The sequence below is a fragment of the Takifugu rubripes genome, chromosome 14 (genome assembly GCF_901000725.2).
Source record: "Takifugu rubripes chromosome 14, fTakRub1.2, whole genome shotgun sequence".
Lineage (NCBI taxonomy): Eukaryota > Metazoa > Chordata > Actinopteri > Tetraodontiformes > Tetraodontidae > Takifugu > Takifugu rubripes.
In genome coordinates this window covers 3328219-3580815 of record NC_042298.1, presented here as the reverse complement: position 1 = coordinate 3580815, position 252597 = coordinate 3328219, and the positions used below count along the sequence as shown (strand labels likewise).

The 252597-nt window shown below is 45.4% G+C and overlaps 17 protein-coding genes and 2 long non-coding RNA genes across 41 annotated transcripts; 8 read left to right on the top strand and 11 right to left on the bottom strand.

Annotated features, from left to right (window-relative positions):
- Nucleotides 1-724: 724 nt before the first annotated feature.
- On the bottom strand, nt 725-11888 carry LOC101072125 (uncharacterized). Its single transcript, XM_011610466.2, has 16 exons — nt 11016-11888; nt 10571-10679; nt 7946-8159; nt 7555-7697; nt 5738-5900; nt 5575-5630; nt 4604-4785; nt 4401-4511; nt 4156-4281; nt 3964-4089; nt 3743-3901; nt 2312-2912; nt 1780-1843; nt 1527-1705; nt 1367-1455; nt 725-1276 (listed from the first exon to the last, which is right to left on the bottom strand). The coding sequence occupies exons 1-16, from the start codon at nt 11202-11204 to the stop codon at nt 1178-1180; spliced, it is 2610 nt and encodes an 869-aa protein (XP_011608768.2). The 5' UTR covers nt 11205-11888; the 3' UTR covers nt 725-1177.
- Nucleotides 11889-13620: 1732 nt separating this feature from the next.
- Nucleotides 13621-15443, bottom strand: slc25a5 (solute carrier family 25 member 5). The gene is given in 4 exon segments (NM_001044374.1): nt 13621-14017; nt 14106-14246; nt 14337-14823; nt 15318-15443. Coding segments are annotated over 4 exon segments (897 nt in total). The 5' UTR covers nt 15429-15443; the 3' UTR covers nt 13621-13859.
- Nucleotides 15444-16325: 882 nt separating this feature from the next.
- slc25a43 (solute carrier family 25 member 43) lies at nt 16326-21081 on the bottom strand. Its single transcript, XM_003970195.3, has 5 exons — nt 20674-21081; nt 19094-19335; nt 18787-18959; nt 17204-17338; nt 16326-16915 (listed from the first exon to the last, which is right to left on the bottom strand). Exons 1-5 carry the CDS (start codon nt 20943-20945, stop codon nt 16703-16705), a joined length of 1035 nt encoding a protein of 344 aa, XP_003970244.2. The 5' UTR covers nt 20946-21081; the 3' UTR covers nt 16326-16702.
- A 7146-nt stretch (nt 21082-28227) lies between these two features.
- On the top strand, nt 28228-38507 carry lnx2b (ligand of numb-protein X 2b). Of its 3 annotated transcripts, none has more exons than XM_003970194.3 (10): nt 28228-28436; nt 31439-32164; nt 33205-33395; nt 34155-34354; nt 34924-35352; nt 35550-35669; nt 36403-36577; nt 36800-37040; nt 37112-37270; nt 37354-38507. In XM_003970194.3, the coding sequence occupies exons 2-10, from the start codon at nt 31764-31766 to the stop codon at nt 37487-37489; spliced, it is 2052 nt and encodes a 683-aa protein (XP_003970243.1). In that variant the 5' UTR covers nt 28228-28436; nt 31439-31763; the 3' UTR covers nt 37490-38507. The 3 variants fall into 3 exon arrangements, with proteins under 3 accessions (XP_003970243.1, XP_011608765.1, XP_011608767.1); XM_011610463.2 differs by lacking the exon at nt 28228-28436 and adding an exon at nt 28852-30933; XM_011610465.2 differs by lacking the exon at nt 28228-28436 and adding an exon at nt 31009-31027.
- Nucleotides 38508-39678: 1171 nt separating this feature from the next.
- On the bottom strand, nt 39679-43435 carry chic1 (cysteine-rich hydrophobic domain 1). Its single transcript, XM_003970167.3, has 6 exons — nt 43265-43435; nt 42162-42216; nt 41052-41207; nt 40602-40658; nt 40186-40245; nt 39679-40105 (listed from the first exon to the last, which is right to left on the bottom strand). The coding sequence occupies exons 1-6, from the start codon at nt 43408-43410 to the stop codon at nt 40055-40057; spliced, it is 525 nt and encodes a 174-aa protein (XP_003970216.1). The 5' UTR covers nt 43411-43435; the 3' UTR covers nt 39679-40054.
- A 651-nt stretch (nt 43436-44086) lies between these two features.
- Nucleotides 44087-47229, bottom strand: cdx4 (caudal type homeobox 4). Its single transcript, XM_011610482.2, has 3 exons — nt 46542-47229; nt 45254-45399; nt 44087-44761 (listed from the first exon to the last, which is right to left on the bottom strand). The coding sequence occupies exons 1-3, from the start codon at nt 46972-46974 to the stop codon at nt 44528-44530; spliced, it is 813 nt and encodes a 270-aa protein (XP_011608784.1). The 5' UTR covers nt 46975-47229; the 3' UTR covers nt 44087-44527.
- A 6364-nt stretch (nt 47230-53593) lies between these two features.
- On the bottom strand, nt 53594-81365 carry kdrl (kinase insert domain receptor like). Of its 2 annotated transcripts, none has more exons than XM_011610461.2 (30): nt 80829-81360; nt 76855-76948; nt 75520-75734; nt 74681-74808; nt 73753-73900; nt 73548-73678; nt 73301-73472; nt 73081-73207; nt 72823-72992; nt 71695-71848; nt 69955-70057; nt 67925-68033; nt 66425-66709; nt 66126-66272; nt 65874-66002; nt 64895-65001; nt 64487-64616; nt 63717-63821; nt 62832-62945; nt 62649-62737; nt 62425-62578; nt 61611-61708; nt 60926-61048; nt 60712-60823; nt 59325-59424; nt 57688-57793; nt 56920-57044; nt 56371-56449; nt 55752-55855; nt 53594-54512 (listed from the first exon to the last, which is right to left on the bottom strand). In XM_011610461.2, the coding sequence occupies exons 1-30, from the start codon at nt 80890-80892 to the stop codon at nt 54329-54331; spliced, it is 3906 nt and encodes a 1301-aa protein (XP_011608763.2). In that variant the 5' UTR covers nt 80893-81360; the 3' UTR covers nt 53594-54328. The 2 variants fall into 2 exon arrangements, with proteins under 2 accessions (XP_011608763.2, XP_011608764.2); XM_011610462.2 differs by having other exon boundaries at nt 54329-54512; nt 76855-76945; nt 80829-81365.
- Nucleotides 81366-83239: 1874 nt separating this feature from the next.
- Nucleotides 83240-91472, top strand: tex11 (testis expressed 11). The gene is made up of 30 exons (XM_029847710.1): nt 83240-83263; nt 83620-83671; nt 84346-84458; nt 84738-84822; nt 84958-85037; nt 85116-85196; nt 85285-85404; nt 85609-85689; nt 85780-85865; nt 85937-85994; nt 86065-86160; nt 86235-86375; nt 86451-86680; nt 86757-86908; nt 87046-87131; nt 87341-87478; nt 87569-87671; nt 87761-87885; nt 87978-88063; nt 88455-88508; nt 88612-88652; nt 88730-88807; nt 88879-88949; nt 89052-89165; nt 89676-89748; nt 89820-89969; nt 90037-90145; nt 90257-90377; nt 90966-91133; nt 91239-91472. The coding sequence occupies exons 1-30, from the start codon at nt 83255-83257 to the stop codon at nt 91317-91319; spliced, it is 2982 nt and encodes a 993-aa protein (XP_029703570.1). The 5' UTR covers nt 83240-83254; the 3' UTR covers nt 91320-91472.
- Nucleotides 91473-91618: 146 nt separating this feature from the next.
- Nucleotides 91619-145571, bottom strand: dlg3 (discs, large homolog 3 (Drosophila)). Of its 6 annotated transcripts, none has more exons than XM_011610458.2 (24): nt 145475-145571; nt 143913-144044; nt 140321-140394; nt 136908-137036; nt 114919-114972; nt 113793-113843; nt 112584-112708; nt 112337-112506; nt 112119-112255; nt 111062-111206; nt 110139-110301; nt 104694-104850; nt 104055-104157; nt 99131-99245; nt 97929-98105; nt 97767-97842; nt 97140-97239; nt 95822-95860; nt 95657-95707; nt 95470-95571; nt 95222-95394; nt 95025-95134; nt 94863-94954; nt 91619-94688 (listed from the first exon to the last, which is right to left on the bottom strand). In XM_011610458.2, exons 1-24 carry the CDS (start codon nt 145497-145499, stop codon nt 94582-94584), a joined length of 2607 nt encoding a protein of 868 aa, XP_011608760.1. In that variant the 5' UTR covers nt 145500-145571; the 3' UTR covers nt 91619-94581. The 6 variants fall into 6 exon arrangements, with proteins under 6 accessions (XP_011608760.1, XP_011608761.1, XP_029702855.1 ...); XM_011610459.2 differs by lacking the exon at nt 145475-145571 and adding an exon at nt 144745-145026; XM_029846995.1 differs by lacking the exons at nt 97140-97239; nt 136908-137036; nt 140321-140394; nt 143913-144044; nt 145475-145571 and adding exons at nt 96496-96541; nt 130861-131708.
- Nucleotides 145572-146836: 1265 nt separating this feature from the next.
- gdpd2 (glycerophosphodiester phosphodiesterase domain containing 2) lies at nt 146837-153181 on the bottom strand. 2 transcript variants are annotated; one of them, XM_011610454.2, is made up of 16 exons: nt 153102-153181; nt 151701-151834; nt 151116-151219; nt 150860-150953; nt 150715-150774; nt 150536-150634; nt 150353-150446; nt 149866-150011; nt 149494-149576; nt 149127-149286; nt 148842-149048; nt 148611-148753; nt 147945-148092; nt 147725-147807; nt 147567-147595; nt 146837-147224 (listed from the first exon to the last, which is right to left on the bottom strand). In XM_011610454.2, exons 2-16 carry the CDS (start codon nt 151818-151820, stop codon nt 147151-147153), a joined length of 1644 nt encoding a protein of 547 aa, XP_011608756.1. In that variant the 5' UTR covers nt 151821-151834; nt 153102-153181; the 3' UTR covers nt 146837-147150. The 2 variants fall into 2 exon arrangements, with proteins under 2 accessions (XP_011608756.1, XP_029702843.1); XM_029846983.1 differs by having other exon boundaries at nt 150353-150425.
- Nucleotides 153120-158886, top strand: pdzd11 (PDZ domain containing 11). Of its 2 annotated transcripts, none has more exons than XM_003970166.3 (6): nt 153120-153255; nt 154682-154779; nt 156779-156919; nt 157007-157105; nt 157648-157708; nt 157829-158886. In XM_003970166.3, exons 1-6 carry the CDS (start codon nt 153246-153248, stop codon nt 157861-157863), a joined length of 444 nt encoding a protein of 147 aa, XP_003970215.2. In that variant the 5' UTR covers nt 153120-153245; the 3' UTR covers nt 157864-158886. The 2 variants fall into 2 exon arrangements, with proteins under 2 accessions (XP_003970215.2, XP_011608759.1); XM_011610457.2 differs by lacking the exon at nt 153120-153255 and adding an exon at nt 153783-153885.
- A 436-nt stretch (nt 158887-159322) lies between these two features.
- Nucleotides 159323-162641, bottom strand: stard14 (START domain containing 14). Its single transcript, XM_003970189.3, has 6 exons — nt 162292-162641; nt 162050-162197; nt 161522-161625; nt 161220-161337; nt 161075-161127; nt 159323-160175 (listed from the first exon to the last, which is right to left on the bottom strand). The coding sequence occupies exons 1-6, from the start codon at nt 162451-162453 to the stop codon at nt 159969-159971; spliced, it is 792 nt and encodes a 263-aa protein (XP_003970238.2). The 5' UTR covers nt 162454-162641; the 3' UTR covers nt 159323-159968.
- On the top strand, nt 162437-162906 carry LOC105417320 (uncharacterized). Its single transcript, XR_965054.2, has 2 exons — nt 162437-162568; nt 162641-162906. It is a non-coding gene; the product is annotated as an uncharacterized lncRNA (long non-coding RNA).
- A 2-nt stretch (nt 162907-162908) lies between these two features.
- rab41 (RAB41, member RAS oncogene family) lies at nt 162909-169944 on the bottom strand. Of its 4 annotated transcripts, XR_003890714.1 has the most exons (9): nt 169747-169944; nt 168700-168758; nt 168393-168446; nt 167548-167653; nt 166420-166531; nt 165794-165887; nt 165451-165544; nt 164729-164795; nt 164524-164593 (listed from the first exon to the last, which is right to left on the bottom strand). XR_003890714.1 is itself a non-coding variant. In XM_003970165.3 (8 exons), the coding sequence occupies exons 1-8, from the start codon at nt 169823-169825 to the stop codon at nt 164529-164531; spliced, it is 636 nt and encodes a 211-aa protein (XP_003970214.1). In that variant the 5' UTR covers nt 169826-169944; the 3' UTR covers nt 162909-164528. The 4 variants fall into 4 exon arrangements, 3 of the variants coding, with proteins under 3 accessions (XP_003970214.1, XP_003970213.1, XP_029702846.1); XM_003970165.3 differs by lacking the exons at nt 165451-165544; nt 167548-167653 and adding an exon at nt 168041-168146 and having other exon boundaries at nt 162909-164593; XM_003970164.3 differs by lacking the exon at nt 165451-165544 and having other exon boundaries at nt 162909-164593.
- A 22-nt stretch (nt 169945-169966) lies between these two features.
- arr3b (arrestin 3b, retinal (X-arrestin)) lies at nt 169967-173614 on the bottom strand. Its single transcript, XM_029846984.1, has 17 exons — nt 173526-173614; nt 173276-173309; nt 172730-172760; nt 172570-172630; nt 172447-172491; nt 172183-172376; nt 172024-172083; nt 171871-171947; nt 171642-171777; nt 171495-171579; nt 171348-171420; nt 171126-171263; nt 170931-171008; nt 170827-170850; nt 170692-170741; nt 170571-170574; nt 169967-170484 (listed from the first exon to the last, which is right to left on the bottom strand). The coding sequence occupies exons 2-17, from the start codon at nt 173281-173283 to the stop codon at nt 170472-170474; spliced, it is 1077 nt and encodes a 358-aa protein (XP_029702844.1). The 5' UTR covers nt 173284-173309; nt 173526-173614; the 3' UTR covers nt 169967-170471.
- A 3017-nt stretch (nt 173615-176631) lies between these two features.
- Nucleotides 176632-192012, top strand: inppl1b (inositol polyphosphate phosphatase-like 1b). 3 transcript variants are annotated; one of them, XM_029847017.1, is made up of 26 exons: nt 176637-177799; nt 178794-178857; nt 183226-183364; nt 183547-183667; nt 183770-183910; nt 184041-184128; nt 184219-184296; nt 184440-184562; nt 184662-184776; nt 184841-184932; nt 185007-185109; nt 185192-185388; nt 185820-185937; nt 186010-186106; nt 186194-186329; nt 186400-186499; nt 186649-186737; nt 187146-187227; nt 187656-187745; nt 187827-187940; nt 188009-188097; nt 188166-188253; nt 188865-189017; nt 189377-189449; nt 189822-190593; nt 191528-192012. In XM_029847017.1, exons 1-26 carry the CDS (start codon nt 177663-177665, stop codon nt 191537-191539), a joined length of 3411 nt encoding a protein of 1136 aa, XP_029702877.1. In that variant the 5' UTR covers nt 176637-177662; the 3' UTR covers nt 191540-192012. The 3 variants fall into 3 exon arrangements, with proteins under 3 accessions (XP_029702879.1, XP_029702877.1, XP_011608755.1); XM_011610453.2 differs by having other exon boundaries at nt 184440-184577; XM_029847019.1 differs by lacking the exons at nt 189377-189449; nt 189822-190593; nt 191528-192012 and adding an exon at nt 189217-189339 and having other exon boundaries at nt 176632-177799; nt 184440-184577.
- A 438-nt stretch (nt 192013-192450) lies between these two features.
- Nucleotides 192451-197601, top strand: LOC101069616 (P2Y purinoceptor 4). Of its 3 annotated transcripts, none has more exons than XM_011610452.2 (2): nt 192451-193436; nt 195429-197601. In XM_011610452.2, the coding sequence occupies exon 2, from the start codon at nt 195454-195456 to the stop codon at nt 196510-196512; it is 1059 nt and encodes a 352-aa protein (XP_011608754.2). In that variant the 5' UTR covers nt 192451-193436; nt 195429-195453; the 3' UTR covers nt 196513-197601. The 3 variants fall into 3 exon arrangements, with proteins under 3 accessions (XP_011608754.2, XP_029702880.1, XP_029702881.1); XM_029847020.1 differs by lacking the exon at nt 192451-193436 and adding an exon at nt 193443-194202; XM_029847021.1 differs by lacking the exon at nt 192451-193436 and adding an exon at nt 194913-194951.
- A 930-nt stretch (nt 197602-198531) lies between these two features.
- Nucleotides 198532-218223, top strand: LOC105417319 (uncharacterized). Of its 6 annotated transcripts, none has more exons than XR_003890720.1 (6): nt 198532-198712; nt 199865-200037; nt 202078-202192; nt 204970-205000; nt 205237-205387; nt 217785-218223. It is a non-coding gene; the product is annotated as an uncharacterized lncRNA (long non-coding RNA). The 6 variants fall into 6 exon arrangements; XR_003890718.1 differs by having other exon boundaries at nt 199861-200037; XR_003890719.1 differs by lacking the exon at nt 204970-205000 and having other exon boundaries at nt 199861-200037.
- On the top strand, nt 211576-213404 carry sox3 (SRY-box transcription factor 3). Its single transcript, XM_011610450.2, has one exon. The coding sequence runs from the start codon at nt 211812-211814 to the stop codon at nt 212709-212711; it is 900 nt and encodes a 299-aa protein (XP_011608752.2). The 5' UTR covers nt 211576-211811; the 3' UTR covers nt 212712-213404.
- Nucleotides 218224-252597: the final 34374 nt, after the last annotated feature.

The following is a 252597-nucleotide window of genomic DNA, read 5'->3' as shown; positions in this document are numbered from 1 at the left end:
CATTTCTTCATTTTAGGAAAGAGAAGTGTATATCTTGTTGAAATTCTTTAAAATACATTAACAGGCTTTGAAGGATATAACATTTTTTGCCTGCATTCAAAAAGCACAGACCTGGTGCCTTCATATTTGCTCCTCTGGATGTGTCAGTGGCAAAATTCCCCGTCAGTGCTTGAACGTCAATATTCCAGGTCATGCTTTTATTAGAGGCAAAACGCTTAGAGTATCACATTTGTCTGAAGTCTCTGTCTGCTGATGCTTGTTTTACATTTCTTTCAAGTCCACTGCTTCACTGAGAGTATGAAGACATCACTCACACTGACAGGACCTGCCTCTCCACGTAACGTGTTTGGTTCTGCGGGATTCTGCAGCTTTGCTAAAAGAAGCACGCAGAGAGATAATGTTTTGCTTCCATAATGAGATAACATAGGGATTAGAGACATTTCCATTAAGACTTATAGAAACACAGCTGCTCTTATTTTCTATAAACCAATTCCTACTGGTCCAGGGATATGCATTATTTAACATATTTATTTCATTTCAGTTTATTTCAGCAGAAAATTAGAACCTGTTTATATATCCAGAACTTTTTATTTTAATGGTTTCATCAGTGCTTCCTCTTCAGCATGTCCCTTTAGGATTAACTTGTTTACTTCATATCTTTATTCAAATATTGCCTCAGAGTAAATAAGACAACAAACACATTTACTGCAAAATAAACATGGAGTGTTTTCTTAAAATATTTTATTTGGAATTCATTTATAAAACAATTTCAAGTTTCTTCTGACATCAAGTCCACATTTCAGGTGATTTGGTGAGATTTCTGTAAATATTTGTATTTTTAAAAAAGCTAAAGAAAACAACCCCCCCAAGTGCTCAGAGTGGGGAAAAACATTATAAAATGTAGAAATTCTATACATGAAAATGTGACGTGAGAAATGTAAATATGAGATGCTTTATAAAAACAACCAGGCACGAGAGCAACAGCAGGAATGTTTGACTTCACACATGAAATGGAAAATAAAACGTTCACAGTATGTCTAAGTTTAAAAAATATATAGATAGATATAAAATACGTGGCAATGATTTAGAAGTGGTCACAGATAGTTGAGATGTCTGATAAATACACTAAAATGTTTCTAAAGAGTGGCATTAAAATGCGTCGTGATGACTTCACAGGTCAGTGTGTGCAGCTGGTTCCCTTCTGAAGGGCAGCCGCGCTCAGATTCAGGGAGTGTTCATCAGGAAATAGTTCCCTCAACAGGAATGACAGGAGCATCTGCAACCAAAGACAGGGACAAAGACACATAGGGACAAAGGGGACAGGGACAAAGAGGTACATATAGAAAGTTAAAGAGGAGCTACTCACATACACCAGTGTTTTATTCTCCTCACAGTTTTGGAAGATGTTAAAAACAGTTTCCATATCCGTCTTCTTCAGGATGATGTAGTTGGAATCTAGGGACAAAATAAAAATCAATAGTAGTAAGAGGGTATTTCCAGCTGTTGCAGGAGCTCTCTGGCCTCACATCTGGCACTGATGAGACCGTGAGCTCTCTCCCTGCTCTCGCTCTTCTCCTCCTCGGTGCGAGGGGCAGCAGCTGCCGCTGAAGGAGGCTCCGGCCACAGTTTCCCACACATCAGGTCGATGTAAGAGGCCATCTGCGCTTCGGTGGGGTTCATCTTGTCCAGGAAGGAGTTCACTTTCCTGAGGAAGCGACGGGACATGAGAGGTGACCCACACGAGCACATTTAAGAGCCGGTCAGAGCGGGCCAACTTACTTTTTCAGGATGGGCATGACGGGTTTCAGAATGGCATCGAATATGTTGAGAAGGATGGAGTTTCCTGTTCAAACAGAGCCATTGTTAGCTTTAAAAGTCTTAACGCGTTTGCCGACAAAGAAACACTGCGGGGTAAAAACCTAAAACAAACATTTGTTTCTCATATTCCGGATGAAAAAGTGCTTCTATGGATTGTTTAAGATTAATAGCAGCACGGATAATTATTCAGAGTGAAGGTAACCTCGTTTCTGCCGAGGTTATAGGTTTTTAATAGAGCTCAACATCAAACTGATTAATTGCACATTAGCATGAAAGAGCCTCTGGTTGGAATGACAGAAGACCTGTGAGTCATATTTACCAAAACCTTTTTAATCACATTTGCCTGAGGTTCATTTGCCAGACTGAATTAAGTGCCAGTGGGCCTGCTGAGTCAAGACTGAACTTTAGTGATGTCGTGCATGATTCCTCTTCAATGACATAAAACCCCCCCCACTATTTTTAGACCAGTTGTGCGTTTCCTGAGAGAACCAACCAGATATTTCCTTTAGCAGATCAAATATGGCTTTGGTCGCCTCCATTTGCTCCCAGTTGACCTGGCTTTTTTGACACTGGGAGTCTTCCCCTCTTGGCAAAGTCCCACCTTCTCTGCCTTTAGCCTTGGTGGCTCCACCCAACACCTTGAACGTCGTTTTCTCCTTTTTGTTTAAACGCGAATTGAAGTGACGCCAGGCAGAGCCTTCAGAGGTTTCCCCACGGATCGCGCCGTTCTGGCCGCAGCGTGGCGAGACGTCCGGCTGGGGCGGGTCTTCTTCGCTGGTGGTTTTGCTCAAGGACTCTTGAGAGCGGGACCTGCTCAGTCCTTTAAATATCATTTTAAAGTGGGTCAGGGGATTGTCAGAATCCTCCGTTTTATCCTCCGAGCAGGTTCCTGCTGACCGAGGCTCCTGCTCAGGCTTCGTTTCCTCCACCTGCTCTGGAACAGGTTCATACTCCGAGACGATTATAGTCGGGATCGTAGCGCCTGGAACGCCGTTGCTCTTCCCTGAAGAGGTTCCTGGGATCTCAGGAGGGTCAGTGGATTCTGGATTTAAAGAGGGTCTTTCTTTCACCCCCTCTGACTGAGGACTGGAGCTCTGTGGAGACAAATGTGACAATGAGTGCGAGGATGAGGCAGCCGCCTCGTCGCCGCAGCAGGACGAGCTGTGATGTTTTCAAGGACTAGAGACGTTCAGAGGAAGGCGCAATGACGGCCGTTTCCCAGCAAACAAGGCACCGCCTGTCCTGCATGTTAAACACGGCGCTCTGACACCGATGCTAATCGGCAGCACGCCGCTGAGTATTACCGCCAGTGCAGTTCCGACAGTTACTTGACTCGGGTCCAGCTTATTGAACAAGCTTGTGCATTACTCACATTACTTCACCTTCCTCAAGAACAACACTTAAGAGGATCATTTCTGGTTATCATGTTGATAACGCCAGAAGCATCATCTTTTATCGAAGCAGGAAGTGCAAATAGAACCAGTGTGCACAGCCTTCGCGGTCTAAATACTTAAATCCCCGTGTGGTAAAAGGACAATGTCGCTTTTATTACATGTGGCTCCCACAGGCTCCCTGCAACTCACAGAGTTCAAGAGGATCCCTGTGATTCAGAGCGGAGCCAACAAAAACATTCTCTACACACTGTATTTGAGTTTCTCTCTTCAGAAAGTTGAAACTTGCCCTCGAACAGACGGGCTCAACGCTGGAATGTAGGTCAAAGTTGAGCCGGAGTGTCTATAAACAAGAACGTGTTTACATTTGATTTAAATAAGTTCACACTAGCTCAGGAATTTGTTGAAACACTGATCTCCTTTTCCTTCGGCACCCAACAAGATTTCAGCCAAATAATCACACGCAAGCAATAAAAACAGAAAAAGTAGATGTAAAAAAAAAAATAGTGTCAAGGAATGCAGATGTGCTTTACCTCTTCTTCCTCCTGACCTGGAGTCAGGAAGTAGGCCAAACCGCTGAGGAGGCCCCAAACGCCTCCATAGTGCTCATCTTCATTCAGCAGTGTGTCAAGAGGGCAGAGGAACTGGAAGACCGGCTGAGTGTGTCCGATCACATGATCAGAAACTAATTCCTGCAAGAGGAAATTTAAAAGTTGAATCAAGTCAGCTCATGAAGAGGTTTAGAACTTCTCACCTGCAGGAAGCGTTCCACAGCTGCTCTGGTGTCTTCGGTGACCTCGGCGGTGACCTCGGCGGTGACCTCGGCGGTGACCTCCAGCTCAGACGCCAGCGCTGTAATGCTTGGCAAGCTCGTCGAGTCCTGAACAAAACAAAATATAAAAAACAAAACCAATTTCCAAGATCGCAATGACGTGCAGCCTTCTACCTGCCACCTGTTCCGGAAGTGGATAACGTCCATGTAGGTCTTCTTGATGTCCCACTGCAGGTTCTCTGGGCTCTCCTCCTCCTCCACGTGCACGGTGAAGGTCAGCTCCTCATCCTCCAGACCGGCCTACGATACAGACTCAGACATGAAGGTGGCGTCTGAGGACGAGCCCTGACACGACCTCAGCGGAGCGATAACAAGCCTGCGGGACTTTCCTCGCCGTCACCGCTATATTTAGAACTCACTTGAGGAATGCTGACAGCCCAGCGGCCCACGCGCCACATCTCGTACGACAGCTTGAATTCCATCATGTCTTCCTGGACACTTGTCATGTAATTCTCCAGATCGCTGTCCTCCTGTAGATTTACAGCCCAAATAAGTGACGGCGGATCCGTGGCGTTTTGCAGAGCGCCCTCTTCGGGTGGAATGACGGCCGCCGCGGACTCACCCTGTCAGAGTCCTGCAGACTGTGAATGGAGCCCTCCCTGCTGCTGACGTCCTCCTCGTTTTCCTGGCGCGCCATGATTCGCATCACCAGCTCCGCCTCCATCATCTTCATCTTTTTCTTCTTGGCTCTCTTGGATTTCATCTTGTCGACCATTTTTGACCATCCTTGTTTTATCTTGTTGGCTGAAAGGTCACAGCGATAAATGTGGTACAGAGAACGTCTGACCTTGAGCCTCAGGTTAACACCCATTTGATGCTAAATGCTAACAACTGTGTGGAGCTGGGAGTGTCCACGTAAATAAAACTGTGCTTCTGGGTGTGGCCTGGACCTAGAAACTGACCCAGAGTCAGCGGCGGAGCGTTTCACTGAGCTCACTCTGCTCTATGGAAGCACGACGGTAACGCACGACCTACGGCTGGAATCTGGGAGGGAAAACTGGCTCAAAGGAAACAATTAACTGGCCATCAATCATGCAAGCGAAATTAGCAATCAAGCCTTCTATGTTCTCATTAATCTTAACAAAATGATACTGGCTGCTTTTTAAAAACATTAATGAGGTAATTAGAAAAGTAAACACTTAAGGGGGAACAATGTCCATCGGACAGCTAAATTACAGCCCAGTTACAGTGGCAGCTAAAGCTCCTCATTTAATCTCATCCTTTCTTCTATTTACGGGTTCACGACAGGCCCTGCAGTGGGTTTAAGGAAGATGTTAATTAGCATTCAGTCTGATCTGTGCATAATTAGTCATCTGACAAAAGAAGAAAGGGAAAAGGGGATTAGTTATACACTACCAGACAGCTGACAACAGCACAGTGCTATTGATCCAACCCTTGTCTAGAGAGCATGAATGAACCTTCTCACACTCCCCTCTCATGGGTTTCTAACACACAACACCAGAGTCGTGCGTGTTCCTACAGTCTAGAGTGTCGACACGTTTCAGCTGACTCGACACACACGCACACACACACCTCTAGTTTTGGTCTTGGTCTTGGTGCTGGTTGATAAACCTGATTCCTCAAAGCTCCTGAGAGAAAAAGAGATGAGGCCAGTCAGGCATAATTTCAATCACAGGCCGCTCAGCCGCTGCCGTCGGGCTGACTTTACAGAGGTCAACCTGTAAAGGTCACTCACACTTCACTGCCGTCGCCCTCCTGCGACGCCAGAGAGGTCAAATCCAGATCGGACCCACACAGGTCCTCCACTGAGCTTTTGGGGGTCACTCTGTCCAGCTGGCTGACCACCAGCTGGTTCAGGTTGTCGGGGTCTGAGAGCCACCTCACTATTAAGCCCAAACCTGAGGAGAACAGGAAACGTCAGGGATGTAAACAAAACCGCTCAGATTAGCATTTAGCATCTCGCTTCTAAATGAGCGAATCAATCCCCCAAAATGTCAGATTACTACTTTAATTCTGCACCATTTACAGCTTCTTTCAACCGTTTTCAGCCATCACATATCGATGAATTTCACCACGCGAGTGCTGAAAGCATAATATTGCATTTAGGGAGAATTCTTTCTTTGGCAAGTTCTTCTTGCCATAATTCAAAGTGAATCATTTACCAGCCCAAATCAGAGAGAGCTGGAAGGTTAAGCAAGCGCGCTTTAATCAAAATGAATCCAATACGTCTTAAATCCAGGAAACACGGCTTTGACTCCTGGGGCACATGTCAGGAAAACGCCCTGATGTGACGGGAAATACATCAGACGTCGACAATGAGGGCAAGACACTGATTTGTTTTGAAATAAATGTCAAGAAAGATCAGGCCTGTTGGGCTGTGGCGCGGGTCATTCAGCAAATCACACGATGATGTAATGGAACAGCTCATCGTGGATTATTGTGATCAATATAATTCAGCCAGGTTAAAAGGTTGGTGGTTAAAAAAAGCCTCATGTGTCACAGTGAGAACAGATTATTGGAGGGCGGCGACAGCGAGTCAAAGCTATAAAGGTAGAACAATCAGCTGTCCCGATCCCCCCCCCCTCAAAGCTGCTGACGAGGCGTTGCAGTGACATGGAGATCACATGGCTGCAATCAAAGTATCTCAGGTGACGGTCATATAAAGATACGTGCGGTTGGGAGCTCCCGTCCCTGGTTAATCAGTATTGCGGCACCAGGACAAAAGGACACAGAAGGGTTCAAATCAGCGAGCGTCTTCTGGAGTTTAATCCATTCTTAAGCAGTGTTCCTACTCAGACATGTAATTACTTTAATACTTCGCACAAAATAATGGTTTATTCCCCAAGATGCTGCAGAATCAATAACTGCACCCTCCCTCCTCCGACCTGTGCAAGTGCAGCTTAAGCTCCATTTACACAGGATTAGCAAAGCCTCTTCAATTCTGCTAATTTGTCCTTTCAACCTGGGTGTTTTCAATTCTATCTGAAAGACAAAGAGTCAAATGTCTTATCTTCTTCACAGAATCAGTTTTTTGTTTTTTTTGCTGTCTGGAAAACATGGAATTTAAAAGAAAGTATGAAAACAGATGAGTGAGGGAGGACCTTCCTCAGCTGAGAGGAGGGATTCTTCACACCACTGTTGCCAGGCAAAGCTCCATAGGGAGGCCCATAAATGTCTCCTGGAGGGAACTCCAGTTTAAAGGAGGAGTGTTCTGAAGCAGACTCAGCTTGGTCAACCCCAGTCTGGTGCCCAGATGTGCAAATCTGACACGTTTCCACACTGACGTAGGTTTAGGCGCTAAACATAAGTGCTGCCGCTAATTTCACCTGGACGTTCAAATACTTCTAATAAATCTGTTTTCACTGACATTAAAGGACTTTTTTTATGCACTTTTTTGCTTAAAGTTGCCTGTTTCTATAGAAGAGAGGTGCAGTAATAATCAAAGAGAGGATCAAATCCATTTTCCCCCTGTAATTCAGGTTCTATAGTGCCACACACAAGAGCTGTGAGGCTCTGGCTCCTTAAGCAACAGAGAACTTAAGGCTTTCTTACCCTTTGTAGCAACTATTTCATTCAAGGCACAGCGGTGGACTTCATGGCTCCACAGAGATTTGGAGAAAAGGTTACGTACCAGAGCATCAGAAAACTCTCTAAGAACTGTAATCTCTTCAGTTCTGGAAGTGAACAAGAGTTCTCTGCACAAGAAAAAAAAACAGAAAACAGGAATTTTTTGTACATGAATATTTACGGCCATATGTTAAGAGATGGAATCATTCATCTAATGGGGGTTTATGACTCTCCAAATACTGAGAAGTCACTACAGGTACAAACTTGTTAAAACCAAGTCAATTATTCATAGCCAGTGAAGAAATATGGAGGTATTTATAGAGTTTAAACGCTCCGCTCAGAGTAACTGGAGCAGCCAGTCAGTAAAAAGTCTCACCTGTCAGGCTGCTTTGCATTATGCAAATGTTGCGTCAGAATGCGAATGGAACCCACGACCGCCTGGCACACGTCAAAGTGTCGCGCTCTCTCGATGATGCGGTCGATCACCACGTCCACCTCCCTGCTGAGCACCCGGTGCAGCGGCTGGGCCTCGCGGGGCTCCGGGACGCTGTACCAAGGCAGGACGAGCTGAGCGTAGGCGCACTCAAAGACTGAGGGGAGCAGCCATAAAGAGAAATCCACATCAATGCCCGCTCACCTCCACTTCAAACAAACGCCGCCGCCACTTTAAAGGTTGTTTGGTGAAACTCTAGTGCTTTTATTCCCCTCCAAATTATTTAGTGCAAATGTATCCGACACAGGATTTTTCCCCCCCAAACATAAGAGGGTGAACTGAGCCTCACCTCATTCAGAATGTTTAAAAATGGCTTTACCCAGATGAAATCTGGAGGTAGAACTTATCGTCAGGTTGTTAAAGCCTGTTTAGGTTCTGTTACCTGTGGAATCAGCATTTTCTCTGCAGAGTTTCCGTTTCCCGGGGGAGCAAAAGGACATTAATGCCTCTTCACAAATGCGAAGGAAATATAAGCTAATTAGCTGTCATTACTAAAGCCCAGGGACCGGAACACCAAAGAAGTGGTGTGAAAATGATTGTGAGAGTTCTGCAAAACGGTGTGAAAATGGTTGAAATGCTGTGAAATGTAGCTGCCCCTACGCTTCCACGTTCCCCGTCTCTTCAAATGAGGCTGGGGAGTGTTTTGACAGCGGTGGGTCCGAGCCGATGGAGCTGCAGGTGGAGCCTCTGGCTGAAACCTTATTTGGTAAAACAAATACGTTGTTGGCAGCGCAGGAGCTGGCTGGTTCTCCTGCAGCCTGCCAGACCACACCATCACTGTGCTGGTCAAACAGGGATAATGAGGGTTCCTGTAGGTCCAGTTGCCTCCACACGCCGCCACCCACCCATTCACCGAAGTGGGGAAAATAACGGACTCTGACACTGACAGACGGACGCTGTATCAGGGACGGCTCGCCTAAAAGTCCTTCGCACATGGGAGAATGAAGACAGTTTATTTCCTAAACACTGGTAACGGATCAGAACCCGATAATGGCCAAGACTAAAACCCAAACTGTCTGGATGAGGGATGAAAAAAAAAAAAAAGAGATTACTACATCCGAAAACTGTTCTCCACAAGTTCGATAGCACCGTTTCCGCTGCAGGAGCCTCTATCATTAACCCAGGATTTTGAAAAGCCTCGACACGTTTCCACTAAAATTAGACTGAGAAAAACTCCCCGCAGGCCAAACATTTCCTGATAAACGTAGCTAGCGGCGAGGCGAGACTATTCACATCCCCAGCAGCCCTTGAGGGGCGGAGCTGCATACTAAAGAACACTGATTAATGGAACACACGGCAGCCTTCTGCAAGTTCTCATGCCCGCTGTGTTTAAACCAGCGTGCAGCAGCAACAGGAGCTCCGAGGGCAACTTCTGACCAGAAGAATGGGAGAACAGGGGAACAGCTAACCTGCAGAGCTAAAATGGCGACACACCAGAAAGGTTGAAGAATCTCAAGCAAAATTTTCTCCACAGAAGAATGGCACAACACAGACGCGCCACCTCTTCAGGTCAGGACTCAGCAGTCCACTTACACCTAAAGGAGAGTGGCCACTCCTTCGAGGACAGCCAAGTACAGGTACTGGCAAGAGAAGACCGCGGGTTTGAGAGGGGGGGAGGTCAAGGAAGCTATCCATGTCAAATAGGAAAAACCATCCTTAAACAGAGGTGGTGGCCTGAGGCACTTCCTATCACCCACGTTCAATGCAGTCCTCCACTCCTTCCAACAGCAAACCAAACGTTCACATCATTCCAGGAGACCCAGTGACTCACCACCACGTGGACCAGCAGACAAAGGGGAGACACCTCAACAGAAACTAGGTGAACGACCTGACCAACGACTCTCAGGTGACCACCCAGATCATTAGCATGCTAATGGTCCACAGGGGCTATATATTTTCAAGCTCTCTCCCCAGCGATTTCAGAACTGAAGAAGCCTTCTGGATAGAAGGCGAAACGTCTTCAAGAGAAGAAACCCAGTCCAGTTGACAGAGAAAACTACCTTGAACTCAAGCAAAATTATTAGCAGCTGAAGCACCGCAGCGACCAGTCACTCCGACTGCTGTAACACTCCTCCGTACGTCATCAGCCTGATGGAAATCAATTTCCTGCTATGTTGATGCTCAGCAGAAACCTGTTTACCAGTGTAAACATTCCTGGTAATGAAAGCTCCTGGAGATGTTGATGGAAAAGATGCTAATGCAACGGTCAAAGCCCAAAGTAGACAAAGTCCATGTTATCTGAGTGATCTTGCTGGAGGACAGGCTGCCGACAGCATGGAGAAACGCTCCCAACCCCCCTAATAATCAGCTGGGAGATGGATGGAAAGCAAACAACTAATAAAGAGAAGGAACCCTCATTTCCTGTTTTAACACGTGAGCAGACAGTGAGGCAACATGAGCTCCAGCTGCAGCTCTGCTCACGCACCAACTCACTGTGTCAATGCAAAACAGGGCTTAAAATGCCAAAGCACAACCACACCGGTTCTACCCGCCCGCCCACGCTTCCACCTTGCTGCAGGGACTTGAAGACGTGTGGGTACTTGGAGCCCAGAGGTTCCGCCTGCCCACACTTCTCTCCATCAGTCACGTCGCCCGACAGCTCCTCCTCGACAGATTCCTGGAAAACAAAGATCAACACGCACCGTTTAGGTGATGATCGAGCCCAGCTCAGCCCAGTTGTTACGGGGAGAAAACAAGTTTTTCAGGACTTAAATGCCCCGCGGGCTCTGAAAGGTAATACCCGGGTTAAATATTTGACTTGATGTGGAATCACAAACGTTTTCCAGCAAATATTCAACATTATGTCGTAGCCCGGAGATTATTTAAACAACATTTAAAGGTCTGACAGGGGTTAAAACCCGTCAACCCGCTGAAGGCATGAGCTATCGCGCACGGCTGGCATCAGAACTGTGCGTGTGGAAGTGCTGTTTTGGTGAGCGGGTGGCTCCATTACCCTCGGCGGGCTTTCCTTGGCCTCTCCATCCGTCTGGGTGCTGCCGTCGCGGCTGCTGCTCGCCACCAGCAGCGGCGCCGTGAAGCAAAAGAGGAAACAGAGAAAATACTGCGCGACAGCGCGGACGCAGTCAGAAAAACACCACGCCAGGCCCAGGAGCACGGCGATGGGGAGGCGCCATGGAAACATCTTCTCTTCTTACGGGCTGGCTTCGCTAGAGTTCTCCGCTCCTCAGCCCGCGGATGTCGCACCTTTCCCGGCCTGGATTGCTCGTCCACATCTTTAGCTGTTTCCTCACAAGGCGAAGTGGTGCGACGGGAAGAAGCCAACCAACTTTATTGAGCTCGGAGATCTGATTGGCCCCTGATAGCGCGGTGTCGTGGGGCGCCACCTGCTGGTCACGACTGCGCACTACAACACGTGTGTGTCTAAGAACAAACCGAGATTTTTCCTAAATAAACTTAAAAACGTTGCACACCTTCAACTTTTAGAATGCATTTCCTTCTCTACGTATGTTGGACACTGAAAATGAAAATGAGTCATAACGCCTGTTATCTACATTTTCACAAAAATGTCTATTTGATATTATTTTGGGTTCGCCATCATGACTATTCGCTTTTATTTATACGCAGATTAAAACCAAACCAATACAGGAATCATCTTTAATACCACCTATAAATATCCTGATTGTACCTCTTTATTTACATTCACTTGGCAGCGCTTAATGCTGCTGTGTTCGTCAGATTAGGAATTAGGATTCATCTACACAGTTTATGTGACTCAGTGTTTTTATGGGATCAATGAGCAAAATATAGAGAAAGTGAAATAAAAATGAATGAATCATCCCATCATTTATCCAAATATTGCTGCATTAAAACTCTGTCCTGTGGTTTGTGTGGTTTTTCCCTCATGATAGAGTTTGAGGACATGACCCGGCCAGGCGGTGACATAATGCTGTCTGACAGCTGAAATTACATAACAAAACAGTTTGTAATGAGAGCCCCATTAGAGAGCAACTGGGATTAAACGGACTAAATAGATAAACCACTAACCAATAATATTAACACAAGGTTGTGTATTAAAGAACATCTTTGCCACAATTTAAATTCCCTATTTAATTTATTTCAGCACTGGGCAGCAACAGAATAAATATAATTAAGGTACTTAATTCTTTATGCGTATATGGATTAAAGCAAAAAGTTGTTGGAAGACTGAGGAATTTTACAGTTGTGCACAGCTGGAGACTGAAACTTTTGACTCGTTACCGGCTGTAGCCTGAAGGGGGCGCAGTACATGTGAAGGCTCACGCAGCGTGAACTCAGCAGGCTCTCTAATCCCTAGCAAAACGTGTAATAGGACAGTTTGCTGAATAGAGGCTCAATTATCTGCTACCTGCTGAGAATGGCTACTGTAGATGGTAGCATAAAAGAGGATTCAAGATATTTAGGACTTACAATTAGATTAGGCTGCATCCAATGAAGTAAATGGTGTTATACATGGCTGTCAGGGCCTCAGTGACCCACACAAAGATTATTCTGACAAGCAAAGCTTTTTCTCTCCTTAGAAGATGAGAAGATGGCCAAACTGCTCTCACAGTTGGTCGGCTTCAGAAAGATCTGCAGCTAGATCACTTTCCTGGGTGTTATGAAGATAAAAGTCCAGATATTCAAACCTTAATGAAGTGAAAGAATGAACGGCAAATTAACGGTGGACCAATATCCGAAGCTTTAATGGGAGTCCGCCTAATAGATCTGAATTTTTGCTGCCAGAGTTTTAATAACAGTAATTATGTTCACGGGATTATGTGGTATTAAAAGCTGGGAATGATGCTGTTATAATTACTAAACTTTCAGACACGTTAGCTGGCTTCTTAATTAAAAGTACCTTTTTAAAAACACTATAATGCAAGGATCATTTTCCCAGGCAGCTGTTGGCATTTAATGGCTCGGTGGGAATGGAGAGGAGCTGCCAAGTGGCCCGTGGCCATCAAGTCCACGACACAAGGTCACGGTGCACCGCTGGGATAGCAGATATATGTCTGTTCAGGGTGGATGGCAGAGATGATCTGTTTTTAGAGTCAGGTCTGTTCACACCCATGTGAGAGAAGCTCACCGTGTCCTGGCCTGCGTAGGGCACAGTCACGTGCCTCTTTACAACCGATGGGATCGTGTTCCAGATCAGACCTGTCGACGACTCCTCTCAAAATACTCAGCAGCACCATTTCCATTTACCCGAGGCTTCATGGCTGAAACTGGACATCATGTTGCTGAATGCGCAGACAGCTCAAGCTAACGTGTTCAGTCACACCCCTCAATCAGATCTGGGCAGGAGATACAAGAGTGTTTGCAAAGAAGAAGTTACGCTGCAGTTTTCCTGCAGGACACCAATCATGCACATATTCTGCCGCGTTATCGGCAAATACCAAAAGGTACTGATTTCCTGTCACCGCGTTTCATTTTGTGAGTAGATCAGCTTCCCGAGTTGATCATGGCTCGCCACCAACTCAAACCTTAGAGACGTCTACAAATCTAAGCTTATATTTAGCACAAGAGGGAGCCAAATACATCACATGCGTGACACTAGAATCCAAAATCAGACCAAACAATCTCAGTAGGTTACATTTATTTCCTTTTTTCCCCCAATAAAGTTCCAGTGTTCAGGGAATGACATTCTGGTCAGGGGCAGAAGCCAGAAAAAAAACAATGGGCCAAATGAAAGGTGCATAAGAGATTCCCCCAGTACAACTAGTAGAAAATACTAGTTGGTCCCTATAAATATAGCATGGAGTCCTTCCAAATGTACAAGATATGTTACAGCTAAACTTCACCACATCGGGGATCGAGCTTAGATGACTTTCTTTAGCTCGTCATACAGGACAAGAACAAAGGCGCCACCCATGCCTCTGAGCACATTAGACCAGGCTCCCTTGAAGAAGGCGTTGGTGCCCTCATCACGCGCGATCTTCCTCCAGCAGTCCATGGTGCCGGTGTACATGATGTCAGCTGACCAGGAGAAAGTGCAGATTTAAAAAGATGGCCAACTTTTTCCATGCAAGGATTGGAAAGTCATGCTTCATGTTGCCAACGTCACCTCCTTTGCGCCCAGACTGCATCATCATGCGCCGACGGACGGTGTCGAAGGGGTAGGACACGAGGCCGGCCACCGCCGTCACCGTCTGGGCGATCATCCAGCTCACAACAATGTGTGTGTTCTTGGGGTCGGGAAGCATTCCTGCAAGAGAAACGGAACCAGGACAGTCACGGAATGTCGGAGAAGTACGTGGGAATCCCGGCTTTTCCATGCCTCAAACCCAAAACTCACCCTTGGCCGTGTCGTACACGCCAAAGTAAGCCGCTCTGTAGATGATGATGCCCTGGACAGAGACGCTGAAGCCCTGGTACAGACCCTTGATGCCGTCAGACTTGCTGATCTTCACCAGACAGTCACCCAGGCCTTTGAACTCGCGCTCCGTCGAGGCTTTGCCCACGTCGGCAGCCAGACGCGTTCTGGCGAAGTCGAGGGGGTAGACGAAACAGAGCGAGGTGGCCCCGGCGGCGCCGCCAGACGCCAGGTTGCCTGCAAAGTATCTCCAGAACTGGGTGTGCTTGTCTACACCGTCAAGGAAAATCTTCTTGTATTTGTCCTTGAAAGCAAAGTTGAGGGCCTGCGTGGGGAAGTACCGGATGACATTGGCCAGGTTCCCTCTCCAGAAGGAGAGGAATCCCTGCTCTTTGGGAATACGGACAACGCAGTCGATGATCCCTTTGTACTGCTGGTCCACTGCAATCTGCTTGCTTGCATGTTGTACCTGTGATGACAGCACAGATGAAGCGGAGCGTGAGAGAAGCAAAGCAGCTGCTTTTAGCCACGGAAGACAATGACTCCCATGATTCTCGTCCGTGTGTCCCCTTTCATCCACCACAGGCATCCAGTCAAAGCAAGTTTGCAGCCCCCCCCCCCCCCCGCACCTGAGCTCGGTCTAAATGCAGAACCTGAGGCCCAAACCTCCTGACCCTGTCTGCTTGTTGTGAAGACAAATAATTGGGAAGGCTGCATCTCAGCGGCAACAGAGACGTGTGCATCAGCTGGTAACGCAGCAGATTGAGTGCAGCCACGCTGAATTACGCAACAGGTCCTGGATTAAGCTCGTTCATCTGCGTCTGCAGCAGCCTGGAGCTACATCCTATGAACGCTGCATCATTAGCCCGTCTGGATCACTTCTAGTTACGCCATCACTGGAATGTGAAAAGAGCTGATGACGCAGCTCTTGAAAGCTTTAAAAGTAACAACGTGTGCGCTCACCTGGAGAAGAAGCTTGACTCTCTCGATGGGGGCTACAGCTGTTTTGGAGATGGCCGCGGCAATGCCACCGGCCAGGAAGTCCTTGGCGAATGAAATAGCGGTGTCAGTCATCTTTGCTGCGGTCAGTCGTCGGTGGGTTCTGCCTGTGGGGTTGAAATGGCCGACTCCAACTTAGAGGAGAGGGCATTTAAGAAGACCCAGCGCGAGAGCGCTCGTGAACTTCGACTCTTTGGCCTGATTGGTTGGCCGCGGCGGCAGTGGGCGGGGCGAGTGGATGTCCTTTGATTCAAATTTGGTTCTCTTTCTCATCCTCCAAGAACACAATGGCTACACAAACCTGTTTACTTCAGATATCACAATCGAATCTCAACACAACTTTCAGTTGCTTGAGATTTTACCTGGCGCCAGCTTTTACTTGAGGTGCAACTATCAACCTAAAGCAGCGAAGGCCTAAAGGTTATTATGGGTAGAGGTCATCCCACCTGTCAACAGCCTTTGGCTGTCAGTTTCCCACTGTATGGAAAGGGACATGACTCTGAATCAGCTGACTGATTCCACACAAACCCCCACCTTAGCACGTTCCCCCTCCAGCAATTATTGCCAAAATAAAATCTAATGGCCGCTGTGGACTTTGACAACATTAACTGAAATTAGAAGCGTTCCACTATCAGCAGAGTTTCTGCAGTTTTCTAAGAGATTCACTTCTGCAAATGTAAAAAAAAAAAGAAAAAAAAAAAAGGCCAGTCATGATCACAGGAGCAAACCTCAGAAATGGGGAGGAAGTTGTAAAGCACTAGTTAAGATGTGTTGATCACAATTTAAGAGGAGCAGCTGCACGCATGCGGTCACACAAAGCTGTGCGTTTAAGGTACTTTAAAAAAACAACAAAAAAAAAGAATGGTGGTGTGACAGGAATTAAAATTATGGCACTGCTTCATATTCCTGTGCTCAGTGTACAAACCTGCACAAGGAGTGCAGCTCCACAAGTTAATCAAGTAATCGTACAAAATACATGAGTGAAACTTTAATCTTGTCAGTATGAACGATCCATGTGCTAGATGTGACAAAGAATCACCCCTTACTAATAAAGTAATACATTTTTATATATTCATATGTCCCTCCACGCATGTAGCACTTTCTATTCTGCTTGAATACACAATGATTGTCCCAAAATAAATAATAATCGCTGAAGGCACAGAGGAGTTTTAAAAAACATACAGTCACAGTATGATACAGTCACGCTGATGGAATAAAATATTAAAATAAAGGTGGGAGGGTGGAAACATAATGTTTATGTAGATTCCAGAGCCCCTGAAGTATTTCAGTCATGTAAATATGTTTTTTTTCTCCAAGTCAAACGGTGTCCAGGAGTCACCGCTCCGGTATCACCAGCGGTTTCCAAAAGACGCCTCCCCTGTCCCAAAGTTCCTGTTTTTCAAGTAGCGCTTCACCTCCTCCAGCTCGTAGGGCCTGAGGCTCTGGTCGACCCCTGGCGTGAGCTTGTAGCTCAGGGGAGAGACGATGTAGCCGTTACGGTAGAGGCACAGCTGCTTGCACATCTCAAAGCATGTGAAAAGAAGACCAAAGTAGGGAACAATCTGCAGAGAACGAAAGAATGCTAATGGTAAGACTGCATTTGTAAAAGAAGGCACAACCATGCTGACATTTCCTAATGAAACGGGAGAGTGGAGGACACTGTCCCAGAGACAGACGCTGTTCACCTTGCTTACACTCTGAACGGGGACATTTCTTCTCAAACCCCTCCCATCCTTCCGTATCTGCATTTCTCTCTCCTCACATTTGTCCTTGAGCACGCGCTGTTAGCTATTTATACCAAGACTGACGTTTGGAGGAGAGTAAAAAACCTTGTTTTTAGGAATATGTACCTTGATCATGTTGGCGGTGATGCCATTCCACAGAGAGAAGATGCCCTTGTGTTTGACAATCTGTATGAAGCAGTCAGTCATTCCCCTGAAATGGACGTCGACTCCACCGAGATGTGGGAGGTGTGTGCTCTGAGCCTGAAACAAGGCGAGAGGGGAACAGAAAGAGAAGTCTCAAACCCAACATGAAGCAGTGGAGGAAAGTTGAGCTGTAGGCACCTGATTTACAACACTAACAGGGGGAATTTTTTTTTTGTCGCTCTTTTTGAGGTAATGATTGAAGATTTTTCTGGTACTTCTTTGTATTTTTCCGTTTTAACGCCTTCATTACAAGCTACAGTCAAGATGTCGAATGATAGCCATCATATACTTTTACCCACAATTTCCTGTTTTATATGCAAACAAGGTTTTCCTGGTTTCTTCTTTAGAAATGCACCAAATTCTTTCTCACAGAACATATGTGAAATATTCAACATGGCAGTCTTACATTTCATTTTCAACAGTGTCTATAATGTATATACATCAACAGAAAAGCATGCCTTTGGTGCAATTTTCAAATATCAAATTTATTAATAGTTACTATTAGCAGGTGTGAATTTTCTCTTTCACTTTTTATCTGATTGGTTTTGGTATAAAAAGTAAATGGAATCATTAAGACATTAGTCTGTTGAAACAGCCAGAAGAAACCATTGCAGTTCCACAATATTCTTAATTTAAACTTCCACATCTCCAGCTGAATCCAGTCATTTGTTTAATGCTGGTTTTTGATTGTAATTGTTTATTACAATGTTTGGTGGTCTGGTCACTACAACTGACTATCTTTAGAGAACTTATCTATAGCTTCTGCAGTGCTGGGACACATTCACATTCCCAGCTGCTGTTAAACCTTGTGCTCGCTAATAATAGGCTGATAAAACCGGATGTGGTGTAGATGTCGTTTGCAGCACCATTGTTCCACTGAATGTCCTTCAGTACCAGCATGAGATGCATCAAACTTTATTAATTTATATGGATGTAATGTTTGCATTGTGAATGGAGAAGTATGAAGGCCTGTGACAAAACAGTTTGAAAGGAAAGTGTTTAAACTTTCCCTGAAAAAATGGCGCAGTGTGTCGTTGCGCCTTTACTGCCTCCTAGTGAGATAAAGGTGGTAATGCAATGAATGCAAAACACTACAGACTTTAAATTACATTATTTCAGAAAATGAATACTGCATGTAAAATATTACCAGTGGAAGGTGGAACTTTATAGTAGAAGGTCTGAGGGCAGCATCATTTTATTTGACAATTGTTTATTATTATTAGCTTCACTTCCCTAATATCTATGTACTACTGTACGGTTCCTGTTTTTTTTATTTAAAATCACCTGATTAACATTTTTACTTGAAGAAGGTGTTTTATTTGGAAAATGATCACTATACATTTAAAGTACCTGTCTGGTAATAGCTGTTCAGAGCAGTTTGACACAAATTAGTCGGAAGTTAAACCAACAGAATGAAAGCAAACCAAAGGGTGCATAATTTTTCAATATTTATTTTGTCTTTGCTCTTCTAATTAGATACAAAATACCCAATGACTACAAATTACCTGCATTTTCCTCTTCACCGTTTCAAAAGGGTAGGAGAGGTTCTGAGCCACTCCTGCTGCAAGGCAGCCGTTAATGAAGTTCTGGAGGGGAGTGAAGCGAAGAGGAGGCTCCTGCCAGAGTTTATCCACGTTCATGTGAACAATGTAACAGCCAATAGAAAAGGGGAGAGCACCTGTCAAAACACACAGTTAATGGAGAAAATGTGGGTCTGGAAGAGTGTAAACAAGAGAAAGAACCATTCTCACATCTACTGTATACATCAGTCAGCTTGCTAAAAATATCAGCATTTTCTGTACATATACGCACCTAACACAGTTAGGGAAAAGCCTCTGTACAGAGCCTTAAGACCTTCGGTCTTGTAAATCTTTGAGAGCGTATGAGCGACGCTGAGGTATGTCGGCTTCCGGCAGTTCTGAACGATTAGTCTTGTTTCGGTCATCTCCAGAGGGTACGTGACCAGTGCAGCAGCGATGCCGGCCAGGCCACCAGCCAATATGGCTCTCCACTGAGTGATGAAGCCCACCTCATCCATGTGAAGGTGGATTATCCTGGAAGGTTTTCCAAAACAAAGTCAGCACACAGTTTCTGACCCAACGACACCCACCAAATTTGGGCATCAAAACCATTTTAATCTTCTCTGTTAATTTCTATCAATAACTTCTGCTGACATGTGCATAAATCACGTGACATAACCTTGCAACAGTAAGATGGGATGGACTTTGAGCAAAATTTAAAGGCTTATTGACAAATTTTAAAAATTAAAGACTGAATCAGTAGTTACTGGTAACCATGTTTCAGTCTATAGTTAACCCAAAGAAGCTTTACCTCTGTATCCTGTTATTTTAAATACTCACATTACCAATAGTTTCCTGTATCAGAACATGTGACAGGGGCTTTGGGATCTAGAACACTGTATTCACTGTGGGGCGCTGAGCTGCTAATACGGTCCACCTGCCCGGAAACGTGACGTAAAGGTTGACAGCGGCAAACTTCACGAGCGATACTACAGCAGCAAGCACGTGACTGGGACGCACGCGGCTGTTCATTGTGTTTACGTGTCAATCATTGCTGCCCGGTAGTAACCCACAAGAGAACCCCGCCGTGATTCCCCCGGGATTTGTCTGACAGGCATGACTATTCAGGAAACCAAAGCATTTCTGCCGGAAAAAATTTCAGTGATCGTTAAAAATATAAAAAATAAAAAACAAACACAAAAGACGGCAATTTTTTTCCCATTGCTACCGTCAGCAATTAAAATAAAGTTTAAAAAATCTCAAATAAAAAAACGATATTAATCAGGTCAATCAACCTAAAAAAGATTAAATGTAAAGATGCAATTTTATCCGTACAAATTAATTAATTGAAAATGTCATACTGTACTGTAGTAACAAATGGTAGATATTATACTGTATTAAATATCAATTGATTTATTAATAACAAATAAAACATAATCATACGACTTTTTATTATTGATTAAATGTAGTACCCCGGTCTTCTTTTCCCTAATAAAATTATTTTAAAACATCAATAAACTGATGTTCACGCTTCTGTCGGCCAAGGCACCTATCAGACAAAACTCCGGGCACCGCCCAGACAAGCCCTTCAAAAATCGGCTGAGCCAATGCAGCCTTCTGATTGGCTAAGCTTAAGCTACCACGGCAAAACAGGAAGTATAACTTTTACAGAAGTCAACATACTTTTTAAATACCTAATTTCCCCAACTTTACCCTGATCTATATTAGCGCAGCCGTTTCCCCTTAAATTTGCCCACCAAACTTTGGTCAAGTTAAACTACATTCTGGTTTAACTAGCGTAAGCAGCGAGTAGAACCCGGATGAAAACAACCACAAGCCCCAACAAACACCATTAAATGTATAGTAACTTACTTTTTGTATGTTGTGAGGTGAATGGCGGTGTAGGGAAACAACCGCAGACATGAGGCGAGGTTCCCTTTCCAAAAGCCACGAAATCCCTCATTTTGGTAAATAGTAATGAAACTATGCCAGAAACCACCTTTGCTGTGAAAAGTTCCAACCTGGCTCTTAATTTTAACCACTTCTAAAGGCGACGTAACCGTTTTACTAAAAAGCCCAGCGAAACCGACGCACATAAAGCTCTGAGTCCTCGTTAGTCGGTCGTCCTTTATAACGGTGGCCATCCCCTTTTCACCTTCTTTAAAAAATAATCGATGTCTTCGACGATTAAACGATTAGAAGAGGAAGAGTTTGTTTACGCAGGCTGGGCATCTAAATATGGATGTGGGCGAGGTGTCGTCGGACCTCTTTACTTCTCATCGAATCGGGAGGGTTCTGTGACATGTGACACCTCTGGGCTCAGACCTGGGGACACTAGGTGGCGCTCTTTGACCTCTTAATGTCAACTTCATACAGCCTCGTATATTGTAGTTGGCTCCACGGTGACCATAGCAACAGTGCAAGACTACATGCGCTCTGCTCACCTCTTTATTTATTTTATTAACAAAACAAAAATACAATCTTTTTTACAAAGTATTCTTTTACAAATAAGTGACACATCCAAGGTGGGCAATGAAAAGTAATGAATGTTTTTTACAAATACTCCTCAGGATGTAGATGCATCAAATGTTTGAGGTGTGTATAGTTATTATTTTGGACAGCAGCACTTTGACTTGAAAAAGTTCAAACATATAGTTCAAGCACTATGTTTTTGCTCAAATTAACTTTAAATTTAAGAAATGTCTCGGAAACGTTTTCACAAAACAAGTCAACAAGAATGAGATAGATGTTGGAAATATATGAAGCAGAATTGCTAAAGAAGATCCAAAACCAGACAAATTATAGCGGCAACAGTCTATATGGGTGGTTTACAATCCCCTGCGTTTTTATTACCTTTATAGGTAATAAAAACTGGACGACATCTGTCCAACGGCAACATTTCTGTAATTTCTCTTGTTTTGGCGTTACATTTGCAACACAGTTCATGGGCTTTAATCAATCATGCCGGATTCACCATGTACCTGTATTCATCAGCAGGATCTGTTGTCAGTATCTTGTTTCGGCACATTTTGTTTGTTTACTCCTTGTCTCCTCTTGGCAGGAGTTCCTCCCCTGCTGTGCTGACAACCTCACATTGGTGCAAGTAGCTCATGTTCCGTCTCTGACTGGACCACTTGGCTCCTCCATGATGGCTTTTTGGCAACACCAGAGTACCAACCAGGAAAGTTCACCTTGGTCACTCCTCTGGCTATCTTACCGGTGTGGAAAAAGGCTGTTTATTTGTTATAGTGTGTTTATTCATCAACAATCGATTATTAATCTATCATTTAAAGTATGAATCAGATTAAGAAACTAAAGTGGTGTAGTTGCGCTATCGTCTTGGTGGTCTGAGGGGCACGTTTGGAAACTACTTTGATGTTTCTTTGATCTGTTTGTTTTATAGTACACAAGATACTGCGCTTTCTTTCCTGACAGATAAGTGGTGTGTGGCGAGATCACGTTGTATCTTATCATTTGATGCTTCAGCAATCAAAAAGGACAGCGCCAAGAAGCTGCTGCCACTCTGTCTCCTCTGCCCCTCACGCTGATTTTACTTGCCAGTGTTTGAATAGAATACACATAGAGCACTGCCTTCTTCCTTTATGTATGTCCTCCTCCTGAAAGAGCACTTCCTCCTTACTGCTCGCGGGACCAGCCAGTGTGGCTTTGTGTCTCTGTGGCTACCACGTTCCAGTAGGTGTAGGCTGGCTGAGCCATTGTCATTCTCTGGATGTCATGCGCAAGTCAACCCTTGATCCCCCACTTTGAAGTGCATTGCTGGGAGACCCGAGAGAGCCATCCCTCAGCTGGCCCTGAGCCGGCAGGAGTCAGTAGAGGGCGCCTGGCTCCAGGGAGGACGCGCGTTGGCCAGGGCCTACTGTCGTCCTCACAGACTGGTGCAGTAAAAATCTCACCTCATTATCTCAGATGGTCACATCACAGGCCTGTGCTGGCAGGGGAGGGGAAAGGGAGAGAAGGGTTGGGGGTGGGCGACACCACAGTCTGTAGTGTGTGTCTTTTAAGAGGGGGGGCGGTGAAAAATCAGGAAGAAGTACACGTTTCATCGTGACACTCATTCGACACCTTTAGCTCCAAGGCTCAGGCCAAACAGCTGGGGCTCACTTAACAGGAATGAGACTTGTTATGCATAAGCAGACTTAGAGTTTAAATCAGCCGAGTGTGAGAGCTTAACCTGTGAAAGGCTGTTAGGGTTTGTTAGGAATAGTAAATGCAGTTTTGCACCTCATTACTGGGTGTAGTTTGTATTGCAAAACAGAGAGAGTGACGTTATGTCAGCACTGCAGGCCATTAAATGTGTTTCTGCACAATGTCCCTACCCTCAAACTGTTTTTCCCATGATTTTATACAGAAATCTATTTTGACATTTTCAACATTTTCAATTCAATATGGGATATTTGCAAAAATGTCTCACTGCTTCATCTGCGTGCCAATTAAAAAAAACGTAGCAAGGAATGACGTATTACGTATTTAGTGAGAATAGTGATGACCAGGAGGCCCATTGTCTCTGAGGTTAAGTTCCGGCAGCTGGTGCTCCCTTATCTTCCCATGTACAGCCAATAAATCAATATCAAATCTAAGGAACAGGAAGCCAGATGGCCACAACCCACCAGGGCCAGGGCACTCTCAGGGTCTCCCCGGCTACTGTACCACCAGTTCATGCAGCGGTCCTTTGAAGACATACACATTCAACAAGCAGCTCAATGAATGACTAAAGGGAACAAATAAGCTGTTACGACTCTGCTGAAATCAGTATTTGTGTTTCCATCTACATCAAAGGGCCAAGGCTGTTTGATATGCAGCACCCCGCACCTTGATCGGAGGCAGGTACAGGTAGAGAGGAGGAGCAGACCATTGAAAGGAGAGAGGGTTGTGTGGTCACTTCTGTCGTCACTGGCTCGAGGGTAGTTGACCCAGACGAAGGGTCTGGTGATGTCTCTTATTCCCCGGGGAGCTATTGCCCCTTGAAACCATTACTAAACACATTATTTATTGGGTGTCACATTGATCGCATGCTTTTAGGAAATATTCACAAGGATTTGGAGCTGCAGCTAAACACAGGATGCACCTCATGACTCATTGAAAAGAATGAATTCACTGAGGTGGACGTAGTGTTGCTGGACGGCTTGAAGCAAGTGGGCTTAGAGACTCAAACCCGTCCCGTTAGACTCATCTTCATTTCTGCGTAGGCCAGGGGTCAGGTTAAACAGTAGTTTAATTGAATGGCTGTTCACAGGCCGGTGTGAAATGCCAGTTCTATTGCAATGTGGGAGCTAGAAGGTGGGGGTTTCTTTGGCCTTTGTGTGGCCTGTGGTCTCAGAGCTGGACCCCATTGTTAAAAGCTGACCAGCCAGCCCCTCAGACTCTCCTTTACCCTGCTTTGTCTCAAACAGAGTGACAATTTCCTTCATCCGGGTCAGATCAGGGTCATGACTTTGGACACTAGCCTTCCCTGTCTGTCTGCACTCTCATGAACGCATACAGCACCAACGCTGTACGCGTGCTCCTCGTGTGCCAGCCAGGTTTGCCCTGGATTCGAGTTCTGATGCATGAAATCAGTGAGAAACACTTGGCGCTTTAACATATGTCCATTTATGATCTGTAAAATTAGCATGGCGAGAAATATTTCACTTGTGTTTTTGCGAGTGTGTAAAACACAGCACCACACAGGGAAAGGATGACCTCTTTACTGCTCAAAAGAGTCAGAGTTATGCAACCGTGGTGGTTTAGGAGAGTGGACAAGACCCACCTTCTGTCCTGAGGCCTTCTTTATCTTGGCCTGGCCACAATGTTGATAAGAAAAGGAAAGGCCAAAGGGCCAAAAGGAACAGTGTGTATGGCTGAGGTCAACAGTGTGAGAAGGCTGGACTCAAAGGGAGGGAAGGCGAACAAGAATAATATCTGATAAGAATCACCAAGGTCTTTTGATCTCTAAGGGTCTGATCCTAGGCTACAGGGTGTCATGCTGAGTGGACGAGTGGAACAACATGGCAGGTACAAACAAGCGAAGCCCTTGAAAATCATCTGGGCCTGAGTGTATTTACTCAGGGAAGACCGACAAGACTCCGCCATTTTAGAAGACCCAAACACCCAAACTTCTTCTGCGGAAAGCTTATGCCGTTCAAAAGTAAAATATTCTCTCTCCCTATAGTGTTGGAGGATTGCGAATTATTTTGCTATCAAGTAAAGGCTGCTTTTATTCTGCAAACCCGGCCACCACCAGACAACCACAGACACAATGGTTTCGTCTCATGAGTCACCGATTAAAGGCCATCCTGTGGAGGCCAGACAGAGCCTGGAGCTGCTGTGCAAGCTGTGGCCTGAACCAAATGCCTGGCCTTCTTTCCAAGGGCAATATGGAAGAGGGGGCTTTTTGCCCAGGGTGGCCAGAGGAGGAGTTAGTGCGCTATTGAGGGAGCTGAAACCGTCTTTGTTTCCCTCCTGAAAACCAAAAGAGCAGATAAGCCTGAGTATAAAAATGTCTAAAAGCAGATGTCATGATATACCTAAAGGCTAAAGTTTTCTCCTTCAGGGCAAAGATGAAGGCCACGAGGTATCGGCAACCTGTTACATCCGGGCTCCAATTAAAAAGAATTAAGGTGTAAGAGGTCTTCATTATCAGTGGCGTCCGAGGGACATCAAAGGCGCGGCGGAGTGAGAGTGCAGCTGCCCCGGTGGTGTGAGGTTCTCCTCTCACTCTAGAGGAACTTGTTTTTGTTGAGGATGTTTACAGATCCCAGGAAAGACAAACAGCCTCTTTCTTGTTTGTAGGTGAACAGCTCAAACACAGAGCTGTGGGTCACTTCTGTGTGTGCGTGTGAGAGCCAGGATGTACTGTATTGTCGGGTCGGTGTTTGTCTTTGTTTCTGCACTTTCAGGTTTTCCCGCCCTTTGGCGAACCACTCCGGCATGACCAAAAACTCAGACGCCACCGCCTGTCCAGTCGGTAAAGTCGAGTGAGGCCTTCAGCGGTTCGCTCTTTCGTAGTTTTTCCAACCTAACCTGACCAATAATATGCTTTAAACCACATTCCAGTGCAATTTTAGGCAGCTACTTTGTCACTCTATATATAAACACATGGTGTCACTCTTGTTCACGATTACTGGAAGACTGACTGGTTCAAGAACAGTTATTAATTTGAATCACTCTGTGTATGTCGTAACTGTTTCCCACTAAAATTACTGACCATTAATCAAACACCTCATTTGTCTTTGCAATAAAAATGTTCCCATCTATCCTGCAATTCATCATAATCGAGCTAAACTGTTCACTTCTTGTCAGTTTTTAAAAATATAGACCAATTGACATCTGTATTGCCACAGTGGAGTGCCTCATTCTGTGTGCTTGTATCAGCAAATGTCACTTTGTATTGAGATTTCCTCCACAGCTATAAATCCTGGGGGAAACAGGCTTTCACAGAGTTGTTTTATGGCACACAGACTTCCCTTCCCTTCTGCAGGGGGTACAACGCTTAACACTGCGTCTTCATGTGTCACGGTCCTTTTATCTGGGACACTTCCAAATCTTACTATAGTTTTTATTTACACAGGTGACCAGGATTCTGGTATGTTTCTAGAATATACGAGCTTACGTTTACTGATTTTAAAATAGGCACGTTGGATTAGTGTTATTTGTGTTTTGCTTGTTTTTTCGTTATTGACTTTAAATCCAAATTTAAGAAAAGAAAATCACAACAGTTGGAAAACAACATAAAATTCCACCAAATGCCATTTTAATTATCTTCCGTATGCGGCACATTTCACACAGCATCAACACATGTTTTTCATCAAAATTTCTTTATTTATATCCAGCATTTTTTCAATACTTCACTATAACGCTTGATTATTTTCTGCTTAAAACAACTTGAGAGGGGTAAAATGTTAGATCGCTTACACATTGTACAGTAATAGAGTCAGAAATTGTTACAGAGCAATCCTAGAACCAACAGAGCTGAGGCATACACACTCACCTGCCACTTTATTAGGTACCTGTTCAGTTGTTGTTTGTTAACACAAATAGCTAATCAGCCAATCACATGGCTGCAAATCAACACATTTATGCATGTAGACCTGGTCTAGACAGCTTGCCGAAGTTCAAACCAGCATCAGAATGGGGGAGAAAAGGGATTCAAGTGACTTTGAACGTGTCCTGGTTGTTGGTGCCTGACGGGTTGGTCTGAGTAGTTCACAAACTGCTGATCTGCAGACTGGTTCCAGATGATAGAAAGGCAACAGTAACTCAAATAACCTCTTGTTACCACCCAGGAATGCAGAATAGCATCTCTGAACACACAAGACGTCCAGCCTTGAAGAACACGGGCTACAGTAGCAGAAGACCCCCCTGGTGCCCCTCCTGTCAGCTGAGAACAGGAAGGTGAGGCTACAGTTCAAACGGGGCCACCAAAATTGTATCAGTACTTCAGGCTGATGCTGCTGCTGGTTTAATGGTGTGGGCGATCATTTCCTGACACATTTTGGGCCCCATGAGCATCGTCTAAACTACCAGAGTATCGTTGCGGACATGTCCAACCCTTTATGACCACAGTGGACCATGTTCTGATGGCTATGCTCAGCAGGATAATGCACCTTGTTGCAGAGCTCAGATCATCTCAAACTGGTTTGTGGAACATGGTGATAAGTCTACTCTACCCCAGTGGCCTCCACAGTCACCAGATCTTAATCCCATAGAGCACCTGTGGGATGTGGTGGAACAGGAGATTCCCTTCATGCAGCCGACAGACCTGCAGCAACTGCTCGATGCCGTCATGTCAATATGGACCAAAATCTCCGAGGAATGTTTCCAACATACAACATTCCAGTATACCACGGAGAATTATGGCAGGTCTGAAGGCAAAAGGGGAATCTGGCTTTTATTAGCAAGATGGACCTGATAAAATGGACGGAGAGTGAATGTAAAAGGGAAGAGACAACACAGCGTGTGAGATAAGTACTGTAAGAGCTGGTACAGTATACAGTGTAGCAAAGTAAATATATAAAGCAGAAAACAGTGTAACAGGGCAGAAAAAGAGAGTTGGGAGAACAGAAATGTAAAACATGCAGAGTGTAACAGGGCAGCAGGGCAGATAAATAAAAAATAGAATAGAACAAACATGCATGTTAATCAATAGAATGGTTTAAAAAATACAGAGTGTCACAGAAAAGAGTGTTTACATGCATATGTAGAACAGGAATAGAATAGCAGAAATATAAGTGTAAATATGAGTGTAACAAGGCAATGATTAAAAGAGGAATATAGTTTAACAGCTCAAAGAAAGGGTACAAAAAACATATGTGTGTGTGTGTGTGTGTGTGTGTGTGTACACTTGTGTTCAACTTGGCGCATTAATTTGTTTGGTCGAAACTGGGGGAGTCGCCCTTCCTCCGCCGCTTCAGCCTCACCAGGTACGGTGGACTTTGATAATCCGGCGTCTACAACAGCACAAATGCGCCACATCTGTCGGCCCGAGTTGTGTTGGCGCTCAGGTGTTCGGACCGAGTTGTGTTGGCGCTCAGGTGTTCGGCCCGTTTTATATGCGCTACCAACCGGGCTCGCGCCGAGCCCTTTGTTTTAGCTCGCGACACATTAGCCGCTTCCGGAAAAAAACAACCTTCACACAGGTAAGACGAGTTTCGGTCTAGAATCTAGAACATTCTGTTAGCTTCTTTAGACAAAACACCGCGGAAAGCAGTTTAAGACACTTTTTCGTACACAAGTCCTTGTTTGTGGGCAACTTATAGAACTATTTATATACGTTAGTATAAGGCAAAGTAGGTTTCCGTCAGGTGTGCAGCAGTTTGCGACTGCTCGGAAGGTTGCTGTGGTAAAGCCGTGGCACTTTAATAGTGTCGTTAATCGTGATAGAGCTTGTTATAAGGTATACCTATGACGGCCAACTTTTATCACCTCTTCTGTCATTAGGAGCTGTCACGTTGTTGTGGTGATTAGGAGCAAAGCAGCAGTCATGTGCTGACAACAGAGGGGACAGTGAGTTATTTATGGACCCTGTCACAACATGCAGGCACCGAATCAAAAGTCATGATCAATGTAGCCTCCTGGTGTTGAACCATAAGCCAGGAGCTTACGCACTGGTACCGTCTAATTATTAAATAAAATGACTCTTCCTTTCTTTTTGGTGCTTTTCTGTCCACGTTTCACGGCACAGTCGTTGAATTCTTTGTTATTTTGATGCATATTAATGCATGTTTTCCTGCACAAGGGTCTGAGTGCATTTCCATCCACTTCCCCCATTTCTGTGAGCTTTTGGGTGAGTGACTTGACATGTTGGGCTGTAATATAGAAGTATTCCGAATGCTGTTGTTGTCCTTATGTAGTGCTGCTGGCAGGATTGCAGTCACGTCCAGGATTTAATTTGCAGAAGGTAATTTTAGCCGGAACCTTTTTCCACATAGTTTTGTGATATCTTCTGTACAATATAGTGCAAGTATACAGAAACTAATGGTCAATATTTTGAGTTGCGGGTTGCTTTTTCTTGGTTGATTCAGTGCTGCTTGTGAATTGCTGTTCCCGTCCACTGTCGGTACTAAAATCATCTGGCTGATGACAGAAAAGCTTCTGGCAGTGTGTGTTTAGCTATACACACACAGACCGTTGTACAGTGAGAGCCAGAATGTCCCTGTGAACAGAAACCCAATCTCCATGTGCCGTTTTGAACCCTTGAACTTGTTCCATTGTGTAAATATTCCAAAAATTCCAAAAGTAAAAGGATTTATAATAGAACATTTTGGAATTAAGTGTATGTGTTCGCTGAGCCTCTTCCATTACATAATATCTGACGATAAAAAGATATTTCTTTTACAACTTTTGAATTCAAGCCAGGTACGTGAGAGTTGTTCCTGCTGAATGCACGAGGAGCAATCGTGCAAATGTTTTGCCTTGTTTTTCATTCTTATATTGATCCTCTATGACATGCGACTTGGTTACGAGTAACAAATAGATTTTTCCATCACCTGTGTGCTTCATTGTGATTAATATTCATCGCACCAGGCACCAGGGTGAGCTGGAGACCCACGGCATGACACATGTGGTGCCTCGCACGCTAAGACGGCCTCACCTGTGTTCACTGAGGGTGTGGCAGCACATGTGACTCACCCATATCAGCCATGGAAGCATGTGTTTTGGCTGGAGCCTTTCAAGGAATGCCACGTCTGGTAATCCTCTGGGAGACTTGGAGGGCCACTCTCATTTCCCTTAAAAGCTTAGGCTGTCACGTGATCATAAGGAATTTGCTTCAGATAAGCTTTCCCTCATCATAGATATATTTACAAGTTAGTCGGGCGTCAGTCATCGCACCATGTTTCACTCATTTTATCCAGTCCGAAGATTTTTAAAAGCCTAAGGTTTTTTTTTGTTTTTTGCTTGCTGCTATTCGTTAGGATTTTTCCAGCAATCCTTTTAAATGACCTTTATGACACATGTCTGACCTCTGTTTAGGCTTGTGTGGAGCACCAACTTCAAGACTTTGATTCTGAGGATCAGCAGGGTCCATAGAAGCTTTCTGTGAAGGGAACTGCAGCTATTGAGGCACCCGTGTGTTGTTCAACCCTTGTTTTGGTTTTGGGATTTCGACATACAGTCAATAAAACATTCAGTCGCTCCCTGATGTGTTACAGCGGACGGATCCGTGTGGCCTATCAATTTCAGGATGAGGTTTCACCTGAACAAAGTGAAAACAAAGACAGAAACAAGGCCTCAGTGACCTTATTGGAAAGATACGTGCACTCATATTCTGTAGTCGCTCTGGTCTGTTGGGAATCATTCAACTGTGCTCTACGTAGTGCAGCGTCAGCAGCACCCAAGAGTCTCTCTCACTCACTCACACACACACACACACACACACACACACACACCCCTCTCTGAGAGAAGATAGACACTGTCTGTTTAGCTACACCTACTCCCACTATAGTTGCGCCAGTGTAATCAGAGCTCATACACGTCACTGCTCATGCACACACATACACGCGCGCACACACAGGCATCATTCTGATGTGCGGCAGGGGAGGCAGGGCTCTGGTTTCATTTGAGCTTCAGGCTCCTGCCAGAGTTGGTTTGCATGAAGGTGATCCTGAGAGGTTGATGAGAAGATATCATCTCCCGGTGAGTCGCTCCAAGGATTTAACTCTGGACATTAATATGTCTTCTTGTGACTGAAATCTGGACTCAAACTGAAGGCAGAGAGTTCACGAGGATGGTGCGTGCGTGTGTTTATTGTGTTCTATAGCATAAGGTTTGTGTTTGAAGCAGTTTGTGCCAGCTTCTAAGTTTTCTGAAATGGGAGCTGTCAGATTTGCTTGCTTCATACATGTTTACTGCAACTTTATGTTTTTATGATATATGACTTTATATATTTGATCATGTGGTGTGTAGCGTCTCAGAAGAATGCATTGGTAATTGTTACCTTCCTTATAAAGGAGACTTAAAGGGGATTAGGAGCTGCACAAAGGGATGGAGGCCGCTGCTGATTGGGTGTAATGGATCATTACGTATGAGGGTTGTATTTCTCCTCAGGTCATTTAGAATTCTTATTCTCAGCTTATGCCCTGCCTTTGTTCTGCAATCAGCTGTAGATTGACTCCAATATGTGCTCCACTCCATTTCACAGAGTTTATCCACGTTTGTGCGGAGCCTGGTGACTTCTAGCTGAGAGGAGAATTCCTTTTGTCCCTCAGGAAACTCTCTGAGCGGAAGCAGCTGTGGCTTGTTGCCATTTTGCTGCTGCCCTGTGGATTTGTCATTTCCTGTGGAGCTGGACGCTCTGCGAAGGAAGAGTTCCATCGTGCATCTCGCTACTTTTATTCTCAGCAGAAAACCATGAAATGAGACATAACATCGAGACTTTGGGGCACTCATGAAATACACCAGTATACAAGAGGAAACTGAGAGATCTTTTTTCAGACGCAGAAGTTTGAAGTGACCTCGATCAGCCGATGGCTGCAACAGAAACCAAAGCTGGCAGCAGCTCTGGGGGACTGTCGTGGGCACGCGTCTGTAAGGAGTGTGGGCAGCAGCACGAAGGCCTCGAAAGCCATCTGTACGAATACCAGGACGATGTGGACGATGAACTTATGTGCCACATCTGTCTGCAGCCCCTCATCAGACCCATGGACACCCCGTGCGGTCACACCTATTGCTTCCACTGTCTGAGTAATTTCTTGAAAGAGCAGGACTTCTGCCCAGTGGACCGCCAGAGACTTCAGTTGCACCAGTGCCGTCCTTCCAGCCTGCTGGTCAAGAACCTCCTGGACAAGCTGGTCGTGATCTGCCCCCACAGTTCAGAATGTCAGCAAAAGATGCAGCGCTGTGAACTGCAGCCTCACCTGCACAACAGGTAAGATACACTCAGATAATGAAGTGAATTTGAGTATTAATTATTAAACCACCTGAGAGATGACTTGTTTAGATGTGGAGGGGTTCTGCTTCACCAATGGAAAGTTTCTGAGTGGTCTACCAGGACTGGTGTTGTGGTTTACCACTAGATTTTATATTTGGGGGTGTCCACATCCACAGTTAGATATTTCTTTCCTTTTGTTCCAATAGATATTTTCACATGCTTATTTCAGTGTCAAAATATCTCCACAGGCATAGAAATCTCCTTGGATCTTGTCACTAAAGATCCAAATGCATGGCCAGAAAAACACCCGGTTCAGGATCTTTTGTCTCAAAGTAAAATAACGTAGCGCATGTGGCAGTAAAGTGTACGAATACTTCTGACCTCCTAAACATGGAGGCATCAAATGGCTCGAACTGCTCTACGTTTAAATGCCATATATCTGTGAAACCCCTTGAATTAAGCCTGACAGTCTGGGCTGTAGTTCCACAGTGACGTCAGAAAACCCTTTTCTACCTGTACTGTGCTGAAGCCCACCCTCTCACCCCCTCCCTTGCTGCCTCGCGCTCACAAGCACAGGTTCTTCTCACACCTTTGTCATCACAATCATATGCGACATGCACACGGCCCAAAGACGTCATTGAAACACTTATCTATTCCTGGTTGCGGCAGCTTGAAAACGTGGCTAACACATTGTTGTTTTTTTATTTGCCATTAAATATTCAAAATTCCAAACATCCAGATTTTTTGCCTGCACGATCCGGCGATTCGTGCAGTTCATACATTTTGCCCGGTGGCTACATGCCTGGGAATTAATCTGGAAATGGCCAAATCATCTGAACTTTAAGGGGAAAGCAAGCTTTGGCACGAGTGTGTGCCGTGCTCATCAGTCTACAGGTTAGTTCAGATGCAAAAATGAGCCAGGAGTGTATTTAAACTCGCAGATATGTGGAGGCACTTACGTTTTCTTGCTACTGTGTATACTTGTCCTTGTGTTTCATTGCTGCTCTGTTGTCCACTACATTCTTGTTTTTCTGCAGATGTCCTGTTTTTCGACGACTGAAAGAGGAAGCGGAGAGGCGGAAGAGGCCCTCATGGAATGAGATAAAGGGACGCAAAGGGGACGGGGAGGCGCCCGGTGATGCTAAACATTCGTCTCTACCCCGAAATCCCACCAGAGAGGCGCCCGAACCTGGAATGATCAATCCTGCATTTGAAGAAAATGAAGATGGTATGATGCTTCTGGTCCTCTTAATAATAGCTTCTTTACCCATATAGATGCCGTCATGGTTACGCTTTAAGAAGTTGTCCGCACTGCGATGGTGAATGATCAGCCGAGTTGCAACCTTTTAAGTGTAACTAGTGTTTAAAACTGATCCGAAGGTAAAAGGCAACATGTGAGTCAGTTTCATGGAACAAAGTCCACTTAACAGTTGCCAGGCGGCTGGTTGTCAGTTTACAGAGGATATCGTTACGTAAGTTGACAGAGGATCGAAAGATGTCCCTGTTAGTTCTCATTTTTAATTGTATGGGTGACCGTTTTAATGTGGATTTGTACGTTTTCAATGTTTATTAATCTACATTTTTTGTGCGACTATAGTATAATGATGTTATATCTATTTATCTATTTTACCTACCTGTGCTTGCTGGGAATATAGATAATTTGACTGTCTATTTCTGTCCTGTTTTGAAGAAAAGAGACGCTAAAGCAAGGCAGGGACGTGACAGAAATGTCACGGTTCTTTTAACTCGTGCCATTTCCGTGAGGGATATAAATAATCGTACGTGCCCTGTTTGCCTTATTGCATAATCACTAAGCAGTGTCTCTCCACTGCTGTTTAAAATGATGAGAGCTCCTTTGATGTACCCCATCAAGTGAGGAAAGTCATGGTTATTTTGAGTTTGCTTTCTCTTCTAAATTTACCTCACATTACTCCTCCTTTTCAGATGTATTTTCCTTTATCGTCACTTAATCTTTCCTCTGTTCCAGACAACACTCCGCTGAGGTCCAGTCTCGTGGCCGAGGCCAATGTCGTGGAGCTGTACAGAGAGGAGCCTGAAGAGGAGCTGGGCCTCCGCATCGTGGGAGGAAAAGACACACCACTGGGGAACATTGTCATCCAGGAGATCGTCAGGGACTCTATAGCAGCTCGTGATGGCAGACTGGCCCCAGGGGACCATATCTTAGAGGTACAGGAGACTCGGCAAAAAGGAGATTTTGCTGACATAATGTATTCCATAGTGACAAATGCTGAGTTTATAAGGTTGTTGGGATTACCGTATAGCATTGCACGCCACGTTTTTACATAAGCATCTCGTCATTGTCTTCACATGATATTGTAAACACACTTTGCAGCAGTGAAAGTGGATGTGCAAGAAAAACAAGTTTCATCTCCATGGTAACGAGGTGTGGCTAATAGTTGCTGGTTAAACAGTCATGTCTCTACAGTCTGCCCTGATCCATGTTGCTAATTGACTCTCGATTCCCACAAACGTATCTACAGTATGACTTAGATTACATTTGTTTTTTGCTGTTTTCTTTGGTTAATCGTGCATTTGTGTAAGAACGTTAGGAAATAGTCTTTGGAGACCAATTTCGTCAGATTTTACAACAACAGTGAATGTGAAAATGCCAAATGTGGAAAGATATCAGAAGAAAAGGATACATGTGGGCAAGGAGTCTTGGGAGTGCTTTGTACTGCAAGTAGACATACCTGCTGCACACAGGGGAGAACTCTACCTTCTGCTGCTGTTTCCAGGTCAACGATGTCAGTTTGGGTTTGGTCCCCCACACCCGGGCCATAGTGGTACTTCGGCAGCCTTCCCTCCTCAGACTCACCGTTATGCAGGAGAAGGGCTTCAAAACGAGGGACACAAGGTCCAATCACAACGCTTCCTCTAGCCCCTCCACTGCTCCCCAGTCCTCTACCAGTCCACATGGCAGCTCTACCTCCAACAACAACCCTGGGACGGTCCTGCAGGTGACACTAATGAAGAGTCAGCGCTCTGAAGCGCTGGGCATCAAACTCATCCGTAAATCTGAAGAGAGCGGCGTCTTTATCCTGGACCTTCTCTCTGGTGGTTTGGCGGCCAAGGACGGAAAACTGAGAAACAATGATAAGGTTTTGGCCATCAATGGTCACGACCTGAGGCACGGTACGCCTGAAAGCGCTGCCCAGATCATACAGGTGCATTTGATTTTTATACATTTTATACTGTTCTTTAAATGTGAAGAAAATAAATGGCACTATTACGTTAACTTTAATAGTTTAACAGAATGAGAAATGGGTCAAAACGTGTCCAAATCAAGACTTTGATGGACTTGTTACATTCTTGCTAAGGGCAATTTGTGAATTTTCTTGGTGTTGCGTATGATTTCATGCAGGGGAGTGAGGTACGTGTCAACTTTGTAGTGATGAGAGCCACAGAGTCTCAGGAGGAGGGAGGCAGGGGAGTCCGGAGGCCCGAGCCGCAGTACTTCAGGCGCCGCTCTGAGTACATGAAGGTGGGACCACTGTGTCAGTGTTGAGCTCCTACTGTTTCTGTTTGCCCGTTCTGACTGTAGCGGTTGCTCCTTTGACAATCGGACTCACTTACGTCATACGGCGTGGAAAGAACCCCCACCACCAGGTTTTGGTGAGAGCAGACACCTGCGTCATCGTGTAGAGATGAAAGCGCCTGTCTGGAGCCTCCCGTCCTGATCAAAAGGTCTGGGGTGCTGCTCAGTCTGCCACTACAGGGCCACAGTTCTGTTGTTTTTGGCTCTTTCTTTGCATGGCTGAGGATCAAAGCTGATAACAGTTAGCTTTCGCCTGCAGAGTCGTGTCTGTTCATCTTGTTTGGGGGGAGGTTCTCAGCTGGGGCAAGGAGGAAGAGCTCCCACATCCCCCAAAACTTCCCCCTCATCGTTTACAGACTCCAGAAGCTAAAGCTGTTGTTTTCTACACATCATCTTCCCTACGAGAGCTTAGTGTTGATCCTCACACCTTGCCTCTACTCTTGCCTCTCTGATCCTTCTCATATGTTTCACATTTGTTGCTACGTGTGGGTTTGTGAGCCGGATCGCTAAAGTCAAAGGATCCTGGAGAGGCTTAGGAGCACAGAGCTCATGTAAACAAAATAGAAAGGAAAGAATTTGTGAATCTTCGCAAGGCCGGCAGTAATTAAATTTACATAAAGAGATGCTAAATGCTAAATCGGTCAGTTCTTTGTATTTATTTGAGTTGTCATTCATGCAGGAACCTCCTGGTGGATTTTCCAGCCAGGAGAAGACTGTGAGCCTAAAGAAGGAGCCTCGGCAGTCATTAGGGATCACTATCGCCGGGGGGAGGGACTGTCGCAGCCGCCTGCCTGTTTACATCACCAGTGTGCAGCCAGTTGGCTGTCTTCACAGAGATGGCACCATCAAAAGAGGTACAAAGAGGCATCTGGTGATCTGTGATTCTTTTTTATGTCCTCATCACTCCGGCTGCAACAACGAACCAATTTTATGGTCTGAACTAGTCTAATTTCTCCTTTTAAACTAAACCGTGTTTTAGTTGTCAGTTAATGGCCATAAAAGCTCATTCCGAATGCTTTCATCTGATTGCAATCCCAGCTCGCTGTGTTGGCACTCACTGGTTTGGGTTTCCTCAGGCGATGTCCTGCTGAGCATCAACGGCATCGATCTGACTCAGCTCACCTACAACGAGGCCGTTTCTGTGATGAAGGCTCAAACGGCTCAGTCCCAGGTGGTACTCCGTGTCATCCAGACCCTCTCTGAGGACAACGAGGAGGACAAAGAGGCTGCCAGCATGGACGAAATGAACCCTGCGGACGATCGAGACGACGCCCTCAACTGGACGCCCTTCTGGACTCGCTGGCTGGGCTTGCCGAGGTACAACCTCCTTCACCCAAAAACTGATTAATTTTACGGGAGAAGTAATCTGACCCCGTCTGCCCTTCCAGTCATCTCCACTGGTGCAGGGACATCGTCTTACAGAAGACCAACAACGAGAGCTGGGGATTTAGCATCGTGGGGGGCTACGAGGAGAGCCGCGGCCAGCAGCCTTTTTTCATCAAAACCATCGTTCCAGGCACGCCTGCGCACTTTGACGGCCGCCTGAAGTGCGTTGTAATGTGCTCTCGCATCACTGCTTCACCCGGGCCCACCGGACTCCAGGTTACTCATCTGTGGTTGATCTGTGCAGGTGCGGCGATGAGATAGTGGCAGTGAACGGCGCCACGACGGTGGGAATGAACAACTCTTCCCTCATCCCCATGTTGAAGCTGCAGAAGAATAAAGTCACGCTGACTGTGGTTTCCTGGCCGGGAACTCTTGTGTAGCAAAGCACATTTTCTTAACTCTCATCTCATCTTTTCTTAACTCTCTCCTTCGATCACACACCATCGGCTGGTTCTGTTGCATAACCTGACCCGACATCGCTGATCTGTACGTATTCAGGTGTTGGGCAACATTCTTTTTAACTTTGTTTTGATTGGTTGAGAAGAGTCTGTCTTGTTTTATTTTTGTTTTTTTTCAGTGTTATTGTACAAAATGTTTAATTAGGATCCAAAAATGGTGACAGTGAGTTTTGACATATTTAATAGCAAACTGGAAGGATAGCTCTTTTAATGTGTTTTAAAGTAGTTATACATTGATTAACAGTTAAGTGAGATTGAAGCTGAAATGTGCCTAAAGTGGACTTGTGAAGGATTATCAGTGACTAACATAACACAACAGGCTGGCTGTGCAGAGCGAGGCCAAAGGTGATGACACACTTCCTGTCCTGCACCATTATGACGACTTTCATCCTTGATGCACACGTTGAATGGGATTAATTTACTAAACTAGAAAACCAGTTTAGCGCCAGCAGAGGGATTTTCTTATGTTGATGCAGGTATGAGCAGTTAAAGTTAAACACAGGTTTGTTCCATCCTGTGTTGGCCACAACTGTCAATTAGGCGTTCTGCAGCTTTCCACTCATCAATAAATGTTCAGTGGACCAGTCAAACACTAACATACAAACAAGGAGGAGTACTTGGGTGACATGTTCCCATTGGTCTTTTACTTTTATGGGTACAACAACTATACACACTGTATTCAATAAAGATTGTTGCTTAGTGAATTGTTCAGATATTAGTATTAACGCCTCTATGTGTAATAAACTGTACAGTCTGTCCATGGATTATTCTGACCCCTAGTGGTCAGTATCTGTAAAGAAACAATGACTTTAAACTATTGATAAAAGATCAGATGTATGAATATCCATTTAAATGTAGAAATCATTTTCATCTGACTAAGATGTTATTTCTTACCTGCTTAAATATTCATGATAAAAACTAAACTCTACGCTTGACTCATTACCTTGAAAATATTTTCTGACAAGCTGGGTGGCAGCGACATTGGTGGCTCAGTGTGTTAAGGGCTGGGCTCAGCAGCAGAAGGTTCTTGGTTCCAGCCCCAGCACAGATGAAAGGTGTTCTGGTAGTAGGGGAAGGTGCCATATTCCTTCATGGAATCTCTATACCCAAGAGCTTCCTAATAACTAAATGTTGAAGTAATAAAGCACAGATGAGGTAAACCTGCATAATCCTTTGGTGAAAACCAAAGAATGTGGCCCAAGACCTGCCATTAAAGTGTTGTGTGTGTAGGAACCAGCATTCACTGGTGACACAAACACTGACACACATGAGAAATTTGAATAATAAATTGATTTTATATTTTTTCTCCAAAGGGGTCATAGTGATAAACAATGACAGGAACTGCAACAGCAACAATACTGAACGGAGATTTAAAAAGTCCCCGTTGCACAAGAGAACAGGCTCCCGTCGACACTTCTCTGTGGTGCACCAACCGTACCAGAGGCACTCCGAAACGACGCGGCGGTCTTCAGAAAAATAATACCGATGCTGGGCCAAAACGGCTGCGGACAAACGCAGCGCGGCAGGGGAAGTACAAAAACACCAAAACGTAATGCAAAGTGGGGGCAGGTAAGTGAGAGAGGAGGTCAAACTATACAGTAAATTCTTCCAGCTGCACAGCTGAGACGCCATCGTCTGCGACGGGCAGTCAGCGTCTTCTTCATTGGCAAAACTGCACGGTAACGGCTACCGCCACTGAAACCCTGACTTTCTACTCGAGTGCAACAAAAATCTGTTCTAGTTCTGGCATTTTAAACATGTAACAGTATGGCTTACAAGGTAAACAGGTCCATATCAACTAGAAAGGTTTCTAGACATATATCATTAATAAAAACTATGGTACAGCAAGATATTGGCAAAAAAATAAGTAAAGAGCTAAGTAACTTCATGTAAACAATAATATACCACTTATTTACAGGTCAGGTTCTTACTAGCTAGTTCCCATGTACAGAGGGTCCAATATAAAGAAACACACTGTGTGATGATGTACACTGTACATTAGGCAATCCCAACCATCCCATCTACTTGAAACAAAAAACAGGATTAAAAAACACCAGAATGAGACTTGTAGAATTTCCCCCCCACACCTTCCTTCCTGTAACATCTACATCTTTTTTTTTAGATACGCGATAAGGCAAGGTTAGTCGGAAGGTGGTGGCGTCACATTCTGAGCAAGGGATTACCGCTATAGGTGGGACACGTGGCTGATGGTTCTTTGGGGTAAATGCACTTCTCACTTGTTTGTCACACTGGAGGAAACTAAAACAGTCTGAGTGCAACCAAGGCGGCAACATCTGGTTCTGTTGGGAAAATGTGCAAAAAACTGCTCTAAAGCAAAGTGACAGTGTGACAGATTCTAATGTACACGGTAGCGGGAGATATACAGGGTCCCCTAGAGACAAGTGCAGACCCTCGACCCAACAAACTGTATGTACAAGGCACTAAGGAGAAGATTGAAGGGCTACACGTCCAGGTCTCACCACATTCTCAGTCCGGGCGGAATATCGGATATTTGGGCAAGAATTCGATTAGGATCACCTGGAGGGAAAAATAAAAGGAATAATTAAACGGTCCAAACACTATGGAAATATTTAATCCAGTAAAATAGTTTTACTTACGTATTCCATCATATTACTGCTTTCACATTTTCTTTTGCTCAGCTTCCAGTGAAGCCCCAGCTGAGGAGAGAGGAAGAAGACAATCAGCAGTCAGGTCTGAAAGGGACGCACAGACACAAAAATCTATCCCAAACGTCCCCCTCAGCGTCCAGGGGGTTTGGGAGCAGGGCTGTCTGGTCTCGCCAGGGTCAAACTGTGGCCAGACACCCTGAAGTGCTTCCTTTGTGTCTTTACACGGCTACTAGATGCAATTTGTTGCTGTGAGACAAAACAAAATTAACGCGGCATTTTACTGCTGCCCTCGCGGTTCTCACAGCCTCTGATCAGCTCGGAGGAGTTAAGAGGTTACAAGAGCTAGAATCCATCACGGTGACGGTCAACTTCAGGTGCTTCCCGTCCTCTCTCTCTTTTCTCACCTTGTGGTATAGCCGGTTATTTTCCCACTCTAGCAGCTTGTGAATCGACCGTCTTGTCTGTCGGAACAGAACACAAACACATTAAATTGCGGCAAAAATACCCCCTCAGCGTCCAATTTCAACCGTTCAACAGGTAACAGTAAATGACTGCTACGTTACGATTTATGGACTGAATGTCCAATTTACCACCTAGTAATTTCCACTTTGCCGTCATCAATTTTGAGTGGTAACAACACCTTTAAATGACACACCCTCAAGCAGGGGAAAGACAGGAGCTTTCCAGTGCAAGGCATCATTTCAGCACAGAGCCACTAATTGAAGATGAGTCCTGATTACCCTCTACACTCAGGCCAATGCAGCTGGATTACTATAACAGCTCCGGAGTAATCAGCACTGATTGAAGAGAGAGTTAGAACATCCAGCCCATGTCACAGGGGGTCAGGGACTTACTCTCTTGTTGAGACAGATAACAGGCCACAGACTGCAGCCTACTGTACAGCAACAACACAGACAGCCGCAGAGGAGCCACTTCACATTGACTGGCAAGTTCTTCTTCAGGCAAGCGTTGACTCTGCTGATGCTGGTTTTAAACTCCTCTGGCGCTACCTAAAAAAGTAAGAAACCAGACTCATGTATAGCAAAGTAAACAGCCCTTACCGGGCTTATGTGGTAGAATAAATGATCAGAACAACAACCAAACTGGTTCAAATTAGAGGTGCTAATGTTAAACATTCCTGATTGCTCCAAAGAAAACCTCTGCACAGAGATCAAAGAGCTTTAGAAAAACCAACAGGTAGATATTTGCAGATGTTGTCCAGAGATGAGATGAGATCTCTAACTTCTATGCCTCCAACTTGCTAACTAGGCTGCAGACTGTTCAAGGCAAGGAGGGACTCAGAGGAGAGATAAGCTCAGTGCCTGTGGCTGCGCCGGCCAAACAACTTGAATGGATGCTCATTCCTCCCCGAGTCTGTACGCCATAAAACCGGGGTCGTAATCTTTTATGACAGGATGCAAAGGTCTCTTTGCAAACAGCCAAATAAAGCCCAGCAGGGCCTGATCTGCACCCTTCAATCATCATAATTGTGACCTCATCCATCATGTGTCACCCTGGGTCACAATACTGAAGGTACTTTTTATTGCCCCACACTTCCCTCGGCCTGCTCTTACCCCTACAGCCTTTTTGTGTTTCTGCGTCCGACCCAGGAAGCTTTTCTTTCTTGTCTACGGTGGAGTCTCCATTTCATTATTTTATCACCTGGAGCTGGACCCTCAAAAACACTGGGGTCTCTGCCAGCGGAGCCCCACGGACAGCTTACTTATTTACAGAGCTGGACAGCAGCACATTCAGGCTCCTATTTAAGCACCGTCAGTTGAAATGCATCTGCCATCAGATCAAAACCACGTTGAGAGGTCTCTGAATGGCTCGGTTTTGGGAAGTTGGGGGTGTTTAAGGTCCAAAAGAACAAAAGAATCACAGTGGCTTTAATTGCTTAATTCTTCCTACTTGGAACTGAACAGACAGCAGCTTGAAGACTGAGGAGAAAGAAGAAACTTTACCTTTCCCGTGAGAACAGAAGGGAATTCTGTGTCAAATCTGTTGCTCAGTCCAAACCTGAAGAAACAAATAAACTTGTAAGATGGTACACAAATATAATATAACAGGTTTAAGAAACATTAATACATATAACCGCTCACTAGTAATGTCAGTCAGTGACATATTACCCATAAACCAATATGATCCTTATCCAGTTTGTTTCTGGGTACACATAGTTTCATTTTTGGGTGTTGAATATTGCAGTATAATAACAGTTTTCTGATTTGGTGTTAAATATCCAAGTTCATCTAGATGTCAACGTTAAGAGAAAGCGGTATTTCCAGCTGTTTAACACATCTTTTACAACATGCACACAGTTTCTGTTAACATAGCGATGCTGGGATGCAACCACACTCATATCCTTGATTGATCCTTCCTAAATAATGTGTCACAGATGTTGACAGAATGTGAACATCTAAATGATCACCAGAACAGAAATGGTGTTGACGCTATTCACAGGAAATAATGCAGATTCTCTGTATGTTTGTTGAGATCAGCTGAGTATTCAAATTAAAGGGAAAAGGGCATCATAGTGATATCAGGAAGACAATTTTGGCACAATTTATTGGGGATAAAAATGGTGCGAAATGCAGGTTTGTTTGTATGTTTTTGGTTCTATTTACAAGAGTAACCTCTAAAACTGTTACCAACGCTTTAAATAACAATTAAATTGATCTAAAATTGTGTCTAATCGGGATCAAATGTGTTGCCTAAGTGAGGAAATAAACCCCATCTGTTAGAAGAATGGTGGTGATGCGCTCGTCCACAAACGTCACCAACTTCCAGCGTCGCCTTCATTTAAATCACATGTCAACCATTATTTTAAATAACCAACCTGTGCACCACCGATCTGTGCGTATGTCGCTTTATAAGAGGGACACAAAGACATCAACGTCAACTTTTGTCATGCAAAGTAACTGTCCCCTTCCCCAAACATATGTCCAACTCTTAGCGGTGGTGTGTCGCGGCGGCTAACGGCTAACAGTTTAGCAGAAACATGCTAAAGATGGAGACGCGGAGGGCAACAAAGCGACGCCCCGACAGCCCCAGACGCGACGCCGCTTACACTGTGATGTAGCCGGCCCCTCGCATCACCACGGGCTCCGGGCAATATCTGGCCAGGTGCTCGTCGCTCACTACGTGCTCATCCTCTTCGTCTTCCAACTCATAAATGGTATCAAAGTCCGCCATGTTGGCTACTAGGACGCTCATGACGTCCGTCGCGGGGGCGCGCACGTGCAGCACGCACCAGCGGGAACGCGGACGAAGAAAAAAAGGCATAAAATAACTCGGCTAGTGTCAAACGGCAGACGATTATTCTCAAGATATGTGAAGTTTTAGTAGCAAAAAAAACCCCCCAAAAACACCGGGGATTTGCTTAAAATGTCTGTTTGATTGAATCCAGAAATTAAACTAAACAAGTTTGGGGTCAAAGTTTGGAATTTTTTTTTAAAAGTTATTACTATTATCGTCAGGTACTCGCGTTATAAACGCCTGCTAAAATGCTATGAATTTGCGTCACTTCTTGGATTAAAAATTAGGATTCGTGCACAGTTTGTGCGCGCTGTTTCGCTCGCTGTGGATGTGATCGTTATTCTGCAAGAGTTGATCGCTTATTGACTTTGGAAATGAACCAAATTCGGCCTTTAAACAGAATAAATGTGGATTTAGTTTACACCGTTCATTAATAAAGTCATTATGTTTATGGCATCGGCCGTCGCAAGTTAAATTTAAAGGGTTTCTAGAGGTCAGACTATGGTTTGTCAGGTCAGAGGCCTGCGAGCAACATGTCGGCCGAATGCGCAAAAGAAAGAAAAAACGCATTTAAAAGAACGCCATGGTAAATCTGTCTAAAAGTATAAATAAGAAACCCAGAGGTGTACTGAAAAAGAAAACGCTTTTATTTACATTTCAAGCATTGTCATCAAACGACCCGTATCATTCAAACATATGTTGGGAAAAAAACGTAAATAATTTGTCAAGTCACTTTTTCCAGGAATGAGCTTATACAGTCTTAAAAACCTCCCTGAGTTCTCATTTTTATGCACATACACAGCATCACATACAAAAACGGATATTTATATTTTATTAACTCACAATTTATTTTTTTTTAAGTTTAACGTCGATTTTTTTTTTTGTAATTAAAAAACCCACCTCATTAGAACTATTCTAAAAAAGCGATATGTGAAGAGCCTCCAGCAATTAGTTTTGCTTTAAATGTAATTTTATCCACAGCTTTGTGCCTCAGAACGTGGGTTCAGCTCTGTCCTTGTCCCGTCGGCGTGTCGGAGTGCTCAGTTATGTTATGATGGTCCAGAGGGGAACAGCCTCACTGGCCCACAGTCACTTGCTGTATATTCCTGATAGATGGGAGGGGGTTCATCCCCTGGGGAGGGTACAGAGAACCGTGCACGTCCGTGGGACTGAGAGAACCGGGCACGGGCAGAGGGCTGACCGAGCCCGGGTCACTGTGCACTGACCCGCCGCTGCCATCAGACTGGCCCAGCTTCTTCTTGATCAGCTTCCTCTCTTTAGCTCTGCGATTCTGGAACCAGATTTTCACCTGCGAAGGCAGAAAAAGTCCGTTCAGCTTTTACTTTGACGGAAGGGAACCGAAATAAAATAACAAATAAAAATAATGAGGCTAAACTAAACTATTCTCGAGTCACAATCACTGTTAAATAAGAGTATCAATTAAGATGAATAATCGGCTATTTGGACTACACTGATCACCTAAAATACTGCTGCTACTACTACGGTTACTACTAGTATTACTACTACTCCTACTACTACTACTAATATTATTATTAATGCTATTATTATTAATAATAATACTAATATGGCGCAGGGGCGCTGCAGGTACACGTAGGAAAATTAATAATAACATGGCCTTTGGCGATAATTAGGATTGAATGGACCCTGTGAATGTTCGCCGTCATAAATGCATTCATTCCTGTATTTCTGCCATGCCACATGCGCAGCATAGACTCTGCACATGCTTCCATCTCAGTGATTTATTGCACATGTGTCTGTATGCTTTTCATGTCCGCCCTACTTGTCTCTCCGACAGGCCGAGGCTGACAGCCAGTTCAGATTTCCTCCTGATGGTGATGTATCTGTTGAAATGAAACTCTTTCTCCAGCTCCAGCCTCTGGTGGTCTGTATAAACCACTCTGTACTTCTCCTTCGTTCTTGTTTTTCCTGCGAAGTCGACCAAAACACACATTTTACAATTCCTCTATTTTCCCTTTGTCTGCTTGTTTTATTTATTTAGAATCAACATCTCTGTATTTGCGTCCAGCTCGTTGAACTGACCGATTCCCGCAGTGGAGACATGCATGCCAGGACGGGCCTATCGGCGCTTGGCATCTTTATTAGGCTGCTTTTCAAATCTACATCTATTTTTCTTCTTCAGAAACGCAAATTGGGCCGCTTAATCTAGCATCTACAAGTGTAGTGCAGCGAATTTCAAAGAGCCGGCGATCAGATCTTTCGGACTGACAAGTTGAAAAGTTAAGACGCACAAAAAGGTGCACAAATGGCTGCGTTTAAGCGCTTTAAAGAGGGACGAGGAGAAGCAAATTTGACTTTACAAGTCATGTATCGGCCCATAATGAATTTTAATAAAAGAAAATGTAGAAAGACATTCCAATAAAAGAGAATAAAAGTGATATAGCTGCGCGTTAACTGCATACATAGATTACAATATGTCAGTTGCATTTTGGTCCTATTATTCGAACCATTGTATTTTCAAGTAAACAGAGTCGGGAGCGCAGAGGCCTGCTGCACTGGGACGCCGGCTGTGAAAAACGTCACTCTTTCCGAGAGAATAACTCTTGGAGAGGAAGAGAATGTCGCTGCATATCAAAGTGAGGAGGTGTTGAAAGCAAAGGCCACCGCCTGGATATGACGGATAACACTCCGAACACCAAAGAATACGGCTGGGAAGTCCAGGAATCATTAAATTTACATCACAACCGCGCCTGGCGCTGATTCCTCACACCTTCTTTTTCATGTCCACCACAGAGAGGAACCCGGAGCCTGAGCTGAACTGTCTCCAGTGCTGGTAACCACCAAACCACCACACTCGCATTTTTAACGCAGAGTAGAAGTGATTCTCATCATTTTCATAAAGCCCATATCTGCTCTTGCATGTCTTATAATAAGTCACACCTTTGGGGGCCCAGCTCCGCGTTTTTCGTTCTAAAATTCGTTTTGAACTCACCTGGAAATCCAGCGCGTAAAAAACATTTTCGTTGAAACAAAAATCTATTAATATCGAATCGACCCCCCCACACATTCACACAATTCTGGCAGCAGGGTTAAGAAGATGAGGAACTTACCTGTGGAAGAGGATTGCGCAGTTTTATTCATCCACTGGAAAGAAAGTCTTTCTCTGTCCGGAGAAAGTTGCGCAACAGAGACGTTTTCCGGAGGCGGCTGTAGCGCCGCAGATCCTGGAGGGTGCATATGACTGTACTCAGGTGAGCAGTATGGAACCTGTCCGGGAGATGAGTTGCTCATAGGGGCGGGAATAGTATTAGGTGGTCCCAGGCTGTATGCACCCCAATCCTCTCGTGGAGCGCCGTACGAAGACCCCCAACTCCCCGCAGACTGTGCGTGCGTATCCATGTTCGGCACATGATGGTATCCGGTAAAATCAGGATACTGTGGAGTTGAAACAAAGTTCTGGGGGGGCAGGTTGATGCTTGATCTTCTTACTGGTCCCTGGTGATACATGCCGCTCTCCTTATCCAAAATATATCCAACATACATGATTTGAAGGAAACAGCTAAAAGTAATCAAAAGTAGGCTGAAGGGTGAAGCTGCCCGTCTCACGGCGACATCGTTACCCCGAAACGCTTCAAAACAACCCTCAGCTTTAGCTGTAGTCCCAGTTGGTTTCCAGTGGGAAATACGAGGTAGTTCCAGTCTGTCTGCACTCTCACATGATGTGGCTGTGTTGACAAGATGGTAAAAGTATACTAACTAGTGCCTGACGTCAGCCGACTCCTCAACTCCTGCAGATTTGCATTCAAATGAGAGTCCGGAGCTGCCGCCCCAGCTGGTCCCCTGCGCACTGGCCTGCAGCGCGTCATCAGCTGACAGAGGGCCGCTCCTCATCATAGGTTCTCCTCTGCATAAATTAGGAGCGCGACCTATCAGCTGCAAAACACGGCAATCCACCTCCACACGAGCATTAAACGTCGATCAAAGTTTGTGCGTAATTGCGCGCAGGAAAGAGAGGACTGCTTTCTCCGGTGGCACTTGCTTAGGTGTGTTATTTCCAAAAATACTGGCATCTTAACTTCCTGTTAGTTAAAAATCAGCTGTCGGGGGGCGGATTTTACTGATTTCACTGGTACATTTTGTTTTATTTGTCCAAACGTTCGCTTGCAAACGAGGCGCAACACGAACGCTTTCCCCCTGAAACAGGCCGGACGGTTTCCCTGCTCACACCTCAAGGTCGCACTTCACAGCTAATTCCGGTTACAAGGAAACATCAACTCCCCCGTGCGACTAACAATGGCCCCCACGACACATCAGTCAACTTAAAGGGAAGGTATTTTTTTTATGTGTCAGGAATCCCACAGGACCAACAGCGCGATTAAAGCTCTGACTCCCACAACGACCTTCAATTAAACACAACCTATTAACAATGCCATTTTAGAAAATGTTAGACTTTTTTGTGCTTTGAAGGCAATTTTTTAAAAATTTTATTTAAAAAAAAGAATTTTCCTTGGAGTTTTTCTATTTTTTTTCTCCACTCAGCCATGGATAAAGTGAAGGCCTATTTAACAGAGCTGACCTCGGCTTGAGGTCCATCTTTAAATGCTGATGGATGTCACCGCGGTGTCTGTTTATTAACTACAAAATATTTATGAGGCGGTCAAATCGAGCAGGACACACCAGGGCCGCTCACGTCTGCGGCCACCAGCGCCTTGACTCTTCAGTAGTCTTCATTGCATGTGGACACCAAAGATGCAGCATTCCAAAATAAATAACCATAATAATAATAAGAATAATTACATCTGTTTATCTCTAGAAATTTTACAAAGAAAAGTATATTACAGGTCAATTCATACACTATAATGATTGTGCAGATTTGCGTGTCCAAATATCCAGCGGGCCAGGCGTTGATGTTGAATTATCGCCCTGAATAACAACTATATTGTGTATATTTAAAAACTTTTTTTTTTCTTCCAAGTTTTCACAGAGCCTCCGTGGAATGTTTAAACTCACTTCTGCTCTCTTGTGGTAGGATATGGAATTACACTCTACCCAATATAAGACTGAATCTTTCCTCACCATTAAATTTAGTTTTGTGCTTATGGGCACATTTCTAAAATTAATTTATTTAAGCCAAATTTATTTCACTTTTTTTAACCTAAAATAAGTATCAATAAAGCATCACTGTATACGTCAGCTACATCATGTAGAATACAATAATAATAAAAGAAAAACAGACATAAAATAGAGGCTATAGATTATTATTTTTAAAATTAGGAACAATTATGTGTGGTGCGAAAAAAAACATCTGTAATACAAATAGGTTTTGAACTTAATTATCTATCATTTATCTTAATTGTCTATAACATTCTCGCCAATTCTCTGAAATATTGCAACAAGCTATGGCGGTGAATTATGCTGAAGCCATGCGGACTTAATTTCTGTACTTTTTCTGTTGCATTTGAAATAAAATAGTCTTTATATTATAGTCACATGTGCAGCGTTTTATATACTTGTACCGCATGCTAGGCCAGGGAATAAAATACACTAAATCGATGGTAAGAATTGTCATCTGTGGTTTCGGAACGAGAAAACATCGGTTTCAAGTGGTTTATAGCATTTCTAAAGAACATGTAATCGATATTTGAAGAGTCTTCCTTCAAATCGCCACAGGAGGGCGCTCATCACCAACAAAGACACAATTGAGACTTCGATATTTCAACAGGAAAAAACCTTATACAGTGGTTAATTTAGGCCAACTAAATGATTTAAACTAATGTTTAAAACTGAACCTTAGTAACTTAAGATGTGCACCATTTTTTAATCTAGAAGTTGAACAGTCTACGGTTGAATCGTGAATTCCAGGATTAAGAACTTTATTTGAAATTTTCTGTTACGTATTTCATAACAGCTCATATAATTTAGCGTCATTAAAACGGGTCAGGAAAAAGAGCAAAAGCAGCTCCGGTGGCACTTGTTTGATACGAGCTTGTCAATTCTGTTTTCCTTATGTGAACTTCTGGTCAGCTCTTCCCTGTCTATTTTCCATGCTCCCTCTCTATTATTTATTTTTTAGATCTGGAAAACAAATCTTTAACCTGCCAACCTGTCATCACTTGAGACCGAAGGTCAAAATATACATAAAAGTGCCAGAAATCGTGTCAAAATGATCAGATCCAGATGAGCCGGGCTTTTCCAGCTGTGAGCGAGGAATTGATGATGCTGATGCATCGTCTTGGTCTCATCATCGGTCAATCCTTTGGATTTAGTTTGACAGGCAATAGAAAACATGTGCAAGTTACAAAAGCATCTGGGGACACGAACCTACAGAAGTACAAACAACGTGCACGCTGGTTTTATTGCTTCCCCTCATGTACAAATACAACAATTCACGATCATAAATGGAGACAAACATTTTTGCTTGCCTGAATCTAAAGCTAACAAAAAAAGACACAGGAAATTTTGAATATTTCGATATTTTATCTGTTAGATTTGTAGCGTGTCTGAAGTGGCGTGTGGGTCTGTTCCAGTATCGGACGCTAGATGGCGACATTGAATTAAAACACTGCAGCAAGTCATCGTATTTAAAGCGTTTTAATAGACTTGCTGGTGGATTCTAGTTTAGCCTGTCTTCTACAGAATACCTGAATATCTGCAGAATACCCAGCTGACACCGAGCTGACACCGAGTGTTAAAGCAGCCCAAGAATTCAGCCTGTTGCATAACTTCACTGATGTTGCTCGACTCGCTGCAGCGTCTCTCTGCTGGAGTCGGGGTAAAACAAGACCATCTGTTACTATTTTTGGAGAAACTGAATGCAAGAGCGCAGACCTTTGGTTTCTCATCCGCTATGTGAAACACATGTTGCCCTCATGCACAAACCGTGATCGAGATTTAGCAGAAAGCGTGGCAGAGATCAACGCAAGTGTTTGGGATGAAGAAGGAATGTGGAAACTTCTTAAAGTATGGAAAAACGAATCAACACAAGAAGCGCATCTGCTGACAATTAAAAATGGTATAAACACGCACTGGCTGTAGGTTTGAGTTCTGATACTGGCTATATCTATTCTTAGCCCGATCAACCATCTGTGGCGCACAAAAAGTAAAAGAAAAAAAGCACAATGTAGCTGCACATCAGCAATGTGTAGAAAATGGCCCCGCACAGTGGAAATAATTGGGTCAACTTCAACAGAGAATTTCTTTCCTTGCATGCGCTTGAGAACACTGCAAGTAATTCACAAAAATGTATCATCCACATCTATAAAGAGTGAATGAGGATCATCATCGGGAATATAAACTGCACCCATTTGATTAGAACAATAGAAAATTAAAAGAACAACCATCGCAAATTGCACTGAAGCAGATGTTGCGTCACCTCATGGTGGCGCCAGAGGAGAAGGCAGCCAATCCCTAAAGTCAGGTTAAACGACACCAAAATGAGATCTAAGATAACGCGTGAACAAAAGATGAGATTAAATGTGCCAAAAAAAAAAACACATGGCAAGTTTTAGTTGGCCCAGAAGCAACTTGATCATCATATGGATAAAGGAAACAAGTAATCCACACTGTGAGATCTAACACTAAAATATTATTGTTGTTTTTACAGCGTTAACAGGGATGAGAGGAGGCGATCTTCCACATCTGCAGATGATCCAGCTGCTGCTGATGTGGCGAGAACAGAAGCACAGCAGCACCGGAGGTGGATGAGGACCAACACACACACGACCTCTGTGACACACAGCAATAGAGACGCATCAGCACCAGGCTGAAAGGGGCTTTTCCCCCACTTGTTCCGCCATCTGTTGCTGACCCGTCGCCTGATTTTCACCCTTATGCCTCTTTTAGTAGCATCATTATTTAGGTGGTGTTGCTAAATGTATTTTCAGGGGAAGACATCCGGCTCATTGTTGTTGATTTAGGTGAGAGGCGTGCATGTGTACAACCCTCCATTCACCTCCACGAGCAGGGGTCTGGGAACACCATTACAGGGCGGTAGGAACCAGTGTGTGTGTGTGTGTGTGTGTGTGTGTGTGTGTGTGTGTGTGTGTGTGAAGTTGGTACAGAGGTTGTTCTTTCAGTTTTACTATTAATTATGCTGTCTTTTGCGGGCCTGTTTGTTTTGGGAAGTGTTCAGGTGGGAGAGAGGTTGTTTTCTTCACAATGGCCAAGCAGAACCAGGAAGGGCTGGACAAGGTTCCTCCTGACTGCAGGAGTGTAAACGCCATAAAATTAGACATCTCACTGCTGTTACAACAACAACACAAGTATAAGCACAAACTTGATACACTCATTTTTCTGCCATTTTCTTTGAATTCATTTAAATAAAAGTTATTTCCAAGCCTCTATGGTAGCTGCCAGGGCACAAACGGTGCTGCATCCACAAGTCATTCAGTCCAGGAAGTGTTGTAAATAAATTTATAAAGTATTATTTATAATCCAAGAATGATTAAAAACCTTTGGCTATTGTTGGGTTTTTGTTCTATCTGCAAGGAGCAACGACCTAGCTCACATGGAAGGGACCTGCCTCAATGTTTATGTAGAATATGTTAAAACGAACAATAAAGGAGGCTATTGTGTATGGATTTGGAAGGTTTTTTGGATGATTTTACATAAACAGTGTCCCCATTTCACTCCACGGGGAAGCATATGCTGATTATTGGGACTGCTGTTGGCTTTTGTAGCATGCTTATCCTCAAAAAGGCTCAGGTACTTGCATATGAAATGCTGTAAGTAGAGACGTCCACGTCCACCTTTAGGTTTATTAATGTCTGATTGTGATGCAACTGACGTTTTTAGACTTCCTGATACAGAAGAGGAAAAGTACAGCGACTCCAGCCATGAAACGACCTCCAGCATCATTCCCACGTTCCTTTGTTCTTGTTTACTGTCGCGTGTTAATGTTTGCTCACCTCCCCACCAGTAAATCAAAACCGGGATGACCGGAGACGGCGCAGGCACCGGCCCGCCCGTGACACATCCACGAGCGCTGGTAAGCAGGGACACTGCCCCCCCCAGAGGAAGCCCCAGTTCTTCCTTTCCTGCTCAGGGGGCCTTGCCAGACATGCTGCCGACTTCTTGTCCTGGTGGAAGGAAGTGCCTCTCTCATGCTTCATGGTGGGGGCCGACGGTTTGGGCCCACCCAAGCAATTACACCCACGTGTCCAAACCAGGAGCGTTTGGTTCCTGCAGACTGAGAATTTGGGTACATCTGAGTCACCCAAACACTCCCGAATCTGAGGATGGATGGAAAATGTGAGGGGTCGTGAGAGAATTCCAAAGAAGTGAAGAAGATGCTCAGTTCGTTCTAAAGAAACCGCTCAGCAAATTCTTGGGTGGACCAATACATCAAAGGTCATTGGTCCATTATTGGGTTTACTTTCAGAACCAGAGGAAAGACACCAGCTGTTGGAGTCTACCGAGTACCGCAAAGTTCTTTTGTAATGTAGTCATTCTGTGCAGGGTCAAGAGGTGCTGGAGTCAACCTGAGAACCCAGAACCTTCTGGGACGCGGCTACTTTTATGTTGGAACCCAGGTCAGATGATTTCTGAGCTGCTGCGGCCCTTTATTTATCATTTTATGGAATTCCCTCTTTTATTCGGCTCTTTTATGATGGATTTTTTGAACAAGTGTTGTTTTAAAAGAAGAACGGACCAACAACCACCACACACAGCGAGTAATGTATAAATATATATATATTTATATATCTTTATTCATAATTTTATCTGCTCAGTTAACAGTGTTGCAGAACAATACCTTAGACAAAATAACAACTGGTGACGCTACTGGAGGACAGCAGGGAGAGCCGGGATGACGTTCCCAGCTGCTGCAGGTGGAGCCAATCAAAGTCAGATGAGAAGTTGGGAAATTTGATCGTCATTCCCGGGTTTGAGGGAGCAGGCGGGCGGATCCAGAGGTCAACCTGCTGCGCCACGATGTTAGGATGGTACAAAACAATAACATAAGTACTGAAAGTGTTAATTTCCTATGATGCTGCAGGAGTTAAATAAGAAATAAACGCTAAAATACGGCCCTCAACACAGGTTTTGTAATAAAATATCAATAAAATACAAACATTATAAATGATGTCAACGTTATCAGTGCATAATCGTTTCCTCTTCACATGAACAAAAGGACCACAGATAAAAACATTTAAGAGGGTTCATAATATCAGCTTTACACTGGAGTTTACACACAAATACAAATACCTTTTTATTTAGTGGTCAAGGTTAACGTAGCTGCATGTGTCTACTAACACTGGAATAATGGATCTATGCCTGCTGCACGACCTGTTCTAGGGATCCGCATCAGTCGGGTGCTTCATTTCTCCGACCTGCCCTGCAAGTTTGACTTTAGCACCAGATTGAAGGATAAACGCGGACTTTGGTGGCCTTTCCAAGGTGAACAAGCAGCTCTAACTGGGTTACTGTGTTGGTGCTGGATCTAAATGAGCAATAAATGTAAAACTAGAGACATTTTTCTCCAACGACTTCAACATTCCCACTGTTAATCTCTGATCTCGGCTTGGTCTCGTCTCGCAGATCCACCCAGTATTATTTTCACGCCTGCTTCGCTAATCTGAGCTAATCTTTCACAAAGCTTCTTTTAGTCGTTGGAAGTTGGGATCACTGTGGTTTGTTTTCACAGTAGATGAAGGAATAAAATACCTGAGCCTGTTTTTAGCTGTTGGATAAATCACAGTGAAGGTGAAACAAACCAGCAGAGATGACCTCAGCCTGCGTCTCAACGACGGCAAGAAATCTGCAGCTTTCCTGGTGGTGGACTTCTTTTTTTAAAACACGCAAACACACGTTTGGAGCAGGAATGTGTCGAGTTTTTCGCTACGGGTTCAGTCTGGAAATGAGAGAAGAGCAGTGGGATCCACGAGGGCGGGGCAGGATGCTACACCGGGGGGGTGGAGTAGCGCATCACCGAGTTGTAGTCCGGCGGCGGGCTGTGGCACTCCAGGCCGGCGTCCAGGGCCGAGTCGTCCAGGCTGAAGTTCAGAGACGCGACCCTGCGGGGGAACTTGTCCCCGTCGGAGTCGCCCTGCACAGACTCTTTACTCTTGCTCGCCACCTTCATCCTGAAAAACACAAATTTATTTTCCAGATAATGTGACCTGATCTGGACTGTTTTAACACTCAGATTTAAAAAGAACCCCCACCCCCCCCCCCCCCCCGAGCAGCACAATCGGACCACCTCCTCTTTATTGAAATATGATGTAATCAATCATCCCCACTTTTTCTGCTTCACTTGATGCCCAGAATATGAGCTATCGCCCCTCATTGTCTTGGGGAGGTTGCTAAGGGTTTCCAGAGCTGCTTTATTGGGGACAAAGGGTCAGTCCCCAGCAGGGGGGGGGGGTGACGCTGCTGGACTGGAATGTTGTGCTCATGAATACCTGCCGTCATGTTAACAATGTAGAGAGCTGCCAAAGCAACGCCACAGCTACAGGTACAAGAGGAGACAAAGAGACGCTTCAGCTGCTTCCTTCAACGTGTCACGATGGATAAAAAAATACATAATAGGCTGAGACATCTTCTTTGGCCGTACGGATCAGTCAGAGCTGGGTAGTTTGGAACTGGACTGGTGAAGACGGGAGACCAACGCGAGGACTTCAGGCCAGACAACAGGGGAGCAGCTCTGTAGTTGACAGTAGAGGCCCTCGTAAACCCTCCTAAGTTCAAAGGTGACACTGATTGAGTGGTTGCCGAGAGAGGAAGTCCACTCCTGAAAATTCACATCATTCCCTGGATGCCTGGGTCAGGCCGTGAGCCGCGGAAGCCTCGACTGGTGCAGCTCCGCTGCATTCCTTACCAACTGTCAAGGTAGCCAGCAGCACCACACGTGCTATCAAATGCTAAAGGACAGGCTAATAGCACATAGTTGAGAATATAATTACTGAGTTCAGAGGTCTGACCCCTTAAACTGACCCTGCTGTGAACCTAATATATAAACCAGAAAACCCCCGCAGAGGCCCTCGTGCAGAGGAGATTTACAAAACTTAGACTCAGGTTTGATGTTAACACCATGGAAACAGCAAAGCAAAGCCTTTAGTGTCACGTTTTAGCTAAACCACTGAAACACTCAATTCTTCACCCCATCTCCTTCTAGATTCTTTCCCCTCCCGTGTCTGCGTCTCCTTGAACTTTCGGTTCTTCTGGGCGAAAAGGAAAAACAAGCAACTGAGGAAAAAGCTAGCGTGTGAGAGTGTGACAGCTACTGAGTCAACATTCCAGCACAACAGAGCGCCTATCCAAGCGTGTGCTGCACAGCCTGTCCATCTGTGTGTGCTGCAGGTGCTGATGAGAGGTGCACGTACGCCAGAGCCATGATGCTCAGAGGTCGTCCCGCCAACGATTCCAGGCGCTTCAGAGTCTGCATGTTATCGGAGGAGAGACCCATCCCGCTGTCCGACTGGCCGCCCTGACGACAACAGCAAAGATTTATTAAAAAAATAATACAAAAAAGACCAAAGACCAAGAAAAAACTGAAACTGCTTCAAGGGTTTTCAACGTTAACCTTTAATGTGTCACAAAATTGGATGATTTGTTCCAGAATAAAAGTTTAATATGTAGCAGATCATAATGAGGAACTGGGTAGTCTTATTTAGCTGCTTTAAGTAATTTATTGTGTTAAAAATGTGTTTAAATAAGTGTTTGTGTGTATCAGAATGAAGAGAATCCAGAATGTCGATGTTGTTTAAACTCTGCTACCGAGCATAATAAGGAGTTCTGGGTATAGAGCCCTGTGGAACTCCAGATTGCTCGAAAGTTAGAAGAAAACAAATCAGTAGGCATGGATCAGTTGTATAAAATCTCCAGTGTGATATTTTGTCCTAAACAATTCATCCTTGGCTTGTATCAGTGTTGTGTTGAGCTGCAGCCAGGCTGGGTTATCTACAGTTTGTTCCCGATTTAGTTTCAAAACCAATAACTCACTCCGTGGTTGTCCTTTGTCCCGCTGTCAGTGACGACTTCGTCAAAGGTTTTCACACTAGCAGGACGGATCTTGATGTTCCTGCCAAAAAGCACAGTATTTCCAGGGTAAGTCTCCAAGCTACCAGGCGGCTTTCCTCCGTAAATGACGGCGCGACAGAGACGCAGCGTTCGGCAACAAAGCTGCAGGAAACTAATGAATCAACAACGTGCAGCATCTAAGACATCGCGCCTTGTTGACCTTGCGTTTCAACACTTGGAGGCTTAAATGAATGCTTCGTTTGGCTTAAGAGGAAGGTGACCCGACTGCTTTTCAACACCTCTGCAATAAGCACGCCACAAGGACCCGCGAAAACCCAAGAGCTGCGCAAATATTGTTTCAAGAGGACATAAATCTTGAGCCCGCTCCGTAGCTGTCAGTGAAGGTTCTCACAGGGGCACCAGCCTAAAAGATCCGGAGGGCCCCCGGGAACGGTTCTAATCAGGTGCAAAATGGTTTCTAAGAGGTATTCAATTATAAAGACAAACAACCAGACACGTCCGAGTTCTTACCAGGTGCCCCCTGACTCCCGGTGGGAGACGGGCCTGGTGGGCATCTCCTCTGATGGCGCAGTGACGGATGGGTCTCCCAGCTGGGCCAGCAGGGCTGTGTTGATGGGGATGTAGTGTTTTCCCTCCTAAAGCAGCCCAGCAGGAAGAGAATATTAAATAGGACGACCTTTTATTGGTTTAAGTAAGGCGATACCCTCGGCACGCTATACAAACACACTTCCACAGGCTGTGGCCAGCAGCCAAAGAAGCTCACGCCTAATGAAGCCAGTACAATGCTGGTGTGCACGGCAGAGACCGTGACAGGCTTTCCTGCGCTGTAACAACAGCTTTATTAACATGAGTCAAAGCCTTCCGCTGCTGGCGTCCGCTGAGCTTTTTCACATGAGGGCTGCTAGTGATGTCTTCCAGTCTCCTTCCTCACACCAGCCCAAACGTCGGGGCTCTACTGCAGCATCGTTGCAGCAAACAGGTCGTGGTGAACGGTGTTAGCGAGCTTTGCACTGACACTCGCGGGCCTTTCGGGTGGATCTTTGTCTCCGTCTGAGTGCCCTTTAAACTGGAACAAACTCCAGTACCAGTACGTGTATGCAGCAGCTTTACTCAGCTACTTAATTTAGGGCCTGTGGGATGCTTTAATTGACTTCAGTTGACTTAACAGATGAGAATAAGGGCATAAGATAGAAAAATATCCTGAGAAAACAAGACATCCAGAGGGAGAAAGAGCAGCTTTGCTACAGGTTTACGTGGTGCCTGAAACAGACCCCTCACCTGTTGCACACTGGCCTGCAGCAGGTCTCCCAGCCGCTCCACCAGCTCAGTGAAGGTCGGCCTGTCTTGAGGCTTCCCCTCCCAGCAGTCCAACATGGTCTGGTATCTAAGGACAGAGGTAGATATGAACTTCATCACCCGGGACAGTCGCTGTTGTCACATAAATGAGTTCCCATTGTCTGAAATCTTCAGCATGCAAAGCTCATTCGTACAACTGGCCTGTCTTTCGCATCGCCTCGGACCTTTTGTACTCAGTGTTTCTGATCTAATTGTGAGCCTCTGTTCCTCCTGCGAGAGCCTGAAGGCATCTGTCGAGCTGTCAGCATCTCTGTCCGTGTTGGAAAACCCCCTCAGAGTTTCCACAGCAGTTGTTTGTAAAGGGTTTGTAAGGTATGACGGTGTATTCCTGGTCAGGATCAGGCAGTGATGGATCCATATCCTGTTCATTTCCCCACAGATACATCGTTGATCTTTTCCTTTGGTGGGTAAAAGAAGCTGACTTTCCTTGGCTAAGCCAAAGAACCAGGCCGCTGTGAGTCCCCTGAAGGGAAACAAGCAGCTCTGAGTTGTGTGTTCAGCAACACGGATGTTCACGTCCAGGTGGTAGCGCTCATAATGGCGAACGGATGTGGAAAGCATGGTCACAGCCTTACGCATATCAAGAGGCGGCACGCCGTATGATTTCACAATTTAAACCACATTTCCTGCCTGCAATAAGAATGAACTGCTGGGTTCACAATGGGAAGAGGGGGCATCCTATTTATTGTCTTCCCCCTTTCCGAGCATCCCACACTTAATTCCTGGCAGCACTTCGGCATGGGGATTTTTGTAACAAACAGCATTCCTGATGAATCAGTGTTGCACTGGTACTAAAAAAAGCCCATCGGTGTGAGTGTGAGTTTGTAGATCAACAGCTGGACAGATCAGCAGGTCTGGACTCCATATAGAGAAAAGAAGGGGAAAGAGCCGTTCCGCCTCGCTCATCCAAATCTGATCGATTCTGTAAGTTAACTTTTCCTGGCCTGAGCTGTGGCTGTCACGTCACTATCACAGCGAATAGCAGCTCGATAGAAACTATAAAGGCCTTTTAAAATCAACTCCAGACTGCAAACGTATCTGCACACATGATGGACTGATCCAGGATCTGAATCACAGCTGAAGAGCTTACTCACATTATTGATATTTCCAGAGAGGACCGTCTGATCTGCCGCAGATATTTACGGTTTAGATTTACCCCTAAATCCATCTGCAGCCTCTGCTCTCGTCACCGGCCGAATCAGGACCCCAAGCATCCCGTTTAATGACGGTCTATGGTTCATCTGCACCAGCTATATTCTGCTCTTTTCTACCCACCATTCTTATCTGGCAACCCTAACTGCATAGATATAGTTGTTGCTATGTGTCATGCTTTTATTTTCTTAACCTCTACATGTTCAGTGCATCTACTTGATTCTTAAAGCTGTGTGGACACGGACAACTTTATTGGACCTGGAGTTCACCTTGCTGGCTCCTAATACAGGAGGAGAACCTCAGGAACATGCAGAAGAGCCGGCGTGAAACTGCTCAGAACATCTGGGCAGCTGGTGAAAACAAGATATCTGCAGACAGCAGCTCCAGCGCATGAATAGACATCTTACATCTCAGCGGTGGCGTATTCTGGCGCTCTCATCCTGGTCCCATCCTTCAGCTGGCAGCAGAATTCTTCATCGATCTGGACACCGGGGTAGGGGGAGGCGCCTGAAAAGTCAACACGATAAACTTTACAGAAGTAGTTCGCATGATCGTGAATGTTATTTTTGGGACAGGGTTGTGATATTTGCAGCTAAATGTGCTACGGATCAGTTTGCGTCTCTCTTTTTCCACTTTTTCTCATTCCTCTTGTTTTCCCAGGCAAAATGATATAAAATAAAACTTTAGCAGCTGTTATGAAATAAAATTCCTTGTCTTTTAAAGTTGATATTTAAATAAGTCGAATAATCGTCTATTTTCACGACTCGACAGATTTTACTTGCTGATGAGCGCATAAATGTTACTGCCACGCATTTCCCAGGCCATTGACATGAAAGAATACAGATGTAGACAAAAAATAAGACTATTAAAACCCCACCGGTAACAAGTAGACCCAGTCCTCTGCTAACGCAAAGCATTTTTTGAAATTGAAAGAGCATTTTTCTTTTGGAGACTAGCTAATCCCACCCAGATGTTTGAGTCTGTCTTTAACTGAACATGTGAAAAGAGAAGAATCAACAAAAAGAGCAATCAGAAGGCCAAAATGAAGAGCTGTAATGACGCCATGGCAGTTCACGTTATGAAGAAAAATCTGCCGTTTGACCGATGTTTTAAGTGCAGCGGTGTGGTAGCGATTAAAGATGACAGAGCGGCGCTACATCCAGCTCAGCCTTTTTACACCGAGACTCTCGTGTTTGAATTGTGTCCCACGGCGACGTTTAAACGTGCAATATTTCATGTTGAGTCTCGAAACGCAGACGTGTGTGCGGAGGTGGACGCGCTTTTCTGTTATACAATATCGTCTCAAAGGCCGCGGCGGTTTCACAGCGGGGGGAGCGTTTTACACTGTGTATTTACTGTGAGTTTGTGTTGGCGGCTGGGGGGAGACGGATAACAGAAACAGGAGGAATTCTCTCATTTTAATGTCCCGCCCCTCCGCTAAAATTCACAGGCAACGTCGCTAACGCTGCTGCGCTTGAATGGCACAAAAACAGTCTCCTCAGGCTGACGGTACAAAGCCTTTTGTCCCCTCACAGACCCACAGTGAGGCTGCACAACTGCTGTGTCCACTAAACTCCATAATGACCATCTGAGATTTCAGTGAACACATAATTACCAAAATGGATCTGTAAATAATGGTGCATTTTTGCATGTTTGTTGCAGATGATCAGTTTTTGTTTGTGATCAGTAGAACGCGCGCTCCTGTGTGTTATCATCATCTCCATTTAGAGAAACAGTTTGCCGTCATTTTTCTGTTGTGTAGCACAAACATAGGAGAGTCGGAGCCTGACTGACCCAGAGAGAAGATCTCCCACATGAGAACACCGAGGGACCAAACATCACTCTGAGTGGTGTAGATCTTGTCGAAAATGGCCTCAGGTGCCATCCACTTCAGAGGCAGGCGAGCCTGCGAGGGCGTTGAGGTAGAACACACACAATTACTCCTTTTTGTGACTGTACCCCAGTACCTTTCCTGTTCCTGTCAAAGTTAAAGCAGATTAAAACTTACGTCTCCTTTGCGCACATAATCGGGGTCTTTGTAAATGTCTCTGGCCAGGCCAAAGTCACAAATCTTCACGACGTTGTTCTCAGACAGAAGGATGTTTCGCGCAGCCAAATCCCGGTGGATGCACTGTGGAAAGGAAAAATAGATGCCGACCTCATTCAACATCTCTTTCCTGCATGTAAAGGGCCACACCACTGCATTCATGTTATGGAAAGGCGCTGCCAGAGCAACACACGGTCAAGTCATCAGTGAGATTACAATAGGAGATGATGAGTCCCATTCTCAGGCCCAGAAATCACCTATAATCAGGTCATATACAACAATGGCTGCATTCTTTAATCAGTCGCATCCGGCTTTGGCAAAATTATGAATGGGTTGAGACAAATAGGGTTTTAACCTGCTTTTAAAAGCCTCAGAAAAGCTAGACTGGCAATAGAAAGAAAATTAGCTGCTTACTAAAGTGTGTTGGAGCAGATTTAAGAGCTCAGGCATTTAAAATAAGCACTTAAATGCTTCCTAATGTGTGAATTTATTTACTGTGCAGAAACTGTGTGTGAAGGATTGGATTTATCGCTCAAGGGAGCGAAGACTTCAGAATATTTTCTTTCTACGTTTCATTCCACGATTCCGCTCACCCATGACTTTTATGGTTTCAAGCACTTTACATCAACATTTCAAAAGGAAGTACCTTCCGTGAAGCCAAGAACTCCATGCCTTTTGCAACTTGGAAACTGAAGCAAATCAAGTCTTCCAGTGTCAGGACTCTCTTGTATAAATTCTCAGATTCTGCGAAAATAAAGCAATCACAGTCAGTTCGGGCTCCTTTTCCTCAGCCCACCGTGTTTTTAAATCCACTCGGTGCCCTCGACACATGTCAAGTAAATCAAGATAGGATGACAGCGTAACAATTCCCGCAGGGAAACTGTAAATCTCTGCTCCCCCACAAAAGAAATCATCTCAACCATCCATCCTGTCAAGTCCATGTCTCTACCTACATGTTCTGTGGTTAAAACATCAGAGATTAAAAACAACTTAGAATTATTCATGTCTTTCATATGACAGGTGAAATGTGGCCTCTGCGTCTTGATGGTGGAAGAACTCACAAGGAGTCCTTCCACCCGCCCAGCTGAGTAAACAGCCTATCAAACCAAAAACAACACATCAGCACAAAACATGGCTGAGGTGCCGCGCCTGAGCCGAAGCCTCGCAGCAGAGCTACAGTAAGGTCAGGACAGGAAATAAACAGTCGCCTCCCCAGACTCAGTGGGGTGACAGCGGCTCCCGCTGCAGTGATTGTACTGCAGAACAGGAGGAGGAAACGTCCCGTCAGGCTCAGGCTCAACAACAATCTAAAGGGGGGGGGGCTTCGTTCCTGTGCAGAAGGGGAGGAGCAAAGGTGAGAGGATGGAGACAGCAGGAGAGGACAAACAGGGGAGAGGTGGGGAGGGGAGGGGAGGCGTGGGTGGGGCGTTGAAGGGAAGCCAGGCGCGTTTGGCCTTTACCTTCTTCCTCTTCCTCAAAGTCGCAGTAGCTCTTGTCTTCGATGAAGCCGGAGCTGGCCGAGCTTCCAGTGCTGGCCACGCTCTCCAGACGCCGCTTCATCAGCTCGCTCAGCTCGATTCCCGACAGCGATGACACCCCCTTACCGTCCTGACGCTGAAGAGCACACGCACAAGAGTTAAAACTGGCTGACTGGCTGGCCAAGTGTTGGGGTGCTGAGACTCACCTTGTACACAATAAAGTCATCTCTCTTGCTTCGCAAATAGTTGGACAAGTTGCCATATTTGCAGAACTCCACAATCATCATCAGCGGGCCTGTTCAGATGGTTTACTAGCGTTAGCCCTGAGTCCTGCAGCTACACTGAAGACCATCCTGCTGACACTATAAATGAAGCAACTAAAAACTCACCTCCAGGTTTGGTGCAGGCTCCAAGAAGGTTGACCACGTTTAGATGATGGCCAATGTGGATCAGGATCTTTAGCTCGGACATGAGGGCTTTCCTCTCGTTGGACGTAGCACCGCCTGCACGGTACAACACAACTGCTGACACCAGGTTCACTGCAGGTCGCTCAATCTGGATCGACCTCAAGATCTCTGTCAACCTCTAAAAGCTCCTCGAGTAAGCTAATCTATATGATCTATATGAAAGAGTTGATGACCTTAGTGTGCAATTCTGGGTGCTGTCCAGCTCCAAAAAGTGAAAATATATCTATTTCTCCAGAAATTACATTTCTTCGAGGGATCCTGGTGGTTCCACAATCAGCAGATGTCATTAATATAATATAATATAATATAATATAATATAATATAATATAATATAATATAATATAATATAATATAATATAATATAATATATATTTTATTGGCATCTACCGTGAACTTTAAAAATGATTGGGGCCGCAGGCAGAAGCAGCCCAGGAGTCTGATGATAAACCACGGTCAATTTGAGGAGACCTGCTGCTTTCCATTAAGGCTGACCTGCCACTACCTGCAGCCAGACACCGCGTTCCTCTCGCCGAGGCCCTGATTTATGCTGCGACATGATAAACGGTATAGCACAGTCTGTTGTGTTCAGTCAGCACATCTCTTTTTCTTTCTGACTGATAAATCATCCCTGGAACCCAAATAAGACTTCTGCTTCTTCTTCTGGGAATCCACATTAGAGGAGCTTTGCTGCTCAGCTGCTGACCCCCTTTACACAGTCCCAGCCCTGTGTGTCACCTGCGTGGGTGCCTTTAATTGATTAACACTGTCTTCAGGACACATAGGCTGTGAGGGTTGTCCATGTCCTACCTTTGAGCATTTTGACTGCAACCGTCTTGCATGTCGACATCTTGTCGATCCCAAAAGCAGAGGCCTCCACCACCTTCCCAAAAGCTCCGTGGCCCAGAGTTTTGCCTGGTGAGGGGAAAAGGTATTAGATGTGAAAAAGTCTCAGCGCTTCTGATCCTTCAAGCTGAGAGAATGTCAGAATAAAAACATGTTTGGACTCGGATTGCGTGTATTTTATTTTGATTTAGATTAAACTGAGGTAATACCGCCATCTTTTTAGAATAGGCAACGCATTAAAGTTAGAAATGTTTGGTTTTTTTAATTGTCTGCATGGAAATAATGTCAATATTTTTCAGATTGTTTGTAAAATCCTCCTGTTTTTAACAGGTGTTTCAGTGGTCACATTTCTTTAAAATATAATATATAATCAACCACAGAGGTGAGGGAGCCTTTCAGCCCCGGTGTGTCTCACCAGCCCTCCCACACATTCATACAAGGCTCATCCTCCTACAGAGTTGTTACATCATCTAACACGGTTCAAACGAATGACTCATTTTTGCACAACCATGTCACTGAGTAATACTTACAGCTTTTCATTTTCTTAGAATAAAGAACCATACGAATGATAGTAAATGTACTCTGACTATGAGCCACCTTCCATTCAGCCCCCAAAAGAACTGACTTTATTAATCATGTTCACTGCTGTCTCTGTTAATGTAGTTATACTGACATATGCTTGTCTTAAAGGAACCCTTTAAAGAGCCACTTTGGTAGAGGGTCATAGTACCCACCAAGTTGCAGTCGATCTCGAGGAAACTCCCATTTGCTGCTGTCGTACTGAAGAAGATCGTTCTGCTCCTCCAGGGGACACTCGTCGGGGTCAATGATGATGGAGGGACCCATTTTATAGTGCGCCGGTTGCTGAAGACGATAAACGCCATTATTCCCATATTTATTCATGCAGCAAAACTCAAAAAAACAGCACATTTAATTCTCGCTCTGTCCTTGCTGGTTTTAGCACACTCTGTTCTAAAAAAAAACTTCCCAGTAGTCAGAGGATGTGGAAGCAATAACAACCTGCTAAAATTAAAATCACTATTTCCAAAGAACAGCGAGTCATTTGTCAGCAGGGCCAAATTCATAGAAATTTAGACTTCCAGTGACTAATTCTCACATGAAGAGAGATTTGGCAGCCTCACCTTTCTTAGCTTGCGGATGAAGAGGATGAGCATGAGCCAGAGGAACGTGGCTGCAGCTCCCGTGCACACCAGAATGATTACCTCAATGTTTGCCCTCCCCTCTTCCCCTGGAGAGACAAAGACCGTCAGGAAAAAAGGTCCCTCGGTGCATTTCGTGATCTCATAAATTAATATATCGACAGATGTGTTCAGAACTGCCATCAAAGTCGCACAGAGAGGAATCTGGTACAGATTTGCCCTCAGAGTCTGTTTTTAGTGACTTTTATTGCATTTTTTCCCACCTCACGATATTAAAAAGTGGAGGCACACTTTGAGCAGCGTCTCGGGTTTGGTTTCAAACATGTGATTTACACTTTAGTCCTTTTGTGTTTTCTGGGGGGAAAAAAACCAGTTTTTTTGTGGACCATATGTCAGTTTAAGTGTGTTTACAGTTAGTCGCTGGAATATCTTTGTGGTTCTGGTGGAATTTCTGATTTCTTTGCACAGTTGATGACAAAGTCGCGGCCTCTGTCCAGACGCAACCGTGGACGATGCAGCGCCACTCATAGCTTATGATTTTTTTTCTAACGCTGCACGCACGCTCATGGAAAGCATCAGTTTATTACTGGGGTCTGTTTTCAGTTCCCTGCCTGTTCCTCAGAGTCTCTTCGCACTCATTAGTGAAGCTCTTAACAATTCGCAGGGGTCATGTCCTCGAGGTAAGGGCCCTCAGACCTGCCTTGATCCTTAAACTAAAGAAGGAATTTACTTTGCATTCCTGGCCACCAGATTTTTGTGTCAAGGAAGACTATTCACACCCTGACAGGAGCTATTAGTCATGGAGACAATAAAACATGATTCTGGGCTATGAGTGCTGCATGCAGGCAAAGGTAGGAGCAGCTTGTTCTATCATCACCTCAGTGGTTTTACGGTGAAATCTGGTACTGCAAACGCAGCACAAGTGGATCCCTTTAAGATTCCGGGGCAGTGTTAGTCTTACCATGCACAGTGATAGATGCGCTTGTTTCTGCAACCCCTTCCACGCTCTTGGCGACACACTTGTACAGACCCTCGTCATCCTTCTTAACCCTATCGATGATCAGAACCCCGTCCTCCCCCAGAGTGATCCCTGCAATCAAAAAGGTCTCAGTCACGATATAAAGTCTTGTGACCATTACTCCACACGGGCCAAGCGTCACAATTATGGAAAACGGATGACAAATATCCTTCTGGAAAGAAATTTTAAGGTCACCTGGGCTTTGCTTGAGTAGAACGTCGTTTTTGAACCACATGATCTCCGGGCGAGGAACCCCCAGAGCATCGCACTCCAACTTCAGGGTGCTGCTGCTGTTCACATCTTGGTTTGTCAAGTTCTGGGTCAGCCAGGGCCGCTTTCGTGCTGCACACAAGCACGAATGCTGCTGCTGTAATATTGTTGTGAGAGCACGCTGGCGTATGACCCAGGAATAAAAATATCCTGGGTCATAGTCCAATTTTGAGCGTAGCTCCATCAATCTGTGCATGTAAACGTAGTGGACCAGTAAAACCTACCATCAACAGTGACGATGGCATTCCTGACTTCAGCCCACCCGTGGAATCGTTGAGCAAGGCACTTGTAACCTCTGGTGCTGTTTGGGGACACATTATGCAAGTAGAGAGAACGGGAAATGGAATGTTCTCCGAGCTGGAGCTGGGACGCGTTGGAAGTGATGGTCCGATTGAAGGAGTCCAGCCACTGTAGCGAGGTGTAGAGGTAGCGAGCTGCCTGACAGGTCAGAGTGACGTCATCGTTCTCGATGGCTGACGAGGGCTGGATGTTAAACTGCTCGGGGTGTTCTGATTAAAAGAGCAGAAAGAATTTGACCCGGTTGATTTGTATCCTCACAAACACCCAGATGGCATGAGAGCAGATACAGAACAACAAGTTTGGGACCAAAGCCGCTGTTCCCAAAGCCAGGAATTTTAAACTTGCAGTTATTTCCTCTTTCATCACGGTTAATTGGAAGCATGTTTGGTTGGACAGTGCCGCTGAGGGCACTGGCCAACGCATCCACTTGGAGAGAAGCTGAGTCCGGGCCTCAGGGATCCAGACTGTGCTTGTTTATTCAGATTGCTGGAAAGCATTCTGTGTTCCGTAAGAGACGACAGCTGTTATTACAATTCCGTCCTCTTTTTTGAGCAGTGTTCCATCACTCCTCACATCTCCAGGAGAATAGAATTCCTTCCACCCTCATAATTTGGCCGACACTTGGTGTCGCTTTAGTGAAGCCTTCACCTACATTCATCTCTCTCCAAAGTCAAACCCAGACACGATCCACTCAAGGTTTGAGCAAGTGAGACGCACTTTTCATGCAACTTTAATGGCGCCTGTGCAGAGTAACACCTCATCCCTGCTGCAAACACATGACTGTCTGCAGAGATTGCACTTTTTGGGAACATTTGGAACTGCTCAGAGGTGCATAAAAAGGAAATTCTCCTAGCAGAAGGCTCAGTGAGAGAGGAATGACCTGTTGGTACCAGAGCAGGAATGCTGTTACTCATTGCTGTTTTTAAACGTGTGCCATTATAGTTCCCCATATGGTCTAGGACACGCTTGCCTCTCTTCCACCCTGAAGCTGCTGAGCCACAGTAAAAGATGGTTTCAATTAATGCCCCCCCCCTCCCGTACATTTCTTTATTGCACAATATGTTGTGCAGGTTTATGCTCCGTTCTTGCAGTTTATTGCAAGGTGAGGAATATATCTGTAAATTGTTTCATACACTCGGTTGCACAGTTTAATGTGCTCTGTGGGTGCAACATTAAACAGCTGAAATTAGTCCGAAAATGCAACCGGCGTGTCATCGCGATCGACACTGGTGCTGATAAAATGCAAGTTCTGATGCTTCTGAGCATCACGTGGGACTATTTCTTTTGCAGATTAGAAGTCGTTTGTTTAGTCAGACCAAAAAATGAATGACTTGAATAAGACACTTGCTAAGCATACAAAATGACCTTTGTTTTACCTTGTATGCGATGTACATCATTATTTTATATGTAGAGATGCAGCTCACCTTTAATGAAGAAAGCATTTCTCATGTTGCTGTTGCCTTCTTCATTCTGGGCCACGCAGGTGTACCATCCAGACACTCGGGCCTCTTCTATCACCAGGGTGCTCCCGCTCTGTGTGAAGCCAATGATTGAGTAATTACTGAGGACTCCGGACGTAAATATAAATCTGCCTGGGATTAGAAAACAATCCCACTGTGACCTTGGGGGTGATGTATTTGCGGGGGGGGTTTAATCAAAATCAAAGGATTTGTTAACAGGAAGTTAAAAGAGTGTGCCTGGTTTGTTTAAAACTCTGCTTCATCACATTTGTGATCCAGCTGGAGTTTGAACCCCTTTCGGACCCGAGATACAGGTCTAGTGCCTTGCTCCACGTCCGTTTCCTGGAGAGCACTTCCAATGCCACATTGGATTTTGTCGCCTGCCTTTTAATGGCTTTAATAGACAAAATAACAAGTGAGACCTGGGTGAGGGCCAGACTGCATGGAGTTCTGGTTTGTGTTCTCAGTGACATCTGTTTTTTGGGGGCGGCCGGCGACATCAAAGGGACGAATAATGTGGGTGTATTGTCTGAGAGTAGGCCGGACCAAACTTCCTGGGCTTGTAGAAGCTATTGTGCTGAATATCAGACACACACACACACACACGCACACACGCACGCACACACACACGCACACACACACACACACAGAGCTGCAGCAGCAGAACAATTTTCAGCCTCCTTCTTCTTCCCGACTGCTTTTCACACAAACAATCAGGGAAAAAGTAGTGAATCATAGTGGATGGTATTCAGTGAACAATGATAGTGGGGTCCGGTGGCGCTACATTACACTCTTACTCACCGCAATAAAACCCAAACCAAACAGTCATCTCAGCAATTACACACAGCCCCGAAGAGATGACCTGACCAGGCGCACAGCGACCCCTGTGCCCACGTTTTCCCCCTGTGTTTCCCTAATATTATGGCAGTGTTGAGCCTTCTAGGGAGCCGTTCAGGGGCCTGGACCTGACTACATTCTTATTCATGGGCCAATGCGATTTATGTGAGGTGACAGAGAGGAATTCACTTCCAACAAATCCCTCTCCTTTTTAAACTGCTGCTTGTTATCACTGACCCTTACTCCGAACCTTCATAAACTAGAAGCCAGAAATCGCTGGGGAATTAGTGATTTCTGGCTATTTATGTCGGAGACGTATTAAAACAGATTCTCTGTAAAAACTAGCTAATATAGCTAGCTTGGTGAATAATAGGGCGCTCTGGCTCTGGGGCTTACAGGGATCATTAAATTACCCAAGTTATGAAACAGAAACACAGATGAAAATTGTACAAATTGAGAAAGATTTAAATATTTGTCTCGCCGTGCATCTGACCCAGTCTGAGGTAACGGATCCCTTTAACCCAATCCTACAGGGAGAGGAGAGCCTGCTCTTAATTATGTCTGGGGTGAAAAGTTTTAGCAAAAGTCTCCCATAGGACATCTGAGACAATGTCTACAGTTTCCTCCGTGTTTGACGTGCTCTGGGGTTTGCATGGTAACATGTGTTTGAGGTTTTTGAAGAATTGAACGGTTGATTGATGCCACATTGACATTTGTGCTGATGTGCAGAAATAGGTGGAAAATGCACAATTTTCATCTAAACCTAGAAATGCTAAATGAATACTGTTTCCTCATTATTTGCGACACGTTTACTGTGCAATAGTCTATCCCATTTTCTTACTTTCAAACAGCTGAACCTAATAAATGTGTATTGTAACACAAAAAATGCTCAATGAGCCTTCGGATGAATAAAACTGAACTCTCTGGTTTTGATTTTGCATTAAAAAGTTGTGTGATTTATGGATTTCCCATGATGAATCTGACTTTCAAGATGGAGTGGGAGACCTCTCGATGAAACTAATCTGACCTGAGCTATTTATTACTCTTCACATCCCTCCACACCTTCCTGATACTAATCTCATAAATCTCACTGACATATGTTAAAGAAAACAGTATTTACTGACCACATTCCCTGAAGTAACGCTGGAGTCACATACCATGTTTTTGCCTTTCCCCACTTCAGTTTTGGTTATGCTCTGGATCCAGTTGCCCTCCCTGTCTTCCACGTTGACCACATGGGGCACATCTTCAATGACACATCTGCAGAGGAGCGAGAGAAGGAAAGAGAAGGCTTAGTTGTGATGCAATTTGAGGGATTTTTATTTTTTATTATTTTCTTGTTCTTTTTTTAACTAAACCTGACTGGTTTGAAAATAAATGTGTTCCAGAGACTTGCAATTATAGTAGCACTGAAATGTGAGGAATTACCATCAGTTTTTTTGATGGCGCGCTAAATAACTGCCTTCGCACTCTTCTACAGTACTATGTCTGGGTTATAAAACCCACAGATAGCCCAGTGGGCCACCCCTCTGCTCCTAAACCGCCCATGGTGAGGAACAATCAGCCTAATGAGAGGAGAAGCAGAGGAGGAAACAGCAACAGCGACAGGAAGGGCTGTGCGTCACCTCGCACAGGAACCAGCTCCCCTCCCCCAGGTTCTGGCTAGAAGAGATAAGGTTGATCCAAAGACCTTGGCGGTCGACGGTGGACCGCTGATAACTTCTCAACCTGGAGATAAAGACCCATATTTCTTCTCTGTGCACGATCAGTCTACACGTCCAGCACAGCGAACCTTGCAGCTTTCCTCCTCCTCTCCATAGATTAAATGCGATGTGATGTTGAAAGGCTGCCCGTTAGATTTACAGTGACAGGTACTTCACATGCTCGCGGCAGTACAAAACAAATATTTCACACAATAGGCCTCCTACCAGGCCATTACTGTTCCTTTGTCTCATTAGCTGCCTGCTGCAGCTCAGCCTCTCTTCTGAATGCCAACCCTGATTATCTTTATATCTGCAGATGGAGACGCTTTGTTTACTATGGATCTGCTTGATTTTTCTATTTATTTGAATAAATAAATGGCTGGACATGCACTGGTAGCTGATATCGTTGCTGCTGTGGCAGATCATGCTTTTGTTTTTGTTAAAAGAGGTGGGCCCCCGATAACCCAAGTGCAATAGTCCATTGTTTTCCCGATCTTAGGACTCAGAGCTCAGCTGCTGATGGGCCAGAATCAGGGAAAGTTCATTTTCTCAGCGGGTTCACAAGCGGGCCAGTGTTCCTGCACTCACATGTTCTGTTTGACTCGGAACAGCTTTGGGAATCCTTTCAGTCAACCACAAATATCGGGCCTGCTCGCTGCAGTTACACCTCTTTGAATAATTTGCCATGTTTTGTGCCAAAGTCAAGTCAATTAATTTCTTTGAGCGAGGATCGGTGAGACAGCCCGATGGCTCGGAACACCGTTTGGTCTGCTCGTGTTGTTTCTGAGCTTCACTCCTTCAGTGCAAAACAGGTTGCTGAATCAAGACGCTGGACTGACTGAAGTGAAGTGATTAAGATTAAGATTAAGATTAAGATGAACTTTATTCATCCCCGTGGGGAAATTGAATTATAGTAGCAGCGTATGCAGAGTGAAGAGACAGAAAAAAAAATAAATACAGAGAAAACACTACGAAAGTTTAAAGAAGAACAATTAAGTTTAGGGAGCTGCTACTACTGGCTGCCGCCTGAGACAGCGCCATTTTTTAGATATCATATATTTGAATGAAGTTACCAAGTAACTGAAGCTCAAAAAACTGATATAATGTCAGATTTTCTTTTTGCTGTTATAGGAAGTTAACAGAGCATGAATGGAGATAATCTAGTGCAAACATTCGAGCAGGACGGTGACTCACTCTGCAAGTGTGGTGTTTGAGCACGGCTGCCAGAGCCAAGTGATGGTTGGCAGGGGAATCCCTTTAGCAACACAGGGTAGCTGATGCTGTTTGCCAAACATAAAAGGCTGCACGTCCACAGAGGCCAGGACTGCCTCTGAAATAATTGGCTTGACTGTCAGAGAATAAACACACAAACGTACAGTCAGATAAAGTGAGAAAGGGAAAAGGGGAGAAAGACAGCAGGTTAAAACATCAACAATCACTGTGGAATCCCATAATTACTTTATAATGAGCTGCTACAAACGTGATTGATAGCCGTGAAAAGGGTGTCCGTTGTCCTTTAGACACTGAGTAACAGAAGACTGGCAGAATGATTGGCTAGCCTGGGGCTGTAGGTCAACGTATGACCCCAGCGTGGCCCAGGTCCGTGAAACAACCGTGACGAGAGAAAAATAGGCATGCGTCACCTTAGCAGAAGAGACACTTCACATAATCTCTTTTTTGACCCAATGAGCAGCTGCAAAATGCCCCAGCTACCCGCGCCGGTAGAGAGGGACTATGATTTCAGGTATTTAAAAAAATAATAATAAAAGTGTTTCATTCGGTGGGAATCTGGACACATGTTTGCAATAGAAATAAACTTGATGCAACTGACATATATGTGCTTCTCTGTAGTAAACAGACGGCACGCTAAAACCTTTAATATCCCCGAGTGGTAACAGTGGTGAGTATCCCCTCCAAAGCTCTCATAACAGTAAGTACATACCGAGTCCTTTTCCTCAAGCTGTGCACAAATTGTGTGGACCATGTTGTTTAAATGAACTGAACTGTATAAACACATGCTGAGGATGCAAATAAATTCTAAGGACTATGGGGGGTTCGGAGTGGTGGCGGCTGCGTGCAGAATAGAGCAGCGCTCCGAGCCCCTTTGCAAGAGCCCCAATAATCAACAACAGCTGCCCTTGCTACGTCAATCCAGGCCTGAAATCAACAAGCCCCCAAATTCCACTCATGCTACAGCTGCTACCTGCCGTCCAGTCAACTCAACTGAAAGCACTCTGAGTACTGAGGGGGCCTCCATTGCTAAAACAAGCCTTCATTTCCTTAGGATCAGCAATCACGGTCAAGTTTATGGCAGCAGCTTACAGGTGACGACCAGAGTGTAGCTCAGATTCCTGTACAAGCCCTTCTGTGGGATGCCCACGCTTATTTTGTAGACCCCCGCATATTTCTGCTGGACATCGCTGATGCTCAAGCTGTGAGCAGACATCTTGCAGCAGGTGGAATTTCTGCTGATAAGGACGTCGTCCTTGTACCTAAAAACACACACACACACATGTGAAAGCCTTTTTCATGTAACCAGGTTGCCCATGTGCTCCAGGCATCTCCGTGATCAGCACTTACCATCCTAACACCACGGCTGGGGGCATCGCATCGATCCTGGGCTCAAACACCACCTTCTTTCTACCCTCTTTCACCGTAACCGTGGTTAGATGCTCGTTTGTATACGAGAGGTTGAGGTACGGATGCTCTGGAATGAAGGAATGAAACCAAATACAATTCAGTCGGGATGATAGTTCTGCAATAACGTTGGACTTTCTGTGATTTGTGGTGCAATACTTACCCAAAACGGTAACTGTTGCGGAAGAATTCATCTGTTTTTGGGAAAGCAGATCAGCGGTACAGTGGTACAGTCCTGCGTCCTCCGTGGTAATGTTTGGCAGGACTAAAGTGCTGCTCATCAGAAACTTCACAGAAGTCGGGCCTTTTGTTTTTATCACATGATGCTGATTTTTCTGAAGAAATCAAAGGAGGTGTGATAAATCCAAACTGGGGCTGCTTGCATAAAGAAGTGCAGCGTCGATACTCACTCTTGGAAAATCCCATGTGAAGTTGATTCGTCCATTGTAGGTGGTCCGGCCAGAACAGTTGAGGTAGAGGGTGTCTCCCACCATCACTCTGACTGAATTTGGGGTGATCTTCACCTTTTCAAGAAAAAGAGCTGCAAACCAGAGGTGGATAATAAGTGAGGAGCTCTCAAGGTACAGATATCAAAGTTCCAACACAAAGACTCACTCTGTCTTAGGGGGATGTACTCCAAGAGCTGGCCACTACCCTCGGCTTCACACGTGAATTTATATTTCATGGTGAAGGGACCGTAGGGAGTCGTGAATCCCACCCTCGGATCCCATTGCGTAAGAGTATCGTTGGTCATAGGTGGGTCCTGGAGTGACAAAGAGCAGAGCGGAGGTGGTTCGTCAGTGCTGGGTGTTCATTAAAGATCACTGAGGCAGACAGACTGAAGGGTAATGCCCTCGACTTCATTTAATCTCATGCTCCACTGGGCTCAGCTGGGCACGCACATCTGCTCGAGTGAAAGTCCAATTAATTTAACGGCGTTGCGGAGTGTAACATCTGCGAGTTTTTATTTAACCGAGCGCAAAAAATATTGCGCAATCGGAAGGGGATGTACGTGCCGGTAATGTTTGTTCTCGTGCCAGACAAGGAAAGGAAGGAAGGAAAGGCAGCAGGAAGGAGGAGTGCCATATATTTACCAACAGCAGAAAGGTCACACAAACACTATCTGCTCAACATCTAAATCAGAGCGTGTGTGGGGGCGGGAGGAATGGTGCCCCCCCCCACCGCCACAACACCAACAGCTTCTGGAGCGTCACATATTACAACCCTCGTGGTGGTTTACCTGTTGCTTCCTAAGCATGTTTTTGTCCTGCATTTCCTGACACTTAAAGGAAAGGGAGGGGAGCTATATTTAGTCTGAGGGTCTACTCTCAGAGAAACGCCGTTGCGACACCTTCCTGCTCGTACAGGAAGCAGACAGAACGACTCCCGTCGCTACCTTGAGCTTCCCGCGGACACGCCACTGCCCCCGATATGTTTCTGCTGGCTTGATTGATTTAACACACAGATGGAATCAGAAGTCTTGAACAGAGACTATAAACACAAAAGGAATGAGCGTTGCAGAATTACGCGGGTGTGGACTTACTGCTGTCAACGTTACACGAACATCAGGAGAAGAAGTCCGACAGGGGATCACAAGGCTGGTCTCGTGTCTGTAGACGACCAGGAATTCAGGGGTTGGATGACGTTGCTCCACAAACGGATGTTCGGGATCTGCACGGTGACACAACAATTCCCAAATCAGTGATTTGTAACAAGCAATTTTGCCCCTGAGGTGAACCGTGGTTTCTGTTAAATTAAGAGCTGCTGCACCACAAAATGACGCGGTGCCGAGTTGAGACTCGCAGTGCAGATGTGGGTCAAACGACAGATGATTCTGAGGGGATACAGACAGAATAATCAACCAAAAATCACACGGTCCGTGTGGGAACTTAACGGCTGCACAAACAGCCTGTGATTGGTGTTAGGTCAGCACTGGCGTGATAAAAGTACTATTATTCTAAAAGCTCGGAAAATGAAGTAACAAACAACTCTGAAAAGGGAGGACTAGACTAAACACTGGCGCAGCGAGCTGCCGGATGGACATGCGAACTGGCAAACGGGCACAGAAATCAACAGTAGGAGGACTAAACATAAACAAGCATTTCATACACCATGGAGTAATATTACTGGAGCAAACGGACTAATATTCAGTGGTAGATGGTGCCATGAGGCTCTAGAGGAGATGCAAGAAAACAGTAGCCGGAGCAGGAAATGACAGTCATTGACCAGGACTTCCCATGTAATCACCCTTCTACCTCTGCAAGAAACTACACAGCAGCCAAAGACACCACATCCTCTTCCTTTCAGCCGGTCTCACTCTGGTTCCTCTGAGCAGAATTCTGAATTTGTCCCGAAGCAGCGAGCGAATGCCGCAGGTCTAACCTTTGACAAAGACATAGGTGGTGGCGTGGACCGAAGCGTCTTTGGAGCAGGCGCAGCTGTACGTTCCTGTGTCGCTGACGCTCAGCTGGGTGATGTTCAGTCTGCTGCAGGATGCGTGAGGATGATGTCGGGCGCTGCACCTCTCCACCTTCACCCCGGGAGACGAGAGCGAGCGACGGGGGTTGGCGAGTGTCCAGTGCAGCTGGCAGTGACCTCTGACAGGGGAAAAAGAGCAGCGGCGTTACGAAGAGCGGCTTCACTGTAACCAGAACAGGCCAGAAGATCTGGAACACTCGTTTCAGCCGTGTTTGAACTCTCAGCAGCTGCTTCTCCCACGAGGACCCTCTCACTTGATGTACATGTTGGGTTTATTTTGAGTTAATCTTGAATCGCAGGATTATTTGAACTTTCACATGGGAACATGTTTTTTCTTGAATGATGTGCTCAGCTACACATTCTTTCCACATAGCATCCATTTTAAAACTCTCATTAAAGAGATCCCAGAGGAATATCAAACATGTCTTGCATACCATTGCCTTCGCCTGCCGAATATTGGGTCAAGCAACCTTCAGCTTTCACCCGGCGACAGGAAACAAGACAGCGCTGTATGGTTAAGCATATGGCCTTGTAGGGAAGCATCACATTGACACGAGTTCCCCAACATTCCGTGGAGTCTTCCGAAATGATGCAAGACTCTAAAATCCTAACAAATGTGAACGCGCAGGACCTTTGTCTCACCACCCCTTAAGAAAACTAAATGTATTCTGGTCTAATGAATGGAGACCACCATCACTGATTAGCCCAGAAGGTGTCCTGGGGCCCAGGCGCCCTGCTTTTACCTTCCCCCAGGCCCTGGTGTAATGTATTGGGGGCAGAAGTTATACTTCACGGCTGCAGACCCGTCTTCTCCTGACTAACCTCTGACAACGGGCCAAATAAAGGGGAGAAAAATGGTGCCCATTAACATGTGTAATGATTACAAATATGATGTTTAGAAATTCCTGGGTGACAAGTTTAACATTTGTCACACTAAACGATACGCATGTATAAATCAATGGCTTATATGCAACGATGGAGCACATAGATACCAGTGCAATGATAATAAACAACATGTTTTAGCTTAAACTTATTTTTACAGGTTGACAAAGAGGAGCTTTTGAAATGCAAAGGCTTCAGTTTAGAACCGTGCATTAAACATTGGGTGACTGCTCACATGAGAAGCTGATGCTGAAGTATAAGATAATATTTTGATCTCAAATTTAAATAAAGTAATAATAATCAACGATAGCAATGACAGTGACACACACGCAAACAATAAAAAGTTGTGTTGCGTACCTGCATGTGAGGGTTAAACGCCCGTCCTTACTGACAGTGAGAGGGTCATCTGAGGGCAGGATCCTGGGCCTGGGGTCTTTGTTGGAATGGCCTGCTTCAAACACAAATGCAGAGTGAAAGTTTGGTTTTGTTTATTAAAAAAAGGAAATATCCCAAGCATTTTAAAGCTTCACCAGCGATGACACTTTCTAGGTCACAGTGTTGAAATCAGGATGTCAGAGTGCTGAATTAAAAGGTGAATAAAGAAACTAAGCTTCCCCAAAATGACAGCGATCCCTGCATGTTTCCTCTTCTCTAATCTAGCCACACACTTCCCCCTCCTAATTTATCACTGGCCTTGCATGATAAATGTTATTGTTGCACATTCGCTGGGGAATAATGAGGAATCATCCTGGTGTCCAGCCAGCTGTGTGTAATAACAGGTCTCTTGAATCAGTATGGGAACGACTGTGAGTCAGGAGGTGGCAACGTCCCATACGTGATTTCTTTTCCGTCCACTGGCTGCCCTCCGCAACCTGCGCTTATGCTCAGAAAACACGTCTGATAAGTCCATCGTCCCCAGTGACGGCGCAGTTGCATAACAGCACATTTCCAGGCTGATGCCCACATGCGTAACGCGTTGACAAATATGATGGACACGTAGCCTTGGCTTTTATTCAGAACAGCTGTGGTGCTGAGAATGGGCCAGTGTTGGCACAAACACTCAATACTCACTTCCTTATAACAGTAGAATATTATTGTTTAATTGTCCAAGGTTATGAGGGGGGTGGGGGGACTCATTCCCTTTCATGTTGTGCCGTACACAGCAGAATGCTGCTTAATAAAATCTCTGACCTTCGACGGGTACGACCAGAGGTAGGTGAAACTATTGCAGATCTTTCCTTAGCCGTCGAGACAAATGTGCTGAAGAACGTTTTGCCTGTTACTCACCTAAACCGCCACTTTTCTTAATAGCTTGCTGACATTGGAACTGTGCAGACAGGCGTTCTGTTTAAGCTCTGACAGGAAAGCAACACATGTGTGAGTGTTGGCATGCGTCTGCAAAGGCGATGCCATCAAAAATGGGAAAACACCAGCCTGACCTCAGTTTGCACTGGAAGGTGGCTCAGGCCTTAAAAACGGACCCATTTCCCCCTCAGTCTTGTCTAAAACAGATGGATGAATCAGCAGGCCACCACAGCAGCCCAGTTAAGTTAAGTTGTCCTTCTATACCCACACCCCTAAAAGTCCCACCTGCCTCACGCTCAACGCTGACCTTGCCAGTGTCCTGACACCCAGAACCCCCCCCCCCAGCCATGCTAACAGCTGTGTCCTGCATTCCTGCAGCAGAGCATCTGAAAAATGACAGAAATGGCTTATTGGGCCAGCTCAAAGAGTCCTGGAGCTGGTTCTCATTAGGAGCCATTAATAAGAGGGCAGCCTGGAACAAACAGTCAGGCTGGCAGGCAGCTAATGACGGGCTCAGCTTCAAACCACTGACATGGGGCCAAGTTAACTAGCATGAGAGCAACATCGCATTTGATGAAGGCAAGTTGAAAACATCTACCGCGGATTTTTAATGGTTTGGCGTAAAAAGCTTAAATGTCTGACAACCCAAGACGACTGTGTGTAGAATGGTGATGGGGCGGAAAGTGCTACTACGAAGTAATAATAAAAACTGTTTCTGTCCTGGAGTTTTTACTGCTGAAGTTATTCATAAAATAATAAGTGCTTGTTGCGGAAATGTTCTTCCTCATAAACAAAAGGTTAATATTTCACCTTTCCAGCTTTTCCATTAATGGTAAAAGGAGGTGAAGCATTGCCTATTGGCGTGACCACGAGTGTGTAATTCTGTTGGGCTCTATGCGCCATGCAGCCCGTGAACAATTGGTGAATTGTCACATATTTCCTGACCCTAGGTTGCTAATGTGTAACCACGACCTCAACTAACAGCAAACGGATCACTTTAATACATTCATTATAAATATTTCTCCCATTTAACAGCATCAATTACAATCGATTTAGTGTTATTACATGACAAAGAGGATTATTATCTCTGGTATTCATTCCTTTTGTAAAAAAGATTTTTTCAGAAATTAAAAATGGAGAGCTGATGAAAAAGGAGAAAATGAAGACAGTGGAGTTATTCCCACTAATCAATGTTTTTGTAACAACAACGGCAGAATTCGTGCTTGAGACTCTCACCAACTCTCTCCCACCACCTTTTTTTTTTTACTATTATTCTTAGGTGCACATCAGCCTTTGGAGATTTGGAGGCAAAAATGCCTCAGACTCCTTCAAAAACAGCAACAATGGAACATCTGGTCATGATGGGTGGCCGTGCAAGGTTATATAAAGTTAAGTAGAGCCAACAGGAATCGCCTGCATGGGACCTCAACACAGTAAAGCCAGTGGATTTCTCTTCCATCATGTATTATTAAGACGACCAAGAAAACAGAAGCTCCTCAAAATTGAAATCTCATGGAGGATTCAAAGAACATATAGGCGTAGCTTTGGGTGGATTTGACCTATATGGACATCTGGAATAAATACAGAGAGCAATTTGTTAAGCTAAATACCTCTGTGTTAAGAAATTATTCCTCTGCCCCATCAAGTGAGGGAACGTGTGTGCCAGTGTGTGTGTGTGTGCGTGTGTGTGTGTGTGTGCGTGTGTGTGTGTGAGTGTGAGTGTGAGTGTGAGTGTGAGTGTGAGTGTGAGTGTGAGAGAGCGAGCAAGAAGTATTTGTTCTACATGGACCCAGATGTACTGCTGCTGAGCAATGAATCCCCTGTGAACTTGGTTGACCTCCCATCGCTCCTATTTCCCCACTCAATCTAAAATGTCCAAGAAAAAAAAAAGGTACAAAACAAGAGAGGTCTGCGTGTTTTCTTATGGCTGGAAAGACCAGTCCAATAAGAGCACCATTACAGAGAAGCTATGGTTCAAATTCCACCAGTAAATCTCCATAACATTGGTGTGTCAGCATCATCCAGAATATCACCTGTTCTATTGCACATCCATGACTTGATGATGCTGCGGCATCACGGGAGGAAGCGACATTTGCGAGACAAATGAGCCACACGCTTCAGCAGCATCGCCTGATGCGTCATCTGACGACTCCAGCACCGTATCCTCCTTTTCCTCCCTGCCATTGTCTTGTGGACGGTTTGACATTGCTCACGACGAGCCCAAGCAGCTCCGGGAAGACATTTCTGTTCAGGTAGTGTGTCACGCTTCCGTGACCTTTACTGGTCACAACAATTCCAGGCTGCCTCTAGCCCCCATGTCCGCTTCCTCATTGTGTCTTTCCCACGCTTTTGTGTGTGGACAGTGAAGGAAATCTACTTAGAAACTTTACAAAGCATCACAGGTTGGAAGTGTGTGTGAGTGTGATAGTGGTACTGGGGGTGGACGTAGAGACTATTTCCTTTGTTTGGATAGATTGTTTATTTAAAAATGTAGAGGAAGACTCAGTGTGTATCTCTCTGGCACTCCAGACCCGGGACAAGGTATAGAAACATCTTATTTTAGCGGCGGGACACCAAGACAATGAAGCTGAAGAAACAGACTATCTTCCCCAAAATGTTTAATCCTGACAGACAATTCCTGGAACTCTTTTTCACAATATACAACACAGACTGTCTTGTGCTATCCTCAGAATATCTCCGAGAAGTGTAACTTCTGCACATCGGTTCCAATTAACCGTCAGTCAAAATTTTCCATAATTTCCAGAATAATCGCTCCCTGGCAAGGGGATAAGACGACCTCTGCTGGTCAGGATACGTACTGCAGCGTATCTAACCCAATATTAGTCATCATGTCGATTTTAAAAAGTAAACCAAAGCCAAGATGCTGTAAGTTTAAGACTGTGGGGAAATGCGTTAGCATATGCATTCCACCGTGGAATGACACGAAAGACTTCCATTGTGCGCCGTTACGCGGGAGACGGCTGTGCGTAAATGCCAGATCGGCACACGCGCGAGTGATTTCTTACCATTTGCGAATGAGGAACAACAAAAGATGACCAGGAATAACTGCAGGCGGCCGGCCGACACCATACTGCCACACCGAAACCCGAACCGTGCCCTAGAAATAAAGTCCCTTAAAGATAATCCTGGAAAAGTGACAAAAGTTTCCTCCAAAAACAAACGCCCCCAAAAAAGGATAAAGAGTCGGAGCTGTTTTTGAAGACAGCGTAATGGCAAAAATCACAATAATCCCTCAGGTAGACGCGCAGAAAGTGGCAGCGACTCTCCCGTGTCCCATGGTCCGTTTGCTTCAGATCTCTGCTGCCTGTCCCCGCAATGAGGAGACGGATGTGCCGCTGTATCCTCGGGGCAGGTGCTCTTGACCAACCACCCCCCAAAATAAACGAGATAAACCGCTGGAAATATTAAAATCTGTTTAGATTCTAGTTATGAACCAATGCGACTCAGGCCAGCAGAATCAATCAGCGTGCGTCTCTCATGCCCCGCCAGGACAAGTTCTCCTCCCTTTCGTCACGTTTTATGGAGACCCAGACGGAGGACGCGACGTCACTTTTCGGGGAGGGTGAGAAGAGCTTTTGCTTCAGCCAGTGGGGAGGACATCCCATAGGAGAAATTACGATTTATGGAAGGTAGAGGGTGCAAGGTTCCGGAGAATTTCAGCCATAGCTCCAAAAAGTTCCCGTGATCATGATTAAGCCAACGGCCACAATCGTGCGATTTTGGAGCTCATGACAGAGGCCAAAGGAGAAGTTTGAGAATTTCGTCACAGAAGGACCGGAAAGGAGGGGATTTAATTCTCTTTTATGAGTCACCGTCACATTCTGATAAATCTGTCGAAAATGGAATGTTGAGTTTTGCAAGAAGATGAGTCCGAATCAAGTGAATCTGTTATCTGGACCTTTGCGTCTAACAGTGCCTTTGATTAAAAACCATCAGGTTAAAGGTAACACTTGTTATCTGATATGAGGCACAAGACAGTAAAAGCAGCTCAAGTCTATCAAATGTCCACATGCAGAAAGAAAAACTACACTGTATTTAAATTTAGCTTCCAGAAACAGGACACGCTGCTTTTTATATCCTTCTAAATAATCGTCCTTTGTCCAGCGGTGCCCTGCCGTGTGTGGATGTGCTGCAGACTGTTTTCTTTCAAATCAACTCAACAATGACTCTGCAGATAAATAAGAGCATCCTGCCCTCACCTTTCTGCACACACCTCGGTCAGTGGTCTTCACTGAGATGTGTGCCGCCCGCACACCCCCGAAAAATGTCAAACCAATATTTTGTTGCCTGTTTTCACTTGGAAAAAAGTTGCTATTCTGTTGATCATCATTCACACGTCATCTCATGAAGCCAAAACATACATATGTATGTATGTATGTATGCAACATGCATGTGGGAATAGGGAAAATCTCAATATTATCCTCTCCAAGCCTGTGGTTGACCACAGTGGTGTTCCAGAACGGTGCAGCAGAGTCAGCAGATGGATTTACAAATGCTCAGTCAGCCTGTCCCTACAATATGCCCGCCATACTGGCAGCTTTGGAGCAAACAGAACCCGGAGGAGATCTCCACAAATCAGAGATCAGAGACCAGAAGGCGGGGGTCTTTTACCGGGACAGAGGCGAGGCAGGATGGTCAAAAACAGGCAGGGTCGGTACCGGGTGATCAGTCTGTAGAAGAACGCTGGAATGACTTGCATGAATGTAGAGAACAATCTGGCAGAGAGGGAACGGGAGGCAGGAGCTTAAATGCCGGGTTGATTGCAGATCCAGAATGATTCCCTGAAGACAGACTGTGACACAATAATCATGAAGGGCCTGAAAAATCTGCCCCAGCCTGGTATATCAAGTGCATTTTTCACCAATTGACCTTCACCAAGGAGCATAAAAAAGGACCAGGAGGACGCTGACGTGATGCCCGCGGGCCTGAAAACTCAAGGCTCGTGTGCACTGCACTGATCCAGCAGATCCTTGTCCATGTCTGACCCAAACAACACCCTTTAAACCAAATATCAATATACATCAAGTGAACAAGGGGCAGCGATCATAGTTTTATTCAATTATTTAAGCTACTTAAACTGACAAAAACGCACCACAGACTGCCACATAAGGTACAAAACATGTAAAGGATTGTTTCAAAATCTGCATCGTAGTCCACAATCATTTTCTTTTGTTTCTTCACATTCAAGTCTTGGGTGAAGGATGCATTCTCACAAGACCCCGAGAGCAGCAGATAAGTCTCCAGATAAACAATTGCTGGAAGTTGCTCGCCATGAGGGCTGGATTTTAAAGTGGTCTATTTTAGAATGGTGCTCAAAACACACTGCAGGGGACTAACGGGTTCTACACACGCAGCGTGCCCTCCACATTCTGCCCAACCACAAAGTGTCCTTTGCTAAATGAACCAGTAAAAACGCTCATTCTTCAGGAGAATGGACTCGGTATGAATGCCAGCCCTGTTCACCACCAGTCTACCTCTGCATCTGTGCACCAAAGGATAGTTTAGCATTATTAATTTATTTAAGTTGCAAGGTTGTTGCTAATATTACCTAGAATGAGAAAATAAGGTTTATTTAACATAAAGAGACATTCAGACACTATTTTGAGAAAGGTCTGCATCATAATTCATTTTTTACTGCACTTTTAGTGTAATGCAAGTTGAAATGTACTATATAAATAGTTTAATTTAGAATAAATGGGTTTCGTATAAGTAATATTACCTGTAGATGCTTAATTTTGATCAACCACATTAATTCTGTATTGATATTCTTGTTCTGGGTCAACTTGTTATTGACAGCTGATCAAACGAAGGCCCAAAACTATGGAACAATTCGTCTCAAATGTGAAATGTGAGTAACTTGACCAACACTTTACGCGAATAATAGCTAGTTTTAAACACAACAGCTCTGTTTAACAGTATGTCAACTGTGATTTTTAGGTGTGGTAAAGAGAACTAAAGCTGAGAATTTACGATAAGCTAATGCTAACTAGCTTAGCTCGTCTCTTATTTTACAGCGGTGACGGACCTTCCAATTAAGAGCATTACATTTTAAAGACAAATATATATACATATATACGTATTTCAGTATGCGGAACAGTCGAATCAATTTAATTAATATCAACCTTTTATAAATATTTTTTTTATTTCAAAATGGCAACCAAAAGCCTCACGGGATGCAGTTAGCTCATCCTGCTAATGCTAAGACTGGGGAAAAGGTATGGCGTTAAATCAGGAAAAAATGTTGTCAATATTATATTTCCCCCTGATATTTATTCATATTTAAAACTGTTGAACGTTGAACTGATTCAGTAGTGTCTCTGCTGTGTCCTCTGTGCTTTGGTAAATGAACAGAGATGATTTAATAGATATTTGGTTCCGTTTCCATCCTGTTGTGTAACACTCACGTCTGCACAGCATCGAGTCAGACCTGAGGAATTAATAAGGATTTCAGTCCAGAATAACCTAACACATGAGACAACAGTCAGGAAACACTCTCATATTGGAATATTTGTCTTTCCCCAGATTTCACAGAGTGCCTGTTGCAGAAGCAGATGACAAATTGTGATGATGTGATTGAAGAACTGTTCTCCAAAGCCTGTGGCCTGGAAAACTTCCCCCAAATACCAGATCCAATGGTAGACGTGCACGTGTGTGTGTGTGTGTGAGCTGTGATAATTTATAATGTGTAGATGGATTCACTGGTAAATATGACAACACTGCAATTAGCTTAAAAATAGTTCATTGTTTCATTTTCCTGGTTGGACCACACATTGTGCATCTGGAACTGTATCTTTCACACTCTTTTATCTGACCTTCTGTAAATTATTAGTTTTTAACAGCTTGTCACAACCCTGTAACCAGGAAATATAGCACATTTTGGAATTACTTCCTTATTGTTTGTGCTTTCGCTACAGCTTGAGGAGTGTGCCATCCAGCTGTGGAACTGGGCAGTTACTAAGAATACGGGCTCTTCTCTAACCAATATGCAGAAGGCTAAAGGTACATCACTTATTGGAGTGACTTACTGATCCAGATAAATGTGCTGATGAGGACAGTGCTTGCTGACACTTGAAAAGAGCATCACAAATAGAGGGATTATGAGTGGAGGTGGTCAGATTCAGTGCTCGTCCACAGTGCGTCATGTTGCCTGCAGCCTGTTGTACTGCTGTGAGGGGGAGACTCCAACAGAGGGCAGAATTCGCAAGCAAATCCTGGTAAACAGTATTGTAAGCATGCTCTACACTCCGTGAGCAGTGTTTCAGAGGGATGAGGAGTGTTTCCTGTCTTGACAGATGGCCAGCAAAGCAGGGAGAACCTGGTTGGACTGCAAAAATCCCCCAAATGCAGATATCTTCCTAAATCTTGCTGTCAAAGTAAAGGGAAAAAAACAACAACTCTTCAACCTCAAGGTGGTAAAACACCCCTGAAAAGTGTTGTTTTATAAATTCTCCTCATCCCCAGAGCCTGGAAACTCTCTACAGCAAACTGACATCTCGAGCCGATAGATCATCTGATACCACTTTGTCGAAGGAGGATGTGGAGAAGGATCTTCTTCGCATTCTCTCATTCCAGGCGGAATCGGTGAGCAGAGGAACCATTTGATGTTCAACACCTTCGATGTGAATGTTTGTTCTTGTGATATTTGGCAGCTTGAGCAGTGTCGTTCTGACAGGCTTTCCCCCTGATGTGTGAGACAGCAAAAAAGTGGAGAAAATAAAACAATGAGAAAGGCAGAACTTAGTCTGGGCTATTAGGGAAACTTACAGCCGTCACATCTTTGTCCAGGCATTAAGTCAAGGAAACAACACCGAGGCTTTGGCTTTCATCCAGCGCTGTAAAGATATGCTGCTGCGGCTTCCGAAGGATGTAAGAGCAGCTCCTATAACATCTCCTGTTGTTATAAATGCATTTTTGGGGGGTGTTGCTGTAAGGGCGGATGTATATTTTGCATGGCAGACGGCGTATCTCTCTCTGATGTGCTACAACTTTGGTGTTGATACTTACAACATGAGAAAGTTCGAGGACAGCACAATTTGGTTGAGGTAGCTACAATATTTCTGAAGAAAAGTGTGAAAGTTCGCAATAGAAACAAGACTGTGCCTTTTTCCTTCAGCCAAAGTTACAACATCGCAAAAATGAATGTAAAATATGCCCCTGAATCGCAAGTCCAGGTAAGATGACTCATTACAGTAAGCATAAGTGTGAATTACAATACTTTCAACACATTTGTGTGACAAACAGGCCAGGATATTGCGCCTGCTGGCCACTGTTTATGTAGAGTGGGACTGCCAGAGGTTCCAGGAGAAAGCTCTGAACGCTGTCAGCTTAGCCAACAAGGTTGGAACCATTGAGATGTTGGGATTTACAGCTCCAGAAACTGCTCCAAAGTAAACCCTTGTGTCTGCTCCTAGGAGTGTATGAGCACATCTGGGCTGTACTTAAAGATCAGGATACTCCTGAGATGTGGGGCCTCGGACGACCACATCAGAGCAGGTTGGTGCCCGACATCACCAACGCTAAATATGTGGGCCAGAACTTTGAGCAACGGACAGGTTAAAGCTTGAAATGACCTCATAATGACTTCCATAGGAGTTAGTGCTGCAGCAGGAGTGGGTTGTACAGGATGAAGGGTGAATAGGACCTCTGCAAGTTCTAACGGGTATTTCAGTAGAGCTGCAGGACTGGAGAGTCCAAAGTGGACCGCTACCGCTCAGCAGGCTGCGGCTCACCGCGAGATAGACGCACGATTCAGAGTAAATAACAAACATTTCTTTCCAGGACTGAGCGAGATCCTTGAAGTTGAAGCTGCTCTTGACGAGTGTCTGAGCACAGTCAACCTTCTGGTGTCTGAAGACAGGTCGGAACACGCTGGAAATTACCCAGACACTGCTGGGTTGTTCACCTCAAAATAATGCCTGTTTGAATTTTTCTAGAGAATTGCTGGCATTTGAGTTTCTGAAGCGCGTGTGTCAGCACTTCGAGGCGTCCCCTGACCTGGGATCGGCTCTCGTCCTGCATGCTGAGCTGCTGCTGCAGAGAGGGAAGGAGCTGTTGGGCAAACAGAAAATAGAAGACATCATAACTGGTGCTTTATTTCTACATTCAGATTGCATAATATTTCTGGTTTTAGGTAAAGAACCAAAATTGCCCTTAATGCACCGTAAATGCGGTTTTGCAACAGGCTAATTGTTGTTTAGTGTTATCGTTTCCACCCCCACACAGGCCATTACACAGGGAAACAGCTCTCTCCACAGGCCCTCACATGTCTGCACCTCATGCTGTGGGATAAAGCTTGCAAATACTTTGAGGTACGTCAAATACTTCCTAATTCACTGGATATACGTTATAGAGTGAAAATATGCGCGGCTACCAGCATGTGGTAAGTGCTGTCGCCTCATAGCAGGGCTGGGCTGTTATTGGCCTGGAATTATTCCTGATTCCTTAAATCCAGGAATGTGGTCGTGCATCCTGGCTGCTGGTTGCTCAGCACAGGGCAGTGACACGTCTGTCTTCCCAGGCTAGAAATTATTCGGAGGCTCTTCAGTGGTACAACTACTCCCTGAGCTTCTTCCAGGCGGGCCAGTTGGATCCCAACCTGGCCAAGCTGCAGAGGAACAGAGCTTCCTGTTTCCTGCAACTTAAACAACTTGAAAAGGTAAGACAGAACAGGCCGGAGCCAGTCAGGAAGACAAGCGTTTCCCCGCAGCAGCGTTGCCAGCTGTTATAGGATTTTTATGTTTATCAGGCCAAAGATGCGGTTAAAGAGGCAGAGAGATGCGATCCTGACAGCATTTTTACCCAGTTCAGTGTCTACAAGGTTGCTGTGCTGGAAAACAATGCAGAGAAAGGTACTTGGGAAGTATCCAGTGGAAAGATCTTCACATTAGACCTTCACTTCCTGTAAGTCTGTCTTCATAAAGGCCTTTTCTTGCCTTAGCTGCAGAGGCGCTGAAGGCAATGGGACTCCTGTCCAAAGCTCCTGTGTCCAGAGAGGACAGGCTACTGGTGCCCGAGACCGCTGCCTCCCATCTGCTCAAACTGGCCGCTCAGATCGCCTTAGAGGTAACATTTGGGCTGCTAAATATAGAGCCTTAGAAGCGGTTTATTAATATACGTGCGTGTGCACTGGTGAAGGTGTTTGTTTCCTGTGGCAGAACGAACAGCAGGAAGCCGCTATGAAGGCGCTGGAGATTCTATGTGAAAACTGTGACGACGCAGGCCTGCTTCTGTCTGCTCTCAGGTCTGTGCTCACTCTGGATAGATCCACTAGATCACAGTACTGTCAGGAATCTGTCTGATCCAGTCAGTGGGACTGATCACTTCTGTCCTGGAGCAACAGTTGCCCACATTTTTGCCTGTTATGCTGCTGTAGTCAAGTCAAGCAGAGGTTTGTTGACTAACCCAGGATACAGCGCTAGCACCATGTTATTCCATGGAGCGTTCATTCCAGGCTGTAAACAAATGGTGGGGTTTCCAGATATCTGCCCATCGCGAGCGTGTTCATGTTCCATGCACCTCTGTGATCCACTGACCTATTTCCCCTCGCCTCCCCCCTCTAAGTGGGTCTCTGTGACAGTTAGTAGGCGAAATAAAGGCGGTCAACACCCGTCTCCCGGTTCATCTTTGCACAGGTGTTTGGTGCGACTGCTGCTCTCAACAATAGAACAAAGGACCGAGGGCATGAGGTGAGGAGAGGGTGGAGCGGTCCTCGCCGTCTTCCTCACGCCCACCTTTAAAGGTGGAGCTGGATTGTTGATGCTTCTCACTGACAGCTCTGCTTGGTTTCAGCGCGGGGAGCCTGGATGTCTTGTTGCCATATCTTAAAATGGGTGGGTACATGTGTGCGGCCGCGTTGGTCCTGGGCTGGGAAGGGTCTCACCTCGCCGTCTTCTCACCCCCTCCGCAGCTCTGCACAACATTTCCCACCAGTCCTCTCTGGCAGCGGAGCAACGCACAGAGTACGCCGACTGGTTCAGGAAGATCGGTACCAACGCTCAGGTCTAGAACGCTTTAGAGCCTTGTTGCATCCTGATGTGAACTCTTGATGTGTTCCAGCCTGGAACTCAGCTCTGTATTGCGAGAGCCGTCCCGACAGAATGAGGGATTTCTTTGTGCTTTCTTACCAGGCAAGTATGGAAGTTTGGGTGCTCGGTTCCTCCCGTGGGATGGGATGTGGGTGATTCTGTCGCTGGAGGTGTTTTTATTGGTTCTTTGTCACCACATGGCAGCTGTCCCATCTTTGTCCTCCTGATCGTGGCCTCCTGATGGGACAGAAGACGTGCCTGCTCATGGCTGCTGCCGCCTCTCTGGAGCTCTGCAGGAAGTCTCTTCTCTCTGATCAGGTGCACCACCCACTCCCTCTGCCCCGTCTCCCACATTTAGCAAGCTCCTCATCCACAAGGATGGAAATGTACCAAGAGCAGCAGAGAAGAGAGGTGACTAACGCTGCTGGTGCCAGCGTAGGTGTTTTCATTTGAATCCTTCCTTCAAGTCTGAAGCGGACGCGAACACTAGATGGCAACATTGAATCCAGAATGTGCACATTTGTGCTGATGGTAGGAGCCTGCACCGGTAGCTGGCCAGGTGCCATTTCCCCTCCTGGGCGCTGCCAAGGTGCCCTTGAGCAAGGCACCACTCCCCAATGCTGCTCTCCGAGCACCGTAGAGTGGCTGCACCCTGCTACTTATATGTGCTTAATGTATATACACACACACACACTAGTGTGTGTCAGTTGCAAGTATGGCTAATTCATTTGGATGTACATATACAGTATATGTGTGTGTGTTTGCATGTGTCTGTATAAATGGCAAATAAAGGCTTTTTTTCTTTTTTCTTCTGTCTCTTGATCACAGACTGAGGAGCTCACTCGGGTCCTGGAGCAGATTCAGACCTGCAGGGAGGTTTGGAAAACCCTGAAAGCCTCAGGTACCTCGAGCAGCTCTTTGATTAACACTTCTAATTGGATTTCACACCAAACTAACGTCTTTTACTTCCAGGAAACTTCTCGACGGACCCGACAGACACGCTGCTGCTGCTGTACGAGTTTGAAGCGTGTGCCAAGCTGAACAACCCGAAGGTGGAGACGGTGCTGGAGTCCGTCTTGGAGCTTCAAAACGTGGAAGCCAAGGTTCTGGAAACCATTGCAGGTAGGTGAGCCGAAACCTTTGCTATGTTTGAATGGCTACAGACACAGACTCTTTCCCCCGTGTGCAGCTTTAGCCATGGAGCCTCCAGCCCACTTCCCTCTGCTGTGCAGGAAGGCGTTGAGGGTCGCCCTCGCTCTGCATAGAAACCCCCCCCAGGTGGACCTGAGCCGCTGCAGGCAGGAACGCCACTCCCTACGCAAAATGACATTTGATCAGCAAACCATTTCCACAAAGTGCTTTTGAGGGTGAAAATGTTGCTGAGTGTGCAAACGCTTTTTTTGTTCCAGCAAGTGCATTCACAGCCTGATCAATCTGTCCCTCCCGAGCGGCGTATCGGAGGCGGAGGCCCGTGTGCTGCAGGAGGCGTGGGGCTACTATGAGGAGGCCCTGTCCATTATCGCAGCCTCAGTGCGTCACCGCCAATCACGGGTTGCCATCATCCCAAGGCTCCCACCTCCTGTTCCCTCTCAACACAACTTCTCCTTGCTATATAATTAACCCCCTCTCTTCCACTCCAAGCCTGCCTGCTGTTCCACACGCTCGGTTTTATCAATGGGCTTTCAGCTGCACTTCAGTTAGCAGATGCTTCCATTCACCACCCCCTTCCTGCCAATTTGAATGTTAATGTGCTGTACAAGTCATCACACTGCCGGTGAAATGCATCACTGAAAGAGGCCTCAAATTATGGAGGCACTGCATATTTCCCCCACTCGCATCCAGCTATTACTAGAAAGCTGCACAATTCTTTGGATCAAAGTAAAAGCTCAAGATTAAAGCCATGCAAAAAAAAAAAAAAGAATGAAACTTTAGAAATCATAAATCCGAGTTTGTTTGCACTCTTTTACGCTTTAGCAGCTGCTAGCAGAGTAGAGCAGGATTGGCTGGAGATGGCAGCTTCCCTTCCCTTCTTGACTTACTGTGTCACATGGCTCAAGTCCAGTTACCTGGGCGTCCTCCATTTAATGTGCCTTCGTCATCTTCTGCTCTTTCCTCTAGCCGGACGACTTCCCACAGATGGAGACCCTGTGGCTGCTGACTCGAGCTTGGAACACAGGCATACTGCTGTACAGCCTAGCTCGGTACGTGGAGGCTGAGAAGTGGTGCGGCCTCGCCATGAGCTTTGTCCGCCACCTGGGATCTCTGCAGGAGAGCTACGAGACACAGGTAAACAGCTGATGAAGGGGAAACATGAAGGGATGAGGGCGAGAATATTAAAGCACCTTTTAGCTCCTCCTGGAGGCCTCAGAGATGTTTCCCACGTGCCCACAGATGTCTACTCTGTACGCCAAAATCCTGGACAGGTTAGAGAAGGCCAGGATCAAGCATGGACCCAGGGCCATGGAGGAGTGACTGAAGTGGGACAGGTCAGCCCTGATGTTGACCAGCTGTTCTAAAGTGTTTCAATTACACGGCAGCTCAACGGTTGTGGTTCAATCTTCAAATGTTCTGGCTTGGTAGAATAATTCTGTGGGCGTTCAGTTTGGTTTTGGTTCCATGGATTCATTCTTTTTTTTTTTTTTTCTTGCCACTGCAAAGTTCCCCCAGCAATAAAGCACCAAGAGCTCCTCCCTGACACATTGATCATCCCATCAAACGTGCAAATCTGGTCGATTTCAAGCAGAATAACAAGCAGGTCGGAAAAATCGTAACTGTCACATGTTTTATTTTCAAACAAATAAACTATTGTCAAGTCCCAAAATAAAACCCAGAACAAAAGTAGCAGGAGTGTGTCCCCTCACGCCTGGGACAGAGAGCACGGGGCCACGTCCCGACAGGCCGTACCACCTGCTGTGACAGGAAGGAAACTACTGTACAATCAGAAGGGTTCATGTTTGCAAGCACTTGCTGCACAGATGTGCCAGAACAGAAACATCATCACCCCCAAAAATACAAACAAAAACCCACCCCTCCCCCAAATAAAAGCATATATGTCATAAATTCTCAAAAATTTCTCTTGGAACAAAGTCCCTCATCGACTTTACACACAGAGGCATTCAGGCTCCAGTTTTATATACCATAACCTCAATGGAAGGATTAAAATGAAATCAAGTTCTTTGGGCTTTGACATGGCTGACTGAGGTATAAATACCACTCACGTTAACAGTCAGCTGGACTTCAACTCGACACCAGAGGACCGGTTCTGACCGCCTTCGTCTCGTCTCCTGGTTTCTGTGATACTGTAGGTTTTTGCCTGCGTCTTTATCGTTATTTTACAATATATATATATATATATGTATATATTTTAAAATCTATACATCCAGACACATTCCACAAGATATCACATGTAACAGGCCCTACATGAGGGAAGTGAATTCCCAACTGACTAGTTAAGTTTTTCAGTAGGCATTTGAAGAGAAAGATCAACAATACAGCACGTTTGTATGGAAATTATATCTCGAGAATAGCTCAAACTTTACTTACCTGACATTTGTGGTCTATAAAACATGTTTGTCCCAGTTTGATTCACACATGCATGAAGCACAGGTGGAGGGGCAATCTGCTGAGGGGGCCTATTTACAGTGTACAGCTACCACACCCTTTGAAACAGTCTGCAAGCAGTTTGTAAATGGCTCTGTTCCCTTCGGTTTTTCCCTGAACTCTGGTTTTGACACAGGTAATGACAGCTGGTTTAGCAGGGGGTGCCTGTCAGGAAGGAGGGGGAAGGGGGGGGGGCACACCTGTCCAGAAACACACGCCGGGCGCTCTGCGGGCGGGAGAGAGAGAGAGCGAGCGAGAGGGGAGGGCCCACAGGTCAAAGGCCACCGCTTCCTGTTGGTTCTGGGACTCAAAGAAGCCAAAAAAATTAAAAAAATAAAATCCCTTTGTAGGAGGAAGCGAGGACGCAGGGTGGAGGGGCTCGAGTCCATCCTGGCGCTGACGACTAGTCGTTGCAGACCCCGGGGGCCTCCAACAGGCTCCCCTCCTCAGGAAGAGAGGACATGGAATACGACTTTAACACATTTAAGTTGTCAGTGCTGTTAACTGGGAAATACTTATGAGTTTACATTTGACACCTTATGTACTTTCTGGGTCTTCGCCCAAACATGGCCTTTCAGTTGCAGGGGGGGTGGGGGTGGGGGGGGGGGTGATATGTGTACGATAAGAATACCCAGATGGTTCAGCTCCAACAACAGATTTTATACATCTATAGATACACAAAGCATGGCGGTTTGATTAAACCCAATTTTAGTCTTTTGTAGAGGGTGACAGGGGGACAATCGAAAACAGGTTATAATGACTCTTTAATTGTTAGGATATCCAGTACAATTATCGTCATGTTCTACCCGTTTTAAAACTGCCCACATGGCAGCAGATAGGACAGTACCATGTGACCATTCAATCAGAAAAGAATCCTGTTGGAAGGCAGAGAGTGTAATAGGGTGGTCTGCTGCTCAACGCCAGTTAAGGAGGCTTCGGCTGTCCAGATTGCAACCCAATGGCCAAATTATCTTAAATTACACAAAGGTTATATTACAGGGGAGGAAGGCGCCCACAGGGGTGAGACTTCATCTATTGCACTCAAGTCAGGCCTCCTGACAGTCAGAGGTCACAAAAAAGCAAGAAAAGGTCAGAATGTTTCCTCACTTCTCCTTTTCGATAGTGCGCAGCCACGCGGTGGCGGTGGCGGCGGCCACCAAGCAGAATTTATATTTGATGTAAGGCAGTTTGGTGTTTCGCAGAGAGCCCGGTTACACTTCTCTACCCCCGTCCTTTACACAGAGCAGCTAAAAACCACAAACGAGAAATCCCACAAAGAAAGAAAATGAGAACAAAAGTTCAATCTAACAGCCCTCAAAATTGACAATTCTAGTGAAGTGTAAAATGTACGTTTTTAATATGTAGTAAAACCTCCGTGGGATTTTAGCATTTTCATCTTTGATTTCATAATATAAATGGAGAGATTCACAACGCATTTCTTCCTTTTGATCTGCCTCCAGAGATGTCTCATCAGCAACCGATGATGGCAGACGACCCCACAGCTTCGCCATAAATAGATCACCAGTTTGTAGGATCCACCAGTTTCCTCAGTCTTTAATAGTACCATCGGCAGGGCTCAATGGTCTCCAGTCTTTATCGGAAGAATCAAACAAGAACCAACCTCTGATTGGTCTTCTCAACTTGTCTCTTTAAATGTGATTTCATGAACATTTACAAAGTGTTCCGACTGGGTAAGATTGGGCTCTTTCCCTGCAAATTCTACTGGAATCCCGACTCCTCTCTGCAGATTTCTGTAAACATTCTGATCTTCAGTCAGTCCCAGTTCACAAAAAGGATCAACTCATTTCCCTTTTGCTTCCATTTGACAAATTCCTTTGAAATGACATTTCCAGTCTTGAATGGATTTTTTTCTTTTTTGAGAAACTCATGCAGGGGTGTGCACAGTCACAGTAATGGTGATAAGACTTCTTTTTCATTTAGAGAGTAACATAATGATGACACTAAAACTTGATAGGAAACATATCTGCAAAAAGGACATGAGGAGAGGGTGGGGTGGGAGGGAGGGAGGGAGGGAGGGGTTATTTAGCTATTTAGGCTTAGGAGGGGTCTCTGGGAGGCGGTGGGGAGGAGAGAGAGCGCTCTGCACAGATACAGAGGGGGGGCGGCGGGGAGCTCAGAGCTTTTCTGAGGAAGGGATCCAGATGTAGGGACCGGACTGCTCCTCGATGATGAGCTTGATTTTGTTGTAGATCTCCTCTAGCGAGTCTCCCTGTACAATAGCTGCAGACACAAACATTCACCTGCTGATTGCATCACCATGACGACCGAAGCAAGAATTTCACTTGTTAAAGAGACATTGCAGCTCAGTGTTGGAGCTTATTTGCAGCCATCTAAGGCGCCGCTCGCCTGATGCTGGATTGAACAAACTATTTTTAGCAGCCACAGAAAACAAACCTGTGAAAAACTCTCCAAAATCTTGTTCCAGCTTCACCGCCTTGTCAAAGACTTTATTAGCCTGCTCGTACGTCTGCCTCTTATTCATTTCCCTGAGAAACAAAGCAGGTGTTGAGTAGAACAGTCAGAAAGACACCAATATTGGAAATGCCTCACACTTACATCAGGGCTTCAATGGATTTGGGTTTAATAAAGATGGAGATCGGATAAAGTTGTGCTTGCTGCAGCCGTTTGATGGCGTTCCCAGACACGTCCAGGATGCAGTGCTTCCCCTTATAGGTGGGAAATGAAAGTGCCGTTACTCTGATGCTCGCATTCGATGGCGACTGCGGTTCTGCCGACACAGCGAGGAGGCTTACCCTCTCAGCTACAGTTCTGACAGACAACACGCTCGTCCCGTACAGGTTCTCGTTGAACTGGCCGGCCTCGATGAATTTATTGTCCTGGATGTCTTTCTCCATTTGTTCGCGCGAGCCCACAAAGTGGTAGTCCTGGCCGTCTATCTCGTTCTCTCGCCTGGAGCGGGTCGTGTCTGCGGAGGAGAAGGGAGCCCGTTTAGCTTCCGGTCGGACGGACGGTCTGCACGGGTCTGCCGCTGGGAACTCACGAGGTACACAAGAGCCAAACTTGTGAGGAAACTCAGAGATGAGGTCATCATTTACTCTGTCCTTCATTGGACCCAATATGATCACAGGCCGTGTGTAGTGGACTGGGTTGGACACAAAGACAGGAAGTGAGGATGCAAACAGAATTTAAATGCACACTTTGATGGTCTCCAGAGGCGAGCCACTTACTTTCCTGTCGGATGACTGGTTCATAGGAAAGGATCGTGTCCTCCTGTCCCTCTGAAGTAACAGAAGATCAAGATTAATGATCACTTTATGACTGCAGTGTTCAGCTAAGGAGTCGCTGGAAAACTGGCCTCTGACACCAGAACGTGACAAATTAACATGACTCACTTGAACTGCTTTCACTGTCGCTGTTGGAGGTCAGGCATTCTGGGGGAAGGGGGCAACAAAGGAGGGAATGGGTTAAAAAAATGAATAAAAATCAGCCCATAAAGTATACAGGGAGATGACTCAACAACAAAAGAGGGTAAAAGAAACCAGAAGTCTGGTGCAGAACAATATTAAGGAAGTGGTTTTAAGTGCAAGCAATAGGAAATTAAGTGTTTCCTGTTACAACATCCTAAATGACCTGCGATCCCCTGGCCAATTTTTCTGATTGCTACGAGTGCTGCCACAGGCACAGATGCCGTATCAGAAAAACCTCTGATGCAGCTCTGTGCTGACCGCGGGAGGGAGGGAGGGAGGCAGAGCGGGCCGACTCGGGCCTGCTGCGCGAAGGTTACGGTCCACCTCTGTTTGACCTCATCTGACCAACTTCTGCTCAACACCTACTGTAACGGCCCTTTGAGAGATCCAGATCAAATGTTACGCTTGCTCAACCTCCCGTGGGAATGAAGATTTTGGAGGTTACCGAGCAGCTGGTGCGAGCGCGCACAGCTCTGTCGCTGGAAAGGCGTGTGGTTTAACAATTCCAACTGGGTCTATGGTGAGAAAGCCAGCTAGTTCTCTCTCGTTCTGCGTTCAGGGGACAGCAACCGCTTTAAACAGTACGACCACACACTTACTCAAACTCTTTGATCCATAAAAGTCATCGCTTAACCCTGGGAAGTCCTAGGTGTCCCGACAGGTGAGAGCAGAGACCAAGAGAAGAGAGCAGACAGGAAGAAGAAGGTTAGTGAGAGTTGGGGCAGAGAGGGAGAGGAGCGCTGTGTAGCACTGCTGTGCTGTACTCATTAAGCCTGAGCCCCATTTTGTTCATAGTAAGTCACGGCCTTTCAATTATACAAGTCCAATCCCATTAAAATGGGATTTTGACCTGTTAAGTGTGAAAGCTTCAGTCCAGTTAATGAGATTCCTGTTGTGGGGAAGTGACTGACTGAAGAATTGATCGTGACTTATAGGAGGAGCAGCATCAGCAGCAGCGTTGGATAGCTTATGTTAATACAGCCAGCAGCTCACAGACACAGCTGGACACTCCTCTGGAGCCCACGGACAGACACACAGACACGCCACAGAGGAGCCCCACGTCTCCGGCTACACGTGGGGCTCCTCTCTGGGACACCGAGGCAGGGATGAGAGTGATGCCATCGCTCCAGACATCCCTGGAGTGGAAAGATGAAAGGTGATAGAGAACGGAAGCATGGAGAGGAAGGGGACCCAAAAGAGGAAGGAAAACCACCCCCCCGTTGATCACACAGCGGGTACTCACGTTCAGACTCCACCAACTCCTGCACAATATTCTCCTTGCTCTTGTAAAACGGGAACTTGCGTGACAGGTTGAAGCTTTTTTTGCGCTTCACTTTGACTGGCTGCTCGTCCGTGTGTGGGGGAGAGGGGACGGAGGAGGGGGGAGGGCAATGAGAGGGCACAAACAAAAACAGAATGGGTTTCAATGAAGGCACTGACATTCACGCAAAAAAAAAGGGAAACCAATGAAATGCGAGAAAACAACACCTCCAATAATGGTCAAGAAAAGCTGGCAATGGATGGGAATGAAGAGCGTCGATGAGGGAAGCTGCCCCGGGTTTAAAAGGAGCCCGTTTCATCAGAGGAAATCAGCTGCCATCATGGATGACACATGCGCAACTTTAGAGCTGATTTACCCTCGACAGATACGTGCATGGGAGGAGGAGGAGGCCGTAACGACCTCCCACCTCTGCAGCATTTCTGAGTGATCAATAAAGTAATATGGCTGTTTGCTTCGCTGAGCAGGTGCTGCTCTCGTTCCTAATTTGGGGGGGGGGTGGGGAGAGCCACCTCCCCTGGAGCCCAGCAGCAGCTCAGAAGACAATCTCTCTGGCACGGGGGCAGGGAGCAGCTGGCCAGCTACACTTACCCTATTAGATTCAATCATCCCTGTCCGTGCGTGGAACTTGACAGTTTTTAACCGGGCCCGCTCCTTCTTTTCCACTCTGCAGGAACAAAAACAGTGAGAGGGCTGGACGGTGGGATCTGCTTTGTCTGGCATCGGCGCGCTGCTGATCGAGGGCGAGCTCACCTCTTCTTACTGGGAATGACCCCGATCTGCTCGCTCTCTCCGTGAGGCGTGACGAGCCTCGCCTGCCACCACTCGTCATCAGAAGCATTTATGACGTGGAGGATGTCTCCATAAGAGAAGCTGAGGCCTTGGCTGGGCAGGCAGCTGTCCCTCGTTCGATCGTAATCGAACAGAGCTCTAAAAATAATCAGAAAATATCCTCAATAGGTCTTTATTGAATTCCTTATACATCAGTGACAACAGCTTGTTTTTGTCTCAGTTATAACTAACTGATTTCCACATGCTGGCAGGTGTTTTCTGTAATGAGCCACAAACAGTTGCATTATTATCCTCCGAGTTACTCAACACCACCACAAGATGTGACAGACAGGTTTTAGGTCAACCATTAGCAAACTTATCCGACGTCAGCAAAGAAAAATGCTGCATGTGGTTTAAACCATAGTGTCCCCATCAAAACATGGAAACTCCAATGAACCGTGACGTACACGGACCCTTCGCCAACAAGCCTCCGTTGTGGGTTCGAGCTGTTATTTCAGTTATCTTGCCAGACAGGCACAGCGATTTTGCACAAACCTGCTCTACGGGTTTAAACTCAGCTTGACCGACATGAAATAAACTTCCTCCCCTTAAACATTTTTGCCTGAGTATTTAGAACAACTGAAAACCTCCATCTAACAATGAGTAAACAACCGCAACGACACTGGCTGGCAGCAACTTGTCGGTTCCCTTTGGACGCCATTAACAGTGGCAATAACCCTTTGTTGGCCCGTGTCTGACTGGGTGTGACAGCACTGTTCTTCTCTTCTGATTGGCTTAATTCCTTCACATGTCTGGGATTGGACTGGGGGACTCGTATTAGCATTAGCTATCTAAGTCTACAGCCTTAGTCACCTGAGGCGAGCAGGCTGGGCTCTACATTCCTCACAGGAGCCATGACTCACAACTGTCAGCACTCCTTTTTTCCATAAGAGCCGACCAATGAGATAACACCCACCTCCCTTTGATATATCTGATTAAGGTCCATCGCTGGTGAACTAGTGATGTAGGCACATTTGGAATATGGAGTGACATCACTGAGCTCATGCTTTATTCCACCCTCACAGGCTGACAGATGTTTACGGTGCAAAAATGGCTGTTTTGACTCCAGACTTCAGCTTTGAGTGCAAGCATGACGGTGCATATTGTGCGAGCGCCGACGTTACCTGACGTAGAGGGAGCGTTTCTCACTGGTGCGCAGGGAGCCCGATCCGGAGCTCATGCTGCTGTTCATCATCTGCTCCCTCAGGTCGTGGATCTTGGACTCAAAGCGGCTGTATTCTGCATCAGAATGAAAACAACGTCATTGCTATAGGAAGGCCATCAGGCTTATACCACCCATCTGGGCCGTTCTAATGCTCCTCTGTTGGGGAACCATGCTTCTGTTAGTGCTGCGCTGAGCCAGAGAGAATAGAAAGTTCAGCAAATAGGCTGATTAATGACCCCGGGAGCAGATGGTTTATCACATATCTGCCTAACATATCCTGTAATGTCTCCTGTCAGGTAATTAATTATACAGATTAATTAAGTTCAATGCGAGCTCTTTAGCATGGTTAAAAAAGGGAAGGCCTCCAACATTTTCCAACGCGTGACCATTTGTCATAGCCGCACAAACCCGTTCTCTGCTCAGAAGCCCAGGGATGATGTATGAATCTACCTGGACCTCCTCATTAAGAATGCTCTCATTAGCCTGCTGTGCACAGTGTGCTCTGTGCCCAGGGTGCTGGAGCGAGCCAAGCCACCCTGCCACGCAGCGCACGGATAGATAAACAGACCAGCAGATGCAGGTGGAAAAACAAGAAGGTTAGGTCAGTCGTGATCGTACAGAGCAGGTTTAGGAGCCGCTGACGGCAGCTCAAAAATGAGTCGTGTACTTGGATATTTCAAAAGAAAGCAAAGTCATAAAGAACACAAGCATCGTAACAGATATATACAAGCTCGCTTCGTGGTCATAATTAGCCTGTAAAGTATATATCACGTTCACTGCACCGTCCTACCTTTCAGCTTAATCATCAATAGCTGGAAATACTTTGGTGGAACAAGAACATCCAGAGATCTAAGTCCAGACACTGTCAAACAGGCCGGCAAGTAGCTTGGAAAAACAAACAGCCGTATCTACAAAAGGCCACTTCATCAAAGTTTGGAGCGAGCTGTGCGAGAATTCTGGGCAGGTGCAAAAACAAGCTCCAGGCTGATGAATTCTGACCCCCTGCAGGGGACTGAGCCAACAGAACCTGCAGTAGGCCCGGTGCCAGCGCTCGCTGCACTGGCCAGTACTGACACGGTTAACAACAATACACCAGTGACGCTGCAAGGTGAGGTAACCAGACACCAAATGACTGCCTGTAACCAAGAGCAACATCCTAAAGGAGGGCCAGCACACACGGAAGCAGCATTCAAGCAGGTCTGATTGGCATTTAAGAGCAAGAGATGGAGGATCTGTGAAAACTCGACACAAAAGAAGCCACTAAACACAGACAGCAATGTATAGAATAGACAGTAAAGCTGAGCTCCTGTTCTTATAGCTCAACACTTGTATTTTGTTCCTAAATCACAAAAATAGAATCCAAATACTCCCATGCGCAGCAGGGTAAAGGCTTCAAGTTAAAACAGCTTTTAGGATCTGTAGGGGTTCAGGGTGGGAATCACGCTAAGCCACAACACGCAGCCGCGCCTTGTTTACCATGAAGGCACAGCACGCTTTGTACACACCATCCACATGTCTCCACTTTGCTTTTTAAATAAAGATCCAAAAAAATGTGCTGGTCCTGCATGCGATGAGACCAAAATGTACGCGTCGCCGTTGGTTTTACATAAACATCCATAAGGCTCATGTTCTGTAAAGATACATTCTTAAATAGTGCTGCCTTTAAACACAATTTCAGATCAATTATTCATTACAAGCTCCCTCCTCTCACAGGTTCTAAATGCCGAGAGCCCACAACCATTAAAGTTAAAACTCTCGTCTCTTTAAGCACTTATTACACGGGAGCTAGACAAGATATTTAGGAGTGACCCAAAGGAAGAGAAGACGGCTAATAGAAACTGGGACTGTTCTGTATCGCTCACTCCCACTGCGTGCCCTCATTAGTCACACAGCTCTTTTATTTAGGGGGACGCTCTCTTCTCTTTTGATCCAGTTATACAACACAGCGGCGTGTACTTGTAATGTGAGAGTGTGCTATATTCTCAGGGACAGTTGAGCCAGTAATACACACGCCATCTTCCCAAAAATATAACGCAGCGCCATGGTGCAATTCCTCTTAACCATTTCCCAAACTCCCGCTTGTGGTTCAAGCACACCGACTTGACATTTCCTGTGCTGACCTCCACCCATTTTATGCTGGAAAGCCTTGTGTAATTACACTCCTTGATGGTGGGCAGCCTGTGTTAACCCTCCCCCTCACTTCCATTCCTTACAGTGGAATGCAAGTTAAAGACTTTGTGATGCTTCAGTGAGCAGTTGAGAGTTCGGGGAGCTCCAACAGCAACCTGTGTGTTCTGTTGGAGCCGCGGCCTCCCACGTTCACCATAATCGGCACCTTTCCTGTAGGGGGGGGGGGGTCCTTGATCAGAAATTGACCAACCCTTGGAGGCTGCTAGTGGAGGCACTGCCAGGAAGTCAATCATTTGCCAGGCGCTTCCATGTGTGTTTAGCGTAGTTAAGCATTGCGCGCCGTCAGACAACTGTCCTTCAATGAGTTACAAAGGGGGCGCAGAGCTGAAAACGGGGACTGGCGTGGCAAACAAAGCTTCCCTTCACGCCATTCAAGATGCTGCCCCATCGGTCTGGCTAGACAACATCAGCTCGTATGGACAAGACGGGAGCGTCCCCAGGAATCCTGCAGCACGGGGAAATCGTTAATTCAGACGTTAGTGCCTGCTTTTGTCTGGCAAGTTAGATTAAGTGATCCCGCTCCGCTCGGCTTTCAGTGACCTTGGGAGTTTTTGGACAGCTGAGGCCGGCGTTGGGCTGAAAAAGAAAAGAGGATGGAAGCATGCTACAACTTATACCCCTCCACATTCCTTTCATAGTCGAGCCAGGATCTAAAGCTCCTAATATGCCTTCTGTTGTAATGAAAACATTATTGAGAGATCAAGAGGTGCAGCGAATTGCAGAAACACAATCAGAAGTGCTGGCAGTCTTTCAGACCGCCACCAAAGTGGTGCCGTTTAATAAGAACAACTACGCTGAGCCGCAAGCACAGGCAGGAAACAAGCCGGGATCAAAATCTAAGCTGATAATGACAATGGTGTCGATTATTAATGCAAGGCGCTGAGATCAGCTTCATAAACGAGGTGAGCGTTTCAGAGGCCCACCGACTGGCTGACGCACACACCTGCTGGACCACACCTGGGCTCACCTACAGGCTTCGGTTACATAATGGAGAGAAGGCCTCAGGTCTGGGTTTGATGTGGCTGCCGCGTTCCGGCTGCATATTTAACCCGGACAAATGGAACAAATGCTAATTCCAGTTAAATACTCAGAAGTAATCACATTTATTAAACTCGGACGTGGCTGTCACGTGACCTCTGACGCCGGTCTACCCAACTTTACGCCGTGTATATATATAATTTATATATATGTAAAGTATATAGGCGGTATATTTGTGCACTTGGTGGTCCAGACGGAAGGTTAATTTTAAACATGCGAGAGCAACATTACAGGACCGAGCGACAGGTTACAGGAGCAGATAACCTTGGTCTCCGACGGAAAGACACTTCTGGGTTGTCGGCATTTTCCGCGTAATTCCTTCCACACCTCACCTCAGATTAAACGGAGCCGTGGCGATTAAACTCTCTGCCGGTACTTTCTTCATTCAGCCATTAGTGAGTACTTCATGCGGTTCCTCGCTGTTGTGTTCGAGCCCATCCCCCAACCGTGTAGCCCGGCGGACGGATAAAACTTGTTTTCGCTTTTCTTTTCCCGTCACTTTTAACGCCCCCTCCGCTGGCGTCGCACTGAAAGGGGACCTCCGCCGTTTGTGGTTAGTCTGTGCCGGACATGCTGTCCGGTTTAAGTCCCGGGACGGCCGCTGCTCACTGGGGTTTGAAGAGGGAAGGAGCTCGGTTTGCCGCCTCGCTGTAGGCTCGACGCTCCAGCGCCGCCCCGGAACATGAATACATGCTAACGCCAATCCACTGTCACACAAACACACGCACGCACGCACGCCGCCCACGCAGCGATGTGACGCTTCGCCACAACAATACACAGCTATTTACATTTAGAGCTTGGTACTAACTTTAAAACAAAGCAGCAGAGCGTTTCGGGACTTCCACACAGCCAGGCTCCGAACTACAGAACCGAACGTTTCCCATAATGCAACATGACAGTACCTTTCCTTAAAAGAACAGTCGCACATTTAGTGGTTTTCTCAGAGTCGGGGAAGAGTGCAGCGCATCTGATAAATGTCATAAAGAGAGTGCATGGCAGGGTGATGGTTGTTTACATAATTCATCTTGTGTTTGCCGCCACTTTGTCCTAATGCTGGAGTATTTTCCAGCAGATACTGGAAAAAAGAACACACACTGCACTGGAAATCAATGGTGCATCAGAGGAAACACATTATTCGCTAATACCGAGAGGCACCTTAACCTCTATTCAACTCAGCCTGCATGTTTTTGGACTGTGGAAAGAATGTGCAGCCTTCCACACAGAACCGGACACTCTGAATCACCATGCTGCCCCACTTTGCTGTCCCATTATAAAGAGGCCATTTACTCCCTCTGACCCTCTGGAACCATCAGAAATAAAAGTTATCCGTGTGGATAGATCCACTATGAGCATTTTAGCAATTAGCAATCTGACAACAGGGTCACCTCCTACAGTAACACTGAAGTGTATTGGATAAGAGTTGCTGCATCACACCAGGCACCGGAGGAGTAGAGGAGCGACGCTTTAACAAGGCTAACCTTTATGTAACGTTACCTCAGTATTTTCACTTTTATTCTAAAATACAGCAACCCATGAAATTATGATATGACTGACAGTGACGACAGCTACAAAAACCGAATCTCGCAGCCATTGTGACACACCAGGAAGCGCACTTTCATAGTATTATTCAGTAGTATTATTCAGCGCTGCCTTACCTTCGGGTCTGTACTGGGCTATGATAGTGACAGTCTGTCCTGCTCTCTTAAGGGCTGCAGCCGCCTGCTCGTGTGTAGCGTTCCTTAGATTGACACCATTCACCTGCAACAAATCATGCAGTTGAGACATGTTACATCAAGAAGGTCTAAATTAAATCCCAGAGATGGACCACTTGTATAATTATGTAGATCTGCAGAGGAAACAACTCTAAGTGGATGAAGCTAATCCGCAAGGTTGATGGCTTCATTTTAGCTCGTGGGTATAAACTCAGAGCAACTTATTTTTTTCACTTCCGCATCATTTGACATAGCACGCCACATTGCATTAAGCTGATATTTACAGTATTTGAGACGATGCGATGTTGAAATACAGGAGAGAAATTCTGTAAATAATTACGGGATCTTGCATGTTTCTTCCTAGCAAAGTGCATGCACGGTTGGAGTTGCTATTGACTTAATGTCCTGTTCAAGGACATTTCAGCAGAGCAAAAGTTAGCTGGCTTTGTAAACATCAGACCACCTTTAGTTCCTCTATAGCACTATTCTGACCGCAGGAGCTGGCAGAAAATCCCCAACAGCTGACAAACTGGAAGCTTTTGCATTTTTAATGACAGAAAGGTCTGAGATTAAGATACTGACCGACAGTATCCGGTCGCCCCTCCTCAGCTCGCCGCTCAGGTCGGCTGGCCCACCTGCCAAGATGAAGGAGACGAAGATGCCTTCTCCATCCTCGCCACCGACAATGTTGAAGCCCAGGCCTGTGGAGCCCTTGTGCAGCAACACCTTCCTTGGTTCCCTGCCAAAGACAGCGACAGTTTCAGGGTGAAGGACAGGACAGGGATTATGGGAGAAGTAGGCAGAGATGTTGCCAAACCTGAAAGATCGAGTATAAACAAAGTTGAGTCAGTATGGGAGAACCTGTAAAAGGCGCTCAGTGTTCAAATATATAACATATTACACATATACAGGCAGGAGTAATAGAAGGTTTCATAACAAAATAGGTTGCTCTATGATCGAAGCCCCTCGGCTTTGATTTCTGGAAGATCAAAGGTCAAAGTTGCTCTGGATTCCAGAGGCGAGATGGCGAGTTATTTTTCTAACAGGCAGACAGACTGACAAAAACCCCTCTAGCTGTCACTTTACCTCCTTGGCAGAGGCAACAAGTGTACCACTGATGGAATGGCTGTAAAAGATGGAGGACAATACACATTGTCTATGTACCTTAAGCAACCAAAGGTAAAATGATGAGCTTTAAACATCTATGGAGGCGCATGCCACCGGCCTGCTGAAACTTTAGCTGTAGTCATTATGACTCTGCCTCCAGCAGCCTGTTCACACTGTTTAGATATTAACAATCAAGAGGGGCTGAACCGCTGCGGTGGTTCAGCAAAGCTCTTTGAGGGCACACGTGCACATTTTAGGAAGTTTAACAGTCGTCTTATCACATACGGTATATTCGCCACTCAAACGCCCACATAAACACACATTCATGCGTGCACATCTGCACAGTCACACACACATCACTGCATGGTTCCCATTAGGAGTCCTTGCTGGGCTCAGACTGCGGTCAACAGACCCAAATGGTTGCACTCAGATTTACTGCTGAGTATACAGGATTTTCCTTCCAATTGAAGCATATGTAGCATTCCAGAAAACCAAACTCATACCCATGATGACCTGGAAAAGTTCTTAATTTGTTCCCCTCAAGTAATTCAGAACGTTGAAGTCCTGCATACCGAAATGGTGTTTACAGAAAAGCTTCACAAAGTTTAGCTCGATTGTGTAACCGTTCAATTGAAATGAACCCAGAGCACAGAAACTACAGTACTATAAATGTGACAATCTCCATGGCAAAAGCCAAAAAATATTTCAAATGTGATCAGCCAAAATGATTATATTATCATATCTTTTTATCAATTCTTTTGTGGACTAGAGACAGAAAAAGTAAACGTAAAGAAACTGCAAGTGGCCAATGGACTTTAAATATGCCAAAATGCTTTGAGAGGAGTCAGGCTTAAAATAACCTTGCTTTCCATCTTGAGTTGTTGCATCACAGCTCGAAGAGGCACACAAATCACCATGGTTACCTTGGGATCTGGCTCCTGCTTCTGAAATTAAACCTCCTAACAGTGCGTTCAGGCAGGCTCCTCACTAGCGACATGGACGCTGAGATATTGACTGTGAACATGGTGGCTGCTGCACATGGCTCAACTCAGAGTTAACTCCTCGACCTCCTCTTCCCATTTGGTATTCCACTGAGAGAAGGGCTTTATGTTCCCAGTGTCATTCCTTCCTGTGATGGGAGCCAGCGTCTCCGTTGGCTGTCACCGATGCTCTATACCCCCATCGTCACCAGCAAAGCAGGACTTAACACTTAACCCTAATGCTTACGTGAAAATAATCCTCATTCAATCCTGCAGGGAGAAGCCAAAAACACCCTTTACTCAAATTTTGATCGCGTAGAACTGCATTACATCAAACGCACCAGAACTCGAGTGCAGAGTCAAACAGGAGGTTACCCAAGTATGATCTTTTTCACACAGCTTGCTGGGTGCCTCTGCTCTGTTGTCGCTCACCAATACATCACAGCAACATTCTTGTCTGTCAGCTGGGCCCTCTGGACAATACGCAGACAGCTTCCCAGAACCTCTTTGTAAATTTGTCAAGAGTGTACAGAAACAGATGCACTCGTGAAGTCACGTTCGCCAAATGAAGCGCTTTCATTTGACTTCTATGGATAGCGACACGGCTGCATGCAGGAAACAGAATTTCCTCACTGGAAAATTATTTTTGGTCGTTTTCCAGATGCTGTGGCGGCCTGGCCATCCTTACATTAACTCCCATTTTCAGAGAAAGAGGGACTGAGTCCAGCATTTGTGAATGCAAGAATCAAGTCGCCCCTCCCTGTCACAAGACCTCACTCCTCCTTTTGCCTTTTCATCCAAGCCAGGAATGTAAACAGCCTCGCAGCGTTAAAAACCGCTTCCGCATTCTCGTCCGTTTCTCCTGCAAATCTTCTCAAATTCTCCCTCAGCACAGATATCTGGATTGTCAGGATCAGCGGGCCGTTCTGCCCTGGATCCAGCGCAGTAATTGGCTCTGCTCGGCTGAGTAATGGTGGGCACTGCAGATGGACGCCATTTTCCACAGACGCCGCTTCCTGCGGCACTTTTCAGCTCCCTTCCCTTGAAAGGATCACGTCATTTAACATATGTGAGATGTTGCTATTTCTCTGCTTCATTTTAGAGGTTAACATTCATCCACGGTGCCCGCCTCCACCTTCTCCTTCTAATATGACATTCATTCACAGCTAATGTGAACGATAGCTCAGATTATCTCATACATCTGGTAAACCTAAAAATAAAACGAATGATGGATGAAGACATAAACCAAGGACTTAGGACAATCTTCTGTGTTTATTTTTAATTCCAATTTGCTGCTTTTAGATGTCAAAACGTTCCCTGGTATGACTGAGGCTCAGATTTGACCAGTCAAAGACGCAGCTAGTAAAATACACAAGCCTGGTCTGAACAAAACAACCTGGTAGCAGGCGTTGCTGCGTACATGTGAGAGCTGTACCTAGTTGCGTATTCGGCGATAAGACACGCTTGTCACGACCGCACACGCGCTTACACAACACAGGCTTCATCTCATATTGTGTGGAGAGAAAAAGGTGCAAACAAGCAGTGCTGATATTTCATTAGAAATAGGTAATATCAGCTGGAGAAGGGTGCAGGGGGTGATGGGGAATGTGCAAGAGGTGATAATGCTGAGGAGTGTGTGCAGATGGGAAAAGGACTGATACACACTCTGACTCACTCCTGGAAGCCAGACTGCAGCTCTTCTGCAGAAGCCCATGCTTACTACAGCAACCATGTAAAAAAAGAAAAACCTCTCCATATGGGACCCATGTAAAAGCTGTTGGGGCAAGAAAGTGCAGTCTGCCCATCAGTCTGATGGAGCGGTGGAGTCACGTCAGCCGCAGTGTCTTCCAAACGCTTTTTTCTTGCAGATTGAACAGCAGACTTGATATGTACAAACACACACGGACACAGTATGCTCTCATGCAACGATAATATATAGGACATCCACCCGCAAACATGCATCTGTGCTTTGTTTTTTGAAGCACATACATTTATGTGCGTTAGCAAATTCTTAGCAGAGGTCCCAAGAAACACAGTTTTCGTGCACGCGTGTATGTGTGTGTGTTTGTGTGCATCCAGAGATGGCAGCAAGGGTTTGGGGAGGGGTCAGACCTGAACGCCTGGCCTAGTTTTCCCAAAGTGAAGATGAATTTTGACAGCTGCGGGAGTGTGTGCTGCTACTGGTCAGCTGTCCTGTGGCGGATCCATCTTAAACTCTCTTCACAATCGAGAAAACCTAATTGTTTGCATTGATATACATACATCAATGCTATTTTATTTAAAATACAACCAAATTGACACTTCACTAACACTTTTTCACTTTGCTCTCTCACACAGAGACAAAGTGATAGATATTAGAAACGATATGAGGTGTTGATTACAAGTTATGGGGCATAAAAAACTGTTCCACAAACCAAAAAGTAGCAAGAAAGTGCCCCTGTTGCAAACTTAGCGATGCCAAACTAACAGAATCACTATAAAGAGCGCTTGGATATCGTTAATAACCAGCAGTAAATGTATCAAGGCCTGAGATTCACCGAGGCCTCCTGACAGATGGAACACAGCACCTTGTGGGAGACCGAGGCTCTTTCATTCATGTTATTGGAGCAAGAACTGTTGAAAAAATCTATTCTAAAACTTCCCAGATGGACGGCCAATGTTTCTATGAACGTTTGCAGTTTCCTGGGACCATTCATCTGAGATCAGAAAAGTCTCGGCGAGTATGTCAGACAAACACCAACGGCAGCAACAGGCTCAAAGAAACACAAACACAAAAAGCAACAGGCATGAGTCGTGGACCATTTACACGCAAACAAAAAAGTGAATGAGAGAGGAACTAGTTTCTGGAGTATTAGCACTATCAACCTGTAGTGCGCTCTGACCCTTTCTTCTCCTGCTCTTCTGTCCATTGCCAACTTTACTCAGTCTGGTGTAATACTGCACGCAAAGATGGTGCTACGCCACTGAAGAAGGTGGCCTCTGTCTCTGTCTGGTGCCAGATGTTGCGATAGACAGAAGAGGGTTAGCTGAGTAAGATGTGACGGACTAGGTTAATACCTGCCAGAGAAGGGGAGTGGACCTTGGCACAAGGGAGCAGGGGAAGGACAGAAGCCTCTGTAGAGGGCCTGGGGCACCTTGCTGTCCCCAGGTTTGTGGATGACACTGTAAATAGGTTCAGCCCTGCTGTGGGGGTACAGGAATCACAGTGAACGGGACAGAGTGTAGGACACATAAAGCACACACACCGACATAGATGTGACACAGCACGTACAATTCATGTGGACAGATAGAACAAGGACATAACAGAAGCACAAAACAAACATTTAACCAACACATTCATTCCGTGACACGCGTAACTGCCCGCATGCACACACACTTACACACACACAAGAAGAATACAGCCTCCTCCCCAGAGCTGTGGGTTAAGATGACGCAAGGCCTCGTGGGAAACTCTAATCAAGCCGCTATGAATGCTACTTCTGATCCAGACTTGGATGGGAGGTTAGAGGTTAAATAGCAGTCATAACAAGTACGAGAAGTGACAAAGGCTCTCTCTCTGGTCAACACACAGCCACCACAACCACAGTCCACAAAAGAGTACACCACCAGACCCCCGATGAGCTGAAAACAGCAAGCAGCATTGTTTTTTGCTCATAATGAGCCTAATAGGATTGATTCAAACCGCTGTAGGTGAATGTATAGTTGAAGAAATCCGTGACATCGTCTATAAAACTTCAACAAAATGCCAGCAGCAAGAAAGTAGGAAAGAAAGACCATTTCTTCCGATCAAGTCCTTCAACAAACTTTAAACTACTCAATACAAGACTGCAACTTTACTCCAGGAATGTTATGTGTGCTACAAATAATGATGGCAGGTAGTTAATATGAGTAGAATGTATGGGAGGAGGATCTGTTGTGGAGGAAGCAGCCTTGAACCTACCTCGTGAAGTCTTCCTCCCCCAGCATGTGGCGGGGAACTGGCGAGTACCTGGACGGGGTGACTTGCGGAGGCGGATACACTGGCTTGGGCTCCATCGCGCCCAAGTAGTTGTGGCTGACATGGTTGTCTACCATGGTGGGGAAGGCTGGAGGGAGGGCCAGGCCAATAGAGGGAAAAGGAGAATGATTACAACACGTGCATGACCAAAAGTTAACTTAACTAGCTACATTCTCAGATTGTAGAAATTACTTTTAATTTAATAAGTAAATCAGTCATATTAATTGTGGAAATTATGTTTGAGAAAGAGCGTCTTTGTGTGAACCCTTACGCACAAACACTAACAAAAGAGTTAATAAAATGTATAGTGCTTTTATATTGTCTATTAACCCTCTTATCTAATGCATAAAAAGGAAAAATAAATGCCAAGAATACAGGTAGCTGAGTGGGTAACCCTTCATAGGAGTTGGGCGGATTGGCATCATTGTGTTGCTTAAACCAGGTTCATTTACCCAAAGCCACACCAAACCAAACACTAAATCTCTGTTCTGTGGAAATATGAGCTCAAGAATGTGGGCTCTCATGAGCAGGTGGGATGTGAGAAACCATCCACGCTCAGTGGGAGGCAGAAAACTGTGCTTGTTGTTGCTGTGGATAGGATTGTTTGTGTGTGTGTGTGTGCGTGCGTGCGTGTGGTTGCGAGTGTATGTATGTGTGCTGCAAGCCTTCACTACCCTCACTATGTGGGTGTGTGGGCATAGCAGTTTTAGTTCAACACTGCTGGCTCACCAAACATATCTTACAGAGAAAAAGAAACGGTTCCCTGAGTAAAACATTCATGTAAAAGAAACGTGGAACCTCACCAGACCTGGCTGCTCGCGAACCACGATGAAAGAGCGACAAACCACCAAGAGGTAGATACGTACTGCTGGAGTAGTCTGGAGGGGCGTACATGTCATTGAGATGTACTGGTCCTGGTTTGGCCACCTTCAGATAAACCATATCAGAGGTGTTCTTCAGAGCAGCCACTGCCTCCTCATGACGCACGTCCTGTAGTATGATGTTGTTCACCTGCAAGTGATGAGTGTTTGTGAAGAGAATGGGAGAAAAAAAACGTTCATCTGAACACTGTGCCTTTGCTGCACTGTGACAAAGCAGACATCACACCAGCCAACACAACAGTGAATCATAGCTTGAGGGCATGATGAGCTTTCTGTGCATTTCAATAGAAGCATGAGAAGTCGGTCTTTTAACACAGGTCAAAACAGTAGGTGGAGGTTGAAATAGTCCAAAAATAAGCTGCCCATCAAAGGTTTCTGAGCACAGACAATTTAAATGGTTAGTACCTGGAGTGTGTCATTGTGGATACATTTGATGCACTCTGTACAATTACTTCTAAATAGTTTCTGCTGTCTGGAAAAGTTTTTACAGCAATGTTGAACAAATGTGTGGATCTGGGGTGTGGGATGTGTTGTGGGTAAACATCTTTTGTTTCATCGATGATTTGGGTTTTTTGTTTTTCTCGGTTTAGTTTATGGAACGCGAATGCTGGAAAAATTACAGTTTATTTCAGTCATGGATTGAGAAGTAATTGTGTCCTTCTAAGCCTTCCGTGATGGAACGGTCATATGTTCAAAATTATTAAGCACAGCATCATTTCTTCCCCAAGCCCTGCAGTGGATAAGACCTTGGCATAGCCTTTTTTGCTCAGTAACAGGTAAATATGCTCAGAATTTATTATGTTATTTTAATGATTTGATGTTTTGCCTCGAGTGACTTGTGGATGGAGTAGCAATTTGTAATTTCTTTTTACTATCAAGTGACAATGCAACATTTAATATTAGAATGATTTTTCATTACCATGGTTCGAAGAACACAGAGGATGTTTGTATTAATTACAAATAACTAATAGAATTATTGCGTAACATGCCAACAGGGAATGTGTTTCTTTTAATCTGATTTGAGACAAAATTGTACACGTACAGCTAGCAAGCGGTCTCCGGTCTGCAGCCGTCCATCTTTCTGGGCAGCTCCTCCTTCAATGATCTTGGTAATATAAATGCTGTTGTCTCCTGGGATATGTTGGTTTCCAATCCCTCCGGCGATGCTGAATCCAAGCCCTGTTTGAGGAATAAACACATCACATGGTCAATATGTTCACGAATTTCTGACGTAATGCCTATATTGCTTGTTCTCCTGACCTTTGGGCCCTTTTAGCAAGTTAACCTCCAAAATGGTCTCGGGTGGGGCCTGCCTCCGTCGGACCAGCAGGCGCACCACTGGCCCCGCCTCCTTTAGGGCCTCCACTGCCCGGCTATGTACCACCTCGGACACGTCCACGTCATTCACACGCAGCACACAGTCATTCACCCTGTAGGGAGAAACAATGTAAGCAAAACCATACATGTCTTGATTTAAACCACAATATAAAACGTGTTTGGGACTTACCCCAGCCTCCCATCCATGGCAGCTGCTCCTCCAGGGATAATCTTGGTGATGAAAATCCCGGGATCATCTGGAATATGGGGATTGTCAATACCTCCTGCGATGCTGAAGCCCAGCCCAGAGTTTCCCTGAACACAATAGGCAATTTCAGTGCAAAATTTCATTAAGTACAGTAAGAAAACCACAATTAAACATAGACAGAGCTAAGTGAGGGGGTTCAAGGCGGGCTCAAGGTTAGCGCAATATGTCTCCTAAATGTACAGATATCTCACTTTGAACTTGTGTTTTTCCTAATATGCGTGTGTGTGTGACAAATAATGGTGAATGTCAAAAATGCAGTGTGTTTTCAGTCAAAGCTCGCTGATTCCTCAGTCTTAGTCATGCCTCACACAAAGTGGATATAATGTGTAAAGTTGAGAAGTAAGATTTTAGAGCATCTTATTCGGCGCGCGCTACAGGCGCTACCATCGCCTGTCGTTCACGGCCCTGAGAGCTGGTCCAGGGGCACCGCTGCCTCTGACAGCCGTGGCCACAGAGACAGGCAGCAAACAAGACAGCTGAGAGTCCTCACTTTATTATTTTCCATTATTAATGAGCAACAGTCAAAACAAATTAGGACAAAGGGAGGCTGAGGCATCCCAGTGTGCTGTCCTGGTGTCTAGAGGTATAGACTGGGTCTTACACCCACAGAACTTTTGAGGTGTGAACTTGAGGTTTGTTTTTCACCGAGGCCTCTTGCATGGAGAAATGTCACTTTAAACGTGCACATCTATCATAGGTCTGGAGGTGCAGCGTACTGGATTTGCAGACCTTAAAGCTCTGCCACTGCACGCTAAGCTATCACAGACAAGTACAGCCATGTCTGCTGAACCATTGAACAGGAGATCACTTTACATTTCTGTCATCTGCTGATGACATCAGCAACAGGATTATGTCGAAACCCCCCATAAAATGGCACCTCTCTGACACTTCTCTGTTAATACACCATAAGACATACTTCATGCAGCGGTGTAACAGCTATAACTCCACCAACACTCAAAATCACGTATGATTTAGGCAGGAAGCTTTTTTTCTTTGACTTGCATTTTCCTTAAGCCCACTTAGCTCTTACTACCACCTAGTGGGGAGAAATCCAGCCGTCGTCAAGAGAATACGTCAAACAATGACATGTTAAAGGTGGAAAGAACCGAGTTGCAATGATTTCAAGCTCACCCTCTCCAGTATAATCTCTTCATATTTATACATGCCGTCGCTGCCATTTACCTGTCAAGAAAAAAAACATGTGTGAATGTACAGCAAAGGGAAAGAGAAGCACAGAATAATAATAATGTGAGAACACTTCATGAATACGCATGACGGAGCACAGAGAGCATTGACCACAGTACACAGAACACTCTTTTACAAATGTTCTGGTCATGTCTGAAGCTTTGCAGCTCGTAGCACTCCGCTCTTTGAGACCTAAGATGTTTGGCACAGAGCTGGAGCCAGCTCCTCTCATCCTGTAGTCCAGTTGGGCTCCCGTAGCGAGATCTAGGAAAGATCTGTGTTGGCTTTCTGTTCTCGTGGAAACCGATATTATTGAAATGGAAAGACCCAACACCTTCAACATATAGTCATTGGATTAGGGAACTCACACTCCACGTAAAGTTGGAGGAAATCAGACACCAACCAGAAAATCTAATAATATTTAGCAACCATTCTTAATGTTTGTTGATGATTGTTTGTGAAGGCAGATGATATAAACAGCCAGTTCTGCCCTCTGTCATTTTCTTATTTATTTTAATTTTCTTTTGTCCGGCTTGTGAATTTTGTATTTTGAACTATGTATTTTATATCCTTAACACTGTAAGTCTAATACTTGGGGAAAGGCAGTGGGGGGATGAGGTTGGAGAGGACTTCCTGTCCTGTTTTTGGTTTGTTGGATCTTTGGTGAACTGTAGACCAAACATTGTAAAAATATTGTAAAAATATATATAGAGAGAACACACATTCAGCAGATGTTGCACTAAATAGCTAAACTAAAATAGCACCGTGACTGTGATTTGTGGCAGCAAGATGAAAAAGCATGTCTCCTTATGTCAGGAAGGATAAGCACTGAGACACTACGTGCACAATGGAAGGATGCACATTCGCCAAAAACAGGGAGGGTGAAGAAGAAAATGGATGTGGAGCAACACGGCACAAACAGAAAACAGAATGGTGAGAGCAGGAGGCACCTTTTTCTTACACATACACGGACACATACGTGCACAGAGACACACACACACTGGGGGGCGGGGGGTGTGAATGGGATTGATAAACAGTGTTCAGAGAAAGAGAGACAGATACAGATACTTACATAAGGGCCTGCATCTAGTGAGTCTGCGTTGACGATGATGGGGGGAGGGTTAGCCTGTGAATATGAAGAGATACACACATTATCTCAGTGTGTGAGGCTGGCAGCACACAGGCATAATGCGGTACACACACTATCACTCAGGAGCAAAGTGAACGGACGCCATGGGAACAGTCGGTGAATCTCCGTGGGGCTCAGATTGAGAATGAGGACTGGGGCCGGGAGACCGCCGCTTATTAACCACTGCAGCCACACATCCTGCGTTCACCTCAATATGTTTTTGTGCTTAAAAAAAAAAACCACACACCCCCCATCACCCCCTCCTTTATCACATCCATTTCACACACTTACATGCCATCATACGTGATCACGAGCCATATGCATGATTTTATCATTTGGTATATATCAGTTGCGTACAAGATATGCAATAATTTACAAGCAAGGGAAGCCTAATTTAAGATATTTATCATGACAAGGGGGCAGTCAACATTCCAGGCAGGTTTCTGACTGTTAAACTGATAAACTAGTCCTTTTGAATTCACTAATAAACTAATAACGCAGGACAAAAGCAGCAACCATTGCTGCTATGACGTTTACTGTTGACCATGAGTTGAACAAAATATTTTAACGAGCTTTTTACATATTTTCAGCACATTGTTGTATTTAACATTAATTTCTTTATGAATAATGTTTGATACTGGCATTCTCAGGTGGTCATGTGCAATAGTTCCTTTACACTTGCCACCATATTGAACCATACTGGCTTGGTTGGAGCTTTATATGAGCCATATATACGTATATGTGTTTGGATTGCTTTGATAATAATTTGACTTCCCAACTTGGCTCTGTTGCTCCACCTGGTGTTGGCTCTTCCACTTCATGCCTGCGCAGGGCCTGAAAAGCCATGACACCTCAGAGGAAGCAGCAAGTGTCAAGATGCTGGTTTAAGTGCAGGTTGATGACCATCTTCTGGCTGTCTGCTTTCTATTGATTTGATTGAGCGATGTGGGTGAGGAGGTGCTGACGACGCTGCACGGGGACCAACATGGAAGACAAAATCATTGACTCCCTGTCTTACCCCCACCGCTTCACGACTTTGTTAGCATATGCAGATGCTTCCTGTATCCGAAACTATTCATCATTAATCACATTGCAGTCTACTTTACATGATGCACTGTCAAAAGTAAATACCGGTACTGCTGACATAAATTTAACTGCTTATGGAGTCACTGGCACTCCAGATGAAGTTACATACATATATACCGGCCAATAGGGGGCGCAATGGTTTATTGAATGGGCCCAATTAAGGGGGGCCACGCCTCCTTTTTTTAAAAGAATTGATCAGTTTTAAAGTTTCTTTGAATCCAAAGTTGGTTGCATACTGAAGTATGTGACCTTGACAGGGATGTTACAAGAAATAGGCACAACATTTTAATTTACATTAAACATATATTTGCTGGTATGTATTATAATGCAATAACACTCCCAGAGCCTATCAAGTCAAACAAAGCCTGATTATCATTGGATCAAATGTAATTGCGCCACAATTTTGGTCGCATTATTTCATTTGTTATTTCACTGTAATGTGGTTTAGTCCTGATGGTGAAACAGGAGCTGTAGGTTTGACCCGTTTCACTAGGTGGTGATGTGCTATGGCTCTGGACAGATGTGGCTGCGACGTCCACCCCCTCCCAGTCAGCACAATCAGCCTTTCGTCTGTAATCTGCATATGGACTAACAGCTGCTCGACTCTCTGCTTGTGTTTGCACATTTCTTGTGGAGGTTTTGCTCTTTTACTGCCCCCCCGCCTTTATCTTAGACTACAAAGCGTAGCGTTCGCATGTCCTAAACCCGGCAGTTTCACGCTGAACATTTGCATCCTTATCGGCCAAAAGCAGCCATGTTAGTTTCAGAATGATGTGAGTGAAAACCCTGAAAACAAACAGTATACAGCCAGGAAACCGCCTTAAGGCAACACATGGGAAAACATGACCTACTACTGAGTCCACATGTGACAAAAAACACACCTGTTACAGTAAGAACGCCTGCAGTACCTGTCATTGATACCGTGTTTTCAGAGTGATAGAGGTTCAGCTAAAATACAGAACAGTCTGTTTCAGTTTCGGTATCCAAAGGCCGCTAAGAAGTCCCTCCATCTTTAATCTCACATAAAAAGCAAATAAAAAGGAAAGGAGAACATAATCCCCAAGTCATCTCAGGACCTGTTTAACGTTTGCTATGAAGTGGGATCACCTCACATCCTTAGGATCTGCTCTGCCTCTGCTGTTAACCTACTGACCAGATGAAGAAAATGGGTGATTAAAGACGCTAATAAGATCTGACAAGCACTTTATGGCTTTCTAGAGGTTTTTTCGGCTGTGCTATAATGGGCCCCCAGGAGGACATGTAAGGGACAAACATTAACTCACAGTATCTGGATGTTACATTGTAGACAGAAGCAATCTAGGACGACCTTCTAAAATTGCTGAGTAAATTTTTTCCTTTATACTCTGACCACATTGTATGGTAAATGACCTCAACTAAAGCAGCAATAACCCCACCTGGGCATTTGATCATATCCTCTTATATTCACATCGATAGAAATTCAACCAAAGCCTTCACAGTCATTTTTGAAGGTTATAACAGAGTTCACATAAAATGGATACCAGTAACAGAGGCTGGAGACAAGTGGAGTGGACACAGACCTGTACACACGGCAATGAGTCCAGATTGTGTTCCCAGCATGAGTTTATTACAACAAGTCCCTTCTGACTACCAAGAGTGATGAAATGTTGCCAGCTCCAGTTCTTTCAAGCGTCCCTTCCTTGTATCATTCACCCATCTGTTCAAAAGAACCTATCTGTCAGTGGAGACAGTGGTGTCTGTCTCTTTGTCTCTCAGCATCACCATGGACGTGTATCAATGAGCTGCAACCAAACTGGCAACCAGTGCTTGCACAGTATTCTAGGGTGAGATGACATAGTCACCTGACTCTATATTACATATGATCTGTTCAGGATTTAAGTGCAGTCACACAGTTCTCATGTGTAATCTAATGTTTAGAGAATATGTCCATTTAATTTCACACCAAATACGAGACAAAGACACCACATTAATCAGCACGAGATCGAAACCTCACGCTAGGACAGTTGTGCTGGAATCCACCTGACAGCATTGAATTTAACAATAATCCTTGTTTGTTTAATCCACATGAAACGGGGTGTGCTGCTTTTAATTTTTTACTTCATATTGTATGTAGACGGAATGTTGGCTACACAGTGTATGATTTATGATTGAATGTGTTGGGTTTTTTTACATATATTTGGAAAAAAAAATTGTGTGAAAATAGAATTCTATAACTTCCAGCACTGGAATAACTCTTAGAAACGGGATTTCCATCAACAAGATCCATTGAAATTCCTTTTACAATGGTAAATTACTGATGCAAAACTGCAAATGTTTATTTTTATGAGTAATTCTATTTATACTGGCTGCTTCTATTTTTCCCCTTAATTTGTATATAAAATACGTAAATGTGGGTATGTTCCCAAAATCACGAGTTTCACTTAAAGATGCATCCTGCAGCCCTGCAGATGACAGTGATGCTGCACCTCAGGACAGCTTAACCCCTGACTTCTTTCATTTTAAATACCTTCCTGTAGGTAAGGTGTGGGGGGGCATAAGAGAGCTGAGCGTGTGCACAGTGACGGCATGCTGACAGGGCAATAACCGCTTCCTCCTTAGCAAATATTTCCACATCGGTGCCTCGCTAACCAGGCACACTGACATAACAGCTCAGTCTTCAGTGGCGACATCACAGTGAAATATGACAGTCAGGCCTGCTCAGATGATGCACCCAGTCAGTCAAATGATACAGCCAATGCTGAAGAAAGGTCTACCATCTCAGCAAACAGCAGAGAACAAAATGTGCTAGGAAGTACATTCACTCCCCCCCTCAAAAAAAACCCCCATAATGTGCTGATTTTTCCCCCCTGAACCTTTAGCTGTGCTGCCTGGATGTTTTTCTGCAGAATGTGGGATTACAGACGCAGTCTGTGTTGCTGCTCCCATCCCCTGGCTCCCATAGGCCACGCTGCAGTCCAATCAATACTGACTCAATTACCATGCACCCAACATCTCATTCACGCTGTTGGCCCCTCTGGCGGAGGGAAGAGGGAAGGAGAGAAGCAAGGTGAGAGACTAAGTGACAGTTTGATCTGAGAAAGGATGAACACGTGACAGAAAGAGATCATCTAATTGCAGGTGCTGTTGTGATGAAATGTGATGTTCTTTGTAGGAAACAAAAGCTGCATCATGTTGTGTAACAAGGAAAATACCATGGCGATTGAATGGGCTTTACTCAGGTTTATTTAACTTACACAGCCAAAGGTAAATCAATTAGTTTGCCCCATTAAAACTCGATTTTCTTCTAATTTATCGGCTGCGTTTGACCATCCTGACCCTACTACCATAAATACACACAAACATTGCAATCTCATGCATGCAGGAACAATATTTAATAGCCATGTCACAGCTTTCAGCAGCACTCTCCACTCATCTTTAAATAATAATACACACCCTGCACTGGCTCCCTTCTCTTTCATGCTGAGCAGCTCCAAATGAAAGCTAACTAGTTTGACCTTCACAAGTTTAGCCACAGAGGAACAAGTGTATATGTGTAATGAATATTCAGCATTGTGTAACAACAAGGGAAAGATGCACAATCCTGCTGCCGATTCATGGGGTGAATTAAGACATTAGATTGTGTATTCCTCCTGTAATATATAGAGTTAAAACCGAGCTGCACCTTTTTAGAAAGATTAAACAATATTGAGGTTGTGTTGAACTGTGGAATTGGATGTGAAACTGATCATTATGCACGGTGTGAAGGTGCCAAATGCATGAATTATCCTTGAGTGATTACACTGTGGTGTAAAGGGCTACGTTGATTCTTCACAGTTTAATATGGTGTTTTGATTTTTAAAATAAATAAATGAATGTAAAAATATAGAAATATATATATTTATCTCAGTTGTGATCCTGTTAAATGACGACATGATTCCATTTTTAACATAACGAAACCCACATGCAAGTTTACGCCGGCAGCTCCTCAGTGAAAATTACCAATGGTTCTGTGAGAATGAAGAACAGCTGCCGTGCCGGGCCCGTCCACCCTGCTTCCTCCAAATCAGGGGTGGCTGCTACATGTTGCCTCCTCTAACAAAGCTGAGGGAGTTCTGGAGCATGAGCTGACCCACTGTCATGGTGCACAAGCATGCATTTGTCATGATTGACAACTCATTTCAGCCGGACGTTTGGTCAGGGACTTAACATCAGGGTGGAGTTGGGTCACTGCCAGTCCAGCTGCTCCTGCACAAGAACCCTGCAGTCCAGTTAGCTTTGTGTTAACTTTCTGTTCAATGTGTAAACTTCACAGACAGCACCTGCACCACTGATCCAGGAGCTGAACCTATCAAGGCAAGGCAGATTTTTTCCAAGTTTATGCAAACAAATTTAACTTGACTTTCTTCTCTTTGTTCTTTAAAACATATTATGGAGGAAAAGGTTCCTCTCCTTGAAATACATTGGAAACCCCCTCCCTGGAAAGTTTGAGCATCTAAGGGATCCCAGGAGCTATGTTGTCGGAGGCTGAATACCCAGGTGATGAAGAATAGTAAAAGAAGGCAGTTTATGTAACCTGGACTGGGGTCGGGGATCGCAGGTGAGTGTCTGGTGGGTCTTTGCCCACTGACTATAGCCATGGGGACCTGGAATGTCACCTCACTGGGAGGAAAGAGCCTGAGCTAGTGCGGGGGGGTTGTGCAGTACAGGCCAGAGATAGCCAGACTCACCTCCACGCACAGTCTGGGTTCTGGTCCCCAAGTCCTTGAGAGAGGCTGGACTCTCTTCTACTGCCCGCAGTAGGAGGTGACCAGCTGGTGTAGGCTCACTTTTAGCTCCCCAGCTATTGAGTAGAAGTTCTCCTCAGTGTACAAAAGGATCACCTCCCTGTGTCTTCATGTCTGACACAGGTTTCTCACAGTTGTTGTGGCTCACAGGCCAAAGAACGGTTCAGAATATGTGGCCTCCTTGAAGGCCCTTGGAGGGGAGAGGGAAGTCTGGGAGTCCCTGTTTAGACTGCTAAACAGGGACCTTGCCCAAGGGGATTACATAATCTAAGCATACCTGATGATCATATAGCTGCTTGAGAGTTATTCTACTGGTTTCCTGTATGCTAAATATGCTAAATACAATATGAGATACAGTTGGAGTAAATATGCTCTTGGTGATTGTTGTCTTGGTATTCCAGGAATCCACAAGCCAACTTTTACATATGTGTTAAAAAGTCATGTTTCATATCACTGCTAATATTACAGAGGTGGAAAGGTCCTCAGAAATACAAAAAAGGAGCTGTCCTGAGGTGCCGATGTCTTTTTATGGGTTTTCTGACATAGGAAAGTGGCACAATTGCAGATTATGATGTGACTATCAACCAGAAGATGTAAAAGCAGTTAGCAGCTTGGAAGGGAGCAAAACCACCACGATCTGAAATCGTGTGTGAATAGAAGGGTACAATTTCTAAAAAAACTGAGCCAGGAAACCCAAACAGCCGCTGAAAGCCATCCGCCACAAGAGTTGCTCAACAATCTTGAGTTGATTCTGAAAAATATTGCTTCTATTTTCCCCCTTAATACCATTTAACTGGCATCTGGACGACACCGCTGTGCCAGGCCAGCCTTTCCCCACTGGTCCCAGCTTTTATGCTGAGCTAACTTATGTCTGTGCCAGTCAGGATGGCAACAATATTCATCTAACCTCCTCCCGATATGCCAGTGAAAAGATGATATTGTCATTAGTCATAACCAATTCAATAAACACTGTAATTTCACATATTAGAAGCTGTATTAAACAATATTAGAATCAAAGTAATACGACTAATGTCAAGAAACTCAGTGTGCATTTCACTGAAGACAGTAAGATTGAATTTTTATATCTTTTTTAGGTTTAACTCACAGACTATTTGTCGGCTGAGTTTGATAAAGGTGATAAAATGAAGAATTACATGAAGTGGGGCAGCGGGAAAGGCAACAGAAACGAGGGCTGTGGCCCTAATTTCCATGTGATACTTGTGAGTATATCTAACACATTTATACATATGCTGGTGTATTTGTGCCAAACAACACAGTGGAAAAAAACAGGGCATTGTTTTAAAGCCCCGTCAATCTACCCCTGTCTACCCAGATTTTCTTACATCTCTGGCAGGAATTATCCACCTTACTGGACTAATGTTTACTAGACACGACACAAATCTACATCTGATTTGTTCCCTGTTTTAAAGGACATAAGTCCTTGGAAAGGAAGTATTAAAACAATTTATTTGCCTATGCTGAAATACACGCCGCTGTTGTGTGTACAGCAAAAGCTTTTTTATAGTTTTTATCTGGTTGCAGCAGCAGAAACACAAGATCCGTGGCCAAACCGACACACTAATTATCTGAATTCTAGGTGCACAGACTCATGTTGCATCACTCTTCACATTTTGTACCACCCCTCCCCCCCCTCTCTGCCCGCTGAGATATTCCACTGAGCATATGCAGGGCTCGGATTTGGCTGATTACATAATTGAAAATTTTAATGGTGAATATTAATCCACAATGGCCCATATTGGGTTTTATAAGCAGGCTGATCAGGATCTGCAGGCCGTCGTGAGCAGCGACAGTCAACGGAAAATGAAGCTCTGGGCTGGAAGAGATCTTTTTATTACGAGTGGCGTGGCTGATGCAGCAGAGCCGACTCGGTAGCACTGTTCACCGCGCATTTATCCTGGAATGCATTTTAGATGCGTTTTTCAGGATGAGAAAAAAGGGCAAATTTTCCCTTGACTCATGCTCGACGTCGGTGCAGCAGAGAAAAAGAGGCTCGCTGCACGTCAACACTGCAGTCTGAGGGTAATTAACTAGCTGAGCAGCAAAGCTACTGTGCAGCTCTGACTGAGCCTGCACCATGGCAACGCACAGGGCTGAGTCTGAGCCGCGCTCCCCCTCTATTCCTCCTCCTCCTCTCATCTTTCATCACCCTTCTTCACTGGCTTCTCTTTCTTTACGCCACACCTCTCATTTCCTCACCTCTTCGTCTCTCTTTCCATCTCCTACCTTCTAACATGTAAACTGGCACCTTAAAAGACCCTCGCTCGTGCACGTTTGGGAAGGGCTCATCTCTGCGGGCTCGCCTTGATTTCATTTTTATTTACTGTATCTTCATTTTACCAAGTAAAGTCATTTGAGAGCAGCTTCTTTTTTACAGTGATGACTTAGAAAAAGAGGCCGTAGCCAAAGGAAAAGTAATGAATAATTTAAACACCGGCCTGGGTGTTTTAATCAGATCTTGCGAAACCTATTCAATACTACAGTTGAAAACACTCTGGTTGTATAATGTCGGTCAGAATGTGCATGTCAAAGAAAATGGCAATAATTTGCAGTTCTGCATTTCTCAGTTTACTGGTACTTAAAATGTTGTGGGAAGCCCCCCCCCCCACACTCTAAATACAGTATATATGTTTGTACATGCCTGCCACTCAAAGATAAACTCAATTACCCAAATCCCACGCACAATCAGAAGAGTCAGCGCACAAAGCTGACATGCCAAATCCTAAAAGATAGTAACAGCAGCTGTAAATGACAATACATCATCATTCCAAGAGTGAAAGTGTGGCCGGCAACTACACTTTATGCTACATCACGCTGTTTCCTGTGGTTTGGTCTCCACTGGCGACTTTTGGGCTGCAGTGTGAGTCAAAGAAAGTGCACAGACACACAAACGGTGAATAAGGAAAGTAATAAATCCATAAAAGCAATTTCCAGGCAGATATGTACTCAACAGTGTAATAAAAAGCAATATATTGGGCTGGGACTGCTTATTTTGTTTATGTCCATAAGAGAGTGAGAGAATGTAGATGCCTTCATCCCTCTGTATTTGACTTTGAGACGAGGCCTTTCAGATATCACCTTCATATTTAAGATATTTTTACATATTTAACAGCACGAGATCTCAGAGATCTTTATGCATACAACCGACTGTCTATAAAACATTTGCCACCATGGGGGAGAGAGGAAGTCTATGTGAACCAAACGTACTGTAAATTACTGCAGCCTCCTCTATGTATATAATATGTTTACTTCACATGCAGACAGGCTCCACCCATTAACTGCCATTACTAGAGGCTTTATATTTAGAATATACATGCTTTTATATTATTTTTTATTAGTATTTAGCAGATCTGATGGCTCAGAGGTTCTACAGCTTTATGGCAGGTCTTATCAAACTAGCTTTGAAACAATTATTAGTTTGACATTAATCGCTACACATCTTCAGCACAGCAGCTTTGATGCGTGTGGAACAGATGTTTGAAGTCGCTGTTGCCGCGGTTCTGCTGCAGTCTTTGATTCATGCAGCGTATTAAAAAAAAGAGGTAAAGAGAAGGGCATCGTAGGATGATAGATATGAACACACACACACACACACACACACGCACACACACACACACAAATCAGAGTCCAGACCAAATGGCTGAAGGGCTGCTTGGATAATGCATTAGACAGAGATGGCTCTCAGAGCAGCTACACATGGTGAGAAATGCACCGCTCAGCCAAATGCCCCCCCCCACACACACACACACAGGAGTGGGCGAGGGTGTACGATGATCTTAGAACCAAACACTTGGCCACCTCAGACTCAGCAATGACCACATGTCCAGTTAACACAGGTGTGTCTACGTCCCTGCTGCATATACATACTGTATGTAGGCACAGACATTTAAAGTAAAATGTTACAATTGTTTGTTTAGAAAATACAATAGGAGTCCAAATGATGCACAAATGTGTTTTAAGAAATCACCCAGTAGTCAGAGAGTAGTCCCCTGAATCCAGTAATGAATATCTGTGTTTTAATTTGTGATTGTGAGAGAATTTTTGCTCACTATTAACTTGGAGTACTTTGTTAATTATCAAATCATAAAGCTGAAACCAAGTAATCGCTAGTGACAGTGCGGTTATAGGGGTTAAGATATTCTTATGAAGGCCCAAACACCTACCAATGGCATTCAATAACATCATGTCATAATGTGGTAAACACATATAAAGAAGTTAAACAATGCAAATATTTCACATAGAAGTTTAAACAATGTAATGGCACATCCCATCTGTATTACATAGCATCCCTCTGCTGCAAATATTTCAACAATACAGCTCCATATATTTAAAAAAAGTCTTAATTCCATTTGTTTTTAGTTACCAACTTAATGCCACCTCAGATGTTTCAAATTAAACGGCCATTTAAAACAGGGAGATTATACGCTTTGAGCCACGGGAAGCCTCTTAATATAATGCACACACGAGCAGGACGTTTCGGGTTTCACTGACTGTTCAACACAATTAAAAAAACACAAACAGCAAAGTGTTGGCTATTACTCTCCTGAGGATATTACTGTGGTGGAAATGCAGATAATACTATAATATTTATGGCCCTGGGTTCAGTTCTCTCCACAGCTGATTGTTATCATTTAATAATAAACTACTGAACCACTGATGTAAGTATATTAATACTTGTATTAATTACTCTACATCAGGACGTGTTCTTTCTTAAACTAAACACTACCGTATATCTTAGGGTAAAGCGTTATCAAAATAACAGCTCATGCAGAGCGCTGGATGACTAAAAGGAAAAAACATCATTATAAGTGCTGTTTATAGCTCCCACACTCCTCCACGAAAAGGAAGAGGAGTCAGAAAGTTTAGGCCGCAGCTCTACTCCGGGATTGGCTGGATTTACACATGTTCCACGGCAGCATGTGGGGGATGGAGCTTGGCACCCCTTGCTGAGAATTCTTGGAAAATATGATAAAATAAAAACTTAAAATAAAAACAGCAAAACACTGAAAATGTCAGCTTCCTGTCACAGAGGGCCACGCTACAGGTCCTGCATTTGTCACACTTTCAGGGAGAATCTGAAGCTTCCATTGCTGAATCAGGAGTCCACTCTGCCCTGCACAACACGCTCACATTTCTGGGCCAGTCGCTACTGTGATCAGCAAAAACCCCTAAATAAAACAAAAGCAGCCAAGCAAACAAACAGCGCGCCCCTCCCTCCGCCTTTCTTCCCTCCTCCCCTCCCTGAGCTGGCAGTAGGAGCCTGAACAGTCCAGGCGAGCTGATACGGGTTCAGCCCTGGCGTCTAACAATGACCATATGGATCAGAGGGGCACAGTGGCCTCGGTTTCCAGCAGGGGGCACGCCTCCACTCGCACACAGTCTGAAGCTTAGACTGCCACTCTTAACTGTATGGAAGCCTATTTGAATCAACATGGCTGCAGCCACATTGCTGTGACCAGTTCCTGGATTTTAGATATATAATAACAGCAGATTTTGTTCCAGGGTCACAGCTACAGCAGCTCCTCATCACAGAAGCTCTCCGGCCCCCACAATCGTGTCTGGGTTGTTAAAAGTCTCTCTTGAATGCTCACGTCATCATCTCACTGGCCTTTTCCCCAGACGCACCCTCCCCACCCGCTCTTACCAAGCATAAAAGGCAAAGTTTTGTCAAAGTGCATATAAATATTGCAGTGTACCTTGTCTCGCTTGTTTCATAGTGCATTTCCCATGATTCACCAGCCTCCCTTTACCCACAACTTTCCATGGGCAAGAAACACTTTTGGGGGAAGAAATGTCTTTGTTACAAATTGTTGAGGATTTCCGGTTTAAGAGTTCAACTCCGGTCATTTGGTGAATTTAGTCATGTGACGGCTGTTGCTTGATAGAAACTATTGACCAACTAGACAGGGCATAACATAACTCACTAATACATGACCTTTACCAGTGACCTATGACATCATAGAATAAACAATTGCTAAACAACTTAGCTAGTAGCATACTAGCATGTCAAGTGGTGAAGGTCAGGTAGGTTCCTCCTAATAATACTGTTTTCCTCATCTTGTTCTATTTCTTTTTCTGTTTGTTCCACACTTATTTTTGAATGTAACCTGTGTAAGATGCAAAGCTCAGGTTGCATACAGAGTGCCAGTCCTGGTGAATTTGTTTAGCAAATACCAGTAGCCCGACAACCAACTGCATTATCTGGCTGGAGTAGTCCAGCTTTCAGAAATGTGTTTTAGTACAGACTGTTAGATTGGTTATGCACATTAAAGGCCTGCATTTATGCATGACCAACATGTTTTCTGTCTGCACACAGCGTAAATATGCTAAATAATGCTTGAAATAATCTCCAGTAATGCATGTTTTCTTAAAAAACAAGACTGTGAAGCACTTGTCTGTACGCTTTGAAAACATTTCTCAGTGTTCTGTGGAATACTGCTATGATGCAGATGAATATCTGGGAGTAATTACACTGTTTCAGCTTGTTTTCACCTCCTACTGAATTTTTGCAGTGTTGGGTGAAGAGGAAATGTCACTACATCATGTTAGAGCAGGATCCAAAGAGATTAAATATTATGTGACTCGGGGGTAATGCTGAAAGTGTTGTGCTCAAAGGTTGTGATTTGTAAACTATATTCATCATTCTTTAGAATTATAAACGGTGTTACATAGAGCCAAAAGGGTCGATTGCCACAAGACACAGAATAGATTTTAAAAACATTCAGGCCTTTTTTGGTGAGTGTCACTTCCAGACAGTCATATAAGTCACCCATAGTCTCTATAATGTAAAACTATGAACTTATTGATGAGCCACATCCTGTCCTTATGCACAGCAGATGCATCCAACCCATTTTTCCTTTCCATTTATGATACCAATGTCACAACGCTGCTGCGAGCATTCAATTTTCCAGGCTGAGAGAGAAACAGAGGGATACTAGTAGTATAAATCACACTCCTACTACACTGCAGGTGGCCTGTAAAAAGAACAATGCAACATAATACCTAAAAGAACTGTTATTGTGAGAGATAAACACAAAGACTATGCTTTGACTGTTACAGTAACTAATAAAACCTCTACAATACTGATTTTGCGCTGCTGCAGAAAAACTACTTTATAGGACACAATCACCAATACGAAGCTGAATGCACAGAGGCCAACCTACTTTATTTGGATGTCTCATAACCTGAGAGAAAACAGGCACTAATGAACTGACTGGAGCAGCTCCTCTCACACCACCACCATTAATCACGGCTCCCGTCATTCATAATTGACTATTAAAGAAACGGGCTATGTGTGTTTTCATTCCACTCATCCGTTTCCTGTCTTTAATGGATAAATGTCTTTGCAGCTGATGAGAATATTCCAGGTTCGAAATAAGTCCTTTCACGATCCCGGCAGGGAGGCCACTTCAAGACGGTTGGACATGTAGCACATGTAAATCCCATCTGCTACTCTCGGTATTGCTGTAACAGGAATGGCAAATCAAATCACAGCAACGAAAATTTCATCAGACAGATGCCCAGACCAATGACGCCGATAGGTCAATGTGAGTGTAAAAGAAATGCACAAAGATATACATCCGTGCAAACGTCCCCCCGATCCAGTCCTGACAGATGACCAGGCATGATCACATACAGGAGCGACATGCCTACCTTACGTGTGCGTTCATTTAAAGCATCCACCACAGAGGCCTGCTACAAACACCGAGGCTGGCACTGCACTTTGGACCAAATCTAGATGCTAATAAATAAAGTAAAATCTAATTAATATTTAAAGCTAATCATAGGCACAGAGCTGGAGAACACACAAAGACAGCTTGCAGCCTAAGGGGAGAAGAGGGAGCTTTCTGACTAAAGCTCCCAGTAGACTGAGGTCTCTACTTTTCTCAGATTTATATTCAAAAGCTCTTGTTTTAAAGAATGTTCTTATAATCCCAACTGGAATCATTCACGATTATCCAAGCAAGCTCTCAACAAAAGCATCACAAGCATTTAATAAACAGATGACAAAAGGGGGGGAAATATGGCATCGTTATGTTTTGAGGTGTGCAGATTTCCTCACAAACAGGTAACATTCACAGTTACTATACCCTATATGTAACGGGTGTGCGTAACCCCCCCCCCTTCATCCTGTGCGTGTTCAGGTAGTGGGGGAAGGGTAGCGTTCGCATTTCCCACCAAAAGATGAGCAATGGTGACTGAGAATTGCCTCGAGGGAGGGGGTGGCAGCTACTGCGCATCTCCAAGCATGCCATCCCATGCAGCCATTTACTGGAAAAGGGGCACGGATCGGCCATACGCGAGCTTGTTTTAAGAGACAGATGCTTGTCCACAGTGTCAGGGCCTTGCTTGCTTTCACTCTGACAGCACCACCAACTGTCTGCTCTTACATAACCCCCTCCCCCTCTGCCGGCCCACTGCCGGCTTTTATTGGCTTATTTCTCGCCTTTTCAACGTTAGCACTTCACCCCACTGACCGCTGTCTTTCCCCCCATCATCCTTTGTGGCTCTTTCTGCCATAATTGTGTTCTTTCCTTTCCAATGTGCAGGGGACATTTCGGGACAGAAACCATGAAGGCTGGATCATTTCCCTGGAGGTCTATTAAGGTGGATATTACATCTTTAAAAACAGGACTTTGCAGGATTCCTCAGGGCGTTTTACAAACTTCTGGGGCGGTCATACAAAATACGGCCCCCGCATGAATAACAAAATAGCATAAAACAGATTTGTCACACAGACGCAATGTTCTAAACTGATTATAAAATAAATCAGCAGTGAAAAGACAAAATTAAGCAGACACACTGATGAACCTCCATGCAATCTGTAAATACTTACATAATCATCTCTATTGTGAGCTTTCAAACGAGTGAAATAAGCCTGATTGGTCTGGATGTATCGGCTAAGAAAAAAGGACCTTCAATAGATTTTAATAGCACAAGAGGCTGAGGGAAAACATACATCCCTGCAAGCATTTTTCGTTGGTTGAAGCAATCTGCTGATATCAGCCAGGTTGCAGCTGCCACGAAAAATTTTAGCCTCCATTTTACCCCTGTGCTCCTTCTTAGATTCCCTCTTTGGATCGGCTCGTATATGTTTCCACTCCAGAGCAGATCAGAGGTAAATGGAGGACTTACGGCCAATGCAGCAGCCCCTCACTACAAATGTGCGTCTGCACAGATCCACGCTCATGCACAGCAGCAACCTTTCCTTGGATCTAATGTTCACCATGTTACCCTTCCCCCACCCCAGGCTCACACTCATGCTCACATGCATGCACCTTAATTAAAGATTGCACTTCTCAAGTGGTTCTGACCTTTTTATCAACTGTAATTTATATATGTGTCTAAATGATCGCAGATAAAGGGAACAACATGTGGGTGATTTAACAGGTGATTTCATTCACGCTCTGCAGCGTATTAAACAGACAGTGCTTGAACTTATTAGTGCCGCATTTCTATTTTTTCATTCCGTATTTTCCAAGGGAAATGGCTTTCTGAAAAACGGATGCCAAAAGGGGACGGAACTGCGATTGGATATCGATTTCATCATCTCTTCCTCGAATTTTAACTAACGAGACACAATTCTACAGTGAGCTGATGTCGACAAATCTGCATTCTCCAAACAAATTGCTACAACTGTGCGATATTGGCCTGTGAGGCTCGAATGCTAAATTAATCATCCTGCTGCTTGACTGAATGAAAACGCACCATTTTTGGGCCTGTGCTAACTGCATCTTTGGGAACATTTACTGAGATACACAAGGTGTGCTGAATCCACGAGCATTAGTCATCTGCATCAAGTCCATGAGCAGCGTTGACATGCGGTTGCAGTGGAACGGCTCTATTGCTATTCACATGATCTACCGAGAAAACCACAGTCAGCAGCTGTATGTAGCATGGATACCAACTATAATTCCCAAATCAATTCTAGCAGCAGTAACGTCGGCTGATACCAATAGATCCGTTTTAGCGCAGCTTGAGCGGGCTAAGCCCTCTAACAGTAGAGACGATGAGTTACCTGGTCATACCACTCCCGGTTGGTACAGGTACACTCGGGCCACCATCCTCCTTGTCCGCTGGAGTTGTTGCCATTCACTTTTGGCCCACCTTTGGACTGGCCCTTTGGATTCGGGCCTCCGGGTCCACCGCCAGACATGATCTTGCCCTTACTTCTCCCCAAAGTGCCCCCTCCTCCTCCCATGCTTCCACCTCCCCCTGAGGCTGGAGGAGGTAAGGTCTGGCCTCCCCCATACGCAGGAGGATATCCATAGGGTTCAGCCTGCCAGTCTCCTCCATATGACGGGGCATCCATCCTACGCAGGGCAGCCATACGGGTCACTTCATAACATTCTGGGCACTTGCAGCAGTGGTGGTGTTTGTGCATGCTGGCCGTGCAGGCTTGGCTGACACTGAGCTGAGCGGCGTGGCACTCTGTCTCTGCTGCCTCGTCAGATCTCACACAACACGCAGTGATCGGCTGAAAGACTGCTAATGCCGACGCAAATAACGCTAATCAGGAATATCTACAGATTTTCCCTTTGTCATCGAATCCTACCCCCTTCCTTGGTCCTCTGGAATGTAAAAAATATAAATATCTATGCCGAGAGGGATGGAAAGCAGCAACAGGAAAACAATTTTTTTAAAAATGGGCACGTAGTCTTTGTCCTCTTGACGTAGAAGATCAAAGGATATATTGAAAATATTGTATACGACCGCACGATCAGAGACCAGCCCCGATGATAGAAATTTCCTCTTGCTTCTCTAGCTTCACAGTGATGCTCATATAAATTCGTATAGATATAGATATAATCTTTTGCTTATATATCATATATATTTACACACACAAACACATATAAAAATATTAATATAAACAGACAAGCACAAATACAGATATATACATGAATAAATGTATATATATATATATGTATATATAGAAATATCTATATGCGTGTGTACAAATATATATAGATATATAAACAATATGTATAAATAAATGTTATCCGAAAAAAAGAAAATCTTCAGGTAAATCTTGATCTTCCCGGTCTGTCAAAAAATGTCACGTTTTTCCTCCTGCGTTGAAAATCGTTGTCTTTCTTCCGCTGTCTCTTCTCAGCCTGCAGAGAGGAGCTGAGCACTGGATCGCCTCTCAGCCAGTTTGCCCTAGATGTGGATTATTCAGAGGGATGCGCGCAAGCAAGAGGGAGAAGGAGGGAGGGGGAGAGGGAGAGAGAGAGGGAAAGAGAGAGAGAGGGGCAGGGATGGAGGGAGATTGAGGATACGTAGCAGCATCCCTCCAGCGTCTCAGCCCTGAGAGCCACAGCCAATCAACTGGCAGCACCGCCATCAGCAGCAGCACCAACAGGACTGAGTCTGCTCTTAAAGGGGACACACACCAAAAAACCTCCCTGCCACATAACCAGTGCTGCGTTTCAAATCAGGAAATAAATGCATTGTTTCTTTCCAGTCGGCGCGGAATGCGGGAATTCAGAACCTGCAGCCGGCTGACCTTCACCTTGACTTTGGGTCCTGGACCGATAAATCCAACCCATGTTTGATGCAGCTGACTCCCACCATTGATTGAGCAGCCCTCTCCTACTGGATTGTCCCTGGTCACTTCCACAGTCATCTTTCATTCAGCTGAAGCCTTAACAGCTTTCCTGCACCGATGACTGACAACCTGAGGCTCTATGTCACAGCACACGTCTGTAAATAATCTCACGGTGGAAGCAGGTGCAGCAGAGGAAAATCCGTTTCCTCCTGGGCATCGCTAGACCTGCCTCTCAGCAGAGACGTATTTGAATTGCCACGCATTACTACACACTCTCTGTCCCTCTTCCTTGTTTTTAGTATTGCTACCGGCACAGCGGCACTGCTGCTGAATTATGTTATCTGCCCATGTGCTGGATTGAGTCCATATAAACACATTGAGGGAGGAAAAAATGCACTTCTCGAACCTCGTTTGAGCGCCATAGGGGTGAGAGTTTATGTTCACAATGATGACATCAACACATGTGTACAAAACCAACGAGATTACACGCTTGGGCTTTTCGAGTGGGTGGAGGAGGGATTTAGAGTGAGAACGCGTGCGTGGAGAAAAGTGAAGGAGAGACTATATAGCTTTCATGTATCTGTGGCAGTTATGTTCCAGTAATACAACGGAGCACGTCAGGGCCATTATGCATGCATAGGAAATTGTGGGTTGATCAGAAAAAGATATATTAGATATAAGACATTCTGACACGGAGGGCAAAGGTTTATCGTTTAGAGAACTTATAGGGAATGCTCGGGTGTCGCCATTAAAGCCCTGCATATATGCATTATTAATGAAATGTGACGGAGGATGAGCTGGGTGTGTCTGCATGAGGGAAAGAATGTATTTGTTCAGAGTCTGCATTGTGTTCATATATAGATGCTGGCACCTCAGTAATATATTAACACACAGTGTCTGTAGATAGTACAGAATCAGTGTTGCTTTGTGAAATTTAGCAATGCTTTTCTGGGATGCCGACATCATCCCTACCTGCAGACACACACGGCATGATCAGTCCCAACCACGGCATTAACAAAGACAGGCGGTGTTCACCCTAGCCTGCAGAGGATCCAGAGAAAGTTGAGCCTTTCTGAGCATACTGTGCAACGCTGCCTGCTCCAAGTAAGGTTGTCATATGAAGCCACAGACCCCGCTGAAGCCAATCAGAGCGGCGAGGCGGGGCTTTGAGGCAGCAGCTTGAAAGGACGATGGAAGCATATCGATCACAGCACACATGACCGGCCACATGTTTCCGTCGCCTTCCTCTGTCTCTTTTCTAAAATGTCCACATTAGATTCACTGTCAGATTTAGCAGGGTTCACGGTAGAAAATAAATGCTGAAGAACAGGATGCACACGATAAAGGGTGTAGAGTGGGACAGAACGGCCACGGTACATCCTGGCGTATGAGTAGGTGTGCAGCCTGTTACCTCATAAGGACGATACCCTCTCCCTTTAAATATTACATAACATAAATCCTAAAAATCACAGGTTTATGTAGCCGTAGTATGGCAGAGGAAAATATTATTCCTTCTAATAATGCTATAAAACATTACTTAGGTGAGATAAAACCATGCTATTCTGATCTTGCTTTGAAAATAATGGGGTGATAATTATTGTGCAAGCCGACACAGTTTGCCTTCAGTTAAAATGAACTTTTAAAATTTTCAACTTAGATGTTTTTAGGGTATATACTGTAGCATTTTGTGATGTGGGTTTATAGCTATAAATTACTGTCCACTATTATTGAGTTTTAATCCAACTAAAATATTAGAGTTCATATGCGACTACCATTCCCATGAACCAGATATTTAGGAATGACTACATGGCTAAGGACTCTGAAATCCTCAGTTATATGCCCCTTTTCCTTTCAATTCCAACTAATTCAGAGATTAATAGCCATTTAAAAGAAAAAAGAAAAAGGAAAATTCAAATAAAATGACATGTGATCTAATTTTATGTCTGTGGTAAAAAAAAAACAACAACAACAATATCTTGCACTGAAGAGATGTGGATCAACAGCTTCTACTTCCTCTGACCTTCTGCTGAAATACAAAAGAACCATGATTTATGGCATAATTAGGAAATTATCCTCTGCTATTAAACAGATTCAACTTTGTAACCCCCCCCCCACCCCCCCAGCACTCAGCATCAGCCTGCAGACCCCACGTTACATAAACCCACCTGGAAGCCCTGCAACAAACAGACACACAATTACACACACAATGATAATGAGTACCACAACCCCCCCTGAACTACTGCACAGAGCATGTGTTGAGCTTTTCAGTCATTTCTAGGCATTTCTCTGAGAAGCTGTGTGACTACTCCTTTGTCACCTGACCGGATGAAGCTCCATAAAAGGCGAAGGTAGTGAGCCAGTCTTAAAGCGGCAGCTCCATTTCAGCATGTTCTAAACTGCTCTATGGCAGCGTTAACCAACAGCATGAGGGTGTCAGGAAGACTTTCCAGTCTCACAGAGGCAGAATCCCCTCAACAGATATATGCTGATATCTCAGCAGAGAGAATAGAGGAGAATCTTTGCAGCTAAACCTTCCACTCAATCGGTGAATCACGGCTCAGTAATGTGTAAATGTGGGGGGATGGCATCGGAAAGAGAGACGCGTTGCAAGACATTCAGAGTGAGAGAATGAGAGATAATCATCAGTTGGATGCTAAAAGCCCATTTAACCTGCTGAGGATCCACCACGAGGCTCTCCCAGTGATGCAGATGCAGCAAACAAAAAGATACAGGCTAAGTCTCCTATTAATAGGCCTCAGTGGCGGAGAACAGCTGCTTCACCATAAACCCCAAATACAGCAACTCCAATTGATGGAATAATCAGAGAGAGAAGCACACATACTGAGCAAAATGAGAGGAAATGAGGGAGTACCACAAGATGGCGAGTTACAAACTTTAAAGTAGATGTGCAAAAAAATTAAAAACAAGATGTGGACTTTGCCGTGAAGGTAAAAGCAGCTTGTAAAATCCAAAAAAGTGGGCTATGGGTCCATGACAGGGCTCAAAACTCTGGAGAAAGGATACTAAGGTGCCCTGTGTGTGGGCAGATGCAATGACTAGAGGGGGCATTGCTGAAGCACGCTGCTGAACAGAAGGGGGAGTAAAAATAGAGAGATGCTGCGAAAACAGTGCAATGCTTATGTGTCCATGTGCACCGGAATGCACAATAAACGGTGCAATTACCCATTCACCTTGACACAGAGAGCGCACTGCATCAAAGCCAATGTGCCTGCTGAGTGTTCGTCGTCATGGGCGTGTGCGGCGCGAGTAAAAACGGCAAAAGTAGAGAGAAACAGAGACACAAATTAAAAGAGGAATGAAAAGCATAGAGGGAGAAGAAAGAGAGATAGAGAGACAGTAAAAAAAAGAGACAGAGCAGTCTGTAGGGATGCAGGCGGGGGAGGAATGTGGTTTCCATGGCAACGTGCGGAAGGCTGAGCTCTGGGTGTCCGTTCCAGCTCTGCACTGCACCGGCCCTCGCCTCTCAGCCACCCCTCTCTCTCCCTCTCTCTCTATCTCCAGCCTCCCCCACCACATTTCTCTCCACACACACCCCCTTCTTTTCTTTCTTTCCTTCCTTCTTTTCTCTCTCCCTCTCTCTCTCTCTCTCTCTCACACACACACAAAGGTTTACACAGCTATCTTTGTGGGGCCTTTTACATTATATTCCATTCATACAGCCTAACCCAAATGCAAGCCTGGACTCATTTCTGCCTCATCTCGATTCAAAGCCCCGTCTTAAACTTGGGCATTCATCAGTAAATGTATTGATTACATAAATTAGAATTCTGAGTTCAGGAATCCTTCATTTGCAGAAAAGCAAAAACATGTAATTGTAACTAATCAACTTGCGCTGCCATTGTACACATATGCCAACATGCGTGTATAAACACTTCCATACCATGTGCACAAAGCCAACATGTCTCCCTCTCTGCCAAGTCCCTGATTGTTGCTCCTCCATCCATCCACTGCACTACTTGAGGGCTCAGCTGAAAAACCAAAGCCTGAAGCAGCTGTGCAGCCATGTGCTGCTGGTCGTGCTGGAGATGGGATGACGTGAATGAGCTTCATAATACTAAGGAAGAGCTTCTCTATGACATACAACCCTTTCACAGGAAGGATGAGTGACGAGTGCTCATCTAAGTGGCGCACTGGCCACACCCTGAAAAAAGCAAATAATGCATGTTTATGCTCCAGATTTAGATTTGTGTGACCTGCGCTCAGAATAAAAATAGCATTAGATGATTACTCACTTACTGTATGCATGGGGGGGGGTGCGTGCATTGCTACTGATAACAAAATCAGCTCAAAAGGCAAGGCTGTAAAAATACTGAATATAGAAATGAGACTATGAAAGCCAAACATGTCACGGCCAATGTGTCCCAGCAAGAGGATTGTGGATTGTTCGTATCCACCTGCAATAAACGCTGCTGCTTTTTTGATGTCTACATGGAGCAGATGAAGAAGAGAGAAAGCAAAGACCTTTGACTAGCTGATGACCAGGCCGGTTTGCTTACCTCGGGCATATCAACGTGGGAGCGAGTCACCAAGCCTGAAACTCTCTCAACTTTGTGAGGGCTCCTTCTGCTGGTCACTCGCACACGGGACACACCCTCTTCCTCCTCCACGCCATCGTCCTTCCGGCCCTGTTAGGAGAATAATCAGTAATGAGCGCCGCAACTCACTGACAGTCATCAATATCAAATTTAAACTTAGTCTGAAAACACATTTTGCAGTCATGCATAAGGCGGTCCCAACTACCTTCCTATTCAGAGTGAGGGGTGTTCTCGCCCTAGCAAGTGACAGGAATACACACCTGAGCGGGTCATCACACATTCATTCAAAGGGACAGTAAAACTTTCCGAACTTAACGTATGTGCATGTCTTAGGACTGTGGGAGCACCTGATGAACACCGACACAGGCACAGGGAGAACATGCAAATTCCACTGCATTGCACTGCTAATACACGTTTGCTACTTGTTTCTAGCCTTGCTAACTCAACACCTGTAGATTCATAATTAGCATTGCCAGTGCTGTCTTGTCTCCTTCCTCACTAGCTGCACAATGAGCAGAAGAATAAGACAAAACCGCATTACGCCTAAATAAGCACCTTTCTTGACCAATTTAAATGGATAAATATGTGAAGAGACATGAGAATACTTCATTTAGCTCATCCTTCTTGACATGTGAAAATAAGAAATGCACAAAATGTGATGACATCATACCAGAACCTCTATGTTTGTTGCAGTTCAGAGCACACTGACCCTTAGCAGACAGCAGAGGGCAGACTTTAGGGCACTGATGGGAACCTGCACATTACCACAAAACAGAGGATTTTCCAAGAGGCGCCTCGATCTCTTCAGGCCAAATGTAGATTTGATATAAATGTACACACAGCCCAACACATGCAGACTTAAATGTATAATGTTTACCTGTCATAACATCAAGCCCAGTTCAAAAAAAGCATCACAAATCCCACAATATTCTTACGTAATGGTTTGGAATGCAGACCACATTTATGTGCCAGTGTAGATGAGATATAATGTGTGTTGTTCTTTTCAGATTGCAAAGTGTTATTCTTGACAACTCCATTCCCATATGGCAGCACTGAATGGCAGGTCAACTGGCGCGCGCGCACACACACACACACACACACACACACACACCACACACACACACACACACACACACACACACACACACACACACACACACACACACACACACACACACCTGTATCTGTGTTAAGTTCCTTGCACGAATAAAAATACCAAATTCTTGCCATCAAAGTGCTAATTGCTTTCTATTAATGAAATCATTTAGTGAAACAAAAAAAGAAAAAACTTCTCCCGGTGTTTCTTTCTTTTTTCCAAAGGAGCCATTCTTCACTCCGCCTGCAACTCTGCACCAAATCAGGAAATTTGCAGACTCATTTAGTTTCCCTGACACCCTCCACTCAGGTGACAGCATGGTTAGAATACTGATGAGCGCCTCGCAGGGTGTCCATTAAGTAGCTCTCAAACTTGCCTCTCTCCGTCTCTGCAGAACCGTTCCTGGGCTGCAGAAGCAGCTGAGATCCAGAGAAGGAAGAATGAAGGGAGGTGCAGGAGTGCTGCTACACAGACTCAACCTCTGCTGACGAGAACGCAGGGCGAGACAATAAAGTTCACACGTCAGTCGATGGGTTAGAGCCTTTCCAAAAGCACGGTGTGATCACAACCACAGCGAAGTGCACACGTTACCTATTGCATCTCTAACACCTCCTTATCAGTCTGCTGAACAGAACTACAAACTTTCAGGTTATGAATTCAGTCACTAAGTTGACCACCACAGGAAACGTCCATTTAATACTGTGAATGGGTCGTGCATTCACATGAATGTGTGAAGTTCAGGTCAGATTTAGTACTTAAATTTCAAAAACATTCTGCCATTAGGGGATTGACTGGCAGGATGGGCTTGTGAAGGCATCAAGGAATAATGTTAGATTAAAGTTTTTAGCTCAGATGAAGATTGCATTGTGTCATTTTACCACAAACTCTCTATTATGGTGAAAATTAATTTAAAACTCAGAAAGGGTTTAGTACTCCTTTTAATGATATGATAGTGTATGTTTAAACCCTGCACTGATGGATGATGAATTAGAAAGTTCTAAGTCCTTCCTGGTGGGAGTGTTGGGGTTGAAATCACATCTCTATGTACTAATTAGTAATCAATCAAGGGCTTCACTGGAGAACAGCTTTAATCAAGGATGCAATTATAAAAATGAAGTCTGAAAGTAGCTGTTACCCCTGCTTACATCTGAAATGCAGAAAAAAAAACCTGAATAAAAACAAGCCTTTTTTGGATTTTCAGCTTACAATGCAATGAGCAGTACGTCACTACCTCAAACACTGTCCTTATGGCCTAAAGCTGCCAAATCAGCAGCATCTTAACTCACCCAGCTCCATCATATCTAACAGAATTTACAAAGTTGTGCTATTTAAAGGTTCTGGGCATGGAAACCAAATGGCAATATTGGCTTACAGCACGTCGGATTTACTGCAGGGGTCAAGGATCAAAACATCAGCACCTGAGCTGCCGCCACCTCTCTTCTGTGTCGCCACTGTGAGTCTTTACGTAAGGTCAGATAGTGTCATTAAAACAAACTCAGATCCCAAAAAAATACTTATAAAAGAGTGCTTGATGTTGTTCCTTATGAAATATTACAGCCCTCCTTTTTATGGCCTTTATCTGCCTGCTTGATCTCTCCAGAGAAATTCTGAATTCTGCCTCACTGGAAAAGCTTTTGTGCTACAATACACTCAAAAATGCTAATCTTTCAACACCAGCAGGACTTAAATCCTCCGATGGCCAGTTCCTGTCCCCATTCAGGTGATGTTGTGGTAAATTTAAACGACTCGGCACGCAACACATCTGGGTTTACATCAGGAACATATTTAACAGCGGTATGGGTCCAGAAAATGTCATAATCAAAGCTAGACGTCTCCTCCAAAGATCAGCCTGCAAATGAACAAATAGCAATCAGGGCTAATAACTTTTCTCTATGTTGATGACGTTCATTGACGATGTCAGTCAGCAGCACGCTGGTCGGCATTTACATATGTGAATAAAAAGCTATAATTGGGATGTGATGATCCTGACGTTGAAGGAGATACTCACCTGAACAGATACAGGGAGAAAGAGAGCGTTTTTGGAGTTTCGTTGAACCATTCAACCGCACGTTGTTCCATTTCTACCTGCTTCTCTTATCCCAACTGTTTGCACAAGGGTCTAAAGTCACAAACGCCCCGACTCAACGTTTCATCCATGTCAAAGAGTGAGACAACTCACACCGGCTCCCACGAGGCACCAGGAGGCAACGGCGTGACCCGGCGCCCCAGACAATGTAAACATTAAGCAAATGCCGGGTAGCGTGAAGAAGAAAATTACCTCCCACGCATCTTCCTTCACCACTGTTTGTTCCTCATTCAGCTGCAAGGTCACCTCGTAACACTCTTGAATATCTGTGAAAAAACAAGAATAATTACAAACATTTACTTGTGACTGTTATTCTGGGGCCCTCATGTTCATAATGTGTTATAAATACGCCACTTTGCTGGTGGAAAAGCAGTAATTGACCATTCGCATTTGCCGTGGTGTTACGCTGGGTGACCTGCACATGAGAATGGCCTGTTTACATCTTCACATGTGCAAATGCTCTTATCTTGATTGTTGTCTTCCCTCAGGATCAAGGTATGATTTCTTTAACTATACTATTTTTACACCGGTCAGGGTACCAAACATCCTATTTACACGCACACACTCAAAGGCATCCAAGCGTATTAAGTATTTTGATAACGTGTAGGCGACCACGCCCACAGGCAGGACAGGATGTACCATCGAATAGCATCTGCGTAGCTTTTTAATGATAACTCGATCCTGCTTTGACGCTTCCGCCAGAATTAAACACCGTTTCCAAAGTTCTGTCCTTAGCAGGCTCCGCTCTCCTCCCTTCTCCTCTCGTCACCTCTTCCCTCATTGCGCGCCTACATCCTGTGGTCACCTATTGTGGGTGGCAACCCTTTGATGGGAATGCGCAGGGACAATTCTGCTGATGTCTCACTCCGGCCTGATTACTGCATTGTTGACATAAAGAGGTTGCCGAGGAGGTCGTCAGCTTCCCAATGTTCAAAGTCGAGACACAAATTAATCTAAAAAAGAATACCTCCGACATCTTTGAACAATGTTTCACCTTTTAATTAATGCTGTGTATCTTTGACGGAGGACACGAGGTTGCACATCGTGTGAATGCATGTGAGACACAAAGAGAAGAGTCTGTATCTCACAAGAAGGCACTGTGAGAACAAAAGTGTAAGAATGGAGCATGTGACTCATCACTGTGTCTGAACATGGAGGAGTGAAGCCATGTGTGGGCAGGGGAGATTGTTGCACAGCTGACTAAAGAGCAAACTCAGTAACACAAATCCCTATACACACACGGACACAGGCGCGCGGAACTACACACAGTTACAAACACGAACATGATACTTTATTATCGCTCGATTTTAGCAAAACAACACACAGCGCACAGCGATTGTTTAGTCATCTTAAGGTTCTGTTGCTCAACCAGCGTCTGAGGTGCAATCCTGGCACACAGGAACGCTCCAAACGTCGCCAGTGACAACGTAGGAGAGATCCCGAACGCCAGAGTCTGCTCACCTCCTCGTGCTTCCATCTAACGACAGAATCGACGGAGCGTTTCTGTGCCTGCCCCTGAAGGGCGGCAGAGATTCTCCAACAGACACAGACTATGTTCAGAGGATTAACCAGTAAATAACATCAAATTGGGCTCTCTCTGTTCTAATGTCCTTGTTCATCTTGTTCATCGTGGGTAAATAACTCATTAAAGATGTTGCCTGTTGTTGAGGCTTGCAGCGTTGGCTCCTCACCTGAAGCACATTCTTTTTGGATTGTTATCTCTATCGGCCCAGCAGCAGATTTAGGAATATAGATTGCGGTAAAAGCCCAGAACACACTGACACACAATGCCTGCACAGGTTAGTAGGCCAGGGAGAAGGTGCAGGAAAGCTCTTGTTAACGGGAAAAGAAAAGTCAGAGCATGTTTAACCCAGAAGGATTTCAATTTGGTGTCAGGTGATTCCTGTTCTTATGTTAGGCTTTTCTGCAGGCTGTGAATCCTGATCTCAGTACTTTAGCCTGGAAGGAAAGAGTGATGGAGTTACAAGTGTCATGGATGCAGGGGAAGGGTAAACTCCCCACGATGGAAGAGAAGAGACAAACTGGTCTTTCACCAAACTTATTCTTAGAGCTCTATTTGCGATATGGAGCTGGTCTGCTCTGGCCACTGAGCTTGTTTTTTCATGACCAAGGGGAGTTTCCTGCCCCCTCTGCAGGGTCAACATGTCTACGCGTATTGCAGGCCTCTTCTGTTTGTCACCATTTGCTTTAGCGTAGCAGATGAAACCCCAAAATAACACACCATTGGAGCTTTACATGAGCAACCCACAGCTAGCTAGAATAACACATTTTAAGGAAACTGGGTCACAATTTGAAGGCGGGGCAAACAACTCAGCCCCTTGTCACAGCCTTGGTAAAATACTCCCTGGCATTTAGGGTGCACTGTAATTTAACATGCATCTGTCTGCATGCGTGCCCCCTCCCAGCCTCCCACTGCCTGTTTGTACACTGGAACAAAAGGATGGATGCACAGTTAAGGCAACCTTTGTTCGTGACTGCGGAACCATGCAGACATCCAATCAAGCGGCCAGCAATGAAAACTTCCCACACTGCACCAAGCAGGCTTTTACTTCCCACAGTATATCAAAGCTGGAAGAGATCTGGAAGACAGAACACTGCAACGTAACGCAACCATGACGACAGCAACTTTCTGATCAGGGAAAAACACTGTAAAACCTATCAGCATAGTGAGGAATGCAGCCCAGATTGTTCAAACATGACAGGATCACGTGACACTGAGGGTATACAGTAGAGGTTAAGTGTGCTAAACATCTCATCTGCACCTGAAACGCACCAATCACGGGCCTTTTTCGTCCACCGCCCTCCTGTCTTTCAGGGCCCGGCACATTAGCCAATAACCGTTTATTTTCCAGTCAGCCTCTGACTAAACATTCTTGGTGAGGAATGTTTGGAATGCAGATTTGGAAGGCTAACCCGCACTTCGATTGCAATTTAAAAACACCGTGTAAACGACATTATTTGTGTGGACGTGTGAATGGCAGGGAGTATTTGACACTACCGGAGGGTAGGGAGGTATTATATTATTATATATAAAAGTGGTCCGCGTTTCCTCTCTTTGCACTGAAGTCAATTTGTCTCCAGCACAGTTTATTTTTGAAGCTCTAACAGTGTTTAGGGAATAAAACTCCCCGTCCAACCCTCCATCGGCAGCACTGACCACACGAACGGTGACTTTTACTTTTTGGATAAGCTATGGCTTTAAGCTTATGTCTAGCATCATTAAATCAGTGCCACGTCAAGACTCTGGCTTTTCTGATTAATGACATATATGACGTTGAACTATGAGTAGATGGTACAAAAACAGGCTGTTTTGTCCAAGTCAATGGGAGAACTGTTCCTCCACAGTGTGAAAAGCCTGGCCGTACAATAACAGTCTATTAATGGACTATGTTGTTTATGGCCTTGCTAAGATTTCATTACAATGTCAGCATGTTGGGGGGGTATACAGCAGACCTTTGTGGGGTAAACTGAAAGCCCTCTTTCATAAACTTAACTGGCAAAAATGTTGACTCGGTTAACTTTTCAGTCTAATGAAGACAACCTGACTCGTGCTACATCCTGTGTCCTCCTGCAGCCAATTACCGCCAACCATGTAGACGCTAACCATAAATGGACCAAAATAAAAGCTCAACATTGAGGATATGTGTTATTTCGATGAATTCTCCTGTGCAGATGTGAGTGACGTGTAATCCGAGTGGGAGGCAGATTCCTACAACCCTCTCGACACAAAACAAACAAGTTAATAGGATTTTTTATTCCTTACCGAGGAGGGCTTGAAACAGCTGGCTGCCCAAGATGGCAGACACTTTGCCCACGCTGTTATTCAAGGTCTGCTCGTCTGGACTGGTCAGGTTAGCCTGGTACCGTCTGAGGAGCCCTACTGCTCGCTCTGTGTCTGTTAAAAAAAAACACAACAACAGTAATTTCTTCTCAAACAAGGAAACATGCACAATTAATTTATGGCATCTCTAAAGTATTGAAATCTGCTTATCACTTCAAACAGGAAAAAATAAAGACCAAAGTCCATTCATGTTCTGTCTGCAAATATGTTATCTGATTATGTAAATTGTTATTAGTGACAAAAAAGGAGCACTTAACTATAACAAGAAACAGGAAAAGGATGCATTGGCATGTAACCTGAACACAACATAATAAATAAAGTGTTTGTTATATAGATTTGTTTTCCTAATTTTGGTTAACCATGAGTGTACAGCTAGTTGTTGAACCCTGTGGGTGGCAGGAACACAAACACACATGATGATGCACATCACAGTGGTAAATCTACGGGCTCACAGTTTCTTACCCGATCCTCTACATTATTATGTTGAAAGACAAGATAAAAATGAAAGAAACAAGATTCCAGGAAGTTATTCAATCTTCTGTTACACTGGTCCACCTTTTAAATCCCCTGAGGATAAAAATAGCGCCTTTCTCGTGGGATTATAACAGAGATTATGGGACCACTGAACACTTGCGTTTAAGATTTGGTTTTTTAAATTCATGATCGCCCACAAAACTCAGCAAAAACCGCGATTGACCAAAACTTTACCCAGACCTCATCAGGCGAGGGAGATTTAAGCATGATCGGTACTCACCATATTTGTGCACCATGATGTGTCGAAAAACAGATCATTTAAATGAAGGTTGTTTGCGCTGTTTGTGTGAAAATGAGGAGTTTCAGTCCAACACTAATCGATCTGTAACACATGTGTCCATGCGTCTTCCCCAAAAAGTTAATTATTTCAAATCCAGACTCGGGACAGTCTCCGCCTATCACTGCAGCTGTCAGCTGGGGTCTGCACCCACACACGGGGGTTAAAATACAACAGGACGAGTCCGATTCCTCAATGACAACTTCCCCGAAGTTTTGGGTAAAGTGAACCCTGAACGTGACATGTTTCTCCACCCCTAAAACGCGCCCCTCCATGGAAAACGCTGTAAAACAAATGTACGCTATGTCAGCCTGGGCTGAATAAATGTGGCGTGACAAAGTTATCGATAATGGATCGTTTGATAAGTTATTTTATACACAGTTTAAGTTTTCTCTTATGTACACTCTGTTTGTCTTGCTTCTTGTGCCATCTAGCGGCGCGTTCAGGTGACGCTCGGAAATCACAGACACGCATGTGCGCAAGGGTGTCAAGGGACCGTCATCACTGGGAATATTTGATCTTAAAAAGTTGTATACAGCCTTGAATGGCCACCCAGGGAGGCCCAGAGTCAGTCCGTTTGTCTTAAACCGCGAGTCAGCGCCGACAAGAAGTGAAAATGAAAGGTTCAAACAACGAACAAAGTAAATTTGAACCGTAAGAGAGTCGAACTTACCCGGCCTCGACAACACGCTCCTCATATCTAGCTCTGTGGCTCGAGCCAACAGAATCTGCGACCATCATAACGGAACCGAACCTCCTGCCGATTGGCGCGGTGCATTGTGGGTACTGTAGTCTGGGTGTCAGGTTGTGAACTTATGCCAGAGTGCTCTGCAGGTCACTGGTTTCTGAAAAGTGTACTGTTTTACAAAGCATTTCTTTGGTGTAGAATTTTCTTTAAAGATAGTATTGTTAGGTTCAAACAACCTGAAACACGAGAAACACAAATGAGGCAAAGACAGCAGTTTTGAATTTTACTTGCAAGGAGAACGGGGAGATGTGCTCAGTTACAGATCTCCAACACGTTCTGACGCACACCTCCCGCCATCCTTCTTTTATTGAAATTAGGAGGTCCCTAGTTACAGAAGTCCTTCACTGATTTGATTAGCTTATCTATATATCTATATAAACAGCACATTCTTCTATATCAGACAGATTAAGAGAACATCTCCTGGGTTCGGCCCCGCAGCTCTGTCTCCAGTCAATGCCACCTCTCCAACAGCCGCCACATTTCTGTCGCCCTTGACCAGAGAAGTTCGAGGTGACATACCAAGCATCATGAACATTAAGCATTAGCAAATAATAAGAAACATTAAGTAATGAGAGACAATATAACAAGAATAAAGAATATAACAAGGTGAAAGCAAATAAGAGATAACTTTAATATAATGGATCTAACAGTATTAATAAAGGTTTATAGCTATGATTATCACATTTGATCATAAAGTGAAGCCAGTCACTGGCTTAATTGTCTGGGGCTTTTGTCTTAAAGACAAAAGTTTTGTCTTTAAGACAGAAGTTTGACCTCTGACATTAAATTCAGAATTCTTTTTTTTTTACTAGATGTCGGTATGTCACCTGCCCTTTGTTCCCTGGACTAAACAATTGCAGCTGCTCAACTTGCTGTAAACCTCTCCATGAGTGATTTATTACCATAAATAAATGTGCACTTACATTTAACATCTGTCTGTAATATTCTCTCTTTTTTTAATCTCAGAGTGCTATAATGAGACAGTCGGTCGTCCCACATGCACAACAAAAGTCTCCCTATTTTTCCACGCAGGGGCCCTGGGCCCTAATCGTCGTCCACGGATTTACCTGTGAGGTAGAACTGCCTGAGGAATACACCCAAGTGAGCATTTGAATAGTATTATGATCATTTTTTACACCACTAAAATTGAAAAGATAAATTGTTAAACATAACATAAATATGTTTTCATCATTTAGTGTCTTCAATGTTTCAACTATTTTCTTGCGTGAAAGCAAAATATGTGATATTAATGTATATATTTATCAATGAGATGCAGGAAAAGGTCAGTTTAGTAAACAGTTATTATTTTATTTTTTTGGCTCTGTTTACATTCACTGCACATCTTTCTCTGAAAGTGTGATATACGTTTTTTTTTAAAAACCAAAGCCGTTAACAAAAAAACCGGAAACTGACAATAAAAACAATGACAATAAAAACAGCGGTAGAAAATTTTGAACATAAATGTTAACGCGGAACATTCAGAGACAAAGTTTCACATTTTCCGAGCAGGCAGCAGGCGGGGGAAGATTCTGTGAAAGATTAACAGCAGTTAATGGGCTGGAATATATGCAGTGTCCACACAGCTGAGATTTATCTGGTCTTTAATTCTTCTCTAAGAAAGGATGCTGTTCCTTATCATCCATGGCTGAGAGGGCGTTTTGTTGTGTCGCCGTCCCTGTGCACAGTCACAAAGAAGAAAAATAAAAACACTAAAATGAACACCTTTGTAAATCACAACCAGAAAGTTCACCAGATGTTCAAGTGGTATTACGCTGAAGTACATTGCAGGTCAAGCAGAGAATGAGATCGTACTGATACTGATGAAATAAGTCTTGACTAGAAATGTTTATTTTAAGGTTTTAACGTAAATACTCTGTCGGAACGTATAAAACTCTTGGATGTTTGATTTTAGACTGAAAACGTGTGTCACCAATCGTGTGTCGCTCAATTCGCTTCAATAATCGGTTCTGAAATAAAAATGAACCTTTAAAAAAGCAAAATAATGTTTGTATATTACCTTTTCTGTGACAGAAAGAGATGTTTTTCCTGAAAGAAACAGTGAGTATAAACAGTGAGTAAATCAACAAGATCATTTTTTAGACATTCATTCATTGTCATTTCAAATTATTCAAAGAATATAGTGTGCAGAATATAACAAACATCTGCTTAACTCACCTGTAAATAATGTAGAGTACTGCCATCATCCCAACAGAGGCAATGTCGACTATAATCCATATTATTGTGTATGTCTGTGGTGACTGAAACGCACAAACACACAACATGGCAGCAGGTTTAGGATCCCTTCCGAAAACACAACGGCTCTAAGCTAAATGAGCTGCTCTGATATATGATTTTGTTGACTGGACGCAGGGTCTTTAGCAGAGGTCTTCCTCACCATGACCCAGTCAGGGTGTCTCATGTCTTTGAGGAGGTGGCAGGAGTTGGTGGTAACAGAGCTGACCCCCAAGCACCACATCAGAGAGAACAGCCACCGCTCATTGACCACCCACACGTTCACGCTCACGTTCATTTTCCGCAATTTCCTGTCAGGTATAAACATATAGTGTAAAAAAGAGGAACAATGAACATAAGTAAAAATGCACACCCTAATTTACAGTATTTAATTTTCTTGTGCATATAGGTTTTTAGCAACCTGCATATTAGATCTTTGGGTAAGTTTATGCCCTTTAGTGGCTGTTAAACTGATCCAGTCCCAGTTTAGATGCACATCACAGTGGTAAATCTACGGGCTCACAGTTTCTTACCCGATCCTGTACATTATTATGTTGAAAGAAAAGATAAAAAAAAAAAAAAACAAGATTCCAGGAAGGTATTCAGTCTTCTGTTACACTGGTCCAGCAGAGGACTACCGTCAACGTATGCTTTTTATTTGTTTGTACGTTTTATTTAAAACATTTTGTATGAAACAATGTACTTTAGCCAGATTGGGATTTAGCCTGTGCTTCTTTATATAATGTATAATGTCAATAGTAATGTACATAACATAATAGTTTTTCTTTTAGTGTTACAGTGTGTTTAGTGTAGTGTTGATTCTTCGTACCTGATTTCCTCTATATCGTAGCTGTATTTCACATTTAAGTTTCCTGATTTATTCCTCAGCCTTTCGCTGTCCTTATAAACCTGTTTGAACTCTGGAGCAGCCTTCTTCACATACTCTCGTTTTGCTGGAGGGAGCCAGAGGACCTGGCGAAAGGAAATGCGCTTCATTCCACAACAAGGTTGCACGACATATTCCGGTCAAGTGATAGCAGAAGAACTCATAGAGGCTTACTAGATGTGGATCAATACCAGACTCCAGGATGGTGTCCACTACATCCTCAGTGTCATTCTCCCAGTCGGGGCTGTAGAGGTCAAACATGACCGAAATATTGTGCTGCTTCGCAAGGCGGAGGAGCTGCAGTAAAGAGGGTATGGTTTGATTCCTGGCCATGGCCTTGTCCTCCTCCGAGAGCTTCGACACTGAACGGAAAGGATCTGTCTGGAAGGTCAGACAGCTTCATGTATGCAGTTGGGCGCTAGCTTTGTGGGGTTGCGTGAGTGAAGGCGCACTTCTCACCTTTAAGAACCAGTCACCGGCGTTGAGAGTCTGCAGCTCCTCCCAGGTAAACTCACTGCTGTTGCTGGTGATGTTGTCTGGAAATCTCTCCTTTACATCGGTGGTTCTCAGCAGGAACCCCGGCTGGTGATCGTGCATCAGGAAGGGGACTCTGTCTTTACTAGATGACAAAAGAAAGATGAACATTTGCTGGCTTGACTTTGAGTTCTCACAAAGCTAAATGATTTTAGCTCACACTACAGTTGGAGCTACTGCGGAACCCAGTGCCATTGATCAAAAACATTTTAAACTTTATTTTTGAGATATTCGCCATTGAAGCGGCTCCTCTGTCATCACGAGCCATTATGAAACGGCATTTCCTCTATACCTGAGCTGTACATCCGTCTCAAAGGCCGTCACTCCGCACCCGATGCTTCTGCTGAATGACATCATTGTATTTTCCGGCGCCAGCTGTAAATGGTCAAGGCAGATGGGGAGACGTGCATGTGTATAAGGTTGCAAACCACCTTAAAGAATATACATGTACATCTGTGAAGCAGGTCTGAACCAGAACACATACGGAACACATACACATCAGCTCAAGGCTTACAACAGTTGTCAAAAAGTTATGTAGTTGTACTGTATAGATCACTTCCTCCTGGTTTAGAGGCAGTGGTGGTGATGTGGTAACAAATCTATGGCCGGCATGACGTCTGTATGTGTGTCCTCGGGTTGTTGGTGAAAACGTGGTTCTGCTCACCATTGGTGCTCCTCGGTGGCCAATGAGGTCTGGCTTTTTAGGGAGCTGTTCTGTCAGACAAGGGCACTGAGTCTGGATGTAGAGAGGACACAGGAAGATGCCTGCCGACACAGCGAGCGGCACGGCTACAATAAAAAACCTGGACCCTGGGGAGAAATCCACACAATGGGATAATCCTCTTTTGTTATTGACACAGCTGCAAGTCAACAGAAGACATTTACAGACACTCCTACAGAAGAGTCAGTAAATAAAAAGTGCCTCACTGATCATTTGTCATCATGGAGCAGGGCATGTTTGCAAGACTTGCCCCGTGACCCTTTTTGCACTTTCTTTTTATGAATAATGCTAATTCCATCCACCTTTTCATCCATCCATTCAACGTTCAACAGTCCATCCCAATTTTGATTCAACGAAAAATGGCAGCTGCACGGCAGCATCACTGTGAAATTACAGAGGAGACGGAAGGAGATGCTGAAAAGAGACCTACATTTGGCTTTGGCTGCATGGAAGCCCTTAAAGACGAACGGGCTCAAAAGAGTCAACGCTCCCACAGCGCCAAACTGCAGAAACGGAGCCGTGGCCTGTGAGGAAGGTGGCAGACACTCATGGAAACACCAGTGGATACGTATCAAACACCCCCCACACAGTGAAAGCCCGAGTGAGAGCCTACCCGCAGCGAGAGAGGAACAGTCGGCCATTCTTTTCGCCACTTGATGCTGATACCCGTGACCCCGAAAAAAATGAACAACACGCCAAAGCCCAACAGCACCTGTGTTGAGGGGAAAGGCAAAAATGAAACACCAATCAAAGTACCTCAGCAGATGATGCCTTTGACAACTGGAATTCTACCTTGTGCAGCCAGTGTAGGTCGAGCGGCTCTCGAAGGGCAACTTGAAAGAGGGCAAAGAGCTGCGTGGTGAATGTACATGTTACCATCTGCCTGTGTTCCACAACAGGGTTCTGATTTTTTTGATGATTTTTTTTGGACCCTCACCAGCAGTAGAAGGCAGTAACTAGTTAACACAGCAGAAATGATGACCAGCAACATGAACCAGTTGACCCACAGACTCAGCTGCGTGAAGCCTTGCCTGACAATAGAACAAAGGAGGGCAGCACGGGGTTACAATGGAGGTCATGGAGAAAAAGGGTTCAGGCTTTTGTCCTGAATTTAGAGCAGGCTCTGTGTGTGTGTGTGTGTGTGTGTGTGTGTGTGTGTGTGCGTGTGTGCACTTGCCCTGGTTATTACTCACCAGTTAACCTCATCTTGGTCATTAAAGGTGACCAGGCAGATATACATCCAGCACAGGGAAACCAGGGAAACCAGCACGACCAGTATAAACCAACAACCTGCACACTGTGAGAGGAGGCAATACAGTATTTTTACACTCCAAACCTTTTATGCCAGGTCTTTTATGACCTGTGCTGTGAACGCATGCGTGGGAAACCTGAGTCAAACTTAGACTGAGTTCCACAATGTTTTCATACTTTTTATAGCATCAGATTTGCTGGCACTTCACCTCAAGCTGCTGCCACCAACCACTATTGCACGCTTTTTCACTGACAAGAAACCTGTTCGGACCTGTGAATCCCCTATTGTCTTTTGCACATCGCTGCCAGCAATTCATCACAGCACCTGTTTAACAGGCATTCCGATGCCCGAAATCACACAATTATCCCAGCGTTTCTCATGATTTAAAATATATTTGAGGAAGATAGTAAAACAGCTCGTTGGCAGCCTGTCAGGCCTATGAAGTCTTGACGGTGTTCGGCTAATCCCTGACTACAAGTTAAAGAATGACTACAAGTTAAAGACTGTCAACTTCAGCAACACTCACTCGTCCCTCGCTGTTGCTGGAGAGCTTCCAGTGGCAACTGTACACTCCCCTGAAGAAAACTCTGCAACAGTTGTCCTCCTCTTGCATCTGTGCGGCTTGGATGCAAGCAGCTGATCTCATGCAGGTCTAGAAACCTGTAGATGGAAAAGAAAGGGACCAGAGGGATGTGGGTGGGAGATTTCCTTAGTGGATTAAGGCAACCCGTGCTCAGCAGCCTCGTGAATGGAGCCAGTGTGCTAAGAAGGTATAGACACTGGCAGGGTTTACAATGGGCAGCAGCTGAAGGACTGTGGGCAGAACCACACCATTCAACAGTCACAGGCGCATCAGTGCGCGCAGGGATTAAAAAATCAATTATAATAAACAGAGAAACAGCTCGATTACTGTCTCATTTATTTACTGAGACGCTAAAGGATGCTTTGTTTAAATCAGGCTTTACCACCTTAATATTTTCATAGTGATGCACATCAAGCATGTCAGGGCAAATTTCTTTCTGCCAGTTCTGGTTCCATTATGTTTTAGGAGGAAAATAATGCACCTTGTTTATTTCTCAACCAACAGTTTCTGTCAAACTTGTTCTGACCCCCCCCCTTCACTTGGAATTCTGATGCCTGTTTATACATGGGGGTGAATATTTTGATAAGACAGTGAATATGATAAACGGTTTATCAACCGTCACGTAGCTGCTACATACAGTAGATCACAGTGTTTCTCGCTTGTGGCAGTTTTCTGGGAACGTGTAACAATAAGAGCATGTTGTGTAACACTTGTGTGTGTGGGAAAATGGTGATGCGATGATGAGGGAACAACATTAATGAAATGTCACCCTTACAAAGAATAATTAAACACTCCTGCACAGCTGGCTGCCTCACAACAGTGTCCTATTTGTGTCCCAGTGCTAAAATGGCATGTGACAATGCTGCAACTGTCCCATTTAATTTAAGGTCCACATTTAATGAACTTTAAATACTTTAAAAAAAAAACTTTTAAAAAGCATAATGTCACACAACTTTTTAAAGCCTAAATTCTTTGGATAGCCATCAAATATAATTTTTTAAAAAATATTAGAGATGGGTTTGGCACATTTGCTGCGTCTTAAAGATTTTATATCAGATTCTGGAATAAAACGACCACTATAGTCTGTAATAAGTTGGAAACATTACTTCTGAATTAAACACACAGAATTTCCACATCTTTGTGGTCTCATCTTTTTTCTCTCCATTCTATCCTTACATGTATTTCTGCATCTAACATTTATTCTTTTGGCTATTCAAAATGCAATCAGACCTATTAGAAACAGTTTAAGGTCTAATCATAATTGAAAGTTGCTACGCGTGCAAACCGCTGACAGGATCATTGATCTCAACCGAAGAAGCGTGGATCTGTGGGAAATCGACTCACTCTAAAGCAGTTTTCATGCGGAGAGCCTCTCAATTTGCATCCGGTCGTCTTGGCTCGTCCGTGTTCCGACTGTAAATGCGCTCCCACATGAATGGGTGCGCGGTGAAAGGGTGCAGCTGAATCTGAGAGGGAGGATCGCCACCGATGGCTGCAGGTATGGAAACACGCTTTAAATCAGAGTTTTTAACCTTAAAGGATTTCTGCGTCCTCTGCGTGGTGGTAGCGTAATGCTTATAGTAACGACAAACTAAATATTTTGTTTTTATAATTAAAAGTGTCGAATATCATACGTACGTGTAAACACGTGGGTTTATAACTGGCGGGGGAATAAATCCACCATAAATTTAGGTGTGCCAAATTTAAAAGATTAGTTAGATAATCCAGAGCCTTGTGGCTTTAGGTTATTAATTTGGCGGTTTGATTCAGGTTGGGAGGTTGAAATGACATGAGTGGGTTACGGTGACAGGCTTGCGACACTAGACGCAGAGATAAAAGCCAAATCATTTAATGTAGATTACAAAAACCAACACGCGTGGAAGTACCAGAACAAGAAAATGTATTGATATCAGGGCCGAGTTGGGTTGTACCATGTACGCAAAATGTTATTTTTTTCTCGATTTTTAAGAAAGAAAATGAAATAAAGACGCAAAAATCTCGAAAGATTATTGAATTACAGTACAAACTAGGTGTTGTAGTGACCCCGCCGGGGCGGCAGGTGGCGGCATTTCGTGCTGCGACAGTCATAATATATAGAAAAAGTGTCCGATGCTAGTCTGACTGGCAGGTAAGATAAACTGTTACTTTATCATTGTTGCGCTTTTTAACACGCACTAACTGTTCAACTTGATTGTAGATCAGATTAGGATGATTCAAAAGACCACTAAAGAATCTTAATTATATCTCAGGACAAGCGTTTCGAGGGAAGTTAACTTAACACAAGCTAAATGTAGCATTAGCTTATGGTTCAGGTTATTTTGCACATTTGCGTATAAGAAGGTAATTTAAACTAAGTTGATCTATTATTCCCTTTTTACATTGTAATAGCAGAATTCAATACAGAAGATGTGTATCAGTGAATCATCCCTTGCGACTTTAGACGGATAACACAGAAGAGTTCCATTGACATGTATTCCAGTCTGTTTGTTTAGGTGTTCTTCCACATTTATGACACATATTGTCAACATTGCCAGTGTGTTTGAATGTTTGGGAGTCGAATATTTACACTGTTAACGCACATAGACTGCATGTCTCTATTCGGTCAGCCAACCTTAGTTTAAAAGCCGCAAAAAAGTCTCTGATTTGAACCATTTACCCTTGATTTGGATCTTATTCATTAATGTAATGAGTCTGTAACTCTGGTCAGAATAAAGGTGTTGGAGATTAAATGTAGCAGTTTTACAATGTAAATGGAATTTTCACTTCACGAAACATCTCAAATTGGAGCAGAAACTCTTTTCTCTACTTTTCTTGCGTTATTTCTCAGTCTTGTGTCTTGGTTTTAAGGAAAATGATACTGCACAAATATTTGCAGACCAGATTCCAGCTGTTTTCGCTGAAATGCCCTTTGTTTGGTTTTCCAGAAACAATGGATCAGAAAATCCCTTATGATGACTACCAGCTGCCAGTGGTTTTCCTACCTTCGTATGAGAACCCACCAGCATGGATCCCTCCACATGAGGTGCGTTATTCTTTACTTCATGAAGCCATCAAAAACAAACTGTAATGTAATGTTACGTTTGGGTGCTTTTCATACATCCTGAAGCAATTACTAAGGGGTGGAAATATCTTGGATTCAGCCTAATTTCCCTCAGACACAGCGGCTCTTACTTTTGTCACGGACGATGCCACTAATAGGAAACAGATGATCAGAAGTGAACAGAAACAGTAGCTGATGATTACATGTGGTATCATAACTGCTATAGTAAAATAAGCCCTAATTAATAAGCTTCCTTGACCCCCCTCTCAAACCCGCGGTCTTCTCTGGCCAGTATCCTTACTTGGCTGTCCTCGAAGGAGCGCCCACTCTCCTTTAGGTGTAAGTGGACTGCTGAGGCCTGACCTAAGAGGTGGCGCGTCTGTGTTGTGCCATTCTTCTGTGGAGAGGTTGTTTGGTTTCCCCAATGTAAAGTTCCTTGCATTCCTCCTGGCACTGTACAGCATAAACAACATTACATTGTTTGTGTCTTGGTGTCTTGTCCTTTGGGTGGACTAACCTCTGTCTGAGAGTGTTGCTGGGTTTGAACTGAACCGGTATGTCGTGTTTCTGAAGGATCCTCCTAAACTCCTCAGAGACCCCGGACAGATAGGGGATGGAAACGCTGCGGCGTTTGTTTCTCTCCTCCTCTTCTTTGCTGGGGTCTCGCTTTCTTGAGAGCTGTCTTAATGAACATGTGGTCCTGTTAATTCTTCCTGCCTTGGGATGTGGTGGGTATTTCTTTGGGCCGGTGTTGGACGGTTGTGATCACTCCCAACTTGTGTTCCAGTGGGTGGTGAGAGTCAAACTGGAGGTACTGTAATTTCCAGACTATAAGCCGCTACTTTTTTCTACACTTTAAACACTGCGTCTTATTCTACGGTGCGGCTTATTTATGTTTTTTTCGTGGCGCACTATCACAACTATTGTGAATCAGTCATTTTTACTAACCCTCATCAACATGGAAAATACTAGAAGAAAAGCATATGATGCGACTTTTAAGTTAAAAGCGATCACTCGCGCGTAATCTTGGCATTACGGTAATCAATGGGGAGAAGGTGGAGACGCCCGCCTGAAGAACTGATCCAAAGCAAAAAGACGACCAAAGCTTTTAGATGTAAACATCGCCGGTGGCCCGAGCTTGAGAACGTTCTGGGAGACTGGGTCAACAACACAGAGAGCAGGCGGCCGCGGTGTTTCCGCTGTACAACTCAGACTAAAAGCAATCGCCATCGAGATAAAAATAGAAGATTTTTGAGGTGGGCCATCTGGAGTTTTAGATTGTTCATTGTTTGAGGCATAAACATAAGCATAAACAACGTAATTTGTGTGTAGCTGATACAAACGTAGATTTTAAGGTAGATGCATTACAGACACCGTTAGAAAAAAAAGCATTTACCGGAACAATATATTTGTTTATGTTGCTAAACGGATTAAATCAAAAGAAAAGTTAAAAAATTGGATTTAAGGTCTCTGTATAAACTTATAAGTGAAAAGAGTGGCTGTTGTTTCTTACCTGTCTGTCACTCCTCAGTGACTCGTCTCTTACGGTAATAAAAACATCTACTGGTACTGAATGTTTTCGATCTAATTTTTCATATTACTATGTGGGATACCTTAAAATCCGGTGCGGCTTGTATAAGTACAAAATTGATTTTCTTTCTAAAATTAGATTATGCGGCTTTTAATCAGGTGCCTCTGTAGTCCAGAAATGACGGTACTGGTGGGTATCTGTTGGTTTTCTGTAGACTTCGATGGTGAGGTTTCTGTCCTCTCCTCCTCAGTCCAGCTGACACAGAAGACCCACCTTGGATAACATTTGTTTATCATTTATGTGGATAATCTTCAATGTTTCAGCTAAAGCACATTACATAATCTCTTCTGGTTAAATGGAGCTCCTTTAAAATCCTAGTTATATAAATAGACCTACTCTGTCATTGTTGGTTTCCTGCCACTCTTCTGGACGTATGTTCTTTTCATTTAGAGGATTCATCACCCGGACTACAACAACGAGCTCACTCAGTTCCTACCTCGTACTATTGTGTTGAAGAAACCTCCAGGAGCACAGCTGGGCTTCAACATCCGTGGAGGGAAGGCTTCGCAGCTGGGAATCTTTATCTCCAAGGTTGGTGTGGGAAACCCCGGTTTTCGGAACCCAATTTAGTTCAAATTGATCCCCACATTTCTGATTTTGTTGTGTTTGTTGTGACAGGTAGTCCCTGATTCAGATGCCCACAGAGCTGGGCTCCAGGAGGGAGACCAGGTTCTCTCTGTCAACGATGTGGACTTCCAAGACATCGAGCACTCTAAAGTAAGTCAGAGCAAGCTGGTGTAGCGGAATAATGCTGATGTTGAAAGGTTGCTGTTGCTGATTCCTGGGCGCTGTATATAAGAGAACAAAGATCCAAAATAAAAAGAGTTGTCATGACCCACTTGACCATAACTGGTAAATGTTTCAGGGGTGGGTTTGATTATTAATCTAGAATTTAAAGAAAATTGATCATATTGACACAACAATCATATTTCCAAAAGGTCAAAGGCTGGTTTGTTAATTAGAAATAAAAAAGCTCAGGCTCAGCCCAAATCAGTCGGGCATCAGCTGTACATTCCATTCCGCTGACATTAAAACGAGGAAGGTCATGAACTTCACTGCCTAGATTCTGTAGCTACAGATGAAGAAGAGCAAAGATGAATGCAGAAAACACACCCAGCACGCCTTCAACCCTCATCCGTACCCCCTCTGCTTTTGACAGAGCATATTATCATACGCTGCTGGGGTAAAGGTTGCTGATGTTGTTTAGTCCACCAGAAGATCTGATTCGTGCATCCAGTTAACTTCTTTCCCCTCTTCAGGCTGTGGAGATTCTGAAAACCGCACGAGAAATCCAGATGCGGGTGCGCTTTTTCCCTTACAGTAAGTCTCCGGCGGGCAGAAGCTGCTGTGCGCGGCACACATCTGCTGTTCTTAGGCTTTATAACAACGTGGCTCTGACAAAACGATTGCGTGACGTCACCGACGGTTCTCTTTAATCAGACTACCAAAGGCAGAAGGAGAGGACCGTCCATTAGGTGGCGCCAGAGGGAAAGGTGTGGACTGATGCGTCATCCTCCTCCCACAGACTGCGGCCTCCTCCTCCTCCTCCTCCTCCTCCCCCTCCCTTCTCTGCTTCAACATGACTGATGGATGACTAACATTCACCCAGGCTCCTTCACACAAGGAAAAGCATACAGTCTGCTTCACACACACACTCTCACACACACACACACACACAGAATGCATCCTAAAAGGCTGTGAGTGCTGCTCATTCCCACCTGGGTGTTTTCAGAGGAGCGGAAGCTTAGCAGACATGTCATGCCATAAATTATGTAAGCGCAATATATTTTCTCTCCATGCGTAACATCTGTAGGGTCTGCATAATTTAATAAAGAGAGGAGTTTTTTAAAATTTTACTTTTGCTGGAGGCTTAATTAAACGCTCCTGCTTTAGTCTTAGAAATATAATTTAATCAGGAGTAGTGCTTGTGGGCACGGGACTCATTTGCTTTCATCACACTAACGTATTCACCTGCTTGTGTTGGTATTTAACAAGACACACGTCCTGGAGCAGCACAGCACCGGGGCCGGACCATCAATCCCACCCAACTCAAGCTTTTTAATGAAATTCTATTACAAGACTTGATTCTTATGTTTTATCCACTACATTTATATTAATGAGGAAATAAAAATAGAGCGATCACAGTAGAGGCCTCAGACTTCAGCAGCGTGGCTGGAGGGTTCACTACATGTCATTAGCTCCAGTGAGTTCACTTTAATTTGTATTTATATGGCAGGAAAAATAGGTACGGCTCCGATTTTAAAACATTGTCATGCATTGTCAAGATGAAGATCATGTTGTAAATATCAGTGTGTATGCTGCAAATCTAGTGTTTAAACAAACTCCTAAAGGTGAAGGAGGGAAACTGTAAATACGTGTATCGTTGAGTGACTACAGTCTAACACTGGAGCAATGACAGCTTTTATTGTAACGCCTGGTGTGATTTATTTTGTAATCAGTGTGCAACAACACTATTAAAATGGAAGGGAAGCCTGAAATGCAGCATTGTTCATTTGTGTCTGGTGCTGGAGTTCTTTCCTCCGACAGCTTCACATCACAGCTCTCCCTCCTCGGTGGTTGACAGCAGCCACTGTTGCTCATGACGCCCCAACAATTAGGAGCTGGAACTGGAGACCTTGATGACGCATGAATCGAGCAGCTTGGATTCTGATACTTAATGGTTTGTAGTCTGCAGAATAAAGCTGAGGTCACGATATATTAATATCCATCACTCAGTTTTGTTTTAGGGAGAATTATCTCCTAATAAAGTGAGGCTTTACAGCTGAGCTTTGCTGTTCCGCCATTTGGTTGGAATGTTCTCTGAACCCCAGTAACCTCGTCTTTGGCGTGCTCTGGGGCATCTTGTCAAACCCGTTCAGCTTCCCGATGCTTTCTCTCCAGACTATTGTCAAAGGAACAGTCAATGACAGGAAGTACAAAAGAGCGTCCACCTCTTCAGGTTTATTTCTTTAAAAAAAAAAAAAAACAACCAAAAAACTTCTGTTCACATTCCGATATCAAAAAGCATGTTTTTAAAAAAAACAAAAAGGGCTCTCTCTCGTTCTCACGACTTCATCTGAGCTTATTGCAACATCAAAATAAATAAATAAATAAAAAGACGCACCCTTGGTCAGCCCAATCCGCCTCGACTTGACCTAGCTAGACCTTCATTCTCCAGAGCTCCGGACGGACCCCCCTCCCTTCGATGCCAGCGTACTTCAAAGGTCCGTTTCAGGGATTAGTCACACTAATCTATATAATGCACAACATATTTACCAGCGACAGAGGCGGGTTAGTCTTCATTGTCGGCCACAACAAAGTCAGTAAAACATTTATCCTTCGTTTTGGACGTGTAGTAAAGCAGCTGTGAAACGGCGTGAAAGCTCCAGCACATCCCAGACAGAACAGAGGTTAAACCAATAACGTTAAAGGTGGGGGGGTGATTAAAGACTTGAAAATCAGGTGGACGGAAACCTGCAAACACTTCAGGCTCGTAAGCCAAACCGACAGGGAAAATCACTTCAGTGGCCTCGAGTCCGCTTTCTTTAAAATCCAGTCCTTCACATCCCTCCTGCCAGGTTTAAGGGCTGTCCTCGCCGTCCTGACCCTCCTCCTTGGTGCAGGTGTCCACGTCCTCCAGAGAGTCCGACCTCTGTATGGACAGCTCGGCCGGGTCCATCATGGGCAGGGTGTTCTGGTCCGGGTGCAGCCAGGGCTTGTGTTGCGGGGAGTTATTCTCCTTCCACGCCGAGTAGTCCTGACCCGCCTTGTGGACACACTTCATCACCTAGAAGGAGTGTCCAGAGTCAAAGATCCTTCTCACACCTTGGTTCTCAGTGGAGCATCATGAAACTAGACATTTCGGTCTAATTAGATAGAACATTTGTCATGATACCCCTAATATGTGTGTGTCTAACTTCCTGTGTTGGGGGTTTATGAAGTTCACTAATGTGGAGTCTGGATTATTCTGGAATTTAAAATGAGTCACTGTGACTACACGTCATTATCGACCAATGAACTAATAATTAAAATGGAGAACTGCAACATTTCGACCGCCAGCCGGCACAAATCACACCCAGAGGAACTGCTCATCCGCCCCGTCTGTATAATATTTAACTGGGAAACTCCAAATCAAAGCTGTTAAATGAAATATCCCACCATCCAACCCTAATGCAACCAGTGGATTCTTGTTATTTTATGTAAAAAAGGGAAATACTCCAGTTTTTGTTGTAACCAAGGTAACTCTCTAGCGGTCTTAAACTTCTTATATCGAGTTTGTCTTTAAATAGTAGGACTTTTGTCATCTTATCGACAGAAACGGATGTCACCGCTCCAACACTGCAGCCAGTGTTTTACTCGAGTTTCTCACACACACAAACACACACACACAGTTTCAATCTGCAGTTGGTATGAAACCAGCTAAACGGGTTCTGCTAATTGTTGCAAATCTCACCACAACAAGAAAGCCTTCAACTGAGTTTCTATGGTTACAATTGTCCTTCACAAAACACGAAACCCAGCTCTCGCCGCACGAGCCCGTGGCGCGCCACGTTAGGTGTGTGCACACACCTCTCACACATACCTACCCCCTGGACACACAGACACACACAGTTCTCATGGCTGTCAGTGCAGCAGAGAAGCAGGAAGTAATTGGTTGAAAGGGCTCAGAGATAAGGTTGGACATACCTTCGGAGCGAGCATCTGTGTGGCCGTGTTCACCACAACCTTTGGAATCAAACCTGATGTGACAGAAAAGAAGAGAAAATTTCTAGTTGTAAAAACCTTCGAGTAAAACAGGTTCTCGGTGACAGGAGGGCGTTTGTGCTCCGACCTTTAGGGTCTGCCTGCGAGAGGTAGGTGAAGATACAGCTGGTCGGTCCCGTGGCCTTGATGAAATAACCAGTGAGGATGGAAACAGCTCGGACAAACTTGCTGGTGGGGGGGTATTTCTGCATCATAAATCAGTGCGGACGATAAGTTCAATAAAAAAGTTGGACGCTAATCAGAGAAATGCCCACAACAAGGTTAATCAGTTATAAGAGATGGAGATAGACTTCCTCAAGACAATGGCTGCTGTGTGTGTGGGGGGGTGTGTGTGTGTGAAGGGTGTGTGTGAAGGGTGGGGGGGCGTACCGGGTGTTTGACTGAGAAGTTCACGATCACATACTCATCGTCCGTCACCTTCCAGGAACGCAGCGTCAGCACATCTCTTTTCTTCAGTGGTTTCAGGCAGCGCCCTGGAATAAAGGAGGATGTGGTAGCATCAGAGGCACCGTCGGCCATGTTGGTAGTATTGTGTTTGGATTAAGAATTTAAAAGGAAGGCTAAATCTATAAAAAAAAAAAAAAAAAAATCTAGTTAAACTTTATTTATCAAGTTATGCTAAGGGGAAAAAAACCTGTATGTACCTTCTAAACAATGAGATAAGCCATCATGAGACCCTTTCAAAATAAAGTTCCAATATTTTAATTATAATAAAAAGTGAAGTTAACAATTCTCAATAAACCAAAAACTAGATTTTGGGAAGGTCTTCAGATTCAATTCCCCTCCAGTATTTGCCTTTCCTCTCAGGCGTGTGAAAGTCGTGGAGGTGGATCACTTTCCACAAAACACACACGGCGGAGTTAAGCTATAACGCGCACGGAGTGCGTGTGTACTCACATGAGTAGTAGCCCACATCAGCGTTGGCGGAGAGCCGGGCGATGTCGTAGCTGTCCTCCATGTTGGGGTCCCAGTCCCGGCGGTACTGGTTGTCGTGCAGGACGTCGTACATGGTGGCGGCGGACACGTCCCGGATCACAATTTTACACTGAAACGCACCGGAACCGTCGGGACGTCAGAAATCACCGCAGGTGAGTGCGCCTTGCACGCCAGCCCTGTTCAAACAAGTCATTAAAACTCACCTTGATCTTGTGGATTTTGGATCCGCGGTTTTCCTTCTTTGCGGGCACTTCGACCCACACTTGCATGCCGTTACTGTCATACTTGTTCACCCAGTTGTCGGTGGACAAACACTGCCTCCTGAAGTCAGCAAAGACCGCCTCATCTGGCAAAATACTCGACATCTTGGGCTTTTCTTCAAAAACAAGTCGCTTCCTCCGGTCAGAGCAGGAGCCCGGTCAGCTGTGCGTGTGCGCACCTTTACCTACCTGTATATATGGCGAGCTGATCCCTGAACAGGTCCTGCAGGATTTTTGCCATTCCTGCAGACGCCCCCCTCCCGTCTGACGTCACTGTCTTTCCGGCCTACAGGTGCGCGTCACCCAGGTGCACTCAAGGAGCGCCCAGAAGGGGTCAGCCATGATTTAAGTGCTGATGGCGACACTTCTGGTTATGAAACAGTAACAGCAGAAATCATTGATGAGTTTTCAGTGTCCGGAAGTGGAAAGGTTGTCGAGCACGCGGCGGGACTGTATTTGCCACGTGCGCTCATGGCATCGATCGCAGTATGGAGACCTAATCGGGCGTTTCCGGTCATATACACATATATTTTAATAAAGACGACATACTTGACTCTTGATACGTTTTGGTGAAATATCTTTATTTAATTCCACGTGATCGGCCTACACTTGTGTTTAACTCTCCTTTTTATACATCACATAATAGTACATTATTCACACAAATGTCGCTAAACACGAGTAGACAGCAAATTTCAAATGGACAGACACAATTCAGAGGAGCACAAAGCCGAGTATTTAGTCAGTGACAAGTAATATAAGAGCTGCTCATGTTAAATGGCTGTTGGATGCGATAAAATGCATACATTTTTTAAAATGTACGTCTCCAAGCGAGCGTTGTGTTGCGCAAGAGCGGATTTGAGTTCAGTGTGTGTGTGTGCGTGCGTGTGTGAAAGTGCAACTGTGTAAAGCTCCTGACAACTCACTGCAAGGAAGAAAGAAAGCTATTTCTAGGAATATTCAGTGACAGGGGATGCATAACCGAGACCTAAAAGCCGTTTTTGAGGCGGAGACGCAGCAGGCACGCAAACAATAAATAAAACAAACGTTCATCATGCGCGTCAACATCTGTACTTTTTGGTCAAGCCATGTTAAAAAGAAATAAATAAAACCTAAAGCAGTGGACCTACACAGGCAAGAGCAAAAGGGATACAGCAACTTCTGTTTACAGCGAGGATGTTAGTGGGTGTCAGCGCTGATCTGCAACCTGCAGCCATGAACCAGTCAGCAGGCTTCTGTCAGGCTTTACAATATCTGGGCTTGAGTCAGTGCACAACATTGGTGAGCAAATGAGCAAGGCATCTGTGTTCTTATCCACGCCGATCCTGCACGGTGAGCATGCTGCCTGACCTGGGGACGGTGTCAGGGACACCAGGTATCGATGAGATGAGATGGAGGCAGAAGCCACGACGGGGAAAACTAAAGAGCTGTTCAAACAGATCTTCATGGGGGGGGGGGAGGACTGGTTAGTGCGCCTGCAGCTCATTTAGAAATGTGGGACTTTGATTTTATCCATATTTACTTACTTTATTAAACAAACCCTCAAATGCAACATGTGGCCTACAGGATTTGGCAATAGAGAATTTTTGTTAGAAACCAACACGCGTCACCTGTGATAAAACAGTCTGTCCCAGTCAAATTTGGCTCGGGGATGGGGGGGTCAGAAATGATAGAAAGCCAAGCTGAGAAAACTCTGAAAGATATAAAGACACCAGGCAAAGCTTCCATTAAAATATTAAGGAAATAAAAAGGTAATACGGCGGGCTGGTGACCTTAAAGTCGTTAAATAATCCCAAGCAGCTTTACTTTACAACACTGACGAGAGTAACGGCACTAAGAACCTGAACCGTGCGCTAACTCATGGGTGGTTAGTTATGTCAGTCTGCAATCATATATAATGCCATGCAACTGGTGAGAACCCAACAAATTACTAAACATGTTCCGTGTTTGGAATGGAGACGCTTTCTCCAGACAATCGGTTTCATTACAGTAATGCACATCCACAAGGTTACTCTGTAAAGTCGCCGAGCGGTTAAGAGGGGGGGGGACTAACAGAGGAACAGTAAAAAAAAAAAAAGAGGGGTCTGCCGGTCCAGATCGGAGGGAGGAGCCAGCGGCCTTGGGGATGAGCTGTGGCGGTGGTGGTGGTGGTGGTGGAGGCAGGCTGGAGGGGGGGGGGTGTACTAGCACGAGCAGCTGCTCTCGGTGACGGTCATCTCCGGCTGCTTCTCCAGTTTGATGTCGATCACTGGGGCAGATCTGTTAAGTGTCTTCACCCGTGCGTTTGTGCATTTCAGCTCCGATTTATCCGCCCGTTGTCACGGTAACCCGTTACCAGCAGCGACGACAAGGCTGCGCTGTGAGCGCTTTATGAAAAGGATACTGTCCTCTTTGCTCTTCTCCGGTGTGCTGTCCATCCCAGGCAACGCCGCGGCAACACGGCGGAACAGCTGAAACGGAGTCAGAGCGGCTTCAGTGTAACGTCTCACCGACATTTAGAACAAGATGAATAGGGCTGGGTCATCACACGGCCTGGACCGGACCGGACCGGATGTTACGCAACATTTATGCTCTACGCAGAGAATAGTCTCAACGCAAAACACCAGATTGGGTCGTTTGCGTTGCCTCGGTGATGGCGGATCACCCAGCCCTACTGCAGACAGGCGGCGGCTGCACGCAACACAGGAAGCAGTTCAGCAGCAGGTGGAGCAGAGAACAGGCGATTCAGAGCAGAGGATGCGTTTGGTGAGCACAAACACAGACGCGACACAGAGCTGATCTAGACTTGCTTGTTCCGAACGTAAGACCGGCACATCACAGCCACGGTAGCCGCCCTGTTCCGCTGCAGCAATGCTAAGCAATTAGCTGGAGTTTTGAATGTGTTTTCACAGAAATTAATCAGGAGGGGGAAATCATTTCACATTAGCTGAGAGTGGAACCTAAAAAGTCTAGATCAGCCTTGTATCAGACCATGAATGAAAGCATTCGAGGGGACACGCTGAACATGTCATGATGCCAGGAGAGGGGCAAAGGTCACAGAAAGGGTCAAGTCTGGGCGTGGCTGGCAGAGTTAGCTCGGCTACCTGCAGAGAGCAGACCTTCTACCTGTTTGACATTGTAGCCAGTCTTTGCGCTGGTTTCAATGAACATGACATTGAGTTCCTTAGCTCTCTGCTCGCCCTCCTCCGTGGTGATCTGTCTGCTCGGGAAGTGGGGGGGGGGGGGCAGACAAACAGACAGATATGGAAAGAAATGTGAAGACGACGGGGCAAAAAAGAGAGAGGGAGAAAGAGGAGAAACCGTTAAGGTGAAATAAAGGAAGTTAGTTCAGTTAAAACCAGGGGCAGGAAAAGAGAAGTGGCTGTTCGGTTGAGTAAACAGGAAGCAGGACAGACGCTGTGAACAGCCCGGCTCTCCAGGAGTGTCTGTCGGCCGCTTCACCACCAACCTGTTTGACGTTATAGCCAGCCTTGGCGCTGGTCTCTATGTACATCACATTGAGCTCGCGAGCTTTCCTCTCTGCCGCCTCTACAGAGACCTGCCTGCCACGGTCCCGGGTGGGGGGTGGGGGTGGGGGGTGATGTTGAGGGGAAACACAAAAATAATCAAGATGACATGAACGGACGTGGAGCAAAAAATAAAATAAAAAAAATAATCAAACCAAAATAAAAAGGTAGAACGGATGCACAGTCAAATCATAGGAAAGAAAAATATTTAGAGCGTCGATAAAGGGACTGGATGAGATGAACCGGGGGGGGGGGGGGGGGGGGTGCGCGAGGCCTCGCCGTGGTTTGTTAACGGTAGCACTTTTAAACAACCGCTGCCATTTGTGGCGACATGGAAAAGATCGGGCCGCTGAACAGAGCATCTTTTTTGTCACGTCAAACCAATGTAAATGAAAGAGATAAATACACAGAATCGGTCTAAAATCTGATGGACGGCTCATCCTTTGGCTTTATTGTTCGGACAAACTGACAAAAATCTAGATGGTTTGTATTTTTACCAGCCTAAGAGTGAATTAAATCATGATCACTATCTACAGAGATAACGTTCCAGAAGCTCACAACCGCGTACCTTTTATCTGCCAAGTCTGTTTTATTCCCAACGAGCATGATGATGACATCACTTCCTCTCTCCGTTCTGACGTCATCGATCCACTTTGAGGTTTGTTGGAAAGAATTAAGATCTGTGGGTGTAAAAGAGAACGTGAAATGACCACAGCGAAAAAGGTGACGTTAGCTGTGTCCGAAACCACACACTCGTTCCCTATTCACTACTCACTACATGGGGGACATGGATTGAGTGAACTACGTAGCGCACTCAATTCAAAATTAGCTTTCGGACACTACGGACACTACGGCGCACGTAAAATGACGTAATGTTGTCGCATAATAATAACGAATCGTTCCCCGGGAAAAGTGGCCAGGTCCATTTAATCATTTTAACCCATCCGAAACATACCCAAACACATTCAGCGATCGTTTCTTTGAAAATGCAATATTTTACCCTATTATAATCTTTATATAATAATAATAGATTAAAATATTAATGTCAATAACAATAACATAACACTTCCTTATTATCTCAAATAATTAGTGTCTGGTGACATTTCCAGTGACGTAATCTAATAAGATGCTTATAGTCGCGTATAAATAAATAAAGGCAAAAAACATTTAAAATGGAGGCAGCAATGTTCCACTAAAGTGAAAGAATTTTACGCTCTACTAAGGTATGTGAAACAAATAGCATATAATAATAATAACATAATATTACATACATTTGTACGTCATTACTGCTCGTTTACCCGCCATCGACAGATTACCACGTGATACCATAAAGGCTGATGGGATATATTACCGAGTTCGGGTGCATCGGTTGTACACTACTTTTTGCAGTGCATTGTGGGATACATTGAGTGCACTCGCGATGCTCACTAAGAATTCGGACACTATTTCAAAATGGCGTCCACACGATTTAGTGCACTATGTAGGGTATAGGGGGTGGTTTCGGACACAGCCGTTGTATTCTAGCAGAACATTCGACAGGTGAGAAACCGTAAAGCTTATGCAGAACATTCGTGTTAAGAAGCAAAGACAGCGAAGGAAACGGTCAGTGTAACAGAAAGGAAAGGCTAGAGGTCAATATTATTCCTTCCAACTGAGTGAGACCCTGCAGAAGGATCAGAGTGCAGCCCTGACTCACTGGTGATGTCATAAACAACCACTGCAATGGTGGAATCGCGGATGTAGCTGGGAATTAGGCTACGAAAGCGCTCCTGCCCGGCAGTGTCCCAGAGCTGGAGCCGGACCTGTTGAGTGGAGCGGGAGGGAGGGAGGGAGGGAGGGAGGGAACGGGGGCAGCGGTATAAAGAAGGGAGGGCACAATAAGAAGACGGAGAACAAAGTAGAACAGACATGAGCCCAGCAGCGGAGATGAAACGGTGATTTTAATGGAGCGAAATGTGGAAGCGAAAGAGATGAGCAGCAGGGAAATAAAATATAGAAGAGGAGGGTCTGATGAGCCATTAAGAGGATCTCTTCCATCAGCCTCACTGGTGGTGTCAAAGACCCGTCAGAGCGGGTTTCAGGTCTTTAAGGCAAAGATATGAGCTTCTTTGCCCGTCTCGTAAATGGTTTGGTGCCCTTCCTCGTGCTAAAGGGAGGACAAGGAGGCGCGGCGAAGCCACGATACCTACTGGCTATGTCATAAACCACCACAGCAGCTGCTGAGTCTCGGATGTAACTGGGGATGAGGCTGCGGAAGCGTTCCTGTCCGGCTGTATCCCAGAGCTGCAGCCGGATCTGCGGCCCATCGCGAAATGAGCGTGGCATGTGTGGACAAATCATGACCAAAGGGATGGAAGGAAAACAATACCTTGAAATAAGGATGGGAACTAAAACACACGTCTAACAAAATCAACAGCAGACTCATGTCAAAAAGTGGAACGATGACAGTGAAATAAATGGTGGCTATGAGATCATATGGTTTAAGTCGTCCTCATTGTTGGACAGGATGTGCACGTAAACAAACACATAAAGCGTCCTTACCGTGCGATCTTCTAGATACATGGTTTTTGACAAAAAGTCAATGCCAATTGTTGCCTGCAAGACAAGAAGTGCTTCAGTTGGAGCCCAAAACGCTGCTACCGCCACAACAACAACACAACAGGAACAAACACACAAATCGTGGTTCCAACGACTTCAGGCGCTGAATAAAGACATAGCAAGCGTGGAAGTCTTTTCCTCAGCGAACCACTGCTGTGATCACGCCTGTGCTCCACAAAGCAAGGACCTGTTGATGAAAGGGGAGAGCAGGGCGCCGCAACATGGAACTCACGCACAACACGCACGTTACCTGATAAGTGTTGTCGAAACTGTCGTACATGAACCTGGTGATGAGGGACGTCTTCCCAACTGTGCAAACACAACAACCAATGGTCAAACTGCGCAAAAGGGCCGTGAAACGGGCAGTAAAGCAGCACATGGATGAGGCAGCACATGGATGAGTCAACTCATCGCTGGCGGTTCCGATGGACCCACACGCTGAGCTGGCACTCTGGGTGGAGCCAGCACCCTTAAAAACGCTCCCGTTCTCTGGTCTAATGCGCGATGGCATCGCGTCGTCCACTTATTAGCAAATAACGGGACGGGTGTGCGTAATAGAGACCGACAGCTTGATATAAAGCGATATTAGGGGGTCGGGGAGAGGCCGCCCGGCTGACGTGGCTCCGCATGATGCTGCCGGTGCGGTGAATTAAACGTCACCAGAATGGCGAATGAATGAATCAGTGTACACGGTTATAAATGGAAGCCCAAACCCCTGCGCGTATACACTAGATTTTTGACCATAAAAATGTTTTTTTTTTAAAGTATAAGCGAAAATCACTGCTCAAGTTAGCCTATCCTAGCCAAGCTACACAGTATGGGGAAAGGAGTAGCCAAGCTAACGCTGCGCTAAGCTACAGCTGTAGGATTAGGGCCATAACCAAGACGCTGGTTGTCGCTTTCTTCTTGCACTACAACAGAAACGTAAATGGATCACAAGAGTTAATCGGGCGAAATGCTGATTTTTACCAAATGTATCGGATCATTGAGAGCAGCAGAGATGTTTGGCTAGCTTAGCAGAAGTGTCGCAGCTACTCGCAATGACATCATCGCTATAAACCAGCTCCATGCATCATCTTACTCTCTATTCATTGCACTCTACACGGAGACATATAGAAATGAATAAATCGTTCTATGCCATCACGGTTCCACAGTATCGGCTGCGTTACTGGCTATTATTCAATAGGTGCTAGAGAGAGAAGCTAGCTAGCCACGTCACTCTGAAAGACTTCTTCCAACGTTTTCCTCCCAACCACCCAAATCAACGCCAATATCGGGCCGCTTCTTATCTGCTTACCGCTCTGTTCGCCCAGGAAAACCAGCTTAAACTTTCGTAGAGGGTTGCCAAACTCCCCGCCGCCGGTCGTGGTTGACATTTTGTCGGAAAATGAGCCGCTAACTAGCTGAGTTGGCTAATGATGCGATGTCTAGACCGGAGAGAAGCACGCAAGGTCTTTCTGCTGCTCCGGCCAGCGCTATTGTTTTCCTAAACTCTGAGAAGTAAAACAGCGCTACCAAGAGGCAAAAGTCTTTAATAGAAACGAAAAAAGGAGGTATAATACGGTGTATGGAGATGGGAAATGCTGCAGTGGCTTTGATAAGAAAACCCAACCTCCCTATGGTTGACTCGGACATTAAAAACTAAAGTAAATCATCGGTCATCTGGGTCATGGTTGCAGCCAGCGTTACATACTACACAAGTAAAGTTTCTTCATATAACACACACAGAGCCACAAATGGCTTCACATGTTAAAATAAATACCTAATGAATACATCAGACAAGGCTCTTCACGTTTAACATGTGGGAAACTATTTATTCTCTGCATTGGTGTCAGTCATGTAGTGGACAGACTGGTTCTGGTCAAACTTCTTCTCTGTGTATCTCCATGAGTTCCTTTTGTTGTGTGTTCTCGGTGCCGAGTGGCAAATTCATCTCGTCCTCCTCTAATCATGCGGCGTGCACGTTTATTGCAGGTGCAGGAGGTGCAGCCAACGGAAAGGTCGTTTGAACAAAAGAGGCATTTATTCCAATGTCCTGCAATTCAAAAACCAAAGGAAGAAAACAATTTGTCAGAGCGGGTCGCAGGTGAAACGTCAAAAACTCGGCGGTTTTATACTCACACTTCTGTTCGGGGTTCGGCACAGTCGTGGAAAGAATCAGTAACATTCATGTCAGCTTGACAAAATCCATTATTCATTTAAGAGAATATTCCAAATGACAGTATTGGTAAAAATAACGCACCTTCGGGTTTGGGGGTCATCAGAGTCAGTGGAAGCTCCACAGTGACGTCACTGAAACAGAAAAGGTGCATTAATAAACACCTGTACCCATAGAATATAATGCACGGCCTCAAATAAAGGAGGAGAAAGCCATTACCTTCCTGTTAGTCCACCCAAGAGGCTTCAGGGGGCAGAGATCAAAGCACTTTTCAGTCTGACACAGAAATATGAAGCCTTGACGGTGTCTCGATGTGGACTTACCCTCCGCTGGACGCCATTAGATTGACCTTGACCTTGTAGGAGACAATGATTCCCTGCATTTCCTTTTCTCCTTGACTCCTGTGTACAAAGACAGTTCATACATCAGCACGTGTGTGTTGTTCCCTCCTCAACAGCCAATAAGAGGATCAAAACGCGTCCCGGGATCAGTGTAAGCCCCCTAATATAGCGGCTTACAGCGTGGTGGACGCCAGGTGGGTGTCCTCATCCTTTAGCCGTCCGTTGACGGAGATACCTCGCTTTTCTTTGTTGTTGGACAGCAGAGGGGTGAGCTGGAAGGACTTGTCCAGCTTGGAGTTGGAGTTCACCGTCTCACTGCGAGCAGTGGTGGGAAGTCAAGACCACTTTCCTTAATTTGGTTGTTTTTGTTGTTTTGGTAAATAACGATGAGTGGCTCACCTGAACTCTTCGGTGCAGACCGCCTTGGTGTATGTGTCCGACGAGTAGAGCACCACGCTGGTCAGCTGCTCCACTAGAAACGTGGCAGGGGTTCACCAGCGCGTTGCAGATCACAGCTTAACGTAGATTCAGAGAGAAATTTCTTACCGGAAACTGTGATCTTCTTCACAACTTTGTTGGTTTCGTTGTTGATTTTCACGTTAACGGTGATCTGTTGCCCGTGGTAATAGATCTGAAAGGGAGGCGCCTGTTGAGTGAACTGATAGGTTGGGTGTATCCTTCCTTAATTCCTACCTCCTTGTCCAGGGAGGCCTCCAGCTGAATGGGCTTGTCGCTCATCATGAACTGCTTGGTGATGTCGGCCTTTGGTCCAGGCTTGTTTGTAACTGGAGCAAACTGTATCTTGCGAATCATCAGACGACACGTGTCCCTATAACGCGTAAATCCCCCCCCAAAAAAATTCATAGAGTCAGGAGGGATCGGGAACCGGGAATCTCCTCACCTTTGTCTTTAGCTCACGTACTTCTTCTCGATGACCTCATCGATGTTGTTGGGGGCGTTGGCGAGGTACGCTTTGACCTCAAAGTCCACGCCGCAGGCCTGAAGTGAAACAAAACCCACACAGTGAAAGAGTCCAGGTGAGAGTGGAGAACACAGGTAGGGCGGGTAAAGGTACCTTGCCAGAATCGTTGGGCCCTGGCTGGAGGGAGACCGAGCAGGGCAGATCTGTGGGCATCTAAAATAAATCAAGCAAAAAAGGTGAAGCTCGGGTCAAAGCGTCCAACATTTCAGCTGAAAACAAATGTAAAACCACAAATGTGCGATTAATTCGGACCTGAAAGGAAAACGGATATCCCTGCTCTCCGATCTTCTTCAGGAGGAATTCCTGCATCGGCGTCTTGGCCGTGTTCTCCCCCGTGGGTGGGTACACCTGGACGCGCTGGATCCAGATGTCCCTCCTGAAGGACAGCCCCATCACGTCCAGGTCGTCGCTTCCGTAGCGGAAGGCGCAGGCCAGGTAGACGTAGACTGCAAAGACGAAAACATCGTGAGGGTTCCTGGGAATTACGGGGTGCCGACCGATTTGGGATTCAGGTACCTTTCCTGCCGTCTAGGCCGGAAGGGTCCACTTTGACGGCGCCGTCTGCGCAGGGGGAAAAAACAGTGGCATCAGTTTATACACAGCTGATGTGTTTGAGGGCGTGGACGCTGCAGGACATACCGACGACTTCCACCGAGTCCACATGGTCCACAAAGTCCCTCTTCCCTAAGTACAGGGTAATCTGCGGAGCAAAGAGGCAGACAGTCACTCGTCCTCCAAGGTTATTTCTGGAGATGTTGCTCTCCTCCTCTTAATGACTATGTTATAACTGGAAACTCACATGTCCATTGCCGCTGGTCTTCTTAAATACCCTTAAAAGAGAAAAAAAATCAGAAAAGAAAGTTAAACATTTGCCTAGATGCTTTCACACTGGCCCACCTCCATCACTATTCCTCATTTTGACGCCTCTACATGTATTTTCAGGGCCTCGAGCTGCCTGAATCCCCGTTGTCGTGCACTTTTGTGGTCACCTGCTGGACACCAAACACCCAAAGGTCTACCCCCACCCTGGTGAGCTTGGATTAGTGTGTGGGATGAAACAGGCAGTCGCTCCCATGGGTGCTAATCTCAATTTCACATGTCTGTGATCTACTCAACGTATACATCGCACATTTATTTGATTGCTCCTGAAAATCCCTTAATAGATAAAGCAGATTTAAGGGTAAATGTGTGATGAGCCCAGTTTGACTCAAAAACAGAGTCTCCTTTTTTCTTTTTTGCAGGTTAAAACATTTGTACAGGTGAACATCTCCGGTTATTCCTGAAACATTACTCGTTTTTTTTTTTTTGCTTTACAACTTCCTCAACCAAAACTCCTCATACTTACTTTGACATTTTAAAGGCAAAGTTATGGATCCAGTCTGTAAATAAAAGGATGGAAATGCTGAGTCGGTTAACTCACAGTTACAGAAGGTGACTTTTACTTCCTGTTACAGTCTGAGCATCATTTAATGGACCAGTCTCATGAATCAGTCAGAAATGATGAAACAATTGCATATTTCTAAAAGTGCTTTCTTGTTATTATTGTTTTCGAAACGTACGAGATCAGTAAGCAGTAAGCAAAGCTGCTGACTTACCTCAGTTCAGGCTCCGGTGTGCTGCTGTGTAAATCTCTGGCTGTTGACAGTGTGTCAGTGTGTGTGAGCGTCGCTCGCCACAGCCCTTTGGCTTTTATACCATGACCTTTAATCTGCGGAGACCTCCCTTTGGCTTACGCAGCTCCTCACTGGGGGACGTTTCCAGAAAATCTAATTAGAGTGTTGCTGTTTTTGGTGCGTGAAAAATGTGGCATAAGCTGAGAGATAAAGATGGTTTTATGTATGTGTTTGGAAGGGGGGGGGGAAGGGGGGGGGTTAAAAGGGGCTTTAAAAGTAATGGGTTGCAAACTCACCTGTAAAAAAGGAAATATGGAATATCAATGCTCTTTAGGTGTGTAAATGCACCTCTTATCTACTGTTTATAGGTGAAAGTTTACAGTGTGTTCACACAGTCTGTTTGCAGGTTTTGGCGGTGGTGGTGGCAGGATGGCAGATGGCTCCTCCGTTAAGCTCTGCTCAATCTGCGCTCATGGCGGGTTTTCAGGGACTAAGGAGACCTGCTGATTTAACGCTGTGTACAAGTACGAGATTTCGTCGGCACCGTGGGGCGACACTTTGGGCTTGGCTAGAAAAATCTTAGCTTTTAATTTCCTCCTGAAGTCCTGCATTCATCACCAAAGACCACATTAAGATGGAGACTCTTATTTTGTCTCCAAGTGACGGTTAAATCCAACCATCCATCGAGTGGATTGCTGCGGGATCTTCTCACTTCCTTAGCTAGCTGTAATGGATTGATTAGCCTGGGAGCTGGATGATGGGTTTTATTGATGGATTACTACACTTTAGCTGTCATGGATTTAGTGCCGGCCTCCATTCAGCTGTCACCAGGACAGGATTAGAGATCTCCTTAAAGCTGGACCAGACAGGCCAACATAGCCACAAGTTATATCATTGGCTCATTGAATAGTATTGGGACACCTGCAAAACAGAGATATTCAATGGTTCTTCTTCTTGGAGTGCCAAAATTTGGTCAAATGTTAAATGTTTAATAACATGGCTAATGCTAATTTTACTATCACATCATTATCATCGCCTTGTTTATGGTCTGCCATGTGCTAGTGATCAACAAATATCAATCAACTCTTGTAGTTCTTCATTTCTTTGAGTTCTATTATTACCTTTTACAGTCATTCTGAGCAGAATTCTGCATGCTTCACAGAGCAAAGACAAGCCACAGCTGCGCCAAGCTATTCAAGGGGAAACAGTGCTGCCTGCAAGATTCTCGCTTCCGAGTTTTAGCATTAGCAAGACTGTCACGTTCCACCTGAGATCAAGGAGTGCTGAGCATTCGTGTGTCAGGTTTAAGGTCTGTGCAGGTTGGAAGTGACTGTGTTAATAAAGGCTAAGTCTTCCCACAACAGGCTGCTGTGCATTTTCTAATATTCTGATTATTTCATGCAGCATTTAGATCATAGCTTGTAAAGCCAGCGATCTGTTGGCCGTTGGGTCTTATCCCCAACATTTCACATAAGTTGCCGTGTCCTACTCTCACATTTGGGATAACAGTCTGTACTTCTCGGCTGAATTCCTGCGCGCCGCTTAATATCACAGCTGAAGAAGCTAAAAATGAAACTAATCTTATAATTCTGTATAGGTTTGGACAGCCTATTTCAGGGCTTCTTTTTCCACCTTTGAGTGCGTGAGGTGACAAATAGAGATGTAAGCCCCTTACACTTAATCTGCTGCCATGTTTGGCAGGTGCTTCCCATAGAAGGTCGACATTGGCCCTCAGACTCCGCCCAGTCCGTTACAACACTGCGGTATTACCACTTCTTTACACAGTCCTTAGTGTGTGGCTATACGAGGACAAGGTCCAGATTCACTATGACTGATGGGAAACAGGACGATAAAGGTCTCAGTGCGACCTTATGAAATCCTGACCCAAACTTCCAAATTCAGCCTCGATTGTGCATCACTCACAGTTACACTGACTTTAATTGTGTTTAATCTAAAACACAAAAACATTATATTTGCAGTACAACCCTCTAAAGTAGCTGTTCTTGATCTTCATGTAAAATAATTGCTTTAACTGCAACTTAATCCCCTCAAAAACAGTAGTTTTAGTCTCTAAGGGGCCCCTAAGGGGGCCAATTGTGGCTCACATCTCTGTTTGTCACCTCACACAGTCAAAGATTAGTTTCATTTTTAGCTTCTTCAGCTGCGATATTAATTAATTCCATAAGCTGCCTGATTTTCATGACTAATCTTTATTTGTTCCATTGATAAACATCCCCCAAAGACGTCTGTGATTGAACGTCCTCTCCAGTTTTTAATGGTTGCATAAGCAGCACGTGTGTTATAAATAGAGAGGGGAACCACGTTAGTGTTGTGACACCCTCTCAACAATGACAGATTACTTTGGTTTCTGCATCAGCATCTGCCAGATAGATATTAAAGTCCCCTTTTCCAAACATCTGAGTCTCTTTTCAAGACAGTAATCTCTCCCATCACTTCTCACCTCCCAGTCCGGTGCGTGACCCAACCCGCTTCCATTATTTTATAACGTTTAAGATTTTCTATGAATTTTACGGCTTATATTCTGTATAAATATGCAACTAAGGAACAAGGATTGAATAAAGGCAGTGGTGAAATGATAGAATATTTGTAGAAAATGCAAATCTAAACCATAAAATGGAAATACAAAGTGCTCTTTGCATTTCATTTAAATGTTTGAGGTAACCTCACAATAAAGAAACAGATTACAGATGAAATGTGATCAGATTACAGTGGAATATGTGTTTTATTGTGGCTGCGGTTGCCTTGGTTGTCAGCACATTTCTGCTGAGTAGTGAGAGGTGCAACAGCTTCCCACAGCGCCGAAATCTCCTGCTCATGGAAAATGAGGAGAGGAGGAGGTTTAGGAGGGTAGGAGGGCAAAAAATAGGAAAGTGAGGGATGATCATAACCATATGCCGGGTGCTTTTTTCAGAAAGGGAAGGAATGAGTAAGAAGAAAAGAAACTGCGAAAAAAGAGGGGAGTAAACCAAAGATTGGCCATGCATTCCACGTGTTCATATTTGTGGTTAGTTGTTTTTATTGTTTGGAATTAGAGGAAGGAGATGGAGGCAGGGTCTGAGAGGGGAAGAAGGAAGTGCAGGGGGGAGGAGGCGAAGAGGAAGCTATGTGCTGTTTCACACACTGGTGTAGAAGCAGAGCCTCTTGCAAGAATTCTTCTGGTTATGTGGGCCATCTGGAATGTCGAGTCACTTCCTCTGCCTGTGACTGTGCTGGAACGGGGCTGTCCGAAGCCACTGTGCCCCCTCCCTCCAGCATGTCGGCACCCTGAAGGAGCACTGGAGGCCACGCCAGTGCGGACGCGAAGCTACTGACAGTAGAGCTGGAGAGCAGGACCACAGCTGACCACATCTAACCAGACGAGCTCCGCAGGGAATCCGGGCCCAGAAGATGCAGAGACAAGAGCAGCTGAACTTTGCAGAGGGAGTTCCTTTTCCCTTATAAGGCAACAGAGCTGGGAAATCATTTGAATTAGCCTGGTTTGTCGTGTACGCCTGTCTGGGTTTAGTGCTGACTGATTTCCATCTGGTCTGTTTCTGCCTCGGCTGTGTGTGGGTGTGTTGGCCCTGTGCGAGGCTTGATTTGTTTGTTTTTGCTATTCCCGGTTCTTCCCTCCTTGTTTGCATGCAGAGTTAGTGCGAGTGAGTGTTTGCAGTTCTGCTACAGGCGCCCTCACCGCCTCAGGAGTGGCGTCTTGATTCATACCGTCCGGCATCCACCTACTTCCTACGTCCCTCACGCTGCCGTGATTATGATCTGTGTTTGTTGGAGCAACACACCCACCTGGGTGCAGCAACGTGAGGCCCAAACCTGAAAACCGCCTTTGTCACAAGGACACCACCGCGGAAGGTGGACTGGAGTGCCGGCTGTTACCGTGGACTCACGGCACCATCGGCCAGGTGGTTTTTTTCCTCCCTCGGCACAACAGGATGTGTGACCCAGAAGAAACCGGCAGAGACAGAAGGCCAATTGTTGCTCTGTGATGTTGATCATGGGAAAGTTCGCACAGCAAGTCTGACAAAATATCGTTCCTGCTATGGCTGCTTTGTCACCCTCCGTGGATTATTTCCCTCAACCGGGCCGCACTCCACACTGATTACCATGGCTACGGCTGCGTGGTATCATCGCGACATCAGCCGCGTCCATGCGGAGGAGCTGTTAGCGCGGGCGGGGAAAGATGGCAGCTACCTGGTGAGAGACAGTGAGTCGGTGCCTGGAGCCTATGCACTCTGCCTATTGTGAGTATACCTCAAACAGCACCGGTGAACAGAAATACATGATTGTGGCACTAAAATAGGATCTGTGTGTGCTCTTGGTTTGTGACTCTGTCTTTAGAGACGCCATGAGCACCTGCCCTGGCAAGTGGTGCCACTATTCACATTTTAATATTGAATATCTCTGACTTTCTTTCTGAAGACTGAACTCAACTACGGCTCAGTTTTGACATCAGTAAAAATGGCTGATATGAAAGTAAAGCAATCCCTGTTGTGACTGGACTTTTTGACTCTCATAAAGGCAGAGTTTGTTCATTTTGTAAAGTATCAAGAGATCAGAGGGAGCAGACAGCGGTTCTACCTTGTGTAAAATAAATCCAACCTATCTTGTGAAATGGGTTTTGGCCGGTGGGACTGGAAACCATTCATAAAGTCATCATCACCGCGGAACACCCCATCTGTAAATCAATTCACTGGCCTCACATCCATCGCCGTCACCTTGGGCCCATGCGAGCCAGGCCAGCTTCAGGCGTAGCCGCTCTCCTGATGCCAGCGGCCTTGTTTAAAGCCTGGCGAAGCTCTCCCTGTTTTCCCCACTTGCCCTTCTTTCCTCCCGGGGCCCCTGAAAGAGGGCGGGAGCTCCGGTGACCGCACAAGGCCGACTGCTCCTCAGCCCAAGCCAGATACATTCCTGAAAGTTGAGCTGCTCGTAGTGCTCCCTCTTTAACTGGGTTCCTTTCTCAATATGTCATTCCTCTGTTGAAATTCGTCCCACATTTAGGTCCCGTGTCTCTCCAAACATCATTAGGGCCTTCCTCGAAACAAATAACCGATGGAGCGACGTTCCAAGTGTCTCTCACACACAGAAGCCACATCAATGGCCATCTGTAAAACAACTGGCACAGTGTTAAAGTGCCTTTTATTACAGCTGAACATCTGGTTCTTATTTGAGGAACATATTTGTCCACATGTTCTCTTACATTCACTTGTCAATAATGGCCAATTTTGGTTTCCAAAGGTTTCAACGTCACGTTCACACCTATCGAGTTCTTCCCGATGCAGACGGCCTTCTGGCGGTTCAGGTGAGCGGTCCTCAAACTACACACACACAAACACACACAGAGCCAAACAGGAGGGTACAGAAAAGACGCCATAGATGTGGGCTTCCTTTGCACAAACAGCAACAGTTCCAGATTCGGCCGGATGGCATTTCTGCCATGCGGCTGCGTGTTTGTGGCACAAGCTCGGCAGCACAGAAGAGAAATTGTTTTTAATGTCTCAGAGATTCCTGGTCAACCCACACACTGGGTCACAACCCACAGAGAGGGCTCATTTGTTGCTGCATGTGTGTGTACAAGGGTGTTTGTGTCAGATGCAATGAGTCTGTTGGATGTGGTAGCCTGAAGCAGCAGTGCCGAATACAAAAATACGCAAAACACGAGGAACGCAGTTGAGAGAACATTCATAATGCAGCAAAAAAGTCAGACAAATGGGCTTTCGAAGACCTAAACCACAAAAAAAGTTTCTTTTTCTTGTATATCTGCATGTTTTAGTCATTATAATAGCGATCGCCTAGCCGTTATTTTCAAACCTTGGAAAAATCGTCAGCTTTTAACTCAACTTGGCCCCTAAACTCAGATGGTATTTCAGTTGTTTTTCTATCAACTTCAGTGGACCCCCCCCCCACCCCCTCCACCCATAGCCTATTTGCTCCACTAACTCAAAACTTGTGTGCTTGATTTATATTTTGAAGCCTTTTTTCCCCACTCAGGCTATCTTTAATAGAGATGCTATGTACGTGTGAAAAATGTGCTCAGAACACAGTTTTATTACAGTATATCTATATAGAGGTGTTGTCAAGAAACAAAACCAGTATGCTGTTGTTTCACTTTTTTGGCCAACCAAAAGCCAAAATGTGTTTTTATCACTACGCAGCAGCGGTGCCTTCTCTTTGCTGGTATGCAAATTTAAGATGATCTGTGTGTAGATGTGCGTGATACAATAAAGAGTCTCGGTATGGACGATGGTGCTTTATTATAGCTCCGACATGAGCACCCTCAACATACCTTCTGGCGGGCTAACGTAAAAGCTCCCAGCATCCTGAGCAGTCGACACGTGATATGCCACTGCCGTAACCATGGCAAAAGCCACACAGTCTACATCCCCCTTCTCAAGTAAAAGGTCCCTGAAAGTGAAAGTAGCTGCACCTGATAAACAAAGGCAGGAACTTGCACGTAGAAAAACTTCAGGTTATTGCAGACAGAACATTTGGGAATGCATACGAACTGTGTCTGTGGGTCACAGAGCTAGCCTGTGACAAAGTCATCATAGAGGGAGCTGGGTTTAGAAACCCTCCCTGAGCGAGTGACAGTCAACTGCTGTTGACCCTGCACCCCTTCTGGTGCTGTGGCAGCACGTTGTGGGCTTGGTCGGGTTGCAATGCCCGTGACAGCAGGTGGGTCTTCAGCTGGGGAAACAGATATACTGTATATGTTTCAGGTCTGTGGAGTAGGTGGCCTCTATTCCTGACATAAGTGGCATCCCCAGCCTTGACTTGGTAGCTGTTTGGTTGTGTCGCTGTTGCCAGCACTTTTGCCAATCTGTCGTAGCCCCTCTGTGTCTGCATCCTCACTGTTTGCCCTGGGCGTAAGGGGGGCAGTGGCCTGGTTGATTTGTCGTAGTAAGCTTTACTCTTCTGTCTCACCTGTGTCAGGGCCCTGTGAACATGCTCCTCTACTTTGGGTGAGTTCATGGCTTTGGTCATGGGAACAAAAGCCCTTGTGCGCTGAGAAAACAGGCGCTGAGCAGGGGACGGCAGCCCATCTCTTGGTGTGTTACATAGGCTGAGCAGGGCAGCATCTACATCTGTTCCATCTTGTGCACATTTCTCCAGTAGGTGCTTTGCTGATTGCACAGCTCTCTCTGCGAGTCCATTTGACTGAGGATACTATGGACTGCTGGTGATGTGGCAGAAGTCCCACTTGCGAACAAACTCTTGGAAGTCTCTGCTTGTGAAGTAGGCTGCGTTGTCTGTCATGAGCTGTTGTGGCACTCCATGAGTGGCGTTTAAGTTTAGTGATCTAGGTGGCACTTGTCGTTCCAGTGAGTCTGTCTATTTCAAACCATCTGGAGTAAGAATCAACAAGTACCAGATGCTCTCATCCTTCCCATTCAAAAACGTCCGCCGCAGTGAGGGACCATGGCAGGTCAGGGACTGCGTGTGGTAGGAGGGGCTCTTTTGGTTGATGCGGTCTGAGAGCATTGCAGGGGGCGCACCTGGACACTTCTTGTTCAACATCAGTATAGACAGTTGGCCAGAACATGGTCTCCTTAGCTCTGCGCTTTGTGGCCTCGAGTCCGGAGTGGCCCTGGAGCAACTGCTGTACATAGTAGCGCTGCAGGGAGTGTGGGATGATGAGACGCTGGCCACAGAGGAGCAAGCCATCGACAATTGTAATTTCCTCTCTCATGGCGTAGAACGGCCTCAAATCCCGTGGCAACTCCTTGAATGTGGTGGGCCGGCCAGCAGCAACAACCTGTGAGAGACCCCTGCAATTGGGGTCAGCCAGTGTCTCGTGTTTCAGTTCCTCGACCCAATGTGAGGAGAGGACCTCCACAACCATCACTTCGTAGTCCTCCAACTCCGCAGACTGATCAGTGGAGGGCAGGTGTGCATGGGATAGAGCGTCAGTGACATAGAGCTCTCTGCCCCTCTTGTAAATAACATTGAGGTTGTACCGCTGGAGGTGAAGCATCATCCGTTGTATGCGTGCAGAGGCAGTGAGCGGTGGCTTTCTCAGTATGGTGATGAGAGGTTGGTGGTCAGTTTCAACAGTCACGGCCCGGCCATATATGTAGTGATGGAATTTTATGCAGGCATAGAGGAGAGCCAAGAGCTCCTTCTCAATTTGAGCATAGCGTGATTCAGTCTCTGTGAGGGCCCTGGAAGCAAAAGCCACCGGCCTGTCGTTTTGGAGACAGACAGCGCCCAGTCCATGCTCTGAGGCATCAGCTGACAGTACAACTGGTTGGTGAAAGTATCTCAGCACAGGGGGGCTGGCAATGATGTCCTTCAGTTTAGTGAATGCCGCTGTGAGCACAAATCCACATCCTGCCGCAACAGTTCACGCAGAGGAGCCGTGATCTCACGGGGGGGGGGGGGGACAGGCGAACAGCAGCTGTCTTAGAGGGGTCCGGCTTAACACCCTGGTCAGTGAGTAGGTGGCCGACGTAGGGGACCTCCGTGACCCTGAACCTGCATTTGTTGGGGTTCAGTCTCAGGTTCACAGCACGGATCCTGTCCAAGACCTGGCGGAGGCGCAGATCATGTTCCTCCCTAGAGTGGCCCCACATGAGGATGTCGTCAATCACGATCGCACATAGCTGTCCCTCAAATAGCTGCTCCATGCACCTCTGGAAGACCTCACTGCCTGTGGTGATGCCATAGGGCATGTGAAGGAAGGCGTAGCGGCCCACTGGGGTAATGAAGGTGATGAGTCTTGAGGATTCTTCGCTGAGTAGCACCTGCCAGAAGCCAAACTTTGCATCCAAAATGCTGAACATTTTGGCATCATCAAGATTTGCCTTCTTGTTGGGATTAATGCGGGCAGTGGAGTCAGTGGGCTGCAGGAGCGCCCTGAAAATTACGTTACATTTGGCCCCAGTGTCAATCTTTACACGTAGCTACCTGCCCGTGTTGCATGCAGATAGGTTAGCAAACCTTTCATCTCGGTCACGCACATCCTGTGGTTGGTCTATGCTTTTGCAGCAAAACATGTCCACGCCCTCAGTGTGAAACACATCAGCTGGCCCTTGTGTCGGCTGCGCGTCAAGCTCACTCACGTGCGTGTATCCGCCCTTGCGTGCAATGGGGGACAGGGGCCGTGGTGGTCTGATGGTGCTCGGTGGTTTTCCTGATCTGCAGTATCTCGAAAAGTGGTTGGGTTTTCTGCAGATGTTACAGCGCTCGTTAAAAGCAGGACACTTGCTGCGCTAGGGTGCATGTTGACCACCGCAGTTTGTGCACTGGTTGAAGTGGACCGCGCACACCTCCGCTTCCTTCTTTATTTCTCTGTTGGCCCTCTCCGACCGTTCATGCAGCATGCAGATTTCATTCATTTCACGTTCTGGCGGGCTAACGTAAAACCTCCCAGCATCCTGAGCGGTCGACACGTGATATGCCACTGCCGTAACCATGGCAAACGCCACGGGGAAGAAAAGTTCCCAAATGACCTCATAAGCTTTACACTCACGATAATTAAAGTTTTTGCACTCAATTTTTACAAATGGTTTGTTTTTTTAAAAAAGAAAAGAAATGGCGGACAAAGTTTTAATAGTGTTTGGATGTATGTATAATGACTTTTGTGTGCGTGCGTGTGTGTGTGTGTGTGTGTGTGTGTGTGTGTGTGTGTGTGTGTGTGTGTGTGTGTGTGTGTGTGTGTGTGTAACAGACAACACAGGGCGTGCAGGTGAACTGTTTCCGCACACTAGAGGACTTGGTTTTCGGATACCAGCATCCCCATAAAGGGTTGGTCAGCCCGTTGCTCTATGGTGTTCCCCGAGATACAGACATCGGGGATGAGAGCTCAGGTGCGCCCTCTATCTGTCGCCACAACCCATTACAACTGTTCGATACCTGGACTCATACATTTGAATATTCAATATTCTGTATATATCTAAACAACACCTTAAAAAGCCCCCCTCCCCCCACCCCCAGGATGGCTGCCTTCAATGTTTATTATTGTTTGATTTTATGTTTCATGTGTACACAGATGATGAGAAACCACCTCCTGCTCCCTCCTCGGGCAACACGGCCTCAGTCCCAGCAGCACCAGCAAAACCACCTGCACATACCCTTTTTCTGGACGGGTTTCAAGAGCTGAACACATGCAGGTGATGTTTTCCAAGCTTCAGAAAGTGCTCAGACAGTGATTAGTGTTTAGAGGGGGCCTTTTCTCAAATGTGATTTCTATTTTTTTTGTCCCCTGTTTGCAGCTCCAGTAATGAGGTGGTCGCCCTTCTGAAAGATTATGTCGTCAATACACTGCCTCTTGACATTGAGAACGTGCATAAAGGCGCAGCGACATTGCACCACCTCAGAAGCACTCTGGGCGCTGCCTGCCAAGGCCTGCATGGGTCAGGGTTTCATGCTTTTAGTCTTAATAATGAGCTGAAGGTGAACCTTGAATGAGCTGAAAGGCTGTGTTGGTGTTCACTAAAATGTGTTTCTATTTTATTAAAGCTAATGTACTGATGTGCTCTACAGTGAGATCGACCTGACGCTGTCAAGCCTGGAAACCCTGGCCAAGGTCTTTGACCACCCGAGCTGCTCTTTAACACACAACAAAGGACAGGTACGATTGAGCATATCCTGCCTTCACATGCGTCCATTTGACAGCACTTTATAACAATTCACAACTTGTAACTTATATTTCCGGACACAGGGTCCAGAGATGGAAATGGACAGCTTGTTGTGTAAGATTTCAGCTTTGGTCAGCCTCCTTTCATCACTGGAGAAAAGGGTATGTTGTGTTGTCAAATACAGCATTATCTGTTGATAATGGCAACATTGGTGACCCTGTGAATCCTGGGTAATGTGTTTCCTCTTCTCCAGCACTGCTTTAATCTTATATTGTACAAACCTCATGCTTTTATCACCTCACAGGTACTGAAGGCCTTACAAGATGCGGTGGCCAATCACAACCTGGCAGTGCAGCAGAACGCCCCCCCTCCTGAACCGACACCCCCAAATACAGCCCCCACAAAGACCCCTGCCAGACTGTCACCGGTAAATTCCTTTCAGGTAAATTGTAGTGTAGGTTCAAAGTAGGAACTGAGGAAATTATCAACCTTGACCACGTGAAGAGCTATTGTTTTACTTGTCCAGGTGAAGATGCTGAGGTACGGCAGACAGACCGCCTCTGTGGACGTGGACGCGGGCGTGCTGCTTTTTGACAGGAAGGCCGGGTCTTTTGGGGTGGAGAGGATCTCGCATGAGAGGAGTGAGGCAAAACTCTTATCCTGTCATATCAATTACGCTTCCTGCTGATGTTTGTCGGTCCTCAGTCCTTCAGATTGTCAAGCTCCAAAGCAAGATACGCATGGTCATCGACAGCCATCACAACACGCCGCGGGAGATGATGTTCGAGAGCGCACGGGTGAGAAAGCTTCATCGCCAACTGGAATCTTTCTCCTGCCTTCCTGTTTCTCACAGAATCGCTCCGTCTCCCAGAAACGTGACGCCTTCTGTCACCTCCTCCAGCTGATGAAAATGAGACACTCCCAGCAGAGCGAGCCTGATGTGATCTCTGTGTTTGTTGGCACCTGGAACATGGGTAAATGTCTGGAACCTACCAGCAGGGGCGCCGATGGGATCAGCTTTGATTTCAGCTTTGTTCCTCTGTCTTGCCTTTGCAGGGGGATCACCCCCTCCACGGGCGCTGCAGACCTGGATGACGTGCTGTGGTTTGGGACACACTCCTGATGAGGCCACTGCTCTGCTCCCACATGACATCTATGCTGTAGGGACGCAGGAGAACCCTCAAGGGGAGAAGGAGTGGACCGAGCACATCAAGGCCACCCTCCGCAGCTATACTCAAATTGAATTTAAACAAGTAATTAATCTTCATGAAACTATCCATTTGTTCTGTCTTGGGAGTCCAAATTGAGTTCATCAAAACCTTTTTGTGTATTTTTTCCCCCAAAACTTACAATTATTGTTCAGCATTTTTATGAATGGTTTGAGTTTGATGATAGTAGAGGAATGACACATTAACACATTTTCAAACCATTAATTATGAATAATGGAAGGTTGATGATCCTTATGGTCCCATTTTTGCTATCAGACAAACTACAAATAAAGATTTGGTCTCTGTTTTAAAATCATTTTTACTTCTATTTGTGTATTTTCTAGTCTAACCCCGTGTATTTTGCAGTTTATCGGTGTGGTTAATTGACACATTTCAATATAAAAGTAAAGTGTAATCGGTGGAGCCTTTTGGTCAGCCCTGAAGTGTGTCCTGTAATTCTCCATATTGTCCTGTAGGTGGCAGTGCAGTCCCTCTGGAATATGCGCCTGGCGGTGTTTGTGAAGCCCGAACATGAGGCCCGCATCAGTCATGTGCACACAGCCTGTGTGAGGACGGGCCTCGGGAACACTTTGGGTAAGGCTACTTGAAGATTGTCCAAATGAGTTTTAATAGTCTTTAGCTTGGGTGTTTTCTACCTGACTTCAGGAAACAAGGGAGCTGTCGGCGTCTCCTTTCTCTTCAACGGAACCTCTTTTGGATTTGTTAACTGCCGCCTGTCCTCTGGAAGTGAGAAAATCTTGAGGTGTGTTGTGTGTTTGCAAGAATACATATTTAAAGAGCTGAAATGGATGTGGTTTTAATAACTCTCGTTACAATGGGTGGTGTTTAGGAGGAATCAGAACTTTTTGGACATCCTCCGACTGCTCTGCCTGGGTGAGAAAAACAGCACCTTTGACATCAGCCTGCGCTTCACCCACCTCTTTTGGTGTGGAGATCTCAACTACAGACTCAATTTGGACGTACAGGTTGGCCTAACAGGTTGAAGTTAATAACACAAAGTGAAATGACATCTCTAAAAACTCTGATGCTCTGCAGGACATCTTGAAACATGTTTCGAAGAGAGCTTTTGATGAGCTCATGTGTGCAGATCAGCTGACCCGTGAGCGACACAAGAGGAAGGCCTTCCTCAATTTCAGTGAGTTTCAGTTTACCGCACGGATTTCTTTAAATAAAGCCATAAAAAGGACAAAAACCTTTCATGCAGATAAGAGAATAATTGATTCACAATTCCGCCGTTAGCTTTGGTCGTCTCACTCTGTGCTCTCTCTGTTTATCCCGGTGAAGACGAAGAGAAGATCACTTTCCCACCCACCTACCGGTATGAGCGGGGGTCTAGGGACTGCTATCTGTGGCAGAAATACAAGACTTCTGGAGTGAGTCATTTATTTTAGCTTTGAAAAACAGGAGGACGTCTACAGTCCTCCTTTGTCCTCCAGATGCAGGACATCTGAGTCGCTGCTCAATAATGTTTTTGAGCAATACACTTACTTAGAAATGACGCCTTCATGTTTCCTGGAACAAAACGTCAGTTTTTTTAATGTATTTTGCAGTGGGTGCCATATGAATGAGCCTTATTCGGGATACTCATAGCAATATTCATAAACAAAGAGGAGATCCTACAAGCACTCCAGATATTTTTGTGTGTAACTTTATCCCTTTTGGACGGCCAGCAGCTGTCGAGGCCTCTAAACATAGAAGGTTAATAATGATCTTCGGGGCTAATAATGGAATCCCTGACACAAACAAGCCAGTTACGAGATGCTGAGCATGTTTATCTGCAGGTGCGAGTGAACGTTCCATCGTGGTGTGATAGGATTTTGTGGAAGTCCTACCCAGAGACACACATCACCTGCACGGCGTACGGTAAGGCCGACAGGAACCTCGAGGTTTATTCCGGCTAAAACGGGTTTTCTTTCCCAGTGTTGCTTGAACGGTTTCTCCAGAGTTTCTGTAATGTGACGCTATAGAAATAAAGTTAAAAATAATAATAAAAGCTCAGTCAGTGTAAAAAGTGCACAGCTGAAGTGAAAGGAATCGCACACGCTCCTCCTGCTCTTTGGTTCATAAAAAATGAGTTGTTTCCACTTTTTTCAACACATTTCCTTCTTTTCAAACACATCTCAAAATACCAGACTGTAAAAATAGTAGCCCAACTGCTTTTTGCATCCAGCGTTTTTTTTAACCACATCCTGTGAAATTTCACTGGCAGACTTCCTGTGTTTTACGCAGTGTTTTGAGCACAAGTTGTTTTTGTTGTCCTTGTAGCCATGTGTGCGTTTGTCTGCTACCAGGTTGCACTGACGACATCTTCACAAGTGACCATTCGCCCGTCTTTGCCACGTTTGACGTCGGAGTGGTGTCGCCGTTCCGCGCCAAAACAGGTGCTGTGCGCCCAATCTGAGTAAAATGGGTTGAATCCCTTTATTACACTAACAGCAGAGCCGCATATTTGCCTGGCACAGATGTGAATCGAAGCGTAGAGAGGGCCTGGATCGAACTTGAAGGAATCGAAGCCATTGTGAAGACAGCAAGCAAGGCAAAATTCTTCATTGAATTCCATTCATCTTGTCTGGAAGGTAGGGCGGGGGGGTCTCTATAAAGTTTTACATTGCAGCGCAGCAGCAAAAAACCCGTCTTTTTGTAGAGACGCGGCGCTCGAGTGAGAATGACTCGCAGGGCTGCGACATCCCCAAGTTCCTCAAACTGGGATGGTCCTTCAAACAGCTGCCAAAGGTTAGAGACTCCTTGGTTAATGTGTGTAATCGCTGCCTGTGTTGACCCTGTTTCCACGTCTATCCCAGCTCCTGCCTCTCATGTCTGACCTCGAGTATCTTCAGGACCAGCATCTGCTGCTGTCCGTCAAGTCCTGCGATGGCTTTGAGTCCTACGGTTAGTCTGACCAGCTGCATTAGGCCCGTTTACATGAAGACAATCTCATTATGATATATTGTTATCATCAGATTATTGAAGTGACCACGTTTAGAGAATAATTACTGTATATACTTGCGATGCTATGCTATGCTATGCTATAACAGTAGTTATCTGGTACAATGACAGATTGTACTCTTCTTGCCAATCAAGCTGATTTATTTTGCTCTTTCACATCTGCACATGTGCAGATGGATCTCAGGCTTTTATTCCCAATGTGAACGGACAAAAAAAGACAAAAAGCTGGAGTGTAGAGGAAGACAGCAGCAGCGTGAAGCCCAGTTTACATGACTTTAAGCTCACGCATCAGGAGCTAAATAGGCATCGTGATGTTCAACAAGGCCAGACTGGATGTTGTGAAAGTAACAGGACGTTTGAGGCTCCCTTGCATGTGCGGGCATCCTTTGAATGAACTGAGACACATAAAGCATCTTCTATGACTGCATTTCCGTACCTAAAAATGCCAGATCTGATGATGATTATTTGTTTGCATTGTCATGGTCACGTAAGTGGGCCCGAAATAAAAAGTTGAGTGCCGCCAGCAGGTTGCAACTTCCTCACCTGTGTTGCAGGCGAATGCTGCGTGGCGCTGCGGTCTTTAATGGGTGCGTCGGAGCAGTTTGACACATTTCTGTGCCACAGAGGAGAGGAGATGGGTTCCATCAGAGGACGGGTCAGGCTCCACGTGCCCAAGGACAGACGCGCAGTGAGGGAAAAAGTCTACGGTGGGTCAAGAGGTCAAAAACAGTTGCTGCTCCTGCTTCGCCTGGACTATCACTTTCTGCTGCCGCTGCATAAACTCTCCAGCCGGCCTCACATTGCTTCCTTTCTTTGGTTCCTCAATGATCCCTGGCTTGACTTTATGCTTGCTGATGTCTGTCGACCGCTTCCTCTTTTGGCTCCTGATTGACTGACCCTGAGCAGCTGCTTCCTGAGACAAGGGACGGATGAGTATTGTGTCACCAGGTCAGACACTTCAGCCACGCGCATACGTCGTTGTTAACTGGGCTTTATGAACACACGCGCGCGCACACCCACACAGAAATCGCAGCTTTGCTTCATACACTCTTTTTTCTTTTCACAGAATTGTTCTGTTCTGAGAAAGATCGTGGGAGGGGCCACATTTCTCCCACTTCCACCAGGCTTCCAATGAACAGGTGAACAAATGTCATCTTTCTGGTGAATACCATCCCTCATTTCTAAGGACAGGTTCTCTGCAGACCCGTAGGTTACACCTCCTAATCTTTTCAGGTCTGTGAGCTTCTTTCAAACTCTATTGCCAGGCTTGACTGTTCGGTCAATTCTGAAAACTAAAATTGCAATTAATCCCTCTGAAAAGTGACCATGACGGTGGATTTCAGGATCTAAAGTTAAAAAGAGTTTTAAATTCAACTATTTCAGACAATGTTGTGTGACAACCTGCCATCCACGATTCTGACTCCCTGCTGATGTGTAACAACCCACAGTCTTTGTGGAGTGAAGCACAATCGGTGACATTGTAGAATTCCAAGCTTGTATGTTCGTTCCAGGGCCTCGCCAGCTCCCCCAAAGCTACCTCCCAGCAACTACACCAATCCCGCCTACTTCATCGTGGAAGGGGTTTCAGTGGGGCGCAGGGCGGACGATGCTCCTCCCGTTCAACGCAAACACCCTCAGGTGGTCTGGTCTGGAAAAGAGGCCCTGCAGCTCCCAAAAATCTCAGGACACCACGGACGAGTCTGTCGGAGGTCGGACTTCACGGAGATCGAGATCCCAGACGTTTCGATCCAGTCTCCTCCGACCAATGACCTTCATTCCCCCCACGCCAACTCCTCCTATCAGCTTTTCCCAACCCAGTCCCCATCCCCCACACCTCCGCCCGCGCGGTATCGTGAGCGAACCTCACAGCCCAGAGACCAACCTAAAGATAGAAAAGCCGCCCAAGACTCCATGCTGCCGGAGAAGAACAGGAAGAACTTGTACATCAACCACTCGGCAATCATCAGAGATGAAACCGGAAGGGACCAGCATGAGCCTGCAGAAAGGCCCAACGCTCTTCACACAGCAAAGGCGCCTTTGCCTTTCCCCTACGCTCCCACGCAGGTGGCACAATGTCAGGAGTTTGTTCCCTGGGTGGTGGGACAGAAACCTCCTGGGCCAATGGGAGACAACTCTCTCACCGCTCTGCAAATCGCCAAGTCCCTCAGCGAGGTTGACTTCTTCCCTGCAGAGCTGAGAGGCCCGTCCACCCCCAGCCAGAGGTCGGGTTACAGAAACGGCCCCTCTGTGCAGGGAGGAAGAGGCTACAGCTGGGAGAAAGAGGTAAAAACTGCTCTCCAGTCATCTCACAGGATGCATCCCCCCACTTTATCTCTGCACACCGCGATTAAAAGGACTTTTACTCCACAATAACCTTTTAGATTCTAAAGCCAGAAAGTTAACGTATTCATACAAAGCATAAACATCGATCGGTGCCTTTTAGCCTGTTGAGCACTTGAATGTGACCATAACTCTTCGATGAGAACGCTGTTAACACCAACACCACCAACACCACCAACACCACTGACACACAACTGTCACTTTTCCTTTATCTCTTTTTGTCACTCCTACGCAAACACCAACACATGCAAACTGAAAACAAAACAAAAAAAAATCTTTGCACAAGAGCAGGAAAGATTTAATAATTCACATAGTTAAAGAAACATAATTACACGGGGAAGATTTATTTCTAGAAGTCAGGAAATCAGACAAGAAAGTGCGTGAGTTACCTATCACACAGGATTCTGCTTCACTCTTTTGTCGATTAAACATGTTTGCTGCATCAGATGGTTCTTAAACACAAAATAAAGCAACATAAAGTTCCAGCTCTGCAGCAAAGAGAGGAAAAACAGGGACAATGGTTTTATGGCCTTCTTCCTATGGCCACAAGTTTGTCATATGAGAATCCTCACAGAGATAAACGTCGGGGAAGAAAAGCAATATTAACGATTTTAAGTAGAGGTACTGAGCATCATATCCTCAGGGTCTAGCCAAACATTGGTCACCATGGTTACCAAATGACTGGAAACGACCCTGAGAAGTGTTTACCGTTCAGATCATGCCAGAGTTGTTAGTACAAGGATTTGCTGATGCATTTATAGTCATTAAATCAATGTTACCTTCTCCTTTGGAGCATAAAACACCAACTAAACAGTCTTACTGACTGAAACAGTACCGCTAGCTTCCTGTTCATGACTGACGTGTCACCTCTCTGCAGTGGTTTCCCTGAGGAGGATCTTCTGGATCACAAACGCCATCGCACCAGGATCTGCCGCAGGAGCCGAACAACGCAATTTACCATCATTCCATCTTCCTATTAACACAGTCGATACTGTAACAGTTGTGTCAACACAGCAGAGTCGCACAGGCTGCTTTTGTTCTGCGTCCACCTCGACGGCTGATGATGACACAAAGGAAACACTTGACATAATTCCAGTTACTGACACCAATTATTGCGCTAAAGTCTTGATTGTATGTAAAAGAAAAAAAAAAGGATTTTAAATGATGATATAATCCGCAGGTGGAGTTTGGCATTTACCTTTAGCCCCTCTTCTGTGTGTTTTCCTGTTATTGACCCATTGTGCCTGTAAAAAAAAAACCTTCAGTTGAACCTTTGGAGCAGAAAATCCACAGCTGCACCTATATGTCCTGGGTACGTGTCTGTAAAATTGGTTTAAATACATATCCAATGTGTTTACTGTGTCATGTTGTCTATACTGCACCGCTTAATCGGCTCCCGTGTCCAGTGGTCATGACAAACGTGGCTCTTAACAGGTTAGCACATAAAGTTCCACTCAAATGGTGTTGAGCAGGCGTGAGTGTTATTTCATGCACTTGTGGGCTCAGACAGGCGGCGATACGATAAAAGCTGTAATCTAATCTCCTAAATTAGCACCTGAATGTCTTTTCAACATAATTGTTTTCAACACTATTTTTTTTTTTAAAAAACGTCATCAATATTGAATTCTGGGTATTTCTGAGAATTACCAATAGCTTTCCCGCCCACCATGAGCAGAAAGTACCGAAAACAGTGTGAGAACTTTCGAATGGTGTGTTCATTTCCCTCAGCCTGTGTGGTTTTGGTGCTGGTTTCCACAGGTAACTTATTAGAGGAGAGCAAACGTACCCCTCATGACTTCCGGCTGCAGGTGCGGTGTGAGCCAAAGACCGCAGGGTTGCTGCCCGCACTGGGTGGGAGGGGGTGTCGGAATCACGCACACAGCATTTCAGGGTGGAGGAGATGAGGACGCGTGACAGAAGGCTCATTCCTAATATTAAAAACAGTTTTGCGTGTATGTTGACATTCGTGTTATAGCTGCAGTGTACAAGAGAACACAAACAAACAGAGACGTGTGTGTTTTGTGCGGCGGCTCAATCAACACTGCGTCACACCTTTAGCCTCGTGTCACCTGTGTCACACAGCCTGTTTTTATGTCTTTATGGTCAGACTTTAGACTAAAAAGTGCGGCTAATCCGTCATTCCAGTGAATATCCCACAATGGCTCCAGATGACAACGATGTGTTTAGGCTCGCTGATGTCCTGCGGACAAATGGCTCATTTAGCCGCAGCTATGCGTGTGCGTGTTAAACAGCTGTGCAAATATCAGTTCAGCACTAACTGTCAGTCCTGGCGTGCATGGGAATTACATGTCCGTCACGTCATATACATCCTGCAGGTGAATATTGTTCATAGAACACCACCACAACGGGAACCAGGCGGGTTTGATTTAAGGAGAAATTTGATCTCTTGAATGTGGAAGGAAAACTAGAACTACGAGTTTTTGTTCTCTCTTTTTTAAAAACAACACGTCCAGTAACGGCGCAGATTCTAATCCGTGAAGCAGATCTCGGCCGGTTCCTTTGAGGGCGTCGGATGGGCGGAAGCTTTGCCCACTCAGCCGACTGGCGACTTCCCATTTCAGCCCCGCACGGCGCGTCCTCCATACCCGCCTCATGTCCTGCGCGCTAAGGAGTCCGGTGCCGAGACATAATGCGCAGCGGCTTGGACCACCTCAGAACCAAACCCGGACCCAAACGATCGGTTGAATGAGAGGATCGCATGCGGGATCCCCCCGACTGGAACAGAACTGTCTGTAGTGGGATCGAGTCCAGCTCATCTGTTAGTGGTGAGTATGGACCCGGTTGTGTCCTGGGTTCGACCCGCGTCCGGAACACGTGTGTAAAATCGCGTGCTGGCGAATAATGTAGTTACTTATTTAACATATTTCAACCTAAAAATGTAAGGAAAGCAACAGGTGCGGTTATAAACACAGACTTTTAGGAAGTGATTTAACTTTATTCCTGGGAAATATCGTTCCAACAATTTCAGAATCATTATTTACTCACACATTATTTACATTTTATTTAGAATTAACCCGTGGGGCAAAAAAATAAAAATGCAAAAGCTGCTTCCATTCCAAAATAAACACATTTAACTTTAAAACTAGCTCTAATATACTGAGCAGTCATTACCTATTTAATAGGTATGGTAAATAATTAAATTAGGATCCACCATTCTAGTAATAATCTTGCTTAATATTGAAATATTGATGTAAACATAATCTTGAACATATTAAGTGTGTTAAATTATGGCGCCACTTGACAGTTTAAAAGCGCTGCAGTCCAGTAAAAGTCTGGAACAATAACCTGAGTTCACATGGCTCGTAAACATGGACTCAAACCTCAAAAGCCTGAGGCAGAGACTTGTCCACACAAAGGACAAAACACAGAGACACAACCAGAGTAACGTGGTGTGTGCCGTCGAGTGCGGCGAGGAATGCCTGGTCCTGTACGTTGGGGAGACAAAACAACCGCTTCACCTCCTCAGGCCAGGACGCAGCTGTCCACCTGCATCTGAAGGACGAAGGACGCTCGTTTGAGGACAACGTACAGGTAACGTACAGGTTTTGGCCAGGGAAGACAGATGGTTTGAGAGAGGAGTGAAAGACGCACAGATGACACGGTTCAACTACCAGAGTTACCATGACCTGGATGACTGAGAACCTTCACACACCTTTCAGGGAACCACTGTTCTAGTATCATAAACAGTCTTTGGCTGCATCATTTACGGTCCAAGGTGGTTTTCTCTGTCAACTGGACTGGGTTTCTTCTCTTGAAGACGTTTTGCCTTCTATCCAGAAGGCTTCTTCAGTTCAGTTCAGTTCAGTTCAGTTACATTCCAAGGCAGAAAGAAGGAACAGGACCACATTAAGACAGCTCTCAAAACATGTGGCTACTCAGACTGGGCCTTCACCAAAACCTCAAGAAAGCGAGACCCCAGCAAAGGAGAGGAGGAGAGAAACAAACGCCGCAGCGTTTCCATCCCCTATCTGTCCGGGGTCTCTGAGGAGTTTAGGAGGATCCTTCAGAAACACGACATACCGGTTCAGTTCAAACCCAGCAACACTCTCAGACAGAGGTTAGTACACCCAAAGGACAAGACACCAAGACACAAACAATGTAATGTTGTTTATGCTGTACAGTGTCAGGAGGAACGTGAGGAACTGTACATTGGTGAAACCAAACAACCTCTCCACAGAAGAATGGCACAACACAGACGCGCCACCTCTTCAGGTCAGGACTCAGCAGTCCACTTACACCTAAAGGAGAGTGGCCACTCCTTCGAGGACAGCCAAGTACAGGTACTGGCCAGAGAAGACCGCTGGTTTGAGAGGGGGGTCAAGGAAGCTATCCATGTCAAATTGGAAAAACCTTCCTTAAACAGAGGTTTCAGAACTGAAGAAGCCTTCTGGATAGAAGGTGAAACGTCTTCAAGAGAAGAAACACAGTCCAATTGACAGAGAAAACTACCTTGGATACAATGACCTGGATGATTGAGAATCTACACAGACGTCATTTACGGTGTGAATAGCACTGCTGTTGTCTGAATTATGGCCATTGTGTGAGTTTTAGTGTGAAAACAAGACAGTTTTTACAGTTTTCCATGCGGGGCCGTCTCATCCTCACTTAAGACCCTGTCTCATCCTAAGTGTTTAATCCATGAGTCACCAACGGTGTGGTGTGAGTCAGTATGTTACTGAATGTGCTCAGTCTAAATGTGTTAATAAGCAGGGATAGACAGAGGTGGACGCGCTGCTTAATGCTTTTGTCTTTGGCAGGGTTCTACTGCGCTGAGACGTCACGATGGATCCATCCGACAGCATTCTGAACAGGCACAACGGCTCCGCGTACAACTCCGTCATCACCTACAGGTGTCGCTTTGATGAGGAATTCAAATACATCCTCCTGCCCGTGTCCTACAGTCTGGTGTTTGTCTTCGGCTTCCTGCTCAACGCCACGGCTCTGTGGCTGTTCCTGAAGATGCGACCTTGGAACCCCAGCACCATCTTCATGTTCCACCTTGCCCTGTCTGACTTCCTGTACGTCCTCTCCCTGCCCACCCTGGTCTACTACTACGGCAACCACAGCAACTGGCCGTTCGGGGTGGCGGCCTGCAAAATTGTGCGCTTCCTGTTCTACGTCAACCTCTACTGCAGCATCCTCTTCCTCACCTGCATCAGCGTGTATCGCTACGTGGGCATCTGCCACCCGCTCAAGGCGCTCACCCTGGTGAAGCCCTGCCATTCCTACCTGGCGTGCGCCGCCGTCTGGGGCGTGGTCATCGTGTGTATGGTGCCTAACCTCTTCTTTGTCACCACTTCCAGACGGGACAATATCACCCTGTGCCATGATACTACCAACAAGAAGTTATTTAAGGATTATGTCGATTACTCCTCCGTGGTTATGGTCTTCTTGTTTGGAGTTCCCTTCTTGGTCATCGTCATGTGTTACTGCCTGATGGCGCGGGCGTTGTGCCGTCCCAGGGTTGGAGTATCATCCAGTCAGCAGGGTGTCAACTTCTATCAAAAAACTCTGAAGCTGATCATCATGGTCCTGGTGGTGTTTGCCGTGTGCTTCGTCCCTTTTCACGTCACGCGCACCCTCTACTACACCGCCCGCGTGTTGAAGGTCAACTGTGAGACCCTCAACATGATCAACTTCACGTACAAGATCACCCGGCCGCTGGTCTGCATCAACAGCTGCATCGATCCCATTCTATATTTCCTGGCCGGGGACCACTACAGGTCCAGACTGATCTCGGCTCTGCCAGGAAGAAGAGAGGCGACGAACAGCCAGACGCCAGAGCAGCTGCAGATTCAGGCCAACGACCCGCACAGCCTCTCGCTGGTCTACAAGAAGTGAGCCTGAAAGGTGGCAGCACCAGACAGACAGACGGACAGACAGACAGACTGACTGACTGACAGACTGACTGACTGACTGACAGACTGACTGACTGACTGACTGACTGACTTCTCCTACAAACCTCTGAACTGGAAATACTTGTGGAAATGAATGTCTCCTGACAGCCAGATCATCCACCAGCCATGTAAAGGAACAAAATCACCAGTTTGATTGCGCATTAAAATGAAATATGTAAAATAGAATATCGTTAGACTCGAGGCAGCCTGTCCTTTGGTTGTCTTCCTGGCTGTTACGGCACTTCTAATCATCGACTCTCTGCTTTGGAATGAGCATTGATGCATATATAATATGTAAAATGTCCTTGTTGCTGTTTTCAGATGAAGTCATATTTAAAAGGAAAAAAAGGTTAAATGGAGAAAAGAGGAAAGAGACTATAGAATTCTTCCTGTTTTCCTCCACACTGTTACCCAGGAACAGCATCTGTTGCTCCTGATGTTTTCGGTCCTGCAGCTTTTGCAGCTGTGAGCCAGAGACAGGAGGCTCATCTGGATCAGAGCCGTCCTCTCAGGCCGCCCACGCCTCATTGAAGGGATAAGGGATTTTCCTTCAGCTCTTTACCTTTGGGTTTTACTCTGGAGCTGAGTGGCTAGATTGGTTCTCAAGATGTGAACAGGGGTTTGGAGTTCCATGCCAGGATTCCAGGACCCTTTTTGTTTCTGAGCCTTTTCCTCCAGACTCGTCCTTAACGTTGCTTGCTTTCCCAGAGACGTTCATGGTGCTCACTGTCACCTGATGTTCATGTATTTACTTTTATTGGTGTTCATTTTGTATGAGTGTCACTTTAGCCTATGTTTATTTTAAAAATAGCATGTGAATTCTGACAGATCCGCATTTGTGTTTTTCTTTTTTCCATGTTTCTTTGACATCTGTGTCTTGTTTCAGCTCTTTTAATATTTGGTGTTTACTGAAAGAGTTTTATTACAACATTGTTATGTTAAATGTGTGGTATGTTAAATATATATACATGTACCGTGTAGCTACACATAATCTAAAAATTAGGGAATGGAGGAAATAAACAGAATCCAGGCTGAAATTGTCAAAACCTTTTTATTTTTATGATGACTCGTGTATGGAGGGGTTATTTAAACAAACCTGCTCACCTGGAGCAACGTTTTTAATCTTGCTTATTGTCATATGCACAGTAGGAAACCTGTTCCCCTGTACGATGAATTCTATAAACATCTGAGCTAAGACGAGTAGCTGAACTGAGCAGCCAAGAGCACCCAAAGTGTGCACAGTAACTCAATATTGAGTAGATCTTGCGGAGGTAGTAAAATAAGTAAGTAAACAATAAAATTTGAATGTTAGAATACGTCAGCTTCATATGAAAATTAGAAGTTTAAACAGTGAGTCAACAGTCAGTTGTTGTAAAAGGATGGGATCCTACAGCCTCCCGTTGGCTATTTGGGAGTTAGATAAAAGAGGAAAGTCTGGATGTCCTGAACTTCACTCTTCCGTACCACTGGCCCGAGGAAAGGGGGGTGAACAGCCCATTATTAATCTAGGAGAGGAGAGAAATTAAAGAGCAAGCATCCATCCATCCATCCATCCATCCATCCATCCATCCATCCATTAATCCATCCATCCATCCATCCATCCATCCATCCATCCATCCATCCATCCATCCACCCATCCATCCATCCATCCATCCATCCATCCATCCATCCATCCATCCATCCATCCATCCATCCATCCACCCATCCATCCATCCATCCATCCATCCATCCATCCATCCATCCATCCATCCATCATAATTGACAATAGCAATTCCATATATTCTACTGGGTTTGTAATCAAGGTCTTCATTGGCAGACTTAATTCAAACTCAGAAGCAGACGTAAAACAAGCGACACAATATCAGCTTCTTTTAGAGGAATTATATAAAAAAAGTTTGGGCTTTCTGAACAAACTTCAATGTCAGGTCGGTGGCAGCGCTCGAGCGCCCCCCTGTGGCCAGGATCAGCCAGGAAGTGCAGCCTCAATATCAGAGGGATAAACTACCTGTTTTCGTTCTTAATTATTTCGTCAAATTGAAGACAATAATTACAAAAACAGATGAGAATGAGAAAGAAAATGTTCCTCGGTGACTGAAGCTTGTTGAAGGCGTCTTTCTAGCAGGGGAAGGCCGCCAACATGGACGGTAACGGCACACATGCACGCGCAAAATGAATGTTAACCTCATATTTCTCCATTGATTCTGTTCTGTCAAGATTCTGCATCCGCGTCAGCAAAAGGTGTCTTTGCGAAACTAATCATATAATATTTTCCCCATCTGTTTTCCATATTATTATCGATCACCAATGACGCTCTACAATTAAACACTAAAGATGATAAAATTACACGGAAACGTCAAATGATCACAGGCTACTATTAAATACTTGTATATGTACGAGTGCTGAAATTTGGATCTAATTTAAACTTTATAATTTGGTGGTCTTAAAAAGAAAATATTCTTTAGTCGACAGCCGAGTTCACTTTTAGTTAATACTGAGATAAAGTGCTTCAGCTTGATAGGTTTATCAGGATTTAGTTGACCTTGAACTGCTCCGGGTTTAAATTATTATTTATCAGATTCAATTGAACTTTTCTGGACTGTATTTAATTTTCCTTCCTTTCAGCCCTCATGACGACTGAATAAGTCAAATCCAATACTTCCCGTATACATAGTTCACAACACCTACCTTGAAGAGGTTAACTTTTAACAGAAAACAGGAGGAAAAAAGCACGTTATGGCCTCGATGTGTCTGCGCCCAAGGACGGAGTGGATGAGTGCAGTCACCAAACACACAACATGTCAGGCTGAGAAACAAAAGAGGTTTCATTCTTTTATTCTCTTAGACCTATAGAAACAACCCTGGCTGCCCAGTGCATCTCTTACCCTGACACAGCGCAGAAAACAAAGGTTTCCGTCCACTTTAATGCTTACTGCAGATGCTCGACTAATAACTTTCAGAGCGTGCGTCTGAAGCTCTATCTGAAATACTAAAAATGTAAATTAAATAAGGACAAATAGCTGATTGGAGGTAATTATCATTTACTCAAATGCACTCAATTTAAGGCTTATTACCTTAAAACTATTTAACATTAATCACATAAAATGTCTTCCTAACCAGAAACCTTCAATAAAGAATAAAACCTTCACTGTTAATTATTAATTCATATTCTTCATTGAAAAGTACACTATTGATCGTGAGAGACGCCCCTCCCCCGGCCTGAATTGGTGCATTTGTTGAGCCTTGAATATTTTTTTCCCCCTCTCTGTTTTTCTCTTGTTTGGCAAATTATAAGGCAGAAACGAGGGATTTCAAGGACGCTCCGACTTCATTTTAATCGAAGAGGCTGAGAGTGGAGTGGAGGAGTGACACACAGAGGAGAGAAGTTCATTATTCTGCTGAAAAGGAAACCAATGGCTTTCACAGTCGCCATGGTAACCGGCTTTTCTTTTGCCGTCAGACCTATGATAAGGTACTTCACAATTTTAAGCACAATTATTGCGAGGTAAAAGGGGAAATATTGCTTTCCAACGCTAATAGATGTTAGATATTGATTGGCACGGCGATTCACATAGAAGCGCGTCCAACTTTTTCTCCTCGCCCTCGCTGTTGAAGTTTAGTGGCGGCGATGCTGGACAGGCTTTGGACGGGGTTTTCTTGCAATTTTACCAAAATAAAAAAGGAGCCTGAGACATAAAATCACCCCCCCCCCACCTCCGAAAAAAAAATCCCCAAGGTCTCATATCATAAATATTAAAAACGTGCTTCTTTAGTCATTAGCATGTCATTTTGTTGTGACCCTGCTAAGTGACCCTGCTCACGCACAATGGCGGCCTGACGGCGGCTGTGGCGGGGTCAGCGCCGTGCACAGGTCCAGCCCGTGGTGGGGGTGGCTGGTGTGCAGCAGCCTGCCGATTCGGTAAGAGAGCGGAGGATTAGTGGAAATATGAGGAGAAATAAGGTGGTGGTGGTGGGGCAAATTGTTTTAACCCCTATTACAGCGACTGTTTGGTGCTCCTCTTATCTAGGCCGCCGCAGCCACTCATTAATATTCCCTACATATGGCAGCGCTTTCTGTATCATTGTCTATTAATGGGGGGGATAATCGCTCATTCAATTATCAGGCAGTCAGCAAAAGACCAACCGTGCCTGTGCACCCTGGGTTCACACAGTGGCGCAGCCCAAAACACCATCGTGCCAGTGAGAAGGTGAGAGCGATAGCGCGGATTACAACATATTAGCTGCTATAATAAATCGGGCGCTGGAGCGTAAGCAAATAGGGATCTCTTGGCGGACAAGAAACATGCCTGAACTTTGCGGCAACAAAGGGGGCGATATCTTAAACCTTCCTGTTCGGCCTCGTGCGTCAGCGTCACTGCCGTGATTCCTGCGACGCCTCTGACAGGATGACCTGTGGCCACCTCACGGAGCCTGACCCTGAGGTCTGCGCTCAGAGGCGGCGGCCGCGGTTGGCTGCCTGGCCCCGGGGGCTGTGTGTCTACCTGCTGCCGGGGCCACGGCCTGGATATGGGAGGGGCAGCGATGGTGGTGCGACCTCTGGCCGTTTTGACCCCAGGAGGCCTCGTTGAGTCAACACAAGAGCACAGAACCAGAGAGGGAATGGGAGGGGGGGGGGGGGTTGGGAGAAGGTTGTTTAGTTATCCGCCGCGCTGCATCCGCAAGAAACCGCAAGTGCAGAACCGTTGCGGGCGGGGGTGTCTTTTCGGGGGAGCGTGAGGAAGATATGAGGTGAAATGTTAACAAAATCTCATGAAATCCACAGTTTGATAATTTCTCCGCATTTTGAATGAACTGAAGGCGGCTGTGGCTGTGGAGGGGCCTTTGTTGGAGGTTCCATTTTTCCCCGGCAGAGCGGCGCGCTGGCGGGGTCAGCGAAGTTACGAAAGTAATTAAAGCTGGGTGATTCACCGCCTGCTGCAGAGAAAAGAAAGCAAGCTGTCATTCTGATTTAGAAAAATAAATTACTATTTTAATAATGGGGGACGGTGGGGGTGCGAGAACGTCTAGAGCCTCCGCGAGGTGGGGAGGGGGGGGGGGCATGTTGGGCGGGAGGAGGGGTCGAGGGGGTTGCTGGCTGCCTACTTATCAATAGTTGCATTTTTTTTTTTTATGAAACCTCATCGGGAGTACACGGCGAGAGCACAAGTGCCCTTAAAAAAAGGGAACCCGGAACATTAACATACTGATTTCATGCGCATGGCAAAGGGCCTGAGCCAATATCAGAGAGGACTCAGCACTCCTATTGTCTGCCGGGACTCTGGTCCCCTCTGATATGAAAATTCAATTATTTTATAACTAGATCTGGCGCTGCGTTTTGACAGTCGACAGTAGCGCCTTGCCAGCTGCATCAGTGTGGGGGACCGGAGGCTCCTGATAGCGGGAGAGAGGCCTTTCAGACATTGACATGTTTTTGGGGGGGAACAAGATTGCCTAAATGTGTTGCATTTAAGGCCTGAAAGTTAATCTAATGCACCACCATTATCTCACCCAGGTAATTCCAACACCATCCTCAATCTGTGTTTACGCTCACGCACGCCGCCACATACTCGCACATCCGGCCATTCACCGCTTTGAATCTGATTCCCAGCCTGTCTGCTTCCAAACAGGTAATGTATTTATTTTCCTGCACATTGTCAAGAAGCTGTAAACTCTATAAAACTCAAGTTGTTTTGAGGAGACATCAGCAGTTTTTTGGGGGGGGGGGGGGGTGTCCTATAAAAAACCACACGTGCTCGGTGTCAGTTATATGCTTTTGCATTGCTGCACATGTGATATATTTGTAAAGACACACACCGGAGTTACCGAAAGATTTTCCTTCCAAACCTTTTGTTACCCCAGAAAGAACCAAATCTTCCCGGAGGCGCCGAGCTTGTTTTCCCGTCATGTATCTTTTAAATTCGAAATTTCCTCCTGGCTTCATTAGTGCGGACGCCAAAACTTTAGAGGTGCTACCCACACAGGCGCATAAAGACGGCCTATTTCTCCCAGTTTATGGGACAAATCCTTTCATTACCTCTGCGGCTCATTGTGAGCGTTCTGAGGGGGGTCTGTTGAGATTAGGGGACAGGAAACAAGCCCCCTGGTATGGCCCTCTTTACTCAGACCCCACTGTGTTGTGCTTATTAACCCAGCCTGGGAGAAGACGTACCTGCCTTCCCTCATTAGGCCATGGTGGAGGACGCGCTCAGGCCGCAGAAGAATAGAACATTAATTAGTATTCTCTGCAGGGGGACCTTCCATTAGCACTTAATTAGCAGTACGAGTACCATTCAGTGGGGCGGCTCGTTCTGGTCTAACACTGTATGTTCTGTGTTTTTAAAAAAAAAACACTGTTAAAGACTGTGACTGTGTGTTTGTGGGGGTTTTTGCATGTTCATAAATGAAATGGATGAAGAATAACTGGAAGCTTTTAGGGATCCAGTTTGGACGCATCTTATTAGCTGGTCGGCTTTGATTTTTCTGTTGTTTTTCTCTTTATCAAAGCAAATCAAAGGCAAATCTTGTCTCTCTGTTCGATGTCACTTCCTGGGTACCGCTGACCTTCACGACGGCAGCAGCCGTCATCTGCCCGTGGGGCTCGGCCCCGGGGTGGTAAAGTGTGCGATTAGGGAATTGGGGTCAACTTCCCCCAATGGTCTCGGGGAAGTTCCTTTGATCTGCTGAGTAGGTATTCTTCCCTCCTTTCTCTGTGTTCTCTGTCCAGCGCTGTCGCTGAACAACGGAGGCTGTTAACCCACCTTGGGTCCACTCTCGGGGGGCCTTCGCCGGTGCCTCCCTCCCTCCCTCCCTCCCTCCCTCTCTCTTCACCAGCTAGTCTTCGGGGGCTCAGATGGATGGTGGTAGCGCTCACTTCCCCGAAATCTGAGAGGCGGAGAGCTGTCATTTGCCAATTTGGCCTGAATGGGGTGGACAGCGGATTGAATGTCGTTTTCCCACCAGGCTGCGCCATCCAGACCAGCAGGGGAGGGAGGGGGACACAGCAAAGGGGTGTAATACTAGAGTAAAATTAGAGCTTTGATGGCAGCTAATAGCGTGTGATGGGTCGCTCTGACGTGGATTTCCAGTAAAGACGCCACAGGTTGCCCCTCTGTCTATGTCCGTCCCCACTCTGACGCACCTCTGAGCTTGTTCTGGCCTCACCTTCAGTCTCACAGCTGTAATTTCTGTCTGATCAGTGTAATTGCACATCTTCAACTCTGAGGCTGCTTATGTCTGAGGGTCAGAGCCCCCCACCACACACACACACACACACACACACACACACACACACACACATACACACACACACACACACACACACACACACACATACACACACACACACGCATGCACGCATGCAGCGTTTTACAGACTGAATAAACATCAGTTTATCAACATCAGTTATTAATTCAATGACATCATCGTTTTGTATTTGAGGTCAAAGGGCAACATATTCCCGTTCTGTTGGGCTTTAAAAGCCTTTTGTTTGCCCCGTCTGTGTTTTCTAAAGGTTTCCACCAGGTGAGCGGGGTATTTGAGGCCAGTCTTCATCAGGAACAATCACAGCATAAAAGTATGATTGATTGTGCTGAATCATGATGTTCAGAGTATGAACACACATCAAGATGGGCTTAAACCAGCATGTGAACCCTTTACATCAGATTAGACCGTCTGGATTATTCTGCTGTAGTTTTAATTTCAGTTTTACAGATTCTTGACACCTAAAATCTGAAATTAACACGATCCATTCTTTAGCTTTTGTGAACGGCCCAGGTTTGTTGCCTTTGTGGCCACCGTCCTCCTAAGCGTGCTCGTCGGTGTTCAGGTTGCTGTTGCCTTTAGGGTTTTTAGCCCCACATTAATCACCCAGCCATTCCCTCCCATGCTTCCCACTATAGGACACACCAGGATGGTGGAAAGACAACCCTGGGATCTGCCTCAGGCTTACCAGGCACACACTGACAGATGCCCACGGACAGACATCAGATGTTTTGATAGCTTTCAAGGCCCTGAGATGCTCTGAGGAAGGAAGGAGGGAGGGAAGGAAGGAAGGACAGGAGGGAATCTGCTCGTATATGAAACATGGCTGCTTGTACTCTTCAGCTGCTGTGATCAGGGTGTAACTGTTGCCTCTTATGCATCTCCACAAATCTGATTTACTTTTTGCTGCGAGCTGAATCCTCCTCTTTTTTTTTTAGCTCTGAGGTGAGAAATCTAATATCCTGTTTTTAAACGGATCTGATTGCACTGATTTCTTTGTCCGCCTCTGTCCCGGTAACGCGTATACGCTTGTGACCGCGCGAGGTGATTGTCCTCTTCCTGCTCCACAGAGAGCATTGTGCTTTTGTTTTTTGAGATCTTTCATACAAGCTCCCCCCCTCTCTTTCTCTCTCCTCTCACCCAGCGTGGCAACTCTTTCAAACGGGAAGCTCCAGGTCAGTTTCCCTCGCCAAGTTTTGCAGCCTGCCATGTTGTCTATTCTGCACAGCTATTTAAAAAATGTTGAATATCAACAATGGCTTTCACTGGTGCATTGTCAACTTTTGTATGAAGCAATCTTGGCTGAATGAGATGGGTCCCAGAGCAGGGAGAGCTCAGCAGCAGCGTGCACTATCACACCGCTGACTGGCCGTCTCTCACTCTTTATATTCCCCTGCTGCACCTGGAACAGCCCGGGGCGGTGCTCCCCCGTGAACGCCTGCCACGGGAGTCCGGGCACGAGTTCGGGGCTCCCGGTGTGGCTCCTGGGGCCTGCTGACAGCCAGCTGTTGAAGGTGTGACTGACGACGGGATCGAGGAGCAACAGGACCAGTCAGAGCTCGGTGAGTGTCCTCAATCTTCTGTCCAGAGTGGGAGGAGGGCTGTGAGGAGAGGAGAGAGAGGGCGGGCGTTCAGACGAGGCTGCGGGGAGATGTGTGTGTTCTATCTGATGCTGAATATGTTTGTTCATCTGTCAGCCGTTCAGCAGTGGAAGTGGTCTGAATACACATCCTGTTGTCTGTTGGTCAGGGTTTGAAATCTACCCATTTAACCTGAACCTCCCCACGACCCTAAAGGCCTCCTGGAGGCATCGGCGGGCGGTTTGCGCCAGCGCGTCGGCGTCGGTCGCTGAGGGAAGTGAGCGCTCGCTGCCAGATAATGCTCGCTTAGCATCTTTGTGCTGCTGTCAGACAGGAGAGGAGCGGCGTGGAACTCACTCCAGCGCAGCGGCAAACGTGTTGTACGTTCCTCCCTCTGACGCCTCGGTCTCAGTCTCTGTGCACGTCTCTAGCCTGCGTGCACATATAGGCGCAGCAGTTCTCTGTTGGGCATGACAGCAAAAACTGTAAAAGCCTCTCAGATCAGAGAAACCTGTGTTTTTATGGCCCGTTTGGCCATTTTATCATGTCTTTTCTTTTGCAGCACAACTATAACAACAATCAGTCCTTGTAATATATGAAAAGACGCACAAGCACAACATATTTGTGTAGATTGCAGCTTATTTTAACAGTTTTGGGGCACATTTTCTTTGTGTCATATTCTGATTGTGGAAAAGAATCTCCAGACTTGCCAAACCTGTTTACCTGAGTGTTTCACCAGCGTGGGGACCCGTGCTGTCCTCCGGCTCACCTCTCTGAACTCAGCCCAGGGCAAGGTGACCAAATTCATCTCTGTCGGCTTCATCCATTATGTTGTCAACACCGTCAGCTTCCCACCTTAATCTGCTCTTCTCCCCGAAGACTCGCTCTAATGAAATACGCAATAATCACTGCACTCATCTCGTCATGCTCAAGGTAATTAATATATTTAGAGGGCGATTGCTAACTCTTAATTAAATTATGTCTTTTTTAATGGGACCTTGACTGGGACTAAATTTATGGCCACTATCTTCTTTATCGGATGCATTGCACGCAACACAGATTTGTCATTTTCCTCCCAAATCATAGTGAAATTAGACACAATAGTATTCATGATTTATTTATCAATTTGTGGTTGTTCCTTATTTAAAATTTAATAAATTACCTCCTATAATTAACCCCAGTTTCAAAAGCACCAATTACGGCTGAGCGCTTTATTGCCGCTACATATTCATTTTTAGAAGAATATAACTCGGCGGCATTAATCATATTACAAAATTGGGTTTATTTAATTAATTAAAGTTAGACTGCAAATTAATTGTGCATCCTCACAATATTATCGCAGACTAATGAGGCCTTGACAAAGAGATTGTTTCATTTTTTAAAAGGGGCTAGATTAGTGGGATCTCAATTATGGCTAAAACAAAAGAGGGCTGTCTGCTCGGGCAAGGCGAAAAAGCAAGAAGTGACGATTCGGCACTTTCTTCCAAACAAAAAAAAAAAACAGAGAAAGTTTCCATTGTTTTTGAAGAAAAAAAAAAAACCAGAACATGGCAATGATTCAAAAGATACATGGAAAATAATGAGTGCAGTAATTAAGCAGTCAGGCAATAACAGCATTTAAAACGATCATACCGGAGGAATCTGACGCGCCATCAAAATAACTGTTGTGTCAAAATAAAGGACAGAAACGGCTTTGTTTTCTTGCATGTACACAGAATTTGGTGCCTCCTAAAAAAAAAAAAGTTGAGAAAAGAAAAGTTGAAGAAACTTTTGAGGCCAGGCAGAGGGGATCCAGCCTTACCCGGTGGCTCAGAAACAAAACCACATTTATTGGAATTTTCTGCCTAATTTAAACCAAATCCAAATTAGCTTTCAATGGATATGAGCCTTTAATTCAGAGCAATTTAATATTTTATTTTTCATTTAACGCATCATATACCAAACGTTTCTCCTAATCTGCTGGGTAAATGTAAAGAAGCTTTGCCTGAGAAATGACTCGGTGGAGCTAATAATGATTGTGTGTTCATTATAAAATGCTTCTGCAGATGTCCTCCGCCGTCCTATCATTTCATTAGCTTCATTAGTCAATAACCACAGCAGAAAATAAATAAAAAAAGCCAATTATGGCAACTCCAAGGGTCACTGACTACATGGTTTTTGCTGCACATGATTACATTGAGTGGCCTTGTAAGAATGATTATCCCCAGCGTGCGTGCGGCCAGCTCGCCGCGCCCTTACGCGTCGAGCCTACTTCAAATCAAACCCTCCCGAACGATAAGCGTCGGCGGCCCACCGTGGCGATGAAGCGAAAACCGAGTCCCCCCTGGCTGAGTGAGATGGAGCAGAGTGCTGGGTGGTCACGCCTTGTCTGCTCACGACAGTGGCGGGTTAAAGAGATTACACCGGGTCTGTGTCAGCAGCCTTGGCCTTGCTCACCAGAACATAATGAAGGAGGACATGCTTGGCCTGCAGGGGAGAAAGAAGGAGGCTAAAGTTGGAGCATTTTTCACAGGAGGCAAACAGATTGCTGCGTGTTGTTTTACAAGCCGAGGTCAATGAGTATGACGGGGACATTCCAGCGAGCTGCTGAATGGGTCTTCAGGGTGGAAACACAAATCCCTGTCGTACTGGAAATAAGGAGGATGCGGGTTTCTTGTCCCCCTAACAGGCTGAAGAGCTCTAGAAAATAGATGCATCATCCTCTCTGCTCTTTCTGAGTGGCAGACGCATTATCACCGTAGCAGAGGAGGTAAAATAAGGCGCCTTCGCGGGTTTGGGTCCAAGCATCCGCCTGCGACGTGTCTCGCGGTGTCTGTCAGGATGACTGAAGCCTCACATTCAGCTCCTCTGTGCTGGGACAATTGGAGGAAAGTGATGACACGCAGCAGCACTTTAGGAACATCCCATCTTTTCAAGAACAGGGCTTTTTTTTTCTATTCCCGGGTTCTCAATGAGAAAATGAACAGGTTCTAAAATTTGCCCTTAATTTCGCCTTAGTGTTGCTTCATATTATTAATTATTAATTAATTATTTCTTAGCTGATATTTGTTATTTTTTTAATGAACTTGTTGCCACTTGGACTTAATCTTTCCTCCTTTCTGGTATTTTAGTCAATTTATTAAGAATTGTCTGACCAAAAGGAATTGGAGGCTGGCTCAGGCCGGGTTCGGACCTGTTGAAAAATAAAGATGAGTGAGGATAAAAATCATCCAGGCATGATTTAAAGACGTCAAACACGTTAAGCTTTTTTAAAATTAAGTATTTTTCTTCGACACTGACACCCGGCACTCGTCCAATAAGTCAAATTATCACCAGGAATTTCAGCCCGGCCTTGTGAAATAAAGAGGTGATAATAGCAGCACTTTTGTGCCTTTAAATGACCCGTGAATATTATTTTACCTGTGTTGAACTGGGAGGACGCAACCATTCACGCCGACACAATAGGAACAGCAGACCGTGCGTAAATTGCATCTTCATTTGCATCCCTCGTCCAAAAAAAAATCATGCAAATCTTAATGAGACGGTCGCTATTGTGAGTGTAATTGAAAACCCATTCTTTGTTAATTACGCTTTCTCAAAGGCCTTTTCCACAGTCACTAAACTGAAACAAAAAAAAGTTAGTGGTTCTGGAGGTCGGCGGGTCTAAAAACGGACACGTCAAATGAATGTTTATCTGTGCGCGCGTGCTTGTCTTTGGAACAAAAATAAAAGCATTAAAAAAAGGCCATAAAAGGACAATAAATTACACGCTATTATCAGTTTCTTATTTGCAGCTGAATGGCGAACACGCGGTCTGCGCGCCGTCGTGAAATATTGACATTAAGTGCATTTTGTCCGTCATGAATTGGACATGTTTGACCCTTTAAGCTCTGCTGACAGCCGAGAAAAGGATGCGGACGCGCTCTGCGCAAGGTGACATTAGTGTCGTTTTGTGCCAATTCCAGCGCCTCCAACGCGTTTAACAGCAACCGAGGCTGCCAGGGGCCAGTTTTGATCTGGAAATATGGAACTTACTGCTGTGACAAGACCGACAGTGATCGAAGTTTGGGATTTTAGAAAATGGCTGCAAGAAATAAAGTTTATTTCGGGGACGAGAGATGCGTCTTTACGCGAATTCGCGTTTTTTTTTTTAAAACAACAAAAAACCCTCTACGCACAGCTGACTGCATGCACGTCCCCATTAGGACATTCAGACACTGTTTTCCACATTTCGGCAGTGAGGCGGTGCAGCGGTGCGTCCTGAGAGCCTCTTTAAAGCTGTCAGGCTTATTGAATCGGGACAGGCAGTGCTGGTGGTCCACCGTTCCTTAATTAGGAAATTAGCTGCACAGAGGCGCTCATTACCAAAACTCCCAGTTCCTCCCGGTGTGTTCTTACCTCCTTTCTCTCGCCCTCCCTCTCTCTCCCTCTCTCCCCCCGAGTGCTACCGGTTAATTTCCATAAGAAGATTACAAGCGGATCAGTATTTAGATCTGCGCAGATAAACAAATAACTGCTCCATGGTAATACACGGCTGCTAATTGGGCGTTAGTTTATATGCTCCTGCTCCGCTCTAACGCCTCGTTGAGCAGGAAAATTCTAATTTGGCCAATGTTTGACAAGTTTCAATGTAATCAGCCCGGTGTTTCCCCGCGCGTTTCATTTACGATGTCACATTTTTGGTTGCGAGCTCCCTTATACAACTTTATTGTGTTTTAAAGGATGTGGATGCATTTTTGAAATAAAATTAAAAGTCCAAATCCACTGGCTCTGGTTTACATCAGAGCCTGTATCCAGGTATGCAGCCCCGCGTCTCCGATGGATGCGCTGGTTTGAAATCAGCAGGAGGTGAAACGCTGTAAAATGCACATAGCAAAATGACCCCCCCCATCGCACCCCACCCCCCGCGGAGCTCCTCTCAATAGGTGAGGCGTTAATGGCCATTTCGATGGGCGATTCTCGTGAGCAGGTGTGAGCTTTGCCCCGTTGAGTGATGGGTTTCAGCCGCCTCGTTTCGGCTCGTTTGTAAGGCGACACATGCAAATGTCGCGGCGGTCGTTTTAATAACCGTTAACGCCGAGAGAGAAAACAAGCCTCAAAACAGAGTTGTTCCTGAAAGCAGCCGTCAGGCACATGAGCGAGCCCGCAGCCTCCACAAGAGGTCGTTCACGTATTAAAGTTTTCTTTCTGGGGACTTTCACCCTGCGGGAAAGTCCACAGAATACAGCCACTTATCACTGAGCAACCCCACACGAAAACATGTTCTTATTAGCAAATAATTCGATTTGATATTACGGTAATATTCCAGTCACACTGGATCCTCTTGTAATGGTTTGCGTGTTTAGTTGCATTTGTAAACCTCGTCACTCAATGACGCTGAGTTAAATCTGCAATACTAAGATAAAAAAAAAAATGGAATCAGAATAAAAGCCACACATGCTAGGTGTGTTTATTCATCTCGTTTATTCACAATCTGGACGAAGCCGAAGGAAATTGCTCACAAATAATCCTCTCAGTGGTTGGTCTAGAAAATATAATCATTCAATCAAGTTGGACAATTAAAGCAAGAAAAAAGTATCTGATAAATTTGACACTGGCGAAAGAACAAATGAAATATTTTTTTAATATTGAATTAGAGGGGAATTCTGTCCAGAACTGGACCGTGGGTATATTTAAGAGCTAGCCTGAGTATTTCTTCACATTCGCAACATTTAATTTCGAGGATTCACTTTTGAATTTACCCAAAAACTCGCTCATCCCTCACAAATTATTTCCCTTCGTTATTTTGAACTTTAAATGACTTGTGTGCCTATACGGACGAAGCAATTTATGTAATTTATGGGTGCTTACCAGTGGAAATTTTAGGTGTTCCAAAATATACCAAAATAAAGCAAATCGCAGAAAAGTAAACAGTTCGTGATGCGTTCAGGGAACACGCACACGGAAGCAACAGTGTGTATATTTTACACTGCCGTCGTTATGATGAACTTTAAATTGGTTTAATTTGTACAAAATGTAGTGCTCGGGCTGCTGTTTTAAAACTTTAGCTCTCCCTCCTCCTCTGACCAAAACAGCTTTGTGGAGCTCCGGTTGGTTCTACGGCGCCTGTGGAAGCCGCGTCCTGATTGGTCGCCTGCTCTTCATTGTCAGGCTGTCAATCCACATCACATGGTCCGGCCACTAGGCCTATTAACAGATGAGCTTGGCAAGCAAGTTTACAGACTTCTGTTTCAGAACTGTAGGGGACAGATCAGCTTTGAGCGGAGAGAAACCAGAAGCACCTGCGGCCAATTACTCGCCTGTTGGGGCAAAACTTTTTTCTGTCTTCTTATGAGACCGGTCAGTATCTTTAGCTCTCTGACTTTTGGTGCCGTTTTGTGAACTTTTTTTTTTATGTGCCTGTGAGTGAACACTAAAAGTCGCCCGAATGTATAACATGATGGAAACCGAGATCAAGACCCCGCTCCCGCAGTCCAATTCGGGCTCGGCGCCGGGCGGGAAGAACAACAGCAGCAACGAGGATCGGGTGAAGCGCCCCATGAACGCCTTCATGGTCTGGTCCCGGGGACAGCGGAGGAAGATGGCACAAGAAAATCCCAAAATGCACAACTCCGAAATCAGCAAGCGACTCGGCGCCGACTGGAAACTTCTGACCGACGCCGAAAAGAGGCCATTCATCGATGAGGCCAAACGTCTCCGCGCTATGCACATGAAGGAACATCCGGATTATAAATACCGTCCCCGCAGAAAGACCAAGACCTTGCTCAAGAAAGACAAGTACTCTTTGCCCGGGGGACTGCTGGCGCCAGGAGCCAACCCCGTCAACAACTCGGTGTCGGTGGGTCAGCGCATGGATGGTTACGCGCATATGAACGGCTGGACAAACAGCGCGTATTCCCTCATGCAGGACCAGCTGGCCTACCCTCAGCATCACAACATGAACAGCCCCCAGATCCAGCAGATGCACCGGTACGAGATGGCAGGGCTCCAGTACCCGATGATGTCGTCGGCTCAGACCTACATGAACGCGGCGTCCACGTACAGCATGTCCCCGGCGTACACGCAGCAGACCCCCAGCGCCATGGGCCTGAGCTCCATGGCTTCCGTGTGCAAGACCGAGCCGAGCTCACCGCCTCCGGCCATCACGTCTCACTCTCAGCGGGCTTGTTTGGGGGACCTGAGGGATATGATAAGCATGTATCTCCCTCCCGGCGGGGACAGCGCGGAGCATTCCTCCCTGCAGAGCAGCCGGTTACACAGCGTCCATCCGCACTATCAGACCGCAGGGACTGGCGTCAATGGGACGCTACCTCTCACTCACATCTGAGAGACTCAAAGACTCAAAGTTTTCTTTTGTTTTTTTTGTTTTTTAAAAAGTACTTCGGATACTTGAACTCTTTGGTTGCTTAAACAGCGTTCAGTTTTATCACCCTCTCTCCCAGTTGTCCGCTTTAACGAGTTTTAAATGGACCAGAAATGAACGTCGAGCCCGTCAGTGTAACCTACAAAGAGGCTTTTTTTTTATCACAAGTAAAGCAATCAAACCTACGTAGAAGAATTGGACTTCTATATTTTAATGCCATATTTTCTCTCTATGAAAAAAGGCGTGTGGCCTCATTAAGAGAGGCTGTTGTATTTCAGAAAAGCTGGATGGAAAGTTGATTCATTAATGTTTACACTTAATTTGTAGAATGTCAGCTGTCTCTATTGTGTCCAAATTTTGTAGTCTCTTCCCTCCCTTCACGATTTAGGTTGAAATGAAATGTTAAGACTGTGCGGGTCGCAAACGCAGGTTTTATTTATAGTAACCCCCCCCTTTTTTTTTAGATCGTGAACCCTTTGTTTATGTCGCGTGAGAAATGTTCCAATTTGTTTTTGTAAAATGTTATTTTCTGTGATGGTTCCGACAGTGTCATGTTTACTCATCCTGAACGAAAAGGTTTATTTAAACTGACGTTTCTACATATTTTACGACCATCCTCTATTCTTAAATGCTGAATAAATTTTTACGAAACGTGAACTGTCTTTTGTGTCTGATGTTTTTAATTGAAGAGTCTGTGTGTACAGGTGTAAAACCAAGATCTAATAAATAACACTGATTAAATGACAGGCATTTTTCCCCCTCTTCCAAATTTGCTCTTACATTTAATTTAACTTCCAGTTAAACGTTGAGGCATCATTTGAATTCCATCAAGCCTAAAAAGTGGTTGCTATATCAAATTCAGGGTTTTATAAAATTCCTCTGGCTACATTAATTTAGATACTGGTGGGAGAGTACTGTAGTTCGTATCTATTCTTCCCTGTCTAGTTTTAAAACAACTATTTGTCCTTTCGTGTTTAATCACTTCGTAAATTTATTGTGCTATTTACCCAAGTCAACTGAAGGTTTGGGAGTGTTGTTTTATAGGTATGCTTTATAGGTTTTTACTTACCTGTAAGGAATGAATAAATTATAGACTGCAAGCAATAGTGTTTGCAAAATGGCTTGTACCAGCGCGAGGTAGTGTCCAACAAATATATTTATGTAAAGTGGCTGCGCTGATGTGCAAAGTTCCCCAAACTCCTGTGGTCCACATTGTGGGTCGTGGTACCGGCTGCTGTGGGGATCTATCAAGTTATTAAATCTTAGCCGTGGTTTTAGGCCATACTTAAATCCCTGAAGTTTTCAACCTCAGCACTTTGTGTTGATATTAATAATGCAGAGGTGTGTGGAAGAATGGGTCAGTGGTGTTTTTAAGAATAAATAAGCTCTGGCCACCAAGAGGGCTGAAGCAGGGGCAGTCCTGCTGGCCTTCCCACACTCCTTGTAGGGCTTGATCCACGGCTCAGCACAGCGGCCTGGATTAGCCCCACGCACCTTTGTGGGGGGAAAGATTATCCAGACCTCCCTGCATTCAATGACAGGGTCTTAAGTCATTGTAGCGTGCCAGCATCCACCCATCACCTAATCACACTTTCTAACTAATTTTTTTGTAATTAAGCAGCTTTTCTCTTTCCTGACCCCCTGCCCGTCCCAGAGATGCTCGCCGTTGAGTGATGGATTTAAAATCGGTGATCAAACTATTTACGTAACCTCAGGATGGCCTTCGCCTGCTCATCTCCTTTGAATAAAACCACTTTGCTGAAACTTTTACCAGCCGTGAAGCAGTTTATGGATTCTATAACCTGCTTTCGCCTGATCTTTAGATGGAGGTGAATAATCTCCATCTAAAAGGTGCGGGAGCGGCTGCAACGTGCCGGACTGTGTGCACGGCTCCTGATTGTATTTGAATTTTCTGGTGGTGAGGCCATCAGAGCTGGACTCCCCACCACCATCCACACCCCACTCGCACCCCCCCCCCCCCCAACACACACCTCCCCGCCTCACCCTGCCGAGCGCCCGAGGGCCTCTCACTCCTGTCATGTGGAGCTCTGTGCCCACTCAGCAAGTGTAGGCATATCCCACTTCCATCTGCCGATGACCTCACGGGCCCTGTTTGTTTAACCCCCTCTCCAAAAACTAACCTAATTATAGCCCTGTAGAACATGGATTCAGCAGATTCCCACTGGATCCCGCCACCGTGCATCCCGTGTGCACCTTTTACACGTATTAATCTCATGCAAGGCAGGACTCAAACTTCTGCTTCTCATATTTCCATCAGTCAATCTGGTGGGACTCTATGGTCACAGGTTAAAGCTTGAGCAACGTCCCCCGTTTAACGTCAGCATGTTGAAGTGGAAAACGTATGACACAAATCTGGCATCAGTGATGTCACAAGGCGCCTGCTCTACCTGCTTGGCAACTTTCATTGGGAACACACCTTCTGGAACAACTTTGCAGTCATCACATAATCTCCTGCTCAAATCTGGAACCTCCTCCGCTGCAGCCCTGTCAACATATTTTGATGGTTGACTGCATGCGAGCAGGGAGGGGCTGAATCTACAGTACGCCTCAGACAATATTGATTTACTTTGGCTGGGATCTCCAGGAGGCCCTTTCAGGAAAGCCTGCAGGGGGACCCTAGTGTGACCTGTCCAGCCTGGACAGGCATGTCCGTAGCGGTGGGACTGAGGTTGGGATTGACAGCAGACCAGTGTGTATGTGAGTGTGTGGAAGGGTGGGGGGGTTAATCTCCCTGAACTGGGGCAGATGTTGTTAACGAGCTCCTCGCAGGTCGACTCCCTGCGTGGGAAAATGGCATCAAATCCTCCTGGGGTCAGGGCTTTTGGGTTGACCCACTGAGAGCCATCCCTCTCCGCTGCACCGTCCTCTCAACCCCCCCCCCCACCCATTCACTCACGCCACTCACTCATTCACTGACAACACTCACCGCAGACACTAGAAAATCACATTTGACCGTGTTTTTTTCCCCCTCTACCACTCCTCTGGAGTGAACGCATCCCCAAGTTTCAGTTCCCTGCGTCATTGTGTGTGAGCACCGGTAGGCTTGTTCCATGATGCAAATACCTCCGTAATGATGGCTGTGTCTGAACCGCCATACCTCACACAGCCACAAGGAATGCTGAGTGGCAAACGCTTCAAAGGCAAGCCTGCTGTCACTCAAGATCCACCCAGATATACTGATACTGATCAGGAGAAAATGAATTAGCTAAATGTGACCCTACAGATGCCCTATAAAGGGAAAATACAGGTGCTAAATTGTCACACTATTAAATATATTAAAAGGAGAGAAATACATCTTTGACCTATGTGTAGACAAAATGCAAGAGTCACTTATGATGTGGCGACTTCCCATTAATTACATCCGGAATGGGCATGTCTCCTTAGCGTATCATGTCAACATGCCTGCTTACGGGTTTATCCTGACTTTGGCGATAAAGCGAGGGTCATCCATTAAGGTGTCTGCTGCTGACGGCGTGTTTACTTTGCCCCAGCAGGTGTGTGTGAATATGAGCCGTGTCAAATATGAGCCTGGATTACCTACCGCCTCTTTTGTCCCAAACAAAACAAACACAAATCACACGAACAGCTGAAACGGGAGGATTCTGTTTCCTTGCCTGCACGAGTTATATGTTATATTTTTCCAGCCAAGATCCTTTTGATGTTTTTGTCTGACTAAGCGCTACTTAGATTTGCCGAACTTGTTTTTGCTTGTAATTGTGGTCAGGGGAAGATTTGTACACAGACCCACACACACGCACACAGACACACACGCATATACAGCCGGCAGTGAAAGTAGATTTAGAGGCCTCTTTTTGAATTAACTTTAAGGGCAATTGTATACAATTGGTTGCTTCTGAGCAAAAGCTCATGCTCTGCACAGGATAATCTAGTGTGTAAAAGTGTGTCTGCTACAGATGGTCCCTTTCTATAGCCAACATCACTTTGTCTATGAACACTGGAGCATGTAGCCTTGCCTTTAATTTACCAGAGTAGAGTTATGACCCTTTTCCTGACCCGTCTTGGAAGCCGAAAAAAATGGGGCCAAGTGTATGTGTGCTGGCATATGTAATATGCCTAGGGACAACCAAGAGGGTATGGAACTGCAACAAGACAATGGGGAGGGGGAAAGGGGGTGACGAGGGGGAAGATTAGGCCTCTCATGTAGGCCACAGATATTGATTAGTGTTTGTCATGTACAGTGAGAAGGAACACAGATTGACAGAAGCACAAAGGAGGTGTGGCGGCTGCGACCGCGACAACTCCGCTGATCATATCTCTTTTGTTGGGAGCCGTGTTCATACTTTAACGCCCCCACTGCCCCACCCACCCCCTCACCCTTGTGTAGACATATCTTTTGCACGTGGGTAAAATCGTAAATGGAGAAATAGCGAACCAAACCTTTCGGCGGCGAGTGTGTGCCTGTGTCCGTTTGTGTGTGGTTTATGGTGAGTCCAAACCCTGGGAAATTTGGGGGAGGTGGACCACTCGGCCACGGGTCAGTCCTGACTGACTCTGTCACTTATTGATTAGTTGCCATGGAGAGTTAGTCAGGCCATCTCTCTTGGAGGTGTGTCCCTGAAGGCCGGCAGCTCTGGCTGGCCAGATGAGCCTGGAGAGGCTTTGTCTGCAGGGGGTTAGTGGGCGCGCGTGTGAGTGCGAATGTGCGTGTATGCTGTGTGTATGTGCGTGTGTGTGCGCGCGCGTGCGTGTGTGTGACCTCGCTACCTCTCACTCTCGCTTTCTTCATCCTCACCCCTCTTCTCTCTGACCCCCTGTGGTACTTTTTCTTGCACTTAAGGAGCTTTTGCAGCATTCTTGCGAGCGCGCCTGCTCCCAGCTTATCTGCCCAATCTAAAATTAATCAATGTTTATGCATACACCTCCTCCCACAGGGGCCAAAATAATGGGGATTGTAAACAAATTGTCCAAACTTATTGAGCTGTGAAATCCCCTCTCATCACTCCTTGGATTTGCCCTCTCGTATGATCTCTCTCCTCTCTCTTCATGTTCCCCAAGAGGAGTATCGGGTGTGAATGCAGGAGGGACGGCCAGGACTCGTTGGTGCCAGAGGTCCACCTGCAGTAGCCCACCTGACAGCCCAGCAGGGGACAGTGGCAGTGGCGGTTTTCACACCTCTCTGGAATAATGAGGATGTTTGGAAGTGCAGGTAGGGATTAAGGCAGAGTGTCAGTGTTTTCCTTCACAAACATGGTGGAATAAAACTGCATCCGCCTGATTTTTGGACTAGTCCACGTTGTGTTTACGAGAGCTTCGACGTCCTACAAGGACAGACATTATACAGGCACATTTGAAGTTTGTGTCTTATATGGATCCTTAGATCTCATGTTTTCAGGATTTTAGGGGAATTTCTATTCAAACTGCTGGGTTAATGGGCTGAATTACAGAAATCACATTTTATCGACATCCTGTATGATTTGTATTAAAATTCCCACCATATTGATGCTCATGTGTGTTTTCTTATCCTTTTTGTGTCTGTTTCTTCACTGTTGTGATTCGGGTGAACCACCTAAGCATCAGCTGGTTTACAACTCATCAACTCACAGTTTTGGGCCAGTAAAAGTTGCCGCCACTCTTCTATCTAATAAAAAAGTTGATTCCAAAGAAGAGTGAGAGGCCAAACTAAGACACAAACTAGGTTCCCTTATTGCCGGGTGTAATCTTGCCTTTGCTAATGTACTTTTATTTAACATTGTAAATTAATGTTCAGAGTAATGCTAACTTGTCCCTTTAAGAATATGCGCACAAATCTCTGACCCCGAAACTTGACGACGGGCCCCCCCTATCTCAGCCCGATATCACACCTTGGATGCATAAACATGTGTGTGCTCCACACATCATCCCTCCCTGGGGGGGCCTGCATGGCTTTAGTGCCGCACTGTGACACCAATCAGGGGAGATGGCGGGCTCCTTTGTCATGCAAACACCAATCGCTTCTTGTCTTATTCAAATGTCTGCCCTCGCTCTTTCTCCCCTCCCTCACTCTCGCTTCACCCTCCACCCCCGACTTCAGCCTCCTCTCTCGGCCTCTCCCTCCCTCTCAAGTCCAAGTAAATCCGCTTGCGGAGAGAAGAGGGAGCCCCCGAGAGCCGCGGCTGCCGCCGAAGCGGACCTCTCTCCTGGGGGTCGGCCTGTGTCTCAGTGCGTGGGGCTGTTTCCAGGCCCAGCCAAGACCATTTCATATTCAAATGTTACAATCAGGCCTCTGACCCACTGGGGGCTCTTTATGGCTGCGGCCCCAGGTCGCAGGGTCAAGATGGTGATTTAACAGCTCCGGCGGAGGAAAGGAGCGGGGGAGCCAAGTAATTTAGGGGATGAATGAGTAATAAAAAAGCATTTTTCCTAAGTTGTCATGTTAATTTCCGTCCGTATTCACCACAAGTCTCCCTCCACAGTGGAGGTGTTCCTCAATTGCCTTGTAGTGGACTTCAGTCATTCAGACTCTGGGAAGTCCATTTTCTCCCTTTGCTCTTGACTTGTGCTTGGTGTAAACAGTAGAAGACAGTGAAGCAGGGGAGGATTACCCATGAAGATAAGGAGACATTAAAGAGTTGTCGTGCTTGTGTGGTGCCACTGTGTCTGTGACGTCCTCGTGGGCTGGAGTGGCCTGTTACTCCTGTCCCCAAGGGTGTGTTCCTAGCATGGCAGCTTTAGTAACAGGCAGGGCTGCATGTTTATATCTGTAGGTGAGACGGAGTATTATGTTATTATCTCTATGCACGGAAGCTGGCTGGATGTTTTCCAGCAGGTGGGACCGCAGAGGCGTAGGCAGCACTTTAATATGGTATGCAGATGAAAAGAAACACGGATAAAAAATGTATTGACATCATATTATCTACCCACGAAGTGACTCACGTGGCGTGACTTTGTGAAACGTCCCTAATTTTGTTTTCAGATCTTTTGCTAGCTGAACTATTACCTGTTGCTGAATGGCAGCTTCAAAATCAGCGTGTTTTGTTCTATTGATAAAAGTTCAGTTTCTGCTCGGTGGCCCCCAATCAGAGCTACAGATCAATAAATCAAAACATGTGAAAGGCTTTGATGTCTTTATTGTGTAAATTAGGGACCGCAGATTTTAAACATCAGCAGAAAGGGGTAGGCAGAACTCATTATTAATGACTTTTTTCGCTTTTCCTTTTAAACAAATATAATACTTTTCGATACAGTATTAATGATTTTCGTGTTCAAACCAAACATATATACCTTTGCACCTTATAATGCGGTGCCAGGTGTGATGTCATCATTTAAACTGATAGCTTTAGTTCTAATCAAAGGATTTGGTGCTATTCACTCAGAAACTGGTTCCTATAAAATCAATGTAATCCACTCATTTTCAATTAACTGCAGCTCTTTCCCTAATTAGGCTGTGGGGGTGCAGGGTGTCCAGGGGTCACTGTGTGAGAGGCAGGAATACAGCCCGGACAGGTCACCAGTCCATCACAGGACACACACCATTCACACACACACTAAAGGACAATTAAGAGTCTTTAATCAACCTATTGTGTGTGTTTGGACCCACACACGCATGTGGAGAACAGACAAACTCCACACAGGGAGCCGAACACTGAACAAATGTTGGTTTTGATATTTACAAAATCTTTTATTTAGTAGAATGTTTTCAGAATTCAAAGAATTGACACATCCCTGGATGGACTTATATTCGAGTTTATTTCTTAATATTAATATTGACCCCCCTCCCCCCATTCTCTTTCTGTGATTGAGCAACAATTAAAGAATATTTGACAGCTTCCTGCAGAAATGTGGCTGGTTATAAACTTCTTTCATGTAAACACTGACGTGCTGACTGTTTCAACCACAGTGGAGCCACAGTTATCAGAAGACTCAAATATCACTGCCAAATTAGCCTGTAGATTGATTGTTGAGAGATGAATATTGTACGTGGAGGGGAGTCCAACTGTATAATATTCAACTGTTTTAATGTGTCATGTGTCAGTGATGCTGAAGGTTTATTGCGTGATAATGCGTTCACAATAATAATAATAATAATAATAAAACGTATCTTATTAAATCACTTTGACTTTTTTAAAACTGTGAATCACTTTCATCTGGGATTGCTTAGAACTTCTAGATGAGTGCTCGTGCCAAGAGCACTAAACACACACTAAAAAGAAAAGGACTTTGTAGTGATGCTTTCTGTTCCTCCAAATGAAACACTCTTACACGAAAGAAGGACGATTGCCTTTTTTATAAAGCTGTTTTTCCTCCCAACATCACTATATATTCAGTCTTTGAACCATGATGGACTGCATATAGATTATAGTATTTGAATTAAGTTATTATCTATAAGAATAATGTGTTGAGGTTATTGAGCTTTAACCCCTAATCACACAATTCAACTTTTTCCTTGAAAAATGACTTTAAGCCTAGAAGTTTCTGTTGATATTCTTGAAAAGGAAATCTAAAATAAACTCTAATAAAACAGCACTTTAATATGACAATAACAATATTTCTTTGTTTTCCATCAGGACAAGCATTTTTAATGAGTGAAGTGCTGTAGGTTGCAGGTGAAACGAGGTGGAGGGGCCACTGCAGGGCAGGCATCAGCGGGCACAGCTGTAGATGAGCCTCATTACTGCTCCTCTACTGCCTCAGAAAAAAAAGCCAGCAGCTCCTGCCACATGGCCGCCCTGCCACGCCTGTACCCCGTCCCCTGCCACACACACCAAAAGGCCTGGTGGTGCCAGGCGGCGCCACCCGTAGTTGGTTCTCCAGTCACGTGTGGTGGCGGCAGGCGAGCAGAGCCGAGAGGTGGTCTGGGTTTGGAACGGGGCGCTGGTGGAGGCAGGGGTCAGGGCTAGGATGGGAGGGCGTAGAGGTTAAACCAGGGTGGCGGTGAGGGGCTCTGTTCCTTCCTCTCTTATCTCCCGACTGACCATTCTCTTTCTCGCACGGACCTCCAGCCCTTCAACCCCCCCCCCCCCCTCCAGCCCCTCCCTTCCCTCCCTTTTGTGGCCTGTGCACCTGCAGCCCTTGAGTCTGGGCAATAAAGCTGAAGGATTTGTCTACTGGAGATTGGAGGAAAAGCGGGGGAATCATTAAGCACGAGGAACACAAAAGCAACAGGTTCCAACTGTGGTGCTTTGACATGGTGCTGTGCCATATTCCAGAGTGATGGGCTTGATGTAATTCAGTTTGACACAGAAGGAGTGAGTTTAAGCAGATTTGCGGCCAGATTTACACCCCGTTTGGGTTCGTGTCATCGAATCGCTTTGATCTGATCAGCTTAGATATCGCATGCTTCGCTCCCATTCTGAGGATTACACGTATGTAAAATGATCTGAATATCAAATTTGAACAGCTAAGGCTCTGTACCCAGCTGGAAATGGAAATTGTGTAATTTCCCTTTCTTCATTATATGAGTAGTAAATAACTATCCCTGGTATGTGAATTCTATTTTTACGCTTTGTATGTTTACCATTGTGTGTGCGCTACCTGATTGACGGCATTTATACACACACATTGTGCTATTTTTGCTGGAGTCGAGGATCAACATAGTTGTGCCATCGTCAAATAACAACAACAAATCATCTACAGTAAATGCTCAATGCTGTGTGACAACAAAGCCAAAGTTTTGACCTATTTACATACGTCCAGTCTTAAAGTTTTATGAAATGACATCACTCACTGCCGCCTCTTTCCTGTTCAGAGCGACATTATGGCTGTTTCACAGAATGATCTCATGTATCAGACGGTCAGGGATGGAGATACGGAGGCACTGTTGGGCTTTTAGTTCCCCAGGAAAGATGGTTGCGGACTCTTATACCCACATGACGGTAAGTGAGCTGCCGACATCAGTCTTCACTGGAACAGAGCTTCAGTGAAACTGGAACATGTAGGCAGTTAAAAAACAAAAAAAACCCCACCAGGTTCTTCGCCGTGTTCTGCAGAATCTGTGTTCAGATCCCCACCTGTTGTAACGCTCAGTCATGTAGAACTTTTTGTCTCACCCGTTGCATGCCAGACCCCCCACATTGTAAATCGGCGCAAAGGGAAAAAAGATTCAGCTCTTTCAGAGTGCGACCATGAAGGCAGAGGAAATCACTCTAAACGGTCTTAATTCTGCCATTAGATGAGAGGGAGCGCTGAGGGGATTGGCTGGCCCTGCGCTCCATATTCACAGAAGCAGGATGAGGTTGGGGAGCCTGCTGAGAAAATGGTGTCGTAATCAGGAGCCGGCAGTTCTGCCTGATCAGGTACACCGGTCCTGCTTCTCCTTCCCTTGGAGCCCCCCCCCCCCTCCCACTCCATTCCTCGTCCCTTCCCTTGCCTGCCCAGTAAGGAGATCCTAATAAGAGTTTTGGACGTACTGAGCTCCTCTTATGTGAGGACCTGGCAGGAGGGAACAGAGATGAGGCCTGAGGTGGGGGGTTGAAGATCGTGGTACGGTGGGTGGGGCGAGGGGAGCGGGGAGGTGGTGGTGGAGGACTTGTTTTTTTGTTCCCACATTTGATTATTCAGGTTGGCTGAACTAAATTCTAAACCCATAAAATTCGTATCCCCTCTGGGGGACCATTTGCATATATTTCAGTGCCCCCCCCCCCTTCACATCCCAATTCCCCCTTTTTTTTTCTCAGAAAGTGAAAGAGAGGGTGAAGCAACCAGGCCTGTCTAGTCTTTAAGATGTCACCGTGGTGTGAAATATGGGCGAACAAGCAGGGTCTTTGAAACTCAAACGACCCCCCCCCACCACCAACCCCCAAGCGGCTGCCACACACACACATATACAGAAGCAGCCGTCCTCTTGCCCACCACCGTTTGCTGTCCTGAAACGGGAGTTAAATTTCCGATTAGAGGTTTTACAGGTCGACTCAGCTCGTTGGCGTTTTGTTGGCGCTTCCATCAAGAATGTTTGATTATTGGTCCATTTTTCAGCTTTGCTAAAGATTCAAATTGTCTTTAAAGGTGCGTTTGGGTGCTTGTTGGCGCAGGGAGACGTGTGTGACCTCTGTGTTTCCAGGTATTTTCAAACAGGGATATGTGATGGAATGCTTTTAAACTGGTGGGACAGAACTGCTGGAGGCCAGGAGGAGTTCCAAATATTTGATAAACATGTCAGCGCGGTAAAGCCCGACTTGTAATCATGCCAGTTTTGCTCTTACCAGTGTGGATGCAGGGGGATTAATTTTCAGACAAAAATGTTCCGAGGCCAGGTCTTAAAATTCCGTTTAGGATGTGTGCTCAGCGGTGTAAAGATGAAGGGAACACACATGCGGCCGGGCACTCACGGCACACACACACTGTAAGAGGCGAGGCAGCACATCGCCACTCAGCCATGAGAGACACCTGTTCGGTTGTTTGGCGTGCACACTCGAGGTTTTGTTTCTCGCCATGCCAACCAGGCCCACTGGCACTAAGCTTACAGCCCATCTGTATGGATGTTAGACGATGCTCTTTGAAAAAATAAAGGGGTGGGGGGGGGGGGGGGGGGGGGGACTTGATGGCATTTTAGTCACATGGGGTGAGTTGCTGTCATCCCTTAACCCTCCCCCCTGGACCACTTTCCCTCCCCTCCCTCCCATGCCCACTCCCAGGCAGAATGCAGTGTCAGGAGGGTGAGCACTGAGCACCCATTGTGTGTGCTAACCAAAGCGGAATGCCCGGGTGACAAAAGGGGGAGGAGTGGGCTCAGGGCACACAAAGCCAGGGGGAGGAGAGGGTTGGAGGAGGAGCAGTGAAGGGAAGGAGAGGTGGTGGTGGTGGGGCAATCTGCTGGGGGCTAAATAGACCTACTCAGCCTCCAAAACTCTGGGCACCCTAAAAATCTTCTCTCATCTCCTTCCCCCCCAGTGCCCCCTCACCCCCGTCGGGCCTCCCTGCCTCGTCCCTGACGCGTACAGTGTAGTCAGGAAGCGGCTGCAAGTACATTCCAGTGTGAATGAGAAAAGCCAATGAAAAGCAAAGCCTCACAATAATAATTGGGTAGTTTTGACGTTGTGACTCATGACCCTGAGGTCTAAACCTGGATGTCGTTGCTAATGGTTGCCAAGGTTTCCATTCTCTGTTGCCATTGCATCCCTTTATAAAACATACTAAAATTGTTCAGCAACATAAATTCAGCCCATGCAGACCAGGAAATCCAATTCACTACAACACAAATGTCTCGGTGAATGACCTTTGCCTTAAGTGTGTGTGCCAGAGTTCACATTAGAGCTGTGCGTGCATGTAAGCACCTGCCTATTCTAGAAACCGCGAGTAATCCTGTCCGTGTAGTATCGTGCGTCAACGGCAGCCTCTGAACTCCCACGCAGGACCTGGGGCGATGTGTGTCGCCACGTTAAAATCACAACCGTAGACTGTTCCTCGCCAATGTTTTCACCCGCAGATCTTGGCCAAGGAAGATCAACTTGCTGAGGCGGTACCAGGTATTGGGCCCGATACTGGCTGTTGCACTTGGGCAGGTCTTCGGGGGCAGTCCTGCCACAGTCAGGCCGCTTACGTCTTATATTTTAAAACAACTGTATGTTTGATCAAACCAGTTTATTCCATTCATCCCCGGGATTCCCTCAAGATGATGAGCAGGCGGATCAAAGGGGACGCTCTGAAGACCACTCTTAATGGTAACAGCCCCCAACGCCCCCCTCCTGAGCTTCTTTCTCCCACTGCCCTCATATACACACTCCACATGTGAGCTCTCTCTCTTTCATTCATGCTAGCTTCAGCCTTTCCCACCGTATTTACATGCGGTGCTGCAGGGCAAAGGTAGTTTCCCGTTTAATCTGGGCCGAGTTCATAGGAAGTGGCTTGTTGACTTGTTTTGGTTTGTGTTGTTTGTGAAATGCTGAGGGTTAAAAGCCTGGGGCACGTGACGGATGTCAGAGTAAAACTCATCCGGGTCTATCCCAGCACATTTGCAACCAACACAAAAGTGTGTTTTGGTGGTTGCGCACCGACATGCTCGCTCACGCGGGCATGTCAGCGGGTGGATGCCAGGTGAGTGTGTGCCGGTGCGGTCAGAGCCCCTCCATCAGTGCTGACCCAGGCAGCCATCATTGTTCTCCAGCTGTAAATCAGCGCTGTGCTGCAATCAGCTCCTGGACCTGGGCCTCTCTGAGCCCTCTCCACTCCAGATGATTCCCTTCCTGATTGGCCTAACTGGACTCTTGGTGGCAGATAAGCATGCATTTGTTTTTTCTTTGCATTCTAGAATGACATTAGCATGGCTAGCTTATGATAACGGCTCCAGCATTAATCCAAGAATTGCAACACATCGTAGCTTTGAAGAACTTCCAAAGGTGTTGCTTTAAAGGCTTGTTTGTTTCAATTAGTCAAGGATAAGATATGATCATAATAATTATGATGAGCACAGAATTAATCAGATAAAACAATAATATCATTGTTTTTATAGGATAAAGTTAACACTGTTGTACCTATTGTTCAAATGTAGTCCCATTACACTAGTAGGAAAATACAACAGAAAGGCAAAATGACTGATTCATACTGGCACAAAGCAACTAAATAGACTGATTATAGTACAGCAGAGGGGCTGAATAGGACAAAGTGGGTAAATTCACTGATTAAAGTGGGACAAAGAAGATGAAGAAAGTGGTTATAGTGAGGCTAAATAAGGCAATGGAGACTAAATGGATTAGTTAGAGTGAGACTAAGATACCAAATGTGCCAATTACAGCGAGAAGAGGGGTAAACTGGGCTGATGTAGGCAGGATGTGGTGACGTTAGCGGTTTGGCAGCGTGCCCACTGACTTTTACATTGAACAAGATTTTTGTGAGATAATCAGCACCTGTTTCTTTCTGGCATCTATTTGCTTTCATTCTGGGTTTCACTTTATTACTGATGCAAGCTTTGCAGCATGATAGAAGCTAGACAGAGACCAGGGAGGACACCCACATGTCCAAAACAAGACACTAAGTGCACAAAACAGCTTCCATTACTGCACCAAAGGGTCCTGCTTGCTCTCGAAATACTCCATCCTCCTTAGATGTTGACATCTCCAGTTAGACAAAAACAAGTCACTTAAAGACCACCGGACCCCCACATCCTGCATTCACACTCCTTTCAATCTAAAACACGAAGGCCAAAGAATATGACCAGCATCTTTTAGAATTTCTTCTCTTTTAGTATGAGTGCCACTCAGTGCTGCATCCACGACTTTTAAAAACTTGTCATTGGTGATGCTTTAGAGGTCCCTGATCAATAATTTCTGTTTCAATGTCTTAACTCTCATGTTCAGTAAAGGCCCACCTTGACATCAGTACTCGGAACAAAGCCTCTGCAAGCTTTTGTGTTGTGGCAGTGCTGAATCCTGCTATCCACGTATATTTCCTGCACTGTGGATCGCTCCATATAGGTTAACGCAGGGCCTGTAGAGAGCTCAGCGTGTAGTAATACTACAGATTGTGAATTCAATCTCTGAATTCAGTGGTGGAAGCGATGAAACTGTGGTGCTGCCTGGCCACTCTTTCCTCAGCTCACTGGCAGCATCTTACACACAACCTGTCAATCAAATCTGAAGGAATTTAAGTAACAATCAGCATTGCGTGGAGATCAAAACTCCATCAAGAGCATCAAACACAGATCCACCTGTGATAGCGTGTGCAGATGCCAGTGCCGTCAGGTTTGTACTTGCTGTGTGGTTCAATACATCATGAGCCTAAAGGCCTTTAGGCTCAGAGGTGCCCAGGTCGCTGTCCTCAGCTCCCTTTATACAGAACACCTTTAAAGCACTGCACTTTGCATGCACGTTGCATGTTGTGCTAGCAAAATGCTCATCACCCTGAGGCACATTCCTGCTGCCAATCGGGAAACCATCCCTGCGGAGGCGACGCGGCGCTCAGCCTAGTCCTGCTTGAACTTACAGGTTTGCCGTTGTAAATGCGTGAAGACAGACAGGCTGGGAAACCTCGACATATGTTTGCTAGCTTGAACACATATCTTCCTGTTATGTAATCAGTCGGATTGGAAATTCAATACCTGTACAATAAACGCCTTAACTTTGATATGAGGCATATTGCTCAGTATTTAATTTTGTCACAGAAGAATTTTATTTAAAGATCCTGTCCTGTGGTGTTAATGGATTGGTAGTAGTTATTTCATCTACAAAATAGATTTTTAAATGGTTTGTAATGATGGCATGGACATTTTGCCACTCAATATAAGCATTCTTCTATATAAAAATAGTTTGAATGCTCATTCATTCATAGAGATCTATTTAAAGTGTGCAATTCAGGAAAATTCTAGTGGAATTATACAGAGGGAGAGCGAGAGAGAAGGGAAGCAAATTGGCTCCAGCTGACATATCCTCATTTCTGATAATCCTGTCTCATGCAGCTGAATGAGACTCTCTTGACATGGGCGTAATGGTAATTATGGGGATTTACAACTCGTTCCTCCAGTCCAGTTGCTGTTATTATATCACGTGGGTCATGAGGGTTTTTTTCCCCCCATCATCTGTTGCTGAGTAGCTGACAGATCTCACTTTGATTTGGGCCAATTTAAGCACTATTTGCCAGTTTTCTCTGCACACGGGCTTGGAAAGAGCCTGCCCGTGTTTGCGTGTATACCCATCATGTGTTTGCTTTTGTGTGCATGTGTGTGTGTGTGTGTGTGTGTGTGTTTACCTTGGCACCTTTGGATGGGGTGGGAGCTCCAGGGTTTGACTGGGTGAGGCGGTGGGTTGTGGCCCTCGGCCCCCATTTCCCAGGAAGCAGAAACCTGAGCTTCAGCCTCTTAAGACAATGAGGAGAACACGTGAAACCCTGGCACATGGTGGCTTGGGTTACCTGCTCACTCTGCCTCACCTTGATCTTTCGGTCTCTGGGAGCAAAAACCGTCCCACCCAGTGTGACACCTGTACTGCTCCACCTGCCCTGTGCTTCGGTAACTCCCTTCATTCACCGCGTGACAGCTCTGCGTCCAACACGCGGCGCTTCACGGCGACTTGTGTCGGTTCTCCGGTCCAGAGTTCATCCTGACTAACGATGTTTTGAGTGCTTGTTGAGAGACTTTCTGCTTTGGTTTTTGTGTTTGCATGTTTGCTGTCTGTCTGTCCAGACAAAAGGCTGGCTCGGCCTCTGCCATCAGATCTCCATCCATCTACAGTTCTTCAACTACAGCCAGCGAAACCTGACTTTCAAGTCTCCCACCCACATGTATTGGACTGCTGTCATCTCACCTGTGCAAATATTAAAGAGAGAGAGGGCGAGAGAGAGAGAGGGTGGAAAGGAGCGAAATGGAAAAATATCCCAGCCTTTGGTTACTGGGTGGGGTGCAGAAAAGAATAGCACACAGCTGAGCAAACCTTTGCAGATACAGGAGTTCACCTGTGCACTTTTCTCTCTTCTGTTTTCTCTCTTAATCCATTCTCTCTTTCTGTAACCGGCACTGTCCTGATAGTCGGCTAAGGCCTTCTTTTATCGGCGCTGAATGGAGATTTCCTTTGATTTTATGGAGTTGATACACTCTCCAACATCACTTTTGTACTGTGGTCACAATGCGGAGTGATTTACCGCCGGAGGGGACACATACCCTCTTTAGAAGTGTTCTCGTGTAGGTGCAGGTATTACCTGGATGTTATTCAGGAAATCCTTTTATCTGACTATATCCTCTGCAGAGGTTTGACTTAATTTCAAAATGTACCCCATAATCTCGTTCATACTCTGCTAAAACCACCCGATGACTGAGGAGCGGAGACGGCGGTCTGAGTGGCAACAGGCTGAATATGGTGAGATAAAACCACATTTGTGGAAGATTAAGTCAGAATATCTGCTAAACTGCGCCGACGGTCTGAGAGGTAGCCATGTCGGGCTGCTGAAAACGGGCACCGCGCAGACGCTTTGGACACATTCCTGAAACGTTCGACTGCTGGAACACAATGTGCTCATCAGCGGTGATGTGCCTGACTGAAACGGTGGAACAAAACAAAGCGTATAAATGTAACAACGACGGGAACAAAGTGAAAATGCGAGCGAGATTAGAAATTTGAATAAATTTCGGCTCCCTGGCCCAACATAATGATAGAACCCTTAAAAAGGAGAGGGCGCCATCTTCGCCTGCCCTTGAATTCATCAAGTTTTCAACGTTGGTGAACAAGCGAAGCATATCACATGGAGGCAGACAGACTATCACACCTATTTGCTTTCTACCTCCCTTCCCTCTGTCTGTCTGCAGGTTTGGGCCTGAAAGACGTGCCAGACCTGCTGCCAAAGCATCGGCCTCCACCTCACCCTGCAGACATGGCTGGATACGCACACACACACACACACACACGCACGCACGGTGAAAAACACGCATCTCTCTCATGTGTTTTCAAGCATGTACAATTCTTCACCCGTGTGCGTCGAAGCCCCGTACAAACACATTCTTACAGTGTCAGCCCATCTCGCCTGCCGATGAAAGAGTGACCCACACTTGCACGCATGGTGTCACACTCAGACACAATCAGGCTCAAATTCACACGGTCGCCTGCGACGCAAACAAGAACATTTGCATTTGTCACGAGCGTCTCAGGCATGTCCTATTTTTAACATTACAAGCACACCTATGCACATTCTCCCATGCTCGGACACACCCACCGCTGCCCATGTCAGGATGGCCTGGTCTGGGAGAACACCCTGGCAGGGAAAATGAGTCAGGTGAAGTAAATCTCGACATCTGACACCTTCTTTGTCAGGGTCTCTCTTTAACGTTGCTCGTAACACCACCCCCGCAGTTAATGGTACGGCACCTGCTGATTATTGCATGCTCAGAGCTCCTGTGGTAATTGCACAGTACATACCAGTCCAGGGACAGAGCCTGTCTGCTACATGGCAGTACCGTCATGTTCTACAAGAGAGAGGCTCTCCTGTCAGTCATTATCAGTCATTATCGCCTCTGAAGTTCTTTGCTAGTTCATAAAAAAAAAGCAAAAACTACAAACTCAGCCCGGGGGGAGCGAAGAACATTCAGCCTCCCATAACCAGTAAACATGTTCTAGGTAGCTTAAGGTAAATGAGGTGGAGATCCCTACAGATTTTCACGTGACGGGTTCCAACAGTCATTCCGCACGCGAATCACTGCACCTTTCTTTGGGTTGTTTGCGTGACGTTTGAATGAGTCACCCAGGAGTTTTGTTTTTTTCAGCCGCAACAGTTGCGGCAGCGCAGGAACCGCGGGAGAAAATGAAACGGGGGGCCACTTTTACATCCTTGAGACACTGCTCATCTTTCCTCGGCGCACGGCTGCAGGAGAGCTGCAAAACAACCCGTCCAATATCACGCTGTCACCTGGGGTTGGGATTTTTGCACTTTAATTTTTGTGTGTCACATTCTTGCAGATAAAACCTTAAAGAGGCTGTTAAGATGTTGTTAATGTAAAAGAACAAAGACCTTCCGGAGAAGCGATGTACACGAGCGGTGTTATTAAATACAAATACAATGACTGACAGATAACCAACTTTCTAATTTCGTGGTATTTACCTTGCATCCAGGAAATGCAAGCAGGAATGAGGAGTGGCTCCAGAGGTTTGCCACACAAGTTCTGTCTAAAAACAGACGTCCACCATGTAGTAACGTGATTACAGAACCTTTAAAGGGAAACAGTAGCAGCATCTCAGCATTGATCCATTTTCCAACTTGTTTTTCTTGATGTTTGCTACAACTCTTCAGTATTTTTGCTGTGTTTTCTGAGCACATTACATAATACAGAGCTTTCTGTGCATTTTAAAACTGATTTCGATTTTCAATTGTCAAAAATACATTCAGTTATTTCCTACTGTCGGATTAAGGTGGTGTTGGCGCTCACAGTTTTCATCCAATCAGAAGCCTTTTAGCCTTGATCTCAGGGGCCCATGCAAATACAACACGGGATGCTAATGCTGCCGTCCACCCTAACGAGACCAGACTCAAGCAGGTTTTCAAAGTGAAACTGCGTCTACATAGTTAAGTCGCCATTAGTTTGGTTCATGTTGGAATGGTGACCGACTGATCTGGCTTGTGTTTTTACTGCAGGGTGTGTAGCTGTTATACTAGTAGCCCAGCATCATACCAGTGAACTGCAGCTCACTAATGAGTTCAATTAAAATAAGTGCTCTAAACAACTTAAAGTGTTTTATTAGAAGTGGTTCGTTCTAATTACTTGACCATTTAATTGGTTTGATTTAAAAAAGAAAAAAACTTTTGATGCCCGTTTTTACATTTATTTATTTTTTTCATAAAAAGTGTTATTTCTTGCCAGAGGAGCTCGTCAAATGCTGACCTTCTGAATGATAATGTGATGGGGGATAAAGATAGAGCAGAAGTGCCTCACACGTGAGCTTTTAATGGCTCCTTCAGAGTTCTGTGAGAACGACAGGCTAACGAGCTACATTAGGTTGGATTCTTTTGAGGTGGTTTGTCCACTACTCCCCTCTTCAAATCTCTCAGTGGCTGGGCATAGATGCACATGCTCGGTGGAGGCCTGCGCTCTCTGAGTGCTTTTTCCTAGTTAATATTAGCCACAGGCCAGTGACTCTTTCTGGGTGACAGTAACAGGAGTTAAAACCGGTAAATCTTCCAGAGACCTCCCTCTTCCTCTTCTAATTCCTCATTACCTCACGGTAGGTTGTCTGAGGACAAATTTAGGCCTTCGGGGCAGCCTCAGAAAAGGTTTTACCTTTATGTGTCTGTGTTGTTAACCTCTGTGTGGTGATATAGTACAGCAGGGAAGGCCCGTGGCTTTGGGGTAGGTGTGTGACTTCACACCACTGGTAGGCAAATCTACATGTGGTTTCCATTCTGGGTGTGTGTGACTGTTTATTGCTTTCTACCTCAGGTTAAAATACACTACAATCCAACTTTAATCAGCCACAAGCCACTTGTTTCATGGTTGAATAAGTGTCCACTTTTAATTCTGCCTTATGTATACTGGCTGAGCAAATGACATCACAAGATCCTAGCAGCCTGTCGGGGCAAACTCAGCCATTTATTTATCTATCAGGCTATCCATGTCTTAACTTGTGCCATTGAACAAACCTGTAAAAATCAATGGTGGTTTCCATCATTGTTCAAATATTGTCTCACTAGGAGCCTCCAAGAGATCCTTTAAGCCTCGCGTGTTTTGTTCACTAGCTCCCACTAGTGGTGAAAGGCGGTGATGTCAGTGCAGACCCCCGAGATCAGAGTAGAGCACTCTCACTATATTCAGTTAAATGTGAGTTGCGTGCTATATTCATATCAATCTGCAATTAAGTGCATTGATTTAATTTTTTAATGTGCAATTTTCTTTAAATGATTAATTCTGAACCTCAGACCAAGGCCTGCTATCAAGTGGCTCAAAATCTTTTCCACGTGCTTCATCTCTCCTTGGTGTAAAAGTGAATCATTCAGCAGTGTGTATCATCCTCTCTATGGCTTTGTATCTCCAGTGACAGTGTTTACTGATAATTGAATAATTACTTGTAAATGATAGCACTCCTGTGGGTCCGCCGTGCTGTAACCTCCCCCCGTCTGGGCACTTTGGATTGGTTAAAACTCTGGGAAGAAAATTCACCAGCTCTGTAAATGTGACAGAATTGGATGCTTTTTATAATCTCTTCCATGCTTTTCAGCCTGCCCAAATGTGCAAAAATGGCAGGACTAGCTGTGTCTGAAAAAACATTAACTTGTTAAAAAAAAATCCTCACATTGTTGTAAATTGACTTTGCTTTGTGCGCCCCTCAGTCAGTGACAGTCTCCCACTGAATTAGATGTTTTAAGTGGGACTTTGTGCATTAATGTTTGTGGCCTCACCCACAATGGCTTTGGAAAGACAAACAACAGTGCGTGCTGCTGGCCGCAGCGCCACAACAGTGAAAGGGGTCGTTTTCTTGTGGGTTTTTTTAAGCTACAGCAGCCAGACTAGAGCATAATGTCCGTGTCATTATGCTGTAAAGAAACCTTTGTGAGTCAGCTCTGTCCTTTTCCTGGTCTTCTTATGCCATTCTCCTTTCATTCAATAGTTTTGGACTTGCTCTTCTTTCTACTTTTTTCCTGGTCAGACTACGTACCAGGAACTTATAAATGGGCTTCTCCGATATTAAACGCTTACCCAGGTGGCTGTATAAACATTAAAACAGGTTTGGCATGTTCTATTTGCTCCTCTTGTTGACAGTTGACATTAAGAAATCCCTTTAAGTCCCTGTAATGTGATGGGCAGTTCAATCTGCCATATACGTTGACAAGCTTGGAGTAATAATTCAGGAGTTAAAAACCAGTTTTCCTGGAAATTGTACATGTGAATATAGGTGCACATGTGTCTACGGCTGGAAAACACGCAGAACCGTAAGGAAAAGCCCCTCTTCCCACAGCCTTTTCCATCTCTGTTGCTCGGTACATCGGTGAGCAGTTTTGGGACGCGGCTGAGCTTTAGACTGCAAATGAAAAAACAAAAAAAGAAAAGTGTTTCACATTTCCTGCTCACATTTGAGTATGTTTAGAATTTTTACGGAATAATGTGAATTGAATGCACTCGTGGTTGTTTTTCTGTAGAGATTAGAATAGGCTGTGTCTTACGCAGGCTGCCATGTGTGAAGGGTGTGTTGAAGCATGCACAGAGGCATTAATCCTCAGGGTTGGTCACCGCAATGTTCTACAAACAGAGGGGGAAAATATTAGACTGAGAATAAAGGCCAGAAGTAATCAGATTACTGTAGATGAAGAACTGTTTCTGTTACCTTCCCAGAGAAGACAACACAGACTTCATTTCATGGCAGGAATGTTCAAGTCGTCCACCTGCGGTGTTGCTGGACCGCTGCTCGTGTAAAGTGGAACTTTAGGTATCACTGGACCTGTTCGGCGAGTCCACCTAGTTAGAATGCTGGTTTGCCATCAGAATCGTTTTGCTGTAGTTTAAACGCTCTAGCACAGGTTTTGTCTGAATGTGTTCTAAATGTGAACACCAACATCTGCCTCTCTGGCCCGCTGCACTGCTGCAAAGGCCAGGTGAGAACCTCCGTGCTGAGCATGTGGACACCTGGCACACATGGGGATGTGGAAACAACGTCTTTCTAACGGCAATCAAGATAATATCCAAGACATCCTGGTTAATCTGCATCCACGTAGGACAAATTTAACCAGAATTTTCCCTTGTGTCTTCAGGAAGCGAGGTTAATGTGCGCATTGATAATTTCTCTTTATCTAACGTGTAACCTTACACAAACCTTTAAATATTTTGCTTTTTGGATGCTCTAAGACAGCTTGTCTCCCCCCTAACTACGGGCCTCCGACCAGGAGCCAGTGGTACAAACCAGAATATTTGGTTTCGGTGGATTTCTTCTCAATTGTCTTCCGAGGGGAAGGGAAGAAGTAAGCGATATGACTTGAAGAGATCATATTAATGTAACATGTACGCACATACGCACTATAATCCCACAGGACTTCCTCCCCATTCCCATTAGAGACCACACCCAGGAGGACCAGTAACAGGAGAACACCTTTAACAGGGTCAGATTGGAAGAGGTGAGAAAAACAAGTGAGTCTACTTTATCCCTTATCTTCAAATGAAATACAGGCTATCCATTTGAATCCAGCTGCTAATCTAAAATGCCCCACGCGTCCCACACACCCAAACTGATCAGCATTCCCCTCTTTCAACATTTGCCCCGGAGCTGGCGCTCCGAAAGGGACGGTTGTGTGCGCTGATGTAATGTGCCAGATAAGGATCTTTTGCGGGGTGTGTTATAAATTGTCACCGTAATGCGACGGTGCATTGGGTTGGGGTGGTGGGGGGAGCGCGCGCGCGCGCGTGTGTGTGTGTGGGGGGTGTGTGTTCCTGCCGAGGGGAGGGGCGGGAGGATCAAGCAGTGTCACTGGAATCCACAGTGTTGTGAGAGCCCCATACCTTTCAGCTTCATTAAACCAATTTCACGCCGAGGTGAGCTAAGAGAGGAAGCTCTGAATCTCAGCAGCGGCAACAATGGTGCATTGAAGGGATGAGGCGAAAGTAAATTAGGTACCACTTCACAGACGGCAAATTAAAATCTGAAAGTTGGATAGGAAAAGTTGAGGGCGGATGATTATGTCTTTATTGTGCCCTCCCTCCTCAATCTTGAAAAAACCCTCTTCCCCTTTTAGCGACTACCTTTGCACCCCCCACAGCCCTGCCCTCAAAGAAAAATAATGATCTATTTCTTGTCCAGTAATTGGTTTCTAAGATGCTCCCACTCAAAGTCCCAATCTCAAATACCGAGCAGCATGCGGCCGTCCTTTCAGACGCTTAATTTGCTTGAGCTTATCGGTGAGATTTCATATCTAGAGAAAATCATATAAATTACACATTAATGTTGGCACATTTCTGTACAATCGCAGATGCCCCCTCCCCTCACTCATTAAGCTGCTTCATTGTGTGTTTCTCTGTTTGTCACTCATTCTGAAAGTTAAAAAGCTGTTATTTTTCACTGGGGATGGAGCTGCTAATGTTTCAAACACATGCATATCCTTTAAATTTGATTTATTCCTGTATTCTGTTCATATATTAGAAATAGTTATTATGCAATTAGATTTCATTAAAAGCCTTGGCTGCCTATCAAACTGCTTGTCTTGCATTTGATTTTTTTTTTTTTTTTTTTTAAACATGTGTTTTGGTAGGTTCAGCAGTTTTGGTGGCTGCTAAACTTGGCTTTCTCTCTGGCCGGTTGGGACACTCTGGAAGCCCCGAGCAGCCCCCCCCCCCACAATACTCTGGCAGCAGTGCGGCTTTTTTACTAGGACTCGCGCCGCTGGCTTTATGAGAGCCAGACAGACGGATCCCCTCGATGCCATAAAGCCATCAACCAGTGAACAAAGAAGGCAGGTGCTGGGGGCTTCATTCAGGGCTCACCTGCACCCAGCAGGGGAACAGACTGCGCCCAGCCAGTAAGAGGCCCTCTATAGTCCGATCCCCACTCACCGAGCACTAACGGACGACGTTGGGCCTTTGCAGATGGACGCCGGTGCTTAGCTGACACTGTATGTCACACCGTTTATGCTGCTAACGTCTGTAATTAACAACATGTGACAGATTCAGCGAGTATTGGGAAACTGGGAGCAGTCGGGAGTGTAACGCAGTCTTTTAGGAGGTAATTTATACTGTATATATGTGTGTTTGTGTGTCTGAGTGAGTGTGTTTTTCTGCATGTGTGATGTTCTAAACTTGGGGATTCTGCTTATACTGTAGGGTCTAAATTGTATCTGCCTGGAACTGTAGCGTTAAATTTCAGGATGACGAGAGACGTGTGTGTGCACGCGCGCGTGTGCAATCCGTAACTTTACGCTACACTACCGAGACATCAGATACACAGAAAGCCGGGCAGATGGTCGGGCTGAGTGACCGTCTGAGGCACAGCCACAGGTAGGCCTGGCGTCAGGCAGGCAGGCGGGCGGGCGGGCGAGCTGTCAGCGGGGGCAGACCGGGAGCCGGAGGCCCGGCTGAAGCGACAGATGTGAGGTGAATCTTTAACTCTGCTAGCTCCCCACTGTCACCGCATCTGTCCCCACGCTGGGTGAAGGCAGCTCAGCCCCCCTCCTGTGAGAAAGGGGCGGCTGTAAAGGAGAGCTATCACTGGACTTATTGATTAGTCCAGACTGGTGTTATTTAATGGCCTTTGGGAGTCATTATTGAGAAGTCATTGTCTTTGTGATTGGTTTACACTTTGCCCCACCATATGGGAATCCTCCTGTTGCAACCCCCAGGGCCACATTTGTAATGTTTGGAAATGCGAAAACATTTGATTTTTGTTCACATTTATAATCCGCTCTTTTGGAAAAACAAAAATAGGTCATGCTTGGGAACACGGTGAACAACAACATCTATAAGAAGCCAACGTATGCTCTCAACTGAAACAGCAACAAGCCTCATTGTCTGGGATTAAATCCCACTATATCACTGTCAGTACAAATGATACATCCCACAGTACATTTGGTCTAATCTCTTCAGATGGCCCCAAATGGTAGGGACAGTATCCCTCTCTCCTTCCCCACTCAGCCATGGTACTGGCAAGAGATGGTTTATTTTAATTGAAAATTAGCAAAACAAAACAAGGGCAAGAGGATCCCTGAATGGGGCCCCTTTCTCCGGGAGCTCCTGTGCCGTTGAATAATGCATATGGGAGAAAGTAAACAGCAGCCGCGGGCCTTACTGGGGGAACAATGGGCCGCACACAGCCCAACCAGGGCGCCTGATTTTATTACTGGCCTGTCAATCCCCCCAGCCTGGGAACTGTGGGACCTAGGCCAGGCAGCAGCTGCTGACCGCTCCACACTGACCCATCACACCCAGCGAACCTGCAGGAGAAGACCCTCTCACCACTGCATACCTCCGCTGACCGCACCGTGCACCGCTAATCTGTCCATTCACACACTCAGCATGGGCGGAAGAGTCGAGATCGAGTCAAAGCGATTTCCGACCACTGCGGCTACAATCCTTCATAGATCTACACTGACAGGAAGTTTGGCTGGAAGGGGAGTTTTGTTGGGGGAGCGTGAGGTGATGTGAATACTCCAGGTCAATGTTTAATCGTGCTCACGCTTTGCATGTCGAGCTGCTTATCAGTAATGAACATTTTATGTTATTTCTTGGGTCTCCTATCGACGGCGTGCAGAAGCAGTGGTGCAGGCTGGCCATGGCCACTTCTCCTAAACTTTTCCCTTCCACTAGGACATTCTTTGTCTGTGAGTTCCTCCTCCGGGCATTGAGATTCTTGTCTTGTTCCTGGCTTCAGCCAAGTCCCGGTTGCCATGCCGACTGGCAACTGGTCTTCCAGGATGAGTAATGATGTGATGTGGCTCTGCTCTAAAGTCCCAACAAAGACCTTATTACCGCCACAGCACCTCATAACGCACCATTGTTGTCAAGTGCTCCTGATATTAACCTGCCCTCTCCGAGTCTGCCTCCGTGTGGGCCGGCGGTGTGCGCGTGAGACAGAGATACAGTTGAGACGTGCGTGAGCTCCAGCAAAACTGTCCACGAGCACTGTGGAACTAGGCACAATCTGACCTTTTCACTCTGTCATTTTTCATTCTCTCCTCACATCAGCGTCCCTTGGATCCGTGAACTATCCACAGTGATCAGGCTACATCCACGTGTGAATTGCCTTAAATGGCGTGAATGTGCGTGTGTGTGTGTTATGTTGGGGCTGTGGGCAGGATGATACCACAGGATGTTTGAGTGTTTGACTTGGTTTAACAACATCCTCTGACAGAGACACCACAGGCAGCAGATGAGGTGAGAGATAAGAAACGACTGTGATCCAGGCCTTCACCCAGGCCATTGTCCTGCTTATCTCCATGTCGTGCTATTTGCTAATGATGAGGAGGAGAGAGGAGGAGATAGAGGGAGGAGCTGACAGTGTAATGAGGAAAAGGACACAACTTTTAGCACCGTTACACGTCTTCTCCATCCAGGCTAAAGCACACAAATATAAGTTGTTGGACATCAGCACTGCTCGCCTCATTTACAAGAATGAGGAAATGGCTCAAATGGCAAAATGGCGACTCGGACAATAGCTCACCTCCTGAGCTCGTACGACTGGGGCCAACACGCAGAGCAAATAAAGAGAAAGAGAATGGAGAACAAACAAAATCAGCACCGTCTGCAGTTTGTTGTCCCTGTTGAAGCCATTGTTGTGTGATGAATCATGATGAGTTTGCACGGACAGCCGGCAGAACTGGAGCAAACAGATCCGTTTTCAAACAAACCCACATCAGTGTGCCTCTGACTTCAATTGTTCCAGTCGGTGTCACGATTCATGCCGTGCACTCCTGACTTTACAAATACAATAATAACAACATATATGCAAAATGTAAAGCGGCATAGCTACAATATGTATAATTCTGGAGTGTGCAGCCATCAGAGTGGCCTTGTTTTCCTGCACAGCCCTCATTGTTTCAGTCTGATGAGGCGTACAGGTGCGTCACACAGGATGTCTTGTCCTCTCCAGTTTCCTTCGCCCATGAAGAGAAAGGGTGCACCGCCGAGGTTATCAGCATGGAAATCACCACTTCAGCCCCAGACTCCACCGAGGTAGGGTGGGTGGCGCTGGGGCGTCCATGGATCTGGCCCTGTGTACATCACTGTCACCGTGGGAAACCGCATCCATCAAATAAAGTCAAGCATTTACCTGAGTGGCTCAGGTGACAGTGGAGAGGAGAGGGGTGGAGGGCTGTGGGAGGGGTGGCCTAGGGGTGAGAGAGTAACCCTGACCCGGCAGGGTTGCGAGGGGGGCGGGCTGTGGATGGTCCGGGCCGACAGCACTCGTGGCCTCTGTCCTGGGGACAGACAAGGAATTTTGTGAATTTTCCTTCCTTTTAGAGCCACCTGTCATTGGGAAACTTGTTTCTGATGTATCAGCAGAACCGGTAGAACACCATTCTGCTGAGAACCAGTTCAAACACACACTCCTTCAGGTTTTTTACACTTTTTATGGGGATTTGGTGCCTTTCTTATATTCCGTCACGCATGTGCATCACCCTCCATATGTCATCTGTGAAATGGAGATGGGCGTGGCACTGCTATCATCACTGGGTTTGTCATATTTCACTAAAAAAAAAACTCTTCAATTCTTAAAAATAAATCACCACCCCCACATTTATTAGAACCCCTGCTGTAGATATAGTAGCAAAATTAATCACACCCCAAAGTCATTAAAAGTAGAGTCTGCTCATTCTAATCACAAGTGTTCTTTAATGTGATCGCTTGGGAAATTCATCATATTGCTAATGAAGCTAACTCCTGTCACAAATACCATGCATTTGGTGTGACATATGACATTTATACTCAGTTTCCTGCCCAAATAAATCACTCATTGGCAATGCAAAACAGAGCTGGAAGACACCTCGCTTGATAATGGGGATATTTGGTTACACCTGGTGATATGTAGATAAGATTAAATTTGAGACAGAAGGATGAGGGGATGGAGGAGGGGAGATAAAGGTGTCCTCACCGGTGCATGAAGAACAACATCTAAGGAGGTCGGCGAGGAAGACCCGGCCGCAGACGGGGGCCGTGTGCAGAGCTGAAGGAGGGAGGTGGGTTTTAGGGTTTGTGGACTGGTTAATCCAGGGATTTAGACCGAGGCAGGCTCCAGGACAGAGACAGAGAGGGAGAGAGCGGATGGCCGAGGGGTCGAAGGGTCGTGTTTACCTGCGGCAGGTATTTCCTCCAGGAACTGATAAGGCTCGGGGAGGGGAAGTGCTCGGTTCCAGGTGAGTGCAGAGGGGCCCGCAAAATGACACCAAACACAACCCCCCCCACCTCAACCACACAAAAACAGCCCATATTTACACCTCATGCAACATTTTTAGATATTTACCATGAAACATGCTTCATATTTGCAGTGACGGGAAACGACGACGTCATCACAGTAGTCATGAAGCCTTTTTGGTAACATCTTCTGAAAGTTCTAAGCTCTTCAGCTAAATTAAGACTAACTTTCACCTGCCTTTTTGTGATATTATGGTATATGTTATGTGCCTTATTTTCTCCATGACATACACCAGTAAAGGTATATACTGGTTTAACGCCTCCCCACAGCTCACTGAATGGGTGAGAGCAGCTAAAGTTACTGGGCGGGACCTTTTTCAGGTGTGTCACTTCAGCAGGCAGCTGTGATACGGCTGAGGTGTCACCTTGTTTGTTTTCCCTTCTGTTTTCCTCTTTCTCACCTGGCCCGTCTCTGAGGCCCTGCCCCCCACCTGCCCCGCTGAGAGGAGTCAGTGAGCTAGAACATGTTAACAAGCACAGCCTCGACCACTGTAGTGAAAGACACGCACGCTCGCTGCACATGGAGTAACAGGGAGGAGGAAGGTGAGCCGGGGGGGTTTTAGAAATAAAATCCATTTCCTGTTACCCGCTGCTTATTCCTAATTAGGGCCACAAGGGGTGCTGGAAGTGGGCTTACCCTCACAGTTACCAGGTTACCAGGCAGGAATACACCCGCATAGTCAGGCCTGGGGCAGCCTGGAGGCCACAGGAAGATGCTAACTCACGGCACACTTGTGCTAAACGCTGTCGATGTGTCAAGTGCGACTGAATTGGGTTAAAGTGGAAAATCTACAGTTCAGTTGGTCTCAACTGAAAACAGACTTGGGACAAAAATAAATGTAACTGAATCGACTTAACGAGTGGAACAAATTGTTTTGAGGACGTGAATGTTCTGGCTTCAGCGAGTCTGATATTGTTCAGATCCTGATGGAATGTATTGGGTTTCTGTACGACCACAGGGTGGTCGCTGTTGTTTACCTGCCACCGATACATGTTAGCAGCAGATGCAGCGTGTGTGTGTGTGTGTGTGTGTGTGCAGGCGGTGTGTGTGTGTGAGGTGCGTATTGGTACCGTTTCCCTCTTTTCTCTCTTCCACCTCCTCCTTCTTTCCTTCTCCGCTTCTGCAGAAAAGCCTCATTAGTGGCGAGGAGCTGCTGAGGTACTGCACCGCTGCCATTGTGGCCAATCCAAACACCAGGTCCCCTCCTTCGGAGCCCCCCACTTCAGAGTCCTAGACCAAATCCCATTTTCAGGCTCCACAGCTGCCCTCCTCTGCCGGAGCACTTACCCGTGTCATTCTATCCAGCTCTCCAGGCCTCAGAGGAAACAGGCCTGTTTTGTGCTTGGCAGTGTCTGATATGACTCCAGAAATGGAAATGATGCCATGGATCTTCATTAGGAGAGGCAGGTGTCCACAGAGACCCAGCCCAGGTGAAGAAGCTGGGGGGAGGGGGTAGCACAGTCAGCAAGTGAAGGAGAAGCTGGGTGAAGTGCATCGATGGGGGTTTGGAGCCTTAGAAACCAATGATGGGCTTCTGTTATCCCTCCATACACTTACACGAGCATATACACACTTCTTTGCCATCAGCCTCCCAACCCCACCACGCTCCCACACCCCAGCACTTAATTGCCCATGTAATGAGCTGCAGTGAATGGAATTACTTGTGTGGAGGCACTTGAGGACCCTGTGCATTGGGGGCACCTCCTGCAGACCCTCATCTCCAGGGAATACATTTAGGATGATGTTTTCTATGAAGCGTAGGGGCAAAAACCTCGCTCTTCTCACTGCATCTGGTCCAGTTGCATCGGGCCCTCCACGGCTTCTCCCCCTCTCCCCCACCCTCTCACCCCCTAGGGGCCTTTTGTTTCCCTAATTATTCATTACAGAGCGGTGGCCTTCCCTTTGAAACATGTGGAGGTGGATGAGGCTTGGCGCTGACCCACGGAGCACCGGAGCATCCTGGAGCATGAGACGTGTCTTTGTGACAGGACACCTGTTATTTCTCATCCTCAATCAACTTCACCCCCTCCATTAGAACCACACAGCCACAAATCAGAGAACTACACGGCTTTGTGTGCCCGACAGGCGCACACTGGACGTTAAGATGATGTCATCTGTCTCCTCCATTTTTCTGATATTTGGTAACAAGGTCGGTTTCGGTGTTTACATTCGTGATTATGCTCATCGTAACTGGCCGAAGTCATTGAGACGAGTGCAGCCGTATTATGCAAAACAGACCGGTTCGTGGAAAATGATGCACATTTGCGAGTCCCATCGAGTAAAACAGATGAGGCGAGACTGATGTTGTTTCAGCCAGATCTGGAACCAACGAGGGGCCTAAAGAAAAGGTTGTCGTTTTAAGGATTTCATCAAGTGCCGCGGCCGAACTTTGAAGAGAGACGAGCTCTTTCGGTGTGTTCGTGGGCACCAGATCTGTCGGTATCAGGTAAAATAGACACGCACGGAGGCATGTCTGCCTCCAGGCAACGGTAGAGCCAATGCAAATATTATTTTGTGAGTTCAACGAGGTAAAACAATGTTTTTCTGCTAATGTATATGTAGCGCTCTCCATGGTGCCCGGGGCCGCTTCTCTTCTCACGCTGTTTTTGGTAAAATATTAGCCCCCGCAGTTCTGTGCTGGGCGGCTGACAAATAGAGGGCTGTTGTCCCCCTTCTCTCAGAGGGCGGAGGGTTAATGATCCCAGTTTCGGGGGGTTAAAACCTGCCAGTAGGCTTTTCTCTTGCACCCCAACAGATGTTGCTAGGACTTTAATGTGGTTATCAAATCGGAGTGCCCTCTAAGCCCCGGGAGCTCTTTGTGTGCTGATGCATTCCAAGGCCTCGCCGTGGTGACAAGGCATCCTGGGGGCCAAGCTAGGCTCCTGCTGAGCCTTCCAGCAGCCCCCTCAGAGCTGACAGCTAGGCTGCCCCTCTGCCCCCCGCACAACCTCCTCCTCCGCCCGGCTCTCCCTCTCTCGGCGTTTGAGCGGCTCATCCTGTCCCCTCGGTGTCATAAAGTCATCCTCTGACTCCCACAGTGGCCCCCTCAGTCACGCTGCTCTCACAAATAGGTCCAGTCACTCTCCTCGGCCCACTCGCTTTTCTGGCCGCGCGCATTAAGCCCACATCCACCCCTGATGGTTGCGACACACACTGACTGAAGGCAGCCCGATGTTTTTGCTTCGTGGAAAACAAATGTTTCTTAAGGCATGTTCATGCATGTGGATGGGTGCACTCAGTCATTACCTCGATCCTTTAAACCCCACTGACCTTCACACTCACACGGCTGCAAACACTTGTATAAATGCACGAGATTTAGGCTGCAATCCAAACCTGATCTCAAAGTTTTCCTTTAATGCATCCAGCTGGGCAGCAGGAATAATGGAACTAATGTAAATGTATTAACCCAAGGACTCAAAATTGGTCTTTTCTCTCAAGTTACTGCTCACTTTTTGGATTTTGTTTTATACAGTTTAAAATGTGTATTTCTCCATTTATTCATATAATCCATTTGAGTTCTTTTTCTCAGCCTTTTGATAAATATCAGATGAAGGCTGCGTTTCCATTTCAGCACTGCTAACAAGGCTCTTTGAATCCGGATTAAAACATATAAAGAATGCAATATTAATTAGCGCATAAGCATTCAAACACACTTGCCAGATGATGTTCGAATAGATTTTAGCCTCAGTGATGGTAATAAGTGTGTGTGTTGACGAGGTTCTCTGTGAAACATGGAACTAGAACATTAAGTACAGGGTGGTATTTATAGAAAGCGCGACCGCAGTGACACCGGTGTTTTCACGATGTTCATCAACACTCAACATGCTGCTGGAAACACCATTGAAATTGTAAAGAGGCGCCGCGTCTTTAGGTGTCAAAAATACCTCGGGGAGGGATCGTTGATAATCTCAGAGGTGATACCGGAGCCCTTGGGTCATCCTGGGCTTTCTCTGCTCATTTTGACGTGCGCAGTATCAATGCCAGCAGCTGTGTGCTTGTTTGTACACAGATGCAGGCATCCTTCATGCTAATTACCTCGTAGCTGCGCTTCGAGGAAAAGCGTGCTTTTTTTAAAAACCTTTCACATTATGTGTAAAGCATTAAGGGCAGGAATGTGTGGGGAAGTGTAATTAAAGTATTTTGTATCTCAATTGAGGTCTCCCATGGGCCCTGCTGCTATCCTACACCTACAACCCCCCCATCCCAGGTATATGAGATCCTGTGGCCTGGACCCGTCCTGTTAACTAATATCAGGGCCGCTTCCACTGAGAAAGGAAGATTTGTTCCGTGAAAATGTGAAGGTAAAAAGGTGTACGAGGTGGAGGGAAAACACTGAAGTGGAATAAATGGAGAATCGGTGTTCCGTGGCGAGCTGCTAGCGTGGTTAGCACTCGGAGGTGAGACGCTCATTACAGCCGTGAGTCATTTTTCATGGGCTCTTATCGACTCACCGCGCACAAAAGATGGATGGGTGACAATTACACTGATGAAAACCTCACATCCTCTTATTGGCAGAAATGGAGCCCTCCATGAAATCATTTTATCATCATTTTATAACCTTTTTCAAAATAGCTGTATTTAGAAAAGAACTTTCACCACCCCTCTGTTGTTTTCATTACTTTCTGTTTATTCTCGTGTTACAAGTTGTACAGCCATCATTTCTTTTGGCTCCTAACTTCCCCCAAACTGCAGCTCACTGCCCGGCAATGCATCTAAATAAATCTGAACAATGACAGCCCACAATCAAGGTGCTCAATTAACTGTATAACGATTAAGACGTCAATTACGGAATTGATTGATGAGGCCAAATGATCCGATTCATTTTCTCCACCCGGTGTAAAAAATTGAGGGCAGCAATATGGGGGGAAAATTTGTTGATTAATGACTTAAATGTACAGGAAGCCATTTACAGGATCATAAGCGATTTCAACTGAATATACAAATGAATATAAGTGTAACAATAGATTACAAAGAGGTCAGACTTTAATGACCAAAGTACTTTAAATATAGTTTAAATGCAGCCACACAATCCTCTTTTTCAGCTCATTCGTCGATTGTATAGAAGAGGTTAATGTATTAGATGAATGTATTTCTTTTCTCCGCTACCATTGATTCCGATGATGTTCCTCTGCCCCGCCAACAATAGCCGAAACAATGTTTGAAGAGCGCCTTGAGACCAGCTTGGACTAAGGCTTTAGTTTTTATTCTCTTCATGTTGTCAATGTGTAGAGGGATAATTGAAGCGATCCTTGACTATGGGATCTATTTATACAGAGCATAATTCCCTCTGTATTCAGGCATTATCATGGTGTCAGAACAAGCACAATGGCACAATAAGGTCAATATAATGAAACTGCAAAACAATATGGTGTCATTCATATAATAAAAAGTGAGCCACTCTGGGTCTGTTTGGTCTCGTAGCAGGTTAGGATGTTGAACTTGGATCATTATTCTAATCAGTTGTATAATCGTGGTTAATTTAGTGTTTACGGAGGCATAACTAACTCTACATTTCCATTAAAAAGTAAACAATTGACTCACGGATTGTGTTTTCCTCCTCTCTACCGGGAAATTTTAAATTCCAATTAATGGAATATTAGTTTTGTGAGAAAGAAAAACACCATTTGCGTCATGGTCTTTGTAGAGCTGGGGGCTATGTGGGTGCACATTAGGTGTTTTAAAACACACGTAACACTCACACATCTAAACTTCACCTTTATTTTAGTTTGTTTATCCTTTCTCCCTTTTTTTGGGCCCCCTTCAGATTCCTGGATTTATCCAGCAGAAGCCAAAATTACATCCGTTATTTTTCTTACATTAGCGATTTGACAAATACCCTCTTTTTACCAGGGCCATATCATTCTGCTTGACTTTCCTCTGGGCCTGAATTCAGTTATTGATTGCCTGTTCAGTTTCACTTGGAAAAGGTTGATAAAAGGAGGTTTTCACTTTCTCAATTTGATGTGACAGCTCCCTAACAAGAATAATGGAAGGAGCCCATTCACAGGCAAATCAAGCTAATCCAGCGTGCCCCTCCGCTCTCAATGGAGAAGTCACAGTCCTTCCCGGCCCCTTCCATCACCGGCCTTTCTCTTCAGAAACCTTCAAAGTTAGTCCAGCTCCTCTAGAAGACAACGCGGCTCTTTGTGTGCCCCTCTCACTCGCCATCCTGTGGATAAATAGGTTGATAAATGTATACAAAGTCAGGCGGAAAAACAAAAACCGAAGCTTTTAATCAGATTATTTGACGGGGAATCTGATTCCCACTCCTCGCCGCTGCTGCCGCCATTATTAGCGGCGGATCGCTAATATTGCTTCAAAACAAAAGCAAGCAAGGGCCTGAAATTATTTTAATAGCATTTTAAGGGCGTTATCACGAATAGGTGGCTTGACTTTGGCCCGAGTGTGTTTAGGAGCTGCAGTATTGTGCTGTGAGTAATAGTTTTTCCCTTTCTTTTGTGTTCTTTGCTGGAATGTTGTGGTTTCCCTCTAATCCTTTTTCTGAGCAGAAGGCAGGTGGCCCGCATTGAGTCACCCTAAATGAATAATTGTGCAGATTTGAGGGCGTTAAGTATCCTAAATAAATATGCGGTGAATTTAAAAAACACACACACACACACAACGGGGAGAATAAAACCGAGCTGTGCAGCATTTTTATCGAATCTGTAGCGGAAGCACAGACGGGTGCCTGGATGGAGCTGCAGCGGTGCTCATGTTTACATTCGGAACGGTGCTTTCCTGTTTGCTCTGTTTTGGGTGAGGAGGCTGCAGAGGTCTCATTCACATTTGACTTAACAAGGCTGAACAATGATGTGGTGAGACTTTGGTTAGACCATTAAAGTGCCTCAGGTTTGCTCCCATTATGCCTTCAGAGGAGAGAAAAGGGAGATTAACATGATTTTGCTTTATCCACCACATGCAAGGCTCAAAACGATAAAACACAACCCAAAGGCATCCCTGTCCTGGCTCTGAATGTGCACTTGTTACTGCTCTCGATTCGGCTTTCAGCCTCCTCTAAAGAGACAAGGCCCAATCACAATATTGTCAAGGCTCTGTTGGTTTTCTGGTTCAAATCCTTGTTCACGCTGTTTGCTGAGTACTCATCTGCTGTGACAGCCTCCAGACAAACAGTGAGTCCTGAAAGAGGTCTCCCACAACCAGATCTTTCCTGCTGAGCAGCCGCTGAAACGCTCCTTTCTCTCGCCATCAAGTGGAACCCGGGCTATTGAGGTGGCCCCTGGGATCCCTCCATTGAGGTGGGCTATGGGCCAGTGCTTGGCCCCTCCTCGTCCAAGGCCACCCTCATTCTCCCAGCACACCTGTACCCCTAAAGCTCATCGTGGGAACCGCCGAGCCGCCTCTGCCACCTGAACGGCTCAGCGTGCCAGCTGGGCACGTCTGACAACGCCATCGGGAGTCAAAGCACACAGAGGCCAGATCGTCCCGGCGAGTCAGATTGATGGAGCTCTTAGAACTTTTTTTACGCTCACTGAAGCCGCGGGGATTAAGGGCTCTCCGCCGAAGTGATCAATCAAATATTGGCGATCAATAGCGGCCCTCCGAGCTGTGCGCGGTCGACGCCTTCCCTCGCTCGCTCCCATTGCAGCGCTGCACCTCAGCCCTCCGAATCTCCGCGGCGCGCTGCAAAAAAAAAAAAAAAATTGCCTCAATTAATCAACATTCATGAACCGTTTACTTGAGCTCCCTTTTGTGTTGTTGCAGGGCCCAATCCAGACAGAGACCAGGCTGTTCTTCAGCGCCGCAGACTGCGTCATTCCGCCCTTTGTGGGAGAAAACCCATCAACTGGTGTTTCAGGGAAATGTCTCCCCCCACTGAGAGCGCTAACCCCCCCTTCCTTCTCACCCTCTTCCTCTTGTGCCCCCTCAGCACTTAGGGCAGGAAGTTCTATCTCTTAGAGGAGGCCATCCATCCATCTTTCCTCTTCCAATGCAATTCACAGCTGCTCCACATGTATGAAGACATCTGTCCATATTTGATCAGATCTTCCATTTTGCTGCAAATGATCCCAACTGTACGTCCCCACCCATGACGGAGGGAGTTATTTAAATGTGCTGATGCCTCCCTACATAATAACCTGCCAATTCTTTGGCTCGCAGAAGAAGCAAGTTTAATTGGGTTGTGCATTTAGAGCTCTTCTACAATTACACAATTATAGCGGAGATGCATTTCTGCACATTGCAGTGTTTGCCCCAATTTGCTGCACTTTTCATACAGTTTAACTCCAGTTTTCCTTTCAGAGGATGCAAATTTGGCTCATTTGGCTTCAAATGAAGCATAATTGCCCACATTGAAATCTACACCTTTCTACGAGAGGTTCCTGCCAGTTAGTTCCCATTAGACCTACGGAGAACAAAAATCCCCAATTCCATTTTAGCGCCCGCGCCATCTGTATAATCTTGCGTTAAAAGCAGGAAAATTGAAGACAAAATGGAATCTGAGTGCACGGATGGAAAACTTGGAGGGGAAAAAAATCAAAGTTTGCACAAGTCGGTCAGAGCCCGGCAACCTCTCCCTCGGTCCGTCACCCTTAATTTCCCCGTGTTTAATGAATTAGAAACTGAATTTGAAGACACTGAGGGGGCACGGCTGCCTGGAATTATAGCTGTTTGTCCTTGTTTTCAAATAGTGTGTTTGCTGAAAAAGTACCGAATTAAATGCAGCCTAATTAGTTCGAAAGGCATGTGCGGCTGGCCTCTCTGCATTCAAAACGGCAGAATGGCGTGTCAAACCCCGACATGTGATCGCCATCAAAGTGTTTTCCACTTCTCCCTCCTCTTTTATATCACTGTCCTGAAAGTTATAGAGAAAAAAACTCTGTTTCTAAAAGGCCCTCTAAAGCTGAAGTGGTGGCCTGAGCCTACTCCAAACAATGCCTTACAAGATACTGTTTAAATTCATATCCGCTCGTCCTTTCTTGCAGGGGGACAACACCACAAACCACTGACCCACTGATACACAATTAGAAGTGATGCGGCAGTTAAGGCTACAAGCAAGTCTGTTTTAACAGTCTGTCTTTGACCCTCCGCCATTGAATAAATATAATGCCCCCAATGAGAGTAAGACACTGAGGTGGAGTGAAAAGGGAGCTGGGGAAGATTTTAAGCCACACATAAGCAGCTAAAGACCTTTATAGAGTATAACGCCATTATCCCTGCTGAATAAAAATAGGATTTAGTGTTTTTTCCACTTAATTTAAATCAAAAGAGTCCCCACCTTACATATTGCACTGGTAATGTAATGGAGAGAGACCCACAAAAAAGGCTTTGTGGCTCTGACACCTCCTATAGTGGGCCTGTGTTGTCCTCCGAGCAAAAGGGAGAGAAAGCTTTTTCTTCCCTACGTTGCTATCTGCTAACGCATTCTAATTGACGCCGCTGCATTCCTCCACTGGATGCATTCAGTGAATAACGAGACTCGGGCTGAATACCCATGAATTGGTCCCCACCAAGCAAAGCAGTAAAGCCTTTGGCCCCCTCGTCCCTTAGCCTCCCCGCGCCGCCACCATCGCACCCGCTACCAAGCAGCACCTCCCCTCCGAACCTCCCCAAAAGCTCCGCTCTGGCTTTGCCGCCCATTAAAGTGCAACCATTGTGCAGAGATGCGGTCCACAAAAGCTGTCAATCTCTCCCGGTCCTCCAAAGCTTGGACTCACACAGACTGGAGTGACAGTCCTCCCCCTTCACCCACCCATGTTCCCCCAAAAAATCCTCTCCCTGAAAACTTCTCAACTAACTGTCCCCCACTCTCTCTCCCTCTCTCTCTCTCTCTCCCTCTCTCTCCCCTCTCTCTCTCTCTTGCTCTCTCCAGCCCCAGTGCACAAAGCATCAATCTGTCTTCAGCCCCAGCACCCTTGGCCCTTTGTCCCATCTGCAGGTGCCTCTGAAAGCACCCACGGTCGCCCCAGCCTCTGTGCACGCCACGCCTAGTCCAGGGACAGGAACTGCTGACAAAGGCCCAGTGTGGGAATGAGGGATGCGTAGAGGGAGAGAAAGGGGGAGAGGAGGGGGGCTGCTCTAAGACAGATGGCTGGGGAAGTCTACCAACTCCTCCACAGGGGCTGTCAGTTCAAATTCACAACTACGAATGAGACACACAGGGGAAGAGCCAGTAAAGGAATGCCCACAAAACCCAGCAGCTACTGGAAACCAGAACCAGAACCAGCAGAATCTCAGGATGTCATCAGTTTGAATGTATCCCTGCATGTGCAGCAAAGGTTTCAGTTGAAAGAAATCTCATTTTACGCAGGAAAATGAGGCATTTTGTTAAAATAAGAGCATCTGCAATGTCTCATATGATGTCATCCCATAAATGTGGGCAGAATTCCATGGAGGTGAAAACTTAAATAGTTCTTTTGAAACTTATTTTACTTTTCAATATTAAATATTTTCAGTGGCTCCGATTTCTTTTGCTTGTTGTTGTATAAAAGCCCATTTTATTCATTAAACTGTACAAACTATTTACAATTGTTTTTTTTAACTTTCAGTCTTTCATCCACGTATTGCCATTTATCTATGTTTGTTAGTAATAATAATAATAATAATAATAATAATAATAATAATAATAAAACACTTTTATTCCATTTATAGATCTAACTTTGGAAAAATGTATAGCAATTTGTTTATTCTTTTGATTTAAATGTAAAACACGCTTGAAATTGATATAAATATTTATTTCCAAAATGTTAATTTTACTGTTACCAAATTTTATGCGTAGTCAGTCTTTCTGATTGTATTTGATAACCTGGAAATTAGAATCAACAATATAGGTAACCATTTTAATTCCAAATATTACACTTATAAACAAAGTCAAATGTTTTTAGCTACCTTTTAAAAATAATTTACAATAATCATAGTTGCATTTGAATACAGAATCCAAAATCTAAATCTTAAATGAGACAACTTCAGTGGTCCCAAGAGGACTCAACAAGTTTCTCATTGATGCGATTATGCTGCCACCATGTGGACATTTACTGAACTACAGGAGCCTGCCGACGGGAGAGGGTGTTCTTGCTCAGTGGTGTTCAGCGTGTTACTGAATAAGCCACAATTCATATGGTCTTTTAGGTGAACCGTGGCAATGTCGTCACAATATTATCCATCCATCCATCCGTCCGTCCGTCCATCCATCCATCCATCCATCCATCCATCCATTTTCTGTACTTAGAGATAGACTGGTGGACACCCCCCCCCCCCCCCCCCCCCCCCCACCCACACAAACACGGGGGAGATGGAGATTTAAAGCAGCACCGATCAGATCATGCACTTGCTTGCTTTGAATGCATTTCTCTTAATGGCCACAAGATGTCAGTAGAGCTCAAGACTAAAATATTACTGTGGTTGATATTACATAATACTGCCTGATAATTTATTTTATCGAGGTATTTTTCCTTCCTTCCTTCCTTTTGGACCTTTTTGACGTGCAGCTTGTAAAAAAGCAAAATAGTCACAGCTACCATATAAGGCAAACTGTCAGGATAAGTTGTTATTGTTATTTTAAGCTTACCTGTTCCGTATTGTAGCATCAATATACCGAGATGCCACCGTTTACTGCTTTCGTGTTCGCAGGAATCGACCCTTTTAGG

Excerpts from the sequence above, each read along its gene's own strand:
- kdrl (XM_011610461.2), bottom strand. The coding sequence starts at position 80,892 with ATGGTGTCGGCCGGCCGCCTGCAGTTATTCCTGGTCATCTTTTGTTGT. Across the intron at positions 62,579-62,648 it reads ATGACTTTATTGTGTACAAG|CGTCAGGACGGTAAGGGGGT; the intron begins GTGAGTCTCAGC and ends TGTGCTCTTCAG. Across the intron at positions 56,450-56,919 it reads CGGGAGTCAGGGGGCACCTG|GAACATCAAGATCCGTCCTG; the intron begins GTAAGAACTCGG and ends GCTTTTTGGCAG.
- stard14 (XM_003970189.3), bottom strand. The coding sequence starts at position 162,453 with ATGTCGAGTATTTTGCCAGATGAGGCGGTCTTTGCTGACTTCAGGAGG. Across the intron at positions 161,626-162,049 it reads TGATGTGGGCTACTACTCAT|GGCGCTGCCTGAAACCACTG; the intron begins GTGAGTACACAC and ends CCTTTATTCCAG. Across the intron at positions 161,338-161,521 it reads ACTTCTCAGTCAAACACCCG|AAATACCCCCCCACCAGCAA; the intron begins GTACGCCCCCCC and ends TTTATGATGCAG.
- chic1 (XM_003970167.3), bottom strand. The coding sequence starts at position 43,410 with ATGAGCGTCCTAGTAGCCAACATGGCGGACTTTGATACCATTTATGAG. Across the intron at positions 42,217-43,264 it reads GGGGCCGGCTACATCACAGT|GTTTGGACTGAGCAACAGAT; the intron begins GTAAGCGGCGTC and ends TTGTTTCTTCAG. Across the intron at positions 41,208-42,161 it reads CTTCTGTTCTCACGGGAAAG|GTAGCGCCAGAGGAGTTTAA; the intron begins GTAAAGTTTCTT and ends TTACTTTTTTAG.
- rab41 (XM_003970165.3), bottom strand. The coding sequence starts at position 169,825 with ATGTCAACCACGACCGGCGGCGGGGAGTTTGGCAACCCTCTACGAAAG. Across the intron at positions 168,759-169,746 it reads TTTCCTGGGCGAACAGAGCG|TTGGGAAGACGTCCCTCATC; the intron begins GTAAGCAGATAA and ends GTGTTTGCACAG. Across the intron at positions 164,594-164,728 it reads GGAGAAGAGCAAAGAGGACA|TGATCGACATCAAACTGGAG; the intron begins GTATCCTTTTCA and ends GATCTGCCCCAG.
- LOC101069616 (XM_011610452.2), top strand. The coding sequence starts at position 195,454 with ATGGATCCATCCGACAGCATTCTGAACAGGCACAACGGCTCCGCGTAC.
- sox3 (XM_011610450.2), top strand. The coding sequence starts at position 211,812 with ATGTATAACATGATGGAAACCGAGATCAAGACCCCGCTCCCGCAGTCC.
- cdx4 (XM_011610482.2), bottom strand. The coding sequence starts at position 46,974 with ATGTATGTTGGATATATTTTGGATAAGGAGAGCGGCATGTATCACCAG. Across the intron at positions 45,400-46,541 it reads TGCGCAATCCTCTTCCACAG|GAAAAACAAGAACGAAGGAG; the intron begins GTAAGTTCCTCA and ends TCGACTTCGCAG. Across the intron at positions 44,762-45,253 it reads TCGGCCTGTCGGAGAGACAA|GTGAAAATCTGGTTCCAGAA; the intron begins GTAGGGCGGACA and ends CTGCCTTCGCAG.
- inppl1b (XM_011610453.2), top strand. The coding sequence starts at position 177,663 with ATGGCTACGGCTGCGTGGTATCATCGCGACATCAGCCGCGTCCATGCG. Across the intron at positions 183,668-183,769 it reads CAAGAGCTGAACACATGCAG|CTCCAGTAATGAGGTGGTCG; the intron begins GTGATGTTTTCC and ends CCCTGTTTGCAG. Across the intron at positions 189,450-189,821 it reads ACCAGGCTTCCAATGAACAG|GGCCTCGCCAGCTCCCCCAA; the intron begins GTGAACAAATGT and ends TGTTCGTTCCAG.
- arr3b (XM_029846984.1), bottom strand. Across the intron at positions 171,948-172,023 it reads GGCCCAACGATTCTGGCAAG|GCCTGCGGCGTGGACTTTGA; the intron begins GTACCTTTACCC and ends GTTTCACTTCAG. Across the intron at positions 171,778-171,870 it reads GATGAGGTCATCGAGAAGAA|GGACACGTGTCGTCTGATGA; the intron begins GTACGTGAGCTA and ends TACGCGTTATAG.
- LOC101072125 (XM_011610466.2), bottom strand. The coding sequence starts at position 11,204 with ATGTTTCCATGGCGCCTCCCCATCGCCGTGCTCCTGGGCCTGGCGTGG. Across the intron at positions 4,282-4,400 it reads GGGCTGTCAGCATTCCTCAA|GCCGGTCTGGAGGATGAGGA; the intron begins GTGAGTTCTAAA and ends TCTGTATCGTAG. Across the intron at positions 4,090-4,155 it reads ACTTCCGGAACAGGTGGCAG|GACTCGACGAGCTTGCCAAG; the intron begins GTAGAAGGCTGC and ends TGTTTTGTTCAG.
- gdpd2 (XM_011610454.2), bottom strand. The coding sequence starts at position 151,820 with ATGAGATCAGCTGCTTGCATCCAAGCCGCACAGATGCAAGAGGAGGAC. Across the intron at positions 150,447-150,535 it reads CTGTTCCTCTCTCGCTGCGG|GCCACGGCTCCGTTTCTGCA; the intron begins GTAGGCTCTCAC and ends CCTTCCTCACAG. Across the intron at positions 147,808-147,944 it reads GACACCCTGACTGGGTCATG|TCACCACAGACATACACAAT; the intron begins GTGAGGAAGACC and ends TGTGCGTTTCAG.
- pdzd11 (XM_003970166.3), top strand. Across the intron at positions 154,780-156,778 it reads CATGGATCCCTCCACATGAG|AGGATTCATCACCCGGACTA; the intron begins GTGCGTTATTCT and ends CTTTTCATTTAG. Across the intron at positions 157,709-157,828 it reads GGTGCGCTTTTTCCCTTACA|ACTACCAAAGGCAGAAGGAG; the intron begins GTAAGTCTCCGG and ends CTCTTTAATCAG.
- lnx2b (XM_003970194.3), top strand. The coding sequence starts at position 31,764 with ATGGCTGCAACAGAAACCAAAGCTGGCAGCAGCTCTGGGGGACTGTCG. Across the intron at positions 34,355-34,923 it reads CAGGGGACCATATCTTAGAG|GTCAACGATGTCAGTTTGGG; the intron begins GTACAGGAGACT and ends TGCTGTTTCCAG. Across the intron at positions 37,271-37,353 it reads CACTTTGACGGCCGCCTGAA|GTGCGGCGATGAGATAGTGG; the intron begins GTGCGTTGTAAT and ends TGATCTGTGCAG.
- slc25a43 (XM_003970195.3), bottom strand. The coding sequence starts at position 20,945 with ATGGCCACCGTTATAAAGGACGACCGACTAACGAGGACTCAGAGCTTT. Across the intron at positions 17,339-18,786 it reads CGGTGAAGAGGAAAATGCAG|GCTCAGAGCACACACCTCCC; the intron begins GTAATTTGTAGT and ends GCCTTGTTTCAG. Across the intron at positions 16,916-17,203 it reads TCACCGCCAACATGATCAAG|ATTGTTCCCTACTTTGGTCT; the intron begins GTACATATTCCT and ends CGTTCTCTGCAG.
- tex11 (XM_029847710.1), top strand. Across the intron at positions 87,886-87,977 it reads CCGCTCAGATCGCCTTAGAG|AACGAACAGCAGGAAGCCGC; the intron begins GTAACATTTGGG and ends TTCCTGTGGCAG. Across the intron at positions 91,134-91,238 it reads AGGAGAGCTACGAGACACAG|ATGTCTACTCTGTACGCCAA; the intron begins GTAAACAGCTGA and ends ACGTGCCCACAG.
- dlg3 (XM_029846993.1), bottom strand. The coding sequence starts at position 131,226 with ATGCACAAACACCACCACTGCTGCAAGTGCCCAGAATGTTATGAAGTG. Across the intron at positions 104,851-110,138 it reads GGGGAGGAAGACTTCACGAG|GGAACCAAGGAAGGTGTTGC; the intron begins GTAGGTTCAAGG and ends TGTCTTTGGCAG. Across the intron at positions 95,395-95,469 it reads GTTTGGCTCTTGTGTACCTC|ACACGACCCGCTCCAGGCGA; the intron begins GTGAGTTCCCAG and ends TCTCCTCCGCAG.